Here is a 249,330-nt window from a genome sequence, read left to right on the forward strand (position 1 = left end):
TTGGATTCGTGTTGCATTACATTCACTCCCCACCATCTGTCCTGACTTGTGACAATTCACACCGCTTTAACCTGGGGTTACCCTTCTCTCTGGCTCTGTAAAGACTTAATTACCTGCAAATGCTCGCATTCAAAGTATCGTGTTGCATCTTTGACTTTGTCTATATAAATGCCTCTGGAAACTACCTCTTCATTCACCTGAGGAAGGAGCAGTGGTCTGAAAGCTAGTGATTCGAAACAAATCTGTTGGACTTTAACCTGGTGTGTTGGAAGACTTCTTACTATAGTAAAATAAGTTAATGTAATATTTTCAAACCTTTGTCAGGGGCTCAGACTGAACACTATTTTTATGAATTATCAGTATCATCATGGCTCATTCCTAAAATATTAAAAACTGGACAGTGACTTTTTAAAATGACTGAAGCCCTGATGGGCTATGACTTTCAAACAATAGCTGTGCAGAAAAGGGACTTTGTCCAAGTTCGAATGCCAGGCCCCCATCCACACTGTTTCCACTGGAACCTCTGAACTTCCATACCACTAACCCGTTGATTTCTGTATACCTATCTCATTGTGGAGTCATCTATACTGGAAAAGTGAATTATCCAGCATCAGTTTCAACCTGCTGACCTCTAAGGAATACGCCATTGTATTTGATTCATAACTACAGGCTCATGTGAAATAATAATTCCTTGCCCTGTGAGTCTTTCTTTCTGTATCCCTTTCTTTTACTGTTTGAGTGAATAGGAGAATATGTTGCCACCTCCGTCTCGCGTTTGAATGATCGATAAATTTGAGTTACCCACTTGGTAGCAACAACGAGAAGGCAGTCTATTATCTGAATGGCCATAAATATGTGTGACGTGACCTGGGTGTCCTCTTACATCAGTCACTGAAGGTAAGCATGTGGATACAGCAGGCAGTAAGTAGACAAATGGTATGCTGGCCTTCATTGCGAGAGGATTCAAGTCCAGGAGCAGGGATGTCTTGCTGCAATTATACAGGGCCTTGACAACATCTGGAATATTGTGTGCAGTTTTGGTCTCCTAATCTGAGGAAGGATGTTCTTGCTCTAGAGAGAGTGCAGCAAAGGTTTACCAGATTGATTCCTGGAATGGTGGGACTGACAAATGAGGAGAGGTTGAATCGGTTAGGATTGTATTTGCTAGAGTTCAGAAGAATGAGAGGGGAATCTCATAGAAACCTATAAAATTCTAACTGGGCTAGACAGGGTAGTGCAGGAAGGATGTTCCCGAGGGCTGTGTCCAAACCACGGGTCACAGTGTGAGGATATGGGGTAGACCATTTAGGACAGAGATGAAAACTTTCTTCACCCCAGAGCGGTGAGCCTGTAGAATTTGTTACCACAGGAAGTAGTTGAGAGCAAAACATTGAAAGTTTTCAAGAAGCAGTTCGATATCGCACTTGGGGCGAAGGGAATCAAAGTTTATGGGGACCGGGAGGAAAAGCGGGATTAGGCTATTGCGTTGGATGATCAGCCATGATCCTAATTAATGGCTGAGCGGAGCATGCTCGAATGGCCTCTCCCCCCCCCCCCCCCCCCCCCCCCACTCCTAATTTCTATGTGTACAAATAAAATAATCCCGTTGAGTTTATCCTAGCTCAAGTTTGCTGTGGGGTTATTAATAGAGAATTAAATCACACCAAAAAAGGGTTGGGATATATACCAGGGCTTATAAAGCAGGGGGGAGGGGGGGAACAAACTTTTCTGTTTGTAATGGGTGGTGAGAGGAGACATCAGGGCTGTTTTGAATTAAACCCCCTCGTGTCCATAACAATTTACCAAAAGATTAGTGTTTCTGCTGATGGCAACTAGATGTGATGCAATGGCATCAGTGAATACTGATTCCATGCTTCCTTCTGACAATTCTACTTGAATAGTGTGTTGGGAAGGAACAGCTTCAATGCTGGACATGTCGTCTCAACTCTTTTAACCCGCATGTTGGATGGAGGTGTGCTATGATCTAAATATTCAGCCTTAATTCGTGAAATTATTGCTGTTTTTGTTTAGTGTTTAAATTCCCTGCCCTGGATCCACTTTATTCAAACATACTTTTAAAAAAACTGAAGTCTGTGTGAACTTAGAAAAGTGAAAATATGCAGTTGGATTTGGGATAACGCAGGCAAGGATTGGCAATTAAATAGTTATCTTGCGATATGTTCTAAAGCTTTATTTTGTATTGCACCTTTCCTTTGTGTAAATAGCATTAAAAGATTGCAATGTAGTGTCCTATTTTGCAACGGATGAGGAGAATCTTTTGAATAATATTTTACAATTTGGTCATTAAATGTGGAATTGACCATTCAGACTGAGAATGAGAGGGGGCGATGGCGACAATTGGAATTCATGTTCCATCTAAACCCCCCCAAGTTCTCTTTTTTTGCTTCAAATGGTTGTGAATAAATTGGTCCCTATTTCATACAAGCATCATCATTAGTTCATGTGTGCATGACTTTGTGGAGCACCCAAAAATATGAATTGTGTTAGGAAAGAAAATTGGGCTTGCTATAAAATTCTTGCTTGGAGTGAAAACCCATTGCTTCATGTTCACACTGATTTTGGCACGTTGAATGGTGCTGCTTTGTTCACAGGTTATCAGTTCATGGGTGTAATGTGCGTGTGTGTGTGTGTGTGTGCTTCACACAGTCTGTAGGCAGTTAAACATGATGGTGGGTGTTAGGGGGAAGCATGCGGGGCTGCAGTGACAAATGTGATTCTTTAGAATACAGATTCTCCAGATCAGCCCCAGCAATGAACCTAACCATCATCCAGAACTCCATTCCACATTTATCATTGGCACCATTTATTGGAGGCACACCAACATAGTGAGGATGGCCACATTTTCATTTCTTTCAAACAAATTGTCATTTGGCCAACCCAAACAAGTTGTTCTGAGGCTGATCATCTTACCTTGTTATCTATCTGCACTAGTTTTTACTCTTTGGTAAATGGAGTTCAGTACAACTGTGATGTCTGTGATTTTCATCCATGCAGCAATTCTGGGATATTGGGACTCAATATGTGCCCCCGAACCGAGCTGCCTGTCCCTTTATAATTACCATGAATCCCACAAAGAAATGGATCGCTCTGTGCCTCTTGAGAGGCCAGCTCTTTAATGTTAAAGTACATGATCCTCAGTAACCGGTTCATCCAATTGCCCTTAACCTGTGTTCTAGTGGGTGACCACGCAGTGCTGTGTGCTTCTGTGCTGTACAGAGCAGAATGTCCCATGTACAGTTTGCAGTCTTGGCCATCTCCATCGGCAAAGGAGACGTGGGCGTAAGACAATGGGCAAAAGCAACTGAGATGAGATGAATGTTTTTCTTAAATCTGTGAACCATTATGGTTGCGAACCCACTGCCTGAACAGGCAGTAGAAGCAGATTAAATAATTTTCCAAAGAATTGGAGAAATATTTGGAGCGAACATTTGTAGGACAACGGGGAAAGAACAGGAGAGTGGTATTAATTGGATAGCTCTTTCTGGCACAGGCAGACTGGGTTGAATGGCCTGCCTGCATTTTATACATAATCTCAGTTGGAATTAGCTAATAGCAACAGTGCTCCTGAACTATGATGCAGTGGTGAAGGATTGCATTTTTAAATTTTTGGTTGTGGACATCACTGGCTGGGCCAGCATTTGTTGCAAAGCCCTAATTGCCCTTGAATCGAGTGGTTTTGCTGGGCTATTTAAGAGGGCAGTTGAGAGTCAACCACATTGGTGTGGGCCCAAAATTACATGTAGGCCAGACCATGTAAGAACAGCAGAGTTCCTTCCCTAAAGGACATAGTGAACCAGATGGGTTTTCTTCAACAATCGGTGCTAGTTTCATGGTTACCAATTCCAGTTCTTTTTTATTCCTTGCATTTAAATTCCACTAATGTCGGTGTTGAATTTGAACATTAGCCTGGTACTGTACTCTGCTTTACGAGTCCAGTGACATTACCACTGCGCCATCATTTCCTCTGATCACTGCTTCAATATGTAAAGATTCCTGCTGAGAAGTGCAGAAGTATGGATATCTGATGAGGTTACCATTGAGCTGCACAGGGCAGCACAGTGGTGCCACGGTCCCAGTTTCGATCCCGGCTCTGGGTCACTGTCCATTGCGAGTTTGCACATTCTCCCAGTGTTTGCGTAGGTTTCGCCCCCACAACCCAAATAAGGGTAGGTGGATTAGCCCTGCTAAATTGCCCGTTAATTGGAAAAAATGAATTGGGTCCTCTAAATTTATTAAAAAGAAACATTGAGCTGCACTGCATGTTGAATAAATGGTGTGATGGTGCTCGCAGTGCAGTTTTGCGCATGAGCTGTAGTGACTTGGTTGAAGGGCTGTTGATATCCATTAAATTGTGTTCGATGAGAGACGGGGAGCAGAGAGCAAAGCTCATGTGATTTCTAGTCTGGGGGAAAGATGAAAATGTGTTTCAGTATAACCGATATTTACAGTACAAATCCTCTTTACAAAGTGAGGTTTTGTCGGAACTGCTGATATCAAAAGACAGGTAATGCTGTATTTCGTATTATGCCCCAGAGTGCCAGTGTTCAGTACACAATGAAAAGACTCAAAACAGAAGTCCTTGTTTGATAGCTAACGTCATGACTGTTGCACTACTTTTGCTGAATGACCCGTACTGACTGAAGAGTATTTATACAGCAGCAACTAAATGTACCAGAAAGCTATTAAATTACCTCCTTGATGCAGGTGTTGACTTTTGATTAACAGATAACATGCAAATTTCTTCCATCGCATTACTGAAATAAAGGCTTGCATTTTCTATAGTATCGTTTCAGACTACCAAAGATCTGTGCTCTAGTGCCAATGAAGTACTTTAGAAATGTATATGTGGAGAAAAGGGCACAAATGTGGCAGTGTTTCCTATTTATCCAGTTGCATTAGTTTGCATTAACTTTTCATGTGTAGGATTGCCAGTTAATTTTCATGAATTTGATTTATTGTTTTAACCGACGCTGTAGTATTAGAGTCATTGAATTTAGAGTCATTGTTTTAACTGGCGCTGTAGTTATAGACTGAATTTTCCATAATTCCTGCAAGGAAGCTATTGCTGAACTTGGGGCAGCAGGGTAGCACAAGTGCCTAGCACTGTGGCTTCACAGCACCAGGATCCCAGGTTCGATTCCCCACTGGGTCACTGTGCGGTGTCTGCACGTTCTCCCCCTGTCTGCGTGGGTTTCCTTCGGGTGCTCTGGTTTCCTCCCACAGTCCAAAGACGTGCAGGTTAGGTGGATTGGCCATGCTAAATTGCCCTTAGTGTCCAAAAAAGGTTCGGAGGGGTTATTGGGTTATGGGGATAGGGTGGAAGTGAGGGCTTAAGTGGGTCGGTGCAGACTTGATGGGTCGAATGGCCGCCTCCTGTACTGTGAAAATTCTGTGATTGTGTGAAATTGAAAGCTTGTATACGCTCGGTTTACCACCTACACGTTTCCTGGAAAAATAAGGTGAGGCAGTATAAATTATAAGGGGGTGCAAGATTAAAGGATCCTGGGGGGATATGTGCACAAATTGTTGAGAAAAGACATTCAGCCTCAACTGGAGTATTGTTTCCATTTCTGGTCACCACACCTTTTGAGGATGTGAGAGGGTGCAGAAATGGTTTGCAAGAATAGTTCCAGGGTGAGAGACTTTAGTTATGTGGATGGATTGGAGAAGCTAGGACTGTTCCTCTTGGAAGAGAGAAGGTTGAGAGGAGATTATTCAAAATCATGAGGGATCTGGACACTGTTCCCATTGACTGAAGGATTGTGAATTAGAGGACACCGATTCGATGCAAAAGAACTAAAGCAGCGGCAGGAAAAGCTCTTGTTTTTCTTTGAGTGATAAAGATCTGAAATGCTGGACTATTGGGGGAGGCAGATTCAATTGCCACTTCTAAAAGGGAATTAAGTGTTTGAAGAAGAAAGCTTTGCCCACTTCTGGGGGAAAGGTGGGTGAGTGGAGTTAGTGGAATTACGTTTTTGGGAGGTGGCATCAAATCAGTGGGCCAAATGGCCTCCTTTGTACTGTAACCACTCTACACCGAATGATAGGAGTCACGTACATTTACAACTTGGTACAATTCCCTTGCTTTATTTCACCCATTCTCTCAAGTTAAGCAGCCTTCAAACACAGTTACTGATGGCAAATTTCCACAATTGCAACAAGATTGTCGCCTTTACCTAAAATGTGCTGAAGTTTAAATAGAAAATGCACAGATTTATTTTCCTGAAGTTCTCTGTTTGACAATTAGCCATGGTTCCCACTGCATTATCAGTTCAACCTGAGATTTAATAGAGAGCAGATTTTTTGTGGGGGTAAGGGGGAGGATTGTAGTCATAGCTTTAGGATTTTGTTATTCTGAATATGAGACTTCAAGTAAAAAAAGAAACACAAGCTGTTGCAATTTGAACAGATTGTCATTGGAGCAAGGGTACAGATGGCTGAGAAACAACACAATCGAAATAAAGTTGAAGGTGGTCAATATTCTGCATAGATAGAAGTACATTGGGGAAGCAACTTAAAATTTTACTGAGCACAATGGAGAAAGTGAGGATCATCTCAGCACAGGAGTGAGGGATTCCACTTTTTGCTGTGGAATTTACCTATGTTTACCATTTTGTGAGCTCCTATATTGTGCTCTCGTGTCAGTGAAGTGCCTTTTCTGTATCCACATAAATAGGGGCATGTTTTAAAATACTCGCCACCGATTGACCCCACACACTCACATACATATACATTGTGTGAATGTGGGGGGGGGGGGGGGGGGGGGCAAAGCTTCAGTTTTTTTTATTTACTCCCTAATGTTGATTAGTTTGAACTGTTTCACCATAAGTTCCGTTTTTAAGAATTATGATTAATCACAACATCCCCTTTTCTATTTCTGTTATGTTTATGCAAGTGTTTTTATAAAGCAGTGAGTGTTGACCAATTTTCCGTGTAGTTCCCCTGGTGAAGCTCAACCCCCGAGGCTCTTGCAATGTTTGTGCACGAGCCATTCACTCTCCTTCCAGCAGACACCAGTTCCAACAAGTCAGTTTTCTGTCATTGGCAAGCACTAAATACTAACCAGGACCAATGTTTTAACTTCTGCCATCCCTTCTTAAACAATTTGCTGGTTATTGCTATTAAGTGATTATATGTCACTGGGCAGTGCATGTCTGTCTTTGGAGGATATTGGCTTTGTCGTGCGAGTCCTTAAAGGGGGAGTTGCTCAATTTTACAGTGGGAAAGGCAGTAATGCGTTAATGATCTTTTGTTGGTTTGTTGTGCCTTGTGTTTCCGAAAGAGACGGAGAAGCTATTGCCAACCAGGATTTTTAAGATCAAACTTCCAACGTGTTTGAATTAATGGAATTTCTCCATACAAATGGTGGCAGCAAACTAATTCTCTGATCAATTGATTTCAATCATTCTTGTTTCTGCAATTCTATAATAAAACGAGGGTGACACATTCTCTCTTAGTTACATGTGTGATTTATGCATGGAAGGACTGAAAAGTTGGATTAACAATTTTTAAAAATGTAGTCACAGGTGCTATTTTCATATTGTATCAGCTTGGCTGCTGTGTTGATATCTATTAGAAAGGATGAATAAATTCAAACTGTCTTTTGCACCACTGAGTCACAAGTCTAAGTTAAGATTTTACCTGTGATTTCATACGGAGGTCAAATGCCTTTTCTTGCTCCTTATCTATTTTGAGACACAGGTTTAATACCAGTCAAATTGATTTTGCAGTCATGGTCCGTTTTAAGCTATGTCAGTTCTGCAAATTCCAAACTTTTTTTTGCCAATGACATTTTTTAACCTTCTGGTGAGAATGGAGAGATGGCTGACGTGATCAGCAAGGTACCGATAAATTGCATGCTCCCTGAGTTTAAAATACGAAAGATAAAGTATGCATGGTGGAAACAATGTCCGCTTAATGAGGCTGAAATCTAGAGCAAAAGGCAAAATATTTCAGAAACTTGGAGATCTGTAAAAACAGAAAATACTCTGCATGATCCCAATAGCATGGAGGGGGGGGGGGGGGGGGGGTCCTCTTGCCAGGCCCGTGGCAATAATTGAGGCCCCTCACTGTAGTTTTGTCATCCTCTCCAATCCTCCACCACCATGACCAGCATGGCTCCACCTGTCTTCAGTGAAGCTGTCAACCACGCCCCACCAAAATCTCAAACTCACCTCCCTATCTGGATCCATTGCTTAATGTCACCTTGGTTTACCTGCTCCTGCCAGCACGTAAAGCTGCCAGCCTCCAATTGGCCAGCAGTGTTATAAGGCAAGACTTATGGAGACGGACTGTAGTCTTGTTTCACACTAAAGGGCCATCGCACAAAAAAATTGAAGAGCAAGGCACTCAAATGGAGGCACACAGGCAAAAAGTTCAAACAGTGAGTAAGAGAAAGGAGGTAGTTTTGAGGAAGTGACATTAGCCTGAGGTCATAGGAGGCCTGAGCAAAAATCAAAGTGACAAAGGACTAAACAGCATGTGGGACGTGTTGTGAGTGAAGGAGGCAAAAAGGGAAGAATGAAAACTAACTGTGACGCAGAGACTGATGGAAGAAGGAAGCTGGTTAGCACCAAGGCTGTGGACTACCTTGGTTTGACCATGTTTCAGCAGAGTTGTCCTCTATTCCCCATTAATAATCTGCTGCTTCCTCCCTTTTACCCCAGTCCCTAGTAACGCTGGAGAACCCATCTCACATTGTGAGCACTTACTCCCTTAGAGAAAACTTGGAAACTGTAGTGAAGATCCAAACTGATGAAAATCAGCATTAAGGCCAGAGGGCTGCACAGTGGCCAGTTGAAAGAATCATTACTGTTCCTCAAGCTTACATTGAATGTTGCCGAAAGATTAATTGGCCATGCCAAATTGCCCTTAGTGCCCAAAAAGGTTAGGAAGGGTTATTGGGTTACGGAGAAAGGGTGGAAGTGAGGGCTTAAGTGGGTCGGTGCAGACTCGGTGGGCCAAATGGCCTCCTTTTGCACTGTATGTTCCATGTTCTAAGGCAAACATCAGGGGTCATGGCTACTGTAAAATCAGCTTGCGATTTTCCCCCATTCAATTGAACCTTTCTCATGCAGTGATTATGTTTTTCAATTATTAGGTAAAAAAATACAGATTTTATAAATGTTCTGTAACATTTTAAAGTTTATTTCATTGTTTAGTGGGTTTATTAATAACTGCACAAAACTGCTGGTAAATATAATTAATCAGAAAATGTGTCAACAGATTTAATATTTTCCAGCCCTCTTTGTTTTTAGTTTGTGTTTCTCCCAAATTTTTTAATGTGGCTCAATGATTATTCAACCCTACAGCTGAGGGTGACCGTATGAGCTTAAGAAAAGAAAATTGTTAACTATATCTTTTCTTTAAAAAAATAAATATTTTTGTAATATTTCCTGTACTTCATTTCTTAAAACAAAATTGCAGAGCAATAGGGAATGGTGACTAACTGGATTGCTCTGCAAATAAGCCAGCACAAACTCAGTGGACTGAATGGCCCCTTTCTGTGCCATCCTATTCTATGAATTCACAAACCCTTTCATTCTCACTTCTTTTCCCCCATTAAAAATAATTTGGTTGCTTCTAAATGTCACCATACCCTCCAAAACAGGACAGATAGTTTCATGGTCTATCCCATATGCTTCATAATGGGGTCACCATAGCTTTAAATAAGGGTTTGCTGGAACTCGTCACACATCCATCCCCTCCAGGAGTTGGTGAGGAAAATTATACAACCATCCTATCCCCCTGGTGCATCTCTCAAATTCTGAATGCATGTTTTCACTGTGAGCAATTGATGAAACAAATAAATGAATGCAAGAGGCTTTATTGTTGGTTTCTGTTAATCATTATTCTTCTGACAAAAAATTAAGTCTTGGGAGCTCGTTCAGTTTCCATGACTGGATATTTTAGGGGTTGATGTTTGTTCAGTTAGAGAAAGATGAAAACAGTTAGAGCATTGCTGCTGGATAATATAAGCTCCTCTATATCCACTTGAAAGCGTATGACAAATTCAAAATGCATCTCGACATTGAGAGTTGATTTTTCCTGAGGAGAGAGAGACTGAAAGCAGTAAAGCATTTAAATAGGGCAGCACGGTGGCCTAGTGGTTAGCACAACCGCCTCACGGCGCTGAGGTCCCAGGTTCGATCCCGGCTCTGGATCACTGTCTGTGTGGAGTTTGCACATTCTCCCCGTGTCTGCGTGGGTTTCGCCCCCACAACCCAAAAATGTGCAGAGTAGGTGGATTGGCCATGCTAAATTGCCCCTTAATTGGAAAAAATAATTGGGTAATCTAAATTTATAAAAAAAAAAGAAAAAAAAAAGTAAAGCATTTAAATTAACCTCTTCACTGGACATCGAAAAGTACTTTTCAGTCTTGAGAAATTTTTCTGGGCATTTTTTTTATTTTTAAGATTTTGCGTGTCCTGATGAAATTGACGAGCAAAACAAATAATTCTGCGGCTGATCCAAACAGTAGAGCTTTAAAATTGTTTATTCATCATCCATGTCTGCGTGGGCTTCCTCTGGCTGCTCCGGCTTCCTCCCACAATCCAAAGACGTGCAGGTTAGGTGGATTGGCCATGATAAATAGCCCTTAGTGTCCAAAAAGGTTAGGAGGGGTTATTGGGTTACGGGGATGGGGTGAAAGTGAGTGCTTAAGTGGGTCGGTGCAGACTCGATGGGCCGAATGGCGGCCTCCTGCACTGTATGTTCTTATGTTCTCTGTGTTGGGAGCAGTTCAGAGAAGGTTTACCAGGCTAATACCAGGAATGGGTGGTCTATGGGGAAAGGTGGGACAGGCTAGACTTGTATCCACTAGAGTTTAGAAGAATAAAAGGTGACGATTGAAACATGTCAGACCCGGGGGGGTGGGGGGGGGGGGGGGGGGGGGGGGGTATTGAGACGGTGGATATGGAGAGGGGTCAACCATTTAAAACAGATGAGGTGAATTATTTTTGAGAGTCTCTGGAACGCTCTCCCTCAAAAGGCAGTGGAAGCAGTCTTTGAATATTTTTAAGGCAGTGCTCGATGGATTTTTCATTAACAAGGGGATAAATAGGGCGACATGGGGCACAGTGGATAGCACTGGGACTGCGACGCTGAGGACCCGGGTTCGAATCCCGACCCTGGGTCACGGTCCGTGTGGAGTTTGCACATTCTCCCCATGTCTGCGTGGGTTTCACCCCCACAACCCAAAGAGGTGCAGGTTAGGTGGATTGGCCATTCTAAATTGCCCCTTAATTGGAAAAAAAAATAATAATTGGGTATTCTAAATTTAAAGAAAAAAAAAACAAGGGGATAAATGGTTAATGGGGGGAGTTGAGGTTACATTCAGGTCAGCCATGATCTTATTGAATGGCGGAGTGGACTCGAGGGGCCGAGTGGCCTAATGCTTCTTTTTCATAGGTATTTATAAAAAAATGTCAGTCCCAATAAAACTATTTTCATTTGGTGCACCTATTGCAAGTATGTTTTTGATAATTTGGTAAACCTGCTTTATAAAAGTACTGCAGGTTACTGTGTTTATTTCACAAGCACATTTACACAAAATTATCTTGGCAAAGCATTCCTTTTGCATCATTCTGTTTTCAGTAATGATTAGAAACTGTGTAAAAAATCGTACTGACGAGATTTGTTTTCTTGCGACAACCTTTCCCCCTCTCCCTCACCCACAATCGATTAATTCATTAATCTGGAACACTTGTGTAGAATGATGGCAAAATCAAAGTGCAGATTGTGCCCAATGAAGACATGTTGAAATTTAGTGATCTATTTGCCATGTCAAACCAGTTTGTAAAAGGTCTTGTTGATTTTCCCCCACCCGTGTAGCGGGGCCTGTGGAATGTGGTTGAAAGAAGTTTGGGCCTTCGGATTCTTTCGCTTTACTCAATTCTTGGTCATTTATTCATTTCTTCCAGATTACAGGCCTAAGAGAGTAGTGGTATGAGGAGACTCAGCTTGATTTCACTAATCCTTAAATCATTTCCTTTCCCAATACACTGCCAGCTTTGAGGCTGAAGTGACGTCATGAATGGAGATTCCAGCCTACTGCTTGCTGTTCATTGTAATAAGTTAATCATCTATGAATAAACGTTCTGAATTCTAGATGGGGACAAACCAGTTTACAGCTGCATTAGTAAGTGTGGGTGCATCCTGCATTTGTGGGCTGCATTCCACATGCCTAACTGGCCTCGCTCTGTTTACAAAAGAGCCCGAGCCTATGGACAATAAATAATACATGAATGGCGTATCAGTAATGTCGCCATCAGCGGCCGATGAAAACCCTGGTTTGGTTAGTGTGCCCGTTAAAACCTGAAGCTTGGATTTTTGAGGACTTGTGCTTTACAATGTCAAATGTGGACATTGCGATCTGTTGAAAATCCCGGTTATTAGGATGTGATGTGTTATATCCTGGGACTGAGGAGCTGTTGAAAGAATGGCCAAGGTCAAGCTGGGGATTCCGTGGTTATTGTTTCGAAGAGAAAATAATAAATTGTCAGGTATATTGCCCGCTGTTGTAGCAGAAAAAACTGATTTGCATTTATATCGCATATTTCACAGCCCCAGGATATCTCAAAGTTCTTTACATTCAATGAAGGGATTTTGATTTGATTTATTATTGCCACATGTATTAGTATAGAGTGAAAAGTATTGTTTCTTGCATGCTGTGCAAACAATGCATACCATACATAGGGAAGGAAGGAGAGACTGCAGAATATAATGTTACAGTTATAGCATGGTGTAGAGAAAAGATCAACTTAATACGAGGTAGGTCCATTCAAAAGTCTGATGGCAGTCGGGAAGAAGCTGTTCTTGAGTCGGTTGGTACGTGACCTCAAACTTTAGTATCTTTTTCCTGACGGAAGAAGGTGGAAGAGAGTATGTCCAGGGTGCGTGGGGTCCTTAATTATGCTGGCTGCCTTTCTGAGGCAGCGGGAATTGTAGACAGAGTTGTGGATGGGAGGTTGGTTTGCGTGATGGATTGGGCTACATTCACTACCTTTTTAAATTTCCTGCAGCCTTGGGTAGAGCAGGCTCCATACCAAGCTGTGATACAACCAGAAAGAATGCTTTCTATGGTGCATCTGCAGAAGTTGGTGAGAGTCGTAGGTGACATGCCAAATTTCCCTAGTCTTCTGAGAAAGAGTCGTTGGTGGGCTTTCTTAACTATAGTGTCGGCATGGGGGGGGGGGGGGGGGGGGGACCAGGACAGGTTGTTGGTAATCTGGACACCTAAAATCTTGAAGCTCTCGACCCTTTCTACTTTGTTTCCATTTATTTAGACAGGGGCATGTTCTCCATTACGCTCCCTGAAGATGGTGACAATCTCCTTCGTTTTGTTGACATTGAGGGGGAGATTATTGTCGTCGCACCAGTTCACCAGACTCTCTATCTCATTCCTGTACTCTGTCTCGTCATTGTTTGAAATCCGACCCACTACTCTGGTGTCATCAGCAAATTTGAAAATTGAATTGGAGGGGAATTTGGCCACACAGTCATAGGTGTACAAGGAGTATAGTAGGGGGCTGAGGACACAGCCTTGTGGGGCACCGGTGTTGAGGATGATCGTGGAGGAGGTGTTGTTGCCTATCTTTACTGATTATGGCCTGTGGGCTAGAAAGTTCAGGATCCAGTCGCAGAGGGAGGAGCCGAGGCCAAGGCCACTGAGTTTGGAGATGAGTTTTGTAGGAATGATGGTGTTGAAAGCTGAGCTGTAGTCGAGAAATAGGAGTCTGACATAGGTGTCTTTGTTATCTAGGTGTTCCAGGGTAGAGTGCAGGGCCATGGAGATGGCGTCTGCTGTGGACCTGTTCCAGCGGTAGGCGAACTGTAGTGGATCAAGGCAATCCGGGAGGCTGGAGTTGATTCGTGCCATGACTAACCTTTCGAAGCACTTCATGATGGATGTCCGAGCCACTGGACGATCGATAGTCATTAAGGCACGCTGCTTGGCTTTTTTTGGTAGGGATGATGGTCGTCTTTTTGAAGCAGGTAGGGACCTCTCATTGTTGTAAAGAGAGGTTGAAGATGTCTGCAAATATCCCCACCAGCTGATCTGCGCAAGACCTGGGTGCTGTCCGGGTACCCCATCCGGGCCAGTGGCTTTCCGAGGGTTGACCTTCGAGAAGGCTGCTCTGACATCTGCAGTGGTGATCTCAGATACAAGTTCATCCGAGGCTTCTGGGATGGAGGGCTTGCTCTCGCTGACCTCTTGTTCAAAGAGTGCATAGAATCCGTTGAGCTCATCAGTGTTAAACGAATGGATGCTGTGGTATGAAGAGACAAAAGTCCAGCTCCTTTTCACAAACACCTTTATTTCACTTTAACCGACTCTGCACTAAACTCAATCATCACATCACAAGATCCAGAGTCCACCTGAGGCCCCTTTACATATCAGTGTCAATCATTGAACACAACATAAATGAGACAATCATTGAACACTTAACATAAATGAGACAACTAATTGCAATGTCTCTTAACCCATTACTTAACAATCAGGAAGGGGTGCATTGGAGCCGCTGATTTTATATACCTTCATCTTGTAGCCCGTTATGTCTTGCAGAACTTGCCATAGTCGGCGGGGGCCTGTGTGGGACTCTAGCTTGGTCCAGTACTGTCTTTTGCATTTTTGATGGATCTCCTTAGATCATATCTGGCTTTCTTGTATAGGTCAGGGTCGCCTGACTTGAACGCCTCAGACCTAGACTTCAGCAAGCAGTGGATATCCCTGTTCATCCAGGGTTTTGGGTTGGGGAAACACGTGGATTTGTTTCTTTGGCACACAGTCTTCTACACACTTACTAATGAAGGATTTTAAAGTGTAGTCACCTCACTGTCATAATTTAGGATCATGAAGCTACCAATTTGTGCATGGCAAGCTCCCACAGACAACAATATGACAATGACCAACTGATAGTTTTCTTTGTGATCTTAGTTGACGGGATAATATTGACCAGGACACGAGCTGCTTTTCTTTGAAATAACGCCATGGGATCTTTTACATCCATCTGCGGGCCCGCTTTTATGGGTGACCTTAAAAGTAGTTTATGACACAGTTTATCCAAAAGGTGGCACCTCCAGGGTTGCAGCATTCCCTCAGCCTGGATATTTGTGTTCAAGAGTGGAGTGAGATTTGAACCCGGAACCTCCTGACTCAGTGTTGAGAGTGCTACCTACTGAGACATTGCCGAGACAGCAGGTAGCAGACACTGACATCTGGAATGGAACAGTTGCAGCTTTGGGTGTGGAGGTACAAATCACAAACCTATATCTATGGTGTCTATTCCATCCAGACTGACTGCAACTCCTGTCCTGTCCAGGGGAGAAATCTGCATGCATATGAGGATATGCAGAACACTTCTAAATGAGCCAAAATGTAAATATCTGTATGTGCCAAACATCTGAATTAACCGTCAACGGATAACATTGCGACTCTTGAGCTCTATTGAAATCTGTCTTGGCACAGCAGGCGCTGTCCCCATAGTTTTAAACCCAAGCAATGGGAACAAGCAGGTGGCATTCAGCCCCTCCAGTCTTGTTTTCCCATTCAATGCGATTATGCTCAATCTATGACCACCGTTGCCCCATATCCCTTACCATCATGAGCAAAGAATAACCTGTCAATCTCCATTATAAAATTAACAATCTGGTATAAGTTATCGTTTGGCAAAGGGCTGCAAGCTCCAAACTCCCTGTGTTTGTGTGTTTGTTTCCTCATTTCACTCTGGCTCTAAATTTTGGCTCTGCCCCCCACCCTGGTTCTATACTTCCTAACAAGTAGAAATAGTTTCTGTCAGACTCTCAGCAACGTGAGGCATTTCCCCATAGGAGGGACATGCAATGCTTCTCTCATGTTCTCTGCATTTAAGCTGAGACTTCAGCATTGGTGCAAAGTGGAAGTGAATACCGAATACATACCGCAAGCTCCGATGCAAAGCGGAAGAGCATTGATGCTAAAAATAAATCTGGTGCCAATCTGTCTTCAGTAGGGTTCTTAACCTGTCATCATAAATTGCTCAATGCTAAATTGATGTGGTCTTTTAGGCTGCCTTTGTATTTGCCTGATAATTACACAAGTCTCCTAGCACACATGCTTCCATTAGTATTGTTCATGGCAAGTCCGAATACACATTGATTTATCAAAGACTGGATTATGTAATGCAGCATATCATATTCTCTGCCACTCTGGGCCTATTTTAACCTGCCCTGTTTCTTTTTAAAGTTATAACGTTTCCCTGTTTTAAGGGCTGCCTTCTGAGGTGAGTAAGAGGCTAGTTGCTGAGAGGAGTGTAACTTGCTGATTACTAACTCTTGAGTAAAGTTTGAAAAATAGGACAAACGCTTCCTTTTTTTTCAACCCTTTTTAAATGTGGGTTTATTAGTGCCACCTCTTTTCATCCAGATGTTGATTTGTTGCTGTTTTAAACGGTTGCCAAACTGCTCCAAGTATCACGGATGTTGTGGCTCTTGTGTTTTGGATTCAGGTTACCATTGTTGGAAGTTTTGACATGTTGCCATTCAGTTGGCTTCCTTCATATGAATATTCCCTGCAATTAATTCTTCCTTGGAGCTTTACTTCTTGTTATGGGCCAGGGTTTAGAGAACCCCAAAGCGTATCATGGAGTTCACCTGACCCACAACTTTTAATAGATTGTCGTATGGGGAGCACACGGCCCACTGTACAGGTGTGGTACAGCAGAAATGGAAAAGTATTTTTTAAAGCAAAACAATGTTTATTCTATGAACTCAGGTTAACCTTTTTCAAACATACAGTGAACATCTTAGTAATCATTAATACAAATACAACCCCCAAGAATACAATACTAAGTAATCCTTTAAGCTTTCCTTTTAACATCCATAAGACTTAAAACACCTTTTACCAGAAGCACATCAAGTTAAAGTCACTACTGTTATTCGTTTTAAATCACCAGGATCGATTTACAGTCTTTAGATTACAGAGAGAGACTCTAATACACCTTTCTGGCTGTGACTGCAGCTAACCAGCTCTGAAAATGAAACTAAAACACACCCTGCAGCAAACAGCCTAAAACGAAAGTAAAAAGCGGACACAGCCCAGCTCCACCCACTCTCTGACATCACTGCACTAATAAACACATTTCTTAAAAGTACTCTCACTACAGATACTTATATACACACCCATTTATAAACACCCATTTCTTAAAGGCACTCTTGCATGACATTCTATAGCCTCTGCATTATAGACACCAGTGACAACGGGATTCGTTATCTGTCTGCTATTTCTGGGGAGAGAATGTTTGCATTCTTTGGTCTTTGATGCATGATCACTGGTGAATGTTACAGGAGCTGTACATAAAGAACTGTCTTGAGATATTCAAAAACTTGAGATTGGTTGAATATTTGCTGAAAAATCTGCTTCTTGCAACAAAACACCATCTTTTGTATGGCTGGGTGCAGAGCAACAACTATAATTTTACATCAAGGTGGCCAAGCCAGGCTATTGCGTCAGGAGAGGCCGTGTGTATCGCTGTAATACCTCCTTGGTATTTATGAGTCGGGCATTGAATTGTGATGTGTTCCATGGTCTGTTCTGGGTGACCACAGTCGCACGTAGGAGAGTTTTTCATTTCTCACCTGTGCTTCAGGTATCCGCCTCTCTCACCGTTTGTACAGATTTGGTTCAGGGTTGCCCATGGGTCTCGTGGGAGGTCAAAACCAGGGACCTTCTCTGTTGGGTCTTTCACAAGGTGTTTGTTCATGACCTCTTGTGGGAGCCACTAATTCTTTATTCCAAACATCTCGACTCTATAGGGATTATTGTTGTTCTGCACTTTCAGCTTTTAAATTAAAGCAGTGTTGCTGGTTTGATTCTTTCTTTGGCAGCGATAGCAACTTTTGTTTCCGAATTGGAAGATTGCGAGTGAATCTTCACCAAAACACCATCTACCTGTACAGGTAAAAGTGAAAGAAAACCCAGCAACACTAACATTTGCCTCCTAGGGGCTGGTTTAGCACACTGGGCTAAATAGCTGGTTTGCAATGCAGAACAATGCACTAGGGGCTTTTCACAATAACTTAATTGAAGCCTACTTGTGACAATAAGTTATTATTATTATTATTATTATTATTATTATTATTATTAATAATAATCATCAAAGCAGGTTAATTGTTCACTTGCCTCACTTGCTGTTGGCAGAAAGTGACGTTCAAAATGGCTGCCCTGGTTCCCTACATAAAATTTTGCTTTAAAGCAATTTTCTATGAAGCACTTTGGGTGTGAGCTTACTGTATGAATACAAGGTCATTTGCTCAGTGTCGGGGATAAGGGATTGGCCATTTAGGATTGTGCTGAGAATTTTTTTTCACTCCAAAGGTTGTGAATTTTTGGTTTTCAAGACCAAGATCAATAGATTGCTGGGCAGGAGGGAAGGTGGCCAGAGTTAGAAAGGTGCTGCTACAGAGGGGAAGGCAGGCAGGGGGTTTGGGTCTTCCGAACCTGATGTACTATTACTGGGCGGCGAATGTGGAGAAGGTGCGGAGGTGGGTCAGAGAGGTTGACGCCCAGTGGGTCAGAATGGATTGTGCAGGGGGTCGGGATTCAAAGCACTGGCAACAGTGCTGCACCCGATGGCCCAGGGAAAATACTCAGGGAATCCGGTAATAATAGCTTCATTGAGAATTTGGAGGCAGTTTCGCCAACACTTTGGGTTCGGGGCAGGATCAAGGGAAATGCCGATTCGGGGGAACCACAGATTTGAGCCAGGGAAGTGGGATGGAAATTTTCGGAAATGGGAGGAGAAGGGTTATTAAGACACTAAAAGATTTGTTTCTTAGGGGTCGGTTTGCAGGCTTGAAGGAGCTGGAAGCAAAGTATGGCCTGGAGCAGGGGGAAATGTTTAGATACATGCAGGTTCGAGATTTTGCCAGAAAGGAGATACAGAGCTTCCCGGTGGAGCCGGCCTCCACATTGCTGGAGGAGGTGCTGACGACAGGGGGACTGGAGAAGGGAATAATGTCATTGGTTTACGGAGCTATTTTGGAAGAGGAGAAGGCACCACTGGAAGGGACCAAAGCGAAGTGAGAGGACAAGTTGGGAGAGGATATGGAGGAGGGGTTCTGGTGAGGTGCTCCGGGGAGTGAACGCCTCCACCTCGTGTGCGAGGTTGGGGCTGGTACAGCTGAAGGTGGTATACAGAGCACACCTCACGAGGGTGAGGATGAGCCGATTCTTTGAAGGAGTAGAAGAAGTGTGTGAACGTTGCGGGGGGGACCCCGCTAATCACGTTCATATGTTTTGGTCCTGTCCAAAGCTGGAGGATTACTGGAATGAGGTTTTTAGGGTAATTTCCAAGGCGGTGCACGTGAAACTGGACCCGGGCCCCCAGGAGGCCATATTCGGGGTGTTGGACCAGCCAGGGTTGGAAACGAGTGCGGAGGCAAATGTTGTAGTCTTCACCCCATTGATCGCCCGAAGGCGGATCCTGATGGGTTGGAGAACAGCCTCTCCACCCTGTGCCCTGTTAACCTTCTCAACAGTCAAGAATTCCAACAGGTCCCCCCGACATGTTGGAATTCTTGACTGTTGAGAAGGTTAAGATTGAACTGAGGGGAAGGATGCAGGGGTTCCACAATTCATGGGCATTATTCATTGTGCACTTTCAAGGACTGGATAACATCGAACATTAGTTGGGGCGGGTGGGTGGGAGAGTTGGGGGAAGGGGGGCTGTGTGTGTTAATGGCGACTATGGGTGATTCCTGATTCCTTTTCGTCATTTGTTTGTGTGAACATGCGGGCTAATGTTTGGTGGGAGAGTGGGATCGTTGTTATTGATATGGGGATTGACATATTTGTTACTGATTATTGTTTATTGTTGGTGGATGTAAATTTGGGAGAAAATGTGGAAAAGGAGAAGAATAAAAATATTTTAAAAAATAGATTGCAAGTAATTGAGGCCCATGGGCCTCGAGTGGGCAATTGGATTTGATGTCGAAGTTTAGACATGATTTTAATGAATGGGGTGAACGACCTGTACCTGTTTGCTTATGATCGCAAACTTATCATTTCCATCAGGCAAAGCCACTGTCCGATGGAGGTCACTTTAGTGCTGGTGGGGTCTCATGCTTCGTTTGCCAGTATTATGATGAAATCCCAGTATCAGTCGCCCACTATGACCAATGCAAAACCCTTGGCAATCCCACATTATTGACCACACATTTTTGAACTTTCCCCTCCAGCTACTAAATTAGTGTCAAAACGAATGAAGACCAAAACTAGCCTTGAAGACCGGAAGATGTTGATTGAACGTTTATAAAGTGTTATTTTCGTCTTTTATGAGGTGGATCTTCATAAAGGCCCTTCTGCTGGGAGACCCAGGGCAGAATTCTCCCATTTTGAGACTAAGTGCCGTGGTGTGGGTTGGGAACGTCGAGTGTTTCTTGCTGCGTGGCCGACAGGAAAACATGACAAATCTTCCAGCCCTGACCTCTTAATAATGCCCAGGTGTTTCATGCCGTATTCCGTGGCGTGGCAGGCCTGGATGGTGTGTCGTCGGGCGGCATATTGAAAAGGTATCCAAAATCACTGACCAACTATCGAAGAAAGAAGATGGATTACCTGAAGATGAAGATAGACTTCCACAAGCAACCCGCCCGCGACCCACTGCCGTGGTGTTCCTGGATCCGAGGCTGCTGGCAGCCTCCATCCTGAACTCCAGAGGCGTTCAGATGAGTCCTGACATCTGCGCACCACATTGTTTCACACCAGCGTGTTTTCCCACTGGCACCGCGTGGAGGAGTCGGACCTTCATCTACACACCATCTGGTGTGCAAACCTTACATAGGTTAGTGCTTAGAAATTATGCAATTTACACATACCCAAAACTATTTCACCCAGTCACACTTTCATCAAGGGATGGTATTGCGTGTAATCTAGCAGTGCATCAATCACTGCCAATCTTCTTTTAAAGTTTATTTATTAGTATTTTACATTTTTGCAAATTTACAAAATAAATACATCGCAGTGAGCAAAGAAAGAAAGAATCAACATACATGAAGAGAGGGGAACAGGCAAACAACATTGTAACTGGCTTGATAGACTCATTAGACATAGCTAGATGTCTCAATAAGCCTCACCAGAGGCCAAGGGAGAAACGGGAGGAAGCATGAAAACATGGTAAAATGGTGCACACTCGCACATGATGAACCTGCTCGCAATTATCAAGAGCGTTCAGGGTAAATTACTGCGCCATGTTTGGGCGTGCACCGATGTATATCTCCCTCGACTCGAGCAGTATCTAAGGCACCACAGCTTCCTCTCCTCGGATACCAAACCCGTCTCCACCCATGCAGGAACCAATCACAGATTCTTTATATCTATCCTTGGAAAAGAAAATGCATGAAAACTCCAGTTCTAAAAATGTGTTTTAACCCCAGTCTCAGGCCCAGTTCAGAACCAACATCATTCTGTCCATTTGTGCAGAGATAACCGGCAACAACATGTTCGGATTATGATCAAACCTTTAGGGCCTCCCAAGAAAACCAGAGGAAAAAGAATTAGAGCTGCCAGAAGTAAACTACAGAATAATGAAGGATCTGGGCCCAAACCTGGCTCCATATTTCCCTGGCGCATGGCGATCACCCATTAACGAGGAAGCAAACAGGCTGCTCATTCAACCAAGAAAGTGTCCCACCCCACACGGGAGGCAACAGGATGGCAACCAAAGTACAGGAGCCGGCTCAACCCCATGCCCCAGTGCACCGAAGAAGCAATACTCCGATGCTCAGAGTGTCCTGAATAGGCACTTTCAAGAAGGGACATCCCAAACTCCATGGGGCAACAGGATACCAACCACAGCACCGGACTTGCACTAGCTGAGCACCTCCCAACACACAGGAATCAATACCCCCAGGACCTCCAGTACACCCCACACTCAATCCCAGCCAGATCCTCAACTATCCGACCACATCCAGGAATGTGAACCGTCCCCATTCATACTGGAAAAAAAGGATGATTGTGCCAGCCCCAGACAGCTAGGCCCCATCACCGAAGAGAAGAATCGGCAAGGCATCCAACAATTGGGCGCCCTGGGAAGCGGGCCAATTCCCTTCCCCTCAATATAATGAGGGAATCATCCCCTAAACCAGACTGGACCAGGATTAGTACCTGCACCCGGCTCACCTGGATGAAGAGAGGGGGGAAAAAACTCCCCGGGGAAGAACGCCTGAACTGAGATGTCACCCAACACTATCCGCCATCACACAAAGGATATTAACAACAATCTCTCTTTCAGCAGACCAACCAGGGATAACCAGACCCACCACTACATGCACCACCACTCATATCCTCCCACTCTAATTGCTCTTATTTTAAAAAAAAACAGGCAAAACACTTAAATCTCCAAAGGTGTGCAGGTTGTAGAGTTGCAGGGTTAGGGCGGGAGAGCGGGCCACGGTTGGGTACTTTTTCAGAGGGTCAGTGCTGACCTCGATGGGCTGAATGGCCTCCATCGGCACTTGAGTAATTCTGTGGTTCTATTCTAAGAGTGATAAGGAACCTCCTACTCCCCAGGATGCATAATGTGCCCAGGCCATCGAAGGAGAAAGGCATAGATTCTTAAATTCAAATTATCAAAAAGCTGATATGATCCAACTCCACACCCACCTTCCAACCATCACCCTGGCTTCACACATCTTCATTATAAATGAGATATGGGTGCAAAACACCCGTACCTCAATTATAATGGCTCTACCCTCCCATAACCACTAGGAGTTTTACACAATGACAAAAGACTAAAACTGTGCACAGACCACATAATCGGCTCGATATGTTTTTTGCTAGAATTGGGTAACAGGCGACTCTCACCCTCATGCTCACACCCTTGCAGGATAGAAGACAACAATAAATAATCAACAACAACATAATCACAAGGGAGTAATGTCCAGGATTATAGACTAATTTCAGGAGCATGACACATCTATTTTGCTCGATGGCCAAAGCCACGACGGGATGAGTGAACACTCTTCAGGATCGCTCCAGTGAACGAAGCACCTTCACATCCACCAAGCAGCCCACAGCCCAGGCCCCAGCAGTGGGGGATTACTCAACCCACTCAGCCACATCCAACCTTTCATAACGAGCATTGAGAACAGGGTAATATAGAGCCAGCTCCCGGGTCTCAAAGAACTCGCCTCCCACTTCTCGCCAGGGACAAGGCTCATGGACATAACTTGCTCGGCCCCTACATCCCGAATCTGTCAGGATAAATCACGCAATGGAGCAGGATTCCAATGTCTTAAAGGCGCGCCCTTATCAGGGAAAGTGCTCTTCCGAATGCAAGGACTCTCTCGTGCTCCTCCGCCATTCTGATAAGGATACCGTGCAAATCTTCAAAGTGAGCTGTAAAGATCTGCGCCACAGAGCCGAGATCTTCATCCCGAACAACATTCTCAATGGTAGCCTCCACCGGAGCCAAGTCTCCCGCTCACCAGCAACAGCGCCACTGCAAGCTAGGCTCCACCCCAGCCAATACCGACTGCTGCGGTCAAACAAGGATTCTCTGCTATTTATCTCAGCTCCTTGGCAAAACTCCAATCAGGATCTTCCAGGGACATGGTGCAAGACGATTATCCCAAGAAAAGACAAATATGAAATGTGCACCAGATTAAAATCAGGCTAAAGGGATCAAGAGAGTTGATCAGCCACGATCATAATGAATGGCAGAGCAGACTCGAAGGGCCGAATAGCCTCCTGCTATTTTCGATGATTGTGTTACAAGATGAGCAGAACCAGAGCTGGAAAGCAGCCAATCCCCCCCCCCCCCCCCCCCCAACATTGACAATGGAAATAGGGCAACTTCTCCCGGGTTGCCAATGTAAAGAGTTGAATGAACTGATTCCTTTAAAGGCTGGAAGAGGAGAGTTGAGCTTCCCATCATTCATCTCAATCATCTGAAAACATTTCATGTACAATGATCTACTTGGGCTATTGTATCATTTGGCATAATAAACACAGCAGGATCACAAATGGAGATAAAAGGAATAACTATTTTATAGGGACAAGCAGGATCTCTGTTTAATATGTTCGCCGACATTTGGCACCTTCACCCATTTTGTGCTCCAATCGGGGATTAGGACTGAAACCAATTGTCTGAAAGAATGGATGCCAACCTTTCCGAAACGTTTATTGAAATATTAATAGATCTGCTGATCGCATGAGTTTAGCAAAGGATTGTGGGTGGCGGGGTGGGAGGGTTGGATGGGCACAGCCAGAAGATTTGGACGTTTGTACATTTCAATGGCCGAATGAAGCAAATGGCCTTCTTATCTTTGGGGGATTGGTTTCTCCAGACGAGACAAGAGTAAACCCTGCCAGTTTGCATGTTGGAATAGTTTTGCCATTTTAATAGGTGCAGTTTTTCTGTATGCACTGAGCACAGTCTTTGAACAGTGCCTGCACTGAGTCACGTTAGTCGAATTACGGGGCTACCTTTTCTTTAAATGTCGAGTTATAAGACTTGTATCAATCTATAAAGGAATACTTTACTTTTTAGCCGTGATGGGGAATTGTTGGACTTGATCCTGAATTTTTACTTTGCCAGTATTTCTCCAGCCCCCACATTTCTTCGCCGGAGAGGCAGGATATGAATATGACATGAGGGAATTGTAGGTCTCTGCAAATGCAGGCTGAACCTTAAATGACTCATCTGCATCAATGTGATGAATTTGTGAAGAAAGATTGAATCATAAGCTGAAAATGCTCTGGTCAAACCTCCCATGATTTGGTGCCGATCCGAGAGAAAGGTTCTCGTGTGGGTTGTAATTGTTAAGAGATGATGTGACACTTTGTGATGAAGACATAGTGTTCTTGCCGTGATGCTTCGAGATTCAAAATGATCCATGATGAGAGGTAAGCACCTGGTTATTAAGTTTTATTGAAGGTTTGGCCCCATTGTGCTTTCTCTCTGTTTTGACTTGCTCTGGCTTCTTCCTTGGGTCTGAGAGGGCAAATTCCATTATATTTCATTTTAGAGCTTGATAACTGTGTGTGTGTGTGTGATTGAGAGAGGGTAGGGGGAAGCAATACACTAATTAGAGTCTGTTTTGACAGCGTGTTCTGTGCCATGTTGTAAACTGCAATATAAGAATGAGCAATAAAATTACTTTTCCTATCCTTGTGTGCAGTGACATGGTGTAGTCTGACAAATCTTTCAATTGCATAGTAGGTGAAATAATACATGTTATAGTTCCTAAAAAAAAAAAAGCTGCAAACACAGAAATGAAGTAAATTTTGTGAATATTCTGTCGAATCGTGTTACTCAAACTCACTATATGTACGGTACTTTGCAGGATGTGTAATTACTGTTCAGTATGCTTGCTCCAAACCATCAGTGAATTTATCATGAACACAGACTATCGAGCTCCAGCTAAATAAATCCTACTTCTTGAAGAGTCCTCATGCGCTTCTCTCCTGCGTCTGCCCTCCCCTGGCTCAGGAAGTTCACAGAGTGACTTGACAAGGCAGGAAGATCTCAAATTCAATTCCCTGCAGTCTTGTAAATTTAACTCCTCTTAGCCCAATTCGTAGACATGCCACATATGAATGTCTGCACCTCTGGCATGTGCAAAAAGAGGAAAAAGCACTCATGCTGACTGTGGTATCCTGAACTGATTAGAGTTTGCACCCAACCGGACCGGGCGTGAATGTGATTGTGTTTGGCTGTGATGCTCTGGGGTAGTGTTCACTGCAAAGGCTCATTCATAAAAATAACCAATTGGCAACATAATGGAGGGTGGCTAGAAGCAATGGAAAGAAACTCCAGGAGTGAGTCGACATCAGGAGAAGGCATTTGGAGGACAAAAGAAAATTATTGGAGAACAATATGTCTGGAAAAAGCTGTCAAACATGTCAAGAGTTTCAGCTACTGGGCACTTGACAAAACAATTGGTTAATGTGTGTTTTTGTTCTGTGTGTGTGTATGCACAAAATTCCCAATACTTCCTAGAAATACTCAATCGAATACGAAGACATTTGAGGGCTGGTAGGGGAGGAGAAAATGTTAAAAACATTTTTCCAATTAGGGGGCAATTTAGCGTGGCCAATTCACCTACCCTGCACATCTTTGGGTTGTGGGGGTGAGACCCACGTAGACACGGGAGAATGTAAACTCCACACAGGTAGTGACCCGGGGCCACAATCAAACCTGGGTCCGCAGTGCTGTGATAAAATCCTAATTAACTGTAGAAAATATACCCGTCTGGGCAGCATGGTGCACAGTGGTTAGCACTGGGACTGCGCCGCTGAGGACCCGGGTTTGAATCTCGGCCCTGGGTCACTGTCTGTGTGAAGTTTGCACATTCTCCCCATGTCTGTGTGGGTTTCACCCCACAATCTAAATATGTGTTGTTTAGGTGGATTGGCCATGCTAAATTGCCCCTTAATTGGAAAAATAAAAATAATTGGGTACTCTAAATTTATAATTAAAAAAAGAAAAAAAAAGAAAATATACCCGTCTAATTTGACATGTTAGTACCCTTTCCCTTCTGCTCCCCATCTTCCCACCACTTTGTAAAATTAAAACACATCCCAGACTTGGGGTGTACCCAGATTCTCCACATACTCCAGCCCTGTCACAGTTCAAATGCAAATGTTTCCGTGGTCATTCATGCATGATTCAGTGAATGTTCTTTTGAGCTAAATTCATCTTTCCACAGGCTGTGCTTCCTGCCTCATACATACACAAGCCCACACATTGATATAGCACAGTCCATATGTTACCCTAGGATCGTGTAGGTACCAATCTGTTTGAATATTGAATATAAGATAAGGATTTGTTTTGGTTTGAGTTACCAGACCTATCTTTAAAAGTGCTCTTTTCACATTGGCATTACCTAAGGGTTAGAAACTTGATTGATTGTGGAGGGGTTTGGCATCTCAGTCAGAGCGACTTCCCACATGTAAATGTTTGCGATTGGGAGCCAGCAAACTCTCTTGCCGACAATGTATTGGGCAGACGTACATGTCCCCACGCAAGAAACACTACTGCTAATTAATGTCCTGCCTCTCCCTGGTTAAATTGAAGGAACGCCAAGGCCTCAGAGCAAGTAGTGAACAACCTGGTTTGAAACCTGGTTATTTTGTGCGAGTAGAACCTGGAGCAGAATCTATTCACTGCTGCTCACCAGCTTTCATTTTTTGGGTTTGATCCAAAGCAAAGCTCAAAATTGAACAGCTTAGTTTGAGAAATGTTATGTAGTTAAACCACAGGTAGAGATGTTTTGCTGTGAAAATTTGTACTGACCAGACATTCTAATTGTTCAGTTGGTTTGGGATTTGATTCTGGTGAAGGATTATTGATGAAGTATTAGTGAAGTTATAAATCGAGAACAGAAGTCTTTTCTATGATTGTACATTAAGATGGATAGTTGTACGGCTACGGGCAGCCAAGGTTTGAGAAGTTTAATGCCTTCGATACCTGGGAAATTGTACATTTGAAAAAAAAGTTTTCTTTTCTTTACTTAGGCTGCTGCTTTTATTTTGATAGCTTGGGATATAGATATCGTGGCAAATATCTGTTCTATGGTATGTTTAGCCTGTATATTTTAAAAATAAATTTAGAGTACCTAATTATTTTTTACCTCAATTAAGGAGCCAATTCACCTAACCTGCACATCTTTGGGTTGTGGGGGTGAAACCCACGCAGACACTGGGAGAATGCAAATTCCTCACGGACAGTGGCCCAGGGCCGGGATCTGAACCCGGGTCCTCAGCGCCGTAGTCCCAGTGCTAACCATTGCGACATGTGCTGCCCTTGAGCCTGTGTATTTAATGAATTGAGATTCCTAATCTAATGCATGGTTGAATTTCAGGAAAGGCCTTACTGTGGTCCTGTTAGGTACAAACTCAAATCTTTATTTTAAAAAAATATTTTTATTCCCCTTTTTCACATTTATCATATTTAGAGCAACAAATTAACAATAACAACACATACAATGGCAATCCCCTAGCCAACAATCCCTTCGTCCCACCCACCCTCAAACAGCTCCCAACATTTCAAATACAAAACACCAATGAAAATGACGCCCCCCCCCCCCCCCCCCATGTTCAATGTCATCCAATTCACGGAACTGCATGATAAACAAGTTCCTATGAGTTGTGGAACCATTCCATCCTTTCCCTCAACTCAAACTTTACTTTCTCGAGCGTTAAGAACTCCAGCAGGTTCCCCCGTCACGCCGAGGCACAGGGTGGAGAAGCCGACCTCCACCCCAACAGAATCTGCCTTCAGGTAATCAGCGAGGTAAAGACTAAGACGTCTGCCTCCGCACCCGCTTCCAACGCCGGCCGACCCAACATCCCGAATATGGCTTCTAGGGGACCTGATTCGAGTCTCGCGTGCACCACCTTTGTGATTACCCTAAAGACATCCCACCAATCCCTCTCCAATTTTGAGCAGGGCCAAAGCATATAAACATATGAACATGATTTGCGGGACGCCCCCCCCCCCCCCCCCCCCCCCCCACCCACAGCATTCACAAACATCCTCCACCCCCTCAAAAAGTCGGCTCATCCTCTCATTTGTGAGGTCTGACCTATACACCACCTTCAACTGTATCAGCCTCAACCTCACGCATGAAGTTGACGCATTATCCCTCCGGAGCACCTCAACACCACAACCCCTCCTCCATGACCTCCAACTCCTCCTCCCACTTTGCCTTAATCCCATCCAGTGATACCTTATCGTCTCCTGGAATAACCCCATAAATCGCCGACATCACCCCCTTCTCCAATCCCCCCGCCGTTAATATCTCTTCCAACAGTGTGGGGGCCGGTGCAATCGGAAAGCTCTGTACCTCCTTTCTGGCAAAATTTCGGACCTGCATATACCTAAACAACCCCCCCCCCCCCCCCCCCCAAAAAACCTTATCCAACTTTGCAAACTGGCCTTCCAGAAATGAATCTTTTAACACCCTAACTCCCCTCTCCTCCAATCTCCAAAAATCCCCATCCGCCCACAATCTAAGGGGCTGGCACAACTGCCTCCAGATCTTGAGCGTCACCACTACCACCCTGAGTATTTCCCTGGGGCCAGCGGGAGCAGCGCCGTTGCCACCGCTCTGAACCCCAACCCCCTGCATAGACTCTCCTCCATTCCAACCCACTGGGATTTCCCCCCCCCCTCTAACCCAGCCCAGCATCTTCTCAGCATTCGCCGCCCAGTAATAATACATTAATTTGGGAGACCCACCCCCCCCTGCTTGCTGTCCTCTGCAACAGCACCTCCTTAATCCTAGCCATCTTACCCACCGCAAATAAATAAGGTGATCATCTTTTCTACTTCCTTAAAAAATGCCTTTGATAAAAAGATCGTCAGGCACTGAAAAATGAACAAAAACCACGGCAATACATTCATCTTAATTACCTGCACCCGACCTGCCAGCAATAGAGGAAGACAATCCCACCTTGCCAAATCCGCTTTTACCTCCCCACCAAACTAGTTATGTTATATCTACGGAGCTCCCCCCAGTCTTGTGGCAGCTGCACCCCCAGGTATCTAAAGTGAAGGTAGCACGATGGCACAGTGGTTAGCACTGCTGCCTCATGGCGCCAAGGTCCCAGGTTCAATCCTGGCTCTGGGTGACTGTCTGTGTGGAATTTGCACATTCTCCCCGTGTTTGCGTGGGTTTCGGCCCCACAACCCAAAGATGTGCAGGGTAGGTGGATTGGCTATGCTAAATTGCCCCTTAATTGGAAAAAATTAATTGGGTACTAAGTTTATTTTACAAAACGGTCTCTAAAGTGGGTTGCCGCCCCTATGGAATGGCAGCCCCCCCACCTCTGCTCCCACCCCCTGGCCGGGACACCGCAAAATATTGGCTTTTGTCCAAATTTAGTTTATACCCCGAGAAAGACCCAAACGCTCGAAGCAGCTCCAATACACCACCCATCGAAGCACTTGTTTCTGACACATACTAGCAAGTCATCTGCGTACAAAGATACACCTCCCCACGCACTATCCCCCTCCACACCCCCAAACTTCTGAACACGATGGCCAAAGGATCGATCGCAAGCGCAAACAACAGGGGTGGGAGGGGGGCATATGACACCCCTGTCTGGTCCTTCGATGTAGAGCAAAATACTCAGAATTCATATTATTCATGAAGACACTCACCCTCTGTTCCCTGTAAAGTAGTTTTACCCACTGCACAAATCACGGCCCAATCCCAAGCCGCTCCAAAACCACCATCAAATACCTCCACTCTATCCGGTCAAACGCCTTCTCAGCATCCAGAGCCACTATTACCTCTGTCTCTCTCCCCTCCGCTGGTGCCATAACTACATTCAGAACCCTGCTCCCTCTTACAAAGCCGCTCTGATCTTCCCCTATCACCTTCGGGAGGTACTCCTCCAACATTACCCGCCAACACCTTCGCCAACATCGTTGCATCTACATTCAAGAGTGATATGGGCCTATATGTCCCACACACTGTCGGATCCTTATCCTTCTTGAGCAACATGGAGATCGATGCTTCCCTCAAAGTCTGTGGCACCCCCTTTCCTATCGCCTCCTCAAATATTCCCACCATCAGCGGTACCACCATATCCCTATATTTTTGATAGTACTTCACCGGAAACCCATTCGGCCCTGCCACCTTCCCCAACTGCATCCTCCCAATCGCATCTTTTATCTCCTGCTCCCCTATCACCCCTTCCAATGTGGTCCGATCCTCCCCCAACGTCAGATATTCCAAACCATCCAGGAATTCCTGCATTCCCCGATCCTCCCCTGGTGGTTCTGATCTATACAATCTCCTAGAACTCCTCAAAAACCCTATTAATCTCGTCCAGAGCCAACACCAACTTCCCTGTCCCATTCCAAACCTGAACAATTTTTGTCGCCGCTGCCTCCCTCCAACGTTGGCCTGCCAGCATGTGTCCCGCCTTCTCTCCATACTCTTAGACCGCTCCCCTCACCTGCTCCAGTTGGCGCAATGCCTTTCTTGTGGATAGCCAGTCAAAACCCACTTGCAACTCCTTCCTCTTTTCCAACAGCGTTGGATCTACATCCTCTGCATACTTCCTGTCCACTTCCAACATCTCATCTATTAACTTTTGCCACTCCACCCTCTCCTCCTTATCCACCTTTGCCGTAAACAATATCACCCCCACCCGCCCCATACCACTGCCTTCAAAGCTTCCCATGCAATGCCTGCAAAACTTCCCCAGTACAATTAAACTGCACATACTCCTCAATCACTTTTCCAATCTTATCTCAAAACCCTCAGTCCCCCAACAGGCCCACATCCAATCTCCACCCTGCCTCTGCAGTATTCTCTTCTCCAACACCATATCAACCCAGTGCGGTGCATGGTCCGATATCGCAATTGCGAATATTCCAACCCCTTGATACTGGCCAACAGCGACTTCCCCACCACAAAAAATCGATCCTTGATTAGGCCTTAAGAACTGAAGAGAAGAAAGAATACTCCCGCTCCCCCGGGTGCAAGAACCTCCAAGGGTCCACTCCTTCCATTTAGCCCAGCCAACGTCTTCGCTCCCCCTGACTGGGTAAGCGATTGCGGTTGTGACCTGTCCAATTTTGGCTCCTGCACCATGTTCCAATCTCCATCCACTATCAATTCATGTGAATCCAAGTCAAGGATGGCCCCACAGACCTTTACAAATCCTGCATCATCCCAGTTGGGACCATACATGCTTACCAATGTCACCTCCATTCCAATGCCCCTGTCACTATTACGTACCTAACTCCCTGATCTGCCATAACTTTCTCCATTTGGAACCACACTCTTTTATTCACCAGAACCGCAACCCCCCCCCGCGCCCTACTATCAAAACCCGAGTGCAACACCCGGCTAACCCACCCCGTTCTAAACCTCATCTGATCCTTCACCCTCAAGTGAGTCTCCTGCAGCATCGCTACATCTGCTTTCAAACTTTTCAAATGTACAAGCACCCTCGACCTCTTCACTAGCACTAGACCTCCCAACCCCCTCACGTTCCATATAACTATCCTTTTTTAAAATAAATTTAGTGTACCCAATTCATTTTTTTTCCAATTAAGGGGCAATTTAGCATGGCCAATAATTTGGCATGGCCAATTCACCTAACCTGCACATCTTTGGGTTGTGGGGACGAAACCCGCGCAGACACGGGGAGAATATGCAAACCCCACACGGACAGTGACCCAGAGCCGGCATCGCACCTGGGACCTCGGCGCCATGATGCAGCAGTGCTAACCACTGCACCACCACTCTGCCCGCATGTATCTATCCTAACAGGGGGTCTCTTCCCCCTCCCTGCTTATCCACCATCATCATAATTTCAGGGCCTCCCCACTGAGCCTGACCCATGCTCTGGACCGAGCTTTGCAGTTTTGGCTACCTCGTGCTCCGATCCCAGCTCCACAGTTTCAGCTGCCTTGTATTCTGGGCCCAGATCCGCTGCTCCGGCTGCCTGGTGTTCTGGGCCGAGTCCCGCTGCGCCGGTTGCTTCAAGCACTATCTTCCGTCTCACTGCTCCAGCTGCTTCACACTCTGCCCTCAGTCCAACCATTTTGGCTGCCTCGCGTTCCTAATTCGGGCCTGCCGCCTCCACTCTCAAAACTTCTATTTTTCTGATCCTGCTTTATAATCAAACATGGGGAGAAGTAAGGAGGCAGAGAGATTGAAGGTTTTGAAAATTGATTTAAAAAGTCACCCAAGTTCTGATCTGGGATTAACGAAGGCTGCTTTGGATTCTGCTGACTTAATAGTCGCAGAAATTTGATGGACGTGCTACTGGATTTTTTTTTTCTCGATTTTATTGTATTGCACTTAAATACAATATTTTCTTTGTTTGTGAAATAGTTATCTGTTTGGGTATGGGACTAATTGTAAGATGCGTTTGTGAAGAGCGGTCTTTCTCATTGCGGTTTTGTCTTCTGTGCATACTCACTCAATCAAGAAAAGTCAATGTTCTGAGACCAGCGAAGTAGGCTAAAAGTTACAGGGTCAACTGCACAGGTAAATGTTTTCAACGGGTTGACATGTGAGCAAGTCAAATCCAAAAATGACCAATGAAATAAAGTAAAAGCCAGCAACACTGAAGATTTCATATTAATTAAGTAATTTACACATTTTATAAATTATAATATATGACTGATTAATTGCAACACCTCATGTTGAAATTACTCTGATCATCATTTAAATTCTGTTATAAATTGCATGGGACTCATCCAGCTGAGGATGATCTTTCCCTTGTGCCGATTGGACTGATTAACTGGCAGTAGTATAACAGAAAGGAGTGAGGATCCTGAGATGTGTAACCTGGTCTTGTGTAAATACTGCTGTTATGCTGAATAAATGTTTTTCTTATGAACTCTTTGGACTCCCTCGCTGCTTACTTCATTGGCGACGAGGATGAATTGGAGCTGTCGCCCGCCTTTCCCCCAATTTATTTTAATAGTGTGAACTGTGGTACGGACTTCTCGTTGCTGCGAGGCCCTCTTTTGGAACCTGTATTGAAACGGCAGGTGCGAGCCGGTCGAGGATTGATGCCGGCTTGTGCTGGGAGAGTTCCAGGGTCTGATGTATCCGGCAGTAACCGGAGGTGACCTCATCAGGGCGACTTCTGGTGATAGTCACGCAACATTTCATCCGTTTTCAATTTGCGACCTTTTTGCGATGCTGGCTTGCTGTGGTAGAATGGTTTACTGGGCAGTCCTTATTGGAGTTGGCTGCTGCCCTTTTGGACTGTGGTTTCGGTTTGAGTGTGCCGTTGATTTTGAAAGACTGTTCCATGATTATTGGGACTACGAGATGGACTACAGCGGTATTTTACATGGGTACTGGTGCTCCACATGGCTGCAGGTTTTGGGCCTACAGACACTGTTCGGGCTGCGGACCCGATGTTTTTTTTTTGTGTGATGTGCCTGAAATAATTGGTATTGTACAAATTCTGGGGCGATAGCTTTTGGGTGTGATTAATTCCCCTTTTTTTGTACGTTGATGCTGTGGCAGGCATTTTTGGGGCATGTGGGGTGGAGTGTTGAGCATTGTCTGATGATCCCTGGTCCCCTGTGGCTGAAACTTCTGCGGTGTCAATAAGGCCTTGGTTCGATGGGTCAGACACCGTTCTCAGGCTCAGCTGTTAATGACTTTGCTCTTTGTATGGTTAGTGGGGGTGTTGGCTGGATGTAAAATGCCCGGCAGAGTGTATGCCGGTTGGTCCTGATTGCCTGTTTTGTGGCAACTTGTTGCAGCCCAAAACGCTTTTAAAAAATATTGTTGTTTGGTAATTTGTGGTTTGTTGAACTGTTCTTTGTCCTGTTTGTTCTCCTCGATCTTTTTTTGTCCTCTCCATCGTTGTTTTAGAGTGAGTTTTCAGGCTTGCGGGGGAGGGGTGTTATAACCCTGCATGGGACTTATCCAGCTGGGGATAATTGTTCCCTCATGCTGATTGGTCTGTGAGTTAACCAGCATTAGTATAACAGGTTAGCTGCTACAGTGCAGAAGGAGTCTGCACCAACCCGCCAAAAGAGTACCCTACCTCGACCCAGTCCCCCGCCCTATCCCTGGAATCAGACCTAACCGTTGGACACTAAAGGACAACATGGCATGGCCAATCCACCTAACACCTTTAGACTAGGCAGCATGGTAGCACAGTAGTTAGCACAGTTGCTTCATAGCTCCAGGGTCCCAGGTGCGATTCCCGGCTTGGGGTACTGTCTGTGCAGAGTCTGCATATTCTCCCAGTGTCTGCGAGGGTTTCTTCCAGGTGCTCCGGTTTCCTCCCACAGTCCAGGGATGTGCAGGTTAGGTGGATTGGCCATGCTAAATTGCCCCTTAGTGTCCAAAAGGTTGCTGGGTTACGGGGATAAGTTGGAAGTGTGGGCTAAAATGGGCTGCTCTTTCCAAGGGCCGGCGCAGACCTGGTGGGCCGAATGGCCTCCTTCTGCACTGTAAATTATATGATTCTATGACTATGGGAGGAAACCGGAGTGCCCGGAGGAAACCCACACAGACACTGAGAGAACGTGCAAACGCCACACAGCCACCCAAGATCGAAATTGAACCCTGGTGCTGTGAGGCAGCAGTGCTAACCACTGTGCCATAGTGCTCACTCAGGGGTGGGCACACTACGGCCCGCGGCCCGCCAAAGGTCTTTATGCGGCCCACCAAGTCATTTAAAAAAAAAATTTTTTTTTTTTTTTTAATTTAAAATTTTTAAAAAAAATTTTATTTTTAAGGTTAATGGGGGGGGCTGTTGGGTTACTTACTGGTATAGGGTGGATACGTTGACTTGAGTAGGGTGATCATTGCTCAGCACAATATCGAGGGCCGAAGGGCCTGTTCTGTGCTGTACTGTTCTATGTTCTATATGAGGCGCCCAGAATCATAACCGGGTGAAGTAATTATTTTACTTAATATACTATGCGGCCCTTTAAAAATTGTGAATTTCTGAATGTGGCCCTTGCACGGAAAAGTTTGCCCACCCCTGTGCTAACTTGATATGTCTTCCGTTTATGACTGTAAGCATGCTAACATATTTCTATAATTAGTTATTCTATGGCAAGCGAGCATAGTATTGAAAAAATGCCTTAAAGCTGTGGTGTTTAATTTTTAAAAATAGATCAATTAGTTTTGTCGTTGAGTGGATCAGAATGGTTTGATTCTGCTTTGACAACCCAAGTCTTATAGGATTTGGTATTGTATAGAGTTTCTAAATCGAGAGAGAAGTTGGGAAGGAGTGAGGTGACGCCTTCTGAGGAAGCCTCGTTTCCTCGTGTAGTTTGTCTTCCTAATGAGCACAACAGCTGGAAGTTCAGGAATGTAGCTACTGGCTTCCAGAAAACCCCCGAAAGGTAGACTGTTGGACGAGGTTGTTTCTGATGTTGTGAAGTGAGAAACACTGACCCAAAAGCTTAGTCTGGCAGTAGTCATGGTCAGTTTGATACCTAGGGCAGTCTAGTTTTACTCAGTGCTGTTATTTTTTCTGAAACGCAAAATAAGTCCTCGTGCTTACCTTGAATTAGAAGTGATAAAGTAATTGGAGGAAGGCTGTAATGAAATGAAAATCCGTAAGTGATTACAAATGAAAATCGCTCACTGTCACAAGTAGGCTTCAAATTAAGTTACTGTGAAAAGCCCCTAGTCGCCACATTCCGGCGCCTGTTCGGGGAGGCTGGTACGGGAATTGACCCGTGCTGCTGGCCTGCCTTGGTCTGCTTTCGAAGCCAGTGATTTAGGCCTGATGAACTTTACCAATGAGGTATAATTTTTTAAACGATGTTCTGCTTCTCTTTTTCTACATTTTCCCTATTCAGCAGCTGATGTTTTGTTTGGGCAAAGTTCTAGGCTGATGAATGGTCCTTTCCCCATTAACTCTGGCACCGATAATACCTGTTCATGAAACCCAATGAAAAGCATTCTTTTTAAAGGGGTGACCAGGTTTATTTTGTGACCGTTTCTTCCAGTGTGTTCTTTCTCTTGGCTACCACCGCCAACAAATATTGTTTATTAATTAAGGATAAAAACCTTAAATGAGGATCCAGACTTTTTCAAATACATGCGTTCTGACCTCCAGTTTGGATTGATGATTGGTCAGGAAGTATCTTCTAAATATAAACCGGACTGCAGTATTTTCAAATTGATATTTTATTCTCATTTTCTCTTGCTCATCTGGGTGGTGATTAACGGGGGAAGCCATGCTCCATATATTATTAATATTGCCATTTACCTCCTTGGTTCTGGGGTTAGGTGCCATCGGCGGGGAATGAATTGTTGCTCTGTGCAATAGTGAATCATTTTATATGGCATCCTTGCTGATTCCTTATTAAATCTGTATGCTGAGCTGGAATTTGAAACATTTTCCTGAATCAGTCTTCACTCTTGATTGAATGGACTAGGCCTTTATTCTCCGGGGTTTAGAAGAATTTGAGGTGATCTCATCGAAATGTATGAAATCTTTGGAAGATGCCGAGACGCTGTGTCCCCTGTGGCTGGAGAGTCGGGAATGAGGGGTCATAGTTTGACGAGGCCATTTGGGCCTGACGTGAAGAGAAATTCTTCATGCAAGGAGTTGTGAATTTTTGGAGTCCTCTGGCCCAGCAAGTTGGATTCTCAATCTTTGAGTATGTCCTAGGTGGACACTCTGGGATCATGGGACAGACCAGTAAAGTGGAATTGTAATAGAGGTTCACCCATGATCTCATTGAAGACTGGAACTATAGCCTGGGGGCGATTCTCCGAGCCCCGCGCCGGGCCGGCGAATCGCTGCAACCACGCCATGACACGCCGGCGCCCGATTCTCTGAGGTGCGGAGAATCGGCGCTGGCCGCGGGTCGCTGGAATCGGCGGGGCCGCCAATTCTCCGGCCCAGATGGGCCAAATGGCTGCGCAGATATGACAGAGTCCCGCCAACGCCATTCACCCCTGGACACTGCCGGCGGGAACTCAGCGCGAATGGTCGGAGGGCGGCCTGTGGGGGAGAAGGGGCTCCGTCCGCGGGGGGGGCCTCCGATGGGGTCTGGCTCGCGATCGGGGCCCACCGATCAGTGGGCCCCTCTTTCTACCCCCCTCCTCCCCGGGCCTACTTTCCTGCGCGGCCGTCCCCTGAACACCGACGCCATGTTGAGTCGGGGCCGGCATGCTGAAGAAGTACCCCGCGCATGCGCAGGTTGGCCCGGCCCGACTGCTCATGCACCCGTTTGGCGCTCGGAAGGGAGGCTGGAGCAGCGTGAACCACTCCAGCGCCGCGCTGACACCCTGTGGGGGTCAGAATCGGTCGTCCCCGTGCCCGTTTCGCGCCATCGTGAAACGCGACGGCATTCACGACAGCACGAACACTTGGGCTCCATTTTGGAGAATCGCCCCCTGGAACTATCGCTTATTTCTACTTATGTTCACTCTGGAGATAATTGTTTCCAAAAATTGAAAACAAATCCCTTTTGTAGGTGAGTAACCGTTTTTTAAATATATTAAATTACTAATGTGAGATATTGTGGGCGTTATTTTATACAGTGTGCACCCATCAAAGCATTCCTAGCCCTCCTGTCCAGTCTCCCCTTTTTGAGGTTAGCCTCCTCACCTGTACATAAAGCTACTCTCCCTCTTTCCCATCTCATTTCTTCTGATTTCTTCCATCCCACTATACAACAACAGTTCTGATGACACAAAGGGATAGCATGCATCAGGCTGTTGATTTCTCAGTTGACCACTGTGCTCACTTCATTTCTTATATCCTCCCTCTTCACACCCTTTATTATAAAAATAAACTTTTGCTATTCAAGATCTGAAGAAAAGTTGGTTCTTTGAGTGAACCATGGCAATGTGGTTTGGCGGTATGATTTGCAAAGTGGAGGCCTCCATTTTAATCCATGTCTGGAATATTTTTACACCGTTATCTGATGTTTGTTCAAAGTTCCTTGGGTTTTAATTTGTCATTAGATGTGATACCATTGACTGTACAGGGTGAAAATATTTTATTTTGTCTTCCCGTGATAAGGCCGAATCTTTGTGTAATTGTTTAGAAATTCTTGGAAGTGGAGTTGATTTCTCCTTGTATTACACTCTATCGTGTTCTCGTTTTTATGAATGAGTCACTCCCATGAATTTGGGATAAAGTATGAATCCAGATTTTTTATTTTTTAAATTATGCAAAGTGCTCTGTTTAAATTTAGAAGTATGGGCGGCACGGTAGCACAGTGGTTAGCACTGTTGCTTCACAGCAGCAGGTACTAGGTTTGATTCCCGGCTTGGGTCACTGTCTGTGCGGAGTCTGCACGTTCTCCCCGTGTCTGCGTGGATTTCCTCCGGGTGCTCCAGTTTCCTCCCACAAAGTTCCGAAAGATGTGCTGTTAGGTATTTTGGACATTCTGAATTCTCCCTCTGTGTACCCGAACAGGCTCCGGACTGTGGTGACTAGGGGCTTTTCACAGTAACTTCATTTCAGTGTTAATGTAAGCCTACTTGTGACAATAAAGATTATTATTATTACTACTACTACTACATTCACGGTATTTCAATATTGCACAGGAGTCGACATACGTGATTTATTCTACAGAACTGATCATCGGGTTTTTGTCAGAATGCTGGATTGTAAACTCTTTGTACAAAGTGGCCCAATATTCTGTCGAGCCATGCACATGTTAATTTGTTGTGTAAATTGTCTTTGAGGACAGTACTGGTTAGTAATCTATATTATGGCTTCAGGCCACAAGCCAATAGTGTTCATTAACCAACACCACTGATTCTCTCTGTGCTGTCTTACCGAACATTTCTTTTTGCAGTAAGATAACTGAAAATAATTTAGTGTTCGAAGCAGGTACATTGTGTGCATTATATTGTTTGTTTGAACTTTGGCAGTTAATTTAAGGCAGTAACCATACAAATATTGACAACAATGTAGGGCAATCGAAGAAATTCTGAATGAACAGCAATGGGTTGAATTAACTTTTTGGAAAACCAACCTTGTATAAAACGCGAAGCTTATCCGGTCCAAATAAGGTTTCAAATTATTTATTTTGATGCATGTTACACATTTATAAAGCCCTTTATCAATAAATTAAAAAAGCTCAATGGTTCAATTACAATGTTTAAGGGCAGTCACTAGTTAAAAATAAGGCGTCAGCCGTTTAAGACAGCTGATGAAAAATGTTTCTCTGAGAGCCATGAGTCTTTGAGACTCTACCTTAAAAGACAATAAAAGCAGACTCTTTGATTATTTTTAAGGCAGAGTTAGAGAGAATCTTGAATAACAAGGGGGTGATAAGTGGGAAAGTGAAGTTGAGGTTAGAATCAGATCATCCATGATCTTATTGAATGGTGGGGCAAGTTTGATGGCCTCCTCCTAAGTCAATTGTTTGTATACACATCTTCTTAGACTTTACTAAAACTTCAAAATTTAATTCCCTAATTCCGGAAAGGAGGATTTGACATTATAAAGTGATGTTGAGGCATATTGTCGGTCAAAGAAAGGCGGTTTTATATTAATTGGGCTGTGTTTTTCAGCATCATCAGTTTGATGTTAACAGTGCTGTGTTTTTCAGCAGGGTTGGTTTGATAACTGGGCTGCGTATTTTTGTCAGTATCAGTTTGATATTAACCAGGCTATGTTTTTAGGCAGTGTCGGTTTGATGTTAACCGGGTTGGGTTTCTCCAGTGTCGGTTTGACATTTACCGTGCTGTGTTTCTCCAGTGTCGGTTTGACATTAACCGGACTGTGTTTCTCCACAGTGTTCTTTTGATATTAACCAGCTGTGTTTCTCAACAGTGTGAGTGACTGTGTTTTTCCACAGTGTCGATTTGACATTTACCGTGCTGGGTTTCTCCAGTGTCGGTTTGATGTTAACCGGACTGTGTTTCTCCACAGTGTTCTTTTGATATTAACCAGCTGTGTTTCTCAACAGTGTGAGTGACTGTGTTTCTCCACAGTGTCGATTTGACATTTACCGGGCTGGGTTTCTCCACAGTGTCAGTTTGATGTTAACCGGGCTGGGCTTCTCCAGTGTCGGTTTGATGTTAACCGGGCTGTGTTTCAGCGGTGTTGGTTTGATAACCGGGCTGTGTTTCAGCGGTGTCGGTTTGATGTTAACCGGGCTGTGTTTCAGCGGTGTTGGTTTGATAACCGGGCTGTGTTTCAGCGGTGTCGGTTTGATGTTAACCGGGCTGTGTTTCAGCTGTGTTGGTTTGATGTTAACCGGGCTGTGTTTCAGCGGTGTCGGTTTGATGTTAACGGGGCTGTGTTTCTCCACCGTGTCGGTTTGATGTTAACCGGGCTGTGTTTCAGCGGTGTTTGGTTTGATGTTAACCGGGCTGTGTTTCAGCGGTGTCGGTTTGATGTTAACCGGGCTGTGTTTCAGCGGTGTCGGTTTGATGTTAACCGGGCTGTGTTTCAGCGGTGTCGGTTTGATGTTAACCGGGCTGTGTTTCAGCGGTGTCGGTTTGATGTTAACCGGGCTGTGTTTCAGCGGTGTCGGTTTGATGTTAACCGGGCTGTGTTTCTCCACCGTGTCGGTTTGATGTTAACCGGGCTGTGTTTCAGCGGTGTCGGTTTGATGTTAACCGGGCTGTGTTTCTCCACCGTGTCGGTTTGATGTTAACCGGGCTCTGTTTCAGCGGTGTCGGTTTGATGTTAACCGGGCTGTGTTTCTCCACCGTGTCGGTTTGATGTTAACCGGGCTGTGTTTCAGCGGTGTTTGGTTTGATGTTAACCGGGCTGTGTTTCAGCGGTGTCGGTTTGATAACCGGCTGTGTTTCAGCGGTGTTGGTTTGATGTTAACCGGGCTGTGTTTCAGCGGTGTCGGTTTGATGTTAACCGGGCTGTGTTTCAGCGGTGTCGGTTTGATGTTAACCGGGCTGTGTTTCAGCAGTGTCGGTTTGATGTTAATCGGGCTGTGTTTCAGCGGTGTGTTGAAACACATGTGCCAGTAATCCTGTTTTCTTATATTTCATGGATAGTAAACAGTCTGAACCTGAATCATTCCCTATTTATCGCCATTAGGTACCATGACCCGATTTGCATCTGTGGACTTGCATGACATGAATGAATGAAAATCGCTTATTGTCACAAGTAGGCTTCAAGTGAAGTTACTGTGAAAAGCCCCTAGTCGCCACATTCCGGCACCTGTTTGGGGAGGCTGGTATGGGAATTGAACCGTGCTGCTGGTCTGCCTTGCTCTGCTTTAAAAGCCAGCTCTTTAGTGGGCTGGTTTTAAATTGTTTTAAATTGAAGATAAATAGAGATTAAAATATTACTTCAAAATTGTATTTGAGGGCAGCACGGTGGCGCAGTGGTAGCACTGCTGCTTCACGGCGTCGAAGTGCCAGGTTCGATCCCGGCTCTGGGTCACTGTCCGTGTGGCATTTGCACATTCTCCCCGTGTCTGCGTGGGTTTCGCCCCCACAACCCAAAAGATGTGCAGGTTAGGTGGATTGGCCACACTAAATTGAACCTTAATTGGAAAAATGAATTGGATACTCTAAATCTTTTTTTTTTTATAAACTGTATTTGAAATCTGGAGATTTATCCACTCTTCATGCATTGATTTCCCTGTTATTTGGTCCTTTTAAATATAGTTTATGATGGATTATTAATTATGTGCTACTTTGAGCAAAACGTCAGGGTCATAGCGAAAGTACAGGGAGACTTAATAACTAATTGAGGGAGCAAGGTGTAATTTACAAACTTTCTAAACACCAAAGTCTTTTCATGATGACAGAAATGGTTAAATAAGGGCAGCACGGTGGCACAGTGGTTAGCATTGCTGCCTAGGGCGCTGAGGATCCGGGTTAGAATCCCGACCCTGGGTCACTGTCCGTGTGGAGTTTGCACATTCTCCCCGTGTCTGCGTGGGTTTCACCCCCACAACCCAAAAGATGTGCAGGATAGGGTGGATTGGCCACACTAAATTGCCCCTTAATTGGAAAAATGAATTGGGTACTCTAAACTTAAAAAAAAAGAAATGGTTAAATTGGGACCCAGTAGAGTTGTTTGAAATTGTTTGCCAGCAAGAGAATAACGATGGGACTTAAAATGATCAAAAAGACGACTTGGGGATGTTGGGGGAGGTTTTCTTGAGCTGCAATAGAAAATGAAATGTTAAGGAGAATTCATCACTGGGTTCCAAAGGAAATGTGGATACATGTTTGAAATTAAATGGTAATTGGGCTACTTAGGTAAGCTTTTGGTGAAAGTTTCAGGAGAGGTACAGTGAGTTAGGTGGCTGCGTCCATAGAATCGCTACATTTCAGCAGGAGGCTATTTGGTCCATTGAGTCTGCATAGTCCCTCCAAAAGAACACTCAACCGAGGCCCCCTGCCCCATCTTCTTAACCCTGCACATTGATCATGGCCAACCCACCTAACTTGCACGTTTTTGGACTGTGGAAGGAAACCGAGGCACCCAGAGAAAACTCCAAACAGACAGTCACCTAAAGCCAGAAACTAACCCTGGTCCCTGGCACTGTGAGGCAGCAGTGCTAGCCACTGTACCACCTGTATCTCTGTGCTGTAAGCCTGTGATCTAAAGTTGCATTAAAATATCACTTCTCAATTCTGAACTTCATCAGTTTGGGTTGAATGTCAATTCTGAAAGTGTTGAATGAGTTCAGAGCACTTGCATCAAGAAGTAAATGACGAATGTGCTTCATGTCAGAATCAACCAAGCCTTATGTAGGTGGAAAATTCTTGACTATTCCAATGCTCTCCTCGCTGGGCTTGCACCTTGCATCCTCCGTATAGTTGAGCTCCTCCAAAACTCTGCTGCCCATATCTTAACTTTCATCAAGCCCCATTCATCCATCATCCTGTACTCACACATCTATCCTGTCTGGCAACATCTTGATTTAAAAAAAAATCTTATCCTTATTTACAAATCTTTCCATAGACTCACCACTCTCTCTCTCACTCTCTCTCTCTCTCTCTCTCTCTCTCTCTGTATCTAACCATCTGCAGCCCCACAACCCCCAAGATATCTGCACTCCTCCAATTCGGGCCTCTTGCGCATCCCCCATTCTAAATCCCCTCTGATTGGTGGTTGTATTTCTAGCCGACCGAACCCTAAGCTCTAGAATTCCCACCCAAAACTTCTCTGCTTCTCTTTCCTCCTTTAAGACACTTCTTAAAGCCTAGCTCTTTGACCAAGCTTTTGGTCATCTCTCTTAATGCCTCCTTTTGTGGTACGTGTCAAATTTAATGTGATAACCCTCCTGTAAAATGTATTTGCCTACATTAAAGGTGCTATATAAATACAAGCTGTTGTTGTCTGGCTTCCTGAAGTCCTCTGCAGTCTCTCTTTTAACATCCTAACCACACTTCTCCCCAACCCCCACCATTTCCCAGCCAGGGAATGGGTCTCCTCAGTGCATGTCCTATAATATTGTCCCATAAATTCTGAAACTCAAGTCATTAGTGTGTCTCGTAAAAGTGCCTCCGCTACAGATTCCTACAACATCCTTTTCGTCTGAGAAAGTGTCTTGTACACCCAGCCTTTACTTTCTGCCCTCCAACCCTTTCTCTGAGTGGGCACATTTTGAACATTCATAATTGGTACAGGTATCATCCAAAATGGAACAATTTGATGCCACAGCAGTTGCAATGACCTTACTTTTAGTTTCTTGTAACATGTGGTTTTTAAAATAGTTTGAATGGTCACATTGATGTATTACTGTCTGGAAGACTGTCCTTGATTTTAATGAAATAGCTACTAACCCTAGCTATGGTAGTTTGCAGGTTTTGAGATATTTGGGTATACAGGCCTCACAGACTCTGCACTTGGTGTGGCTGCTTCCTGAACCAGTGAAACCATGGGTAACTGGGAGGAAGGAGCCTTTCTTTTTTGGCATCTATCCTTGAGGGCGTGTTAATCAATCCATCGCACAAATTTCCCTTCCTTTTGGCCTGTGTGTAGCATCCATCAGCCAATCTCTCCCTTGTCCTCCTTGATGACTGACTGATATGGTGTTGATTCGATTTGCCACAGGGGAGTAGCACGTCTGGTTTTATTGTTGGCAGAATGCTAGCTGGAGCATTGTAAATAATTCTGCTGTTTACACCAAACATGTTGTCCTCGGAAGTTGTAGGAAGGCCACCCTAATCAGCATTAACTGAGAAACTATAACTTGCAGCTTCTCTATAAAGTCTGGCTCTCCAAAAGCCATAATAAAACAACAGAATCATTAATCTCTCAAGTGGCCAGTAAGTGCCTATAGAAACAGGAGGTGGCCATCCAGCCCTCCAGCCTATTCAACCATTCATTTAGATCACTGCTGATGTGTACCTTAACTCCATTTACCCATCTTTGACCCATATCCTTTTTTTCTGCAAAAAACCCCTCTCATCTGGCAAATATCAAATGATTCCCAACATGGATAAGAGACTTCCAATTTCCATTCCCTGTTTCTGTGGGAGGCTGAGTGCTTCCTGGTATCATTGTGGAATGGCCCAATGCTATTTTTCCCTTTGTTTCAAGCCCCCCCTCGTCGTGCCCCCCCCCCCCCCCCCCCCCCCCCCCGTACCATGGGGAAATAGACTCTTTTTCTGAGCTGTCAAATTATTTTACCATTTAATGCACCTCAATTTGATCAGCTCTCAATCTTCTAAACTTCAGGGAGTACAAACCAAGATTATGGAACAGGTCATCATAATTTAATTTTTAATCTTTGCTTTCACTCTGCTGAACGCAGTTGCACCAGGTGAACCAGGCTCTGTACTACTGAAACATTTCTTCCTTGGTTCAGAATTACAATCCCCTGGAAATAAAAGCCAACATCCTGTATTAGCCTTTTGTCCCTGAGTATCTGTGCTAGCCTACATGGACACCCAAATCTAATTGCTCCTCCACAGCACCTAGTCTTCCACCATTAAGAAAATAAAATGCCTGTTGCATTTTCTGTCAATTCAATCAGTCACTTGAGGAAAAAAATCAATTAATTTGTCAACTATAACTTGCCTTTATCAAAATCAGGCTAATTGTTCTTGACTAATTGGCTAACATTATCTTGTGCTGTTCCTATATATCGCAGTAATTTTGAATGCAAAGTTTATTAGCAAACAGCAAGTCATGTGACATTTTGACTGATGAGCTCCAGACAGTCCTAAATTTCAAGCAAATACCTAATTAAATATGAATATTCACAGCCATGCGGGGAATTCACACACCCTCTTGTTTAAAGATAGACCATCAAAAACAGCGCTTTCACATTCAAGCCAGCTCATTTTCAGTTGTTTCACCATGGACAAAAGGAATATGAAAAATCGATTTGTATTAGATGAATGTGAAAGAATTCCCATCAACCTTCCATTGTAATATGATGGTCTCATCTGAACTCGACTGTACAAATTTCAGAGCGTTAAATGACAACATGCAATCCCTTTTGGAAAAAGGACTTTGAAACTGTCTAAGTCAAATAGTGAGGAAATCATTTTGTAGCCTTAAAAAAAATAATAATTGAAATGAAATCGCTTATTGTCACGAGTAGGCTTCAATGAAGTTACTGTGAAAAGCCCCTGGAATTCTGGAAGCTGCTTAGAGATGGTACCTATTCGAAAGCCATCAAACCAGTTGCACATCAGCTAAGCAACCAAAGTATTAAACAACCTCACCTTTGAAAGTAGGAGATGGACTCTCCTCAACCTGTTCCAATTTCAAGTTCACCAGAGCACAAACCCACTGGAAAGGCAATTACAAGAGGCTTCGTAGCTTGTTGGAAATCCTCTACTTTACAAGACCTTTCAACTAAAGTATCAACATAACTAAGAAACTACAGGCCTGCTACAAAAGTGACTGAGACGGTCATAAATTGTAATTGTTTGCTTTCCCCCCTCATCTGTGTCTAATATTTGAGTGATGGTGTGGGTGCATCTAGAGACTGGAATATCATGTTTTGAAACCCCTGGGGCAAGTTGTGATAATAAATAGTCTTATTTTTAAATCAACAATTGTACATTGGAGGATTAAACAACAGCAGCAATATTTTCACTGGCATCACTCAACAGTCTAAGATGCATGCCATAAGGCACTGGAACGTATCCAATTTGATCTGTTGATACGTCCTGAACTAATTTCTTTCCTGCAGTTACCTCTTATCTGCTGTTCTGCATATTGCTTCAATGCACCAACATTTCCTTTCCATCATTATTTCAAAATATTTAATATGTCTTCATCCTTCACAATTTGACTTTTCCCGTCATCCTTGTGCAGTTCTCTCTTGCATCCTCTGAGCCCCTTTCTGTGTATCTTTCATTATCGTTTTACTTTTCTAAAAAGTATTCTGCGCCCCGGATCACTGTTCGTGTGAAGTTTGCACATTCCCCCCATGTATGTGTGGGTCTCAGCCCCACAACCCAAAGTGTGCAGGCTAGGTGGATTGGCCACGCTAAATTGCCCCTTAATTGGAAAAAAATAATTGGGTACTCTAAAAAATTTTTTTTTAAGTACTTTGTGATTTCCTTCAACTTTTCCTACTTTATCGTGTCCTCTAATCTGCCTTTTACACTCCCACTACAGTTCCTATATTCCTCATGTTTTATCCTTCAGAATTGGTCATCGAAGGTCAACAAGCTTTGTGTTTAGCTGTGGTTAAGGAAATCTCTTTTGCAGTTATTAACCGAGTGCTCTCCCATGGGATGATTAAAAGAGACTTTGCAGTTTGGACTAGGTTATGAGTCAGTCCAGCATCTGCCAACAATGTAGCTTGAAATGACTGTCTTAACCGTGTTGTTTCTTCACCGCTTTGAAAGAAAGACCTTACATTTCTATAGCACCTTTCACAACCGTGGCCTGTCCCAAAACCCTTACCAGCCAATCAATAATGTAGGAAATACAGCGGTCAGATTGTGCACAGCAAGCTCTCACAGACAACAATACGGTAATGGCCAGATAATTTGTTATTGTGATTGAGGAATAAATGTTGGCCAGGGCACCAGGAATAACTCTCCGAACTCTCTAAGTTCACAATCTTCTGACTCTGGGGAAAGAGTGCTGCCAAATGAAGCACAACTCACAACTATGTGCACCGGCATTTTATGGTGGCCTGCTTGTGCTCAATATTGTCCACCTGGGAACCCGCTAACATCAAGTCCAGTCTAGTTACTTCATGCTGGTGGGTTGTGTGGTTTTAGCTGCACTGGCCTGCGTGCACATTTGGGATCCGTGGCTCCTGAATGTTGTGCTTAAGCTGTCTGGGTAGACTTGGGCAGTGGAATGTGTGTGTGTGTGTTTGGTACAGATTCCAACCTTGCTAAAATAATTGCCTTTTGATCTGCAGTTCTCATAACATGCACACACCAAGGTGTTTAAACCCTTCTTTACATGCTGGGCCATTTCCTGGGGTTTAAACCTTGTCTCTTTTTCCTCCGATTGCTGAGTAGCGAGGTTTGGTTAGTTAGAAACCCACCACCACGCTTGATGACACTTCCTATCTGCGTTGTGGTGATCGCCTCTCTGTCAAATTGTCTTCACTTCTTAAAGCTGAATGACACCGCAAAACCTGTCCCACCAGAAGAAAAGTACCAGGCAGAACATTTTTTTAAAAACAGGAATTTAAGGGCATTAGGAATCACAGAACCACACAGTGCAGACGAGGCTCTTCGACCCATCGAGTCTTCACCGATACGTGAAAAACATCTGACCTGCCTACCTAATCCCATTTGCCAGCACTTGGCCCATAGCCTTGAATGTTGAGCCAAGTGCTCATCCAGGTATTTTTTAAAGGTTATGAGGTAACCTGCCTCCACCTCCCTCGTAAGCAGTGCTCCAGACCATCACCACCCTCTAGGTTTATATATTAAAAAAATGTTTTCATCACATTCCACCGCCACACGCACACACACACACACACACACACACACAACCTCCTGCCTCTCCCTTCAAGACTGACCCTTCAACCAAGGGGAACAGCTGCTCCCTATCCACCCTGCCCCCCCCCCCCCCATAATCTTGTATACTTGATCAGGTCGCCCCCTCAGTCTTCTCTGCTTCAACACAAGGTTATCCAATCACTCTTCATAACTTAAATGCTCCATCCCAGACAATATCCTAGTGAATTTTCTCTGCACCCCGTCCAGTGCAATCACCTTCCTATAATGCGGTGACCAGAACGGCACACAGTACTCCAGCTGTGGCCTCACCAAAGTTCTGTACAACTCCAGCATGACCTTCCTGCTTTTGTAATCTATGCCCCGGTTTTAAAAGCAAATTTTTTGAGATGCCTTTTTCACCACCCTATTAACCTGCCCGTCCGCCTTCAAAGATCGATGGACAAAGACAAAGGTCCCTTTGTTCCTCAAAAGTTCCTCGTGTCATGCCGTAGATTGAGTACTTGTCAAATTATTCCTTCCAAAGTGTATCACCTAACACTTTTCAGCGTTAAATTCCATTTTCCACTTATCTGCCCATTTGACCATCCCGTCTAAATCTTCCTGTAACCCAAGACACTCAACCTCACTGTTAACCGCCCGGCCAATCTTTGTGTCATCCGCAAACTTACTGAGCCTACCCCCCACATCGAAAAATAAATTCATATGCAAATTTCTTTTTTTATTTATTCTTTCATGGGATGGGGTGTCGCTGAGAGAAACACATTTGTTGCCCATCCCTAATTGCCCTAGAACGAAGGATTTGCTAGACTATTTCAGATGCAACCACATTGCTGTGGGTCTGGAGTAACATGTCGGCCAGACCGGGCAAGTGCGGCAGATTTCCTTCCCTGAAGGGCATTAGTGAACCAGATGGGTTTTTACAGCAATCAACAGTGGTTACCTGGTCGTCGTTACTGATGACGAGCTTTATATTCCAGATTTATTCTATGCATTTAAATTCCACCAGCTGCCGTGGTGGGATTTGAACCTATGTCCCCACAGCATTAGCCTTGGCCTCTGGATTACTAATCCAGTAACATGACCACTCCACCACCATCTTTCCCCCATCTGCCAAGCAAATGAATGAATTTGCAATGAGTCAATGACTTCCTATTTCTTTCATAACGTTTTGAAAATATTCCAGCTACCATTTTCTCTCCTTTAATGCCCAGTCAATGTTGCGATAAGAGTGTAGAGGCTCCAATCGCCTGCCCATACTTCTTGCCTTGCCGAAGTTGCTGCTCTTATGTGCATGCCTGGACACCAGGAATTAGCAAGCTGTGCAATCATGGGAGCTGACCATACCCAGCACCTCCTGACTGCATGCACGGATATGCCCTGCAAACCCAGCCATGGTTACTGCATATCTCTCTGTCGATATCTTTGCCTCTCCTCCCAGTTTAAAGATTGGTTCGAACACCTTTGGTGCCATCTCAGCTGAGATCAGCTCACTCGACTCAGATTGAACTATTGAACTTCGGATATTTTACTTTGCATGACTAATCGCAAACCAGCAGCACCCTCAGATTAAAGACTTGTAAATAATTTTATGTAGAAAAAGGGCCTAATTTCTAAAGGTAATCATGATGAATAGGAAACATTTTACTATTGGTCCAGTGACTCACCATCCAATGATATCACTGAAGTATAAAACACAGGGTAGAAGAGCAAGCGCAGATCCCAGAGCATGTTGTTCTAAAGTAAAGTATTGTAGGTTACACAAAAGGCTTAATTTGTAACTCCAACATGTGGACGTGAAATTGATGTAGTGTTTTAATTGTGGTATGGTTGAGTTTTTGCAAAGATGTCTGTAATTTCATTTTTCTAAGATTTCAGTGGGCAGGGCCTAATACCATTGGAAACAACATACTGTTTCCTGCACCCTTGTTCCTGTTAGTATAACATATGTTCCTGTCATTCTTGTAATCTTTGCATAGGGTGGAGATTTCAAACTTTATACCTGCTTCAAATATTGATAGCAATGTTTGTGCAAATTAACCTTTGGTATTAAGATCTGCATTCCTGGATTGCTGTAATCGGCAGGGAGGTGGGTGGGGGGTGCATTGTATTACTGTTTATTGCTAAATATTGGGTGGTGCAGGTTACCATGTGTTGTAAAAACCCATCTGGTTCACCAGTGTCCATCAGGGAAGGAAATCTGTCGACTTTACCCAGTCTGGCCTACATGTGACTCCAGATCTACAGCAATGTGGTTGAATCTTAACTGCCATTCAGTTGTTGAGACGGCAATTCACCACTGACTTCTCGAGGAATTAGGGATGGATAATAAATGATGACTTTGTCAGTGCTTCCCACATCCTTAGAATCGATATTTTAAAATGAGATTCAATTTGCCACTTTTCGATAACTAACGGCAGCGAATCAAAATGAGAGAGACACTTGTTTCTTTTGCGTTCAGAGTGCTCTGGGTCATGTGCAACAGAACCTTCACTAACTGTGGTTTTCCTTTGCAGTGACAGCTACATTGTACGTGTCAAAGCTGTGGTTATGACCAGGGATGACTCTGGATGGTTACCACAAGATGGAGGTGGTCTCAGTCGGGTTGGCGTCTGTAAGGTCACTCAGGCAGAGGTCACTGGGAGAAGTGATTTTCTCATCCGTGGTGAACGCCTTCGAGACAAACTGGTAAGTCGAGCAGTGTTTGTAAGGAAGCTTAAATCCAGGTCTTTAAGCATCAAAGGAATGTTTTCTTGAAGTCAAGGAAGGCATTTATTTTGACCATTTATCTACACCAATTTTGGTTTGACCTCAGCACGTTTTTTGCCCCTCTTTATGAGGTGCATATTAGGCAGGCTTCCCTTTCTTGGCTCCTAGCCTCAAACGTTGACTGCACTTCTTAGCAATTCCTGCTTACCAGTATTATCCTTGAGCTGCTTTCCATGTGATGGTTTCCCCATAATGGTGTTAGGTCAGGGGTTCAAACATATTGATCCAGTAGTCACAAAGAAATGGCATCACAGGTCTTACTCCCAGATTTTATCTTCCATAAACCTGCCATTGTCCAAAGCTCAGCTGCTCATACGCTAACTCCCACCAAATCCAGTTCCCCTATCACCACTGTGTTCGCTGAGCTACAGTAGCCCCTGGTCAATCAACATCATACTTTTCAAATTCACATCCTTGTTTTCAAATTCCTCCAGAGCCTCAATGCCCCAACATCTGTAACTTCCAACAACCCTCTCTATCTCTATAACCCCCGCAACAACCCTCCCTATCTCTGTAACCTCCCCAACAAACCTCCCTATCTCTGTAACCTCCCCAACAACCCTCCCTATCTCTGTAACCTCCCCAACAACCCTCCCTATCTCTGTAACCTCCCCAACAACCCTCCCTATCTCTGTAACCTCCCCAACAACCCTCCCTATCTCTGTAACCTCCCCACCAACCCTCCCTATCTCTGTAACCTCCCCAACAACCCTCCCTATCTCTGTAACCTCCCCAACAACCCTCCCTATCTCTGTAACCTCCCCAACCAACCCTCCCTATCTCTGTAACCTCCCCAACAACCCTTCCTATCTCTGTAACCTCCCCAACAAACCTCCCTATCTCTGTAACCTCCCCAACAACCCTCCCTATCTCTGTAACCTCCCCAACAACCCTCCCTATCTCTGTAACCTCCCCAACAACCCTCTCTATCTCTGTAACCTCCCCAACAACCCTCCCTATCTCTGTAACCTCCCCAACAACCCTCCCTATCTCTGTAACCTCCCCAACAAACCTCCCTATCTCTGTAACCTCCCCAACAACCCTCTCTATCTCTGTAACCTCCCCAACAAACCTCCCTATCTCTGTAACCTCCCCAACAACCCTCTCTATCTCTGTAACCTCCCCAACAACCCTCCCTATCTCTGTAACCTCCCCAACAACCCTCCCTATCTCTGTAACCTCCCCAACAACCCCCTCTATCTCTGTACCCTCCCCAACAACCCTCCCTATCTCTGTAACCTCCCCAACAATGTCCCTATCTCTGTAACCTCCCCAACAACCCTCCCTATCTCTGTAACCTCCCCAACAATGTCCCTATCTCTGTAACCTCCCCAACAATGTCCCTATCTCTGTAACCTCCCCAACAACCCTCCCTATCTCTGTAACCTCCCCAACAACCCTCTCTATCTCTGTAACCTCCCCAACAAACCTCCCTATCTCTGTAACCTCCCCAACAACCCTCTCTATCTCTGTAACCTCCCCAACAACCCTCCCTATCTCTGTAACCTCCCCAACAACCCTCCCTATCTCTGTAACCTCCCCAACAACCCTCTCTATCTCTGTACCCTCCCCAACAACCCTCCCTATCTCTGTAACCTCCCCAACAATGTCCCTATCTCTGTAACCTCCCCAACAACCCTCCCTATCTCTGTAACCTCCCCAACAATGTCCCTATCTCTGTAACCTCCCCAACAACCCTCCCTATCTCTGTAACCTCCCCAACAACCCTCCCTATCTCTGTAACCTCCCCAACAACCCTCTCTATCTCTGTAACCTCCCCAACAACCCTCCCTATCTCTGTAACCTCCCCAACAACCCTCCCTATCTCTGTAACCTCCCCAACAACCCTCTCTATCTCTGTACCCTCCCCAACAACCCTCCCTATCTCTGTAACCTCCCCAACAATGTCCCTATCTCTGTAACCTCCCCAACAACCCTCCCTATCTCTGTAACCTCCCCAACAATGTCCCTATCTCTGTAACCTCCCCAACAACCCTCCCTATCTCTGTAACCTCCCCAACAACCCTCCCTATCTCTGTAACCTCCCCAACAACCCTCCCTATCTCTGTAACCTCCCCAACAACCCTCCCCATCTCTGTAACCTCCCCAACAACCCTCCCAATCTCTGTAACCTCCCCAACAACCCTCCCTATCTCTGTAACCTCCCCAACAACCCTCCCTATTTCTGTAACCTCCCCAACAACCCTCTCTATCTCTGTAACCTCCCCAACAATGTCCCTATCTCTGTAACCTCCCCAACAACCCTCCCTATCTCTGTAACCTCCCCAACAACCCTCCCTATCTCTGTAACCTCCCCAACAACCCTCCCTATCTCTGTAACCTCCACAACAATGTCCCTATCTCTGTAACCTCCCCAACAACCCTCTCTATCTCTGTAACTTCCCCAACAACCCTCCCTATCTCTGTAACCTGCCCAACAACCCTCCCTATCTCTGTAACCTCCCCAACAACCCTCCCTATCTCTGTAACCTCCCCAACAACCCTCCCTATCTCTGTACCCTCCCCAACACCCTCCCTATCTCTGTAACCTCCCCAACAACCCTCCCTATCTCTGTAACCTCCCCAACAACCCTCCCTATCTCTGTAACCTCCCCAACAACCCTCCCTATCTCTGTAACCTCCCGAACAACAACCCTCCCTATCTCTGTAACCTCCCCAACAACCCTCTCTATCTCTGTACCCTCCCCAACAAACCTTCCTATCTCTGTAACCTCCCCAACAACCCTCCCTATCTCTGTAACCTCCCCAACAACCCTCTCTATCTCTGTACCCTCCCCAACAAACCTTCCTATCTCTGTAACCTCCCCAACAACCCTCCCTATCTCTGTAACCTCCCCAACAACCCTCCCTATCTCTGTAACCTCCCCAACAACCCTCCCTATCTCTGTAACCTCCTCAACAACCCTCCCTATCTCTGTACCCTCCCCAACAACCCTCCCTATCTCTGTAACCTCCCCAACAACCTTCCCTATCTCTGTAACCTCCCCAACAACCCTCTCTATCTCTGTAACCTCCCCAACAACCCTCCCTATCTCTGTAACCTCCCCAACAACCCTCCCTATCTCTGTAACCTCCCCAACAATGTCCCTATCTCTCTAACCTCCCCAACAACCCTCTCTATCTCTATAACCTCCGAAACAACCCTCCCCATCTCTGTAACCTCCCCAACAAACCTCCCTATCTCTGTAACCTCCCCCAACAAACCTCTCTATCTCTGTAACCTCCCCAACAACCCTCCCTATCTCTGTAACCTCCCCAACAACCCTCCCTATCTCTGTAACCTCCCCAACAATGTCCCTATCTCTCTAACCTCCCCAACAAACCTCCCTATCTCTGTAACCTCCCCAACAACCCTCTCTATCTCTATAACCTCCGCAACAACCCTCCCCATCTCTGTAACCTCCCCAACAAACCTCCCTATCTCTGTAACCTCCCCAACAACCCTCCCTATCTCTGTAACCTCCCCAACAACCCTTCCTATCTCTGTAACCTCCCCAACAACCCTCCCTATCTCTCTAACCTCCCCAACAAACCTCCCTATCTCTGTAACCTCCCCAACAACCCTCTCTATCTCTATAACCTCCGAAACAACCCTCCCCATCTCTGTAACCTCCCCAACAACCCTCCCTATCTCTGTAACCTCCCCAACAACCCTCCCTATCTCTGTAACCTCCCCAACAAACCTCCCTATCTCTGTAACCTCCCCAACAACCCTCCCTATCTCTGTAACCTCCCCCAACAATGTCCCTCTCGCTGTAAACCCCAACAGCCACGACCCCATCTCTGTAACCGCCCCAACAATGTCCCTATCTCTGTAACCTCCCCAACAACCCTCCCTACCTCTGTAACCTCCAGCCCCAACAACCCTCCCCATCTCTGTAACCTCCTCCAGCCCCAACAACCCTCCCCATCTCTGGAACCTCCTCCAGTTCCTATACCCCTCGCTATTTCTGGAACCTCCTCCAGCCCCAACAACCGTCGCCATCTCTGGAACCTCCTCCAGTTCCTATACCCCTCGCTATCACTGTAACCTCCTCCAGCCCCTACCACCCTCCCAATCTCTGTCGTCTTAATGTTGTCTTATCCAGCTCAGCATCACTTATTTTAGAATGCTCCTGTGAATATTTTGTTGCATTAAAGACACTGCGTAAATGCATTTTGTACTGTTTCTGTATTTAAAAACATTTTAAAAATAAATTTAGGGTATCCAATTCATTTTTCCAATTAACGGGCAATTTAGCGTGGCCAATCCACCTACCCTGCACATCTTTGCATTGTGAAGACGAAACCCATGCAAACACGGGGAGAATGTGCAAACTCCACACGGACAGTAACCCAGAGTCGGGATCAAACCTGGGACCTACTGTTTCTGTATTTGACCTGTTCCGTTTTATTGTATGGCATGCATTTTAAACTTTGATCCACACGGGTTTAAACCCACATGGTGAGGCACGGTGAAACCGTGGGTAGCACTGCTGCCTCACAGCTCCAGGGGCCCAACCTCGGGTAACTGTGTGGAGTTTGCACTTTCTCCCAGTGTCCACGTGGGTTTCCTCCGGGTGCTCCGGTGTCCTCCCACAGTTCAAAGATGTGCAGGTTAGGTGGATCGGCCATGATAAATTGCCCCTGAGGGTGGGGTTGCATAAATAGGGCGGGGCATTGGGCCAAGGTAGGGTGGTCTTTCAAAGGGTTGGCGCAGACTCGATGGGCCAAATGGCCTCCTTCTGCACTGCAGATATTCAACTATCCATCTCAGCAGGTCTGGCAGCATCTGTAGGGCGAGAAAAGAGCTAACATTTAGAGTCCAGATGACCCTTTGTCAAGTGTTTGAGCTTTGACAAAGGGTCATCTGGACTCGAAACGTTAGCTCTTTTCTCTCCCTACAGATGCTGCCAGACCTGCTGAGATTTTCCAGCATTTTCTCTTTGGTTTCAGATTTCGGCATCCGCAGTAATTTGCTTTTATCAACTTTCAATCTTGTGTGTTCGTTGTAACAGAAAATGATGGGTCAGATCTGGGAATTCAGGGTCTGAGCATCTTGGGAGGTTTCTATTGGGGTAAACAATCAAAATCTAAATGGTACGGTGGTGAATTGCATCTAACTCCAGAATAAATACAGACCGCATACATTCACCTCTCTAATAAGACCACATCTTGCACTAAATGTTGCTGCCGGTGTAAGCAACAGTTTCTGTTCACTGATACTCATTACAAAAGTCTAAAAGAACTATACGATGGATCTTCGGATTGTCAGACAATCATTATGATTGAGCAGAACCCATGTTACATCCTGTAAATTTCAGATGGGCTGGGAAAAAATTAAACAAATTTGAATTAAAAATTCAACTAATGAGCTGTTCCCTGGCCTGAAATATTACCCAAGTCATTGGTGATAAATTGTATGAATATTTACAATAAAATCTTATTCTACATGGGTAGTACAAAGGAAAAACACCTAGTTTTGCTTCCAATGTTAGATCATACAGTAGTGTTGTGAACAAATGGGACTGATGTGGTTGTAGAAAGAGTGTAACTGAGTTACTCTGCACGTGGACATGATGGTGTGGAACTGGGCTGACACCCACAATCGAAGAAACTCTGGCAATCTATTTAATTGAGAGGATCTGTTCATCTTCTAGTATCATTTCATAGAATTACATCGAATTAACAGTACAGAAACAGGCCATTCAGCCCAACCAATCCATGCTAGTATTTATGCTCCACATGAGCCTCCTGCCTCCCTTTTTCATTTAATGCGATCTTCTGTTTCTTTCTCCCATGTGTTTATCCAGCTTCCCCTTCTCTGCATTTTTTCATTTCATAAGAAAATGTGCTCCAGTTGAGTTTAGCAAGATCAGTCTGTTAAAATTACCAAAGGTGTTAAGTTACAATATTTCTAAATTGATTTTTTTTTTTGTTATTCCATTTTAAACCCCTCCATGTCACTCTCTTTCCCTTGCTAAAATGAAGGCATTGACATCAAGTTAACCTGTTGGAATAGCCTGTCATGTTTGAGTACTGCACATCTGCTGCCGTTACCAAACATTGGAAGGTGTACTAATTGATATCCCACTGGAAGTACAGAGCTATGACAATGTGGCTCTGGAGATGCACACAGTGTTGGTGAAACCTGAAACAATTCAACTGTGGCTCATGATATTGTTTTAAAATGTGTCTATGGGATATCAGCATCGCTGGTAAGGCCAGCATGTGTTGGCCATCCATTGAGAGCAGCTAAGAGTCGACCACATTGCTGTGGGTCTGGAGTCACATGTAGGTCAGACCAGGTAAGGATGGCAGATTGCCTTCCCTGAACATAGAACATAAAACATAGAACGATACAGCGCAGTACAGGCCCTTCGGCCCTCGATGTTGCACCGACATGGAAAAAAACTAAAGGCCATCTAACCTACACTATGCCCTTATCATCCATATGCTTATCCAATAAACTTTTAAATGCCCTCAATGTTGGCGAGTTCACTACTGTTGCAGGTAGGGCATTCCACGGCCTCACCACTCTTTGCGTAAAAAACCCACCTCTGACCTCTGTCCTATATCTATTACCCCTCAATTTAAGGCTATGTCCCCTCGTGCTAGCCACCTCCATCCGCGGGAGAAGGCTCTCGCTGTCCACCCTATCTAACCCTCTGATCATTTTGTATGCCTCTATTAAGTCACCTCTTAACCTTCTTCTCTCTAACGAAAACAACCTCAAGTCCATCAGCCTTTCCTCAGAAGATTTTCCCTCCATACCAGGCAACATCCTGGTAAATCTCCTCTGCACCCGTTCCAAAGCTTCCACGTCCTTCCTATAAAGAGGCGACCAGAACTGTACGCAATACTCCAAATGCGGCCGTACTAGAGTTTTGTACAACTGCAACATGACCTCATGGCTCCGGAACTCAATCCCTCTACCAATAAAGGCCATCACACCATAGGCCTTCTTCACAACTCTATCAACCTGGGTGGCAACTTTCAGGGATCTATGTACATGGACACCGAGATCCCTCTGCTCATCCACACTACCAAGAATTTTACCATTAGCCAAATATTCCGCATTCCTGTTATTCTTTCCAAAGTGAATCACCTCACACTTCTCCACATTAAACTTCATTTGCCACCTCTCAGCCCAGGTCTGCAGCTTATCTATGTCCCTCTGTAACCTGCAACATCCTTCCGCACTGTCTACAACTCCACCGACTTTAGTGTCGTCTGCAAATTTACTCACCCATCCTTCTGCGCCCTCCTCTAGGTCATTTATAAAAATGACAAACAGCAACGGCCCCAGAACAGATCCTTGTGGTACGCCACTCGTAACTGAACTCCATTCTGAACATTTCCCATCAACTACCACTCTCTGTCTTCTATCAACTAGCCAATTTCTGATCCACATCTCTAATTCACCCTCAATCCCCAGCCTCCGTATTTTCTGCAATAGCCGACCGTGGGGAACCTTATCAAACGCTTTACTGAAATCCATATACACCACATCAACTGCTCTACCCTCGTCTACCTGTTCAGTCACCTTCTCAAAGAACTCGATAAGGTTTGTGAGGCATGACCTACCCTTCACAAAACCATGCTGATTATCCCTAATCATATTATTCCTATCTAGATGATTATAAATCGTATCTTTTATAATCCTCTCCAAGACTTTACCCACCACAGACGTTAGGCTCACCGGCCTATAGTTACCGGGGTTATCTCTACTCCCCTTCTTAAACAAAGGGACCACATTTGCTATCCTCCAGCCCTCTGGCACTATTCCTGTAGCCAATGATGACCTAAAAATCAAAGCCAAAGGCTCAGCAATCTCTTCCCTGGCTTCCCAGAGAATCCTAGGATAAATCCCATCAGGCCCCGGGGACTTATCTATTTTCACCTTGTCCAGAATTGCCAACACTTCTTCCCTACGCACCTCAATGCCATCTATTCTAATAGCCTGGGTCTCAGCATTCTCCTCCACAATATTATCTTTTTCTTGAGTTAATACTGACGAAAAGTATTCATTTAGTATCTCGCTTATCTCCTCAGCCTCCACACACAACTTCCCACCACTGTCCTTGACTGGCCCTACTCTTACCCTAGTCATTCTTTTATTCCTGACATACCTATAGAAAGCTTTTGGGTTTTCCTTGATCCTACCTGCCAAAGACTTCTCATGTCCCCTCCTTGCTCGTCTCAGCTTTCTCTTTAGAGGACATTAGTGAACTGGATGGGATAATTTTGAGGTCACCATTAGCAAGGATAGCTTTCCATTCCAGATTTTTAACTAATTGAATTTAAATTCTACCAGCTTCTGGGTGAGATTTGAACCCAGCCCCCAGAGCATTAGTCTGGGATTCACTAGACATTACCCCCTAAACCACCATCGTCTCCCCCATAAAATGCTCCTTTTGTAATGTTGGCTCTGACATCTCGTATATTAGTAGCTGTCACCTTTCATCATCCACTCTTTGGCAATTAATGATTTTGAGATTAACACTTAGAGAGGGCACAGGTTAGTTGACTTACTGGTTTATAATTGATGCACTTCCTGATGCTGTTTAATAAGCTACTGCAAAATTATACTGTTCTAACTTTACAAAGCTACTGCCTCCAGAAGAATAATTAAATTAACAATAATTAAAAGTGATTATACTATTATTTGATAACTCAAAGAGCGTACGTAGATGATGAAAGCCAGACAACACATAAGCTCGGACTACGGAATGGGCTGGGATATTGGCGAGTGATTCCATCAATGGCAAAATGGCCAAATTAAAACTACTTCTGAAAATCGTCATCTTGCTTTTACATGACTGAGTATTTGTAGTGAACATTTTTTTCCCTGTGTTTCTTGCCTCTCAGTATTTGATTAAAATTGTTTAATTTGTGCATAATTAAAGGAGGCTAGCGGGTATGGAAGGAGCAGAAGTTTAACGTTTTAAAAAATTCATTCTATTGGAGACCTTGACTAACCTGTTATACTTCTTTCACACGAATTGCTGTTACCAGCACCACGGAATTTGGAGGTGCAGGCAGCCCATTGTTTAAGAGAAATATTTTAATGCACTATTTTGTCATTTGCAGCAATCAGATTCAAAATGGGACAAATACGCTGAAAGCAAAATACTTATTTTTGTTTTCTGCACTGTTGGCAATTTGAAGTTGATGCTGTGACTCTCTACTTGTGACCTTTTTTTTTGTTAAATGCAGTTTTTTTTTCTCTCGCACAAGGTTGTATTGGAATGCTTCTTAAAGAAAGACCTGGTTTACACTAAAGCAACACCTACATTTCACCATTGGATGGTTGACAACAGGAAGTTTGGACTTACGTTTCAAAGCCCTGCTGATGCACGAGCATTTGACCGAGGAGTGAGAAAGGCAGTCGAGGACCTTACTGAAGGTATATTTTGTCACTCTGTTATTAATACTGCCATTAAACACAATTGTGGACATGCCTAACACAGCAAGTGCATAATTTCCCTTGTCACAAAACAAATAATCTCCTCCAAAACACACTGATAGACACTGTGTGTACTGGCAGAATGTTCATCTTGGAATAGTATTTGCTTTATAACTGATGAGTTCATGATTTAACTTCCATCATGTGAATAAATTTGTGAAGGATTTGATTACTGACGTTTATTTGCATTGTTGCCTTAAATTTGTGAAAATCAAATGACACGGTGGCGCAGTGGTTAGCACTGCTGCTTCCCGGCGCTGAGGTCCCGGGTTCGATCCCAACCCTGGGTCACTGTCCGTGTGGAGTTTGCACATTCTCCCCGTGTCTGCGTGGGTCTCACCCCTACAACCCAAAGATGTACAGGGTAGGTGGATTGGCCACGCTAAATTGCCCCTGAATTGGAAAAATGTAATAAATTTTAAAATTGTGAAAATCAATGTAAATCTGCAGATTTATCGGTTAGAAGCACAGATGTGGATTGTTCAGCACAAGGAATTTTGGATGCAAGGCTGGGCAGAATAATTGCTCTTGATGCTATTTGGTGCTGGAAAGATTCACTTGGCATTTTGCCACAATTGAGCCAAACGCTGTGATTGTAGGTGTAACCAAATTGGGTGCAGGATGAGGAGCCTGTTACACTGCCCACTCATGAATAGCTAGCTTGCAATCTTCAGCATTTAAAAATGATTTGGTCAGAATTGTCAGTGGTGCTTTGTTAAAGAATGCTGGATCTGTGCATTCTCTTAATCCTAACCTCGCCAGCCAAAGGAGCGAAAATTCTCATGTACACTCCAGAAATTACTGTCGGTTTAATTGGAGTGAGGACAATGAATGTTGACTATTTCACTATCATTACCACGACAAAATCTTTGCCAATGCGTTAACCAATATTGCGCAAGATCAATTATTCTCAATAGTTAAAGTTTGCAAAAGCAAAATTGCTCCAGGCTAGCATTTGTTAGCACCGTCCAATGAAGGTGCCTGTTTGAAGCACATTCACTCCACAATTGGCAATTGTGTTATCACATGTCTGTGCTCTGATATTCCCTTCCTAAACCTCTGCATCGCTCTTTTTAAGATGCTTTTTAAAACCTACCTCTTTCACCAAGTATCTGCCCTAACATGACCGTGTAGAAACACAAGAACTTCTGGAAGTCTTCATCAGGCCTGACACTATTGGTGGAGGGAGAACCAAAGTGAACATTTCAGTCAAAATATTAGAGATGTAACTATTAGAGAGGTTTTATGAAAATGAAAGATTGGAGGAGAGGATAAAGAACAAATGGTTAGTTTGCCATAGGCGCGCAAGCAGGAGAGATTAAATCACAAATGGGATGATGGTGCAAGGTAAAAGATTTTGGCACCGGGACAAGTAAAGAAACAAAAAATGGGCCGAGAGGTGGTGCGAACGGCAGGGTCTAGGGGAGGTACGAATGGCGGGGACTGGAGAAGGTGTAAATGGCAGGGAATTGCTGTAGAAATTGTCCCTTCTGAATCCTCCAAGGGGAAGAAGGGGCAATGCTGGTGGCATCATCCTGGATGTGCTTCTGGAGAAGGTGAGAATTGAGTGAATTTTGTGTTTCTGGAGAGATGAGCGTTGGGTAAATTTTGTTGTGGTTTTAGGAGGGTGAAGATTGGGTGAATTCTGTTGTGGTTCTGGGAGGGACAGGAATTGATAAGAACAGAGGGGTCAGCACAGTCGAGAACCCCCTCTGTCATGCGGTGACGGAATCCTCGGTTGAGAAAAGAGGATAAATTGTCAGAAGCTCTGGTATTGCAGATGGCATCTCCAAAACAGATACCACCGAGATGGAGAATGTAGGAATAAAGTCCTCGAAGAAGTGTAGTAGTAATTATTATTATCGAGGTCACTGGAGTCACCATAATATTATGGAAAATATTGGTTGACAGCCAATCCCTAAAAATGGAGGAAGAATGCCAGGACGTATGTGACTTGGAATCAAATTTTGTTTGATTGGTCCTGTGAAATCCTGGGGTGGTGTCCTGTATTAAAACATCTGTCCTGTTGTTCAGTTGGGTTATTAGCTGAATTATCTGGCATATTATATTTATATCAGGGTATCTAGGCGACACGGTGCAGTGGTTAGCACTGCTGCCGCACGGCGCTGAGGACCCAGGTTCGAATCCCGGCCCTGGGTCACTGTCCGAGTGGAGTTTGCACATTCTCCCCCTGTTTGCGTGGATCTCATCCCCACAACCCAAAGATGTGCAGGATAGGTGGATTGGCTACGCTAAATTGCCCCTTGCAGGGTATCTCTCAGTTGTCTGGGATGCTGACTGCTGGTCAGAACTCTGTTATATCAATGTCACATTGTTGTCTGAGGGTAATTCGTTCCAACTTGAGAGCCCATCTCCAGGTTTTGGGAGGAGTTTGCATGGTTAATTTGCCTCCGATTTCAGGATTGTCGCCTGAGATTTCAGGATTGTCGCCTGAGATTTCAGGGTTGTTGTGAAGAGGTTTGTTGTCCTATTCTTCTTTGGTAAGATAGATTTGATTGACTCAAAGTAGCCTGCGCTGTCCTGGAGTGTGTAGGTCAGAGTGGTAGCAGCCTCCCTTCCCTGAAGAACATCTGTAATTACCTGAAGGACAGTGTGTCAGCCTTCCTCTTCACTCTGGTGCTAGCCCACAAATAACTAGACTGAGTTTAATTCAAACGGCCAAACTCCTCCCTCTGCCTTGTTCCATCCAGAGTTATAACTGCTGCACTACTGTAACCTTCCAAATTAAATGTTTCTTTACTTGGAGAATAACATTGCTGACATTCTGTAACCACTTTGGAAGATTGTGGGGTTTTTTTTTAACAACTCTCACTTTTCCCTCAGGGTCAACAACATCCTCTTCAACAATTCAAAATGAAGTGGAAGTCGGCGATGATGATGTTTTTACTGTAAGTAGGAGCTACTGTCAACACTGACTACTTTTTTTATTGTATTGACTTGGAGCATTAATTTTAACATTTCTCATTCAAATTCATTGAACTAACTGTTTAGTGGAAATGATCGCGACGTGTCCTGACACCATTGTTGCCGCATAGAATTCTGTGTTCGTGAATGGCTTTTCTGGAACTGAGAGTTGTGGAAATATAACATTTTGCTGAGCAAGGCTAGAATTTGTGACTGATTTAGAATTGTGAAGTCTGCTGGATTCTTTACTGTGACTCGGAAGTTTAACCGTTGAATTTTCAGAGAGATGCTGATATATACAATCTCGCTGCTTAAACATTTATGTTGACCAGTGGGAGGAAGTCGCTGCTAGCCTCCTCTTCCATCATAAATATAAATCTTTGTTTCTCTTTGATTACTGATGGGGGTGTCTGTCCTAAACATAGTCTCAACAACAAGACAAGGGGCAGCACGGTAGCGCAAGTGGCTAGCACTGTGGCTTCACAGCACCAGGGTCCCAGGGTCGATTTCCCGCTGGGTCACTGTCTGTGCGGAGTCTGCACATTCTCCTCTTCCCTACGTGGGTTTCCTCTGGGTGCTCAGGTTTCCTCCCACAGTCCAAAGACAGCAGATTAGGTAGATTGGCCGTGCTAAATTGCCCTTAGTGTCCAAAAAGGTTAGGAGGGGTTATTGGGTTACGGGGATAAGGGTGCAAGTGAGGGCTTAAGTGGGTCAGTGCAGACTCGCTGGGCCGAATGGCCTCCTTCTGCACTGTATGTTCCATATTCCACATTCACACTTTTGACTTGTAAATAATGTGTTAAGTCATTCAAAAGAATGATTGTCTCACTGGTTTATTTGTTGAATGGTTGAGCAAAGCGGGATATATTCCCCTCCCTTGCCAATATTGTTATTAACCTTGTCCTCGTGTATTTGTGAAGAGTGAAAAGGCTAGCATTACATCGCTCATTGGTAAATCTGTAAACGTGGATTACTATTTCCTTGAATTCTGGCATTGTGTTTCCTTACAAGACCGAATATCTGTCACAAAAAAAAATCTGTAGCCACTGACTTTAAGGGCTGGCTTGGCAATCAGTACTTTCAAAAGTTGCTTCTCGCAGTCGTTTCAACATTTTTTCCTTCAGCACTGAATAATGATGCACATCAAACTATATTCGGTGATGATTATAGCTTGGGAGTTCAAAGGCTGTGATAAATCTTGACGTATAGGAGTCTTTAATCCTAGCCACCCCCTCCCCCCGCCCTCCCAAACAAAATGCGTCGGAGGAAATGAGAATTATTATAGTTATTAAAAGGGATGTACTCGTGAGAGGCGGCATGGTGGCACAGTGATTAGCACTGCTGCCTCATGGCGCCGATAACCCGGGTTCAATCCTGGCCTCAGGTCACTGTACGTGTGGAGTTTGCACATTTTCCCTGTGTCTGCATGGATGTGCAGGGTAGGTGGATTGGCCGCGCTAAATTGCCCCTTAATTAGAAAAATTAAGATAAAGGGGATGTATTTATGAAAGATTCTGGTGTGATGCATAAACCCTTTAAGGAATAGCTTAAGCTTCAAGTTGTGAATTAAACTGCTAAACTACAGGAAGTGTACCAAAAACACAAGCTGATGATGTTTGATGAAACACTCCAAAAGATGATCCCATTTGTCGAACAGCATGTTAGTCTGCTTCAGACAACTTGCAGTTAAATCCACAGTCACCAGATCTGACTTTGTGCCATCTCACTCCTTCCTGTTGAGCTTCAGTTGCACAAAGCTTTCTACCCATCTGGAACACAGCATTTAGCTCTAGGCAGAGTTCCTCAGGAAGGATATATCGGTCTTTTTAATTGGGCATGCTGTCGATTCACCAGATCAATGCTATGGCTTTTAGGATGTGACTGAAGGGAGGCCTGCCTGAACTTGCTTTACATTCACTTGTGTTTAAAAGATTAGACAGTGGTCGAGTTGAGGTGTTGAAAAGGAGAAAAAGGATTTGATTGAGTAGATGAAGGGAAGGGGTGGAAATCCAGAATAAAGAAACATAATTTTAACATTCGTACCAGGCCGTTCAGGAGCGTATTAAAGACATGTCTCCCGACAGCAAGCATTAGAAATGTCCCCTAACGAGCTATGGGTTCTGAAATATCGACTGAGATCAGTAGATTTTTGGGGGGACTGAGGGTATCTGGGAAATGGAGCAAAAGTTAAATGGATTAACTGGCAGTATTTTGCAGAAGAGCAGGATAGTTCTCCCCGGTGCCCTGACCAATATTTTTCCCTCAAACAACATCACAAAAACAGATTATCTGGTCATTATTGCATGGTTTGTGGGAACTTGCTGTGCACAAAATCAGCTGCCACATTCTGCCGTTGGAACAGTGACTGCACTTCAAAAGCCCTTTGAGAAGTCCAATAGTTGTGGAGGGCGTTATATAAAAATGCACGCTTCTCTTCAGAGCGACAGATCATCAACAATCCAATTGAATAGCGATAACAGACTTGAGGGCTTGAAACGCTTCCTGTGTTCCGTGTTCCTAACTGTGTTCACAAAATCTTCATGGACTTTAAGGAGCAGTATTTCCTGAAGACAGTCACAATATACTGATGGTATGCAGTGATCTCGCACCCCAGAATGGCTCCTTCAGCCTCGAGTCCGCATGCCTTCGGGAGTTGAGATGGATGTGCCATCAGATAACACAACTATTCCCGTTTCATTCCAAGTCACCTTTGTCCATTTGACCATGTGACAGCCAACATCTGCATCATTTTCCGCGAGCCACCATTAAATGCATTCCTGCTCCGCTGTAATTTGCCCTGACGGATTCTGTCACTGGATAATTCTGGGATAGGTGTTGAAGGTTTTTATGTTGAACAGAACACCAGGGTGGGATTCTGACCCTGCATGGGCACCTAAATTGTTCTGTCCTGTCAAAAGTCGATGGAGTTTTGACTGTGCCACCGAATTTCCTGCCGCACGTCCCGCCACAAAGAAATCTCATCATCCCTGCCCAGGTCAACTCACCCTGTCCAATATCGGCCGCGTCCATATATTCATTAAAACAGATCCCTGAGTGCCCCTCAGAAACGTTCCTGTCGACAATGATTTTTATTTTTAATATCCTGTGTGGAGGTAATTTGTTTCTACCCTCAATGCGTATGCAAGCATGATGGTGAGCGGTGATGTTTCATATCCTGAAATACCCGCCCTTCGCACTTTTCTGTGGCACTGTCCCTCGTGTCGATTGCGTGTGGAAAATAAGCGCTGTTTCGAGACCAGATGAAAAGTGTGTGCTGTAGAATGAAACTGGGTTTGGGATCAGCCCATGCCCAGTCCACCAGACACACTGAGACGTCAGAATCTTTTGCATCCTCCTGACACAATAGCCTAATCATCTTTGAGTAATGAGAGATCCTGGAACTCCCTCTCTAACAGCACAGTGGGTGTACCTACACCTCTGGGACTGCAGCGATTCAAGAAGGGAGCTCACCCCCACCTTCCGAAGGGCCTAACCAGCGATGCCCACATCCCGTAAATGAATAAAGAAAATATATATATTCTGGAAGGCTTGCTGCACGTGGGCAGCACGGTAGCATAGTAGTTAGCACTGTGGCTTCACAGCGCCAGGGTCCCAAGATTCCTGGCTCTGTGCGGAGTCTGCGTGTCTTTGTGGGTTCCCTCCGGGTGCTCCGGTTTCCTCCCACTAGTCCCGAAAGACGAGCTGTTAGGTAATTTGGACATTCTGAATTCTACCTCAGTGTACCCGAACAGGCGTCGGAGTGTGGTGACTAGCAATTTTCACAGTAACTTCATTGCAGTGTTAATGTAAGCCTACTTGTGACAATAATAAAGATTATTATATTATTTACTATTTTTCGCCATGTTTTTTTAAAAGATAGATGCCCATTATACATGTGACATTTATATTTTCCTTTGGAATACATTTTAGCGTTGAGGCTCAACTACAAGTTTTATTCCTAAATAACATTAACCGTACGAAGAAAAAGAAATACTTTTTCTACGTGCTGTGACATTTTGTTCTAGCTTCTTGAGTAGAATTGAAATTATGAAGTGAGCATAACTGGCTTGGACTAGCTCAAAGCCTTGCAAATTAAATGTTTCTCAACTTGCTGTGCTAACTTGCAATAAAGCCAGTGTCTTATGGCATGTTTGCCAGATTGTTCTGACACTTGCCATTTTATTCACTTCCAGCCTTTTGTCACCATCTTATGAGAAGAGTAACAGGAGGCTGGGTTCAAAGGTGATTTCCTGTGCTCTTCAGTCAAGCTATCATTAACAGCTGCTTCCAAACTACCTGCCAAAGTGATCTATTGGGGCACTGGGCAAGGCCAGTCTTGCTCAGTGAGTAGTCCAGCTCTCTGTTTTTAAACAATTGAGGTCGTCATCATGCATTCTGGAATGTTTAACTTTTATGCAGATATTAACACATCCACTTCTTCCTGTCTCTCTCTCTCTCTCTCACCCTGCCTCCCCCCCTCTCACTCTCACTCTGCCTCACCCCCTCTCACTCTCTCACTCTGCCTCTCTCTCTCACTCCTCCTTCTCACTCGCTCTGCCTCTCTCTCTCTCTCTCTCTGCCTCCCCCCCTCTCTCACTCCTCCTTCTCACTCACTCTGCCTCTCTCTCACTCGCCCTGCCTCTCTGCCTCTCTCTCTCGCCCTGCCTCTCTGCCTCTCTCTCTCGCCCTGCCTCTCTGCCTCTCTCTCTCTCTCACTCTGCCTCACCCCCCTCTCTCTCTCTCTCTCTGCCTCCCCCCCTCTCTCACTCCTCCTTCTCACTCGCTCTGCCTCTCTCTCTCTCTCTCTCTGCCTCCCCCCCTCTCACTCCTCCTTCTCACTCACTCTGCCTCTCTCTCACTCTGCCTCACCCCCCTCTCTCTCTCGCTCTGCCTCTCTCTCTCTCTCTCTCTCTCGCTCAGCCTCTCTCTCTCTCGCTCTGCCGTCTCTCTCGCTCTGCCTCTCTCTCTCTCTCTCGCTCTGCCCCTCTCTCTCGCTCTGCCCCTCTCTCTCGCTCTGCCCCTCTCTCTCGCTCTGCCCTCTCTCTCGCTCTGCCCCTCTCTCTCGCTCTGCCTCTCTCTCTCGCTCTGCCCCTCTCTCTCGCTCTGCCCCTCTCTCTCGCTCTGCCCCTCTCTCTCGCTCTGCCCCTCTCTCTCGCTCTGCCCCTCTCTCGCTCTGCCTCTCTCTCTCGCTCTGCCCCTCTCTCTTGCTCTGCCCCTCTCTCTCGCTCTGCCCCTCTCTCTCACTCTGCCTCTCTCTCTCTCGCTCTGCCTCTCTCTCTCTCTCGCTCTGCCTCTCTCTCTCTCTCGCTCTGCCCCCTCTCTCTCGCTCTGCCCCTCTCTCTCGCTCTGCCCCTCTCTCTCGCTCTGCCCCCCTCTCTCGCTCTGCCCTCTCTCTCCGCTCTGCCCCTCTCTCTCGCTCTGCCCCTCTCTCTCGCTCTGCCCCTCTCTCTCGCTCTGCCCCTCTCTCTCGCTCTGCCCCTCTCTCTCTCGCTCTGCCCTCTCTCTCGCTCTGCCCCTCTCTCTCGCTCTGCCCTCTCTCTCGCTCTGCCCCTCTCTCGCTCTGCCCCTTCTCTCTCTCGCTCTGCCCTCTCTCTTGCTCTGCCCCCTCTCTCGCTCTGCCCTCTCTCTCACTCTGCCTCTCGCTCGCTCAGCCTCTCTCTCTCTCGCTCTGCCTCTCTCTCTCTCGCTCTGCCTCTCTCTCGCTCTGCCCCATCTCTCTCGCTCTGCCCTCTCTCTCGCTCTGCCCCTCTCTCTCGCTCTGCCCTCTCTCTCGCTCTGCCCCTCTCTCTCGCTCTGCCCTCTCTCTCGCTCTGCCCCTCTCTCGCTGCCCCTCCTCTCGCTCTGCCCCTCTCTCTCGCTCTGCCCCTCTCTCTCGCTCTGCCCCTCTCTCTCGCTCTGCCCCTCTCTCTCGCTCTGCCCCTCTCTCTCGCTCTGCCCTCTCTCTCGCTCTGCCCTCTCTCTCGCTCTGCCCCTCTCTCTCGCTCTGCCCCTCTCTCTCGCTCTGCCCTCTCTCTCGCTCTGCCCTCTCTCGCTCTGCCCCTCTCTCGCTCTGCCCCTCTCTCGCTCTGCCCCTCTCTCTGCTCTGCCCCTCTCTCTCGCTCTGCCCCTCTCTCTCGCTCTGCCCCTCTCTCGCTCCTCCTTCTCACTCGCTCTGCCTCTCTCTCTCGCTCTGCCTCTCCCTCTCCCGCTCGCTCTGCCTCTCTCTCTCTCGCTCTGCCTCTCGCTCGCTCAGCCTCTCTCTCTCTCGCTCTGCCTCTCTCTCTCTCGCTCTGCCTCTCTCTCTCGCTCTGCCCTCTCTCGCTCTGCCTCTCTCTCTCCCGCTCGCTCTGCCTCTCTCTCCCGCTCGCTCTGCCTCTCTCTCTCTCGCTCTGCCTCTCTCTCTCGCTCTGCCTCTCTCTCTCTCGCTCTGCCTCTCTCTCTCTCGCTCTGCCTCTCTCTCCCTCGCTCTGCCTCTCTCTCCCTCGCTCTGCCTCTCTCTGCCTCTCTCTCTCTCGCTCTGCCTCTCTCTCTCTCGCTCTGCCTCTCTCTCGCTCTGCCTCTCTCTCTCGCTCTGCCTCTCGCTCGCTCGCTCTGCCTCTCGCTCGCTCTGCCTCTCGCTCGCTCGCTCTGCCTCTCGCTCGCTCGCTCTGCCTCTCGCTCGCTCTGCCTCTCGCTCGCTCTGCCTCTCTCTCGCTCTGCCTCTCTCTCGCTCTGCCTCTCTCTCGCTCTGCCTCTCTCTCTCTCGCTCTGCCTCTCTCTCGCTCTGCCTCTCTCTCGCTCTCTCTCTCGCTCTGCCTCTCTCTCGCTCTGCCTCTCTCTCTCTCGCTCGCTCTCTCTTCTCGCTCTGCTTCTCGCTCGCTCTGCCCCTCTCTCTCCGCGTCTGCCCCTCTCTCTCGCTCTGCCTCTCTCTCTCTCGCTCTGCTCTCTCTCTCGTTCTGCCTCTCGCTCGCTCGCTCTGCCTCTCTCTCTCGCGCTCTGCCTCTCTCTCTCTCGCTCTGCCTCTCTCTCGCTCGCTCTGCCTCTCTCTCGCTCGCTCTGCTTCTCTCTCGCTCGCTCTGCCTCTCTCTCTCGCTCTGCCTCTCTCTCTCGCTCTGCCTCTCTCTCTCTCGCTCTGCCTCTCTCCCTCGCTCTGCCTCTCTCTCTCGCTGCTCTTCTCTCTCTCGCCTCTGCCTCGCTCTCTCTCGCTCTGCTCTCCTCGCTGCTCTGCCTTCTCTCTCGCTCTGCCTCTCTCTCTCGCTCTGCCTCTCTCTCCCGCTCTGCCTCTCTCTCTCCCGCTCTGCCTCTCTCTCTCCGCTCTGCTCTCTCTCGCTCGCTCTGCCTCTCTCTCGCTCGCTCTGCCTCTCTCTCTCTCGCTCTGCCTCTCTCTCTCTCGCTCTGCCTCTCTCTCTCTCGCTCTGCCTCTCTCTCTCTCGCTCGCCTCTCGCTCGCTCGCTCTGCCTCTCGCTCGCTCGCTCTGCCTCTCTCTCTCTCGCTCTGCCTCTCTCTCTCTCGCTCTGCCTCTTTCTCTCGCTCTGCCTCTCGCTCTGCCTCTCGCTCGCTCGCTCTGCCTCTCGCTCGCTCGCTCTGCCTCTCGCTCGCTCTGCCTCTCGCTCGCTCGCTCTGCCTCTCGCTCTCGCTCTGCCTCTCGCTCTCTCGCTCTGCCTCTCGCTCTCTCGCTCTGCCTCTCGCTCTCTCGCTCTGCCTCTCTCTCTCTCGCTCGCCCTGCCTCTCTCTCGCTCTGTCTCTCGCTCGCTCGCTCTGCCCCTCTCGCTCTGCCCCTCTCTCTCTCGCTCTGCCCTCTCTCTCTCGCTCTGCCTCTCGCTCGCTCGCTCTGCCTCTCTCTCTCGCCCTGCCTCTCTCTCTCGCCCTGCCTCTCTCTCTCGCTCTGCCTCTCTCTCTCGCTCTGCCCCTCTCTCTCTCGCTCTGCCTCTCGCTCGCTCGCTCTGCCTCTCTCTCTCGCTCTGCCTCTCTCTCTCGCCCTGCCTCTCGCTCGCTCTGCCTCTCGCTCGCCCTGCCCTCGCTCGCTCTGCCTCTCGCTCGCTCTGCCTCTCTCTCTCTCGCTCTGCCTCTCGCTCGCTCTGCCTCTCTCTCGCTCGCTCTGCCTCTCTCTCTCTCGCTCTGCCTCTCTCTCGCTCTGCCTCTCGCTCGCTCTGCCTCTCGCTCGCTCGCTCTGCCTCTCGCTCGCTCTGCCTCTCTCTCGCTGCCTCTCTCTCTGCTCTGCCTCTCGCTCGCTCTGCCTCTCTCTCGCTCTGCCTCTCGCTCGCTCTGCCCCTCGCTCGCTCTGCCTCTCTCTCTCTCGCTCTGCCTCTCTCTCTCCCGCTCTGCCTCTCTCTCGCGCTCTGCCTCTCTCTCCCGCTCTGCCTCTCTCTCCCGCTCTGCCCTCTCTCTCCCGCTCTGCCCTCTCTCTCCCGCTCTGCCTCTCTCTCTCCCGCTCTGCCTCTCTCTCGCTCGCTCTGCCTCTCTCTCGCTCGCTCTGCCCTCTCTCTCTCGCTCTGCCTCTCTCTCGCTCTGCCTCTCGCTCTCTGCCCCTCGCTCGCTCTGCCTCTCTCTCGCTCTGCCTCTCTCTCCTCGCTCTGCCTCTCGCTCGCTCTGCCTCTCTCTCGCTCGCTCTGCCTCTCGCTCGCTCTGCCTCTCTCTCGCTCGCTCTGCCTCTCGCTCTGCCTCGCTCGCTCTGCCTCTCTCTCTCTCGCTCTGCCTCTCGCTCGCTCTGCCTCTCGCTCGCTCTGCCTCTCGCTCGCTCTGCCTCTCTCGCTCTGCCTCTCGCTCGCTCTGCCTCTCGCTCGCTCTGCCTCGCTCGCTCTGCCTCTCGCTCGCTCTGCCTCTCGCTCGCTCTGCCTCTCGCTCGCTCTGCCCTCTCGCTCTGCCTCTCGCTCGCTCTGCTCTCGCTCGCTCTGCCTCTCGCTCGCTCTGCCTCTCGCTCGCTCTGCCTCTCGCTCGCTCTGCCTCGCTCGCTCTGCCTCTCGCTCGCTCTGCCTCTCTCGCTCTGCCTCGCTCGCTCTGCCCCTCGCTCGCTCTGCCCCTCGCTCGCTCTGCCTCTCGCTCGCTCTGCCTCTCGCTCGCTCTGCCCCTCGCTCGCTCTGCCTCTCGCTCTGCCTCTCGCTCGCTCTGCCTCTCGCTCGCTCTGCCTCGCTCGCTCTGCCTCTCGCTCGCTCTGCCTCTCGCTCGCTCTGCCTCTCGCTCGCTCTGCCCCTCGCTCGCTCTGCCTCTCGCTCTGCCTCTCGCTCTGCCTCTCGCTCGCTCTGCCTCTCGCTCTGCCTCTCGCTCGCTCTGCCTCTCGCTCGCTCTGCCTCTCGCTCTCTGCCCCTCGCTCGCTCTGCCTCTCGCTCGCTCTGCCCCTCGCTCGCTCTGCCTCTCGCTCGCTCTGCCTCTCGCTCGCTCTGCCTCTCGCTCGCTCTGCCTCTCTCGCTCTGCCTCGCTCGCTCTGCCTCTCTCGCTCTGCCTCTCTCGCTCTGCCTCTCTCGCTCTGCCTCGCTCGCTCTGCCTCTCGCTCGCTCTGCCCCTCGCTCGCTCTGCCCCCGCTCGCTCTGCCCCTCGCGCGCTCTGCCCCTCGCTCGCTCTGCCCCTCGCTCGTTCTGCCTCTCGCTCGCTCTGCCCCTCGCCCGCTCGCTCTGCCCCTCGCCGCTCTGCCTCTCGCTCTGCCCCTCGCCCGCTCTCTGCCCTCGCCCGCTCTCTGCCCTCGCGCCCGCTCTCTGCCCTCGCCCGCTCGCTCTGCCCCTCGCCGCTCGCTCTGCCCCTCGCCCGCTCGCTCTGCCCCTCGCCCGCTGCTTTGCCCCGCCCGCTCGCTCTGCCCCTGCCCGCTCGCTCTGCCCCTCGCCCGCTCGCTCTGCCCCTCGCCCGCTCGCTCTGCCCCTCGCCCGCTCGCTCTGCCCCTCGCCCGCTCGCTCTGCCCCTCGCTCGCTCTGCCTCTCGCTCGCTCTGCCCATCGCTCGCTCGCTCTGCCCCTCGCCCGCTCGCTCTGCCCCTCGCCCTCGCTCTGCCCTCGCCCGCTCGCTCTGCCCCTCGCCCGCTCGCTCTGCCCCTCGCCCGCTCGCTCTGCCCCGCTCCCGCTCGCTCTGCCCTCGCCCGCTCGCTCTGCCCCTCGCCCGCTCGCTCTGCCCCTCGCCCGCTCGCTCTGCCCTCGCCCGCTCGCTCTGCCCCGCGCCGCTCGCTCTGCCCTCTCGCCCGCTCGCTCTGCCCCTCTCGCCCGCTCGCTCTGCCCTCTCGCCTCGCTCTGCCCCTCTCGCCCCTCGCTCTGCCCCTCTCGCCCTCTCGCTCTCGCCCTCTCGCCCTCTCGCTCTGCCCTCTCGCCCTCTCGCTCTGCCCCTCTCGCCCTCTCGCTCTGCCCCTCTCGCCCTCTCGCTCTGCCTCTCTCGCCCTCTCGCTCTGCCTCTCGCCCTCTCGCTCTTTGCCTCTCTCGCCCTCTCGCTCTGCCTCTCTCGCCTCTCGCTCTGCCCCTCGCCCTCTCGCTCTGCCTCTCTCTGCCTCTCGCTCTGCCTCTCGCTCTGCCTCTCGCTCTGCCTCTCGCTCTGCCTCTCGCTCTGCCTCTCGCTCTGCCTCTCGCTCTGCCTCTCGCTCTGCCTCTCTCGCTCTGCCTCTCTCGCTCTGCCTCTCTCGCTCTGCCTCTCTCACTCTGCCTCTCTCGCTCGCTCTCTCGCTCTGCCTCTCTCGCTCTGCCTCTCTCGCTCTGCCTCTCTCGCTCGCCTCTCTCGCTCTGCCTCGCTCGCTCTGCCCTCGCTCGCTATGCCCCCGCTCGCTCTGCGCTCCTCGCTCGTCGGCCCTCTCGCTCTGCCCTCGCTCGCTCTGCCTCTCGCGCGCTCTGCCCCTCGCGCGATCGCTCTGCCCTCGCCCGCTCGCTCCGCCCCTCGCCCGCTCGCTCTGCCCCTCGACCGTCGCTTGCCCCTCGCCCGCTCGCTCTGCCCCTCGCCCGCTCGCTCTGCCCCTCGCCCGCTCGCTCTGCCCCTCGCCCGCTCGCTCTGCCCCTCGCCCGCTCGCTCTGCCCCTCGCCCGCTCGCTCTGCCCCTCGCCCGCTCGCTCTGCCCCTCGCCGCTCGCTCTGCCCCCGCCCGCTCGCTCTGCCCTCCCCCTCCGATCGCTCTGCCCCTCGCGCCGCTCGCTCTGCCCCTCCCGCTCGCTCTGCCCCTCGCCCGATCGCTTGCCCCTCGCGCCGCCGCTCGCTTGCCCCTCGCCCGCTCGCTCTGCCCCTCGCCCGCTCGCTCTGCCCCTCGCCCGCTCGCTCTGCCCCTCGCCCGCTCGCTCTGCCCCTCGCCCGCTCGCTCTGCCCCGCCCGCTCGCTTGCCCGAGCCCGCTCGCTCTGCCCCTCGCCCGCTCGCTCTGCCCCGCGCCGCATCGACTCTGCCCCTCCGCTCGCTCCCTGCCCCTCGCTCGCTCTGCCTCGTCGCTCGCTCTGCCCTCGCCCGCTCTCTGCCCTCTCCCGCGCTCTGCCCTCGCCCGCTCGCCTGCCCCTCGCCCGCTCGCTCTGCCCTCGCCGCTTGCCTGCCCCTCGCCGCTCGCTCTGCCCCTCGCCCGCTCGCTCCGCCCTCGCCCCGCTCGCTCTGCCCCCGCCCGCGCTCTGCCCCTCGGCCCGCTCGCTCTGCCCCCTCGCACCGCTCGCTCTGCCCCTCTCGCCCCGCTCGCCTCTGCCCCTCTCGCTCTGCCCCTCTCGCCCCCTCGCTCTGCCCTCTCGCCCTCTCGCTCTGCCCCTCTCGCCCCCTCGCTCTGCCCCTCTCGCCCTCTCGCTCTGCCCCCGTCCCTCTCGCTCTGCCCCCGTCCCTCTCGCTCTGCCCCCGTCCCTCTCGCTCTGCCTCTCTCGCTCTCCCTCGCCTGCCTCTCTCTCTCGCCTCCTCTGCCTCTCTGCTCTGCCTCTCTCGCTCTGCCTCTCTCGCTCTGCCTCGCTCGCTCTGCCTCTCTCGCTCTGCTCTCTCGCTCTGCCTCTCTCGCTCTGCCTCTCTCGCTCTGCCTCTCTCGCTCTGCCTCTCTCGCTCTGCCTCTCTCGCTCTGCCTCTCTCGCTCGCTCCGACTCTCGCTCTGCCTCTCTCGCTCTGCCTCTCACGCTCTGTCTCTCTCGCTCTGCCTCTCTCGCTCTGCCTCGCTCGCTCGCCTCTCTCGCTCTGCCTCTCTCGCTCTGCCTCGCTCGCTCTGCCTCGCTCGCTCTGCCTCTCTCGCTCTGCCTCGCTCGCTCTGCCTCGCTCGCTCTGCCTCTCCCCCTCGCTCGCTCTCCCTCTCTCCCCTCGCTCTCGCTCCGCCTGCTCGCCTCGCCCTCGCGCTCGCTCTGCCCCTCGCTCGCTCGCTCTGCCCCTCGCTCGCTCTGCCTCTCTCCCTCGCTCGCTCTGCCTCTCTCCCTCGCTCGCTCTGCCTCTCTCCCTCGCTCGCTCTGCCTCTCTCCCTCGCTCGCTCTGCCTCTCTCCCTCGCTCGCTCTGCCTCTCTCCCTCGCTCGCTCTGCCTCTCTCCCTCGCTCGCTCTGCCCCTCGCTCGCTCGCTCTGCCCCTCGCTCGCTCGCTCTGCCCCTCGCTCGCTCTGCCCCTCGCTCGCTCTGCCCCTCGCTCGCTCTGCCCCTCGCTCGCTCTGCCTCTCGCTCGCTCTGCCTCTCTCCCTCGCTCGCTCTGCCTCTCTCCCTCGCACGCTCTGCCTCTCTCCCTCGCTCGCTCTGCCTCTCTCCCTCGCTCGCTCTGCCTCTCTCCCTCGCTCGCTCTGCGCCTCTCGCGCTCTCGCTCTCTCTGCCTCTCTCTGCCTCTCTCGCTCTCTCGCTCTGCCTCTCTCGCTCTCTCGCTCTGCTTCTCTCGCTCTCTCGCTCTGCCTCTCTCGCTCTCTCGCTCTGCCTCTCTCGCTCTCTCGCTCTGCCTCTCTCGCTCTGTCTCTCTCTCTTGCTCTCACCGACCCCCCCCCCCCCCCCCCCCCCCCCCATGTCCCTGCTCGGGCCGATGCTCTCGCTGCTGTTACTGATCCCCCACTCCCTGCTCTCGCCAACCCCCTCCCCTTCCCCACTGTCGGCAAACCCGCCCCACCTTGCCCTTGCTCTCATTGTATGTCTGTCTGTCTGTCATGCACACACTTATTCCTGAGCTGCTTGGTAACCAGATAACCCCTGCTGAATGATGGGGCTTATTTTGTTTCATGTTCCAGCCACAGATCATAGCCCCTTGATGTATTGCAGTCGATGGGTCAGAGTAACAGTTGCTTTGACTCTGTCAGTGCTGACCTGATGCGTGCAATTGCAGAAGGAAAGAGGTTGACCCTTTCCGAATGCTTGGACAGGCCTGAATAGCTTTAGGCAGCAGTAATTATAGATTTGCAGCCTAGAGGCAGGAAGGGTACAGAGCCAATGAATTATTGCAACTAACCAAAACTGTACACCCCACATCCATTCGAGCTTATTGAAGAAGTTTGAGTCACTGCTCCATGATCATTGGATAACTGTGGTTCTTTAATTAAAAGTACTCTGTGCGATGGTTCCTACATAAATGACTAAACTCCCAACAATTCTGACACACTTGACTTCAGCTCTTTTGGCCTTTATAGTTTATGTATAAATCCGATATCTGAATATGAAATGGAAGTTTATTTAGCAGCAGATGCTAATTCTGCTTATGGTGGAAAGTTAAGTGCAGTTAGTTGCTAAATTCTTGGATGTCTCTATTTGAATGTTGTCAGCAAAGATGTGAACCCTTTCTCAGCTTTTTTATTCTCGCCCCTTTCATAGCTCAGCTCGTTTTCATTTCCGTTCTCCCAACTCTGATCCATTTAACAAACGCAGTCGAGGCCCGGTGGCCTGCTCTGGTGGCCTGCTCTCGAGCTTTCTGCCCATGCTACGCAGAACAGAAGCTGTTCTGCAGCTGGTCTGTGAATTGATTTCTTCCCCTGGCGTTTCACCGGTCTGGACTGCTGATATGAATAACTGGTCACGGAGGCATGAGCCAACATTCCACTGCAGTCTGGCTCTAATTCACTGTGTTCTTACCTTTCAGCCCATCTGCAGATCTCTTGACAGCCTCTCATATCAGGCCATCTGCCTGATATGGTAACGTGGTGGCCATATTTCCTCCACCTGGACATTGGGAAGCCTGCAACCATTGTTCCTGGCCCCTGACATTTTGCACCCTTGGCTTTGCTGACTCCTCGGCCCATTGCACAGGCTGAGGTAGATCACGCAGAATTTTGGAGTCTTTGCTCGCGTCTGGACTGAGCTTCGAATCAAACAGCCTCCACGCCACCAAAACCTCGACTTCTGCCTCATCACTGTTGCCTGTACCTCTTCCTACTTCAGCCCCAACGCAGCTGGAAGCCTAATCCATGCTCTCTGCCCTCCAGATTCTCATTTCACTCACCACCTTGCAGCCCTCCCATCCATATAGTCGTAACAAGGGAGGCAAAGGTTTTCCGGGGGGGGGGGGGGGGGGGGGGGGGTAGGCAGAAAGTGGATCCGTGAATCAGCCGTAATCTTACTGAATTGCAGTGCGGGCTCGAGGGGCTGAATGGCCTGCTCCTCATTTGTAAGCTCCACCGTCCAAAAATACTAACTGGTCCAGAGTCAGCTCCCTATATCCGATCCTGTCCCACGCCGTGTTTCACTGGCCTACATTGGTTTCCAGTTCTGCAGCACAAGAGGTTAAAAATCCACCACCTCGTCTAAGCTCCTTCTTGACCTCGGCCAATTGTTTATCTGCAACCTCTTACAGTCGTGCCGTCTCTTACACCATTCCCTTCCTGCGCTGACTGTACCCCAACCACCTTTCGTTCCACCATTGACTACAACCTGCCCCTGCTTTTCAACTCTCAGCCTCTCCCCTTCAATCTCCATATTCCGTTAACCTTTTCAGAGAGCATCATTTTGACAGAACTTTTGGAGAGTTTTCCCAACTCCGCCACCATTCCTCACTGTCATCCTCCTTTCCTGGTCCCTCTGTAGTTGAATATTAAAATTTCAAAGGACATTGTGGTTAGAGAAAATGCTTGTTGCAATATTGATTTATCCTGCCTTTCATCCAATCTCTCCTTCTTTATAAATAAAACACGGTTGTCATGGTAACCAGTTTACATGTAAAATTCTGGTTATTCATTAAAAAGCTCATGTTTGCACAGTGAAATTCCCATTTCTTTGTCTGCCAACATATTTTTTTTAATCAAGTTGTGCCAAATTATTCAAAAGATTATTGCTCGCAAATGTAATAGTTGACTGCATTATTTCAAAGCATTTGCAATTAAAGTGGAATTGAACAGCCTCAAAATATATCACATCCTCCCGCTTTCTCTCACCCATTTCAGTGGGATTTTGTATCCAGCTCTGCTTTGCACCCTGGTTTACGTTACTTGGTTACATCTAGCTCATTGCATCTAGACGTCTGTGCCAATCCAGATTTGAAACCCTTCATTCAGGACCATCATAGACAACTGTAGTTCATCCATAACAGTCTGAGTATTTGCGCTCCCCTCTCTCCGTCCGCCCCCCTCTCTCCATCCGCCTCCCTCTGCCTCCCTCTCTCCATCCGCCTCTCTCTCTGCCTCTCCCTCTAACACCCTCGCTCTGTGTGTGTTTTTATTTAGACTTTCATGGGATGTTGGCGTCGCTGACTAAGCCAGCATTTGTTACCCACCACTAATTGCTCTTGAGATGGCGGTGGCGGGCTGCCTACTTGACCTGCTGCAGTTCATGTGGTGTAGGTTCACCCACTGTGCTATTAGGGAGGGAGTCCCAGGATTTTGACCCAGAGACACTCAAGGACCAACCAATACATTTCCAAGTCAGGATGGTGAGTGACTTGGAGGGGAACCTCCAGATGGTGGTCTTCCCAAGTATCTGCTGCCCTTGTCCTGGGTTCTGTCAAAGGAGCCTTAGTGAGTTACTGCAGTGCATCTTGTAAATGATACACACTGTGCATCGGTGGTGGCGGAAGTGACTGTTTAAGGTGGGGGACAGGGTACCAATCAGGCATCCTGAATGTTGGGCGTGTCTCTGTGTGTGCGCTTGGGGTGGGTAGGTGTATTTGGGGGAGGGAGGGCGATGGAGTCAGTATTTGCGGAATGGTCTGTGTGTGGGTGTGCTTGGGGCACAGGGCACTGAGGTTTGTGTGTGGGTGTGTTTGGGGCGTGGGGTTTGTGTGGGTGTGTTTGGGGTGCCGAGCGGTGGGGTCTGTGTGCAGGATGTGTTTGGGAAGGGTCGGTGGTGTCTTGTTCTGCTCTTGGCGTAGCATAAGCTGCTTCCTTGATGTTCACTCTGACAAAGGAAGGTTCAGACGTGGAGATAACTTTAACACGTTTATTAACTATTAACAATTCTCCTACTCTGATTTGCCTCTACTGTTAATCCTTCTATAACTACTCAGACTGACAAACTAGTCTGCTACAGTCCACGTGGTGGGTTTGATGTTCAATCAACCCTGTGTCTGTACTCACTAAGTGTCTCCACTGGAAAGAGGAAGATCATGTGTGCTGTGTCCTTTATATATGGGTTGGTGTAATGCCCCCCCTGTGGTAGTGCCCATTGGTCGTGTCCTATCTTACTGACCTATTGTTTTGAGTGTCTGTGTGTCATGTCTCTGGTGCTCCCTCTAGTGTCTAGCTAGTCTACGTGTACTTATATTAACCCCTTGTATATCTACAGTGTTGCATATCACCACATCCCCCCCCCTTTCATGTTACATATTTTCTGTACACTGTTAAAGAAAATTGAACAAAAAAACAGGCAGATAAGCGATGCTCTGAACAAGTTATGATAACAGTCATTAAACAATAAGTCCAAAACCCATCAATTATCATGGTCGAATGTCTTTCTTGTTGGGTTGGTGAGTTGGTGATTTTGATGGTGGCATGTCCTTGTGAACGCCATCAGTGTCCCTATGCATAAGGAACCAAGAAGTGGTCAAATCACTTTGTTGTCTGATTTGGAGTCTTTTTGTTTCCCGATGTTTGTGATAGTGAATGTTGGATGGCATCTGTCCTGAAAGCCAGGTTGCCTGTTGGTAGTGCAGCACACATGAATTGGGAAGATGCATCGTCCTGTCATGGTATGTCATTGTACTGAGCTGAGCAGTAACAGTGTCCCTCATGGGCAGAGTTGTACCATGTCGTACCAGTCGTAGTTCCATTGGTGTAGTCTTTGTTGTGCTTGCTGTCGACGATGTTGCCTTTGGTACGTGTCGTGTCGTTGTCTTTGATATGGTTTTCATATGTTGTGTTGTGTTGGTTGGTTTTGTTGTCGTGCTTGCTGCGCTCAAGGACCACACTCTGTGGATAATACAAGCCCTCCACACAGTTACTCATGTCAGCGTGCTTTGTGGCATCTGCTGTTTTCTTGAGCGTGCCGTCACTGAGTTCCGGCGCTCCCCGTCCAGAGTCATGTCCGGCTTACTTGAATCAGCTTTAGCTTGTGGTTGCTCCCCATCTGGAGTCTGATCTGTTTTACCTGAATCAGTTTTGGTTTGTCGATGCTCCCCATCTGGAGTCTGGTCTGTTTCACCTGAGTCAGTTTTGGTTTGTCGATGCTCCCCGTCTGGAGTCTGGTCTGTTTCGCCTGAGTCAGTTTTGGTTTGTCGATGCTCCACGTCTGGAGTCAAAACATTCAGGAATGCATTTGCTTGTGGAGAGGCTCGAGCGAATGAGGTTTGAAGTAACGTGGTGTCACCGGAGTCACCAGTGGTCTCACTGTGATCGTCGAGTGCCTCTGTACACACTAGCTGAGGTCTGTCATATTGCACATCTTGTATGGGAAGTGGGATGCTGTCGTCACTTGTCTCACATACAGTGGGTAGAGCCTCAGTAGCTTCTTGTTGTTCATTTGAGCTGGGTAGACTGTCAGAGTCTTCTTCTTGTGGCTCACTCGAGTCACTTCTTGTGTGGAGATGTGCAGTTGTCTCGCTGTTGAGTCTTTCATCGCTTCCTGTGGAGAGGCTGGGACCCTTTATGGTGCGTGGACCACTCTCTGTGTGGCAGCAGGCCGCTCTCTGTTGGCTTGTATCACTCTCTGTCTCTTGGTGTCAGGCCGCAGCATAATCCTGCTCTCACGAGTTGGGATGTCATATATGCTGGGCTGAAGATGCTCAAATCCGAAGATCACATCCGCGTCTGTGTCGGAGCCTTCACTGTAGAACACATCTCATTGCGGTTCGGATTTGGTACTGGGGTCGCCATCTCGAATGATGAAACCTTTGTCTGAATCGTAGTCTTCTGGGACCATATCATCACTTTTTGTGTCGGAGCTGGCATTGGGCTTGTGATGTCCAAAGAATAAATAAAGGCCGGAGTCATAGTATTCAAGGACTGTATCATCTCTGGACGGTGCTAACTGCTTGTTGCAGGGTTCTGCGACGGTTACTTTCAGCTACTGGTTGAATTTCAGGCATTGTGCTGCCGTTACAGGTGAAAGAATCAGGTTTTACAGCTTTACATTTTTTTTTTGTGTTTTGGGACATTTCCCCTTTAAGTGGGCGTCGTCCGGGGCCTCTGACATCACGAAGCGTGTGACATAGGTCGTAGGAAGCGATGGGGCATGCTCAGATCGCTGTTCCTTTACTTGGGGCCTTTATCTCCACTGCGCATGTGCAGCACCTTTATCAAGATGGCTGCAATTCAAAACTGCAGATTTCTACTGCAAGCCTACCTCATGGTGAGTTTTGGCACCTCTTTTACAGTTTTTTCTCGTATCCTCCTCGCAGAATTCTTGGAATTTGTCCAGGACTGCCTGGAAATCGCTCTTGTTTTGCCCCTTTGAGTATTTGAAGGTCTGGAAGATTTCAGCTGCTCTGGACCCGCGATGGTAAGTAGAAGCTTTATTTTCTCTGCATCCGCCACGCCATCTAAGTCGGACGCTACCAGGTAGATCTCAAATCTCTGCCTGAACCAACGCCAGTTTTCACTGAGATTCCCTTGGTACCTGAGTTGCTGTGGAATCGGAATCCCGAACATCGTCTTGCCTGAGTTGTTGGTTCTCACTGTTTGCTGAGTTGTAACTATATGGATTGAAACAGTCACTCAACTGGTACCATGTCTTGTTATGCTCTTGGCATAGCATAAGCTGCTTCCTTGATGTTCACTCAGACGTGGAGATAACTTCAACACATTTATTAAACTATTTACAATTCTCCTACTCGGGTTCGCCTGTACTGTTAATCCTTCTATAGCTACTCAGACTGATGAACCAGTCTGCTACAATCCACATGGTGGATGTGATGTTGAATCAACCCTGTGTCTGTACTCACTAAGTGTCTCCACTGGAAAGATGAAGATCATGTGTGCTGTGTCCTTTTATATATGAGTTGGTGTAATGCCCCCCTGTGGTAGTGTCACCTCTGTGTGTATCGTGAATGCCCATTGGTCGTGTCCTATCTTACTGACTTATTGGTTTAGTGTGTTTGTCATGTCTCTGGTGCTCCATCTAGTGTCTAGCTAGTCTACGTGTACTTACATTCACCCCTTGTGTATCTGCAGTGATGCATATCACCACAGGTGGGGCCTGTGTGTGGATGTGTTTGGGGCAGTGGGGTCTGTGTGCAGGATGTGTTTGGGGTGCCGGGCGGTGGGGTCTGTGTGTGGGTGTGTTTGGGGCAGTGTGGTCTGTGTGCAGGATGTGTTTGGGGAAAGGGACAGTGGGGCCTGTGTTTGGGGCAGTGTGGTCTGTGTGCAGGATGTGTTTGGGGTGCCAGGCGGTGGGGTCTGTGTGTGGGTGTGTTTGGGGCAGTGTGGTCTGTGTGCAGGATGTGTTTGGGGAAGGGTTGGTGGGGCCTGTGTGTGGGTGTGTTTGGGGAAGGGACGGTGGGGCCTGTGTTTGGGGCAGTGGGGTCTGTGTTCAGGATGTGTTTGGGGAAGGGTCGGTGGGGCCTCTGTGGAACGGAGCAATGGGGTCTGTGGGTATGTTTGGTGCAGGGCAGTGGTGTGGTCTGTGTGGGAGTATTTGGGGTGGAGGTCTGTGTGTGGGAGTGTTTGGGGCGAGGGGCGGTAGGATCTGTGTGTGTGTGTGTTTGGGGTGCGGGCGGTAGGGTCTATGAGTGGATGTGTTTTGGGCGAAGGGTTTGTGTTTGAGGCGCGGGGGCTTTGGGGTCTGTATGTGGATGTGTTTGGGATGGGGGCGGTGGGGTCTGTGTGGGTGTGTTTGAGGCTGGGGTGTTGGGATGTGTGTATGGGTGTGTTTGGGGCAGAGGCGGTGGGTTATATGCGTGGGTGTGTTTGGGTGGGGTCTGCGTGTGGGTGTGTTTGAGGCAGGGGCGGTGGGATCAGTGTGGGTTGGTTTGGGGCAGGGTGCGGTGGGTCTGTGTTGGCGTATTTGGTGTGGCTGTGATTGGGGCGTGTGTGTGTGGGGTCTGTGTGTGGGTGTGTTTGGGATGGGGGTGGTGAGGTCTGTCTGTGGGTGTGTTTTGAGGTGGGCGCTTTGGGGCGGTGGGTGTGTTTGAGGTGGTGGGTCCGGTGTGTGGGTGTGTTTGGGTCTGTATGTCTGTGTGTTTGGGACATGGGGCAGTGGAGTTTGTTTGTCAGTGTGTTTGGGACATGGGGCAGTGGCTCTGTGTGTGGGTGTTTTTGGGGCAGTGGGGCCAGTGTGGGTGTGTTTGGGGCAGGGGGTCCGTGGGGTCTGTATGTCGGTGTGTTTGGGACAGGGGCAGTGGGGTCTGTGTGTCGGGTGTACTTTCCTGTGTGGGGTGAGGTGGTGGTGAATGTGAGTGTGTTTGGGGCAAGGCGGTGCAGTCTGTGTGTGGGTGTGTTTGGGACGAGGGGGCAGTGGGGTCTGTGTGTGGCTGTGTTTCGGGGGGGGGGGTTGGTGGGGTCTGTGTGTAGGTGTGTTTGGGGCATTGAGCAGTGGGGTATGTGTGTGGGTGAACATTGTGTGCAGGGAGTTCTTTCCAAAACAGTTGGGGTTGAGGGGCTGGTTTTGATGTCAGTTTAGCAGATTAACAGTTTAATTTTAATATAGTGAGGATTTGGGATTTTTGGTCTGATTGTAATATGCAGTCATTTGCAAATATCAGCAAATACACAATGAGACAAAGAAATACATGATTGTGATGCTTTAGTTCTTGCCTTTATCCCTTTCAGATACTGTGAAAGTGACCATTGGGATATGTATAGTTGGTTTAAGATCAAAGGGAGGTTTTGCTTCGTCTCATTGTGATGAAATCTGTGTAATGTGTGTTTGGGAGCATCAACTGAACATGTTGAATAACTGTGGGTGTGCACTTCACATTCAGCTCAGTTGGCTGCACTGCACAGAGAGGAGTTACACAACATCTTTATTCAACAAAATAAACAGGAATCCTTCTGCAGTAGGCATGAAATTAAACGGATAATACAGCTCGAGTGTCTCCAAAAACATTTTCCTGTCCCTCCCTCTGGTGAGGTGGTGGAGAGGACATACAAATCAGCTTTGTCTACAGTCTTGGCAGGGTTGCACACAGCCAACCAGCACAGCTTGTAAACATTATTTTGTTTGAGAAAGGGACAGAATTGGCAAATGGACAATAAGATGATTGACAACTTCCTGCAGCTAGTGCTGTGCTGTGTTCCGATTGGGGAATCCTAACCCAGCACTCAACAAAGCCTGAGAACATGCTCGAAGGAAGTCAGTTCTCAAATTAGTACAGAAATCTTCGCCTGGGCCTCGAGCATAAGCTTAAACACAGCTCCATGCTTACAAAGTTAGCAGTTACCTCGTGTCCCATTAGAGACAGGAAGAGCATTAACACAAGAGGCTGGGTGTCATGATGCACTTTCACAGACTTTGTTTGTGAATACAAAAAGGATTTATTAGTAAGAAAACAGCAGCCTCCTGGCTGCAGTTAGCTCCATGCATGTCTCCTGCCTAAGAGAGGACTCCACCCCCCAGAGTGATTACCCACTGAGTCCCAATTGATCCCCATAACTCTGCTGTTCCATAAAGGGTCCATCTTCACAAATCACCATGCTGGAATGAAGGGCAAATTACTTTCTGAACATTAGTGCTCTTAGAAAAAAGTTGTTTGCAATTTTCACGTGGTTGGTTATATTTAAAGTTACAAGATGAATACCAGTACTACTGCAAAGATATTTTAAGTGACAGAAATGCATTGTTCCTTCTGCTTTTTACATACTAAATCCTTCATTGTCAATGGCTTTGTAAAATTGTATTTTATACGCATAATGAAATTAGCAAAATTAATAGATATCTCCTGATGGTTAAATAAAAACTCTCGATTATCTCATATGTTGCCTTTAGGACAATAGAATGATAAACTGCAGAAAGAGGCCTTTCAGCCAATCATGGCTGTGCTGACTCTTTGAAAGAGCTATCCAATTAGTTCCACTTCCTCCATAGCCCTGCAAATCTGTCTTCATTCAAGTATTTATCCATATCCCTTTTTGGAAGTTTCTATTGAACCTGTTTCCCTTTTCAGGCAGCACCTTCCAGATCAGAACTCGCTTTGTAAATGTTTTTATCACTTGTGCTAGTCTGGCCCTTTTGGCAGTTAACATCAGATGGTAATAAGGTTGCTTTGAGTATGGGTCTACCTGGCATCGTGGGAATCAGGTACATTTGATATAAGCTTTGAAATTGCAATTACAATGTAGCAGGGGCAAATAATCTGGACCACACGATGACGGCCCCAGTGGCCTTTGTGCCTGCACACCCCAGCAGCTTTGTAGAGTTTGGATAGCTGTAGAAATTTTTGTATGTTTTAAATGTTTGCGTTGTGAAACATGTACCAATAAAAATCGGAGGAGCGCAATTCAAAACAGAATTTCCAATCATGTACAGTTCAATTGGTTTAAAAAGATTTTAAAAATAAATAAATTTAGAGTATCCAATTGTTTTCTTTTTCCCAATGAAGGGGCAATTTAGCATGGCCAATCCACCTGCCCTGCACATCTTTGGGTAGGAGTGGTGAGACCCCCGCAGACACGGGGGAGAATGTGCAAACTCCACACAGACAGTGACCCGGGGCTGGGATCGAAGCCGGTCCTCTGCGCCGCGAGGCAGCAGTGCTAACCACTGCACCACCGTGCTGCCCACGTACAGTTCAGATGTTGAGCAGAAAAGAAATCCAAGTTGGTTAGCAGGAGGAATGGGGCTGACTGGAACATACAATTCAGGTGCAGTAGGTCACTTGGCTTGCTCTGCCTTTCAATAAGATCATGGCTGATCTGATTCTGGCCTCTGCCGCTACCCTGCCTACCCCCCAATAACCTCAATCTGCCTCCTCTTTAAAAACATTCATTGACCCTGCCTCAACTGCTCCGAGGAAGAGCGTTCCAAAGATTCAGGACTCTGAGAGAATCCCCTGGTTCTGATCTCTCCCAAAGGGAACACATCCTCTCAGCATCCATCCTGTCAGTCCCCTCAGGATCTTATTTGTTTCAATTAAGATCATCTCTCATTCTTCTTGGCTCCAATGGGCATAGGCTCAACCTGTTGAATCTTCCTTCATACGATAGCCGCCTCATCCCAGGGATCAGTCGAGTGAGCCTTTTCTGAACTGTTGTTAATACTGTCATGTCCTTTATCAAATAAAGAGACCAAAGCACTCGAGATGTGATCTCGCAAATACCCTATACACCTGCAGCAAAACATCCCTACTTCTATATTCCATTTCCCTTGCAAGAAATAGCAATATTCCATTTGCTTTCCTGATCGCTTGTTGAACCTGCAGACTAACTTTTGGTGATTCATGTACCAGGACACCAAGATCCCTCTGACCTCCGAATTCTCTCCACTTGTACTGCAGTATGTGCTGCTTTTTTACTCTTCCTACTAAGTGGACAAGTTCACATTTTCCCCTATTATGCTCCATCTACCAAATTTGACATTTTCTAAGTGTCCCATCATAACCTCCAGCATTTTCCCTACAATAGATGTTAAGCCAACCGCCACGTAGTTTCCTGCTTTCTTAAATAAAGGAGACACATTTGCTATTTTCCAACCTGTCTTCACACTCAGCAGCCACTTCTTTAAGACCCCAGGATGAATTCCATCAGGACCTGGGACTTGTCTGCTTTTAGCTCCAATAATTTTCTCAGCACCCATTCCCTGGTGATTAAAGTTCTTCCCTCCCTTTCACCTCCTGATTCCCAGTTGCTTCTGGGATAATTTTTGTATCCGCTATAGTGATAACAGACACAAAATATTTGTTCAATTCATCCACCCTTCCCTTATTTTCTGTTATCAATTCCCCAGACTCTACTGGAGGACCAGTACCTTAACTAAACTTTTCCTTTATAAATACCCGAGAATATCTTTCTATCTGTTTTTTATATTTGTAACTAGCTTTCTCTTGTACTACAATTTCTCCTTCCCTATCCTTTTTGTCATTCTTGCTGTTTTTTATATTCTCTCCAATCTTTTTGACCTGCCACACAACTTTGCAGAATTGTGCACTTTTTCCTTCAATTTGATACCAACTTTAACTTCCTTATCTAGCCATGGATGGTCCATCCTTCCCATAGAGTCTTTATTTTCTCGGTGGAAAATATCTTAACTGTCTGTTACAAAATATCTCCTTAAAGTCTGCCACTGCAGGGCGGGGTGGTGCAATGGTTAGCACTGCTGCCTCATGGCACTGAGGACATAGGTTCGATCCCGGCCCCGGGTCACTGTCCGTGTGGAGTTTGCACTTTCTCCCCGTGTTTGTGTGGATTTCCTCCGGGTGTTTCGGTTTCCTCCCACTGTCCAAAGAAGTGCAGGTTAGGTGGATTGGCCATGCTAAGTTGCCCTTAGTATACTGGGTGTCATGGTTCTCCTTTGTCTAACTTCCTTGAGGAGGTAACAAGGAAGTTAGACAAAGGAGAACCAGTAGACGTGATTTATCTAGATTTCCAGAAGGCCTTTGACAAGGTGCCGCATAGGAGACTGTTAAATAAGTTCAAAGCCCATGGTGTTAATGGTAAGATCCTGGCATGGATAAAGGATTGGCTGACTGGCAGAAGGCAGGGAGTGGGGATAAAGGGATCTTTTTCAGGATTGCAGCCGGTGACTAGTGGTGTGCCTCAGGGGTCTGTGCTGGGACCACAACTTTTCACAATATACATGAATGATCTGGAAGAAGGAACTGAAGGCACTGTTGCTAAGTTTGCAGATGATACAAAGATCTGTCGAGGGACAAGTAGTATTGAGGAAGCGAGGGGGCTGCAGAAGGATTTGGACAGGCTAGGAGAGTGGGCAAAGAAGTGGCAGATGAAATACAATGTGGAAAAGTGTGAGGTTATTCACTTTGGAAGGAGGAATTTCGGCATAGACTATTTTCTAAATGGGGAAATGCTTAGGAAATCAGAAGCACAAAGGGACTTGGGAGCCCTTGTTCACGATTCTCTCAAGGTTAATGTGCAGATTCAGTCGGTAGTTAAGAAAGCAAATAAAATGTTAGCATTCTTGTCAAGAGGGCTAGAATACAAGACCAGGGATGTACTTCTGAGGCTGTATAAGGCTTTGGTCAGACCCCATTTGGAGTATTATGAGCAGTTTTGTGCCCCGTATCGAAGGAAGGATGTGCTGGCCTTGGAAAGGGTCCAGAGGAGGTTCACGAGAATGATCCCTGGAATGAAGAACTTGTCGTATGAGAACGGTTGAGGACTCTGGGTCTGTACTCGTTGGAGTTTAGAAGGATGATCTAATTGAAACTTACAGGATACTGCAAGGCCTGGATAGAGTGAACGTGGAGAGGATGTTTACACTTGTAGGAAAAACGAGTCTAGAGGACACCATCTCAGGCTAAAGCGACGATCCTTTAAAACTGAGATGAGGAGAAATTTCTTCAGCCAGAGGGAGGTGAATCTGTGGAACTCTTTACCGCAGAAGGCTGTGGAGGCCAAATCACTGACTGTCTTTCAGACAGAGATAGATAGGTTCTTGATTAAAAAGAGGACCAGGGATTATGGGGAGAAGGCAGGAGAATGGGGATGAGAAAATATCAGCCATGATTGAATGGCGGAGCAGACTAGATTGGCCGAGGGATCTAATTCTGCTCCTATGTCTTTTGGACTTATGGTTACTTGGTTACAGGGATAGGGTGGAGGTGTAAATGTAGGCTTAAGTAGAGTGCCCTTTCCAAGGGCTGGTGGAGACTCGATGGGCCGAATGGCCACCTTCAGCTCTGTAAATTCTATGATAGCCTATTTCCCCAGTTCATTTTAGTCCGCTTTGTCTTCATGCCCTCATAATTGTCCTTATTCAAGTTTAAAACACTAGTTCCTAGACCCACTCTTGCCTTCCTCTAACTGAATGCAAAATGTAATCATATTGTGATCGCTGCTACCTGCCTTTACCATGAGGTCATTAATTAATCCTGTCTTGTTGCACATGACCAAATCCAGAAAGTGCTCTCAAAAAGCCAGCACGATCGTACAAACCCCTTTCTGCAACAAAGCTGCCACGGCGAAGATGGTTGACAGCTTCAAATTCCTAGGTGTGCACATCACCAACAATCTGACCTGATCCACCCATGTCGACGCTACCACCAAGAAAGCACAAGAGTACCTATACTTCTTGAGGAAACTAAAGGAATTCGACGTCCACATTGACTTTTTACAGATGCACCATAGAAAGCAGCATGTCTGGCTGCATCACAGCCTGGTCTGGCAACTGCTCAGCCCAAAACCGTAAGAAACTAAGAGTCGTGATCACAGCCCAATCCATCAGTCGAACCCACCTTCCATCCATTGACTCTGTCTACACCTCCTGCTGCCTTGGGAAAGCGGGCAGCACAATCAAAGACCCCTCCCACCCGGCTTACTCACTCTTCCAACTTCTTCCATCGAGCAGGAGATACAGAAACCTGAACACTCAAACCTCAGAACAGATTCAAAAAAAGCTTCTTCCCCTCTGTTACCGGACTCCTGAATGACTCTTGAATGGACTGATCTGATCGCTTCACACATCTACTCTACTGAGTAGAGTATGTTTCATCCGATGCCTGTGTCTATGTATTTACATTGTATATTTATGTATGTCCTTTTCTTTTCATGTATGGAACAATCTGTCTGGTGTGTACACAGAACAGGACTTTTCACTGTTCCTCGGTACACGTGACAAAGCAAATCCTAATTTGCAAAGTGGCCTCTTTCTGTGCCGCGTGATTCTATCTGTAGATAAATTGTGTGAAATATTTTCACGTGATTCTATCTGTGGCTAGATTGTGTGGACTATTTTTATTACAGAGAGACGCTAAGTAAAAATATGCAGCTTAAATTTCCTGCATTTCTTCATTTGATTTAGTTTTTAGCTATTGTGTGTCCCCTCTTAAAGCCCTCTGCACCTCACAGTGCGAGATACCCATCATTTTACAAAATGACCCCTGCGTGCCCACCTGAAACGGAGATGGAAAACAGAAATCCAATATTAGATTCAAATTCAAACGGGGGTTATTTTTATTTGGATACTGTTTCCAAATTTTCTCGAACTTGTATTTCCTTCCTGTGTGCTCAAAGTAGATCTGCAGTGAGGCTGTGGTAAAATTTTAAATGGATAAAGATCAAGCTCATTCAGAAAATTGGATAAAATTAACCAGATTCAAAATACTTATTTTCTCTTTAGGCTTGTTTTGCTTGTCCTCAAACGAGGATTGCAGTTGAAGAATTAACATACATCGCCCTCCCGGTGTCCAATTATATTTTCACAATTCATATACGCTCAAAGATGGCCCAAGCTTTTTTCAGAAATACTATAATGTGCTCGTGCTAAATGGAGTTAAAATATGAACTTCCACTTGGGTAAATTATGAGTTGTGTTTGTATTGAGGGTCAATAATTACACAGAACCAATGGACAACAGGCTTATGAATCGACTGTTTGGAAAGTATGTGTTGAAAAATAGAAAGACTTGCATTGATATAGCAACCTCATGACACCCCAAATAGCTTAGTTTTTTTAGGCTAATTTTCCTCGAAGAAGTTGATGAAAGGCTGCCACCTCCAGGCAAACCCCTGCAGCGATCCCCTCAAGGCGAACTTGATTTTCTCGAGTCTGAGAAACCCCACCATGTCACTAACCCACACCACTGACTTTGGGGCTCCGCGTCCCTCCATCTTCATAGGGTCCATCTCCGGGCCACCAGGGAGGCAAAGGCCAGGACACCGGTCTCTCTCACCCCCTGGACTCCTGGATCTTCCAACATGCCAAAGATCGCCACCTCTGGACTCGGTACCACGCTCACCTTTTAATACCTCTGATGTGACGCCAGTAAACACCTGCCAGAAACCCCTCGGTCTCGTACATGCCCAAAATATATGGATATGTTTAGCAGGACCCCCTGCACAGCGCCCACACCTATCCTCCACCTCCTCAAAGAACCTACTCATCCGGGCCACAGTCATTTGTGCCCTATGGACCACCTTAAACTCCATCAGGCTGAGCCTGGCACACGACGAGGATGCATTGACTCTCCTCAGGGCCTCCTCCCATAATCCGGCCTCCAACTCCCCACCCAGCTCTTCTTCCCATTTTCTCTTCACCTCCGCTATCGGGGCTCCCACCCACTCCATCAGCTCCTTATAGATCTGTGAGACGTTCCCCTCTCCTACATCTGTCCTCGACACCACCTAATTTACCGAAATTCACTAGACTCTGGGGTGGTCCCGGTGGATTGAAAATTAGCAAACGTGGCGCCACTGTTTAAAAAAGGAGGTAGGCAGAAAGCAGGAAATTATAGGCGAGTTAGCTTAACTTCGGTAGTAGGGAAGATGCTGGAATCTATCATCAAGGAAGAAATTGCGAGGCATCTGGATAAAAATTGTCCCATTGGGCAGACGCAGCATGGGTTCGTAAAGGGCAGGTCATGCCTAACTAATTTAGTGGAATTTTTTGAGGACATTACCAGTGCAGTAGATAACGGGGAGCCGATGGATGCGGTATAATATCTGGATTTCCAGAAAGCCTTTGACAAGGTGCCACACAAAAGGTTGCTGCATAAGATAAAGATGCATGGCATTAAGGGTAAAGTAGTAGCATGGATAGAGGATTGGTTAATTAATAGAAAGCAAAGAGTTGGGATAAATGGGTGTTTCTCTGGTTGGCAATCAGTAGCTAGTGGTGTCCCTCAGGGATCCGTGTTGGGCCCACAATTGTTCACAATTTACATAGATGATTTGGAGTTGGGGACCAAGGGCAATGTGTCCAAGTTTGCAGATGACAGTAAGATGAGTGGTAAAGCGAAAAGTGCAGAGGATACTGGAAGTCTGCAGAGGGATTTGGATAGGTTAAGTGAATGGGCTAGGGTCTGGCAGATGGAATACAATGTTGACAAATGTGAAGTTATCCATTTTGGTAGGAATAACAGCAAACAGGATTATTATTTAAACGATAAAATATTAAAGCATGCCGCTGTTCAGAGAGACTTGGGTGTGCTAGTGCATGAGTCACAGAAGGTTGGTTTACAAGTGCAACAGGTGATTAAGAAGGCAAATGAAATTTTGTCCTTCATTGCTAGAGGGATGGAGTTTAAGACTAGGGAGGTTATGTTGCAATTGTATAAGGTGTTCGTGCAGCCACACCTGGAGTATTGTGTTCAGTTTTGGTCTCCTTACTTGAGAAAGGACGTACTGGCGCTGGAGGGTGTGCAGAGGAGATTCACTAGGTTAATCCCAGAGCTGAAGGGGTTGGATTATGAGGAGAGGTTGAGTAATCTGGGACTGTACTCGTTGGAATTTAGAAGGATGAGGGGGGATCTTGTCGAAACATTTAAAATTATGAAGGGAATAGATAGGATAGATGCGGGCAGGTTGTTTCCACTGGCGGGTGAAAGCAGAACTAGGGGACATAGCCTCAAAATAAGGGGAAGTAGATTTAGGACTGAGTTTAGGAGGAACTTCTTCACCCAAAGGGTTGTGAATCTATGGAATTCCTTGCCCAGTGAAGCAGTTGAGGCTCCTTCTTACATGTTTTCAAGGTAAAGATAGATAGTTTTTTGAAGAACAAAGGGATTAAGGGTTATGGTGTTCGGGCCGGAAAGTGAAGCTGAGTCCACAAAAGATTAGCCATGATCTAATTGAATGGCGGAGCAGGCTCGAGGGGCCAGGTGGCCTACTCCTGCTCCTAGTTCATATGTTCTTATGTTCTTATCCTGTAGCCCCTGGTGCGGTAGGTGCGGGAAGGTCAAAACCTGGCTCCGCACAAAATCCCTCACCTGCAGATACCGGACCCATTCCTACATGGCAACTCAAACTCCTCCCCTGACACCTCCAAGCTAGGGAAGCCCTCATCATTAAAAAGATCTCCAAATCTCTCGATCCCTGCCCGCAGCCACCTCTGGAAGCCCCCATCCAAGCCCCCCCCCCCCAGAAGAAACCGGTGGTTATCACATATCGATGCCCACATCGACACCCCCTCCAACCCCATGTGCTGGCCCTCACTGTCCCCATACCCTCAGGGCTGCCACTACCACCTACCGGGCTTGTGGAGTACCTGGCTGGCGAGAACGGCAGAGATGCCATTACCAGTGCCCCTGAACTTGTGCCCCGACATGATGCTGCCTCCACCCGCTCCCACACCGACCCCTCTCCCACTACCCGCTTCCTTACCATCACAATATTCGCCGCCCAATAATAATTGATCAAATTTGGAAGAGCCAGACCCACGCCCCTGCTCCAGCAGCGCCTCCTTCACCTGTGAGGTTCTACCCGCCCAAACAAATCCCGAGATCATCACATTTACTTTTTTGAAGAACGGTGTGGGGATAAAAATTGGAAGGCTCTGAAAGACTAACAAAAACCTCAAGAGGACCGTCGTTTTCACTGTCTGTACAATGACAACAGGTGCACATTCCACCTTCGAGAGTCCCCCTCCTCTGCTCCACCAACCAACCCAAATTCAGCTTGTGCAGCTGCTCCCACTCCCGTGCCCCTTAACGAATCCCTTCAGGTCCTCCCCTATTCCTCCTGGGATGCAGTCTTCGATCCTCGAGGCCAAGATCTTCACCAGTAGTTTGGCATCTACATTTTAACAGGGAGATCGGTTTATATGACCCACATTTTTCCAGATCCTTATCTCACTTTAGAATGAGGGAGATCGACGCCTGTGACAACTTTGGGGGAGTACACACAGCTCCTTTGCCTCACTGAAAGCCATTACCAACAGTGGTCATAATGCCACTGAGAACTTCTTGCAGAATTCCACCGGGTACCCGTCCGGACCCGGGGCCTTACCTGATTGCATCGCCTCCAGCCCCTCCACTGCTTCTACCAGCCCAACCAACTCCTCATTCACCTTCGGAGCTCCAAACCTTCCAGAAACTGGGGCAGCATGGTGGCACAGTGGGTTAGCACTGTTGCCTCACAGCACTGAGGTCCCAGGTTCGATCCCGGCCCTGGGTCACTGTCCATTTGGGGTTTGCACATTCTCCCCGTGTTTGCGTGGGTTTTGCCCCCACAACCCAAAAGTGTGCAGAGTAGGTGGATTGGCCACTCTAAATTGCCCTTTAATTGGAAAAAAAAATGAATTGGGTACTCTAAATTTATTTTTTAAAACTTTCCAGAAACCGCCTCATCCCCTCCTCCCTGGCTGGGGGCTCCGACTCGTACATCTTACTGTAGAAGTTCCTAAACACCCCGTTCACCCCCGCCAGGTCCAAGACCATATTCCCACCTGTGTCCTTCACTTTCCCAATCTCCCTCGCTGCCTTCTGCTTCCTCAACTGGTGCGCTGGCATCCTGCTCGCCTTCTCCCCATAATCATATACCACCCCTCTTCCTCTGCCAACGGGTCCACATCCAGCCTCCATTGCAGGCACTGGGCCCCCTCTTTCCTCACTCGTAGCTCCACTCAGTGTTGGGCATGGTCCGACACCACTATTGCCAAAAACTCTATATCAACCAACCCTGCCAACAAAGTCTTGTCAAATACAAAAAGGTCAGGGCAGCACGTAGCAGTGGTTAGCACTGCTGCCTACAGCGTTGAGGACCCGGGTTCGAATACCGGCCCTGGGTCACTGTCTGTGTGAAATTTGCACATTCTTCCCGTGTCTGCGTGGGTTTCACCCCCACAACCCAAAGATGTGCAAGTTAGGTGGATTGGCCACGCTAAACTAACCCTTAATTGGAGAAAAAAATTATTGGGGACTCTAAATTTACTTTAAAAAAGTCTATTCGGGAGTACACCTTATGCACATGGGAGTAGAATGAAAATTATTTTCCCTTGGTCTCCCAAATCTCCACGGATCCACCCCCTCGTGCACCATGAACCCCGGAGCTCCTTAGCTGTTGCCGACACTCTCCCCCGACCTCTAGCTCGACTGGTGCAGCCACGGATCCAGGACCGTATTGAAATCCCCCACCCCCATAATCAGCCGATGAGAGTCCAGGTTAGGGATCCTCCCCAACACCCGCCTCATAAATTCAACATTGTCCCAGTTTTGGGGCATGGATGTTTACTAACACCACCGGCATCCTCTCCAGTTTCCCGCTCACCATAACATACCGACCCCAGAGTCCGCAACTATACTTTCCACTTCAAATGCCACCTGCTTACTGATCAAAATCGACACCCCCTTGATTTTAGAGTCCAATCCCGAATGAAATACTTGCCCAATCCATCCCTTCCTCAGCCTAATCTGGTCCCCCACCTTCAGGTGAGTCTCCTGTAGCATAACTACATCCGCCTTTCATCTTTTTAAATGTGCTAACGCATGGGCCCTCTTGATCGTCCCATTCAATCTTCGCATGTTCCACGTGATCAGCCTGGTCGCGCACACCCCCCCCCCCCCCCCCCCCCCCCGCTCTTCCGTGAACTAGCTAGCCTGGCAAATCCTGCCCACGGCACCCTACCCCCCACTGATTCCCCTTCCGCTCCCCCACCCCCCAGCTCAATCATTTGCTAGTGCAAATAAAAACAACCCCTCCCCAAGCCCAGTCGAAGAGATCAACCCCATCTTCCAACAGAGAACAAAAACAAACCTGAAGCTAAAAATGGCCCCAAGCACAGGTTAAACACAGCGTCAAAGCATCTCCACCAAGGTTCAAAGTCCACCTTCTCCCGCCAGTCCATTGTGTCTGATAAATTCTATCGCCTCCTCTGACGTTCCAAAGTACAGCTCCCGGCCTTCGTAGGTCACCCACAGACATGCCGGGTACAACATCCCAAACTGACCTTATTGAAACTCGCTCACCTCTGGGCCAGCTCTGCACCCAGGTCCTGATATATTCAAAGTTCACTGCCCTCCCAGGTGCAGTGCCTAGTCTGCCTGGCCCACCTCATGATCCGCTCCTTGTCCAGGAAACCGTGCAAATGCACCACTATCGCCCTGGGTGGCTTGTTCCCCTGGGGTTTCCTCATTAGCGCCCTATGCGCTCGATCCACCTCCAGAGGCCGTGCGAATCGAGGTGAACTGCTCCTCATGTTCCCCTCCCCATAATCAGCCGATGAAAGTCCAGGTCAGGGATTCTCCCCAACACCCGCCTCATGTTCCCCCGCCACCTCCTCCGTCTTCTGGATCGCCTGGGCCTTGTCTCTATGCAGTCGATCTAGGCCTTAATCAAATCCACTGCCCGGGCCAGGTCCTCCACATTCTCCTTCCATTGCTGGCTGAACTTCTCGTTCAGGAAGCCCACCAGCTGCTCTGTTATTTTACCCAATTATTTTATTTTCCAAAAAAGGGGCAATTTAGCATGGCCAATCCACCTAACCTGCACATCTTTTGGGTTCTGGGGGTGAAACCCGGGTCCTCCATGGCACCTAGCATCCTAACCCCCACTGATTTCCCCCCCCCCCCCAGCTCAATCATCCTGCTAGTGCTCCGCAGTCCCAGTGCTAACCTCTGTGCCACTGTGCTGCCCTCCACCAGCTGCTCTGTTGACCACTGAACCGCCCCCCCCTGACCTTCCGCCATCTCCACATGCGTTGCAGGCACCGCACCAACGTTTGCAGTCTGATCCCCTCTTTTGCGACTGCTTCTGGCCCTCGGCTCCACACACCAGCGGGTCAATCTCTTCCACTCACTCTCCTGCACCTTTTGCCTCCTCACATCCTCCCGTTAACCGTGGAAAAGGTCCGAAGAAAACGTCACAAGCGGGAGCCACCAAAAGTGCATCCATTCACACCATGGCCGCCACCGGAAGTACCCAAATAACTTTATAACCAATGAGGTACTTTGCAGGTGTTGTCACTGTTAAATGTAGAAAATGTGGCAGCTTAATTGTGCACAGCATGATCTCACTCAGCAGCGTGACAATGGCTGTTTTGTGCCATTTTTGCTGTTGTAAAACGCCACTGTTCTCACGCCGGCGTGGGAACATAGCCCCAGAATCGGAGAATCCCAGTCTTTCTCCCACCAGTCCAAATGTGATAGGGTTGTGAATAGTGCATTTAGCTTCATCCCTTTTCATTCATCCCTTCCATAAGAGGGCTGATGCATGCAAAATTGCATTTCATAATGAATGCTTGGAGGGATTTGAAAGCGTTAAATAATTTACAATTTAATTATCTCCAGCCACTCGGCATCCCAGAAGCTTTTTTCTAAAGCTCCACTCGGTTTCTTCCTGTTTTAAGGCTGATGTGAAATAATGAACATTTCCAATCTGGCCACCTTTGCCATTTAGAAGGTTTTTGGTGATGCTGTGGAAACAGCTTGTGGCAGTAAATCTGAAAATTAATTTCAGACAGTAAGTTTGCACTGTCTGACATTATTATTGATGGAGATGACAACAGTAACAGCATGCATTTTTATAGCACCTGAAAAATAATAGATCCCAAGGTGCTTCATGAGAGCTATTACCAAACCGAATGTGACACCAAGCCACATAAGGAGGTAGTGAATCGGATGACCAAAAGTGTGGTCAAGAGGTCAGTTGTATCTCAAAGGTGGAAAGCCAGTGGGATAGGTGTAAGGAGAGAATTCCAGAAGTTCAAGGCCAGACAGCTGAAGACACGGCCACCAATGGAGGAGTGGTTTAAAAAAAGATGGGGGTGCTCAAGAAGCCAAAGTGGGTGGAGCGCAGAGGTCGGAGAGGGTTGTGGGACAGGGGGAGATTAGAGATGGGGATGAGCGGGGGATGGAGGGATCTGAAAACAAGGATAAGAATTTTATAAGCAAATGTTATTCGCCACAGTGATGCTGGGGACCTCTGGAGGAGTCCGAGACGGAGCATCCACTCGGCACTTCTGGCTGAAAATTGTTGCGAATGCTTCAGCCTTCTCTTTTGCACTGATGCCTCCACCATCATTGAGGATGGGAATATTTGTGGAGTTGTCTTCTCCAGTGAGTTTAATTGTCCACCGCCATTCATGGCTGGATCTTGTAGGATATGAGTTGGCATGGTGGCACAGTGGTTAGCACTGCTGCCTCACAGCGTCAGGGTTTGATTCCGACCTATGATGTCTGTGGAGTTTGTACGTTCTCCCGTGTCTGCATGGGTTTCCTCCGGGTGCTCCAGTTTCCTCCCACAGTCCAAAGATGTGCGGGTTAGGTGGATTGGCCATGCTAAATTGTCCCTTAGTGTCCAACGGTTGGATGGCGTTACAGGGATAGGGCAGGAGAATGGACTGATGTGGGGTGCTTTTTCAGAGGGTCAGTTCAGATGCAATGTGCTGAATGGCCTCCTGCATTGTAGGGATTTTATGACTGCAGAACCTGGACCTAATACATTGGTTGTGGGATCGTTTAGCTGTGTTTATCACTTGCTGCTTGTGCTCTGTGGCACGCAAGTAATCCTGTGTTGTAACTTCACCAGGTTGACCCCTCATTTTTAAGTGTGCCTGGTACTGCTGGTATGCTCTCAGGCACTCTTCACTCAACCAGCGTTGATTCCCTGGCATGATGGTAATGGTTGAGTGGGGGATATGCTGGGCCATGAGGTTACAGATTATGGTTGAATACAATTCTGCTGCAGCAGCACCTCATGGATGCCCAGTCTGAGGGCAGCACGCTGGCGCAGTGGGTTAGCCCCGCAGCCTCACAGCGCCAAGGTTCCAGGTTCGATCTCGGCTCTGGCTCACTGTCCATGTGGAGCTTGCACATTCTCCACTTCACATGGGTTTCGCCCCCACAACCCAAAAGATGTGCAGGGTAGGTGGATTGGCCACGCTAAATTGCCCCTTAATTGGAAAAAATGAATTAGGTACTCTTTTTTTTTAAATAAAAAATAAAAAAATTTTTAAAGAAAAAAAAATTGGATGCCCAGTCTTGAGTTGCTAGATCTGTTTGAAATCTATCCCATTTAGCACGATGGTAGTGCCACACAAGGCGATGGAGGGTATCTTCAGTGTGAAGATGGGACTTTGTCTTCAAAGGGATTGCGCATTGGTCACTCCTACTGATGAACAGATGCATCCGTGGCAGGCAGGTTGGTGAGCAGGAGGGCAAGTAGATTTTTCCCTCTTGTTGGTTCCCTCACTATCTGCAGCAGACCCAGTCTAGTTTCTACGTCCTTTAGGACTTGGCCAGCTCGGTCAGTAGTGGTGCTACTAAGCCACTCTTGGTGATGGATACTGAAGTCCCCACCCAGAGTACATTCTGTGCCCTTGCCTTCCTCAGCGCTTCCTCCAAGTGGTGTTCAACATGGAGTAGAACTGATTCATCAGCTGACTGTGCACGGCAAGTGATAGCCAGCAGGAGGTTTCCTTGCCCATGTTTGACCTGATGCCATGAGACTTCATAGTGTCTGGTGTCAGTATTGAGCACTTCCAAGGCATCTCCTTTCTGACTGTATACCACTGTGGCACCACCTCTAATGGGACAGGGCATGCCCAAGGTTGGTGTCTGGGATATAGTATGTAAGATATGATTCTGTGAGCTTGACTAATCAGGCTGTTTGCGTCAGTCTGTGGAATGTTTCAGGGTCAAGATAAATGAGATTTCAGGTGGTCTGTCCAGTTTCATTCCGTGTAGGCCAGACCAGACCAGGATCGCAGATTTCCTTCCCTAAAGGACAGTAGTGAATCAGGTGGGTTTAACAACAATTGACACTGGGATTCCATGGATTCTATGGTTTAATGGTCACCATGAGAACCATAGTATTACTGCAGTGTACAAGGAAGTCATTCAGCCCATCAAGTCTGCACCGATGAAGAGCACCCTACCGAGGCCAATTCCCACACCCGATCCCCATAACCCCGTCTAACCTGTATATCTTTGGACAGCAAGAGGCAATTTAGCATGGCCAGTCCACCTAACCTGCACATCTTTGTATTGTGGAAGGAAACCAGAGCACCTGTGGAGGAAACCCACACAGACACGAGGAGTAAGTGCAAACTCCACAGTCACCTAAGGCCGGAATCAAACCTGGGTCCTGGTGCTGTGAGACAGCAGTGTTAACCACTGGTATCATGCCATCCTCTGATTAATTACTGATGATTAATTCCAGATTTTTAAATTGAATTTACATGCTGCTAAGTGCCGCTGTGGGATTCGAACCTGTGCCCCAGAGAATTAGCCTGGGACTCCGGTTTATTAGTCCAGTGACAATACCACTAAACCACCACCCCCAACTGGTTCAATTGGAGCAGCCACGAGCCCAAATTCAAGCATTTGAAGATCAAGAATTATGTTTGGATGCAGTAGAAAGTTTTACTTTGTTCTTTAACTCTTGATAAATTCACTGTCTGGTTAAGAACATTTTATCACTGTTACCATCTATGATCAAGTACCTCTGGGCTACATGAAAACTGCTTTAACATTTGGAGCTCTATGTCCCACGCGTTGACGCCCACTGGTCATGCAGCCCAGCCGATTTGCTGTACCCTAGCTGCTGTGTTGTCGAGCTTTACACTAATTTGAGTAATGTAAAGAGCGGAAGCTCTCGTGGACGGCAGGCTCTTTAATCCTAATTAAAACTTAAGCATTTTATGAAGTAGTTTGAGTGAAGCGCCCCCTATGGTCCCGCAGCCATGAGTATTCGTCAGTATTGCTCTATCTCTCTCACCAGCCCTTCATCTGTTGAACTGAGTTTTGTGCTTTGGATCTGGGCCCACTGATCTCACCCAAAGGAGACTCTATCTGATTGAAGTCAGCTGGATTCACTCGCCAACCCGAGATTTTGTTAGCTTCTTCCTCCTCTCTCCTCGCCATCAAAGTTTTGCAACTTTACTAGCTTTGATCCAAGTAAAAAGAACTCTTGTAAGCACATCTATGAGCAAATACAGGCCGAGCCCGCAAAATCTATTTGACCCATTTGCTTCCTGCTTGTCGTGATGAATTAATTACGCCGAAGCGACCAAGTAAAACTCATTTCTTTGTTGTGAAAGTTGAAGGACAGAGTAATTTTCCTGGCAGTGTATGAGACAAAAAACAAACCATGGTCACCATCGGTCAGACTGTTTCTCATTTATGGCAAACCCACCCACTTGTATCCTGTCTGTAATTGTAATATTTTATACAGGATCTATTTAAGATTTATGTTGAGATGAATGGAAATAGCTTTGTGTTTTTTTGGAATATATGTCCCAACATACTGAACATGCATATTAAGAAAACAATTGTGTGTCTGTTTACTATTTAATAACTCAGTTTTACAGGACAGCATGGTGGCGCAGTGGTTAGCACTGTTGCCTCACGGCACCGAGGTCCCAGGTTCGATCCCGGCCCTGGGTCACTGTCCGTGTGGAGTTTGCACATTCTCCCCGTGTTTGCGTGGGTTTCGCCCCCACAACCCAAAAACGTGCAAGCTAGGTGGCTTGGCCACGCTAAATTGACCCTTAATTGGAAAAAATGAATTGGATACTCAAATGTTTCTTTAACTCCGTTTTACTCACATAAAGGTACATAGCGTGAAGTCTGTTAACTTTGCTTTTAAGAAAAGTTGTTCTTGTTTAAAGTTGGGGCCCAAACTGTGGCTACACATCCCACCCTCTTGGTGTAGAAATTACCTCATATTTGTTGTGGGCACTTAATCCAGCAGAGATGGGGGTCCAGTGCATACTTGACCCAGCAACTGATCAATCTGTGAAAGAGTGGCTACTAATACTAAATATCAGTGGGGATGACATTGGGTGCAGCAGCTGGGTTAGTCTCTTCTGTTTTGGCTGGGGCTGACATGAAGATGAGTTGAAGTTTGTGATCCGCATCAATATTAATGCTTTGTGTCACATCCTGTATAACATCCTAAGCAAGAAGTGTGAATGATGGTATTAGGATCTGAAAGTTCATGACATTGGTATAACTCTCGTCGTCAGAAAGATCACACTCGAAAAGTAAACCTGTCATTGGCTTGCAGAGACTGATCAAGGTGTGTTTGCCTTTGTACATCTCCTGGTCACACAACATTGTATGAAATATATGAACCACACAAAGGTAGCAATGGCCTTTGTTAATGTACTGGGAATTCACAATAGCATGAGGGAGACTCCTTATACTAGTAACTGCATTTGAACAGGAACTGTGGACAGTTGGATTTGTGAGTTAGCAGAAATATTTCAACGCAGATTGATGTATGTTATCCCCGTTTATTGTGTGCAATAGTTCAATATAGCTTGGGTAACACAGGTCAATTGATTTAGAAGCGTCTTTTTTAAGGGAATAAGATAATGTATTTTTTAATATTTTTTGTACACAATAGCAAATATATTTCATTTGCACAAGATTTTATATGGCTTTGAACCATATTTATTTGGGGGGCTAATTGTTTATGCTGCACCAAAGACCAAACGACATTTTCCAATGCGTGAGGTTAAGTCTGATTTTGAAAGTGCAAAATGGTGATGAATAGATTCCAATATTCAACTCAAACTCCTCTCAAAATGCCTGAGGTTTTGAACATTTTATAGGGGCACAGGATCAGGAGGAGGCCATTCAGCCCCTCAAACCGGTTTCATCATTCAGTTAGATCGTGGTTATTCTGCTATGTTATCAAACGGGCCAGCCCTGCTGCCTCACGGTGCCGAGGTCCCAGGTTCAATCCGGGCTCCGGGTCACTCTGTGTGGAGTTTGCACATTCTCCCCGTGTTTGCGTGGGTTTCGCCCTCACAACCCAAAGATGTGCAGGGAAGGTGAATTGGACACACTAAATTGCCCCTTAATTGGAAAAAATGAATTGGGTGCTCTAAATTTTTTTTTTTATCTGCTACCTAACCATATGCCTAGTTTTGCATCATGTCCCTTTTTAGTTAAAATAAATCTACCAATCCCTTGTTTTGAAATTAAGAATTGCTCTAACATCGATGGCTATTTAAAAAAGATATTTTCAAACTTCTACCTCCCTTTGTGTGTAAAACGTGTTTCCTCATTTCATTTGATCAAATCACCCCCAAACCTTCTAAATTTAAGGGAGCATTAATCTTAGTTTGTGATCCTTCCTCATAACATAACCCTTGCAATGCCGGCATTATTCGGTGTTATAAGTTTATCAGTGCTGCATTCTCACCAAGATCTGTATATGTTTCTGAAGGGGTAATGCCCAGAACTGCTCAGTTTTATTTTCCAAATGGATGTGAGACTGATGTACATCATTATAAATCCTTTACACCCTTAAAGCTCGTGTGTAAGCATTTGTTACACTTTTGCATTACGGGTACAGAATGGTTGACACTATTTACCATTCATTGGTTTTTCTACAAACTGCATGTACACAATTAAAGAATCTTGTAAAGCAGAACATAAGGTCATCCCGTCCATCGTGTCTGTCAGCTCATTAGTAAAGCTAATCAATTAATCCCATTCCCCTGATCCTTCCCCATGGTCTGGTAATTTTTCTTTTTTCAAATATATATCCAATTCCCTTTCCCTACTTGAATCTGCTCCCCACCCTGCAGTGCATTCCAGATCACAATGACTGTGTAAAAATAAAATTTCTCCTCACCTCCCCTTGGGTTCTTTTACCGTCAGTCTGTGATCTCTATTTACTGGTCCTCCAGACAGTGGAAACAGTCTGTCCTCTCTTTAGTCCTGTGGCACCTGGAAGGTGTGAAATAAGGGGCGGGTGAGGTAGAGAGGAAGAGGAACTAACTCCTGAAGTTGTGAAAAGGCTTGGACATTGAGAATTATCCAGTTAGCATTTTTGGTGAATTATAAAATGCACAATTGTACATTTGTCCTTCAACTTGATTCTTTCCAACTGCAATTGTCTGGATATTGCTGCAAATATCACTTTAAAATGCCCAGCACTGCATGTGTATTGGAAGCCATTTAACTGGTGTCTTGTACCATTCATAAAGTTGTAAAGTACCATAATTGAGAATGAGGAGCATATCCTCGGGGAATGCATCATTCCGATTGAAGAATGAAGTTATGTACACAGCCAGTGCTGAGATGGGAGAGGCTGGGTTATTTCTGGCACTGTTGGTTCTCAACATGCCATAGTGGCGAGAGAGGAGATAACATTGAGAGCTACATTGGCTTCAACTCGCTGTTCATTATTTGTGTAAGCCAGCACCAGGAAGTAGTTCAGATCATGGGTTAATTTGGATTAGGGCGGACAGAGGCAGTGAAATTATAACAAATGCATTTTACAGTGATGGGCCAATTTAATTTTCACAGGTGTTCACAAAGTATTTTGTGCAATATTAAACATGAATATCTTTGCAGGTAGAAACAGATTCAACAATGTGTGAAAGCAGAATTACTAAGGTTTAAGGTGAAGGATTTCTGGTTAGCTAGCCATGACACAGTTCATCGTTTCTATTTTCAATTACTTTCAACAATTGAAGTTACATGAAAAAATACAACGCAGAATTAGCAATGGCGTTCGCATAAAAGTGATGAATCATACTTACATACTTTGCAGATTGTTTCTATCATGCGCACATCCAAAGATTTTCATGTTAATCTTGCACAAGGATTTTATAAATGCTTCTCAGCACCGCTCTGCACCTCGCTCTGTCCCTTGAACCAGTTTCAATGCGATCATGGCTGATCTGCTACCTAACAATATACCTGGCTTCATCTCATCCCTTAAGCCAAGGGTGGGCAAACTTTTCCGTGCAAGGGCCACATTCAGAAATTCACAATTTTAAAGGGCCGCATAGTATATTAAGTAAAATAATTACTTCACCCGGTTATGATTCTGGGCGCCTCATATAGAACATAGAACAGTACAGCACAGAACAGGCCCTTCGGCCCTCGATGTTGTGCCGAGCCATGATCACCCTACTCAAGTCAACGTATCCACCCTATACCAGTAAGTAACTCAACAGCCCCCCCCCCCCCCCATTAACCTTAAAAAAAAATTTAAAAATTAAAAATAAAAATAAAAAAATTTTTTTTAATGACTTGGTGGGCCGCATGAAGACCTTTGGCGGGCCGCATGCGGCCCGCGGGCCGTAGTTTGCCCACCCCTGCCTTAAGCCCTTTAAGTAACAAAATCTGCCAAACTCTGATCTTAACTTTTAAAAAATATTTTCATTGGTCTTGCATTTATTTGTAACAACATTGCAAGGTGTGTCACACAAAATTCAAGAGTGATGTACAAAATAATCTCTTTTTATTGTCACAAGTAGGCTTACAATAAGACTGCAATGAAGTTACTGTGAAAAGCCCCTAGTCGCCACATTCTGGCACCTGTTTGGGTACACAGGGAGAATCCAGAATGTCCAAATTATCTAACAACACGTCTTTTGGGACTTTTGGGATGAAACTGGGGTACCTGAAGGAAACCCACGCAGACACAGGGGGAGACTGTGCCGACCTCCGCACAGACAGTGACCCAAACCAGGAATCGAACCTTGGATCCTGGTGCTGTGAAGCAGCAGTGCTAACCATCGTACTACCTATGGGAATGCAGAAGAAAAATAAATAGGTATGCATAGATATAGGGCCCCTATCTTATGGGCCCCCAGTGATCGGTTACCATAGCCACTGTATTAATCATATACATGTAGCCCTTTCTAAAGTATTAAAACACACCAGGGCATGTTTGATGCTACCCAGGCATGCCTTGGTGGTGGTGTTGTAGTCGCACCTTGCCATTGGTCCCCTCTGACTCTTCTGCCCTGCGTACACTGTATTCTGGTTGGTTTTTCCTCCCCAACTCACCTCCATTCTTTGACCACCTTTGTGTGGAAACGTGTTTCCTCAATTCACTCCTGAAATGTCTGCCTCTAACCTTGCAGACTCTGCCCCCTCGCCCCACACTCCCCTACCAGTGAAATAGTTTCTCTCTATCCACCCAGTCTGTTCCCCTTAATAGCTTGAAAACTTCAATCAAATCACCCCTCTACCGTCTAAATTCCAGGGAATAGAATCCTAATTTGTGTAATCCACCCTCCTAATTTAACCCTCGGAATGCTGGTATGCACACTGCGTTTAAAATATTGACCGACCTTTCTAAAGCATCAGAGAAGTTTGCTGAGCGACACTTGCAATTTTTCTTTTGTGTTTCTTTTTTTAAAATAAATTTGGAGGACCCAAATCTTTTTTTCCAATTAAGGGGAAATTCAGTGTGGCCAATTCACCGACCCTGCACATTTTTTGTGTTGTGTGTGAGGCCCATGCAGACACTGAGAGAATGCGCAAACTCTACATGTACAGTGACCCGAGGCCGGGAATGAACCCAGGTCCTTGGCGTCGTGAGGCATCAGTGCTAACCACTGTGCACCCGTGCTGCCCTTTTCTTTTGTTTTTCAATTAAAATTCAATAGGTTCTTGCTCTGGAAGTAAATAAACCCCACTGCTCTCTGATTTGAGGTTTATTATCTAGAATCATTGTGAAACACTCAGTTTGGGAGTATTAAAGTTGATCGAGGGCCCCCTTTTAATATTAGTCTTGACTAACTGTTTGAAGCCAATTTAATGTTCTGACATGTCTTCTAACCAATTACAGATGTGGCCTAGTTTTCAAAATCTGGTCAGAATATTCTAAAAATTCTAACCAGATTTTAGTCAAACTTCTTGCTCTCATCAAAAGTCTTTTTCATTTTACAAAGATTATTTGACAGGGAGGGAAATCTCAGTTGCTCATTTGCAGGTCTTAAATTGTATTTCTAGATGAGGTTTCTTTATTATCCCCTCTCCATCTCTCCCTCCCTCCCTGCCCCTATCCCTCTCTTTCTTTCTCTCTCTCTATCCAGCTCTGCCCTCCTCCCCCCCCCCCTTCCCTCTCTCTCCTCTCTCTCTCTCTCTCTCTCCCCGTCCCCCACTCTCTGCCACCCTGTCTTTCTCTCTCTGTCTTTCTCTCTCCCTGTCTCTATCCCTCTCCCTGTCTCTCTCTCGCTCTCCCTGTCTCTCTCTCTCCCTCTCTCCTCTTCTCTCTCCCGCTCTCTCTCTTCTCTCCCTTCTCTTCTTATCTCTCTTCTATCCTGTCTCTCTCTCTCTCTCCTTCTGTCTCTCTCTCTCCCGTTTTCTCTCTCTCTCCTGTCTCTCTCTCTCTCCCTGTCTCTCTCTCTCACTCTCTCTCTCTCTCCCTGTCCTCTCTTCTCTCTCTCTCTCTCTCTCCCTGTTCTCTCTCTCTCTCCTGTCTCTCTCTCTCTCTCCGTCTCTCTCTCTCCCTGTCTCCTCTGTCTCTCTCTCTCCTCACTCACTCCCTGTCTCTCTCTCTCTCTCTCTCTTTCTCCCTCCCTGTCTCTCTCTCTCTCGCCCTCTCTCTCCGTCACTCACTCCCCTGTCTCTCTCTCTCTCTCTCTCTCTCTTTCTCCCTCCCTGTCTCTCTCTCTCTCGCCCTCTCTCTCCGTCTCTCTCTCCTCTCTGTCTCTCTCTCTCCCTGTCTCTCTCTCCTCCGTCTCTCTCTCTCTCTCTCTCTCCCTGTCTCTCTCTCTCCCTGTCTCTCTCCCTCCCTGTCTCTCTCCCTCCCTGTCTCTCTCTCCCTGTCTCTCTCTCTCCGCCTCTCTCTCTCCGTCTCTCTCTCTCCCTGTCTCTCTCTCCCTGTCTCTCTCTCCCTGTCTCTCTCTCCCCGTCTCTCTCTCTCCGTCTCTCTCTCTCCGTCTCTCTCTCTCTCCGTCTCTCTCTCTCTCCGTCTCTCACTCTCCGTCTCTCTCTCTCCGTCTCTCTCTCTCCGTCTCTCTCTCTCCGTCTCTGTCTCTCCCTGTCTCTCTCTCTCCCTGTCTCTCTCTCTCTCCCTGTCTCTCTCTCTCCGTCTCTCCATGTCTCCCTGTCTCTCTCTCTCTCACTCTCTCCCTGTCTCTCTCTCTCTCTCCCTGTCTCTCTCTCTCTCTCCCTGTCTCTCTCTCTCTCTCTCCCTGTCTCTTCCCCCTCCTTTGGCTGTACAGGAGGGGAGGAAGAAGAAAGGAAGAGCAGGCCAGCACAGTAGTGCAGTGGTTAGCACTGCTGCCTCACGGCGCCGAGGTCCCAGGTTCGATCCCAGTGCTGGGTCGCTGTCCGTGTGGAGTTTGCACGTTCTCCCTGTGTCGGCATGGGTTTCGCCCCCATAACCCAAAGATGTGCAGGTTAGGTGGATTGACCACACTAATTGCCCCTCAATTGGAAAAATTGAATTGAGTACTCTAAATTTAAAAGAAAAAGAAAGGAAGAGCAATAGTGATGATGGTTTGTTAGCTGGGGGTGCAGACTGGCGATTCTGTGGCCATAGACGTGGGGCGGGATTCTCCGACCCCCCCGCCGGGTGGGAGAATCGCCGGGGGTCGGCATGAATCCCGCCCCCGCCATCCTCCCAATTCTCCCACCTCCCCAAAAACCGGCGTGGCGTGAGTCGGGCCGCCCGCCTTGGAGAGTGGCAGGGTCCGGCGCAACTCAAAGAACAAAGAAAAGTACAGCACAGGAACAGACCTTTAGGCCCTCCAAGCCTGTGCCGACCATGCTGCCCATCTAAACTAAAATCTTCTACACTTCCTGGGTCCGTATCCCTCTATTTCCATCCTATTCATGTATTTGTCAAGATGCCCCTTAAATGTCACTATCGTCCCTGCTTCCACCACCTCCTCCGGCAGCGAGTTCCAAGCACCCACTACCCTCTGTAAAAAAAAAAAACAAACTTGCCTTGTAAATCTCCTCTAAACCTTGCCCCTCGCACCTTAAACCTATGCCCCCTAGTAATTGACCCCTCTACCCTGGGGAAAAGCCTCCGACTATCCTCTCTGTCCATGCCCCTCATAATTCTGTAGACCTCTATCAGGCCGCCCCTCAACCTCCGTTGTTCCAGTGAGAACAAACCAAGTTTATTCCGCCGCTCCTCATAGCTAATGCCATCCATACCAGGCAACCTCCTGGTAAATTTCTTCTGCACCCTCTCTAAAGCCTCCACATCCTTCTGGTAGTATGGTGACCAGAATTGAACACTATACTCCAAGTGTGGCCTAACTAAGGTTTGATACAGCTGCAACATGACTTGCCAATTCGTATACTCAATGCCCCGGCCAATGAAGGCAAGCATGCCGTATGCCTTCTTTTTTTTTAATTTAGATTAGCCAATTATTTTTTCCAATTAAGGGGCAATTTAACGTGGCCAATCCACCTACTCTGCACATTTTTTGGGTTGTGGGGGTGAAACCCACGCAGACACGGGGAGAACGTGCAAACTCCACACGGACAGTGACCCAGAGCCAGGATCGAACCTGGGACCTCAGCGCCATGAGGCAGTTGTGCTAACCACTAGGCCACCGTGCTGCCCTGCCGTATGCCTTCTTGACTACCTTCTCAACCTGTGTTGCCCCTTTCGGTCACCTGTGGACCTGTACACCTAGATCTCTCTGACTTTCAATACTCTTGAGGGTTCTACCATTCACTCTATATTCCTAACCTGCATTAGACCTTCCAAAATGCATTACCTCACATGGGACTGGTTCTGGGACAGGTAGGACCGGTGCAAGATAGGCAGCTGCATCTTAGCAGGACCGGGACTAACATCTTCTGCAGGGAGATTTTCTGGTGTTGTTGGGGAGGGTTTAAACTAGATTGGCAGGGAGGATGGGAACCTGAGGGGGAACCCAGATTGGAGAGAAGCAAAACTGGTAAATGGAAGCAGAAAGGAAAAATAGAAGACGGGCAAAGCATAGGCAAGCATTAAATAGGATCAAAATAGAGAATAATGTTAAGAAAGCAGAATTAAAGGCACTCCATCGGAATGCGTGTAGCATTCTGAACAAGATTGATGATTTGCAGACACAAATTGAAGTAAATGGGTGCGATTTAGTTGCCAGTGCTCTGAATACGGGATGAGATCAGTGCATTAGTAAGTAATGATCTTCGATCTTAAGTCCCGAAAAGCGTGCTTGTTAGGTGAATTAGACATTCTGAAGTCTCCCTCCGTGTACCTGAACAGGTGCCGGAATGTGGCGATGAGGGGATTTTCACAGTAACTTCATTGCACTGTTAATGTAAGCCTACTTATGACACGAATTGTGACTTCTACTTATTATTATCAAAGGATGTAGAATCCGTTTGAGTGGAACAAGGAAACAGCAAGGGGCAGCAGACATTGGTGGGAGTTGTTTATAGGCCCCAAACTGTAATGGTAATGTTGGACACCGTATAAATCTGGAAATAGGAGATACATGCGATGTGGGTAATACAATAATAATAGGTTACTTCAATTTATATATAGACTTGAGTAAACCTCATCAGTACTAATGCTGTGAAGAATGAATTCCTGTGTATAAGATCGGTTTCTGGAGCAATACATTGAAAAGCCAACTAGGCATTAGACTATTTTAGATTTGGTATTATGTACTGAGAAAGGGCTAATTAATAATTGCTGTAAAGGAGCCTTTAGGAAATAGTGGCCATAATATGATATTTTAAAAGTGATTATAGTTCTTTCTGAAATTACGGTCTTAAATCTGAAGAAAGGGATTTCTGAAGGTATGAGGGGTGAGTTGACCCAGTGCATTGGGACAATGCTCTCAAAAAAAAAACAGACATGCAATGACTACTATTTGAGGAAATATTACAAACATGCATTGCTCTAAGGCACAAACAGGCAAAAGGGAAAGCTCAATCAATTGTGATTAACAAAAGAAGTTAAAAATTACATTAGATTAAAGGAAGTTGCTTCTAAGGTTTACAGGAATTGTGATAAGCAAATGTGATAAGCCTGAGTGTTCGGAACAACTTAGAATCCAACAAAGGAGGACCAAGAAGTTGATGAAAAAAGGGAAATGCGGATATGAATACTAGCTGGCGAGTGATAAATGAATTTGTATATTTTGGCAGGAAGAATTAAAAAGGAGCTTATTATCTAAATGGTGAGAGATTGCATAGCTCTGATGTACAGAGGGATCTGGGTGACCTAGTGCATGAATCGCAAAAGGCTGGTGTACAGGTACAGCAAGTGATTAGGAAAGGTAATAGAATGTCGTCATGTATTCTGAGGGGAATTGATTACAAGAGTAGGGAGGTTGTGCTTCAGCTGTACAGGTCATTGGTGAGATCACAGCCGGAGTATTGTGTACAATACTGGGTCTCCTTATTTAGGGAAGGATTGGAAAGCAGTTCAGTAAAGGTTTACAAGGCTAATACCTGCAGAGGAAAGGTTGGACAGGCTAGGTTTGTATCCACTGGAGTTTGGAGGAATAAGAGGTGACTTGATCCTGAGGGGTATTGACAGGGTGGATGTGACGAGGGTGTTTCCCCTTGTGGGAAAATCCAGAACCAGTGGATGTGGTATTTGGGATTTTCAGAAGGCGGTTGAAGGCCAGGAGGTTAGTGAATAAGATTAAAGCACATGGGATTGGGGCTAGTTTGCTGAGGCAGTGAGTAAGAATGGCTAGGGTGGCAGCAGGTTGTTACTAGTGAATACTGCAAGGAGCAGCTGTTTACAAACTAGATCAGGGTTTTTAAACTGCGGATCACGACCTGCGGGTAAATTGCGGCCCGGGGTCAGGAGGGTCGTGGGGCATTCAGTCTCAGTATTCCCGATTTGCGGGAGGAACGCACAAGGCTGTAACCAACTGTTAAGAATGTCGGCTGAAGGCCGGCACAGTGGTTAGCCCTGCTGCCTCACGGCGCCTAGGTCCCAGGTTCTATCCCAGCTTGGGTCACTGTCCGTGCGGAGTTTGCACATTCTTCCCGTGTTTGCTCGGGTTTCGCCCCCACAACCCAAAAGGATGTGCAGGGTAGGTGGATTGGCCACGCTAAATTGCCCCTTAATTGGAAAAATTGAATTGGGTACTCTAAATTTTTTTTTGAAAAGAATGTTGGCTGCAACTTCCAGCAACAGCATGGCTCTGAATAACGGGCGTGAGGAGTTTACACGGACCACCCCACCATCTGAGGCAGAGATGAGGGTGATTGAGGCCCACCATGAACACTATGACAAGATCACCAAACTGATGGGGGATTACCTGTTGAGAGGATACAGTCTGCTAGGAGTCTGTTGGCAGGAATGTGGAACAGTCACCTATTGGAGCTGGACTCTGGCGTGGGCAAGGACAACCCAGCTTTGAATCCACACGCGGTCCTGTCTCAAGTGAGGGATCGACAGCACGATTTCAATGGCAACAAGGAGCCGCTCCACTCCGGATTTTTCCCCTGTCTGCCCCTTTTCCCAAGGCTCCCTGAACCAGCCCCTCCCCGTGCCAAGGGTGCCGTGGTTCCCTGCCTGGACAAAACACGGGCCCCTGCCTACAGGGAGGCTGAGTGGACCATCTTGCAGAAGTGAAGCGGGTTTCATCTGTGGAGTACAGCTCACAGCTCTGTATCTTGATCAGAAACTACGGCAACTCCCTGCAAAGCCTGAAGTGGCTGGCATAGTCGTATGATGGATTGGGGGGGGGGGGGGGTTGAGGGATGGGGTGGTCTCGGTTAATGGCTCTGCCTCCATTGAAGTGGACCCATCCTGAATCTGATGGCACAGTTCTCTGTTACATTGGCTTTTCACGTCCTCCAAGCCCATGTGAATGTCCTGCTAGGACAGTTTGGTCCCCTCCACCATATTTAATTTTGTTCCGTAGGAGAGCAAATTGAGCCTATGTTGCCAATGGGACATTTAGCGGTTAACTATGTTTACAAAGGGCGACATGGTGGCGTCGAGGACCTGGGTTCGATCCCAGCCCCGGGTCACTTGCCGTGTGGAGTTTGCAAATTCTCCCCGTGTCTGTGTGGGTCTCACCCCCACTACCCAAAGACCTGCATATAGGTGGATTTGCCATGCTAAATTGCCCCTTAATTGGAAAAAAGAGAATTGGGCACTTAAAATAAAAAAAATAAAAATAATTTTTACAAACCATGTTTACAAGGCTTCAGTCCACCTTGCCTTGAACAGGATTGCCAATTCTGACCATGTATTCCTGGAAGAAACATTTGAACAACAGCCCAACCCAGTCAAAAGAACCATTCCATTTCTCCCATCTCCAATATTTTTGTAACTAATAATCACAGCCGTTAAATTTGTTTTAAAAAGAACTGGCTTTTTAATGCAACGATGTAGCCTTCCCGCCAGAAGCAGCGGCAGAGTGCAGGTCACGTGCCCGGCAGATATACTGCCACCATGCTTTTGTTGTAAAATCACAGAGGAGAGATTCCTCCATCTTTTAGCTGTCAGCAAGCAAGCAACAGGACTGCAAAGAACTGAAGATGGATCATTTTGTAATAAGGAAGAGTGGGTCAGAGATACAAGCAGGCCAGGATCTCTCAACTTAATCTCTGGAGAGAGATGTACAGAGAGTCCACAGGACAAAGTTGTGCTAGTGTGAGCTGCCACGGGTCCCAAAGATTGGCAGAATGGTAAAGTGGGTCCCGGGAAAGAAAGTTTGAAAAAGTCTCTGATCTATATAAATGATTTGGATTTGGGGGTCAGTTGTAATGACTGGGTGGGAATGTAAATTGAGAGGATGATTTAAGGAGATTTCAAGGGGATTTGGACAGGTTAAATGAATGAGCAAGAACATGGCAGGTGGAATATAATGCGAATAAGTGGGAAGTTATCTATTTTGGTAGAAAAATGCAAAGCCAGAATCTTTCTGAAATGGTGAGAGGTTGAATAGTGTGGGTGTCCAAAAGGATCTGAGTCACTAAAAGCTAGCATGCAGGTGCAACAAACAATTAGGAAGGCAAATGATCTGTTGGGCTTTATCACAAGGCAAATTGAGTAATGGGGTGAGGATTTGTTGCTGCAATCTTGGCGAGACCTCACCTGGACTATTGTGTACCATTTTGGTCCCTTTACCTAAGGAAAGATATACTTGCCATAGAGGGAGTGGAGGTTCACCAGATTAGTCCCTGAGGTGGCGAGATTGTCATATGAAGTGACTGAGCCTGTATTCTCCAGAGTTTCGAAGAATGAGAAGTGACCCTCATTGAAACTTAGAAAATTCTTACAGAGTTCGACGGGATAGAATGTTTCCTCTGGCTGGAGGATCCAGATCCAAGAGGTGTAGTTTTAGGATAAGGGACAGGTCATTTAGGCCTAGAGGTCGGTGAATCTTTGGAATTCTCTACCTCCGAGGTCTGTGGAAACTCAAACATGAGTGTTCAGAACCAAAATTGACATATTTCTGGATACTGATGATCATCCATGATCTAATTGAAAGGTGCAGCAGGCTGAATGGCCTACTCCTGTTCCTATGTTCATACTATAATGTGCTTCTTTCTAGTCTTTACTTGACTCAACCATGTGATAATGTCCAGCCAGGCCACAGGAGGGTTGCAGGCACTGAGGTGTTGGGTAAATCTGTGAATTGGCAGCCCGTTCATTATTCCACCACTAAAGGCCCAGGAGTCAGTGTGTCATGCGATGAGCATCCTTCCTGGCCATACCCATAACCATCTGATACTTTGTTTTTATCCCTTAATGATTAAAAAAAACAATGTCAGCAGCCTCATCACTCATAATAATGAGTGAGGTAAACATTGAAAAAGCACCAAGTGCCAATGTTTAGGCTTTAATCTTTGATCCGGATGTTATCCAATACAAATCACTCAAGATTTGTAACATTGTTGGTTAACACTTTTGCTCAGCATGGGAGAGATGTTTGCAATGGGCTGTGTAAGTGTCAATCTTTCTAAAAGTTTCATGAGGGTGTTATTTTATTTTCAAACCACTTCCTCTCTTGCGCCCAAAACCAACAAATTTGACTGAGGAGCCTTTGATCAGATTGAAATTTAAGGGTGTTAAGTGCTTTGTGTTTTACACATTTTTTTCCCACCCACATTCTCTCGGGATTCGTGTCATTGTTTCCATGCCCATAGCTGCCATTTGCTGCGTTTTTGCAAATATACCGGGCTTGCAAAGTAGTTCATCCAGTGTGTTGGACATGAATTCTTCACTAGGTTCATTTGTTTTTGGACACTTCAGCCTCTCCAGGGTTTTGTTGTGACATTTGATCTGTGCATTCTTAACTGACAGGTGTTTTCCCAATACACAAATGAGTGTTTCATTTAGTCCCAAGCATCATCTGCATGATTTAACCATATTAGTATATAGATAGTCACTTGGTGGTACAGAACATGAGCACTGCAGGAACTCACCAAGGCTTCTCAGCACATTCCAAACCCACAACCTCTACCATCTAGAAGGACATGGGCAGCAGATACATAGGAACACCACCACTTGGAAGTTCCCCTCCAAGTCACTCACCATCCTGATTTGGAGGTATATCGCCGTTCCCTCACTGGCACTGGGGTCAAAATCATGGAATTCCCTCCCTAACAGCATAGTGGGTTTACCTACACCCCAGGGACTGCAGTGGTTCAAGAAGGCAGCTCACCACCACCTTCTCAAGGGTAACTAGGGATGGGCAGTAAATGCTGGCTTGGCCAGCAACACCCACATCCCATGCATTTGGGATAGAGTCGCAACAATACCAAATCCCAAAGGAAACAATTTACACTGCATGAGAAGAGTGTGCTGATTGGTAGGCAAGTAGGCTCTGATCGAGGTGTTGCCATGGAGAATGAACCAGGGAACAGTTAACTATCAACCTTTTATTTAAATTATATTTGACTCTGGTAAGGCATTGTCATGGAGAATGAACCAGGCATTAAGCTTTTATTTAAATTATATTTGACTCTGGTAAGGCATTGTCATGGAGAATGAACCAGGGAATAGCTGCCCCACCTCGAGCTTTTTTTTAGTTTAAAGGTGCAATGATCAATATGCTTGGAAATGAATATTGGTGAAACCTTGGGTCTAACACACAGAAATTCGATAGATGGTTTCCATCTTCTTATCTCTGTCGAACTATGTTGTTGATATTCTGAATTTGGCCTTTGTTGTACCTGTCACGGTTATACAAGTTATCGCTTAGTAATACGAACTTATGTGTTGCTGAAAAAGTGGCCTGCTGTCAAAGCTTTTGAGTCTATCTTTAAGAAAGGGTGCACCTAGTTAAATGGTTACACCTTAACAGAAGTCCTTTTATGCACCGGGATTGTTTGAATTTCTGATGTGTTTATCCTCAATACTGGGGCCCCACAAGGCTGAGTACTTAGCCCCCTACTATACTCACATGACTGTGTGGCAAAGTTTGGCTCCAACTGCATCTACAAATTTGCTGATGACACAACCGTAGTGGGTCGGATCTCGAAAAACGATGAGTCAGATGAGGACAGAGATAGAGAACCTAGTGGCAGGATGCAATGACAACAATCTCTCCTTCAGCATCAGCAAAACTAAGGAACTGGCCATTGGCTTCAGGAAGCAAAGTATCATACACAGCCCGGTCTGCATCAATGGTGCCAAGGTGGAGATGATTGACAGCTTCAAATTCCTAGGTGTGCGCATCATCAACAATCTGTCCTGGTCCACCCACATCAATGCTACGACCAAGAAATTATGTGGAGATGCCCGCGTTGGACTGGGGTGAGCACAGTAAGAAGTCTTACAACACCAGGTTAAAGTCCAACAGGTTTGTTTCAAACACGAGCTTTCGGAGCGCAGCTCCTTCCTCAGGTGAATGGCGAGGTATGTTCCAGAAACATTTATATAGACAAAGTCAGATATGCTGGACAATGCTTGGAATGCGACCAAGAAAGCACAACAGCGCCTATGCTTCCTCAAGAAACTAAGGGAATTCGGCATGTCCACATTGACTCTTACCAACTTTTGCAGATGCACCATAGAAAGCATCCTATCTGGCTGCATCACACCCTGGTATGGCAACTGCTCAGCCCAAAACCATAAGAAACTGCAGAGAGTCGTGAACACAGCCCATTCCATCACACGAACTCGCCTCCCATCCAGTGACTATGTCTACACCTCCCGCTGCTTGGGGAAAGCGGGCAGCATAATCAAAGACTCCACCCACCTGGGTTATTCACTCTTCCAACTTCTTCCATCGGGCAGGAGATACAAAAGTCTGAGAACACACACAAACAGACTCAAAACCAGCTTCTTCCCCGCTGTTACCAGACTCCTGAATGACTCTTTTGGACTGATCTTCTCACATTTTCTTTACTGAGTAGTACTGCACTCCGTATGCGTCACCTGTTGTCTGTGTCTATGTATTTACACTGTGTATTTATGTATATGTTTTTTTTTCATGTATGGAATGAATGATCTGCCTGGACTGTATGCAGAACAGTACTTTTCACTGTACCTCGACACACATGACAATAAAACAAATCCAATCCATGAATTAAGCATTGTCATTATAAAATCTGATGCCGGAGCCTTAATGTTAAAGCTTCATTCATCTCTTGAACTCTCTGTCTGCAATCTCCATTCCAGTTCTTAGGTTTTGCTCAAGTGAACCTGTCATTCGCAATCCAATGAATCATCTGTCGTGGGCCCTGGTCTGTTACTCCTAGTTTTTGGCAGGATGCGTATACTTGGTTTTGATGAATTCCTCAACCTTCCTGATTCATTTCAGTTTCCTGATCCAAGCAATATTGTCGAGAGAGTTTTTGCATATTATTGGAGGGTGTTCCAACTGTATCACTGGGATATTCCGAGTTCCTATCCCCAGGCGATCCGGAAGGGATTTGAATCTCCAATGTGGTCAGATCTAAACCTCCAGCATATAGAATCTCATTTGTGGTGGCACATTAGAATTTTTATTTTTTTATTTTTCTTTTTTTATAAATTTAGATTACCCAATTATTTTTTCTATTAAGGGGCAATTTAGCGTGGCCAATCCACCTACTCTGCACATTTTTGGGTTGTGGGGGCGAAACCCACGCAGACACGGGGAGAATGTGCAAACTCCACACGGACAGTGACCCAGAGCCGGGATCGAACCTGGGACCTCAGCGCTGCGAGGCGGTTGTGCTAACCACTAGGCCACCGTGCTGGGTGGCACATTAGAATGTGTATCTCCTTTAACCAACCTTTCATCTGTCTATCCAGTTTGGTCAATGTATTTTGAGATGTTTGTCAGATCCATGAAAGGAGATCTTCAGGATAATAATATGGGTTTTGAACTCTCTTGAATTTTTTTTCTTTTATTTTTTTATAAATTTAGAGTACCCAATTCATTTTTTTTCCAATTAAGGGGCAATTTAGGGGCTGGTTTAGCTCACAAGGCTAAATCTCTGGCTTTTAAAGCAGACCAAGCAGGGCAGCAGCACGGTTCGATTCCCGTACCAACCTCCCCGGACAGGCGCCGGAATGTGGCGACTAGGGGCTTTTCACAGTAACTTCATTGTTACTGCTTATGTTTGAGTTCCAAAACCTTGATTGCCACGTAATTATTTCAGTGAAGTGGTGCAGTAGCGAGGCAGAATATGGGTAAGGTTGTTATTGGCAGCCAGTTGTCAATGAGCTGTGCCTTGTCTGTATCATTAGACTTTCTTTAAAGTCTCTGAGATGGTGGCTTATTTGAATCCGCGTGCAGAGCTGCAGGAGTGTGATTTGTGTCATCTTTCATGTAGTTTACAAGGTCACTAAGTTTTAACCTATTTTGTTTGCCTGCATCATCATCTGTGCTTTTGCCTGTTCAATCTCCCCTCTCTCCCATTACCATCAGCTTGTTTTGGTCACTGTGACCTATGTAAACATTGATTTCTTGATAATTGCCATTTTTGTTAGTCTTTGCTGAAAAGTAACATTTCAGTTCCTCTTTGAGTTCATCTTGCAGCTGATATTCCTATCACGCTGGGCCAGCCAACTTTGATAAAATTGGTATAATAGCTGAACAAATTTATAGGTGCTTTTTTTGGGGGGGGGGATTTCTACACTGAAGTGCTTTCATTGTCACCTGCCTCCTCTTGTAAGGTTTAGCTTTGCTAATCTCTAGCATCATCTCCATAGTTTTCTCCATTAAACTGACACTAGGTGTCCTGCATTCTTGGCCCTTGTTGTTAATTCCTCACCTTGGGTGGGCTGGTCATTACATTCTCTCTATTTAGGGATCCCTCTTGGTGAGTTTATAGTTCAAGCACACTGTGATTTGTGTTTGATCAGCATCTACCGAATCCTCTACATCTGATAGCACCAAATCAAGGGGGCTTTATTGGGAGCCGCAGTTTCTGTTTCTGCTACAGCCACTTAGAGGACATGACATTTGTCAGAAATCCTGTTTATTTTCTTGGATTTCTCTAGGTCTTTTTTTAAATTCATGCCGCAGCAGCTTTGGATCTGCTGATCTAGTTCCATCAGGAGTGTAATCTCATCCTCTGATCAATTTGATTTTCTGCTCGATCGCTTCAGTTCTTTCCTCATTCCTCAGTTGCTCCATTGCTGGCCAAGCCACCGCTTGAGTTGTTGATTTTTGATCACTTTTTTTTTGCAGAAGAAATGGTCTTTGTGCCCAGGCTGGCTGCTGCCTTTCCATTTGGCAGACAACGTAGCAATGTTGCAACTTTTACCTCTGTTAATGTATCTGGTGCAAATGGTCGGTTGTTTCTCCAGTGGAGGATTTGGATAGGATGCAGAAAGTCCTGGAACATCACCTAATCTCACTCGATCATGCGGGGGAACTATAAAGATTATTCTGGATAGAGAGTCATACATTCAGTTACAACGCAAGTGTTGTCACCAGGCAAAAGAATATTCTGCCTATCACACAAATGAGTAATGTGGTATATTAATTTCCGTGCCAGTATGATGCCAGGTACATGGACAAATATTCCAATGATTGACAGATTGTATCAAGCAGTATGTCCTTTCGGCTTGCAAAGCTCAGAACATAATATGTGAGGTTCGATGTGGTTCTGCGGGCACGTGGTGAGCCAAGGGAGAGCTATGGCTGACCGGTGCAGAGGGAGGGGGAAGACCCCCCCCAGATTCGGCTGGTCACATGGAACGTAAGGGGGCTGAATGGTCCGGTGATGTGGTCCCAGGTCTTGACGCATTTGAAGGGGCTGGGAGCAGACTTGGCTATGCGCCAGGAGACACACCTTAAGGTGGCAGATCAGGTGAGGCTGAGACGAGGCTGGGTTGGGCAGGTATTTCACTCAGGGCTAGATGCGAAGAATCGAGGGGTGGCGATTTTAGTTGGCAAGAGCTTGTCGTTTGTGGCGTTGAGTGTGGTGGCAGACAGTGGAGGTAGATATGTAATGGTGAGTGGTAGGCTTCACGGGGAGCGGGTGGTTCTGGTTAATATGTACGCCCCCAACTGGGACGATGCGGGCTTCATGCGGCGAATGTTGAACCGGATCCCGGACCTGGAGACTGGGGGCTTGATCTTGGGAGGGGATTTTAATACTGTGTTGGATCCGGCTCTGGATCGTTCGAGGTCAAGGACGGGCAAGAGGCCGGCGGCAGCCTCAGTGCTGAGGGGGTTCATGGATCTGATGGGAGGGGTAGACCTTTGGAGGATTTTGAGGTAGGGAGTTTTCCTTTTTCTCCCATGTCCACAAGGCCTATTCCCGGACTGACTTTTTTGTTCTCCGCAGGCGCTAATCCTGAGAGTGATGGGGGCGGAGTATTCGGCGATAGCCATATCTGACCATGCTCCGCATTTGGTGGACCTGAAGCTGGGGGAGGGGAAGGATCAGCACCCGCTGTGGAGGTTAGATGTGGGGCTTCTGGCAGAGGAGGAAGTGTGTGGGCGGGTCCGTAGGGGTATAGAGGGGTATTTGGAAGCTAATGACAATGGGGAGGTGCAAGTGGGGGTGGTCTGGGAAGTGCTGAAGGCAGTGGTTAGAGGGGAGCTGATATCTATTCGGGCGCACAGGGAGAGGGGGGGAAGAGAGTTAAGGGGGAGAGGTTGGTGGAAGAAATGGTAAGGGTGGACAGGAGGTATGCGGATGTCCCGGAAGCAGTCTCCAAGCGGAGTTTGATATACTGACCACCCGGAAGGCAGAGGCGCAGTGGAGGAGGGGGCAGGGGGCAGTATATGAGTATGGGGAGAAGGCAAGTCGGATGCTGGCCCACCAGCTCCGGAAGCGGGAGGCAGCGAGAGAGATAGGGGGAGTCACAGATGCAGGAGGGAACCTGGTGCGGAATGGTAGGGACATTAATGGGGTGTTCAGATCCTTTTATGAGGAGCTGTACCGGTCGGTGGCCCCTAGGGAGGTGGGCGGGAGGGACTGCTTTCTGGATAAGCTGGAGTTCCCAAGAGTAGAGGATGAGCGGGTGGAGGGTCTGGGGGCCCCAATCAAGTTGGAGGAGCTGATGGAGGCGCTGGGGAGCATGCAGACAGGGAAAGCACCGGGACCTGACGGGCTCCCGGTGGAGTTTTATAAGAAGTTCTCAGACCTGCTGGGCCCGCTGCTAGTGAGGACCCTGAATGAGGCGAGGGAGGAGGGGGGGGGCTTTGCCCCCGATGATGTCTAGAGCAATAATCTCACTGATCCGGGCCGGGGGGGGGGGGGGGAGGGGGGAGGAGGAGCACCGGTTGTCACTGTACGCAGATGATTTACTGTTGTACATCGCGGATCCAGCGGGGGGGGGGGGGGGGGGGGATGCCAGAGGTGTTGAGGATTCTTGGGGAGTTTGGGGATTTTGTGGGCTATAAGCTCAACGTGGGGAAGAGTGAGCTGTTTGTGCTGCACCTGGGGGACCAGGAGAGGGAGATAAGAGAGCTCCCATTGAAGAGGGCGGAGAGGAGCTTTAGATATCTTGGGGTCCAGATAGCTAGGAGCTGGGGGGCCCTGCATAGGCTAAACTTTTCGAGGCTGGTGGAACAGATAGAGGAGGAGTTTAAGAGGTGGGATGCGCTGCCACTCTCTTTGGCGGGCAGGATCCAGTCAGTTAAGATGACGGTGCTCCCGAGGTTTTTGTTTATCTTCCAGTGCCTCCCCATATTGATTCAGAAGGCTTTTTTTAGGAGGGTTAATAAGAGTATTCTGGGGTTTGTGTGGGCGCGGAAGACCCCGAGAGTGAGGAGGGTATTCCTGGAGCGAAGAAGGGAGGTAGGCGGTTTGTCGTTGCCCAACCTGTGTGGGTATTACTGGGCTGCGAATGTGGCAATGATCCGTAGGTGGGTGATGAAGGGGAGGGTGCCGCATGGAAGAGGTTGGAGGTGGCGTCCTGTGTGGGTACGAGTTTGGAGGCATTGGTGACGGCCCCGCTTCCACTCCCCCCGGCGAGGTACTCTGCGAGTCCAGTAGTGGTGGCTTCCCTCAAAATTTGGGGGCAGTGGAGGCGGCACAGGGGGGAAGTGAAGGCCTCAGTGTGGGCCCCGATACGGGGCAATCACCGGTTTGCACCAGGGAGAATAGATGGTGGGTTTTTGAGTTGGCATAGGGCAGGCATCAGGCGGATGGGGGACCTTTTCCTCGATGGGAAGTTTGCGACTTTAGAGGAGTTGGAGGGGAAGTGGGGTCTCCCCCCTGGGAACAATTTTAGATATATGCAGATTAGGGCGTTTGTTAAGCGGCAGGTGGCGGAGTTCCCGCTACTGCCGCCTAGGGGGGTGCAGGATAGGGTGCTCTCGGGGACGTGGGTCGGTGAGGGTAGGATCTTGGCAATTTATCAGGTGATGCAGGAGGAGGAGGAAGCCTCGGTGGAAGAGCTGGAAGCGAAGTGGGAGAAGGAGCTAGGGGAGGAGATCGACGAGGGGACGTGGGCGGACGCCCTGGGGAGGGTGAACTCGTCCTCTTCTTGCGCATGGCTCAGCTTAATTCAGCTGAAGATGCTGCATAGGGCGCACATGACTGGGGCCAGGATGAATCGGTTCTTTGGGGGAGAGGACAGGTGTGGGAGGTGTTCGGGAGGCCCGGCAAAACATTGGAGGGGTTTTGGAAGGGGGTTGCGGGGACCTTATCAAAGGTGGTTGGTTCCAGGTTGGAACCAGGCTGGGGGCTCGCGAGCTTTGGGGTAACATCGGAGCCGGGAGTGCAGGAGGCGAGAGACGCCGGTATTCTGACCTTTGCATCTCTAGTAGCCCGGCGCGAAGGACGCGAAGCCCCCGAACCTGGAGGCCTGGATCAATGACATGGCCCGGTTCATCAGGCTGGATAAGGTCAAGTTTGCCCTGAGGGGGTCGGTACAAGGGTTCTTCTGGCGGTGGCAGCCCTTTCTCGATTTTCTGGCGGAGGGTTAGAGGGTGGTCAGTCTCAGCAGCAACCCGGGGGGGTAAGGGGGGGTGGGTTAGGGGTCTGTTAATGGGGTTTGTTTTTGCGACTGTTTGTTTGCTACTTCTTTTTTGTATTGTTATTAATTTATTGCTTTGTATTGGGGGGGAGGGGTTCTGCTTTCTGTTTATTTCTATACCTTGTTTATTTTATTGTTGGGAGAAAATTTGTTCTTGAAAAATTTGACTAAAAATTATTTTTTAAAAAACTAATGGACTCTTAATGTGCTCAGCTGGGCAGCAAGCTTGAACCCTGACCTGTGTGTTTGGCTCTGTTTCAATTTCCGGTTCTAGTACAGGGTGAAATCTACACCCCTGAAAAAACAGTCGTCTAATATGTCATCAAACTGGGTGAAGACGTTTCTATCTATTTTGTCAGGCCTTCGTACTGAATGATTGGTCAAGAATCTGCCAATTTACTCTTGGCTCAATGTTTATCTTCGGTGCCTTGTCTCTCAGCGTTCCAGCCATACAATATTCCACAAATCACCTTGCCCCTTTTCCTCCAGTAAGGATGGACATGGAAGGATGACATGGTGGCACAGTGGTTAGCACTGCTGCCAACAGTGCTGAGGACCCAGGTTCGATCCCGGGTCACTGTCTGTGCGGAGTTTGCACATTCTCCCCGTTTCTGTGTGGGTAACGCAAAGATGTGCAGTTGTGCAAAGATGCAAAGATTGGCCACGCTAAATTGCCCCTAAATTGGAAAAAAAAAATTGCCCCTTAATTGGAAAAATATAATTGGGTACTCTTAAAAAAAATTTATATAATTTTTTAAAAAGGGATGGCTATGGATTGTGAATGAATTAGCTTCAAGTCTATCATTCTCCTCAGGGTCCTCCTGGAAGATTCAAACAGAACTGGATGTTTGTCATTCTGCTCCCGAATGGACATCAGAATGCATGGTTCATCCAACATCCAAACATAACACCAGAATCTTTCTTCCTGTGTGATGAATGTGGGAATTTTAGATATATTGTATTACTTGCATTTGGTGCAGTAAGGGGTAAAAGCCTAGGTTAGTGTGTGTATGGCTGCTGCAGTAGCGTTCATTATAAAAATCCTGGATTGCAAGGCAGGCAGGCTTTGTGGCTACAAGAGGTGCAATTAAAGCATCATAAAAGTTGGGTTAATGTAGGTTTGTTTATAGAAAGAGGGTTCCCTGGGAAGTTGATAATTAGAGACATTGTGTTTTGCATAATAAGCATGATGTAACTAATGGGAGGAGCTAGGGCTATACCAGATACCTAGCAGGCAGGCAGAGTTTAGGTTTTGAGAAGCAGTTTCTGAAGAATACAGCCAGAGATTCTGCATTATTCTGACAGGGTGTCAGGTCTCAAAGCAGTCTCAAAAGATATCTGTTTCTCAAAGTGGTTTATCCAAGACATCTCTTAACAGCAAGAATTTCTGAATCTGGAGGAAAAGTGGATTTTGACCTGACATGGCTGTTGGTTTAGTGGAGATAAAGAGAGCAGTTCAGGGTTATTGTTTCATTGTATTGATGAGCACTGTTTAACTGATAATTGAAAGCTATTTGTTTTTATGTAAAACTTAGTAATAAAGTTTATTTTAATGTACCACATCCCTGTTTGTGCATGAAATCACTTCTGGAGTGAAGTATCCTTTCCTTAGTCTTACAAATTAAATAAAATATGAGGGTTTCTGTCCAGTATCCGAGCCACTCTTGGTTTCTGGTCCAGGATTATAATACCTGTTAAAACGTATCACTTGCTGGTATGACAGACTGCTTCTTCAAGGCTCCCTTTGATGCTCATGGTGGATACAATAGGGCATCCTCTATCATTCGTACGTGTGGCATCAAATGATATGTTCAGCGATGTTTTGGACCAGTGTTTTTCAAACTTTGTTTCCGGGGACCCTGTTTTACCAAACGGCCAAACTTCGCGACCCAACCTGGCCGACCTTCGCGACCCACGCCGGCCGACCTTCGCAACCCACCATTTTCTCTTGTTTGCTGCTGACAAAATGGAGGAATCACAATCGCACCCAAAACACATGATGTCAATATTCGGGGGCGTGCTCTCTGCAAGTATTTGTGAAATACTTTGAGGTTTAATTGTGACTCTACTTATTATTTGTCTCCCGCCATCTGAAACTGTGGGCGCGATTCAACTAAAAGGGAACAAAGTGTCATCGCAAATGCGTTTAGCCACCTGTTTCCCAGTGTTCGTAGCGCCGAGAAACATATGGCTATAAAACACCACTCGGGTTAAATAAGGCGCCTCAGCGGGGAACATGCGGCCAAGGCCGCACATAGCCCATTTCCTACAGCGAGGAGCTCGCTGGAACTCTTCAGTATAGTAGGAGGTCTGGACACCATTTTTAAACGCTGTCCAATTTCAGAGACCCCCAAAGCGATCCCCAAGCCCCAATAAACCGTGGGAGGGTCCCTGGCGCCCCCCCAACACCCGCGGAGGGCACCAGGTCTGATTGCCAGCGCACACAAATGTCAGCTTGGCACTTTGGCAGTGCCAGGTTGGCCCCAGGTGGCATTGCCAGGTTCCCGGGTGGCACCAGCAGTGCCAGTGCACCAAACTGCCCAAAGAGCATGCACTTGGGGCCTCCGATCCCGTGGGAGACTCGCCTGAATGGCACTCCGTCTGGTGCCTGTGTGTGGAGACCAGCGTGTAATGGCGCTCTCCTGAGGTCTCCGAGGAGAAGGGGATAGATCCCAACGCCTTGGTTACCTCGGGAATTTGCACATTACGGTGAGACTAGCTGTCTGGCTCTAATATGCAGATTTGCTAAAGTGTGATCCCACCCGCAAAGGACAAAATTTACATCGCAGCGTATCACAAGATCGGTTAGATCTCGCAAGGCATTGCGAGCCGAGTAGATCCCGGGAGCGGGGTCTCCCGGATTTTATTGACCACGCTGCACCACGGTGAGCTGCGTTTTGGGCACCCTGTATTTCTGTGGTAGCAGTTCCAGTTTTCAGTTCTGGATTACAAAACTATCTACTGTTGGGTGGGAATGTGGACTTTTACTCATCATTCATTCAATACCTTCTCAATGTAGATTGCTGGAAAATACTGAAATGTTAATTTGACTGTCTCTACCTATTGTACTGTAGCCAAATTTGCAGGCGGCACAAAAATAGATAGAAAGGCAAGTTGCGAGAGGGATGCAAGCAGTTTACAAAGAGATATTGATAGGTTAAGTAATTAGGCAAAAATGGGGTATAATGTGGAAACATTTTGGAAAGGAGAACAAAAGCGCCTCTTCCCTCATGAAATCTTGTTTTCTCAACTCTCAAATGGCCAACATTCCAGGGAAGGACAATGTAAACTCTGAAGTTCTTGAAGCACGGCAAAATTGACATTAATGACTGGAAGGTGCTTGTTACCAATTGTTCAGAATGGTAACAACTTATCCATCAAACTGCATCCTGAGTCCCAAAATTTTAATGGTGACAGCACGGTGGCAAGGAAGGAAAAAGAAAAAATCTTGCACTTCCAATCCCATTACCTCGTAGGATGTCCTGCTCCATGGTGCCAATAGATCTGTGGGTTGAGAATCAGCCTGTTCAGCGACATGAAGACCCATGGCACAAACTCACAACCCTGAGTACACATCATTCTCGAATTGAGGGACAGCTGAAAACTATAGTAATCTTTGTGGATGTACTCTTGTTACAATTTTTTTTTAAATTTAGTGTACCGTACCCAATTCATTTTTTCCAATTAAGGGACAATTTAACGTGGCCAATCCACCTGACCTGCACATCTTCGGGTTGTGGGGGCGAAACCCACGCAAACACGGGGACAATGTGCAAATTCCACACGGACAGTGACCCAGAGCCGGGATCGAACCTGGGACCTCGGCGTCGTGAGGCAGCAGGGCTAACCACTGTGCTGCTCTCCTGTTACAATTTATATCAGTTTAACGCTTTTTAAAAAATGTTATATTAATCACATTTGAGATTGTTTAGCAAATATTGTTCCTTTTCGTTTGCGCGTTTAGGTGTGGATTTGATTGTTGAGTCATTTGGCCTATGTATTGCCAAACAATTAAAGCTTTCCAAGTTTTGGGGAAAGTACTCAATTTTTTTTCAATTAAGGGGCAGTTTAGCATGGCCAATTCACCTATCCTGCACATCTTTGGGTTGTGGGGGTGCTACCTACGCAGATGCGAGGAGAACCGGTAGCACGGTGGTTAGCACTCTTGCTTCACAGCGCCAGGAACCAGGTTCGATTCTCGGCTTGGGTCACTGTCTGTGTGCAGTCTGCACGTTCTCCCCTTGTCTGCGTGGGTTTCCTCCCACAAATCCCAAAGACGTGCTCGTTAGATGAATTGGGCATTCTGAATTCTCACTCTGTACCCGACAAATAAAGACTTTTATTATGTGCAAACACCACACGGACAGTGACCCAGGGCCAGGATCGAACCCGGGTCCTCGGTGCCGTGAGGCAGCAGTGTTAACCACTATGCTGCACTGCCACCTCTCCGAGTTCTTAAATGTGTAACTGGATTCATTTTTCACATTAATCTGAGATCTTCCAAAACTGGCCCAGACCAATTGTAATGTTGCTGTTATTTGGTGGAACAGTGGTTTACCTCTTTGATTCGCAAAGCATTTCCAACACATTTAGTTCCTGGGTGGCAATTTTAATGAGATGTTTTTAAGAGAAAATTGGTTTTAATTAGATCAGTGATGACTGAACTCCAGCATTAGCTGCAACCTGATGTAGTCTTTGAATGGCATGTTATTATGTAGACCTGGTGGCCTTTGTGTCCATGTGGCAGAGTGATGGATAATGCAGATTTGTAATAGTTATTGTCAAAATCATTAAAATAAGTGGCAAATAATGTTGGATGGGAGTCTGTAATCTGGCAAACCTGTACACACAACTTCCATTCAACTGAGAAGAAATGAGTTTTAATTACATTTTCAGTTGTTTTGTTTTTCTTCCCTTACAACAGTTTCTAGAATGCTGCCTTTTTCAATTGGATAGATCTGTCTTCCAGCTTTTCCTGAGTTGGCCCCTGCTGACAGACAGGACAGTACAGGAAATGTTAGCGCAGTTTTTCTGGCGTTGTGTATGGTGGTTATTAGAGGTTGCATCACTTACTTCACGTTAACAATCTTTAAAGAATGCTATTGGTTTTGAGCAGCATCCCTCGCCATTCGGCACAAGAACATCGTTTCGATAAAGGGGAAGAAATTTAAATGTTCCTAAATTACTGATACGTTCCAGAGGGAGTCCAGTATGGCCATTGTGTCTGTACAGCCCTGTTCTCTCCCCCCTGCCCTTTTTTATTCATTTTTTAAAAACAGCTTCAAGTATTTCTCCGATTCTCTTTTGAAAGTTATTTAATCTGCTGCCCCCATCCTTTTGGGCAGCAGATTCCAGGTCCCAGCGACTGCAGTAATAATCCACCAATGGCAGAAAAACCTCTTAATATAATCCACCAGTGGGATATCTGCCAAATGGTGGACAGAAAATATTGGCAATCCTTTGCCTTGAATGTCTTCCGGCCCTGATTGATGTAGCCTATGAGAGGATGGTTACCACCCGTATTTGAGCCAGATTTCAACACTGCAGTTCAGCTCAGATGTGGCTTCCTCATCTCGGGTACCTGAAGGTTTAGTTTTCCCTTCCTCCATGCGAGTTCATTAATTTATTTTTTTATATAAATTTGGTGTACCCAATTTTTTCCAATTAAGGGGCAATTTAGCATGGCCAATCCACCTACCCCGCACATCTTTGGGTTGTGGGGGTGAAACCCACGCAAACACAGGGAGAATGTGCAAACTCCACACGGACAGTGACCCAGAGCCGTGCGATCAAACCTGGGACCTCGGCGGCAGGAGGCTGCAGGGCTAACCCACTGCGCCACCGTGCTGCCCAGTGAGTTAATTAATAAAGTTTGTAGTGAACGAGTTTTACTGTTGGTTGCTTTTCAGGAATCAAACTGTCAAATAAGGATTAGTCTGCCAAATTAAACAAACAAAATACAAACTTGCATTCAAACGGTCCTGAGTGACCAATACAAATGTGTTTCTCCCGAATTATTTTACAGTGAATTCCCGCACAGGTTATAGCAGCTAACAGAGATATTGGTATCCCACTGAAAAAAAAAATGCCCTCTCTGAACCGACGATTAGATCTTAGCAACAAGGGAAGTTAACGGACATTGTTTCTCAGTGTTCGTGAGACAAATTTAGGATGTGAGTCTCCATAAAATTCTTTTCATATGCCACGAAGATGATCCAATTTAAAGCAGATGGAGCTACAGAGAAAAATTAGTCTCAACAGACCTCTGCCACACTCACCACCGAAACTCTGTTCCCATTTTACATGAATGATCTCTTTATAAACTCCATTACGTAAGAAGCTGGTCTATAAATGTAACTATGTGAAGAGCCATGGGCTGTAGTCAATATCCCATTTATAGCTCCGATACCTCATTTCCGTCTTTTTCTCGTACTATCAGGTCTGCTCACTCCTGCTGTATGAGGTTTATAGCGCGGGTCTTCAATGCTTACCCTCTAGAATCAGAATGCTATAACACAGCCTTAAGATGGTGGGAAGGCCCCTTTGATGGGTGATCCTTAGCGGGCCACATGGCCTGGCCGGAGAAATTGGAGGACGAACATGTAAACTCTGGGCTGGAGGATGGCATTGGGAGCCAGAGCTTTGTTTGGAGTAGACCGATAACGATGTGCTGTTAAAACCCTGAATGTATACTTGTTCTTGGTCAATGAATCCTTAGTTCGTTACTTGCCACATTGAGTCGCTTTGACTTATTACACTTAAGCATGAGAATCCTTTGTTCTTCTGACTGGGAAAGCATTATCTACTTATAGATGCTATCGGTTAAATCCCCATGTAGTTTAACTTTTTCTTTTTCAAATATTTTGTTGTTTCTGTTACAAAAGTTACAGTGGCATCTTCTTTCAACCCCCAGCAACATGTCCTGGTGTTTGCGTGGAAAACCTTTCTCCAACTGCTCCTTTTTGGGTTTTTCTTTTGGTAAATTCATGTCCTTAAGTTACCAATTGATGGAAACCACACTTCTCAATGTATCCCTTCAACAGCCTTCAGGGTTATGAATGCCTCTAACTGCTTGCCTCTGAACCTCCTTTGTTTGAAGGAAAAAGATTAATATGCTCTAGTTTCCTCTCAAACGGTTCTAAACCACGAGACATTAACGAACAACCTGCTAGAATGTAATCCACCCACATTTCCCAACCTGGAAATCTCCTTTAGGAGGTACCGTTACATTTTCTGATTACAAAATCTCATTTTTCCGTGTGGTATGGTATTTCAGAATTACAGCCACAAACACCTTGAGTGACTTTCCTTTTGTTTTCATTACTTCACAAAAAGAGTACTGATAGTTACATTAAAACTTAGAAAACGTTTTTGAAAGTTGAAACTGGTCTTGTAACGGTAATCAGTAAATAAATTGACTATGTTGAACTTCATACCAACTTTCCCCGTGTGTGAAGAGTAATTTAGAGTACCCAATTCTTTTTTTCCAATTAAGGGTCAACTTATCATGGTCAATTCACCTACCCTGCGCATTGTTTTGGGTTGTGGGGTGAGACCCACACAGACACCGGGAGAATGAGCAAGCTCCACCCGGATAGTTACCCGAGGCCAGGATTGAAACGGGTCCTCGGCACTGTGAAGCAGCAGTGCGAACAACTGCGCCACCATGCCACCCCTAGGTGTGAAGAGCTTTATTGGGTTATATTCTGCTACTTGTGGAATGAGATTCCTGAAACAGAAATCAATTGTATCATTAATGTGACTTGTTAACTTTAAAACTTGCAGATTCAAAGTTTTCTCCATGATTGAATGGGTCTATTTCTCTCCTGACTATATTTGAGAGGAGTCTTTCTCCCAAGCTGCTTGTTGTACCTTGTATTGGCACCTTCTGGCGTCTGGTCATTTTTGAAATGGGAGACTGCAGCATTTGGGAGTTTAGAAATATCCTATTGAGCTGGCAGTCAGTAACAATTTGGGCTTCCAGCAGTAAGTTTTGTATTTAATTGTGCAAAATGCTGATTGCATGTGGACTGGTGCAAGTCGCTATTTGATATGTAAATCACTGTTAGATCATTCACATGACTTGTCTCAAAAATACATTTATTGGATGCAGAAAGGTTTTTGAGCAGGGGGCTGCTTGCTCGGACTGTTGACTAACAATAACAGGCTGCAGCATTTTACACCACGCTTGTTTGAGTTATTGCATTAGTCACTGTACACAGTTGGAAATGGAAAAAATCTAGTGAATTCGCAGCACCTTTAGTTCCATATATTACCCGCTATTTGTATATTCACAATACACCTTCTGCGGAATTGGAAGAAGCTCCCACCTTTATCAGCAAGTACAAATGAAGATTCAGTACGAGAGGGGTAATAGAGGGCATTATTGTTGGATAAAAGATGTTTTGAGATTTTTGAAAAGCGGGGAAGGGAATATCTGGGTTCAGGACGGGGAATGAGTGAGTAGGTACTTCGTTATGGGCAGCATGGTAGCATTGTGGATAGCACAATCGCTTCACAGCTCCAGGGTCCCAGGTTCGATTCCGGCTTGGGTCACTGTCTGTGCGGAGTCTGCACATCCTCCCCGTGTGTGCGTGGGTTTCCTCCGGGTGCTCCAGTTTCCTCCCACAGTCCAAAGATGTGCAGGTTAGGTGGATTGGCCGTGATAAATTGCCCTTAGTGTCCAAAATTGCCCTTAGTATTGGGTGGGGTTACTGGGTTATGGGGATAGGGTGGAGGTGTTAACCTTGGGTAGGGTGCTCTTTCCAGGAGCCGGTGCAGACTCGATGGGCCGAATGGCCTCCTTCTGCACTGTAAATTCTATGTAAAAATCTATGTTATGGTGTGTAGAGGACAAGGAATAATCCAATTTGTTACATTAAATTTTAATGTAGCTATCGGACACTCTTTGCAAAGTTATGAAAAAAAACAGGAATGTCACTGAAGGTTTGAGGCAGCTACCTAGTATTAGGTACAATGTTAGAATCTCCAATTCAAATATTGCAATTAAATTGTGCAAAGCATAAAGTATTTCCTTCACCCTGTAACAGAATTGTCAGAGGGAGACAGAGACAGACTTAGACTGCGCACTCCCTCTTTGCCGGGGGGGGGGTCATGTCATGTCATGTCATGCCCCACCCCTGGCAAGGAGACGGCCTGCCCCCACTGACGTTGAGCCCTGTACACAATGATCTTGAGGCCACCCATGTCCTCCTGACCCCACCCACTCTCAACGCACACAATTCAAGGCACAGAAACCCCAAATCGCTGCTTGACAGACTGCTGTAATGTTTCTTACCTTATGACAACGACAGGCCTGTACCAATTGATAAATTGAAATCCAAGCCTATGTGTTGTCAGCATGACCGTAGAGGTGGTCAATATTGCGATCGGTTTTTGTCCTGAGGTGAGCAAACATGAACTGCCTGATGAGCAATGGGATAGAGAAATCAGCCAATAATATGGCAGCAGAACAGCCCAGCTCAGGGCAGAATGAGCCAGAAAACGTCCAGTGTAGGAGCAAATACGCCAATGACGTGGAATGTCCAGTCCTTGTCTAAAACCGTTGACTTTGCTGACAACTGTGTGTCAGGGTTCCATTCTTTGTACAGAAGAGATGAGACTTTCTGAAGGCCAGTATTGAGAACAATGGTGGTTACTCACCGCTTATTACTGTCTACATGTAACCAGCAGCCATTATATCAGACCAGCATGTGTTGTCTCTTGAACGTGGTAGAGGGACAGATTTTTTAGATTTTCTTGCTTCAGTTGTTTGCAATTCATGGCAACTTGGATGGCTTTTCTTCTACACTTTTTCTTCACAGAATCTTAAATCACGTCATAGTTGGTAAAATCTTGTACGGGTGAATTTTCAATTGTCAGTATTGCTGAACTTGTCAAATATTCCTGACTCATTATACTTCCCAGATAATTTTTCATTCTTGTCAATACAGAGAAAGAACATTCACTGGAAGCATTTGTGACCGGTATTGTTAAAAAACTCTTCAGAATGGTTTCCACGTTTAGAAAGGTTGGCTGCAAACCATCACGTACAAGTCTGTACAAACCAGTTGGTGATCTTGAAGCACAAGAATTTATAATTATTGATGAAATTAATGAATTGCTTCACTTCATCTTCAGAAAGATTTGTGCCCATGTCGTCCCAGTAAAACTTAATTAATCTCTTACTGCAGCAGCTCTTGGCATTCTCATCCAGACTTTGTCAAAAAAAACACAGTAATTCAGCAGTTTTCTTCAGAGATTCACTTCTACTGTGCAATTGCGCCATTATTGTGTCACAAATAACATTGACAGTCTCAACAATGACCTTCTCTTTCCCTTTTAAAGTGATTTCATTGTAGTTTCATCAAAAAATAATTTCCCATGTCTTGGACACAGCATCAGAGTGACCTGTATTCTTTGTTAATGTTAGTGCCTCTGCTTCCACTGAGGTATCATCATTTCGAACCTTCATGTCAAAGCTTGTGACTGAGGATAACAATTGTGAAGCATTCAATAAAGTATCAACATTTTTCAGTAATTTGCTGATAGCATTAATCTTCGATATGAACTGTTCCAAAATACAGTAAAAACTGCAATTTCATACTTTTCAAACTTGTCTGCTAAGGATTTTGCTTCAACTTTCACACATGGTTTCTCTGATTTTGATGTGGCTATGTTTAATATGCATTCCTTTATATCGGCAAAGTTCAGTCTCAAAGCCAGAACAGCATCTGCCCAAGTGGACCAGCTGGTGTCACAAATTCTTTTGACTGTCAAATGTTTTCCTTGTGCCTCCTCCACGAGTGATTGCAACTTATTCTACTGATGTGTGGAAACCAAAAAGAAGGTATATAAGTTCTGAACAAAGTCAATAAAATGTAAGGCTGCCTCACACGATTCAGCTGCTGCATTGCAGATTAAATCCAATGGGTGACTGAACATGGGATGAATAATGCACAGGGGCTTGCATTGTTTAGTTTTGCTTGTTGACTTGAATATTTTCCTACCATATTTCAGCCTTATTGGAGCACTACCCACAACAATTTTTGATATCCAGACTTAAATTTGAAATGATTTCCAAAACAGTTGTCTCCAGGCACTCAATGTGGGATTGTAGCTGGACAAGACACTCTACAACCTCACCATCGCTGGCCACACATCTTAAAATCACTGTAATTTGTCCATGTGACTCACAAATCTACTATTATAGGATAGTATTTGGCATCTTTGACTTCATTAGTGAATTGGTTTTTGTGCAGTTCTGTCATTATAATGATGAAGTCATTTGTAGGTTCTGTACATTGAAAAGTTGGTCTTCCCTGAGCTACAATATTGATAACTTTTCAAATGCTTTTTGAGAAGCTCATAAAATTCACTAAGATATTCAAGGCAGGCTAAAAGATTACCTGTTCAAGACGATAAAGTTTTCTCCTTTACTAGGGTCAAGGAATCATTTGCAAACAGTGGTTTCCAGAAACGTCAACCAATTTCTCCTTTCCGTCATCCCATTTCTCTTCACCCTCAGAAAATGTGATTCATGAAGACTTTCAGCCTCTAACCTCTAACTTTTTTTCTCAAATTTTCATGTTACCCATTTTCTCTGGTCTATTTATTGTGAAATATTCAATCATACCCAATGGAACAGATTTTTGCCATAAGGCAATGTCTTCAGGGTAGGTTTCTTCCCTCACTTCAGCTGCAGAACAACGAGCTTGAGCAGTATCTTGTAGTTCCATCCCGTTTCAGAATCCACATCATCTTCACGTTTTTCAGATGATGTGGTTGTCTCCCGAAATCAGCAGGCCGATGTCATCAGAGAAGTCACCAAAACTTTTTGTGGATGCTTTTGAGGATGAATGTGTAATTCGGCCGCTGCTCGATCCTTCAAACCTTTTACAATAAAATGTCAAGCTGTCGTTTTGCCTAGCTTCGTCCTCTTGTCTCACCAACAACTTCCTATATTTTTGACTGCCAGATTCACTGAGTTTCTTCACATTCACTGGGGATGATCTGTCTTGATGTCAACAATTCACAAGTAAGTACACTCTGGTTTCTCTTCAGATCGTATAAATCTTTCACCTTAACAATTCACAAGTAAGTCTTCAGAATCTCCTGTCGAGTGAAGCCTCCTTCAGCAAAAGCAGCTGATTGTCTGAGCTACTCAAAAGCAGTGGCAAATTAAACAAAGCTTATGAGTTCGTAGGAAATTGTGAAAAGAATTGGTGTGAGAATGAGCTGGAGTTCACTGCCAAAGTCCTACCAGAGTAACTGGCTGCTGGCAATTTTTGGGAAAGCTGAGATGCTGATGGATGGTCAAGGCAAATAGGTATCATAAAAGACTCCACAAGCAATCAGAGAGAGAACAGACTGACCCCGAAAAAGGAAGTAAATTCAACATGCAAAAACAACAAGAGGGAGGAAGATGTTGGTTGCTGCCCAGCTCTCTGACTCTCAGCTCTGCCTCTGGCTCTGGTTGAGTCACCGTGTTCCCACTGACAGCTGCTCCCCGATGCCCCAAGACACAATGCCGGTGCTTGCCTGGCCGGGTCTCTAATCTCGATGATCACGTGCTCCTGGCTGACTGCTGCTGCTGGCTATCTGGCCTGGTAGCCTCTTCCTGTTGATTGGTTGCCCACCAGCCAACCCTCCTCAGCCCTGGCTTGGAGGTCAGCCAGCTGCTCCCCTTGACGGCCATTGGCCAGCACTACCTCTTTGCCTCTCTGAAGGCTCCCAGGCTCACACCTAGATGTTAGGTTGACAACCTGACTTTTGCTTCAGGCTGCCCGCCAGACCAAATGCCAGAAACATGGTTGCAGCTTTGCACCTTTACTCAATGAAAATTCAGAAACTTCACACCAAATCAGGATGTGTGTCTGAACTGCTCTATAAGTCTTCATCACCTCTCAACTTCTGGCAAACTCTCTTCCTGCTCTAAAGGGGAGTCCACCAATCGGAGCCCGGTGTGCTTCTGTTATGCCTGCTGATGAGATCAGCCTATCATCAAATTTGGAGCTACCACGGTTCTGATTGGTGTATGGCTCCCCTCTTGGCCGGGACCACCGCTGCAGCGTTGTGTTTCTCATTGGAAGTCTGCCTCCGGAAGGAGGCCATTTGGCCCATCGTGTCCGCAGTCTCCTGCAGGTTTCTATTTATTTATTCTTTTCTGGGATGTGCGTCACTGGCAAGATCACATCTGTTGTCCATCCATAATTATCCTTGAACTGAATGGTCTTGCTGGGCCGTTTCTGGACTCAAATGTAGGCCAGACCAGGTAAGGAGGGCAGATTTCCTTCTCTGAAGGGCATTAGTGAGCCAGGTGGGTTTTTACAACAATTGATGATCGCTTCACAGCTTTATAATTCCAAGTTTATTAATTTAATTCAAATTCCTATCAGGATTTGAACTTGTGATCAGAACAGAAGCCTAGGTCTCTGAGTCATTAGCCCAGTGACATCACCCTTTCCATGCTAAATTGCCCCTTAGTGTCCGATGGTTAGGTGGGGTCATGGAGGTTGGGCTTCGTATTGGGCCTGGGTGGGGTGCTCTTTCAGAAGGTCAGTGTAGGGATTCTGTGATTCCTGTGAAATGTGTCGGTTTCTATTCCGGCATCTGTAGTGCATCATAACCATTGACCCAGTTCACTCTGATGTGCTGGCTCCAGATTGAAACCTCCGAGATAATTTGACAAAGCAAAACTGTCCAGTGATGGATTACAGATGTTGAGGCCTCTTGCTGGTTTTAGATTCGGGATCAATTCTACCCTGGTAAATACCTGGGATTGAGCCCAAGCAGAGCTGTGCATCTTTTGGTTAAGTAGATAAAACAAAATCACCAAATTGACAGAAAAATTAAACTGCATTTCCTGAAAGGGAAACTACATCACCGTAAACAGAATCTCAATGGAAACTTAAAACATCAAAAAAAATGTGATTAATGGGTCATTATGTGATTAGTGGGTAATTTCCGTGCCCACTGGACACTGAAAGCCTTGATGGTGCCAGCAGACACCACATGCTTCCTTTCCAGAGACACCCAGCAGCAAATATAGCTGCAAAAGAGGGGCAGACAGCTAGGATGGACAGCTAGGATGCCTGCTGCCTGGACCTATCAATAGACATCTTTGCTCGACCCACGAGAAGGTCTTTCCCAGCCCCTTCCGCACTGGGGTGAGGCAGAGGCGTGTGTGCTTCTACAGACCTATTCATTTTCCATGCCATTATTCCATGGGTTTTTCTTTTTATTGTCCCCCAGAACCATGATTCATAGCCTCCTGCTTTTTGAATCATCTTCTCTTCACATGTGACTGTCAAATTTGTAGCAGGCTTCACAGATCCTGCAAAATAATTGCCCACCAACCAATACTCGCACAATTTCATATTCATCATTGGGACGTAGGCGTCACTGGCTCGGCCAGCATTTATTCTCCTTCCCTAATTTCCCTCACAAAGACGTCGGTGAGCTAGGGGCATGGAAATCCTTCTATTTCAGTCAAAATAAATCCCACAGTGGAATCTGGTCAAAGCTGACTGAGACTGCTGTCAGGGAAATTATGGAAAAAGTGGTGATCTTGAATTGTGGTGATACCTGGAATGTTATCTTACATTTGGCATCCTTACTATCCCCATTAAATACAACATCCACATCTACTGCCTTGGCTGAAAGAATGCAGCCCTGACCGAACAAGATCTGCTTTGGCAATCGGGAAGCTCACTCATTGGAAAGACTACACAAGAGTTTATACTCTAAACCAGTCATCTGCAGTGGATTGAGTTTATCGAAGGTCTGGATTTGATATGCTCCCATTGCTGTGCCCGGCTTCGTTTGATGTCCTGAAGCCTCTATTTTCATGGAATATCACGCCTCATTGGTCGGGCTCCGCACCCAGCTTGCAAACTGACAAATAGCACGATGGCTCATAAAAGCTACCAAGTGTAAGATCCATCATCAACTTCAACAGCCAATGAGGTCAGAACATCCACAAGATCCTGCCATCAGCAGATATGGGCACACAGCATTTCATCAACTGGGTCCCAATCAATGTCAGTAGCTGGTGAAATTGTTTTTTTTTTCCCAATTAAGGGGCAATTTAGTGTGGCCAATCCACCTACCCTCCACATCTTTGAGTCGTGGGAGTGAAACCCACGCAGACACGGGGAGAATATGCAAATTCCAGGGCCGGAATTGAACCCCCGTCCTCGGCACCATGAGGCAGCAGTGCTAACCATTGCACCACCATGTCGCCCGACTGGTGAAACTGTACCCGCATACCATGGAATTCAGTTTGATCCTAAAAGCACAGCATCAGGTGATCCTCAAACTCTAAGCAGGAGGCTGATCAAGCTTCTATCACTGGACTATATTGTCCTCCAGATAATTGGTCCTCTCGTTGAGTCAGTGATCCCTTAAGAACAAACGGATTCCAGCCAATCACAGTTGCTGGGATCGGTTTGGCTCTGGTATGGAGGCCGGATTCTAGAAGAAATCCAAGATCAATGCAACCTTTCGTTAATCATTGGCTTCAGACACAGTCTGCATTAGAGGACTAATGCTGAAACTCGCACGAGTCATTTCTCACCATACAACATTACCCCTGTGGTGGAAAATGCTGAATCAACGGCAACTGTACTGTTAAATGGTTTGGTTGATCTGTGCTTGATTGTGTTAGTCTTGTGACAGATCCTTGTAACTGTTTTGAATGCTTAAGCTTGTGGGTGGAACTAGCAAGTAAGTGCAGACATCTCACAATATGCCAGAAAGACCAGGGCGTGATTCTCCGGTCGTCGACGCCGAAATCTCATTCGGCGATCGGCTGGAGAATCCCCGTTTGCGCTAAAATCGGGGACGGTGCCGCTTTTGCAATGCTCCGCCCCCTCAAAAACAGTACAGCGCACGCCACTGGGACGACCTGAGGACGTCACCTTAAGCCCTCCCCGATGCTCTGCTCCGGATGGGCTGAGTTCCCGACGCCGTGAAACACTCATGGTATTTTTTTTTGTGAACCCCACGTGGCGGCTGCGTATTGTGTCCAATGCCGCCACAGTCGGGGGGGTGGGGGGGGCTTTGGCGAGGGCTGGGAGGATTGGTGGGAGGTGGTCCGGGGGTGGCGAGCAGGGTTACAGGGGGGTGCTATCTGGCAGACCGGGTCCACCCACGGCTGCCGCCATGTTGCACGGTGTCAGGGCAGCACGGTGGCCTAGTGGTTAGCACAACCGCTTCACGGCGCTGAGGTCCCAGGTTCGATCCCGGCTCTGGGTCACTGTCCGTGTGGAGTTTGCACATTCTCCCCGTGTCTGTGTGGGTTTCGCCCCCACAACCCAAAGATGTGCAGTGTAGGTGGATTGGCCACACTAAATTGCCCCTTAATTGGAAAAAATAATTGGGTAATCTAAATTTATAAAAAAAAAATTTAAATGTTGCACGGTGTGGCCGTCACACGCCACCGCCGTGCGCATGCACGGCCACGGACCCGGCCATTCTCCAGCCATTTGTGGGGTGGGAGCCAGGAGCTTTACCCGGCACAGCTGTAAGCTCCCCAATGGTCCCGGAATTGGTGCAACTGTTGCGCTGTTTTTTCTGGCGTAAATCGCACTGTTCCCATGCCAGCGTCAGCACTTAGTCTGCAAATCGGAGAATTCAGCTCCGGGTATTGGATTCAGACCATGTGTGTGTACAATATCCTGTAAGTTGTGAGATGTTTTAGTTCTGTAAATAAACCTGTTTGGATTTAGAACCAGGATCGTCTAGGAACTGTTCTGTCATTAATTTTGATATCTAAGATATGCAGCAAAACGATAAATAGACAACACCAATGTGTCCATTTGGGTGACAGTGTCAGCACACTGACCCCTTGATAACAGACTGCCACAAAGATTAGAACTCTCATTGATGCTCATCAGTGGTCACACAAATATGGTGTCAGAAAGACTTGTAGACAACCCCGTGCTCGCAAAGCAAACAGCCACCTTCAGATACCTTGTGAACGAGCTGACCGAAGATCTCTGACTGACCTTCCCCAAGCTAATGGGCAACCTTGAAACTGCATCCTCACAAACTACGGCAATTTGCAGATACCAAATGGAAAACCAATGTCTCTCCAGTAAGGGTCTGTTGTCACCCAGAACAGAACACATGAAACAGATAGCAACCTTGACGCCTCATTCACAGATATGAAGGAGACATCACAGTGACAGTCTCGATTTTCCCTGACTGTCCTAATCACCTGGGTGTAAAATTACAGCTGGAACTCTCCACCAGTACAGTGAAAGAGAGAATGTGTTTGACTTGCGTCGTGACTTCCTTCATCACTGCTCCCCGAGCTACACAAGCTGTCTCATTCTCACTTGCAGCACAATATGTAGGCCCAAATTTAGCATTCCACTTCAAAGCTTGTCACTATGGTTACCCAGGCAGCTGTAATTATATATTATTGGAATGCATTCACATCCTGCTTTAAAAAAAAATCCCATTGCTGGTTCCCAGTTATTCCAGTTTGCTTTTGTTATCCGGTAACAGCTGCTCTGCAACATTTGTACAGCAAAACCTCACATATATAACACTCTTATCGTTTCACGTGATCTATCGATTTATCATCAATTGATCCACTCCCTCGGGGCATTGTGCATGAAAGCAGCAGTGCTGCAGTGGCCTTAATGTAACTGCAGCTCCGCTATTAAGTGCTGGAGAAATCAAGAGGAAAAAAAAATCCCTAACCCAAAAAAAAACATGTGTGAGAAACTCTGGAAGTAAATGAATGCGGTGTTTTGTGTATGTGGGTGGGAGTATGTGGGGAGAGAGAGACACCACACTGTCCCCTTTGTTGTGGGGGGGAAGGATTTTGTGCAAAAGCAAAATCCTGCAGCTGCTGGAATTGTGAAGTAAAAATGGAAGAGCTGTAAACACCGGTCAGGATTGTTAATCTGGGGCAGCACGGTGACGCAGTGGTAGCACTGCAGTCTCACGGCGCCGAGGTCCCAGGTTCGACCCAAGCTCTGGGTCACTGTCCGTGTGGAGTTTGCCTGTGTATGCGTGGGTTTCGCCCCACAACCCAAAGATGTGCAAGGTAGGTGGATCGAACACGCTAAAATTGCCCCTTAATTGGAAAAAAAATTATTGGATACTCTTTTTTAAAAAAAAAAAAAATAAATAAATTTTTAAAGGATCGTTAATCTGAAGGGCGGCACTGTGGTGGAGTGGTTAGCACTGCTGCCTCACGGCGCTGAGGATCCATGTTCGATCCCGGCCCCGGGTCACTGTCTGTTTGGAGTTTGCCCATTCTCCCCGTATCTGCGTGGTTCTCACCCCCACAACCCAAACATGTGTAGGGTCGGTGTATTGGCCACACTAAATTGCCCCTTAATTGGGGGGAAAAAATTGTTAATCTGAAACATTAATTGTCCTCTCTCCTGACTGCCTGTCAGGCAGTAATGATCCTCTCTCCTGACTCAGTGTCTGCCTGACTTGTGATTCTAGGCATATTTGTTGCACAATATTTTATTGGAAAATAATGCGGAGTTTTTGTCTGAACCACATTCTGGTATTTGATGGAAATGTCAGGAAAATGTTGACACGATTCGCACATTGGAAGTGTTGAGCTTGTCCTGAGCTACCCTCAGGAAGAGGGGGGCAGCAATCCATATCTAGCCTGTTTAAATCTATAGTCCCCATAATTAATCATTTTTTAAACTCTGATTTCTAGCAAATATTAGGTCCGAGAGGTTTTAACTTTAGTAATTGTTTTCCGTGCGACTCTGAACAAATGAGCTGTGAAACACCAAAACCAAACCAGGCTGTTAACACTTGGACACTTGGGTGAAAATGGAAGTTCTACTTGTCAGGAGAGTACCGTTAGGCTGCTTTTGTTTAAAGTGAAGAGTTAACAAATTTGGTGAACAAACTCAAACTGATACATTTCCAACCTTCAGTTAAACTATGACGCATTATTTTGGGAATGTGACTCACAATCCAAATGTATGTTTTAACATAACAGCCACTTGTTAACTATCGGGTATTACATCTCACCATCATTCTAACACATCTGCATTCATTTTGACGTATTTGTTGTGGGGCAGATGGGAAGTTGGTTGGTTTTCAGAGCCAGTTGCTTACTTGCTGCTTATGCTGATGAGTTCTATCTTTGTTTTCTTTAAAGGCTGCAACGGATAGTTCGTCCAACTCGTCAAACAGGAAAGAGCAGGCGGTCAGAGTGCTCAATGCTACAATCAGCGACCCTCACCGGCCCCTCTGTGCTCTGGGACGTGTGCACGATCACTACAGCCCTGACCACTATCGTCTAGAGCAGGTGAGGGCTCTATGCCACAATTCATCACTGATTTATTCCATCGCTGCGATATGTTAGTTTGAAAGGGCAGTGGTGGTTCGTATGCTACCCATTGCCGTTACGAGAAGGAAGAAAATCCCAACAAAAAATGCATTATTAAAAGATGCCTTAATCTTGCAGCTGTTTGGAGGAGTAACAGTGTGTCCCAAGTCAGATTGGGGGCCCAGCTGAGATTGTGAAAGCCTGAGGCACATTGGAAAGTGTGACTAGCAGACATAAAATACAGCTAGTGTGCCGGAAGACAATTATATTTAACAGAAGGCAAACATTCTGCACTCCTGCTGTAATGCCATCTTGCTGTGTCCCTTTTCATTTATTTTTCGCTTTATTCTTGTGTTGCTTTAAAATTCAGCCGGTATTTTTCCCAATATGACAGGAGAGCAATCTGGACTGGCAAACATATGTCCTCCAACCTAAGAGCAGGTCCTTAGACCCAGATGTTTGTGCATTTATAATGCCACCAATTCTACGTTTCCACACACAAATGTGCAGTCAACTGGGAACAGAACAGAAGTTTTACTTTCTGTGACACTGCCCCCCAAATTACAAAATAGAAACCACTAATTTTCATGAAATCCAATAATCTCTGATAATGGGAGATGAGAATTTATTTTCACACAGTGCGTTGTTGTGGTCTGGAAGGTGCTTGCCTGAAGGGGCGGTGAAAACCGATGCAATGGGAACTTTGAGAAGGGAATTGGAAAATTACTCTAAATGGAAATATCTAGAGGTTAATGAACGAAAGGAAGGTTTGCATTTATATAGTGCCTCACACAACCTCAGGACATCGCAAAGAGCTTTATAACCAGTGAAGTACTTCTGTAATGTACTGACTGTTGTAATTGGGAAGAGGCATACAGCTGGGACTAATCGAAAAGCTTTGAGCCATCTTAGACACATTGGACCAAATGGCACACTTTTTTTAAAAAAAATGTTATTGCAATTTTGCAGTTTATACATGGTTTATAAAAAGTACACATTCTCCCCGTATTTGCATGGGTTTCTCCCCCACAACCCAAAGATGTGCAAGGTAGGTGGATTGAACACGCTAAATTGCCCTTTAATTGGAAAAATTAATTGGGTACTCTAAATTTATTTTTAAATTTTTTTTTTAAGTGATCATCGTATATTTAAATATTAATTAGTCACTTCCCCCCCCCCCCCCAACCCCCACTGTCGGTTGACCCCACACTCGCTCTCTTCCCCTCCCCTGTTTAGGTGTTCCCTTGGTGTCTTAGTCTGTTTTACATTTTGGCAGGGTTTTACTTATTTGCCTGTGCTGGCCCCGGCAGGGCCCTATGCCCCGTAACTGGTTCTGTTATTTTGTCGGTTAGAATGGGCTTCTCTAGGGCAGCACGGTGGCGCAGTGGGTTAGCACTGCTGCCTCACGGCACCGAGATCCCAGGTTCAATCCCCGCTCTGGGTCACTGTCCGTGTGGCGTTTGCACATTCTCCCCGTGTTTGAGTGGGTTTCGCCCCCACAACCCAAAGATGTGCAGGATAGGTGGATTGGCCACGCTAAATTGCCACTTAATTGGAAAAAATGAATTGGGTACTCAACATTTATTTAAAAAAAGAATGGGCTTCTCTGCCCTCTGTGGGGAGAAATGGTACCGGGCAGGTACTGGCCGACTCCCATTTGGACCTGGGGCCCTTCGTCCCTGCTGCTGGGCCCTCTCTGTGACCTTGGGCGGGATTCTCTGACCCCCCCCGCCGGGGGTGGCGTGAATCGTGCCCCCGCCTTCTGCCGAATTCTCCGGCACCGGAGATTCGGCGGGGTCGGGAAAACGCGCTGCGCCGGTCGGCGGCCGCTCGCAGCGGCCTCCTGGCGATTCTCCGGCCCGCGATGGGCCGAAATCCCACTGGTTCTTCTCAGTCCCGCCGGCGTAGATTAGATTAAGTCCCTTACCGGCGTGGGCGGGCTCCGGGGTTTTTGGGGGGAAGGGGGGGATCTGGCCCCAGGGGGTGCCCCCACATGTCATGGCCCGCGATCGGGGCCCACCGATCCGCGGGCAGGCCTGTGCTGTGGGGGCACTCTTCTCCTACTCGTCGGCCGTGTCAGCCTCCGCGATGGCCGACGTGTAGGTGAACCCCCCCCCCAGCACATGTGCGGGGATGACGTCAGCTGCGCTCCCGCGCATGCGTGGACTCTCCGGCCGGCAGGCTAAGTCGCTTTGGCCCCGGCTGGCTTGGCACCAAAGGCCTTCCACGCCAGCCGGCGGGTGCAAACCACTCCGCACCTTTGGAGTGGGCCAACGCCGGAGTGGTTCACGCCACTCCGTCCCGCCGGGACCCCCCGCCCCGCCGGGTGCGGGAGAATCCCGCCCCTTGTTCTTGGCCCCCTGTGATTTATTCCGGCTGTTCCCACCCCCACCTCCCCTCTCCCTACCCTTGCCCCCCCACCCCCTTTCCTCCCTCTTCCTGTTATTTGGTGTCTTAGTGGTCTCTATAACCCCCCCCCCCCCTCTCCTCACTATTGGCTGTTGGCTTCAAACAGGTCCTGGGACAAGTTGGTGAATGGCTGCCATGTCTTGTGGAAGCCCCCCTCCTCCCCTCGGATGGTGAATTTGATTTTCTCCAGGTGAAGATATTCTAACAGGTCAGCCAGCATGTCTGCAGCTGTGGAACGGGATTCTTCGGCATGCGATTAGGGAAGCAAAGGCAAGGGCGTTGGCCCCCTTCCGCATAAATGGTTCTGGTTGGTCTCAAAGTGGTGAGTCCGAAGACCCCCCCCCCCCACCAATCCCCCCACAAGCTTTCACATTGACTCAAAGAAGGCTGTCTAGAATCCTCCAAGTCTGGGGCATTCCCAGAACGTGTGAGTGTGGTTGGCCGGGCCTCCTTGGCACCATTCACATTTGTCCTCCACCGCCGAGAAAAATGTGCTCATTTGGGTTCTGGATGCGCTCTGTGTACCACTTTGAACTGCATGAAGCTTAGCCTTGCACAAGTGGAGTTAAAGTTGGCCCTATTCAGTGCTTCACTCCAGAGTCCCCACCCTATTTCGATCCCTAGTTCTTCCTCCACATTAACAAGATCCATCTCCGGGCTACCAGGGAGGCAAAGGCCAAGACGTCGGCCTCTTTCGCCCCCTGAGCTCCCGACTCTTCCGACACTCCAAAGATCGCTACCTCCGGACTCTCACCACCCGTGTTTTTAGTACTGTGGACATTGCCTTAGCAAAACCCTGCCAAAACCCTCTGAGCTTTGGGCATGCCCAAAACGTGTGGACATGATTTGCTGGGCTTCCCGCGCATCTCGCACACCTGTCCTCTACCCCGAAAAACTTGCTCATCCGGGCCTCCGTCATGTGTGCCCGATGGACTGCCTTAAATTTGATCAGGCTAAGTCTGGCGCATGATGAGGCGGTATTAACCCTGCTTAGGGCATCCGCCCATAGCCCCGCCTCTATCTCTCGTCCTAGCCCGTCCTCCCACTTGCCCTTAAGCTCCTCCACCGGAGTTTCCTCTGCCTCCGAAAGCCCCTGGTAAATAGCCAATACCTTCCCCTCTCCCACCCAGGCACTGGAAACTACTCTGTCCTGTATCACCTGTGGCGGCAGCAGCGGAAAGGCTGGCACCTGTTTTCTCAGGAAGTTGCGCACCTATAAATACCTAAAACCATTCCCTGCTGGCAATTTAAATTTAACCTCCAAAGCTTTCAAGCTGGGAAAGCTCCCGTCTATAAATAGATCCCCCATCCTTCCAATTCCTGCCCGCTGCCAACTCCAGAACCCGCCATCTAGCCTACCAGTACAAACCTGTGGTTATTATAAATCGGGGTCCAAATCGATGCTCCCTCCACTCTCTTATATCTCCTCCATTGCCCCCAGATCCTCAGAGCCGCCACTACCACCGGACTTGTGGAGTATCGGGCCGGCGAAAACAGCAAAGGTGCCGTTACCAATGCTCCCAGACTGGTGTCTTTACATGAAGCCGCCTCCAACCGCTCCCATGCCGACCCCTCCCCCACTACCCACTTCCTGATCATGGCTATATTAGCCACCCAGTATCCCCCCGAACCAGCCCTTTCCAGTTCCCAGAGGCTCTTAACGCCATGGCCAATGGCTCTATGGCCAGAGCAAACAGTAACAGGGAGAGGAGGCACCCTTGCCTCGTCCCTTGGTGTAGTTCAAAATACACCAACCTCAGCCAGTTCATTTGCACACTTGCTACTGGTGCCTGATAGAACAGCCGCACCCAGTCAATAAAGCCCTTACCAAACCCAAACCTTCCCAGCGCCTCCCGCAGGTATTTCCACTCCACCCGATCAAAAGCCTTCTCCGCATCCATCGCTACCACCACCTCTGCCTCCACTCCTTCTGAGGGCATCATAATAACATTTAGAAGCTTTTGAACATTACTCTTGAGTTGCCTGACCTTAACAAATCCTGTCTTCCCCTATCACCCCCGGGACACGGTCCTCTATCCTTGTGGCCAGTATCTCTTAGCAGCAGTTTGGCGTCCACATTCAGTAGAGAAATTGGCCTGTATGACCTGCATTGCTCCAGATCCTTCTCCCGTTTCAGGAGCAATGAAATTGAAGCCTGCAACATTGTTGGGGGAGAACTCCCTTCTCTCTTGCTTCATTAAATGTCCTCACCAGCAGTGGGCTCAATATATCTGAAAACATCTTATAGAATTCCACCGTCAGGCCCCGGGGGCCTTGCCCGACTGCATGCCCTCCAGCCCCTTGATTATTTCCTCAATCTCAATTGGGGCTCCCAGCCCCTCCACCAGGTCCTCCTCCACCCTCGGGAACTTCAACTGATCCAGAAATTGCCTCATCCCCTCCACCCCAGCCGGGGGTTCCGACTCATATAATTTACTGTAAAAGTCCTTAAACACCTCGTTCACCCCCACTGTGTCCAGGACAGTATTACCACCTCTACTCTTTACTTTACCTATCTCCCTGGCCGCCTCTCTTTTCCTGAGCTGGTGCACCACCATTCTGCTTGCCTTTTCCCCGCACTCCTAGATTGCCCCCCCTTGCCTTCCTCAACTGTTCCATTGCTTTCCCTGTGGTCAACAGCCTAAACTCCACCTGTAACCTCAGCCGTTCCCTCAGTAGCCCCGCGTCCGGGGCCTCCGAGTATCTCCTGTCCACCTGGGGTATCTCCACCACTAACCTATCCCTCCCAGCCCGTTCCGCCTTTTCTCTGTGGGCCCAATCAAAATTAATTCCCCTCTGATTACTGCCTTCAAAGGTCACAGCAGAGACCTCCCCCGAATCATTTGTTTCCAGGTAGTTCTGGGTGGACTTGTTAACCCGCCCACAGATCGCTTTGTCCGCTAACAACCCCACATCCAGTCTCCACAGCAGGCGTTGCCCTCTCTTCACACTAACCCGTAGATCCACCCAATGTGGGGCATGAATCGACACTGCAGTTGCCGAGTACTCAGTATCCACCACCTTCAGTATCAGTGCCCTGCTCAGAACAAAAAAGTCGATGCGAGAGTATACCTTGTGGACATGTGAAAAAAAGGAAAACTCCTTTGTCCTCAACCGTTCCTCCCTGTTCTGGGTTTTGACCGGTCCAGTTCCGGATCAATGACTGTGTTGAAGTCCCCTCCCATGATCAGGTCATGTGACTCTAAGTATGGGATCTTACCTAACACCCGCCTAAAATTCCACGTTGTCCCAATTTGGAGCATGTATGTCCACAAGTACCACTCGCACCCCCTCCAGCTTCCCACTCATCATTATGTACCTACTCCACATGTCTGACACGATTCTCCTGGCCTCGAATGCCACTCGTTTGTTGATCAAGATCGCTACCCAGTGGTCTTTGAGTCCAGTCCTGAGTGAAACACTTGGCTAATCAACCCCTTCCTCAATCTCATCAGGTCTGTAACCTTTAGGTGTGTCACTTGTAGCATTGCCACGTCTGTCTTCAGTTTCCTTAAATGCGCGAACACGCGAGCCCTCTTGACCAGCCCATTCAGTCCTCTCACATTTCGTGTGATCAGCCTGGACAGGGGGGCTCTTCCTTCCATTTTTCTCCTGTATCTTCCAGCGGGGAGTGGCCCTTTCTAGTAGTCGTCCATACAGGTCCCCGCAGTTCCCCCCTCAATGATTACCAACATCTCATACTTACTCTAACATTGAGTGTCTCGGGATCCGTGAGTATGATGTTGTCTCTTTGCGGAGGAAGTTCTTTACTTGCAGGGGTCGCAGTTTGTTCGCAAGGGTAGTTGTAGTTTTTCTGTCAGTTTCTCTAAGGTCCCTAGTCTGTCCTCTGTATAGAAGTCCCTAACAGTCAGACCCCCCCCCCCCCCCCCCCCTCCGTCCTGTCTCCACCACTTAAAGGTGGCGTCCAACATGGCTGACTCAAAGCTGTTTGCCGCAATTTGGTTGCCGCAAATGGAGGCCATAGTTGATATTTTGGATCGGCCAAGTGCTGTCTCATTTGATTCCAGGTTCTGAATGTGGCTGCCACCACTGGGCTTATTGACTTCTTAGCTGGCAAGGGCTCGGAGGGTCGTCCCTATACAGAAACTCTCCTCCATCCTCACCCATACCTTTTCTGGTTCTTTCACCCATCTCCTCACTCTTTCTGCTGTGGCTGCCTAGTGGTAGTATTGTAGGTTTGGGAGGGCCAGACCACCCGTGCTTCATTTTCAGTGTAGGGCCCTTTTTGGGATCCTTGGGTTTCTCTATCAGCTCTGCCCTTCCCCTTTCAGGTTCACTGGGAAGACTTCACTCTTGCTTGGGTTGAGCTTCATGATCCCTTCCATGCTGCTTTGTGGGTCCGAGATGTAGAGAAGCTGGTCATCTGCATAGAGCGAGACTCTGTGCTCTCGGTCTCCTCTTCAGATTCCCTTCCAGTTTTCCGCCACTCTGAGGGCGATCGCCAATGGTTTGATTGCTGGAGCGAATAGGAGCAGAGACAGCGGGCGTCCCTGCCTTGTGCCTCTGTGCAGCTGAAGTATTCTCAGCTGGCGGTGTTAGTCTGTACACTCACCTTGCGGGTGTTGTACAGGAGTTTCACTTATGTGGCGAACCCCGTCCCCAGCCCAAACCGCTCTAGTACCTCAATGAGGTACTTCCACTCGACTCTATAGAAGGTCTTTTCTGCAACCAGGGAGATGATAAAATGTCTGCCTTCGAAGCTGCCAATTCTCTTGAATTTGCTCTCTCGTTCCTAAGGTCATTATAACGGGAGGTGGAATTTTGGTTCTAGCGAAACAAATAGATCGGACTTTGTTTTCCTTGAATGAAAAGTACTGAAATTAAATGCTGAATCATCCTCCAATCAAAATGGTGAAATGAGAATATTTAACCACGCCCTGTTCTCCATTTTCTGCAAACTCTAAATTTAGTCTTTCCAAAATGGGATGTAATATTACTATTAACTTTCCCTAGATTGTACAAGTTGTGGCACAGGTTTGAACAAGTATTTCAAGAGCAACATATACATTTACCTGGGCCTGAATTTTCAGGATGGTGAACCCTCGGTACCCATCATCATGAGAGATGGCAGGGAATGCATCCCACCAACTCTGACAGGTTCGCTGCCATCCTGCACTCAATTGGGCGTTGATTGGCAACAGGCAGGGCGCCCGACCTCCCTTGGATGGAAGTCTCGCCCTGGAGAGCTATCAGCCAATTTGATTGGCCGACAGCTCTCCAGCCCTGCCAAGAACAGTGCTGCAGTGGCCAGAGGAGGTACTGCAGCACTGAGCCTGAGCCCGAGACCCAGGACTGCATTTCAGGTAAGTGCGGAAGGGAGTGCCTCCCCCCACCCCAAATCTGGTGGGGCACTTAAGGGCCTTAATAGGGGTATGGTTGGGCTTCCTGTCCTAGGCCCTCTCTTCCCAACTGTGAAATTACATCTGGGCCAGGGAGGGCGGGATCCCAGAGAAAATCTTATTAATGCAATTTTACCCTCTCCCACCTTGGATGATCTCCTTGCAAGCTCATTGAAACAATTCTGGAGCATTTATGTTGTATATATGACTCTGAAGATAAAGTAAATTTTTTACACATTCTGGAACTGGCAGCTGGAATTAAGGCAGTAATAATGAACAGGCAAAAGCATCCAGCCAAATGAACCAGTGCAAATTTATAGTCTTAGAATCATAGAATCCCTACTGTGCAGAAGGAGGCCATTTGGCCCATCGATTTAGGGGCGGCATGGTTGCAGAGTGGTTAACTCTGCTGCCTCACAGCTCCAGGGTCCTGGGTTCAATTCCTACTTTGGGTGACTGTGTGGAGTTTGCACTTTCTCCCCGTGTCTGCGTGGGTTTCCTCCGGGTGCTCCGGTTTCCTCCCACAGTACAAAGATGTGCAGTGTAGGTAGATTGGCCATGATAAATTGCCCCTTAGAGTCCAAAACGTTAGGTTGCATTTACAGGGATTGGGTGGAGGAGTGGGCTTAAGTAGGGTGCTCTTTTCAAGGGTCGGTGCAGACTCGATGGGCTGAATGGCCTTCTCTGCGCTGTAAATTCTATGATTCTATGAGGAGAACACGCAAACTCCATACACACAGTCACCCAAGGCCAGAATCAAAATGGATCCCTGGCGCTGTGAGGCACCAGTGATAGGAACGGAGAGTGCCGCAGCCAATGACGGCGCGGCGAAAGAAACATGCGGCTCGGGGGGTGGAGAATTCACCCCATGATGTTTATATAGTGATGACATTCTGTTGAAGTGCTGCCTCAGTATTTCTCTGCAGTAATCAGCCTTGGGTTTTGTACTCGAACCCTGGACTGGGACTTGAACCCAGAACCTTGTGGTTGAGTTGAGTGCGCTACCAACTGAGCCATGGCTGTCACTAATATGAAACTTGTAAGTGAATTATATTTGTGTAAGAGGAGCATTGGGTAAGTGTACGAAACTCGAGAGGCCTTGATCTAATTCATTAGTTGGAATCATCAGAATATTTGAAGTTGAGGCCTTTCAGATTGAAGGAATGGTCTGTATGTTCTTTGAACAAATAGTTTGGAGACGTACCTCAATTCCAGTGTTGGGCTAAATGCTCTCCTCTCTCACCGTGCCAATGTGTTTTCACTTTTCCTACTCTTCATTTCTCTTAGTGATGACCTGTTGGGTGTGGTTCCATGGTGCACCTTGCACACTCTCTCCAACTGTTCTTCTATCTTTCTGCAAAGAATGTCTGAAGGCTATTAAAACATGTTGTGCCTTTAGAAGCAAATCTCGCCCTGAACTTAATATCCCCGTTCTCTCTCTCTCTCTCTCTCTCTCTCTTCCCCCCCCCCCCCCCCCCCCCCCCCCCCCCCCGTCTCTCTCTCTTGTTCTCCAGCAAGGGTTATTAGATGATCAAACATTTCCCCTCCATTTTGCAATTGCCTGTACTCCCAGAATCAAACCTGACACTTGCCTTTCTGATCTCGTTCAGTTCAGTTTTGCTTTATTTATGTGTTGTAGACAAATTATCTGACTATGAATGGCTGTATTTTATTATTTTTTTTAAATTTAGAGTACCCAATTATTTTTTTTTCAATTAAAGGGCAATTTAGCGTGGCCAATCCACCTAACCTACACATCTTTGGGTTGTAGGGGTGAGACCCACATAGACACTGGGAGAATGTGCAAACTCCACACAGACACTGGATCGAACCCGGATCCTCAGCGCCATAGGCAGCAGTGCTAACCACTGCACACTGTGCCGCCCTGAATGGCTGTTTTTGATGGACTATACAGTTACAATGAGTTAGGAAACTAGGCTTAAATAGACCAAGGCTTGAGGAAGATGAGGATCATCTCGGGTTAGAAAGATTGGATCGGTATGAAGCAGTTGGAACTTGCTTTGGGTTATTTTAATGTATAAATCGGATATAGAACCCAAGAGCTTAAAAAGACATCAGCACAGCTTCAAGCCTACATTATTATGCAGGTTTGAACATTGCTGCAGTGTAATGAGTCTCACACACAGATTATGCTGCTTTGTATATTATGATTGAATTATGAATGAAGAACTCGGGGATTGTTGTCCAGATTAACCATTTTTTTCAGCTGCCCTTCATTTTCCCTCCTTACCACCCCTTCCTGTCAGCCATCTTTAATTTCCCTCCCATGCTCCCTCAACTTCCATTGTCCACAAAAATCACAATTGCCTCCTTACTCTCCACCGTCCCCATAACTGCTAATCACTTAATTTCCTTCCTACTCCAATGTTAACTGACATCATAAATAGTCCCCCCCTCCTCTTGGTACCGGCCTCTCCTCGGATGGTTGTTTCCAAACACAGATAAAAATCGAATTCAGATTCTCCAGAAAAATGCTGTCCCATCTGGTAGGAGTAGCCTGGTTTTGGGGCATGGTGTGGAGGGGCAGACTCTGGAAGCAAAAGATTCCTAGTTTTACCCAGCACGGGTCACTAACCCACTTAACATCTGGGAGCTGAAGCTTTGCTGTTGAAGCCATAGAATCCCTACGTGTGTCAGCCCAAGATTGAGTAACCAAAACATTGGCAAGTCTTCAACTGATACATGGGTCCTGTTACTGCTTTGCTGTCGAATGTGTCTTTTCCCATATGGAAACATCAGGAGGAACTCCAACTCTTAATTGTCCCATAATCACCTTGTGGCCAGCTGACCAAACAGGGTTGGGAATTGTAACTGGAAACCTGCTCCTAATTCTGGAATCCCACGGGACAATTCTGTCCTATTTCAGTAGAATTGAATCCAGTTGAACAAGTGGCCGAAGGTAGAATCCATTTTTTTTTGTGCTTTGACACAAGTTCAATCTGTGTGGGACGCTCCCACAGCCGGTTTATTTAGCATTCCCATGTGTTGAGGTGTGACTGTAATTTCTGTCAGGTAACTACCAATATCTCAATTCTTTCTGTTTAAGTGAAGAGTATTGTCTGTTGTTGAGGTGGGGTACCAATGTTACAAAGCTGTTGTCTGGCTTTATGGGCCTCCTGCTTATTTGTGTGACAATTGGTCACATCTGAGATGCTCAGTGACATAAGACATTGAAGGATTGATCCCATGGTTGGGATTTTCTCCCTTGGGTGTTGTCTTTTTATATCGTTCAATACACTGCATCGTAGTGTGTAACACTCAAGATCTGATATATGAAGTGGAGGCAGGGCATTAACGATTGGAATGTTAGTTGCATATTCCTCTAAAATTGACTGACCTATCAAGCTATGCCTTTGAACTGAAATTTAATACAACCTAATTTTGATTTTAAAAGTGAACTAAACTCAAGTTAGAAGCAGATTTTTGACACTATTTTTACATAAGCTGTACTAAATTTAACTTTGTTTTAATGTAACCCAGTCAAACATGCCATATCCAGAAGCAGCTCGAATGGGAAGGAGTAGATATGTTTTGAAAGTGTTGTGTTGTGGGTGGTGTGAGATGTTTTATGTCGTCAGTTGTACAATTTTACCTTGGAAAAACTCACATTTATAATGAAAATTTAATTTATCACCAATGATTAATTTCAGTCGATTGCAAAGCGAGGATGAAGTGAAAGCTTGGTTTGGTTACTGTTAATGAATGCTGCTTGTAATCCTATTAACTGTAAATTTGCAAACTGCAAATGTGATGGATTTTACATGTAGAGAGAAACACACTCCTGTGCTCTAACCCCGCCACGTCCTAGAACCTCTCATCCTTCTCTTGCCATGCACATCCAGAGACCCACTCCCCTGCCCTATCCCCATGGCCAGTCCACCTGACCTGCACCTCTGGGAGGAAACCGGAGCCCCTTGAGGAAACCCATGCAGACACGGGGAGAACGTGCAAACTGCACACTCGTGGCCACAATCGAATCCTTGGCGTTGTGAGACAGCAGTGCTAACCACCCTAGCTCCAGCATCATCTTCCTACCCCCTCCCATTTTCCAGCACCTTGCATCCTCCTCCTCCTCCCTCCCCCCCCCCCCCCAAAAAAAACTCCTGTTTCCCAGCCACTCACACCCTTCCCTACCCCATCCCTCCCTGTCGACCTGGTAAATGTCAGTTAAGTTCTTGCATTCTGTTGAATTCTGCCTGTGGTGTGATCGTAAGAATCTAACAACTTCCATCTATAACACCTCATCATGATAATCAGTTTATATGTTTGAGCAATAGCAATTTCCAGTGCATTAGCAAGAACATTTAACAGAAATCACGGCGCCGAAGACACAGGTTTGATCCCAGCCCCGGGTCACTGTCCGTGAGGAGTTTGCACATTCTCCCCGTGTCTGCGTGGGTCTCACCCCACAACCCAAAGATGTGCAGGGTAGGTGGTTTAGCCACACTAAATTGCCCTTTAATTTTAAAAAAATAACATTTAGCAGAGAGATCATTCATTGAATTTATAGTGTATTAGAAATGTTTGCTCCTGTGATCTGAATTTTAAAACTTTTCATGACAAAAAGTAAACCTCTTCAAATAAAAGCATTAATGTATTTTTTTTTCATTTTAGTCTATACAGAAACAACGTCATGTTAGTTTTCGAGATGATGATGAGGAAATTGTCCGTATTAATCCTCGGGAGAAAGCATGGTTAAGAGAACGATACGAAGACTACAGATACGCTGCTGTGCGTCCAAAATATAATGAGCACGGTGATCTGGATTCCTATGTACATTTTGACAAAAGCGATGCCTCAAAGCATGACTACAATTACCCTTATGTAGAGAACCCTGATTTGGGGCTCTGTAAAGATTTGAAAAGTGGTGTTGTGAAGACTCAGCCAATGCCATTGAAATCAAAACTCCGGAGAAGGGTAGACGATGGCGAACGGTCGAGATGTGTGTACTGCAGAGACATGTTTAATCATGAGGAGAATGGTCGGGGTCAGTGTCAGGATGCTCCAGATCCTATTCGAACCTGCATCCGTCGAGTGAGCTGTATGTGGTGCGCTGACAGCATGCTGTATCACTGCATGTCTGATCCTGAAGGAGATTATTCAGACCCTTGTTCTTGTGATACCAACGATGAAAGGTTCTGCCTTCGTTGGCTAGCTTTGATAGCCTTATCGTTCATAGCTCCCTGTATGTGCTGTTATCTGCCCCTTCGAGCATGCTACAAATGCGGGGTGATGTGCAGGTGTTGTGGTGGAAAACATAAAGCAGTTGGGTGACTTGTATCGTATCTTTTCTTTAGAACATCAGTTAATGAAGCACATTTTGGTCTGAAGCATTAAGACTGCAGTTTGATGCAGTTCCTATCACCAAACACACTCTGGAATATTACTCATCTAGAAGTTGGGGTCCTGTAAAATCAACAAGCACGGAAGCTGTATCTATTCTACAAACATTACATGGAACTAACTGTAACAACTAGACTTTTCTATGAATATATATATATATATGGTATATATATATTAAAAACAGGATGTCTCATGTTTATAATTTTTTTTTAAATGTAAGAGGTTGAGACTGAATTATGTTGTGTGGTGGTTTGGAGAGCCATGCCTGAAGGGTGGGAGATATCACTCTGGCTGCAATGTGCCACGGTGGCATTGTCCCAGCTGGCCAACAGGATGTAGCATTAATGAGAAAACTGGCATGTATGGTTCCTGCTTAATCACCCGAGACACTTAACCTGTAGTCAGGTATCCTATATTACCCTTTTTTTGTTTAAAAAAAGTGTACTAGTGAACATATACCACAACACAGTATTGCCATTAATGCTGTTTGTTAATCACACCTCATTTTGTTATCAACAAATACTTTGATTCTTATTTACTTCATCTTTAACTATGGGTATCACTCTCTTGAGTTACAAACAATGAATTTGGTTCTGACTAACCCTCGGGTCTCGATCAGTTAGAGTCTTAAAAGATGTCACAGTTGCCCCAGGTTTTTTTAGTACAACAGTGAACATTCAAATTAAATTTAATGTAAAATCATGGGTTTTTACAAAACAGTCTTTTACAAAAGAAACAGTCGAAAATTCTTTCCTATTTATTTGGGATCCTTGAAACAAGTTCTCGTTTTTTTATAAATTATCAATACACTAAAGTTTGTCAGGTTACACTAACCCAACTCCAGACTGTCTGTTCTCACTTTACGCAGCAACATAGCCAGTGCAATGAGAGAGAGCACAGTGTTAGTTCACTACATTTAACACTGAGTGACGGATGGGGCTCTTCCGCTCTGAGAACTCTTGATGTTCACTCTGCCTGCTTTCACAGACCTAGTTTGCTGACCTCTACCTTTTTCAGTCTCTGCTCCGCAGTGAGCCACAGTGAGTAGTTTTCACAGACTGCTCCGCCTTTGCCAAACTTTAAATCACTGAATTGATTTGAAGGCAGAGCAGGTGCAGGCCTGGCCAAGTGTGCAGTGTGAGTGATGCACAAGACCAGAATTGCACGTTTTGACCATTTCTTGGAGAGAACGAGGTGAGTCAAGTCTGGCAGATCCAAGTTAGTTCCATTTTTTTTTTAAAAAAGCACAACGTGTCCTAGAGAATAAGGATCATTGAGGCCTTACCGATGTGTAGCTTGTGGTCACACTGGCTATAAACTTCATTGGATGGGGAAGAGGGACTTTCCTTCAAAATCTTAATAGCTCAGGTCATTAAGGGGAGTGAACAAAACCCTCAGTTAGAAAGCTTAAGCTTTGAAAGAATATTTTTATAACAGCACAGGGAATAGCCATTTTGTTTTAATTTATTTGGAAAGCAGCAGTTTTAGCGCCTCAGCATTGTACAATCTGATCCTTCTGTTTTAAGGCAGCTCGGGAAAAAGTCTGTTGGAACTGATGACTCTTCCTTACCATCTTGTGCAGAGTCAATTGCCAGTGCATTACACATCCTTACCCTCCCCCTTCCTTCGTTGCACAATAACATCAGTCACAAATTCCTTGCTGATAAACATGAGCGCTGCACATTGGGGTTTCTGCACAGCTTGGCAAGAGCGTTGCTCATTGCTTTTCACCACTCAAACTGCATCTGCATTTTTAATCTTTGAAGGCTTCCGATACACATGCAGCACTGGCCTTTTTTAAAAAATCTACAAGTTCTATTAATTTTCAATGTTTTTTTGGCAGAACTGATCGATTTCAGTGTTTGAAGCCAGTGAAATATATTACATTAACTGGACATTAATCCACCAACCGCACAGTGTAAAAAACATTACAATAGTGGCCCTAATTCACAGCTGGATATATTTCCTATTGCAAATGGAACATTAGCCCAGCTTTGTTGCACACAGGAGATTTTCGAATTGTGATTTTATTTCCATTAAGATCACTGTGAGGTATTGAGTACATTGGAACACAAAGCACAAGGTACAGGCTTAAATCGACACTAATCTTTTTGGAGATCTTGCAGTAATCCAGCAGCTCACGGATATAACATGGGGTTGACGGTGCTTCGAAACATGTTTCCGCTGAGGCACCCTACATTGTCCACTTCAACATTATTTTTTATAAGCAGTTCTTGCCACACATAGACTGTAAATTTGTAAAATGAGGTGAGAACTCTATAAGGTTAACAGTGAGCTGAGCTAGAGGGGTTTTTCTTGTACATAGTTCTCATCTGTCACCCACATTGATGTTGAGGAGATTTGGGATTCCTCCCAAACAACTCTGCATTGCAAAAGACAGTTGTCTGACGTGGGGATGATGGGGGAGACAAATCAAATTTATTTTTGTATCTGTGGTAAGAAAGTTAACCAAAAGCTGTTGGTGCACAGTCTTCATCGAAGCACACCTTAAAGAATGAAAAGAAAGTGCCTGCACTATGTTTCTTGTATACTAAAAAAAAACCCTGTTGTATTGATTATTAGTTTTTTTACAATAAGCATTTTTACCTCTGTGTAAAAATATATCAAGTGTATGATGTACATTTTGGTTCTTAACTTCTATTTTTTTTATTGTTTCTAATGTGTATGATCATGATGTAGCCATTGCTTTTCAAATGTACTATGTAAATACAAATACATCATATTAAAACTACAAAATAATGGCCTGACCAGTAGATAATTCTCCTACATGTCGTATCTTAAATATGTACCACGGCTGATCAGATGACAATAAAATGAAAGGAAGATTGGCATTCAAAATGTCGTCGATGGCGAGTTGGAAAACTTGTTCAGCAAGAAGTGTGAAAGGTGGATTATTGTGTGGTCGTGAAATGAAGCCTGCACATTGTTGCGATAATGACACGGAATGAAGTACAAAGAAACAATGGATTTGTGCAGACTTTACATGGTAAGACTTGTGTTGTCCTGGGCAGCTCCATTGTAGGAAAAACACAGGAAGTGATGCAGTATGGGTTCATATTGCTTACTCCTCCTGATCCTTTGTTATCCGATATAGCCCAAAACATGGCCACTCTTGTCTTTGTCCCCTATTCTCCACTCTGAACTCTTCCCAAAACTGTTGGTAGCTGCCGTAGCAAATACTCCCACAACCGTACTGTGACCATTCAAACTCCAACTCCTTATTCCAGCCGAGATCACATCTGAATTCCCATGGGCAAAACAAGGGGAAGTAACTTTTTTTTTTAAAAACAAAGCACGTCGTCCATTTAGTTGGTTGAGAAATGTATAATAGTGCCTCTGATTCATTGAGTCATCCTTTTCTTGGTTGAAAAAAATCAATTCACTCAAAAAACAAATATTGAATATGAATTTGTCAGTTGTTCTGGAATGATCTTTCTTCTTTGCTTCAGTTTAGTTTTGCTGAAAATTTATTTTGTCCTTCCTCATAGAATCACTGAATTTACAGAGCAGACGGAAGCCATTTGGACCATCGAATCTGCACCAGCCCTTGGAAAGAGCACCCTACTTAAACCTACACCTCCACTCTATCCCCGTAACCCAGCAACCACACCTGGTGCTAAAATTCAAATTTCTTTAGTTCCTTTCTGGAATGTGGGTTTCACTGGTAAGGCCAGCACTTTGTTCCCATCCCTAATTGTCCTTGAGAAGGTGGTGGACCGGTGTCTTTAACAGGAATTTCTGCTTGGCCTTTAAGGGTTGGAGAAGAATTGTGATGTTAAAGGAGACTTCACTTGATCTCAAAAGGTGAAGAAATAGATAAGTAAAAAAGAAGTGAACAATGGTTCTGTCACTGAGGGGGACACCTCTGCTACCATGACTCTCCCACTCATGCAAGTTCCAGTTACAGATTTGCCTCCAACCCCCAGACTCCCTTTCAGAACAACTGTATTTATATAGGGCCGTGAGCATAATCAGGCATCCCAAGATGCTTCTCAGTCAGGTAGATTTTGAAGAATCTTAAAGAAGGAAAGTGAGCCGAGGGGTTTAGGGAGGATATTTCAAAAGATTGGGGTCTAGGCACGGTCCCAATGAGGGAGTGATAGAAATAAGAGACCGCACAAGAAACTCTAATTAGAGAACAGCACAAGTTAAGCAAAGACTATTCACTAGAGTTATCAATAGAAAAGGATTCAATAGCTATATATTTTCTGGAATGTAAGATATGACTTTTATTTTCAGAAGATGTATGGCATGCTGCCCCACTGGACTGTTACTACATAGGCTAATTCTATACCTTCGTTCATAAAAGACTCCACTTTTACATTGAAATGTATTTACACATTGGTGTGATGCTTATTCAGCCCATTGAGGATCCAAAATGAACAGTTTATCATGCCTGTTGATCAAGATTCTATCACTGCTGACATCTTTTCAATGATTTCATCTTTTTAAACAAAAACATTCAAAGTGAAAAGAAGTCTTAGAAATCTTGTGGTGCTTTCCATTTTGTCTACTAGCCGAAATGCTGAAGTTGGCTTGTTTTTTGAATGTGTGAAGCGTGGTGCACATTGTGTTAATGTTTTACTTTCTGGAACACAAACCATCACCTAGAGCCTAAAACAACAGTTTCAGGAAGTTGCGATTAGACTATTGATCTCATGACCTGTTGGGTCGAAGCCAAAATCCATCTGCGATTAAGAACAGATTTATTTTCACAAGTGGGACGATAACCGGAGTATTCTAATTCTTACCTTGAGACCAGTGTAAGAAATTTCCTTTTGAGCAAGTTATTCAGCAGTGCAGGACAGTCTTTGTATGTAACCTTACATCAGTGCCACAGTGGTTAGCACTACTGCCTAAACGTGTCAGGGACATGGGTTCAATTCCAGCCCTGGGTGACTCTGTGGAGTTTGTACTTTCTTCCCGTGTCTGCAGAGGTTTCTTTCCTCAGGGTGCTCCGGTTTCCTCCCACAGTCCAAAGCTGCGCAGGTTAGGTGGATTCGCCATGCTAAATTGCCCCTTAATGTCACAAAGATGTGGAGGTTAACTGGGGTTGTGGGGATAGGGTGGGAGAGTGGACCTGTGTGGGGTGCTCTTTCGGAAGATCAGTGCCGACTCGATGGGATGAATGGCCTCCTGCACTGTAGGAATTGTATGGATTTGATGAAGTAATTTATGTAAATTTAAGATTTGCTCCTCCTCACTGTTCCAACAAATTCTGATGTCATGTTATTGGGAGCGGGTGAAAATGCTCGGCATTGGTTTTAACTGATGTGTAAATTAATCACTTTGCTGCTTAAAGCAGCGATTGCTATTAAATTTAATTCAGCTCACAGTAAAATCTCGATGCATGTGTCCTGGGGTGTGAATTGTGTCCAAGCTTGGTGCTTTTTGCATAGAACACCAGGTCGATATAATGAGGTTTCTTAATTTCCAGAGCAGAAATTGGCTGTAATTGTGGGTTGTTGACTCTCCCAGAGGCTCTTGAAATCAAGGTGTGATGGTCTGGACACTGCTAGATCTGCTCAATCAGTGAAAGGGGCCTTTGTAACTTGGTGAAGCTGGCACAGGCAACTATGCAGCCTCTTCTGCCTGCTCACTAGCACAGTGTTAGCAGATGCACTACCAGTGACTTGCTGCGTTAAGCATAGGAAAGGTCTTCAGTGAGAGGGAGAGAGTTCAGTTGGCATGGGAGGGAATGCTACCCCAATGTTGTGTACGCAAGTTACCAATTAAGAAAAATAATCTTGGACAGATTCAAAAATCCTCCCCTGCAAAAGTCTGTCTTTGTGAATGACTGCACAGTGAATGTTAAAATGTTTGAGAGTGATGGTTCTGTTGATAATCACTGTCCCCATGTGTGTTTCCCAACAGTTATTATTGGCTGATGATTAAAACTGGAAACATTGATCTGTTTTGCCTATTTTAAGCCATGACCAGCTACCCCAATACAGATTGTCAACTAAACCCTGGGCCTTCCTGATCCTAGGATTCATTCCTATATTGGCTTGTATATGCAATGTACCTGAATTGAGTCGATTTTTTGAATATATTAAGCTCAGTACTTGCAGAATAGCAATACACCTCAACACAAACGTGTGCAATACAGCAATGTTGGATTCTCCAATCAGATTGCTTGAAAACTTGAATTTCATTAAGAATTGGGGACCACAAACGAGAAAACTGCATTTTACCATCGAGTCAATTCGAATCGGTCTATTCAATCTATCTTCTTTGTCAGTCCATTTAAACCTTACACCAAACTCCCAAAGCAACTGTTCAACTCAGGAATTGGTCCTGGCAGGAGACTCCCAGAAGGACAGCGAAATGCTTTTGGGATGGCCTCAAAGACTCCCTGAAGTGATCAAACTTCCCCACTGACTCATGGGACACCCAGGCCTTTGACTGACCAAATGGAGCAGGATCATTGAGGAATACACCGAGAGACTTCATCAGGGACGTGCAGACGTTGTTTGAACCCTCCAAACAACCCAACTATTTAATCCTTTGACAACCACTTGTGGTTTTATAACCCATTTTCGAACTTTAAACCGGAGTGGAAGCAAGTCATCCAGCCATGACAATACGGCTGACTCTTGCTCCTATTATGCGCCTGAATGACTCAGTAAGTACCTCACTGCCAAATATATTTGAGTTAGCTCCAGAATATGAATCCAACCTTCCTAACCACAGTAACCCTCTGACAGGTTGTATTCCATAGATGGTGTGCTCACACTCCCAATGGTATCAGAGTCGGAATCCTCATAATTTTCAACTCCCTCACGAACAGGGCAGTTATTGTGCTCATTTTAAAGGGGTTACAAAAACAAGCAATTAATTGTTTCTCCTGGGAGTTTTTTAAATTTGCCCATTGCTCGCTCGGGGTGGGGGGGGTGGAGGAGCTGGAGTGGTGGGGGAGGGGGGGGAATGGAGTGCGCAAGGGAGTTCCAACCACTAGGTTTGCGAATCAAAATATTTTGCATTTGTATCCATTATATTTACATCCATATTCCCAAGACATTTTCATTTTTCATGAGGTCACATTGTGACTTTGTTTAAAATTTTATTCAGAAAAGTCTCAATTTCTAACAGACAAAAAGATGAAGCAAAAACATACAACTTTTTATAAAATTATCCTCTCATACTTTCCAGTAATTACCCAGAATCCTCATCTCTCCCCTCCCCCCCCCCCCCCCCCACCCAATTGCTGATGACAACCGTCACCTCAAAAAGGTCATGAACAGCAACCACCTAGTGTAAAACTTGCCCACCGATCCCCTTATGGCATACTTTATCTTTTCCAAATGCAGGAATTCCGACAAATCCCCAACCAAGCTGAAGCTGTCGACGGTGTTGATGCCCTCCATCCAAGCAAAACTCACCTCCAGGCTATTAGAGAGGTGAAGGCCAAGACATCCACCTTCTTCCCCTCCTGGCAAGTCTGACACTCCAAAGATTGCCATCATTGGGCACGGCCCCCCTCTTAACGTCTAGAGTCTCCGACATTGTCTTGAAGGAAGCCAAGAATTTAAACAACTTAGGACAGGACCAAAGCACAGCAGACACCATCTCCCTGGCCCGACTCTCATCCCTTGAGCATTTTGACAATAAGGACTCCTACATCAGACTCCTACTTATTGATTACAACTCCGTCTTCAACACCATAATCCCAGCCAAGGTCATATCAAAGGACTTGGCTCCTCACTCTGAAACAGGATCCTCAACTTTCTGACCCATAGACCACAATCAGTAAGGATAAATAGCATCTCCTCCACGATAGTCCTCAATACCGGGGGCCCACAAGGCTGCGACGTAGCCCCCTACTATACTCCCTATACACACATGACTATAGCAAAATTTGGCTCCAACTCCATCTGCAAGTTTGCTGATGACACGACCGTCATGGGTCGGATCTTGAACAATAATTAGTCAGAATACAGGAGGGAGATACGGAACCTAGCGATTTGGTGTAACGACAAGAATCCCCCTCGATGTCAGCAAAACAAAAGAGCTGGTCATTGACTTCAGGAAGAAAAGTATCGTACATGCCCCCGTCAATATCAATGGTGCTGAGGTGAAGATGGTCGACAGCTTCAAATTCCTAGCTGCCCATCACCAATAATCTGTCCTAGTCCACCTACGTCGACGCTACAACCAAGTAGAACAACAGCGTCTATACTTCCTCAGGAAACAAAGGAAATTTGGCATGCCCAGATTGACTCTTACCAATTTTTATAGGTGCACCATAGAAAGTATCCTATCTGGCTGCATCACAGCCTGGTATGGCAACTGCTCAGCCCAAGACCATAAGAAACTACAGAGTCGTGAACACAGCCCAGTCCATCACAGAAAACCATCTCCCATCCATTGACTGCACCTCTCACTGCCTTGGGAAAGCGGACAGAATAATCAAAGACCCCTCCCACCCAGGTTATTCTGTCTTCCGACCTCTTCCATCAGGCAGGAGATACAAAAGTCTGAGAACACGCACTAACGGGTTCAAAAACAGCTTCTTCCCCGCTGTTACTAGACTCCTGAATGACCCTCTTGTAGACTGATCTGATCTCTTCACCCATCTTCTCTACTGAGTAGTATTACACTCTGTATGCTCACCCACTGTCTGTGTCTATGTATTTACATTGTGTATCTAGCGTATGTCCTGTTTTTTCATGTGTGGAACAATCTGTCTGGACTGTACGCAGAACAATACTTGGCACTGTACCTCTGTACACGTGACTAATCAAATCCAAAACATATGCGAGTGGTTCGCCATCCCCTTCGAACAAAGCTCAGATCTATACTGTTCACCCGGAAAGAACCCACACCTACGTGCCCTGCCCGGTTATGTGCACCCTATTTACCACTTTAAACTGAATCAAACTCAGTCTTGCACACGAGGGGGTAGAATTGACCCAATGCAACAACTCTCTCCACCCGCACACTGCTGCCGCCCACTCCTCCTATTTTCCCTTTACTTCCTTGCTTCACAGCTCCAGGGTCCCAGGTTCGATTCCCCGCTTGGGTCACTGTCTATAAGAGGGTCATTTAGGAGTCTCGTAACAGCGGGGAAGAAGATGTTTTTGAAACCGTTAGTGCGTGTTCTCAGACTTTTGTATCTTCTGCTTGATGGAAGAGGTCGGAAGAGAGAATAACCTGGGTGGGAGGGGGCTTTGATTATGCTGCCCGCTTTCCCAAGGCAGCATGGTAGCATTGTGGTTAGCACAATTGCTTCACAGCTCCAGGGGCCCAGGTTCGATTCCCAGCTTGGGTCACTCTCTGTGCGGAGTCCGCACGTTCTCCCCGTGTGTGTGTAGGTTTCCTCCGGGTGCTCTGATTTCCTCCCACACTTCAAAGATGTGCAGGTTAGGTGGATTGGCCATGCTAAATTCCTCTTAGTGTCCAAAATTGCCCTTTGTGTTGGGTGGGGTTACTGGATTATGGAGATAGGGTGGAGGTGTGGGCTTGGGTGGGGTGCTCTTTCCAAGAGCCGGTGCAGACTGGATGGGCTGAATGGCCTCCTTCTGGACTGTAAATTCTAAATTCCTCTAGCAAATCACTCTCCCGCTCCATCAACTGCCCATATATATCTGATATCATCCCTTCCCCTATCTCATCAAGAGACAGCATCTTATCCATATGGGAGATGAGGAAATGGCTGAGGAACTGAACAGTTTTTTTGGGTCGGTCATCACAGTGGAAGACACAAATAACATGCCAGTGACTGATAGAAATGAGGCTATGACAGGTGAGGACCTTGAGAGGATTGTTATCACTGAAGAGGTAGTGATGGGCAAGCTAATGGGGCTAAAGGTAGACAAGTCTCCTGGCCCTGATGGAATGCATCCCAGAGTGCTAAAAGAGATGGCTAGGGAAATTGCAGATGCACTAGTGATGATTTACCAAAATTCACTAGACTCTGGGCTGGTCCCGGTGGATTGGAAATTAGCAAACTTAACACCACTGTTTAAAAAAGGAGGTAGGCAGAGAGCAGGAAATTATATGGCAGTTAGCTTAACTTCGGTAGTAGGGAAGATGCTGAAATCTATCATCAAGGAAGAAATAGCGAGGCATCTGGATAGAAATTGTCCCATTGGGCAGACGCAGCATGGGTTCATAAAGGGCAGGTTGTGCCTAACTAATTTAGTGGAATTTTTTGAGGACATTACCAGTGCAGTAGATAACAGGGAGCCCATGGATGTGGTATATCTGAAGCCTTTGACAAGGTGCCACACAAAAGGTTGCTTCATAAGATAAAGATGCATGACATTAAGGGTAAAGTAGTAGCATGGATAGAGGATTGGTTAATTAATAGAAAGCAAAGAGTGGGGATCAATGGGTGTTTCTCTGGTTGGCAATCAGTAGCTAGTGGTGTCCCTCAGGGATCCGTGTTGGGCCCACAATTGTTCACAATTTACATAGATGATTTGGAGTTGGGGACCAAGGGCAATGTGTCCATGTTTGCAGATGACACTAAGATGAGTGGTAAAGCAAAAAGTGCAGAGGATACTGGAAGTCTGCAGAGGGATTTGGATAGGTTAAGTGAATGGGCTAGGGTCTGGCAGATGGAATACAATGTTGACAAATGTGAGGTTATCCATTTTGGTAGAAATAACAGCAAACGGGATTATTATTTAAATGATAAAATATTAAAGCATGCTGCTGTGCAGAGACACCTGGGTGTGCTAGTGCATGAGTCACAGAAAGTTGGTTTACAGGTGCAACAGGTGATTAAGAAGGCAAATGGAATTTTGTCCTTCATTGCTAGAGGGATGGAGTTTAAGACTAAGGAGGTTATGCTGCAATTGGATAAGGTGTCAGTGAGGCCACACCTGTTCAGTTTTGGCCTCCGTACTTGAGAAAGGACTTACTGGCGCTGGAGGGTGTGCAGAGGAGATTCACTAGGTTAATCCCAGAGCTGAAGGGTTTGGATTACAAGGAGAGGTTGAGTAGACTGGGACTGTACTCGTTGGAATTTAGAAGGATGAGGGGGGATCTTATAAAAACATATAAAATTATGAAGGGAATAGTAAGGATGCGGGCAGGTTGTTTCCACTGGCGGGTGAAAGCAGAACTAGGGGGCATAGTCCTAAATCTACTTCCCCTTATTTTGAGGCTGAGTTTAGGAGGAACTTCTTCACCCAAAGGATTGTGAATCTATGGAATTCCTTGCCTAGTGAAGCAGTTGAGGCTCCTTCATTAAATGTTTTTGAGGTAAAGATGGATAGTTTTTTGAAGAATAAAGGGATTAAGGGTTATGGTGTTCGGGCCGGAAAGTGGAGCTGAGTCCACAAAAGATCAGCCATGATCTCATTGAATGGTGGAGCAGGCTCGAGGGGCCAGATGGCCTACTCCTGCTCCTAGTTCTTATGTTCTTATGAGACGGTGCCGGTAACCAAGAAATGAAAAGCGTTCCTTTCGCACAAAGTTCCTTACCTGCAAATATCTAAAGATATTCCCACCCAGGAGTTGGAACTTCTGCATCAATTCCTCCAGCCCCAGCAAACCTACCCTCCACAAACAAATCCCTATACCTCCCAGCCCCCTCCCCCTCCCAAACCTTATGCGAAGAATGCATCCCAGCTGGTATAAATCTATGGTTTCTACAGATCATCGCCATTAGCAACATAGACTCTACTTTAAAGTGCTGTCTGAATTGTTTCCATATTCTCCAAAAAGCTATTGCCACTGGGCTCGCAGGGTAAATGGCCGGAGAGAAACAGAAGAGGGGCAGTAACAAGAGCCCTTAAACTCAAACCTATACAAGAAACCTTCTCCATCCACCCCCAAATCCTTAATCCATCCCTGCACTTTCTCAATGTTTGTCGCCCAGTAACAATACATCAGATTTGGTAATGCCAATCTGCCTCACCCAAGATAGACACCGCCACCCTCCTCAATACATCAACAAAGAAATCTCCATCGTCAGCCATCTATCCTTCCCCTTTGACTCCTCCTGCACTCCCTCTTCCTGTCCCGACACTGATCACCAAACAAACAACCCACTCCACTCCCATCAGACCCCACCCCTCCCCTCCCCCATCCCAAACAAAAAAAAAACTCCATCCACCCCAGGCTAGTTACCTTAACAAACAAAAGAAACAGAAAACACCCAAGTGCCCCCCAGGTAATCAGCAGTGGCATTCTCCCCCACTTTGCTCCCATTAACCAGCATATCCGCTGGCAGGATAACCCGCACCTGGGGGAAAAGCAAATTATGCACACAACAAATAAACATACAGCCCCCCCTACATGTACCCATGTTTAACATAGAATATTCTACAAATCCATCCCCACACCCACTCCCTCACCCTTCAACATTTACAAGTTTCCAACAATACTATAATAAACAAAAAAACAATAACCTGGGTAAAAGACAAAGAAATAAGTGGCATGTGATATGAAAGAGAAAAAGAAAACTCCAACAGTCAGGTGTAACAAACAACTTCATTCAGTCTCCCCCAGTCCATGTTTCTTTACAAAATTATTTGCCTCCTCCCGCATGTCGACCTATTGGTCCCTGTCTCTGAACGTGACCCACAGACAAACCAGGTACACCGTTCCAAATTTCACTTTGCTCTTGTAAAGAGCCGCCTTGGCCTTATTGTGATGAATGGTTACTGTATTACTGTACCCTTATCATCATGTAAGGCGATGTCCCCTTTAAGACCGGGCTTGGAACCCTGGGGGACTCTGCCTCCGGCTCCGCCCACCTGGGAGTCGTATATAAGGGGCCGCTCTGTAGGCCAGTAAGTACCCGTCTCGGCATCAGGCTAGTTCTTAGCTTATTAAAGCCTTCTTTACCCTTCTACTCTCTTGCGTCGTTATTGAGGGTACTACAATTTAATAAGCTAAACTATGTTAGGATGGACGCAGGTGTCAAACCAGAGAAACTCAACCTGGATGCACGGACACCGGAGGCTGCTGAAATTTTAAAGTACTGGCTCCGCTCCTTCGAGGCCTACCTGGACTCCTCGGAGACCCCCATCCCAGGGCCACGCAAGCTGCGCCTACTCCACGCCCGGGTGAGTCATAGAATCTCTGCCTCGACGAGAAGGCGACTACTTATGACGAAGCAGTCGAGATCCTACGCAAGCGGTTCGTCAAAACCCATAAACGAGGTACATGCCTGGCATCTGCTGTCTATCTGCCGGCAGCGCTCAGGGGAAAACACTAGACAAATTCGTAGAAAAACTCACTGCGCTCACCAGGAACTGCAATCTTCAGGATGTGACGGCAGAAATCCATATGAACCTGCACATCAGAGATGCTTTCGTGACAGGCATCATGGAGCAAAAGACCTCCAGGGCATGGTAATGCTCGCCACCTCGCTGGAAGTGGCCCGCCACAATCTAGGCACGGACCCTGCGAGCCCCCCTTGGACTTCCCCAGACTCGGCCACGCTACGGGCCTGCGCCGCGCGGCAACCCGCCCAGACCGGGGGCACACCGTGCTATTTCTGTGGGCAGGGCCAGCACCCACGTCCACGCTGCCCAGCCCGCTCCGCTATCTGCAGCGAGTGCGGGAAGAAGGGGCATTTCGCGAGGGTCTGCCTGGCCAGGCCCAAGGCCCAGAAACAAAAAGATCATCGGTCCTGAAAATCCAGCTCTCAGGCCCGCAGGCCTCGGATGGCGGCTGCGCACTGACTGGACACGCCCCCTTCTGACGCGTCATCGGCCTCGTGCGAGTCATGGGGCGGCCATCTTGGCGGCGGCCATCTTCCCGACCCAACACGTGCAACCGACGGCTGCGTCCATTTTGTGAATCCAACTCGGCTGAGGACTCGGACTACCCGCAACGGGGAGCGATTACACTCGCCCAAACGCGGCCAAAGCACCTGCAGAATTCCATGATGCAGGTCCAAGTCAACAGGCGTGACACTCCCTGCCTCTTCGATTCCGGGAGCCCGGAGAGCTTTATCCACCCAGAAATGGTAAGATGCTGCTCCTGGCGCACCCATCCCGCGTCCAAAACCATAGCCCTGGCCTCCGGGTCCCACTCGGTCCAAATCACGGGGTATTGTAATGCGGATCTCTCGATCCAGGGCGCCGAATGCACTAATTTCAAACTTTATATCCTCCCTCACCTCTGCGCCCCCCTGCTGCTCGGTCTGGATTTCCAATGCAGCCACCGGAGCCTGACACTGAAGTTCGGCGGACCCCTGCCCCCCTCATGGTATGCAGACTTGCAACACTGAAAGTCGCACCCCCCTCTCTATTCGCGAACCTCACTCCCGAATGTAAGCCCGTCGCCACCAGGAGCCGGCGGTACAGTGCCCAAGACATGACTTTTATCAAGTCAGAGGTCCAGCGTTTGCTGGCAGAGGGGGTCATCGAGGCTAGCAACAGCCCCTGGAGAGCACAAGTGGTGGTAGCACGGTCCGGGGTAAAGAAACGGATGGTCTATAGCCAGACCATAAACCGCTTCACGCAGCTCCATGCGTACCCCCTTCTTCGCATAGCAGAAATGTTCCTCCAGACCGCCCGAGCCCTCAACCTGACCTACAACAAGGAAAAGTGCGTTTTCCACACAACTCGACTAGCCATCCTCCACTACATTGTGGAAAATGGAGTCCAAGGTGGCTGTGTGGCACTGGAGACACTACCTAGCCAGTAGGAGGTTCACCCTCGTTACCGACCAGAGGTCAGTTGTCTTCATGTTTGATAACGCACAACAGGGCAAAATTAAGAATGATAAAATCTTGAGGTGGAGGATCGAACTCTCCACCTACACGTACAATATCAAGTATCGTCCAGGGGAGCTCAACGATGCCCAGATGCCCTGTCCCGCGGCACATGCCCCAACGCGCAGGAGGATTGCCTGCGGGCCATCCACAATGACCTCTGCCACCCGGGGGTTACCCGGCTCGCCCACTTTGTCAAGTCCCGCAACCTACCTTACTCCACCAAGGAGGTCAAAGCCATGACCAGGGCTTGCCAGATCCGCGCGGAGTGCAAACCGCACTTCTATCGGCCAGGCAAGGCTCGTCTCGTAAAGGCTTTGGGGCCCTTTGAGCAACTAAGCATGGACTTCAAAGGCCCCCTCGCGTCCACCAACCGCAATACTTACTTCCTAACCGTCATCGTCGAGTTCTCCCGCTTCCCATTCGCCGTTCCCTGTCCCGACATGATCTCGGCCACCGTAATCAAAGCACTGCACAGCATCTTCACCCTGTTTTGGTTTCCTCGCTTATATCCACAGCGACCGTGGTACATCATTTATGAGCCATGAGCTGCGTCAGTATCTGCTCAGCAAGGGCATCGCCTCGAGCAGAACGACCAGCTATAACCCGCGGGGAAACGGGCAGGTGGAGAGGGAGAACGCGACAGTTTGGAAGGCTGTCCTTCTAGCCCAACGGTCGAGAAGTCTCCCAACCACCCGCTGGCAGGAGGTCCTACCCGATGCCCTACACTCCATTAAGTTGCTCCTCTGCACGGCCATGAATGAGACCCCTCACAACCGCTTGTTTGTCTTCCCCAGGAAGTCTATCTCCGGGACCTGTTCTTCTCCGGAGGCACGCGAGGAGCCATAAAACGGACCCCTGGTCGAGAGGGTCCGACTACTACATGCGAATCCCCGATACACGTACGTCGAGCACCCCGACGGCAGGTAAGACAAGGTTTCCCTCTGGGATCTGGCACCCGCTGGTTCCCCCCCCCCCCCCCCCCCCCCCCCCCCCCCAGTTCCCTTGTGGGACCTGGCACCCACTAATGCCCCAGCCCTGGTCCCCCTCACCATCGGTGGACACCGACCGCGCGCGCCTTCTGCCACCCCCCTTTTCAAACTCCCCGCCGGCGCTGACGCCGCTACCCCCCAGCCCCAGTTATTCCCCCCTGTGCCCCGACCCCCTACCCCAACCCGGACAAAATCCCAGACCATCGTGCTCCCGATGTACCCTCAACTAAGATGTCCGTGTCCGCCGCACCACCGCCCGAGCTAAGAAGGTCGACGAGGACGATCCCACTGCGCCACTGTGCTGCCCTCCATCTATATTCCCGACTGTCTTTCACCCATCTCAGGATCTGTGGAGTCAGACTATGATTGCCCGTGGCGGCTCCCCAGATCTGGACTTCTGTTGCAACGACTGGTGGGCCTGATCCACTTCGGGAGAGTTTGCGGAAAAACCCTCCCCGACCAGCTTCCCAAACATCTTTGTCACATAAGTCGTGGCATTCGCACCTTCTTCGCCCTCCAGCAGCCCAATGAACCTCACATTTTGACATCTGGAGCGATTCTCCAGATCATCAACCTTGGCCTTCAATGCCTTCAGCCCCTCTGCCAACATCGCTAATTCTGCCTCCAAGGAGGCGGTCCAGTCACCATAGTCTGTGACCGTCTCCTCCACATTCCGAATTGTTGAGCCCTGTCCAAAGCTGCACAAATGGGCTCAGTTACTTTTGCCAGATTGTTGGGCAGCACGGTGGTGCAGTGGTTAGCACTGATGCCTCATGGCACCGAGGTCCCAGGTTTGATCCCGACTCTGAATCACTGTCCGTGTGGAGTTTGCACATTCTCCCCGTGTTTGCGTGGGTTTTCGCCTCCACAACCCAAAGATGTGCAGGGCAGGTGGACTGGCCACGCTAAATTGCCCCTTAATTGGAAAAAATTAATTGGGCACTCTAAAATTTTTTAAAAACTTTTGCCAGATTGTCAGTGACCGCCTGCCTCGCTTTCCTGGACTTCTTAATCCTGTTTCCAATGACATTTTATGACCCCTTTTAGCCTTCCTAACTCCTACCTTAAGTTCCTTCCTGCTTGCTTAGAGCTTCATCCTCCTAAGCCTTTTAGACCTTACGAATGCTTTCTTTTTCTCTTTGACAAGATTTATAATATCCCTCGTTATCCAGGATTCCCTATACTTCCCACCCTTATCTTTCAGTATCACAAGTACATGCAGGTCCTGAATTCTAATCAACTGACATTTGAAAGCCTCCCACATGTCAGATGTTGATTTTCCCTCAGAGGTTCAGTCAATACTCTCCAGATCCTGCCTCATGCTGTTATAATTAGCCTCCCCCAGCTTAACACCTTCACCTGAGGACCACTCTGGTCCTTTTCCATAAGCAGCTTGAAACTTACAGAACTATGATCGCTGTTCCCGAAACGATCTCCTACTGAAACTTCGATCACCTGGCCAAGCTCATTCCCCAGCACCAGGTCTAACACGGCTCCTTCCCGAGTTGAGCTATTTACATATTCTTTCAAGAACCCCTCCTGGATGCTCCTTGCAAATTCTGCTCCATCCATGCCTCTAGCAGTAAGTGTGTCCCAGTCAATATAGGGAAAGTTATAATCACCCACCACAACAACCCTATTGTTTATGCATCTTTACAAGATCTGTCTGCATATTTGCTCCTCTATCTCCCGCTGGCTGTTAGGAGGTCTGTAGTAAACCCCCAACATTGTGACAGCACCCTTCCTATTCCTGAGCTCTCCCCAGATTGTCTCGCTGCCTGAACCCTCCAAGGTGTACTCCTTCAGCACAGCTGTGATATTCTCATTAACCAATAATGCAACTCCCCCACCCCTTTTGCATCCCCCGCTATCCTGCCTGAAGCAGCTAAATCCTGGAATGCAAGGCAGCACAGTGGCTCAGTGGGTTAGCCCTGTTGCCTCACGGCGCTGAGGTCCCGGGTTCGATCCCGGCTCTGGGTCACTGTCCGTGTGGAGTTTGCACATTCTCCCCGTGTTTGCGTGGGTTTCGCCCCCACAACCCAAAGATGTGCAGGGTAGGTGAATTGGCCACTCTAAATTGCCCCTTAATTGGAAAAAATGAATTGAGTACACTAAATAAAAAAAATAAATAAATAAAATTAATCCTGGAATGTTTAGTTGCCAATCCTGTCCCTCTTTCTTTTTTTTTCTTTTTTTTAAATTTAGATTACCCAATTATTTTTTTCCAATTAAGGGGCAATTTAGCGTGGCCAATCCACCTATTCTGCACATTTTTGGGTTGTGGGGGCGAATCCCACGCAGACACGGGGAGAATGTGCAAACTCCACACGGACAGTGACCCAGAGCCGGGATCGAACCTGGGACCTCAGCGCCGTGAGGCGGTTGTGCTAACCACTAGGCCGCCGTGCTGCCCTCCCTGTCCCTCTTTCAACCAAGTTTCCGTAATAGCAACAACATCATAATTCTACGTACTAATCGAAGATACGTTCATCTATCTTACCTGAAATACTCCTCGCATTGAAACTCATGCACTTCAGCCCACCAGCCCCGTTGCGTTTACCAACCCCTCCCTGCCCACTCTTCCTCTTACTCTTACTAGCCTTAGTCTGTAGCTCTCCCTCAGTTACTTTTCGCGCTGACCTACTATTCTGTTTCTCTCCCCCCCCCCCGCCATACTAGGCAGTTCAATCTGTTTTTCTGCCTTCCAGTTTTCTCTTTACTAGCTTTTGTATCTGTCCCCCTCTTTACGACCCTCTGACTTCCTGCATTGGTTCCTACCCCCCTGCCAAATTAGTTTAAACCCTTCCCAACAGCGTTAGCAAACAACATCCCCAGGACATTGGTTCCAGTCCTGCCCAAGTGTAGACCGTCCGATTTGTAATGGTCCCATCTCTCCCAGAACCGGTTCCAATGTCCCAAAAATCTGCCAGGATTTGCACCAGCCTCTCAGTTCACTAAGAGGGCTGCGGCAACACAGGGTCCTCTGCCATTTTCTCTCCTCCTGAGACATGAAGGACTTCTAAGTCAGACGAGACAATCTTATTCAACTTGTTCTTCTTGTTATAACTTCCAGACATCTCACTTCAGAGGAGGAATCAAAACAATCCAACTATACCACAGCACCCATTAAACAAGCAAAAAAGACCAAAACTGAATCCACAAGCAGGAGCCACTTTATGTGCCACCGTTAACCTCATGGCCGCCACCCGATATCCACATTGTGCGTCTTCTGAACACTTGTTTGAACATTTTATCACTATCAGGAGGAATTACTGTTTACAACTTTAGTGTTGAGGATGTTAAACATTTTTCTGGCTTCCCCCCAATTTCCCCTGTTCTCACAGGCATTTTTACAGGTAAATGTTCCCTGTCAGAAATGTATTGAATGTCTGCATACCAAAATCTTACATTTATATATCGCCTCTCACAATCTCATGATGTCTTAAAGTGCTTGAGAGCCAATTCTGAAGTCACTGTTGGAAGAATTGCAGGAGCCAATTGGCACCAGTTATAGGGTTTAATAACAGGCCTGATTCTCATTGGTCATTTGCAATATGTGTCATACACCAGTGAGTTATGGTATTGGTGAAAAGGGAACAGTTCTGGTACTTGGAGATTCAGATTACGCATGAGTGGGCCTCGAATCATAGGTGGAATTTGAAGGGTTGTGGAGGGTGAGAAGGGGGAACCTCAAAGGTGGGATGCGCTGCACCTGACATTGGCAGAGAGGATGCAGGTGGTGAGGATGAACATACTGCCAAGATTCCTGTTTGTGTTTCAGTCCCTCCAGATTTTCCTCCCCAAGGCCTTTTTTCGGAAAGTAGATGCATTAATCTGGGAATTTGTGTGGGCAGGGAAGGTGTCGAGGGTGAAGAGGGCTCTGTGTAAAGGCAGAGGTGGGAAGGGGGTCTGGCGCTCTGAAATTGTTGCATTACTATTGGGCAGCGAATATGGAGAAGGTGAGAGGGGGAGATTGGGTCAGGTTAGAGGAGGAGTCTTGTAAGGGTATGAGCCTGAGGGCTCTGGTGACGGCCCTGCCGCCGTTCACCCCGAGGAAGTATACGAGGAGTCTGGTGGTGGAGCCGTCTATATAAACTTGGAACCAGCTGAGGAGGAGCTTTAAACTGGGTCACGTGTCGGTGTTGACTCTTGTGTGGGAATAATAGGTTTACGCCCGGGGGCGGAGGGGGGGGGGGGGGGTTATGGATGGGATGTATATGAGATGGAGGGAGATGGGGTTAGTGCGGATCAGGGACATGTTTGCGGAGGGGACATTTGTTGGGTTAGAGAGGATGTGGAAGACGTTCGTGCTGCCAAAGGGGAGTGAGTTTGGAGATTGGCAGGTGCGGGACTTTCTGCTCAAGGAGCTGCCTTGGTTCCCTCAGGTGCCAGAGTATACCCTTTTGCAGAAAATGTTGCTCCCAGATGTGGGGGGATGGTAGGATTGGGGCTATGTATGGGTTGTTGGGGGAGCAGGGCACGGCTTTAGTGAAAAGGACCAAGTGGAAGTGGGACAAGGAGTTGGGAGGGAGATAGGATGGGGACTTTGGTGCAAAGTGATGCACCGAGTGAACTCCACCTCCTCCTGTGCAAGGATGAATCTTCTACAATTTAAGGTGGCACACAGGCTCCACATGACTCGGGCCTGGATTAGTGGGTTTGTTCTCGGGGTAGTGGAGAGGTGCGAGAGGTGTGGGAATGGGCCGGTGAACCATGCCCATATGTTCTGGGGGTGTGAGGAGTTGGAGAACCTTTGGGATGCAGTTTCCGGGACTTTGGGGAGGATCGTAGGGGTTGAGGTGAAGCTGGACCCTGACCCTATGGTGGCAGTCTGGGGTGTCAGAGGTGCCGGAGCTGCTGGAGACGAAGGGGGCCGATGTCATGGCCTTCGCTTCTTTGATTGCCTGGCAACGGACACGTTTGAATTGGAGGTCAGCTATGCCTCCGGGGATTGGGCATGGTTGGGAGACAAGTATGTGTTTCTCAAGTTGGAAAAAAAATCAAATTCGCCCTAAGGGGTGGGAGGATGGCTTTGAGGTACGGTGTCGGTCATTCACGGCTATATTTGAGGAGCTGTTTGTCGCGGGGGAGGGGGTGTAAATGGGGAGAAAATGTACACTCTGTTGGATGTTAAGGTTGTGTTATTTTGTTGAATATTGTTTGGAATAAAATATCTTTAAAAAAAGACATTTCCACACATTGTGGCAACCGGAAGTAGGGTCATAAATATAACATAGTCACTAATAAATCCATTTGAGAATTCAGGAGAAATCCCATCATCCAGAAGATGGTGAGAATGTGAAACTCACCCCCACAGGGTATTTGAGATGAATGGCTTTGATACAGTTAAGGAGAAGCTGGATGAACACATGGGGGAGGATCTGAAGACAGGGTGGCAGGAGGCTCTTGTGGAGCATGAACAGCATGGACCAGTTGGGCTGAGTGGTCGTTGCTGTGCTATAATACAAAGAAAAATTGCACCAGATAAATGTAACCCTAAATTTGTCTTCATCAATGTTACAGCTCTCACCATAAACCTTCAAGCAACCTCTAACTGATAATATTGCCAAACATTGAGCAGTTAAGAGTGCCCACATGAGATACTAAGTCAATGATCTAGTTTGGCACTATGGGAAGCTCATGATGCTGTACTTTCAATATGAGACCAATGGAAAAATGATCAAAGGTGTAAGTTTATAAAAAACAAAATATTTTTGGGGTTCTTAACCCTTTAAGAAAGAGGATAAATGAGCCTCTTGTTTGTTTGTTTATTTTAAATACAGTCGAAGCCTTTTAATGGACACACTCCTGTGGTGAGTAAAACATTTCCTTTATTCAGTATTGCATATTAAGCAAATATTGCAGGATACATGGGGAATGAATCAGTGTGCCTAAGCAAATGTTCCTTTTAAGCAAACATTCCTATTAACAGGGGCCCTTTAACATGGCAGGAACTATATTTGTCAATGACAACATTTCTATCAAGAAATATTCCTTGAATATTACAGCTCACCAGTCTACAAGTCTATCGTGACATGCTCAGTTAGAAGTGATGAATCAGGAGGGTATTTCTCACAATTGCTTTGAATTGAAAGTGAAATAGATGAACAAATTCATTCATAAGGAAATTCAGTTGCAGACTGGGTTGCTCCACACCTCTTCAGAATGATCAGGAACAAGACATTCCTACAGGATCCTTCTGTTGCTCCCCTTGTGTTGTGGAAGTTCAATGCTGGCATCTGGCCATTTGGCAGCTCCCGGCTTCAGCGGTTTAACTCTCCAGGTTGTGCTATTGCTGGAATGTCTCCTGGGTTCCAGCAGTCCTGTGGAATAGCACTCTGCAGCCAGTGCTTCGAGTCTTTGTGTGTTTTCTGCTTCCTGCAGGAGGCCGTCGATGCTAAAGGTTATCCCAAAGTGAACGCCATTCATTTTCATCAATTGAAATGTCCCATTTTTCCCATTTCCCGTACTATTGAGTATCTTTTCAAACATTCCTGTCTGCACCCATTCTAGGGTAAACACAGGGACTGCTGCTCACCACCAACGTTTCAAGGGAAATGAGGAAAGGGCAATAAATGCTGGCCAGGGCCAGCGACACCCACATCCCGTAAATGAATAAAAACAAAAATGGGCAATCCCCAGCATATCTACAAAAAGGTTCAACTGAGATGACTACTTCTATTGCAAACAGCTTTATTAGTACTAGAGGTAAGGATTTTTCTATCATTGTGTTCTAATAAAAACTGTAATTAACATTGTCCAATATTAGCTTTGATAAGCTGTCATATATAATACATTTCAACAATAAAACTTTATTAGATTTCAACACCAATTACTTTGTGAAACTATTTCTCAACTAATATATAAAAAGACTATGATTTAACTTACTCCTTTTATCAATTTATTACATCTCAAAACATTTTACAGCCAAATAAATACTTTTTTTGAAGTGTAGTCACTGATGTAAGGAACTCAGCAGCCATATTGTGTATAGCAAACTCTCACAAACAACAATATCATACTTACCAGATAATTTACACTCATAGAATGGCTGCAGCACAAGAAGGCCATTGAGACCATCAAGGCTGCGCTGGCTGTCGTAACGAGCAATCCACCTAGTACCACTCACCATCTTTCGTTGCTTAACCTTGCACATTCTTCCTTTCCAGATAAATTCCCTCTTGAATACTTTGATTGGACCTGCCTCCACCACACTCTCGGGAAATGCATTCCAGATCCTAAGATACACCAGAAAGAGCAGTGTTAATGACATCAATCCCTGGGGAATTCCATTACAAACCTTCCTCCAGTCCAAAAATAACACCCGTTCACCACTACTCTTTGATTCCTCTCACTCAGTCAGTTTTGTATCCATGCAGCTCCAATCTATTTCATCCAGCTGAGAGGGCAGACGGGACATCAGCCTAATGTCTCACCTGAAAAATTATACCTCCAGTAGTGCGGTGCTCCCCCAATACTGCATTGAGACTGGAAGCCTGGATTATGTACTCTGATATCAAATATATACCTATCTTTGGAGTCTTTCCTTCTTTGGATACACAATCTCCATTTCTGGAAGTAAACTGTCGATCATAATTTACAGAAATCCCACTGACCACACTAACTTTGATTTACACTTCTTCCCAGCTCGCTTTCTGTAAGGACACAATTCCATTCTCCCACTTTCTCCAGCTTTATCGGGTCTGTTCTTCGGCTGGCACCTGCCATACCACAACTTCTTTTTTGAAAAATAAATAAAGAGTACCCAATTAATCTTTTCCAATTAAGGGCCAATTTAGCATGGCCAATCCACCTATCCTGCACTTCTTCGGGTTGTGGGGCGAAACCCACGCAAACACGGGGAGAATGTGCAAACTCCACACGGACAGTGACCCAGGGCCGGGATACAACCTGGAACCTCGGCGCCATAAGGCAGCAGGGCTAACCCACTGCATCACCATGCTGCCCCATACCACAACTTCTGATAGACAGTTATGCCATCAACTGCAGGGGCACTTACAGGTGGTGCAGACTGGTAATGCCAGTCAGACCATTGAATATGTCAGCACCATGCATTAATCAGTACCTTAAAGAGACGGAAAGAGAATTGGCAGAATAAATGGAGTATGAAAAACCTCAGAGGAACATTTCTCAGTCTGTTATTTGTAACAAGGTCATTAACCCCATTCCTGTATTTACAATTCTACTCCAAAGAGGAACCAAAGGTGGTAGCGCCTACCTCTTACCTCATCTATACTGGAGCTTTCTGGATGCCTTGCATCTGGTAAGTTACAATAAGTTGGAAAAAAGTAAGGACTGATTTTTTTTTTTCAACAGTTGTGTTGCTGATCTATGGAATGGCAGCTGAAGAGTTATGTGGTTTTGTCCCAAAGCATCATCATCCTTCACTTCCACCCCCAATCTCAATGAAACCAGGCCAAAGGTTCTCCACAGATGTTTTAATCACCATTTGCAGTTTAACTCACAAACTCTTGATCTCACCCTGATCCAGCAAGGGTGGATTTATTGGCTGTACTCTCTCGACCATGTGAGTTCCACAAGGGAAGAAAACCATTCATTTCCTCTGTCTCTCTGCGTAGGAGTAATTAATCGCAGAGGAGATTTTTTGCGGACATGTACAGCATGTACTATATCTCAAAGGAAATGTTTTTCAGATGTGTGAGCACATCAAGGCCCTTGTGGGTAGGGATGGTTCCTGGGAAAGGTGATGACTGTCAGAATCATGTCGCGATTATATCTGGGATTTAGGCCAAACCAGCTTTCATATTAAATAATGTAAAAACAGAAAATGCTACAAATACTCAGCAGATCAATGCAACATCTGTGGAGTGAGGAACCAGGTCAGACAATTCAGGTCTGTGACATTTCATCAGAGTTATACCATTGCAGCCGCCATATGCTTGTTACCTCTCCAATGTCTTCATGTTTAAACAGTTGAATGTGCTTCTTTAAACCAACCTAAGTGATACAATGAGACCAAATTGATTTCATTCCAATTGATCTAAATGTCTACTTGCTCCTCCTATTTGGCATTAAAAGTTTTATTATCTGAGTAAACTATTAAAATCCCAACGGAGAGAAGACCCAATGGCCCAATGTGACCCTGCCGGCAATTTGAAAGAGCTATTCAATGAATCCCGCTCCCCTGTACTTACCCCGGAGTACACCATTTCTCCTTTTCCTGTATTGAACCAGCTCTCCCCGCCCTTTCAGGCAGTGTCATCCAGATCACAACTCACTGTGTAAAAATATTCCCCAAGCCTCTGGTTCTTTTGTTAATGTTTTGAAATCTGTGGCCTCTGTTTATCCATTCTCCTGCCAGTGGAGCACTTCAGTGCAGTACTGAGGGAGTGCTGCACTGTCAGACCTGAGGACCTGTCTGTTCCCTCAAGTGGACAGATCCCATGGTGTTATGGTGAAGAAGAAAGGGGGTGAGCTTTCCTTGGTGTTCTGCTTAATATTTATCCCTCAATCGACATCACAAAATCAGATGATCAACATTATTAGTGAAGTCTGCACTTTCTAGGGCAGTGGGTTAACCCTGCTGCCTCATGGTGCCGAGGTCCCAGGTTCGAATCCCGGCTCTGGGTCACTGTCCGTGTGGAGTTTGCACATTCTCCCCGTGTTTGTGTTCGCCCCTACAACCCAAAGATGTGCAGGCTAGGTGGATTGGCTGCGCTAAATTGCCCCTCAATTGGAAAAAATTAATTGGGTACTCTAAATTTATATATTTTTTAAAGTCTGCACATTCTTCCTGTGTCTGTATGGGTTTCCTCCGAGTGCTCCGGTTTCCTCCCACAAGTCCTGAAAGACGTGCTGTTAGGTGAATTGGACATCCTGAATTCTCCCTCAGCATACCCGTACAGGCGCCAGAATGTGGCGACGAGGGGCTTTTCACAGTAACTTCATTGCAGTGTTAATGTAAGCCTACTTGTGACAGTATTATCACATTGCTGTGTGTGTGAGTTTGCTGTGTGCAAATTGGCTGCCATATTTCCTACGTTACAGCAGTAACTACATTTCCAAAGTATTTAATAGCCTGGTCTTTGAGCTGTCCTGTGGACATGAAAGTTGCTGTATTATCTTTTTCTTGCCGCACCTGCAGTATTTTCCTTTCCAAATAAAGCATTGATCGACAATGTCACTCAGACAAGTCAAAAAATGTTTGATAGAGGAAATGCGTTCGGAAAGGGTAGTATTCTGAGAGTGTGTGGGGGAGGGTGTTGCTTTTAACTTGAGGTGGGATTGTTGCTTGTGGTGGGGTCTTAGGCAGGTAATGAACCCTAACACCAAAACTGGTGCTAGACCGAACCCAGTTCGTTTCCATGTACATGCCTGCCTCCCAGAGAGCCCACTGCCTCGACAATGGGCAGGAGTGGGCAGCAGACAGGCATTGCCAAGGCACCATTGGAATAATCCCTGGCACAAAGTAGGATTACCAGAGGGTGGTGGGGGGGGGGGGGGGGGGGGATGTCCCAAAGATTCTTCACACTCCACAAGGAACATCTAAAAAGAGATTAAAACAATTGGGCTTAGTCAGCCCAGGGTCAGCTGTGAGCATCCAATCCTATTGCTGAATATTCTGCTGAGAATCAAACCAAAGATTGCCACAGTGAATGGGATTCCAGAGGGCAGTAGGCACACACCTGACTGCTTCAGTAGGAAAGGAGAACAAAATAAAAAGTTGTTTTAATTTATTGGGGAAAACTCAATCGGAATTGAAAGCTTGAAAAAGGGCACACGCACTGTGCACAAGTGAGAGCTATGGACCTAGAGACCCTCTGCTAGTCTTAAAAAGGGCCAAGGATCGGAGGATTATCATAGACCTTACAAAATTGGTCGAATGCAAAAAGAAAGACGTTCCAATCTGTAAATTAGCTCTTCGTGTCTCATGTTATCCCCGATTTCCATCCTATTCAAAAAAGGCTTGAAAGACACCCACAAGAGCCAGAGTACATCTCTAAATGACACAATCACTAATACCGTTTCAGTGCCGTAGGTACAGAGTCATCGTCCTTAAAGATGACAGATTGAGCCAAATGTGTGCCCAAACTGGTTTAAAAGAGAGCATTATCTTAAAGGCTATGGTGGGGGAGAGAACTGTAGATTTGTGTTACTCAGGGCAAGTTATGCTAGGGTCTGATAACTGAAGTTGTAATTACAAAGAGGCTGAAATTAGGATCCACCCTCTGCCCCCCTTGATGGATATGGATGACGTTGATGCCAAGTTTATGATCAACACTTTAAGCAAACCGAAGGAGGGGGTGGAAAGCAGATGAATAAGTGTCTGGAAATCCAGATATGCAGTTAAACTATGTGCCTTTCTCGCTCTGGAAGAATAATGTTAAAGAAATATCTGGATACGTGAGTTTCTGTGCAGAGAATCTCTCGCTTACATTTCTTACAGTGATGAATGGATGAGAACCCACCAGACAAGATTCAAACTGCCTTGCATTAGTTTCAAAGCTGGTGTTACAAGTTTTAGTTGCTACAGTATGTTCATCCTCCTGATGTTACAATGCACCCTATGCACTATAGTACAGATGGGAACTTTATTACATTTCCACACTAGTTTCTCACCAGCTACTAGTTCTTCAGTAATCTATTATCCTTATGTAGACATTTGCTATAAGCTAGAGAGGGAATGCCCTGAAGGAAAGTTCCTGAGGAACAACCTACAGATGATAAGTGTAGGAGGTGTTCGTTTATTTGACCTCAATATAGATCTGAAAACTCTCTGATTAAATGAATGTTTGGACTAACTATTTTTTTTTAATATGTAAAAAACAAGATTGAGTTGTGATTTTGCCACACAGTTATTCTAAATACATTCTCCGCAACCCAAGGATTAATAAGTAGGATCATAGGGTGGCATGTGGCGCAGTGGATAGCACTGGGACTGCGGCACTGAGGACCCGGGTTCGAATCCCGGCCCTGGGTCACCGTCCGTTTGGAGTTTGCACATTCTCCCCGTGTCTGCGTGGGTTTCACCCTCACAACCCAAAGATGTGCAAGGTAGGTGGATTGGCCATGCTAAATTGCCCCTTAATTGGAAAAAATAATTGGGTACTCTAAATTTATATTTTAAAAAATAAGTAGGGTTATAAAGACTCTGCGCCCCCCCCCCGGAATCACTGGCCTCTCCTGAATGAAGCTGCCAGGCAGCGGAACAGGAGTCACTGGTGAGTTCATTGACCATGTTTACGGCAGGGATCTTTGCCAGGCTTAGCTCTGTTGGAAGGGTGCTGATGTGGACAAGGTCGTGGTCCCTCCCCTAAACACAAGCGTTTAGTTTTATTTTGGATCTGTGCTTTCGTTAAGCCAAAGCTTTAATTTGCCCACACTTCGAAAATAACCAGTTTAAAGGACAGCTGTCATTTTCTGTGCCACTGCAGTGCTGGGGAAATGAACACTTACATGTGAGACAGAGGGAGAAAGGCAGAGAAGGGGGGAGGTGGTCACAGGAACGAAGATATGAGTGTTGGCTGGAGAGCTACACCATGAGAGCTCACAGTAATTGTGAATTTTTTTTTTTCATTTTCCCAATTAAGGGGCAATTTAGCCTGGCCAATCCACCTACCCTGCACATCTTTGGGTTGTGGGGGCGAGACTCATGCAGACATGGGGAGAATGTGCCAACTCCACACAGACAGTGACTCAGAACCGGGATCAAACCCGGGTGCTCGGCACCGTGAGGAGGCAGTGCGAAACACTGCGCCACCGTGCTGCCCTGTAACTGAATAATTACAACTTTACAAATCTTCAATAAAATGTTCAGGCTTTCCAAAAATCTTTTATGTAGTTTTTCATGTGACATACACTTTGAATGTTTCATATTTCATTTGTAATCGGTATTCTACATAACTAAAAGCAAACGTGAAGACGTGGAATAATATATGGTCCAGGGCATGTTACATAGAAGATACCAAATGGCTACCAGTCAATGACAAAATGTTTGACGATATATTCATTAGATTTTGGGTTAGAACGTTAACGGTGAGAACAAATCTCAAGCACTTTATACAAGTCCTCTGAACTCTGGGTGATTATTATAAACTTAGATTATAATGGGACATGAAATGAAAATTGCTTATTGTCGCTTCAAACTAAGTTACTGTGAAAAGCCCCTAGTCGCCATATTCTGGCACCTGTTCGGGGAGGCTGGTACAGTCATTGAACCGTGCTGCTGGCCTGCCTTGGTCCGCTTTAAAAGCGATGGGAGCAGCTCGGACATCGGAGACCAGGGAGAGCCCAGAGCTTGGGTCGGAGGATGACACTGACTTTCCGTCACAGCTATCTCCAACACCTTCCACCATCCCAGAGACACTCACCCCGGTTCGGGCATGTTAGTGAAGAGGCTCCTGGGACACTTTCTGATGCACACCACACATTTGACCGGGTACAGCAGGTGGAGGTAGGAACACCCAATGGGGTGGACGGTCAGAGGGCGGGCCAACCCCAAGAACTTGCTGCTGTCCAGATGGGTTTCGGGCGAAGACTTCCAGTGGCGGCCATGGAGGAGTAGGTCGCACATTTGATATCTCCAGCCTGTGACGGACTTTTGGACCTTTTTCCCTGTTGTTTTCTGGATTTTATGGGATAACTCGGTGAAGAGTGAGAGAGTGAGGAGAAATCCCCCTCCGGTGTATGGAGAATTGGACCAGAAGTGGCCGTGTGAGAAGACAAAGTTCTATAAGGAAGACGCAAGCAGAGCCGGTAACGTGGGAAATATGGCACATGCGCGGTTGCCGTCTTCCCCTCCGCTGCCCCACATGTCGGAGTGATCTTGCGAGGCAGCGGAGGGAAAAGAGTGTGTCTTTCAGAGACGCCGGCCCGACGATCGGTGGGCACCGATCGCGGGCCAGACCCCTCCTGAGCACCCCCCTGGTGCTCGATTCTCCCTCCGCCCCCCACAGGCCCCACACGCAGCCGCCGTGCGCTGTTCACGCCGGCAGCAACCAGGTGTGGTTGGCACCGGTATTAGGCAGGCCACTCAGCCCATCTGGGCCAGAGACCGGAGTGGCGATTCTCCGAGCGGCCTGTCGCAAAACGTGACATGCCGTTTTGGGGGGGGTGGGAGAATCGCGTGCGGGTGCCAGGGCGGCGTGACGTGATTTGCCCGGCACTCCCGCGATTCTCCCACCCGGCGTGGGGTCGGTGAATCGCGCCCCTTTTAAATGTGGAGGAACTCGAAGCCCTCGAGTGTAGACACCTGGGTTAGTGACATGGCTGGGTTTCTCAGTCTTGAGAAAATAAAGTTCGCCTTAAGTGGGTCAATGATTGGGTTCACCCGAAGGTGGCAGCCATTCGTCAACTTTCTCGGGCAAAATTAAAATGTCAGCAGATGCAGTATTCTGGGGGGGGGGAGGGGGAGGATTGTTGTTTTATGGTTGGGGTGTGTGAAGAGTGGGATGGGGGTGGAAATGTTTATTTTACCATATTTATGTCATTGTTACTGTTACTATTATAAAAATTTTCAGATACGTTATTAAAAAATATTTTTTTTAAAAGATAGGTTTCAGGCTTCTGAAACGGATATTCCCATTGGCGAGCATCTAGCATCTGCAAGTACAGATGGAGGAGTCCAACCGTCTGCAGGAACAGGAGGTGGTGCAGACAATGCGTGCCACCCAGGCCAATACCGCAAGGGTGGCATCCTCGGTGGAGGCATTGTGGGTGACGTTATTGGCTATGGATCGGCGTATCCAAGGCCTGGGCATTCTGTGCAGGCGCTGGCCAAGGCCCTGGATAGGGTTGCCGCCTCAAAGACAACCATGGCTCAGAGCCACCTGGACATTACCGCGTCACTACTGAGCATGGCCCAGTCACAGCAGGCCATGACTGGGAACGACGCCGGTATTGCCCAGGCTCTGGCTGATGTGGCGCAGACACAGGAGGAGGTGGCCCAGTCCCAGAGGGAGATGGCGCAGTCACTGGCTAATGTGGCACAAACCCAGAAGGTGGTGACATAGTCAATGGGTGATGTGGTTCAGTCTCAGACGGAGATGGTCCACACCCTGGGCTCAATAGCTGCAAGCGTGCGAACCCTGGTCGAGACCAGAGCGGGACTCCAGGACTAGCAGCACCAGGTGGCGGGGAGCCTCGCTTACCACTGCTCGCACCCCTGTCCTATGGAGCAGTCCGGGGGCCATCGGGCAACCCAAGGTAGGAGGAGGTGATGGGACACGTGCCGGTGACTCCCGCAGTGGAGGTGCCGGAACACCGCAGCACTCCCTCCTCCTGTCCCTGGTTCATCTGGTGAGCAGCGGGCAGAATGGCGGCACCACGCCACCTGGGTCACCCGAGCAGCAGCCGGGCCCATCCAGGGCCGGTCACCCCAGAAGACACACAGCAACGGGAACCCTTGTCGCAGTGCAGGAGTGACAGCAGGCCGCCTCCACTCCTTCTGTACCGTCTGGGGAACCACCTAGATGTAGCGTTAGGGCCCGTAATGCAGAAAGTTAGACACCAGTTAAGTTGGCACGGGTGCAGCGCACAGTTTAGTTATAGGGGCTAGGGCACAAATCTGTAAATATTTGTTCACATTAAACAGATGTTACCACTGTTACAACCTGTCTCGGTGCTCTGTCTGATGGGTGTGAGGGTGGCTGGTTTGGGCTGGCTAGAGGAGGGGTGGAATGGTCGGACATTGTGGGTGGCCTGGGCACCCCACCCCCCTGCACCACCCCCCGCCTCCCCCGCCGACCATCCCCACCACCATCACCCCAAGGATTCGATGGGACCATGTGATGGTACAGCCAGCTCGCATGCAGGGATCAACCATGTGGAAAGTACGACCGTGGGCAGGTGTCAGATGTTGGCATATGATGTGGAGCACCAGAGTTCATCTCAGGGGGTTGTCATCATCCTCCATCCCATGGTTCAGACATGCTGTTACTGCCAACCCTGGGCCCCCATCCTGTAGTGCGGCAGGTAGGTATCATGGAGGGAGCTGCAGTCAGGAGGTGGGAGTCGGGAGGGATACAGTGTCTTAGCCCCTGGCCAGTCTACCCCTCCCCCCAAGCTGGTGAACCTGGAGGTGGTCAGTGGGCTGCGCAGCAAGGCGGCCGCGGTAATGGGTGTTCGTGACTGGGCACCGCCCCAGCCCCATCGGAGGCGCCCCAGCCACTCGGCTCATTACCCCCCCTCCTGCAGCAGTTTCCCGTCAAATCTGCGCCCGCCGCAATTTTGGCATCGGAACCTATTCTTCGCCCAATCACGTTTCCTGATTTCGGCCTGGCCAACTACTGGCCTCAACTACTTTCTGTGGTAGCTAATTCCACAGGCTCACCACTTTGCATGAAGAAATATCACTTTATCTCAGTCCTAAATGGTTTACCCAGTATCCTTGGACTGTGACCCTTGGTTCTGGACACCCCCACCATCGGGAACATCCTTCCTGCATCTATCCTGTCCAGTTCTGTTAGAATTTTATAGCTTTCTATGAGATTCCCCCTCATTCTGAATCTCTCCTCATACATAAGTCCCACCATCCCTGGAATCAGTCTGATAAACCTTTGCTACACTCCCCCGAGAGCAAGAACATCCTTCCTCAGATAAGGAGACCAAAACTGCACACAATACTCCAGGTGGGGCCTCACCAAGGCCCTGTATAATTGCAGCAACACATCCCTGTTTCCTGGACTCAAATCCTTTTGCCATGAAGGCCAACATACCATTAGCCATCTTTCCCGCCTGCTGCACCTGCTTACTTTCAGCAATTGGTGTACACAGAGACACAGGTCTCGTTGCACAAATCCCCCCTTTCAATCTATAGCCATTCAGATAATAATCTGTCTTCCTGTTTTTGCTACTAAAGTGGATAACCGCATATTTATCCACACTGTACTACATCTGGCAGGCATTTTCCCACTCACTCAACTGTTCAAATCACACTGAAGCATCTCTGCATCCTCACAGCTCACCCTCCTACCCAGTTTTGTGTCAGCCGTAAATTTGGAAATATTACATTTAGTTCCCTCATCTAAATCATTAATATATATATATTTTTAATTATCTTTATTGTCACAAGTAGGCATACATTAACACTGCAATGAAGTTACTGTGAAAAGCCCCTAGTCGCCACACTCCAGCGCCTGTTCGGGTATACACAGGGAGAATTCGGAATGCCCAAATTACCTAACAACACATCTTTCGGGACTTGTGGGAGGAAACTGGAGCACCCGGAGGAAACCCATGCAGACACAGATTTGTGAATAGCTGAGGTCCCAGCACCAATCTCTTCAGTGCCTCACTGGTCACTGCCTGTCATTTAGAAAAAGAGCCATTAATTCCTATTCTTTGTTTCCTGTCTGCCAAACAGTTTTCTATCCATTTCAATGCATTACCCCCAATCCCATGTACTTTAATTCTGCAAGCTAATCTCTAATGTTGGACCTACTTGAGTGCCTTCTGAAAGTCCAAATAAACCATATCCACTGGCTCCCCCTTGTCAACTGTACTAGTTACATTGTCGAAGAATTCCAGTAGATTTGTTAAGCATGATTTCCTTTTCGTAAATCCATGCTGACAGGGCAGCACAGCAGCATAGTGGTTAGCACTGCTGCCTCGGGGCGCCGAGGACCCGGAATCAATCCCGGCCCCGGGTCACTGTCTGTGTGGAGGTTGCTCATTCTCCCCGTGTCTGCGTGGGCTCTCACCTCCACTACCCAAAAAGATGTGCAGGGTAGGTGGATTGGCTATGTTAAATTGCGCCTTAATGGGGAAAAAAGAATTTAGATATAAATATACTTTTCTAAAAAGTCACACTGACTCTGTCTGATCCTGCCATTGTTTTCCAAGTGCTCTGCTATTAAATCTTCTATACTGGACTCTAGCATTTCCCCATTACCAATGTCAGGCTGGCTGGTGTATCATTCCGTTTACTCTCAACCTCCCTTTTTAAGTAGTGGGGTTACATTAGCTACCCTCTAATGGCCTCCATCTACACTGTAGGAATTCTATGATAATGGTATTGTAGAAGGGGTTAGGATATCAAATAATTAAATAAAAAATTTAGATCAAAGGTTAAAAGATTGGAATCAGAATTGAGTTTTTTTTTTAATTCATTAATGGGATTTGTGCATCATTGGCTAGGCCATCATTTATTGCTCATTCCTCATTGCCTTTGTGAAGGTGGTGGTGAGCTGTCTTCTTGAACCGCTGCAGTCCCAGTGGCGTAGGTACACTCACAGTGCACCCGAGTGGCATGTGTCGGAAGACTGTGCATTCTAAACAATATCGGAGGATTTGTTGCTTTGATAACTAAGGAAGCATATGATATAGTGCAGTCCACACATATTAGTTGTGGGCTTGGGTGGGGTGCTCTTTCCAAGGGCTGGTTCAGATCGATGGGGCGAGTGGCCACCTTCTGCACTGTAATTTAAAAAAAAATTTAGAGTACCCAATTCATGTTTTCCAATTAAGGGGCAATTTAGCATGGCCAATGCACCTACCCTGCACATCTTTGGGTTGTGGGGGCGAAACCTACACAAACACGGGGAGAATGTGCAAACTCCACACAGACAGTGACCCAGAGCCAGGATCGAACCTGGGACCTCGGCGCCGTGAGGCAGCAATGCTAACCACTGCACTACCGTGCTGCCCATTTTATTTTATAAATTTAGAGTACCCAAATCATTTTTTCCAATTTAAGGAGCAATTAAGCGTGGCCAATCCACCTAACCTGCACATTTTTGGATTGTGGGGGCGAAACCCACCCAAACAGAGCCGGGATCGAACCTGGGACATTGGTGGCGTGAGGCAGCAGTGTTAACCACTGCGCCACCGTGCTGCCCTTATTTAAAATGTTAATCGGTCTTTTCACAAACTGATTGATCAATAGGATGTATTTAGCACCTTTTAATTTTAATTTCAGACTTGCAGCATTTACAGGGTTTAAGGCTCAGCTAAATAAAAATGACAATTGTGGATGCTCGAATGCTGGATTTTGTAAACGAGTACAATGTACACAACCACTTGCAAGTTCCATCATCATTTATTTTTTTAATTAAAAAATTTAGAGTACCCAATTTTTTTTTCCAATAGTGTGGCAATTTAGCGTGGCCAATCCACCCAACCTGCACATCTTTGGGTTGTGGGGATGAGACCCGTGCAGACACGGGGAGAATGTGCAAACTCCACACGGACAATGACCCAGGGCCGGGATTCGAACCTGGGACCTCGGCACCACAGTCCCAGTGCTAACCACTGCGCCACATGCCCGCGTCCGTAATCATTAATCTGGGAATGAATCATTTTAAATGTACTGCTATCATAGGTGTCTGATGGCCAGTGCAGACACGATGGGCCGAAGGGCCTCTTTCAGTGACTTTCTAACCCAGTGGTAAGCTGGGTCCTACTGCAGTGATGGTGCTGGGCAGTGGTTAGGTTTAATGTTTCTGATCTTCTTGCCCCAAATCACAAAATGACAAAATCTGCAGCAATGGGTGAACATTTTGGCAGTCCGCGGAAATAACCATCACTCACCCATTGGCTGTTTTTAAAAAGAAAACATCTCTCAGGGTTGACAGCAGGGGAACAAGATTGCACAGCTGCCTTGGCACAGCTAGTTTGTTAAAAGCTAATGTGACTGTAAACTTTAAATTATACAGGAATCTTTTAACAGTCCTGCTCAGAGAGTGTGTCTGGCCTCATTATTAACAAACACAGTCTCAAAAGATCAGAGGAATGCTGCAGAAAGTACTTAACCCACCCCCGAGAGTTCAATTAAAGCTTGCTTCGTATTATTCAAAGTATTTTTGTTAAAGCAAGCAACAAACATTGAGTAGACTGGAATATTGGATTTTGTAAATATTTGACAATCTTGAAATGCTGGGCTGGTTTGCCTCAGATTTGAGTTTCAGTCCCAGCCACCCCGTGGGAGCATATTAACTGTTCTGTGTCCATTTGTAATGTGTTCCTGAGGGGGTCTCTTTCTCTTAAAAAAAAACGATTTCCTTCCCCTCTCAGCTGGTCCTTCACCTCACCCCCCCCCCCCCCCCCCCCAGCAGGATTACTGTTGCTGCCCAGCAGGAGCAGATTCCCACCAGACGAGAGAATCCTAATTCACTGGGCTGTATTCGTGAAGAAATATTTCATAGCATTGGAATGATCTGAAGACTGAGGTTCACTCATCGAGAGGACACGTGTTCGCCTAAAGGATTTTGAATCATAATTAATCACATAATGAAGGATTTGCAATTCAAACTAAGAGGTACCATATGGGCTGCAATGTAGAAGGCTCATATTTGGAGAGTGCTCCCAACACAAAGGTGACATAGCTTAAGCAGCTCATTTGCTGGGGGTAAATGCACATTTAAAAAGCTAGAAACTGGCCAAGAGGGCGACGGGTGTTAGAGCCTTGCGCATATTTGGAATATTTGAGTTATTGTCTGCGTAACCTCATATCTGTAACCTCTGACCTGTAACAATATATTGCAGACTCTGAAACAACTGTGTGTTTTAAGCGTTGGTATTGGTTACATTTATTTGTGGTTTCTCTCATTTCCCCAGCGTCATTTACAAGATAACATTGGCCCAGCACTGGCTGTGAATTAATTTGAAGGGTTCATTCAGAGCGGATTCACTATGCACATGGAAAGCCACGTGAACCCACTGATAGGATATTGAGAAACAGGAGGAGGCTCTTGTGGAAACACCAGCAGAGACCAGTTGGGCTGAATGGCTGTTTCAGTGATTGACATTACAAGAGAGTGACTGATGTCTGACCTGCTCCTAAAGCTATAACAATACCAAGCAGCCAACTTTTTTATTTATTTATTTTTTTATAAATTTAGAGTACCCAATTAATTTTTTCCAATTAAGGGGCAATTTAGCATGGCCAATCCACCTACTCTGCACATCTTTGGGTTGTGGGGGCGAAACCCACGCAAACACGGGGAGAATGTGCAAACTCCACACAGACAGTGACCCAGAGCCGGGATCGAACCTGGGACCTCGGCGCCATGAGGCAACAGGGCTAACCCATCAACTTAAGGCAAACTGAAATTGATAGACGTTTGTTGGGCTAAAGTTATTAATGGTTACCGAATCAGGGCTTTAATCAGCCGTGATCTGATTGAATGGTAGTAGAAGCTCAAGGCGCTGAATGACCCCTGTTCCTGTACTCTTTTATTCTGGAAGACTACCCAATAAGATCTCCTCCTCACATAGAACAAGGTAAACAGGGGATGAGAGAAGATGGGGATACCCAATAACCTCTCCAGTACAGAATGCTCAAAGCCAAGTCATTTCTGGATTATAGAATGATGCTGGAGCAGTCATTTTCAAAGTTGGAGTCGCGACCCGCAGGTGGGTCGCGGGCGGGTGTTGGGAGGGTCGTGGAGCCACCCATCGCGGGAATTAATGCGCAACGGTCGCAGCAGTCGGCTTTTTAAAATGGCGGCCGCGGCCGGCTTTCAGAATGCAGGTGTGCTGCGCATGCGTGCCCGCTCATCAGTGTGCATGCTGGGGCAGCACGGTGGCGCAGTGAGTTAGCCCTGTTGCCTCACGGCTCTGGGTCACTGTCTGTGTGAAGTTTGCACATTCTCCCCGTGTTTGCGTGGGTTTCGCCCCCACAACCCAAAGATGTGCAGGGTAGGTCAATTGGCCACGCTAAATTGCCCCTTAATTGGGAATAAAAATGAATTGGGCACTCTAAATTAAAAGAAAAAATCAGTACGTATGCCCAGAGTTGAGGAAGAAACACCGCCTCCTCCTGACGTCAGAGTGCTGTCCCAGCAGAAGATTTTTTAAAAATTCAATGCAGTCTTCCTGCCTGAAGCGAGACAGAGGGCAGGTCACGCTCACTGACATCACGTGCTCTGGGTGTCATTGCGATTCCTCCATTTTGTCAGCAACAAACAAGCAACAGGACTGAAAAATGTAAAATGGATCATTTTGTAATGAGGATGAGAGGTCCAGAGACACAAACAGGCCAGGATCTCACAACTAAACCTGCTGGAGAGAGTGGCTCAGGAGAATCCATAACAGGACAAAGCAATGGTGGTGTGAACTCCAAGCCCTCTGATTAATAACCCACACAGAAATGTAACATTGAATGACAAAGCAAGTGAGACCGTGAGGAACAAACATGCTCACCTGTCGCATTTAAAGGTAAACGAAAATAGTGGATCCCGAAGGTCGGCCAGCGTGGGTCCCGAAGGTCGGCCGGCGTGGGTCCCGAAGGTCGGCTGGAGTGGTTCCCAAAGGTCGGCCGGCGTGGGTCCTGAAGGTCGGCCGGCGTGGGTCCTGAAGGTCAGCCGGCGTGGATCCCGAAGGTCGGCTGGCGTGGGTCCCGAAGGTCGGCTGGCATGGATCCCGAAGGTCGGCTGGCGTGGATCCCGAAGGTCGGCCAGCGTGGGTCCCGAAGGTCGGCCAGCGTGAATCCCGAAGGTCGGCCGGCGTCAGTCCCGAAGGTCGGCCGGCGTGGATCCCGAAGGTCGGCTGGCGTCGGTCCCGAAGGTCGGACGGCGTGGGTCCCAAAGGTCGGCCGGCGTGGATCCCGAAGGTCGGCCAGCGAGTGTCCCGAAGGTCGGCCGGCGTGGATCCCGAAGGTCGGCTGCCGAGCGTCCCGAAGGTCGGCTGGCGTGGATCCCGAAGGTCGGCCAGCGTGGATCCCGAAGGTCGGCCGGCGTGGGTCCCGAAGGTCGGCCGGCGTGGATCCCGAAGGTCGGCCAGCGAGTGTCCCGAATACGGCCGGCCTGGATCCCGAAGGTCGGCTGGCGAGCGTCCCGAAGGTCGGCCGGCGTGGATCCCGAAGGTCGGCTGGCGAGCGTCCCGAAGGTCGGCCGGCGTGGATCCCGAAGGTCGGCTGGCGTGGATCCCGAAGGTCGGCCGGCGTGGGTCCCGAAGGTCGGCTGGCGTGGATCCCGAAGGTCGGCCGGCGTGGATCCCGAAGGTCGGCCAGCGAGCGTCCCGAAGGTCGGCCGGCGTGGATCCCGAAGGTCGGCCGGCGTGGATCCCGAAGGTCGGCCGGCGTGGGTCCCGAAGGTCGGCCGGCGTGGATCCCGAAGGTCGGCCGGCGTGGATCCCGAAGGTCGGCCGGCGTGGATCCCGAAGGTCGGCCGGCGTGGATCCCGAAGGTCGGCCGGCGTGGATCCCGAAGGTCGGCCTGTGTGGATCCCGAAGGTCGGCCAGCGTGGGTCCCGAAGGTCGGCCAGCGTGAATCCCGAAGGTCGGCCGGCGAGCGTCCCGAAGGTCGGCCGGCGTGGATCCCGAAGGTCGGCCGGCGTCGGTCCCGAAGGTCGGCCGGCGTGGATCCCGAAGGTCGGCTGGCGTCGGTCCCGAAGGTCGGATGGCGTGGGTCCCAAAGCTCGGCCGGCGTGGATCCCGAAGGTCGGCCAGCGAGTGTCCCGAAGGTCGGCCGGCGTGGATCCCGAAGGTCGGCTGCCGAGCGTCCCGAAGGTCGGCTGGCGTGGATCCCGAAGGTCGGCCGGCGTGGATCCCGAAGGTCGGCTGGCGAGCGTCCCGAAGGTCGGCCGGCGTGGATCCCGAAGGTCGGCTGGCGAGCGTCCCGAAGGTCGGCCGGCGTGGATCCCGAAGGTCGGCTGGCGTGGATCCCGAAGGTCGGCCGGCGTGGATCCCGAAGGTCGGCTGGCGTGGATCCCGAAGGTCGGCCGGCGTGGATCCCGAAGGTCGGCCAGCGAGCGTCCCGAAGGTCGGCCGGCGTGGATCCCGAAGGTCGGCCGGCGTGGATCCCGAAGGTCGGCCGGCGTGGGTCCCGAAGGTCGGCCGGCGTGGATCCCGAAGGTCGGCCGGCGTGGATCCCGAAGGTCGGCCGGCGTGGATCCCGAAGGTCGGCCGGCGTGGATCCCGAAGGTCGGCCGGCGTGGATCCCGAAGGTCGGCCTGTGTGGATCCCGAAGGTCGGCCAGCGTGGGTCCCGAAGGTCGGCCAGCGTGAATCCCGAAGGTCGGCCGGCGTGCGTCCCGAAGGTCGGCCGGCGTGGATCCCGAAGGTCGGCCGGCGTCGGTCCCGAAGGTCGGCCGGCGTGGATCCCGAAGGTCGGCTGGCGTCGGTCCCGAAGGTCGGATGGCGTGGGTCCCAAAGCTCGGCCGGCGTGGATCCCGAAGGTCGGCCAGCGAGTGTCCCGAAGGTCGGCCGGCGTGGATCCCGAAGGTCGGCTGCCGAGCGTCCCGAAGGTCGGCTGGCGTGGATCCCGAAGGTCGGCCGGCGTGGATCCCGAAGGTCGGCTGGCGTGGATCCCGAAGGTCGGCCAGCGAGTGTCCCGAAGGTCGGCCGGCGTGGATCCCGAAGGTCGGCTGCCGAGCGTCCCGAAGGTCGGCTGGCGTGGATCCCGAAGGTCGGCCGGCGTGGATCCCGAAGGTCGGCCGGCGTGGGTCCCGAAGGTCGGCCGGCGTGGATCCCGAAGGTCGGCCAGCGAGTGTCCCGAACACGGCCGGCGTGGATCCCGAAGGTCGGCTGGCGAGCGTCCCGAAGGTCGGCCTGTGTGGATCCCGAAGGTCGGCCGGCGAGCGTCCCGAAGGTCGGCCGGCGTGGATCCCGAAGGTCGGCTGGCGTGGATCCCGAAGGTCGGCCGGCGTGGATCCCGAAGGTCGGCTGGCGTGGATCCCGAAGGTCGGCCGGCGTGGATCCCGAAGGTCGGCCAGCGAGCGTCCCGAAGGTCGGCCGGCGTGGATCCCGAAGGTCGGCCGGCGTGGGTCCCGAAGGTCGGCCGGCATGGATCCCGAAGGTCGGCCGGCGTGGATCCCGAAGGTCGGCCGGCGTGGATCCCGAAGGTCGGCTGGCGAGCGTCCCGAAGGTCGGCTGGCGTGGATCCCGAAGGTCGGCCGGCGTGGATCCCGAAGGTCGGCTGGCGTGGATCCCGAAGGTCGGCCGGCGTGGATCCCGAAGGTCGGCCGGCGTGGATCCCGAAGGTCGGCCGGCGTGCATCCCGAAGGTCGGCCGGCGAGCATCCCAAAGGTCGGCCGGCGAGCATCCCAAAGGTCGGCCGGCGAGCATCCCAAAGGTCGGCCGGCGAGCATCCCGAAGGTCGGCCAGCGAGCGTCCCGAAGGTCGGCCGGCGTGGATCCCGAAGGTCGGCCGGCGTGGATCCCGAAGGTCGGCCGGCGTGGATCCCGAAAGTCGGCAGGCGTGGATCCCGAAGGTCGGCCGCGAGCGTCCCGAAGGTCGGCCGGCGTGGATCCCGAAGGTCGGCCGGCGTGGATCCCGAAGGTCGGCCGGCGTGGATCCCGAAGGTCGGCCGGCGTGGATCCCGAAGGTCGGCCGGCGTGCATCCCGAAGGTCGGCCGGCGAGAGTCCCGAAGGTCGGCCGGCGTGGGTCCCGAAGGTCGGCCTGCGTAGGTCCCGAAGGTCGGCCTGCGTAGGTCCCGAAGGTCGGCCTGCGTAGGTCCCGAAGGTCGGCCGGCGTGGATCCCGAAGGTCGGCCTGTGTGGATCCCGAAGGTCGGGCGGCGAGCGTCCCGAAGGTCGGCCGGCGAGCGTCCCGAAGGTCGGCCGGCGTGGATCCCGAAGGTCGGCCTGTGTGGATCCCGAAGGTCGGGCGGCGAGCGTCCCGAAGGTCGGCCGGCGAGCGTCCCGAAGGTCGGCAGGCGTGGATCCCGAAGGTCGGCCTGTGTGGATCCCGAAGGTCGGGCGGCGAGCGTCCCGAAGGTCGGCCGGCGAGCGTCCCGAAGGTCGGCAGGCGAGAATCCCGTAGGTCAGCCGGCGTGGGTCCCGAAGGTCGGCCGGCGTGGATCCCGAAGGTCGGCCGGCGTGGATCCCGAAGATCGGCCGGCGTGGATCCCGAAGGTCGGCCGGCGTGGGTCCCGAAGGTCGGCCGGCGTGGGTCCTGAAGGTCGGCAGGCGTGGATCCCGAAGGTCGGCCGGTGTGGATCCCGAAGGTCGGGCGGCGAGCGTCCCGAAGGTCGGCCGGCGAGCGTCCCGAAGGTCGGCCGGCGTGGGTCCCGAAGGTCGGCCGGCGTGGATCCCGAAGGTCGGCCGGCGTGGGTCCCGAAGGTCGGCCGGCGAGAGTCCCGAAGGTCGGCCGGCGTGGGTCCCGAAGGTCGGCCTGCGTAGGTCCCGAAGGTCGGCCTGCGTAGGTCCCGAAGGTCGGCCGGCGTGGATCCCGAAGGTCGGCCTGTGTGGATCCCGAAGGTCGGGCGGCGAGCGTCCCGAAGGTCGGCCGGCGAGCGTCCCGAAGGTCGGCCGGCGTGGATCCCGAAGGTCGGCCTGTGTGGATCCCGAAGGTCGGGCGGCGAGCGTCCCGAAGGTCGGCCGGCGAGCGTCCCGAAGGTCGGCAGGCGTGGATCCCGAAGGTCGGCCTGTGTGGATCCCGAAGGTCGGGCGGCGAGCGTCCCGAAGGTCGGCCGGCGAGCGTCCCGAAGGTCGGCAGGCGAGAATCCCGTAGGTCGGCCGGCGTGGGTCCCGAAGGTCGGCCGGCGTGGATCCCGAAGGTCGGCCGGCGTGGATCCCGAAGATCGGCCGGCGTGGATCCCGAAGGTCGGCCGGCGTGGGTCCCGAAGGTCGGCCGGCGTGGGTCCTGAAGGTCGGCAGGCGTGGATCCCGAAGGTCGGCCTGTGTGGATCCCGAAGGTCGGGCGGCGAGCGTCCCGAAGGTCGGCCGGCGAGCGTCCCGAAGGTCGGCAGGCGTGGGTCCCGAAGGTCGGCAGGCGTGGATCCCGAAGATCGGCCGGCGTGGATCCCGAAGGTCGGCCGGCGTGGGTCCCGAAGGTCGGCCGGCGTGGGTCCCGAAGGTCGGTCTGTGTGGATCCCGAAGGTCGGCCAGCGAGTGTCCCGAATACGGCCGGTGTGGATCCTGAAGGTCGGCTGGCGGGCGTCCCGAAGGTCGGCCGGCATGGATCCCGAAGGTCGGCTGGCGAGCGTCCCGAAGGTCGGCCGGCGTGGATCCCGAAGGTTGGCTGGCGTGGATCCCGAAGGTCGGCTGGCGTGGATCCCGAAGGTCGGCCGGCGTGGATCCCAAAGGTCGGCCAGCGAGCGTCCCGAAGGTCGGCCGGCGTGGATCCCGAAGGTCGGCCGGCGTGGATCCCGAAGGTCGGCCGGCGTGGATCCCGAAGGTCGGCCGGCGTGGATCCCGAAGGTCGGCCGGCGTGGATCCCGAAGGTCGGCCAGGCGTGGATCCCGAAGGTCGGCCGGCGTGGATCCCGAAGGTCGGCCGGCGTGGATCCCGAAGGTCGGCCTGTGTGGATCCCGAAGGTCGGCCAGCGTGGGTCCCGAAGGTCGGCCAGCGTGAATCCCGAAGGTCGGCCGGCGAGCGTCCCGAAGGTCGGCCGGCGTGGATCCCGAAGGTCGGCCGGCGTCGGTCCCGAAGGTCGGCCGGCGTGGATCCCGAAGGTCGGCTGGCGTCGGTCCCGAAGGTCGGACGGCGTGGGTCCCAAAGGTCGGCCAGCGAGTGTCCCGAAGGTCGGCCGGCGTGGATCCCGAAGGTCGTCTGGCCGAGCGTCCCGAAGGTCGCTGGCGTGGATCCCGAAGGTCGGCCGGCGTGGATCCCGAAGGTCGGCTGGCGTGGATCCCGAAGGTCGGCCAGCGAGTGTCCCGAAGGTCGGCCGGCGTGGATCCCGAAGGTCGGCTGCCGAGCGTCCCGAAGGTCGGCTGGCGTGGATCCCGAAGGTCGGCCGGCGTGGATCCCGAAGGTCGGCCGGCGTGCATCCCGAAGGTCGGCCGGCGAGCATCCCAAAGGTCGGCCGGCGAGCATCCCAAAGGTCGGCCGGCGAGCATCCCAAAGGTCGGCCGCGATCATCCCGAAGGTCGGCCAGCGAGCGTCCCGAAGGTCGGCCGGCGTGGATCCCGAAGGTCGGCCGGCGTGGATCCCGAAGGTCGGCCGGCGTGGATCCCGAAAGTCGGCAGGCGTGGATCCCGAAGGTCGGTCGCGAGCGTCCCGAAGGTCGGCCGGCGTGGATCCCGAAGGTCGGCCGGCGTGGATCCCGAAGGTCGGCCGGCGTGCATCCCGAAGGTCGGCCGGCGAGCATCCCAAAGGTCGGCCGGCGAGCATCCCAAAGGTCGGCCGGCGAGCATCCCGAAGGTCGGCCGGCGAGCATCCCGAAGGTCGGCCAGCGAGCGTCCCGAAGGTCGGCCGGCGTGGATCCCGAAGGTCGGCCGGCGTGGATCCCGAAGGTCGGCCGGCGTGGATCCCGAAAGTCGGCAGGCGTGGATCCCGAAGGTCGGTCGCGAGCGTCCCGAAGGTCGGCCGGCGTGGATCCCGAAGGTCGGCCGGCGTGGATCCCGAAGGTCGGCCGGCGTGGATCCCGAAGGTCGGCCGGCGTGGATCCCGAAGGTCGGCCGGCGTGGATCCCGAAGGTCGGCCGGCGAGAGTCCGAAGGTCGGCCGGCGTGGATCCCGAAGGTCGGCTGCCGTGGATCCCGAAGGTCGGGCTGGCGTGGATCCCAAAGGTCGGAATGGCAAGGTCCCCAAAGGTCGGCTGGCGTGGGTCCAGAAGGTCGGCTGGCGTTGGGTCCCGAAGGTCGGCTAGCGTTGATCCCAAAGGTCGGCCGGCGTGGAACCCGAAGGTCAGGCGGCGTGGATCCCGAAGGTCGGCCGGCGAGCGTCCCGAAGGTCGGCTGGCGTGGGTCCCGAAGGTCGGCCGGCGAGCGTCCTGAAGGTCGGCCGGCGAGCGTCCTGAGGTCGGCCGGCGAGCGTCCTGAAGGTCGGCTGCGTGGATCCCGAAGGTCGGACCGGCGAGCGTCCTGAAGGTCGGCCGGCGAGCGTCCTGAAGGTCGGCTGCCGTGGATCCCGAAGGTCGGCTGCCGTGGGTCCCGAAGGTCGGCCGGCGTGGGTCCCGAAGGTCGGCCGGCGTGGGTCCCGAAGGTCGGCCGGCGTGGGTCCCGAAGGTCGGCCGGCGTGGGTCCTGAAGGTCGGCCGGTGTGGAATCTGAAGGTTGAGCGGCGTGGGTCCTGAAGATCGGGCGGTATTGGTCCTGAAGGTCGGGCGGTATTGGTCCTGAAGGTCGGGCGGTGTGGGTCCTGAAGATCGGGCGGTATTGGTCCTGAAGATCGGGCGGTATTGGTCCTGAAGATCGGGCGGTATTGGTCCTGAAGGTCGAGCGGTATTGGTCCTGAAGGTCGAGCGGTATTGGTCCTGAAGGTCGGGCGGCCTGGATCCCGATGGTCGGCCAGCGTGGGTCCTGAAGGTCGGGCGACGTGGGTCCTGAAGGTCGGGCGGTGTGGGTCCTGAAGATCGGGCGTTATTGGTCCTGAAGATCGGGCGGTATTGGTCCTGAAGATCGGGCGGTATTGGTCCTGAAGGTCGAGCGGTATTGGTCCTGAAGGTCGGGCGGCCTGGATCCCGATGGTCGGCCAGCGTGGGTCCTGAAGGTCGGGCGACGTGGGTCCTGAAGGTCGGGCGGTATTGGTCCTGAAGATCGGGCGTTATTGGTCCTGAAGATCGGGCGGTATTGGTCCTGAAGATCGGGCGGTATTGGTCCTGAAGGTCGAGCGGTATTGGTCCTGAAGGTCGGGCGGCCTGGATCCCGATGGTCGGCCGGCGTGGGTCCTGAAGGTCGGGCGGTGCGGGTCCTGAAGGTCGAGCGGCGTGAGTCCTGAAGGTCGGCCAGTGTGGGTCCTGAAGGTCGGGCGGTGCGGGTCCTGAAGGTCGGGCGGTGTGAGTCCTGAAGGTCGGGCGGCGTGGATCCCAAAGGTCGGCCGGTGTGGATCCCGAAGGTTGGCTGGCGTGGATCCCAAAGGTCGGCCTGCGTGGATCCTGAAGGTCGGCTGGCGTGGATCCCAAAGGTCAGCCTGCGTGGATCCTGAAGGTCGAGCGGCGTGAGTCCTGAAGGGCGAGCAGCGTGAGTCCTGAAGGTCGAGCGGTGTGGGACCTGAAGGTCGGGCAGTGTGGGTCCTGAAGTTTGGCCGGCGTGGGTCCTGAAGGTCGGCCGGCGTGGGTCCTGAAGGTCGGGCGGCGTGGGTCCTGAAGTTTGGCCGGCGTGGGTCCTGAAGGTCGGGCGGTGTGGGTCCTGAAGGTCGGGCGGCGTGGGTACCGAATGTCGGGCGGCGTGGGTCCTGAAGGTCGGGCGGCGTGGGTCCTGAAGGTCGGGCGGCGTGGGTCCTGAAGGTCGGGCGGCGTGGGTCCTTAAGGTCGGGCGGTTGGTAAAAATGGGTCCCCGAAAAAAAAGTTTGAGAAACACTGTGCTGGAGTCTCACTTGGACAATATGGTGGAAAACATTGGGCGTGATCTACCGGCCGCATTGCGCTCGAGCGAGCGCCCTCCCGCAGGCTTCCTTGGCAGACCTTATGCCTTGTGGGAAATATCCAAGTCCCACGAGGTGACAAAATCAGAATCCTGCCCAAAGTGGGTGTGACCTAATAGCGCACTAGGTTTTAAACCTACTTAAACAAGCTTACCCGGGATCTACCGGCATCCTCGGATCTACCAGCCTCACAAGCCAGGCCGCAGCCGGGCAGCGTTCAGTACTGGTTGCACACAAACACGGGCCAGGTGGAATGGCTCCTGCGGAGTCTCCTGATCCATGGGAGGCCTCTGGGTGGCCAGTGATAGAGCAGGGTGGCTCCCTGGCCTCCCCTAGTACTTGAGCACCTTGGCACTGCAACCTGGCACTGCCAAGGTGTGCAGGTGGCACTGCCAAGCTGGCAGGAGCACTGCCTGGATTGTTTGAGCATCTTTGGGTTGTGGGGGTGAAATCCACACAGACACGGGGAGAATGTGCAAACTCCACACAGACAGTGACCCAGTGCCGGGATCATAGAATCCCTACCGTGCAGAAAGAGGCCATTTGGCCCATCGAGTCTGCACCGGCTCTTGGAAAGAGCATCCTAGTGATTGTTTTATAAATTTTGAATTCCCAATTCATTTTTTCCAATTAAGGGGCAATTTAGCGTGGCCAATCCACCTACTCTGCACATCTTTGGGTTGTGGGGGCCAAACCCATGCAAACATGAGGAAAATGTGCAAACTCTACACGGACAGTGACCCAGAGCCAGGCTTGAACCTGGGACCTCGGCGCCATGAGACTGCACTACCGTGCTGCCCCCAGAGTGCCCTACTTAATCTCATGCCTCCACCCTATCACTGTAACTCACTAACCCCACGAATGGACAATTTAGCATGTCCAATCCACCTAACCTGCACATCTTTGGACTGTGGGAGGAAACCGGAGCACCCGGAGAGAACCCACGTGGACACTGGGAGAAAGTGCAAAGTCCACACAGTGACCCCAGGCCAGAATTGAACCCGGATCCTTGGCGCCATGAGGCACCCCTCCCTTTGTGAGTGGGATAAGGCTCATCGGTTGCTCTGGCTGAAGCCAAAGGCAAATGATCCATCAAGAGCTCTGATAGTCTGTTTACACAGCTACGAGATGAAGGAGAAGGTCTTGAGATGGGCTGGGTAGAATCGGGAGGTGAGTGGAAAGGCATAGATATATAGAAGATAGGAGCAGGAGGAGGCCTTTTGGCCCTTCGAGCCTGCTCCGCCATTCATCATGATCATGGCTGATCATCCAACTCTATAGCCTAATCCCCATAGCCTTTGATTCCATTCTCCCCAAGCTATATCCAGCCGCCTCTTGAATATATTCAATGTTTTTGCGTCAACTACTTCCTGTGGTAATGAATTCCACAGGCTCACCACTCTTTGGATGAAGAAATGCCTCCTTATCTCTGTCCGAAATGGTTTACCCTGAATCCTCAGAATGTGACCCCTGGTTCTGAGCACACCCACCATCGGGAACATCTTCCCTGCCTCTACCCTGTCTAGTCCTGTGAGAAGTCTCCATGAGATCCCCCCTCATTCTTCTGAACTCCAGCGAGAACAATCCCAACTTAGTCAATCTCTCCTCATATGACAGTCCCGCCATCCCTGGAATCAGTCTGGTAAACCTTCGCTGCACTCCCTCGAGAGCAAGAACATCCTTCCTCAGAAAAGGAGACCAAAACTGAAAACAATGCTCCAGGTGTGTCCTCACCAAGGCCCTGTATCATTGCAACAACACATCCCTGCTTCTGTACTCTAAACCTCTCGCAATGAAGGCCAACATACCATTAGCCTTCTTTACCGCCTGCTGCACCTGCATGCTTACCTTCAGTGACTGGGGCACAAGCACACCCAGGTCCCGCTGCACACTCCCCTCTCCAATTTGCAACTGTTCAGGTAGTAATCTGCCTTCCTGGTTTTGCTTGCAAAGTGAATAACCTCACACTTATCCAAATTATACTGCATCTGCCATTGATTTGCCCACTCGCCCAACCTGCCCTGATCATGCTGTAGGATCTCTGCATCCTCGTCACAGTTCACCCAGCGAAGCTGAGAGGTGCATATAAGTCCAAGGACCATTTCTTTGAGATGGTGGAGGAGGCAAAGGCGTTTGTGAGGGCTGAAGGACTGAGATGTAACTGAGTTTGGACTTTGATTTCTTATGTTGTGGTTGGGTGGGGATTTTTTGGGGAAAGTGGGATAATGTGGTGGGGTTTTTTCCCCCCTTTGGTGTTTAATATGTTTGGTTGTTGAGAAGGGTTGGTTGTGCGGGGGGTTAGCTTTGGCCTTTGTGTTAGGTATGTGGGGGGAGGGGGCTCTGGCAGGGGTCATCTCGCTAGCAAACCTAAGTTGGCTAGTGAAGGGGAGCGAGGTGGGGGGGGGGGGGGGGGGGGGGGGAGGGGGCATGGCCTGATGAGCCTGTGTGGGCAGGTTTCGATAGACCTGGGAGATGTGAATGGTGGGAAGATGGAGCATGCAGAGAGGAGAGATTAAGTGGTTGGGGCGTTTCTGGGATCGTGGGAAGGGGGAGGGGTAGTTGCTTGATGGTGACTAGCAGCAAGGCTTGGTCCCATTCATGGGGCAAGGCCGGAGGGGGGGGGGGGGTATGCCCCATGGTGTGGTCACAGCTGATAGGAAGGGGAGGGGGGTGAGAGACCCTTAGTCCAAATGGTAATGCGGAACGTGCGGGGGATGGGTGAACTGTTGAAGCGGCCAAGAGTCTTTTAGCATTTAACAAGCTTGAGAGCCAATGTGGTGCTGTTGCAGGAGACCCATCTGAGGGCGAAGGACCAAGTTGGGCTTTGGAAGGGTTGGGTGAGTCAGATCTTTCACTCGGGCTTTGATAACAGGGCCCTGTAGCGATACTCGTGGTTAAGAGCGTTAGATTTCAGTTGGAGGAGGTGGTGGCAGATACATTATAGTAACGGACACTTGGGGTGGCACGGTGGAGCAGTGGTTAGCAATGCTGCTTCACGGCGCTGAGGACCCGGGTTCGATCCCGGCCCTGGGTCACTGCCCGTGTGGAAATTGCACATTCTCCCCATATCTGTGTGGGTCTCACCCCCACAACCCCAAAGATGTGCAGGTTAGGTGGATTGGCCACACTAAACTGCCCCTTTATTTAAAAATATTTTAGTTTTATAAAATAAATTTAGAGTATTCAATTATTTTTCTTTCCAATTAAGGGGCAATTTAACGTGGCCAATCCAACTAACCTGAACATCATTGGGTTGTGGGGGTGACAAAAGATATTACAGTATCAGGCACTTTGGGGGGGGGGAAGGTGGTAGTTAGCATGTATGCCCCAAATTGGGATGGTGTAGGGTTTATGAAGAGGATGTTGGCTGCCATCAGGAGTCTGGGCAAGCATCAGTTAATTTTAGATGGGGATTTAAAAAGAGTTTTGAAGGTGATGGGGGCAGGAGCAGACCCGTGACAGTTCTTACACCCAGGGGGGAGAGTGTATTCCTTTTTCTCACCAGTACATAGTATATATTCAAGAATTCGGGGGTGGGGAAAGGGGAATACTCAGCGATCGTTATTTCAGATCACGCTCCACACTTGGTGGACATGGTCTTGGAGAAGGGGCCTGCATAGAGGCCGGCACGGAGGATGCTTGGGGATCCGGGTTTTTGTGTGAGGATGGGAAAGGTGATTGACAATCATGTGGGTTCAATTAAAATGGGGCTGTCTTACCGTAGGTGGTATGGGAGGCGCTGAAGGCGGTGGTATGGGGCGAGATCATCTCGTATCAGGCGCAGGTGGACAGGGAGGCAAGAGAGGAGCGACTGCGGCTGGTAGGTGAAATTTTGGAAGTTGATGGGAAGTCTGCGTAGGTTCCCACTCCAGAGCTTTTGGCCAGTAGAAACGAACAGCAGAGGGGCAGAACAGCGAGAAGGATCTGAAATCGTCATTTTTATTTAGCTGAGCCTTAAACCCTGTAAATGCTGCAAGTCTGAAATTAAAATTAAAAGGTGCTAAATACATACTATTGATCAATCAGTTTGTGAAAAGATCGATTAACATTTTAAATAAGGGCAGCATGGTGGCGCAGTGGTTAACACTGCTGCCTCACGGCGCCGAGGTCCCAGGTTCGATCCCAGCTCTGGCTCACTGTCAGTGCGGTGTTTGCACATTCTCCCCGTGTTTGGGTGGGTTTCGCCCCCACAATCCAAAAATGTGCAGGTTAGGTGGATTGGCCACGCTTAATTGCTCCTTAAATTGGAAAAAGTGATTTGGGTACTCTAAATTTATAAAATAAAATGGGCAGAACGGTGGCGCAGTGGGTTAGCCCTGTTGCCTCACGGCGCGGAGGCCCCAGGTTTGATCCCAGCTCTGGGTCACTGTCCGTGTGGAGTTTGCACATTCTCCCTGTGTTTGCGTGGGTTTCACCCCCACAACCCAAAGATGTGCAGGGTAGGTCAATTGGCCACGCTAAATTGCCCCTTAATTGGAAACAAAAATGAATTGGGCACTCTAAATTAAAAGAAAAAATCAGTACGCATGCCCAGAGTTGAGCAAGAAACACCGCCTCCTCCTGACGTCAGAGTGCTGTCCCAGCAGAAGATTTTTTTAAAATTCAATGCAGTCTTCCTGCCTGAAGCGAGACTGAGGGCAGGTCACGCTCACTGACATCATGCGCTCTGGGTGTCATTGCGATTCCTCCATTTTGTCAGCAACAAACAAGCAACAGGACTGAAAAATGTAAAATGGATCATTTTGTAATGAGGATGAGAGGTCCAGAGACACAAACAGGCCAGGATCTCACAACTAAACCTGCTGGGGAGAGTGGCTCAGGAGAATCCATAACAGGACAAAGCAATGGTGGTGTGAACTCCAAGCCCTCTGATTAATAACCCACACAGAAATGTAACATTGAATGACAAAGCAAGTGAGACCGTGAGGAACAAACATGCTCACCTGTCGCATTTAAAGGTAAACGAAAATAGTGGGTCGCGAAGGTCGGCCAGTTTGGTCCCAAAAGTCAGCCTGCTTGGATCCCGAAGGTCGGCCCGCGTGGGTCCCGAAGGTCGGCCAGCGTGAGTCCCGAAGGTCGGCCCGCGTGGGTCCCGAAGGTCGGCCTGCTTGGATAGCGAAGGTCGGCCGGCGAGGGTCCCGAAGGTCGGCTGGAGTGGTTCCCAAAGATCGGCCGGCGTGGATCCCGAAGGTCGGGCGGCGTGGGTCCCGAAGGTCGGCTGGCGTGGATCCCGAAAGTCAGCCTGCGTGGATCCCGAAAGTCAGCCTCCTTGGATCCCGAAGGTCGGCCGGCGAGGGTCCCGAAGGTCGGCTGGCGTGGATCCCAAAGGTCAGCCGGCGAGGGTCCCGAAGGTCGGCTGGCGTGGATCCCGAAAGTCAGCCTGCGTGGATCCCGAAAGGCAGGCTCTTGTAGGGATTCGGGGATGCGGGCGCTGGCAATGACACCACTTCCATTTGCCCCAGGGAAATACTTGGGTAGTCCGGTCGTGATGGCCACACTGAAGATATGGAGGCAATTTCGGCGGTATTTTATATTAAGAGTCTGGTTGAAGCGGATGCTGATCCGAGAGAATCATGGGTTTGAGCCGGTGAGATTGGATGCTACGTTTCAGGATTGGGAGGAGAAGGGAATGGTGGAAATGAAGGACTGATTTCTGGAAGGATGGTTTGTGAGCTTGGAGAAGTTGGCGGAGAAGTTTGGGATTCCATAGAGGGAGGCCTTTAGGTATATGTTGGTGCGGGATTTTGCAAGGAAGGTTTTCCTGACGTTTCCGGTGACACCACCTCCTCGTTGTTGGAGGGGGTATTGTCGGTGATGGGCTTGGAGGGTGGTCGTCTTGGCGGTTTATCGGAGGATTCTGGCTGAGGATACAGGGTCGTTGGAGGGGGTGAAGGCCAAGCGGGAGGAGGAGCTGAGGGTGGCGCTGGAGGAGGGATTGTGGTGTAAGGTGTTGCGGAAGGTGAATGCCACACCTTTGTGTGCGAGACTGTGGTTAATACAGTTAAAGGTGGTGCACAGGACACACCTGACAAGGTTGAGGATGAGCCTGCTGTTTGAAGGGGTGGCGGACACTTGCAAGCAGCATGGGAGAGGTCTGGCCAACTATGTACATATGTTCTGGTCTTGCCCAAAGTTGGAGAAGTATTGGGGTTTGTTCTTCAGCACCATGTCGGCAATCTTGCACTTGAACTTGGAGTGGGGGCCATTCTTCGGGTGTTGGACCTGCTGGAGCTGCAGACGGGGCGGGGGGAAATGTTTTAGCCTTCACCTCACTGATTACTTGCAGACGGGTCCTGTTGGGGTGTGGTCAGCCTCTCCTCCCTGTGCTTCTGTGTGGCTGGGGTCCTGCTGGAGTTTCTGTATCTTGAAAGTTTAAGTTCATCTTGAGGGAGGCAATTGAGAGGCTCCATAAGAGATGGGGTCTGTTTATTCTTCACTTTAAAGAGTTGGTCACTGCTAAGGGGAGGGGGCATTTGGGAAGGGGGCAGAGAATGGAGGGGATATTCTTCGAGTTATATGTCAGTTGGTTGGTGGAGCGGGATTCTTCTGTTCTTTTTGCTTTGTGCTGGTTTGTTTTATATATAAAATGTTAAAAACTGAATAAAAAATTTATTTAAAACATTATAAGGTTAATAATAAAGATTGTTTGACTTATAATAATAATCTTTATTGTCACAAGTAGGCTTACATTAACACTGCAATGAAGTTACTGTGAAAATCACCCAGTCACCACACTCCGGCGCCTGTTTGGGTACACTGAGGGAGAATTCAGAATGTCCAAATTATCTAACAGCACGTCTTTCGGGACTTGTGGGAGGAAACCGGAGCACCCGGAGGAAACCCATGCAGACACGGAGAGAATGTGCAGACTCCGCAGAGGCAGTGACCCAAGCCGGGAATCGAACCTGCGACCATGTCTAAAGAGCTGAGTGGGGAGTTGGTCAGTTTGCTCAAAAGGATTCTGGACAACTTGGTGTTTCTGGACTTGGATTTCAGGACTGGAGAGCTTATTGTGTCCCATGGCCATGCGATACATGCATCAAAGAATGGTGACCCAATGACACACTTAGATCAGGTACATACCAAGTTGTCTACATACCATTACTAGCAAGATTCCTAGCTTTCTGTATATATCATATCCTTTCTGTAACAATATCAGCAAAATATGATCCACTGTGAAAGATGTTTAATCATTGCAATTACTTGGGGAGCCAGTGCAAAATTCAGAAAGTTTAAAATTAAAACTCTGTTGAAGCGGCCCTTTTGCGACCCAACTGAATAATCTCCGTTAGTTTCTGTTAGTTGAGGTATGTGGCATCTCCCATTTCGTTGGGGTAAGGTAACCACCTCAGCATTTAATTGGCAACAAAGATTTCAATAGCTGGAGACATTTAATATTTCTTTTACCCAGAATAGCACAAAGATTGTAAGCCCAGCGTGGAATGAGGAAAGGAATCAACATCCAAAATCTGCAGCTTCTTTGTTGAAGGGACTAAATATATAGTTTGTTCATTATCATTAAAACTGGGCAGTGACCTTTCACTGGGTTGTCAGGTGCTGGTCACTCCCCGCTACAAGGGGTTGGGTCGTTAAACAACATGCATTCCACAGTTATTGGATACCTATTGATAAAAGTTGTTTGAATCTTGTCCAAAACACCCTTGGAAGAAGGATTTTTTTTTTAAACAATCCTGTGGTCTTTCATTTGCAATGTGGACTTGACAGATTGGATACTGTGAGGATGTTTCCGCTCATGGGGGATCTCAAAGTAAGATGCACAGTTTAAAGATCAGGGCTGGGACTCTCCCTTTCTGAGGCTAAGTGTTGACACCAAAGGAGAATCTGTGGACTTTTATGCCACCGCTCCCGGACCGATTCTGCTACCATTGAGGGGCTAGCACCGGTGCCGCGTGGAACACACTTGATTCCAATGAAAAACAGTGGGGGTTCGCTGGGTTCGTGACCGACACTCGGGAGACTGACAAGCTGCAGCCGCACATGCACATTACATTCCCCACACACACTTATCCCAGCCAGAAAGATGGCACTGGTTGTGCTGGAGTGCGACCGTACAGCCATTGGGTTGTCTGGGGCCAGAGGACACCCAGGGGGGTGGCCTGGGGAGGCACCTATATGACCCATGGCACCAGGTTCAAAGTGGGCTGTTAGCGGCGTGCGCAGCTGCACGGCTGCCTTGCTGGCTGTGGCAATGGTGATCCATGCCCATCCAGCCCGACCCCACAGCCCACCTCCTGGCCACCCCACACTACTCCCCCCCCCCCTACTCACTCCCACCCCCCCCCCCCCCCCCCCCCCACCACCACCACCACCCACCACAAGCCCTGGCAGAAGCCCTCCGGCCAGTGGCACAACTGTCAGCAAACTATGGCGATGTTGGACACTTTCATTACCCCCTCTCTCTCCCTCAGCAGCCGCCAAGTGGTTTCACGATTTTTAAAAGCACAAATGAACCACGCCGTTGGGAACTCGGCCCATCGGAGGCGGAGAATCCCAGAGTCCCTTAGAGTACCGGCTCGCGCCAGCTAATGATACGCAAATGGTACCGACTGTACACGCAGAGTGAAACGCATTGACGCCATTTTTGAGGTGACGGAGAATCACAATTTGGTGTCAAATCGCCGCCTGCTGTGATTGTGGCATCAGAAGCTATTCTCTGCCGAATCGCTTTTCCCGATTTCGCCGTCGGCTAACAGAGAATACCCCTCCCCCTCCCCCCCCCCCCAGTCTCCCATTTAAGATGGGGATGAGGAGAAATTTGTTCTCTTAGGCGGCCATTAGTCTGTGGAATTCAGTGAGCAGTGGAGGTTGTGGGTCATTGAATGTATGAAAGGCTGTTAGATTTTTTTAATTGACAAGGAAGTAAAGTTATGGGGACAGGCAGAAAAGTGGAGTGCAGACAATTACATCAGTCATGATCTTATTAAATGGCAGAGCAGGTTCAAGGGGCCGAATGGCCTACTCCTGCTCCTTGTTCATAGGTTTGTAAGTCCTGCACTGCATCTTGTAGATGATAGAGGCACTGCACTGTGCATTGGTGGTGATGGGAATGATTGATTACCAATTAAGGGGTAATTTAACGTGGCCAATCCACCTACCCTGCACATGTTTGGGTTGTGGGGGTGAAACCCACGCAGACTTGAGGAGAATGTTCAAACTCCACAAAGACAGTGACCCGGGGCCGGGATCGGACCCGGTGTCAAAGAACGGTAAAGCCCCAAACATTACATTGCTGTCGTGTTTCCATCCTTCTCTCCTCCTCACACCAAAGGGAGAGAGAGTGAGGCTGTTTGTGGCTTAGAAACAGCGGAGCCTCAACAGTGTGCATCTCTTGGAAGGCTTGTGATGTTTTTGGCATGCACGATGTGGGAGGTTTTGGATCCCCAAGACATCTGGGACAGTCATATCTGCATGAATGGCAGAGGGTAGCAGTCCTTGAACAACATGTGGCTGATTTGGATCAGCCACTCTCTTCACTGCGCACCATAGAAGAGGGAGAGGGGTTTCTGGAATATTTGTATCAGAGGGTGGTCACTCTACATTGTGATAGGAAGGCAAGGAAAGTGCAGAGCTGGCAGGAGAGTGAGTGACCATTCGCCGAAAGGAAAAGAGACAGCAGATCCAAGAAACCCAGGTCTCCTTGGAGCTGTCTAACCGGTATGAAATTTTAGATGCTTTTGAAGTGAGCAACACGACTGAATTAGGCATAGATAACTCGAGGGGAGGTCATCGTACCCTGGTACCAGAGGCTACTCTGGGAAAAGAGAGGGAGACTGGTATACAGATTAGAAAGGTGGTAGTAGTGGGTGACTCAGTCGTTCAAGGGATAGCAGTCTAGTTTGCACCTGAGATCGTGAGTCCTGTACGGTCTTGCCTCCCAGGTGCAAAGGTTCGTACATAATGGATCAGCTGGACAAATTTCTGGAAAGGGAGGGCGGACAGCCAGAGGTGGCCGTTCATGTGGAACCAACAACATAGGGAGGGACAGTTTGAGGTCTTGCAGGACCAGTGTCAGGAGTCAGGGATTAGGTTGAAACATAGAACCTTCAGGGTAATCTCAGAAATACAGGGCGAGATTCTCCCATATGGGGAGAAATCGTAAGGCTGGCGTCAAACCCGGGCGGGTTTGACGCCAGCCCCCCCTTCCCGACCGGGAACCGATTCTGGTCCCCGGTTGGGGCTAGCAGCCCAACGCCGTAAGCTCCGGCATCACGGGCTTAACGAATTTCGTTAAGCCCGCTTGCCGGAGTTAGCGCCGGCTGACGCGTCATATGACGTCAGCCGCGCATGCGCGGATTGGAAGACTCCAACCCGCGCATGCGCAGATGACGTCATCGCGCATTTGCGCGAAACCAGTGGTACTGCCGTGCCAATCGGTGCCATGGTTATAAAATGCGAGTGTTTACGGCCGTTTTTACGAACGGCCAGACCAAGTGTGTTTGCCGTTCGTAAAAACAGCCGTAAAGGGCTGGGAACTCGGCCCATCTATCAGCTGTGAATCGCTGCCGGCCGTAAAAAAACGGCGGCAGCGATTCGTGTCGGGAGTTGGGCGTGGGGGGGGGGGGAGAATAGCGGGAGGGCGTCGGAACAGCGTGGCCGTAAAATTTTACGAGCCACGCTATTCTCCGCACCGTCGGGAGTGCGGAGAATCTCGCCCACAACCTATGCCACGAGCTTCACCATTATACAAAGATAGATCAGGGAGGTAAATGCGTGGCTTGAGGGATGGTGTTAAAGTTTAGATTTTTGGGTCATTGGATCAGTTTTGGGAAAGGAGAAACCTGTTTAGGAGCGATGGGCTTCAAATGAGCTGAAATGGAGCCAATCTCCTGGCTGAGAGAGTAAATAGTGTAGTGGGGGTGGATTTAAACTTGACGGCAAGGGGTTGGATTGAATAATGGGCCTAGTTTTAGAAGTACCAGTGAGGGCAAAAGAGAGAAGATGGGTAATAGGGAAAAGGAAGTGAGAGAAGGCTTGAGTGTTGACAGTGAAGAAATAAATGGTCGCCTCCCAAAGGACAAAAAAGAGATTAGGACAGAGGTTAAATTGTATCTGTGTAAATGCACAGAGTGCAGTGAACAAAATTGGGGAACTGGAAGCAGAAATTGCCCTCAGGGCATATGACACAGTAGCATTGACAGAAACGTGGCTCAAGCCAGAACAGGACTGGATACTTAACATCCCGTGTTATAAGGTTTTTAGTAGGGCCAAGGTGGGTAAAGGGGAGGAGGTGTAGCAGTCTTGGTCAAAGATAGTATCATAGCCCTTGAACGAGATGCAGTTCCTGAATCAGAATCTATATGGTTGGAGGTGAGAAACAGGAAGGGAGCAGTGACCTTGTTTGGTATTTACTATAGACCTCCAAATAGTGGGGAGGAAGTGGAAGAGAGCATTTGTAGGCAGATTGTGGAAACCGGCAGGGCAAGTAGGGTTGTAATAGTTGGGGATTTCAATTAATCTAAGGTAGACTGGGAAATGGTTAAAGTGTGGGGCATGGAAGGGGAGAAATTCCTGCAGTGTGCGCAAGAGAACTTTCTGGAATAGTACATTTCCAGTCCTACCAGGGAGCAAGCTGTGCTGGATCTGGTGCAAGGAAATGTGGCAGGGCAGGTGGAGAGCGTCAGAGTGGGGGAGCAGTTGGTAAATATCAATCATAATATAATACGATTCAAAATATCAAGTTGGAAAATGATAAAAATCAGTCATGGATTAAGATTCTAGACTGGAAAAGGGGACATTTTAGGGGTCTAGAAGTTGAACTGGGGCAGGCTGAGTGGAAATGCATTTTGGTGGATAATACAGTGGATGAAAAATGGGAGACTTTCAAAGGAGAGATGAATAGGATGCAAGCTAGATACGTATCTATGAGAAATAAATATGGGGTATCTAAGCTAGAGTACCTTGGATGACTAAGGATATTGATGATAAAATAAGGAAGGAAAAAGAGGCATCTGATGCATGCTGGAATAATAATACAGTAGTCCCCCGTTATACCGCGCTCCGCAATACCGCGGTTCGCGATATACCGCGGGGGGGATTATGGACCCCAACTGTCAGTTGTGTCAATTTCAGCGGCCGGCTGATTATTTCAGTGAGAGCAGCTTCCCTCTCTGGATCAAAGTGAGCCGGCCGCTGAAATTGACACTGCCGGCTGCTCTCCCCCTCCAATCAGAAACATTAAAACTTAAAAGTTGGATTGGAGGGAGAGAGCAGCGGGCAGTGTCAATTTCAGCGGCCGGCTCACTTTGATCCAGAGAGGGAAGCCGCTCTCACTGAAATAATCAGCCGGCCGCTGAAATTGACACTGCCGAGGGGGGGGTGGGTGTTGGGGCGGAGAAGGGGGGGGGGGCGGGTGTTGGGGGGGGGGGGGAGAAGAGGGGGGACGGGTGTTTGGGGGGGGGGGGAGAAGAGGATCGCAAGATGGCGAGGTTTTTGCACTGAATTGATCCCTTAAGTGATGCTGTTTGGAGCTCCTTGGTCCTGATAGGGTCATCCATGACGGCAAGGTTGGTGTTGGGGGGGGGGGAGAAGAGGGGGGGTGGGTGTGGGAGGGGGAGAAGAGGGGGGCGGGTGTGGGGGGGGGAGAAGAGGGGGGGGGTGTGGGGGGGGAGAAGAGGGGGGGCGGGTGTGGGGGGGGGAGAAGAGGGGGGGCGGGTGTGGGGGGGGAGAAGAGGGGGGGTGGGTGTGGGGGGGAGAAGAGGGGGGCGGGTGTGGGGGAGACCCCCTGGCGGTGTGGGGGAGAGAGGGTGGACCTGCGGGTGTTGGGGGAGAGAGGAAGGCCCTGCGGGTGTTGGGGGGGGGGAGAGGAGGGGGGCGGGTGTTGGGGGGGGAGAGGAGGGGGCGGGTGTTGGGGGGGGAGAGGAGGGGGCGGGTGTTGGGGGGGGAGAGGAGGGGGCGGGTGTTGGGGGGGAGAGGAGGGTGGCGGGTGTTGGGGGGGGAGAGGAGGGGGGCGGGGTGTTGGGGGGGAGAGGAGGGGGCGGGTGTTGGGGGGGGAGAGGAGGGGGGCGGGTGTTGGGGGGGGAGAGGAGGGGGGGCGGGTGTTGGGGAGGGAGAGGAGGGGGCGGGTGTTGGGGGGGAGAGGAGGGGGGCGGGTGTGGGGGGGGATGAGGAGGGGGGCGGGTGTTGGGGGGGGAGAGGAGGGGGGCGGGTGTTGGGGGGGAGAGGAGGGGGGCGGGTGTTGGGGGGGAGAGGAGGGGGCGGGGTGTTGGGGGGGAGAGGAGGGGGGCGGGTGTTGGGGGGGGAGAGGAGGGGGGCGGGTGTGGGGGAGACCCCCCCTGTGGGTGTGGGGGAGACCCCCCCCTGGGGGTGTGGGGGAGAGAGGGTGGACCTGCGGGTGTTGGGGGAGAGAGGAGGGCCCTGCGGGTGTTGGGGGAGAGAGGGGGGCCCTGCGGGTGTTAGGGGACGGGGGAGGAGAGGGGGGGGAGGGGGCGAGCCGGAGGGTGTGGGGAGGGGGCCAGCCGGAGGGTGTGGGGGGACAGGGGGCAAGCTGGACGCTGTGGGGGAGAGCAGGAGGGTTGTGGGGGAGAGGGGGCGAGGGGGAGAGGGGAGCGAGCCGGAGGGTGTGGGGGAGAGGGGGAGAGGGAGCGAGCCGGAAGGTGTGGGGGGGGAGGGGGCGAGCTGGAGGCTGTGGGGGGAGAGGGGGCGAGCCGGAGGGTGTGGGGAGGGGGCGAGCCGGAGGATGTGGGGAGAGAGGGGCGAGCTGGAGGGTGTTGGGGGGGGAGAGGGGGCGAGTCGGAGGGTGTGGGGGGAGAGGGGGCGAGCTGGACGCTGTGGGGGGAGAGGGGGCGAGCCGGAGGGGGTGGGGAGGGGGCGAGCCGGAGGATGTGGGGAGAGAGGGGGCGAGCTGGAGGGTGTTGGGGGGGAGAGGGGGCGAGTCGGAGGGTGTGGGAGGAGAGGGGGCGAGCCGGAGGGTGTGGGGGGAGAGGGGGCGAGCCGGAGGGTGTTGGGGGGGAGAGGGGGCGAGTCAGAGGGTGTGGGGGGAGAGGGGTCTAGTTGGAGGATGTGGGGGGAGAGGGGGCAAGCCGGAGGAAAAAAAAAGAAATTGACACTGCCGGCTGCTCTCTCCCTCCAATCAGAAAAATTAAAACTTAAAAGTTGGATTGGAGGGAGAGAGCAGCCGGCAGTGTCAATTTCAGCGGCCGGCTGATTTCAGTGAGAGCAGCTTCCCTCTCTGGATCAAAGTGAGCCGGCCGCTGAAATTTTAATTGGATCCACGATGGGGGTTTTAAATTTATTTAAAAATCTATGCTAGCGCTTCCCATTGTGAGTCTACGGGGGTCTGACCTCTCCCCCCGTAGACTCTCAATGGGAAGCGCTAGCATAGATTTTTAAATAAATTTAAAACCCCCATCGTGGATATCCGCGGCTCGGTTGCAACGCAGGTGGCTGTCTTGGACCCCAACACCCGTGTTATAAAGGGGGACTACTGTCGCAATAAAAATCAGGAAAAGTAAAGTATCTCAAATACTGGGGAGAGGCTAAGGCTGGAATAAGGAAGACTAAGATGAAGCATGAGAAAGGATGGCAGGCTGTGCTAAAACAAACAGCAAAATGTTCTTCAAACATGGTAAAAGATTAGTGAAGGTTAGAGTGGGGCCCATAACAGACAAGCAGGGTAAACTGCTCACTGAAGTGGAGGGTGTGGCAGTGATACTAAATGAATACTTTGCTTCTGTCTTTACCAAATTAGAAGATGGTGACAATGGCCCAATTGAAAATGTGGGTGTTTAGCAACTGAGCAGTATAGTGATAGATAAAGAGAAGGTGCTAAAAAGGCTGGCAGCACTCCAGATAGAGAAATCACCAGGCCCGGATGGGATGCATCCCAGATTGCTGAGAGAGGTAAGAGAGCCATTGACAGAAATTTTCCAGACCTCTCTGAACACAGGGGACTGGAGAATTGCAAATGTGACACCATTGTTTAAGAAAGGGTCCAAGGATAACCCAGGATAACTACAGACCTGTCAGCTTGACATTAATAGTGGGAAAACTGATGGAGGCCATTATACGGGATGAGATAAATATACACTTAAGCGAAAAATAAATTAATACTAGACAGTCACCATCACTTTGTCACGGGCAGGTCATGTCTGACAAATTTAATTGACTTCTTTGACGATGTGACACAGGCAGTGGATGAAGGTAATGCCATGGATGTTGTATATTTGGACTTTCAGAAAGCACTTGATAAGGTGGCACATGGCAGGTTGGTTAGCAAATTAAAAATGTTTGGGATTGATGGCTCCTTGGCACCATAGATTAGAAGTTGGCTAAGACATAGGAAACAGGGTAAGTATAGGTGGGCATCTCTCAGAATAGAGACGAGTTGAAAGTGGTGTTCCCCAGGGCTCAGTGTTGGGACCCTTGCTTTTTCTGATTTATACAAATGATTTAGAAGTGGGTGTTGAGGGCAAAATCTCTAAATTTGCAGATGATACGAAGCCAGGGAGAATAGTGAATTGTGAAGACAACGCTGAGTGACTTCTGAGGGACATTGACAAGTTGGTCAAATGGGCAGACACCTGGCAGATGGACTTCAATGCAGCGAAATGTGAGGTAATGCGTTTTGGTAGAAGAAACACGGGGAGACAATATAGGCTCAGTGGTACAACTTTGAGGGGAGTACAGGAGCAGAGGTTCAAGGGCATAATTCTCTAAAGGTGGCCTTGCAAGTTGAAACAGTTGTGAAGAAGGCTTATAGGGGATCCTTGTGTTTATAAATAGAGACAGAGTACAAAAGCAAGGAAGCGATGCTACACTTCTACAAATCATTGATCAAACCACATTTGGAGCAGTGTGTTCAGTTCTGGGCGCCTTATTTAAGGAAGGATGTTAAGGCCCCGTAGAGAGTGCAAAGGAGACTTACTAGAATGATACTACGGAATGAGGAAATCCAGATACAAGGAAAGATTGGAGATATTGGGCTTGTTCTCCTTGGAGCGGAGATTAAGAGGCAACCATATTGAGGTGTTCTGAATTCTGAACAATTTTGACAGGATAAAGAAGGATATTCTGTGTCCACTAATTGGTATGTCAGTGACTAGGGGTCACAATTTCAAGATGGTCAGTTAGAGAGCTAGGAGGGAGTTGAGGAGAAACTTCTTTACTCAAAGAGTTGTTGGGATTTGGAATACGCTGCCTTGGAGAGTGGTGGAGGTGGATTCCATAGGAGGTTTCAAAAGAGAACTGGATATATATTTGAAAGTGATAAACTTAGGATGGGGAATGGGACTAGCTTGGTTGCTCTTTTGGAAGCCAGTGCAGACACGAAGGGCTGAATGGCCTCCTTCTGTAAATAACAGTAACAGATAGGTTAGGGGACATAGATAGGTTAGTTGGTAGGTGGAAGTATAATGTGGGAAAATGTGAGGTTGTCCATTTTGTCAGGATAAATAAAGAGCACATTGTCTAAATGGTGAGAGATTGAAGAGCTCTGAGAGACAAAGGGAGACATTGTGGTGTAAAAGTCGCAAAAGGCTGGTATGCAGGTACAGCAAGTAATTGGTAAGGCTAACCGAATATTGCTGTTTATTGTGAGGGAAATTGAATAGGGAGACAATGCTTCAGTTATACAGGACATTGGTGAGACCACATCAAGAGTACTGTATACAGTATTGATGTCCTTACTTAAGGAAATATGTAAATGTGTTGGACACAGTTCAGAGAAGGTTTACTAGATTAATACCTGGGTGGGTTGTTGAGGAAACGTGTTTTACATACATAGAACATAGAACATACAGTGCAGAAGGAGATCATTCAGCCCATCGAGTCTGCACCGACACATTTAAGCCCTCACTTCCACCCTATCCCCGTAACCCAACAACCCCTCCTAACCTTTTTGGACACTAAGGGCAATTTAGCATTGTCAATCCACCTAACCTGGAAGTCTTTGGACTGTGAGAGGAAACCGGAGCACCCGGAGGAAACCCATGCAGACACGGGGAGAACGTGCAGACTCCGCACAGACAGTGACCCAGCGGGGAATCGAACTGGGACCCTGGCGCTGTGAAGCCACAGTGCTAATCACTTGTGCTGCTGTGCTGCCCTTGTGCTACCATGCTGCCCCTTCTCAGAGGGTTGAGAGACTTTGGAATTCTCTTCCTCAAAACGTGGTTCAGGTAGAGTGTTTCAATATCTTTAAGGCAGAGCTAGATAGATTCTTGATTAACAAGGAGGCAAATGTTATTAGGTTGGCAGGAATGTGGGGTTGAGGTTATAATTATTGAATGGTGGAGCACGTTCGAAAGTGGCCTCCTTCTGCTCCTAATTCGTATGTTCATATGTCATTGGGTATGTAGTTAAAACTAAGGGCAGCACGGTGGCACAGTGGTTAGCATTGCTGCCTCACGGCGCCGAGGTCCCAGGTTTGATCCCGGCTCTGGGTCACTGTCTGTGTGGAGTTTGCACATTCTCCCCGTGTCTGCGTGGGTTTCGCCCCCACAACCCAAAGATGTGCAGGGTAGACCAAGCTAAATTGCCCCTTAATTGGAAAAAATGAATTGGGTACATTAAATTTTTACAAAATATGAGAGAGCCAAGGATTCTCTGTCCTGCCGCACTTGTGCGGTGTGCCCCCACCGGCAGCGGGATTCTCTGCCCCATCAGCCGGCCAATGAGATTTCCCATTGTTGGCAGCCCCACGCCGTCGGGAAATCCTCGGGCGTGAATGCGCTGCCGACACAACGGAGAATCCCGCCAGTGGAGAGTCCAGCCCAAGATAATTCGTTTGAGCAGCTCAGGAATAGCACTAGCTTAAGGCAATGAGATCTCATTATCCATACATTGACTCAGCACCAACAGAACCATGTGAAATCATGATGGCCAACCCATGCCTTGCGAGTTTCGTTTTTGTTCACTCAATTATTGATTGGCCATGGAATAATTACACACCGCTCACAACACGATTAACGGGATAGACTTAAAAGTGGAAACATACACATTGCAAAAAGATGATTTCCTTGATCTAATATCAAACTTTTAAACGCATGCGGTGTGATTCTCCGATCCTTTTAAGTGTTGACACCGGCGCAGGATTTGTGGAATTCCACGACAGGAAAATTGGCGCCGCACCAGGACCGATTCAGCGACTGTTAAGGAACCAGCACTGGCCCCACGTGGAACACAATCGATTCCAATGAGAAACGGTGCTAGATTCACCGGGTCTATGATTGACACCCAGAAGGCTGACAAGCTGCAGCTGCACATATACACTACACTCCCCACACCCACCATCACTGCCAACAAGATGGCAGCAAGAGATCGCCACTCCATTTCATGGATACCAAGCTGGAGACCTTCTTGGGCATGGTGGAGGAGAGGCGGTTGACCCTGTACTCCGGCCCCAGAAGGAGGCTGCCAGCTGTCACCTTTCGCCGTCCCTGGGCACAGGTGGCAGAGTGGCATGATTAACACCATCTGGACCAGCCAGCTGTGCCGGAAGAAATTGCACAACCTCCTCAGGATGGCCAGGGTGAGTAGGCAACACTCACGAGTACCCCAAGCCCAAACACCCACAACCCGCCCCCCACCGGCACAGAGAAGGCAGCCCATAACCACCAAGAGGCAGGAAGCTGGAGGGTGTTGCACGTTTTACTTGAGTGTATTACGCGTTTATTGGAGTGTATTAACACGCCTCAGTTTAAAGGCCGTGTGCTTAACACTGCTACAGCTCTGTGTGTGTATTTTCAGCTTGGAGTCGCCAGGTGCCGTATTTAGACACCTCACAAGTATTTCAAGGTCAGGTTCAAAGTAATAAAACTATACACCGATTAGTAAGTTCAAACGATTAATATTTATTATACAAATATAATAAATACGCATGCATACGCTAAAGACTAATACTTATTTCTACTATTAAACGACTAAATACTTATCTAAGTAGGAACCAGCAAGATCAGGGGACAAGGCCTTTGTTCCTTCCTGGGCTGCACCTTCTGTTCGCTAATAGTCGAATTATGTATAAGCAATGCCGGGTTCACGTAGCGAGCGTCGTTTGGCACTTACTGAACGATGGCTGGTGCTCAACGGCTGGTGATGGGAGACAGGATCAACGGCTGGAGTCGGAGTCAGGATACAACAGCAGATCTGGGCCGGAGTCAAAGCAGCAGTCCAAGCCGGAGCACAAAAACAGCGAGGCCGGAGCAAAAACAGACAGAACCATGTGCGGGGTCTACCTTTATAGGTCCCCCAATGTCCGTGCCTTTTCGGGGCGGGCCTTTACCTGCCATGTATCGATTGGGTCATTTCCCAATCGATGTCTTACAAATCCCCCAATCTGAGGGTCTCTTCTCGATGGGTGGGGCGGTCTCTAGGGTCTTTTGTGATGGATACTTCTGGTGCCGTTTCGTCTGGGCGTCCACTCAAAGTATCCATTCAAACCCAAATGTTGCTATTGTGTGTGCCCAGATCTGGATTGCCTCATTACTATGCAAAGCGTTTTGCTATTTACACCTTTGGTTGAGATCTTTCACCTGGCCATAAACTAGTTTCGATACGTGCAGAATGCTAATTAGCCTTTGCAGACTGCTTGTCCTGGCTAAGACTGTTTTCTCCCTACAGCCTTAGCAGTTCTCCATTTTGTTAGCCCAGTGGCCATCTTAGGTGGCTACATTCCCTCCTTGTGATCCTCACAGTAAAATTGTGAAGGATCACCTATGCACATTGCTTCGAGTGCTTCTGGGTGCCTTCTTTGTGTTCCCTGACCTCGGCAAGTTCCTGGGCGTCTATTCTGTCCTTGACTATGGGAAGAAAAAACTTTACCTGACATCTCTACTTGGCGCTATGTCAAAGGGGACATGCGTTACCAAAACCGGGAACCTCTACCTATCACAACTATCCTTATCTTACCTTAAACATTTTATTACAGTCTAAACCTTATTCATTCATACCACATTACACAACATTTCCTGACTCGGCAGTCGAGTCCAGGACAATATAATACATGGGTATCTTTTATTCACATAGTGCTTTATTCATCAAGGGGCAAGGGGGATTGATGAAACCGAAAAATAGGGGATCGAACTCCATAGACGGTTGAGGGGCAGGAACGGGAGGCTCTCCTTTTCCACTTCCTCAACCTGAGGGTCTGTACGATTATGCAGAGGATTGCGATCACTAGCAGTGATTCAATCACATATGACATGGAGTACCATGTCATAAATTTTGTGCACCAGGTCTGAACTTCACTGATCAGAGCTGAGCACGGGGGAGTTGGTGTGAGGGAAACATTGACGGCGGGGGTTGTGGGGGAAACGTGCCTTGCTTCCACACATACAAATATAACATTTAACAGTAATAGGTAGGCTTCCATCATGGTCTTCTCTTCGTTCTCTTTCTCTTCCTCCTGTATGGCCGATCCTTGCTGTGAACCCTCTTTCGTCCTTCGAAAGCTATGGGATCAAGCACAGTATCTGTCAATACACAGTTTAATATCCGTACTTGTTAGTGTATCTGTCCTCTAATTCCAATTGACCCATTAAAATGACTGGCCAAGTCACACCCTGTGACTCCCCTCTTTTTTTTTCAAAAGCGAATTTTAGAAACAGAATACACCTAACAACTTTCCTCCATGCGAGCCGTCTCGCAGGCTTTGCTAATTTACCATCCGAATGTTCCTGGATGTAAATAGCATGTGGGATGGTGGCCTAAGGGCTACCTAACAAAAATTAAAACAAATTGGAAACAAAAGGTCGAATGGGTTGCGTATGGGCCGCTACGGGTACGATTTGAATGGGATCCCCGGGTAAGGCGTGCTGTGCCGTACCCGAGCTTGGCTGACCAAAGTGGGTTCTCAGACAGGGCGGGTCCTCAGTGCCGTTTGTCCACTGCCTGAGTAACCTGGATTAAACGGGCAAGAATGTGTCTACCGTGGATTTGCAGCCTCTATTCGCCGAATAGAGGGGCACCTAAAAACAAGGGAGGAGCCAAGATGCTCCAACATCTGAGAACAGTGAACTGGAGTTCTCAGAGATTTCAGCAGAGAAACTTAGTGTGCGTGTAAGGCGATCACAAGCCTTACAGCTGAAAAGATTTCCAATCAAACCATTGGGTTGGGAACCGAAGTTCTCAAAGGTATCGGCGGACAAACTAAAGTGCGTGCGAGGTGGTCACAATCTTTTCAGCTGAAAAGAAGGTGTCCAGCCTCCAACTGAACCAGTAACATTGAAACAAACAAACATAAACTCACAAACAAACATACGTGCAGGTTCCATCAGAAAGGACATCGCTTCCCTCAAGCGGTTCCTATTTTACATCATCTGGACACCTCACTTTTTCTCTGCCTCTGTGAACAGGGTCACAAAGGGGTTGCCGTATCGGGATTCAGACACCGTGTCGTCCTGCTCTCCCGGATCCCACACCCTTGTGTGGATCAGGCATGAAATTTTTGAATTATGTGACCGGGGGTCACTTTCGTCGTTGCAGACAAGTCTGTACGAATTGTCCCTGTGCCAGAGTGTTGGGTCTAAAAGTGAATGGGTATTGTCGGGGTAGTCGGGGTCGGGTGGTAGGTCTGGGTTTTTAATACAGTAGTCCCCCTTTATAACGCGGGTGTTGGGGTCCAAGACAGCCACCCGCGTTGCAACCGAGCCTCGGATATCCACGATGGGGGTTTTAAATTTATTTTAAAATCTATGCTAGCGCTTCCCATTGAGAGTCTATGGGGGGCGGGGGGAGAGGTCAGACCCCCGTAGACTCACAATGGGAAGCGCTAGCATAGATTTTTAAATAAATTTAAAACCCCCATCGTGGATCTAATTAAAACAGTGTCAATTTCAGCGGCCGGCTCACTTTGATCCGGAGAGGGAAGCTGCTCTCTCACTGAAACAATCAGCCAGCCGCTGAAATTGACACTGCCCGCTGCTCTCTCCCTCCAATCAGTACCCCAGCAGCCACAGCCTGAAGCCCAGCAGCCACGGCCTGTACCCCAGGAGCCACAGCCTGTACCCCAGCAGCCACAGTCTGAACCCCAGCTACAGAGGGGAGGGGCGATGTGAGACCATGCTGGTCTTGCAGAGGCCCGTATGACCTCCTCCTGTGTTCTCTGCTCTCTCTCTCTCCAATCAGCCGGCAGTGTCAATTTCAGCGGCCGGCTCACTTTGATCCGGAGAGGGAAGCTGCTCTCTCACTGAAACAATCAGCCGGCCGCTGAAATTGACACTGCCGGCTGCTCTCTCCCTCCAATCCAACTTTTAAGTTTTAATGTTTCTGATTGGAGGGAGAGAGCAGCCGGCAGTGTCAATTTCAGCGGCCGGCTGATTGTTTCAGTGAGAGAGCAGCTTCCCTCTCCGGATCAAAGTAAGCCGGCCGCTGAAATTGACACAACTGACAGTTGGGGTCCATAAGCCCCCCCGCGGTATATCGCGAACCGCAGTATTGCGGAGCGCGGTATAATGGGGGACTACTGTATAAGTGATTTCCATGGGGTCACTGGAGTCGGGGTCATAGTCGCTGCAGTGTGGGCTGTAGTGTGGTGTGCTGTGGCTGTCCTCAGAGTCAGTGTCTGTATCGCTGTCTCTGCTGCGGCAGCTTGTGGGCGTTCCGGGGCGTGGCCTGTTGTGGTCAGTGGGCGGAGTCGGGGGCGAGTCCGATGAAGAACTGGTCTGTGAGGGGGATGGTGGAAACGTGTCTCTAGTGGGCGGGGTGAGGTGTTCTGCTGCGTCTAGCAGGACATGGTGTGCATGGTTGGACTGTGTTCCATATGCCTTGAGCTGGTTAATATGGAACCACGCGGTCTTTCCATTGGGGTATTTTATCCTGTAAACTGAGGGGCTAATTTTATCCGAAATTGAATATGGGCCGGAATATTTTGGTGCCAAAAAACTGCTGGGGTTATATACAGATAGCATTACCTGTTGCCCAACCTGGAATTCTGTGAGGTGTACGGTCTTGTTAAAGCAGGCTGTGCTTTGTCTACGCCGTTTCCCTAGCTGAACTGCGGCTGCGATCTGTGCAGACCTCACAGTCTCAACTAGGTCTTTAACAGCCTTTTCATGTGTGAGGGCCGTCACTTCGGGGCTAGTCATGTCCAGTCCTAAAAGGAATTCTGTACCTTTCATAGGGTGTCCGGACATGAGTGTGTGTGGTGTGTATCCTGTGGAAGTTGAAACTGTATTTCTGATAAACATGAGTGCAAATGGGAGCACTGAATCCCATGTTGAGTTGTTTTCTTGAACCATTTTTCTAAGTGTGGATTTTAGGGTCCGATTCATGCGCTCTACAATCCCGCTGGACTATGGGTGATACGCAATATGAAAGTTTTGTTTGATGCCGAATATGGTCAGGACGTTCTTCATGACACGTCCTGTGAAGTGAGATCCCTGGTCCGAATCAATGCTTCGGGGTAAACCCCATCTCGTGAAGATGTGGTGGGTCAGGATCTTTGCAGCTGTCTTAGCTGTATTCGTTCTTGAGGGGAATGCCTCTACCCATTTGGTAAAGGTATCAATTACAACCAGCACGTATTTATAGCCATTCCTACGAGGGGGCAATGGTCCTATAAAGTCGATCTGGAGGTTTGTCCAGGGGCCATTAACTGGTCGAGTATGCCGAAGCTGTGCCTTTTTAGAATACCTCTCCGGGTTATTCTGGGCGCAAATAAGGCAATTCTCGATGTAGTGAGTTACATCTGTCCTTAGGTTAGGCCACCAACAGAGCTGCCTGAGGTGCCTCGTGGTCGTGTCGATTCCTTGATGTCCATGCCCGTCATGGAACAAGGCAATCATTTCATTCCTGTCCTGCTGCGGGACCACATAAAGCTGGTCCTTTATGATCACACCCTCATGTGTGGTCAGTGCGTGTCTAAATTTGTCAAACTGAGGCACAAAGTTGCCTTTAAAAATCTCCCTGAGATCCTCATCCTGCTTCTGTGCTTCAGCTAAATCCTTGATATCGGTCTGTGAGACTTGAACTGCGCTCACAGGGGCGCTAGCTGGTGCGCTAGCTGGGGGTGTCCACAAGTGTCCTCGCCTGGAACCTGCCTTAGCCAGTGCGTCGGCTTTTACATTCCCAGGGAGGGATGACCTATGGTGGCTTCTGACTTTTATAATGCCGAAGGTTCTGTCCTTCGCTTTGTCTAAAATGTGGCGGAGTAAAGGGGCTGATGGAAGGGGTTTCCCGTCTGCGGAGACAAAACCTCGTGTCCTCCACAGGGGTAGAAAATCTGTCAAACTATTGCAGACATATAGACTGTCCGAATATATGTCCGCCGGGCTGGGGAAAGAATCGGGGTGGTCCACTATATAAGCTATGGCCGCGAACTCTGCTGCCTGCGCGCCTAAGTGACCTGGCAATTTTAATGCTATTTCTTCAAGTGCGCGACCCTGCGCGTCCTCGACATAGATGCCGCATCCCGTGATACGCTCACCTTCTAAAACCGTGGATGAACCATCCACGTATATCCGTAGTGGTCCACACGTGTCTGTGTGTTGGGGGCTTTGTTTTGGGTTCCCTATCTTCCTGGGGGGTGTCTTCGCTATGAAGGGTCCTGTGTTGTGTAGGGGTGCTACAATTTCACATTCATGGGGCTGTCCTGGATATTGGAGGTTGTCGGCTAAAAATGTGTGTGTCCGGGTCCGTTTTACCGTAATGTCGCGTCCTTGTAAGAGTAGTGTCCACCTAGCTGCTCTAATCTGGCTAACTGAACCGTCCTTCAGTCGACCGTCTAGGAGTAACTGTGTGGGGGTGCGCTCGGTCAAAATGGTGATGGGGTTGAGTCCGGTAATGTACGAGAAGTACTGAACTGCCCAGAAAACTGCTAGGAGGTGCCTCTCGCAGGCTGAAAATCCCTGTTCTACTGGGTCTAAAAGTCGGGAGGCATAAGCCATTGGTCTTAGCTGCTCGTGCCGTTCCTGAAGTAACACGGCCGAGAGGGTCAGATCTGTGCTCGCTACCTCTATTGCATAGGGGGAAAGGTGGTCTGGGACTTGCAGCGCGGGTGCTGCGCTAAGGGCTTTCTTTAACTCCTCCACAGCCTCTGTATGCTGCGGAAGCCATTCCCAGGGGGCTCCTTTCTTAAGGAGGTCTGAGAGTGGGGCTGCCTTTGTCGCGAATCCGTCGATGTGGTTCCGACAATAACCAACCAGTCCTAAGAACGACCGGAGGGCTGAAATATTCTGGGGAAGGGGCAATTTGACAATCGAATCAATTCTTTTGAATTCGATCTCGCGTTTGCCGCGTGTGATGACTGTACCCAAATACATCACTTTATTTTCCAAAATCTGGGCCTTTCTTGGGTTAACTTTACATCCAATCTCGGTTAAAAGTTCCAGGAGCTCGGCCAGAAGCGTAACGTGCTCTGCCTTTGTGTCTGTCTGCAGTAGTAGGTCGTCCACATACTGTACCAGACATTCGGGGCGGGAAAATTTCTCTAAACCATTCGCCAACTGTCGGTGGAAAATGGAGGGGGAATTGTGGAATCCTTGTGGAAGGCATGTCCACGTATACTGCTGTGTTTTGAAAGTGAAGGAAAATTTGTACTGGCACGCCTTTGCCAATGGGATTGACCAGAAGCCGTTGCTAATGTCCAATACCGTGAAATATTTGGAGTTGAGTCCCTGTTTGAGCATGGTCTCGGGACTTGTTGCTACCGTGGGGGCTACTGCTGGGGTTACTTTATTGAGCTCCCGATAATCGATGGTCAGACGCCATGATCCGTCGGGCTTTCTCACTGGCCAAATAGGAGCATTATTGGTCGAGGCTACTGTTCTAAGCACACCTTGCTCCAATAAGCTACCTATTACCTTCTCTATTTCTCCCTCTGCTTCTAGGGGAAATCTGTATTGTTTCTGTGGTCGGGGGTCAGGTCCGGTAACGTGAATTTGTCCAGTCATTCTGCCACAGTCGTGCCGGTGACTGGCAAATGCTGTCCTATGTTTGTGTAATACTGCCTTTACTTGTCTGTCCGTGTTTAGTGCAGTCAGGTCAAATTAATAGTCGCCTACTGCGGAATCCGATTGGCGTACTCTCCTACTGTGAGAGTAGCGGGTGCTCTGTCCGATCTTGCCATTCGCCAGACACACTGGTTAACTGGGTCGAACGACAGGCTATGGGCATTCATAAAATCTATCCCCAGTATGTGTTCTGCTGAACGGGGAAGATTTACTAGAACGACGGGGTGTTTGGTAGAAATGTTCCCTAGCTGGATTGCTACGGGTGCTGTAATGTGTCCCTGCTGCGAGTGTCCTGTGAAACCGCTAAGTGTGATGGTGGAGGTGGTCGGTCACGTGTCTGCCTGAGCCGTGGTGGTGGAATTAATCGTGGTGCGGGACCCTCCTGTGTCCCAAAGTAACTCTATGGGCTTCCCTCTAACCTTAGCTGTGACTACCGGTCTTCCGGATTGATCCCAAAGAGTGTCACAGACCCAAGTGGGGGAGCCCGAACACCGTCAGTCCATTCCGTCCACATTGGTCTGTCCTGAATGTATCCCTATACTATGGACTGGTTTGGCTTTATTCCTCTTCAGAGTGCCTGTCTGCTGGCCTCTCTGTGATCTTTGGGGTGCATTACATTCCTTAGCCCAATGTCCTAACTGGCCACAGTTGTAGCATTCCTGCGACTTCTGTGGAGGGCTGTTCCTTCCTTCATTTACCCACGCGGGGTTTTGGTGCGCTCTCACTGCCTGAATGTCCGCTGCAGCCTGAGCTTCTTCTGGGGATTTCACCTTGCCTCTGCCCTGAACTGATTGCTCCCAAGCGCGGGACAATCTTTTCAGGACCCACTTCTCATTATGGGCCTCTTCTGAGGGGTCATAGCTGTTGCAAGCACTCTGTCCTGCATCTGTGGCATGGGAAATTATGGTGCGCGTCCATTTAACCATGTTTTCACGGTTCAAATGGGCTCTATTTAAATCGCCAAAAACTGCGTTAAAATGGATCCACAGCCTTCCTGCAAATGCTGTGGGGTGCTCGGTTTTCTTTTGTCGGCACTTGTTAAGTCCTTCTACTGGGTCACCTCGGTTATACCCTATGGCATCTAAAATGGAGGTGTGCATTTCCTCTAGGGTGCCTCCGCCAACGTTCTGTGGGTCGGGGAGGGCTGCTACAACCGATTGGTCTAAACTCAGAACCGTGAGCTTAACCTGCTCTCTCTCGTCCAGGCCGTACATGGTTGCCTGTTGCTTTACTTTTGCGAAAAATTGGTGGGGGTCTGCGGTGGGGAGAAACGGAGTGATCTTCTCACACGCGTCCCTGAGTTGGGTTACAGTTAAGGGGGTGGTGTAGGTGATATCGGGTGCGCCTTCTGCGGTCGCTTTCCTTTGGGTGGTGACTGGATTCATTGGTGCGGTAACTATCTGATCTGTGGGGGGTTGGAGTGCTTGTCTTTTCTGCTGCGCTGCTGGCGCACATGTTCCCTGAACATAACGCTGCGCTGTTTCGCTTAATTCCTTCCAGTCTGGGGCATTCTCCTCATCTAACTGCGTTCCAAAGGTACTTTGGAACCCATTCTGCACTGAAAGCAGCGATTGCAGCTCCGCAATCTGCTTCCTGCATTTTGCATGGTCTACTGTACTCTGTCTTTGTTCTGTGGTGGCAGCATGGAGTGCTCTTAAAGCTGCCTTTAGGTCAGAGCATTGCCTCTACAAAGCCTCTACCTGCTTCTCTGATTCTTCTCTTATCAGGACGGCACGTTGCACGTCCTGATAGGCCTTTTCGTACTGGGTCTGGGAACTGCTGAGATGGGCTAGACAAGACTGATGTGCCCTCTTGGCATCATCCACCTCTCTACCTTTCTCTGCCAACTTCCCTCTAAGATCCATATTTTCTTTCTCGATGTCCCTGACATCCACTTTGCTCATCCGATTTCTCTCTTCTAATTCTGCCCGGAGCGTCTGAACGACCTCCTCTGTGCCTCGCAATTGTGCCAAACAGGACACGATTTCCATCGGCTTGCGTGCTTTACTAAGTGTTTTCTTATGAATTTGAGAGAGGTTCTCCCACCAAGTATGTCCTCTACTTCCGGGACCTGTCTCCTCATTCATACAGAATTCTTTCCAAAGGGGCCATCCCTTTCCTTGCAGATACTTGCGGAGTTCCAGCTCCCACACGGGACACTGACCTACTCGGCTACTGCTGGTCGCTGCGACCACAAACCGTTCTGGGTTCATGAGGCGTTCCATTGCCTGCATGGCCATTTTCTCTGACTCACTTAAATTTGGAACAGGGGGTGTTGAGGTTATGTCTCACGAAACGGGTAAGGCTTACGCTATGTTCCGTTCACAAAACTCCTGAAAGTTTGTCGCAACAAAAATGCTTTCAGGTTTTCCTTACAACCCTGTTAGTACGCATGCACTAAACACACTTCCGAATTATGTTTATTCGTTTGAACACCTTGAATACTTGTGATTTCTTTCCTTTTTCTTTACCAGATTTCTAATTCAAATTTCAGGGTCCTCGACGGAGTGGGGGTGCCACTTGTAACCGCGTCCCGTCAGGATGTCGCCACTAAATGTTGCACGTTTTACTTGAGTGTATTACGCGTTTATTGGAGTGTATTAACACGCCTCCATTTAAAGGCCGTGTGCTTAACACTGCTACAGCTCTGTGTGTGTATTTTCAGCTTGGAGTCGCCAGGTGCCGTATTTAGACACCTCACAAGTATTTCAAGGTCAGGTTCAAAGTAATAAAACTATACACCGATTAGTAAGTTCAAACGATTAATATTTATTATACAAATATAATAAATACGCATGCATACGCTAAAGACTAATACTTATTTCTACTATTAAACAACTAAATACTTATCTAAGTAGGAACCAGCAAGATCAGGGGACAAGGCCTTTGTTCCTTCCTGGGCTGCACCTTCTGTTCGCTAATAGTCGAATAATGTATAAGCAATGCCGGGTTCAGGTAGCGAGCGTCGTTTGGCACTTACTGAACGATGGCTGGTGCTCAACGGCTGGTGATGGGAGACAGGATCAACGGCTGGAGTCGGAGTCAGGATACAACAGCAGATCTGGGCCGGAGTCAAAGCAGCAGTCCAAGCCGGAGCACAAAAACAGCGAGGCCGGAGCAAAAACAGACAGAACCATGTGCGGGGTCTACCTTTATAGGTCCCCCAATGTCCGTGCCTTTTCGGGGCGGGCCTTTACCTGCCATGTATCGATTGGGTCATTTCCCAATCGATGTCTTACAAATCCCACAATCTGAGGGTCTCTTCTCGATGGGTGGGGCGGTCTCTAGGGTCTTTTGTGATGGATACTTCTGGTGCCGTTTCGTCTGGACGTCCACTCAAAGTATCCATTCAAACCCAAATGTTGCTATTGTGTGTGCCCAGATCTGGATCGCCTCATTACTATGCAAAGCGTTTTGCTATTTACACCTTTGGTTGAGATCTTTCACCTGGCCATAAACTAGTTTCGATACGTGCAGAATGCTAATTAGCCTTTGCAGACTGCTTGTCCTGGCTAAGACTGTTTTCTCCCTACAGCCTTAGCAGTTCTCCATTTTGTTAGCCCAGTGTCCATCTTAGGTGGCTACATTGGGGACCGCCAGCCCTGCGGACTCTTACCATTTAAAAAAAAATGTGTGGGATGCGGTGTCTGTGCCTCTGGCCAGTTTCCGCCTCCCACCCTTCCCCAAAATCGGTGAACCTGGAGGCAATCAGAGCGTTCTGTGCGCATTGGCCCTGGCGCACACATGGTGCGGCCAATGTGGCTGTCTGGGCCCCATGTCCTGCCCACCCTCTCCTCCCCTCCATCCTCCTCATCGGATGAGGCACGGCGTTCATCCTCCTCCTCTGGCACATCGCCCCACTGCTGCGCGATGTTGTGGAGGACGCAGCAGGTCACCACAATGTGGGCCCCTCCAGAGCAGTCCAGGCACCTGAACCACATCTTCAGGAGGCCAAAGCACCGCCCAATCACACTCCTGGTTGCTGCATGGGCGTCATTGTAGTAGGTCTCCGCGTCGGTCTGTGGCCTCTGGACAGGTGTCACCAGCCATAACCTCAGCGGGTAACCCGTCACCCAGAAGCAAACCCCCAGCCGGGGGAGGCGTATCGAACATGTCAGGAAATGTCGAGTGTGCCAGGATGAAGATGTCGTGCACACTGCCCGGGTATCGGGTGCAGACGTGCATGATGCACAGCTAACGGTCACATATCAGCTTGTGGAACTCCTTTCGGCTGATGTAGAGCGGCCTGCCATCTGCAGGTGCTGGTAGGGGGACATGCATGTCACCAATGGCAGCGAACCCCGCTGCTCGGGCATCCTGGTGGCCTCGCTCCACATTGAAATTAATGTATTGAGCCGACTGGGCATATAGTGCCCCCGTGATGGCGCAGATATACCTGTGCACCGAGGTCTGTGAGATCCCTACCCAACACCTGGACGTACCCCGTGCAGTAAAGGTTCAGCATGACTGTCACCTTGACGGCCACCGGGAGCGGGTGTACTCCCCCATTCCCCGTGGTGCCAGGTGTGCCATGATCTGGCAGATATGCTGCACTGTCCCCCTGCTCAGCCGGAGACTTCAACGACATGGCCGGTCCGGTAGGTCCACAAATGTCAGGCGCTGCCAGCACACGCAAGGCCTGACATAAATGTCAGGCTTCCTTGGCACCTCCTCCTCCTCAGCCTGTTGGGCAATTAGCTTTCCATCCTGGGCGGCTGCCACCTATTCCTCTGGGACAGGCTCCGCCGCTGCAGCTTCCTCCTCCTCCAGCAGCTCCAGCTCGTACAGCTGCAGGGCATCATCCAGGGCTGCGGCAACTAGCAGGAAGGCCACCATTGCTGGTTGAATTCCAATATTCATTGTCTGCAGGAGTGAAAGGTAAACATGTTAGCATGATGCATATCCCTCATGCCCAACCAGGTCCACCGGACTACATGGTGGCCCCAGTTGGTCATCACCGCACCCCTGGCCACCTCATTGCCCGTTACTGTGGGGGCTCTTGCCCTGGCACCCATCCCTGCTTCCAAGGTACCATCGGCTGGATATGCCCTTGCCAGCGATATGCTGCATGACCCCCACCTGATGCCCCTGTAGGGGCTACGGCGGGTGTTGCCCTCGAAGGGGCCATGTGATGCCCGGCCGGCGGATGGTGGCCAGGTTGGGTGGGGGGGGGGGGGGGGGGGGGGGGGGGGGGGGGGGGGGGGGAGAATAGCAGAGGGTCGGGGCACCCATTCAGCCGGGGTCACTGCAGAACCAGGACCAAGATGGTGGTCAGTGGGGTGTGCAGCAAGATGGCTACCTTACAGTCCGCGGCAATGTCGGTGCGTGCCTGGACATCGCCCCAGTCCCAAGTGGGGGGTCACCCCGCCCATCCCCTGGTAACCCTCTTTCTCCCCCCCCCCCCCCCCCCCCCCCCCACAGCAGCCCTGGCAGCGCCTGCCCCTCACTCCAACCAGCCCGGCCAGTGTCCGGCCCGGCAGCCCCCAGTCAGGCCTCTCTGTTTCCCACCCCCTCTCCCTCTCCCTCCCTCATCAGCCACGGCGGTGGTTTCACAATTTTTAAAAGCACAAGTGAACTGCACCGTCGAGAACTCGACCCATCGGAGGCGGAGAATCGCGGAGCCCCCGGAGAATACTGGGTCGGGCCCACTAATCAAATGCAAATGGTGGTTATATTGATGCCGCTGTCGAGATGACGGAGAATTGCGATTTGGCGTCAAATCGGAGCCCACCCTGATTTCCACAGCCAAACTGATTCTCTGTCCAATCGCGTTTCCCAATTTCAGCATCAGCCAACAGAGAATCCCACCCATGTTCTTTTCCTAATTGTACATAAATCCTCTACTGTAAAGGTATTTGCTATTCAGTGGTTCCTTCTGCCGCGTTGCTGTAAGATAAGTGGAATAACAGCTTGACCAGACCAACCACATGGAAGTCCATTCCTGAATACTCATCCCCTGATATCTATGAAACATTTACCCTGTAGAATAAACAGGAACTCTATGTGGTTAGTGTAAGATATGTTGTGATAGATACACTCACTGTGCAGAAAAGTTAGCGCACAAAGAAAGAAACTGGGAAAGACTCCGACTCTTGTCATCATTTATTAACTCCTCGCTCACTTGAGTTAAAAGTGATGTCTAACAATTAAATGCTGTGTCCCTCTGAATCCCACAGTAAGCATTTGTGTATGTATTTCAGATCAACAAGATTCATGGTTATCCTTATACACCCCAGACCTGGAAAAGTGCCTGTAATTCCCAACTACATCATTCTGATCGAGGAACAATTTCCCACTAGAATTTAAAAGGTCTGGTTAGCCCTGCTGCCTCACTGCGCCAAGGTTCCAGGTTCGATCCCGCCCCGGGGTCACTGTCCGTGTGGAGTTTGCACATTCTCCCCGTGTCTGCGTGGGTCTCGCTCCAACCCAAAGATGTGCAGGGTAGATGGATTGGCCACGCTAAATTGTCTCCTAATTGGAAAAGAAATAATTGAAGAATTTAAAAGGTAATTCTTCCCATTGTGAATAATGTTCAACATTCTCATAGGACAGAGTCCTAGATCTCATTAGGATCAGCCAGAGAAAGGCAGGTTTGCAACAATATAGTCAGAGAGCTTTAACAACCTTGGGTCTGGGGCGGCATGGTGCCGCAGTGGTTAGCACTGCTGCCTGCGCCGCTGAGGACCCGGGTTCGATCCCAGCCCTGGGTCACTGTCTGTGTGGAGTTCGCACCTTCTCCCCGTGTCTGCGTGGGTTTCACCCCCGCAACCCAAAGATGTGCAGGGTAGGTGGATTGGCCCTTAATTGGAAAAAATAGTTGGGTACTCTAAATTTTAAAACAACAACCCTGGGCCTTCATATCTGTCAATTCAATATATCACCAGCATAGATCAATCAGTCTATCCACTTTTCCAGTAATATTAAAACATCAGGAGAACCGTTAGCCCAAAGACAAAGGGAAGTGGAATAAATCTGTTGTTGAGACTTCTCGATATGACAAGAATATAGAAACAGAGGAACATGAGTGGTCCATTCAGCCCCTCGAGACTGCTCCACCATTCATTAAGATCATGGCTGATCTGTGCAGTATCCTAACCCCATCACCTGCCCTGCTCATTATCTCCAATTCACTCATCTAACAAAAATCTATGGATTTTAAAGAATTGATTAAGTGAGCATCTGTTGCTTCAGAAGGTCCCATGCTTAGCACAGAGTGTTTCCCAACCTCTCTGCTGAATAGTCCGGATCTTAAACAAGTAGCAAGAGCAAAGGCTGATAGGATTCACCGCAACATCCAAAGGTCAGAACAATGCAAAATCAACCAGGCCCCATGATTGATCAATAATGTACCAGCTCGAGATGCTGCTGTGTAAGAAGGCAACAAAGTCAACTGTAATGTCTTTCACAGTTGAACAGTGACACAGTACATACGATCAAGGATTACACGTGAACAATGACCATTTAGGAAAGACAGACATGGGCAATGGCACTGAACTCTTTCATTTATTTTCCAGGATGTGGGTGTCGCTGGTAAAGCCAGCATTTATTTCCCATCCTAATTGCCCTCGAGAAGGTGGTGATTAGCTGCCTTCTTGAACTGCTGCAGTTCAATAGGGGAGCAAATTCATTTAACAAAGGACAGTGGGCGTGTATCTCTGGCCGTGTTGGGTGTCATGATATGCAGACACACACAAAATTATATACAGACAAGAAGCTAATGGACACAGGGAACAGGACATGACCAATAAGCAGGCAGGACACTCAGGGGTGGGATCTGACTATAAAAGACACGAGGCACTCACACTCCGCCTTTTTCCACTGATGAACATCTATTGAGTCAGGCAAGGGTGTTGTTACAATCTCACACCTCCACCACGTGGCTAAGAGCTAGTCTGGTTCAGTCAGACAGAGTAACCACACTTAAGTTAGCAGAGTCGAACTCACAGAGAACTGTGCTAACTGTGCTATTAGTTCAATAAACCTGATTAAACTAACTTTAAGGTCTGGAGTATCTTTCTGATCTAAGCTGCATCCAGTTGCAGCCAGTGTTAGACCAGTGTACCTAACACGACGTTGGGCTCTCGCTTGAGTGTAACGCGGCCGGAGAATGCTGGGAAAGGATGGCAACCAGGCTCCCGACAGGCTCTGTGCCTCCTGGCATTATCTTTTTTTAAAATGTATTTTATTACAAACATATATCAAAACAGGTTACAACAAATAAATATCCCGGGAAACATCTTCCCAGCAATCAACCATACAGTCTGCACAGAGTTTTCCCCTTTTTCATCCCGCCCTTCAACGAACAGCTCCTCAAACATGGTCACAAACACCTTTTCTCAAAAGCTCCTGCTGAGCCCCTTAACTCATGCTTTATTTTCTCTAACCGCAGGAAGTCATACAGGTCACCCAACCAAGCCACTACCCCTGGTGGCAATGCCGACTGCCACTCCAGCAAAATTCATCGTCGTGCAGTCAGAGAGGCGAAGGCCACGACATCGGCCTTTCTCCTCTCTATGAGCTCCGGCTTCCCTGAAACCCCAAATATTGCCACCAAATGGTCCGGGTCCACCTTCCCCTCCACTATCCTGTCTAAGACCGCGAACACTCCCACCCAGGAGGCCAGCATGGTGGCGCAGTGGGTTAGCACTGACCTCACGGCGCCGAGGTCCCAGGTTCGATCCCGACTCTGAGTCACTGTCCGTGTGGAGTTTGCACATTCTCCCCGTGTTTGTGTGGGTTTCACCCCCACAACGTAAAAATGTGCAGGCTAGGTGGATTGGCCACGCTAAATTGCCCCTTAATTGGAAAAATGAATTGGGTATTCTGAATTTATTTAAAAAAAACACTCCTGCCCAGAATCTTCCCACTTTTTCACAACTGCAAAACATTTGCATGCGATTCGCTGGCCCCGCCCACACCTCACACTCATCTGCTACCCCCTGAAAGAACCCACTCATTCTTGCCCGAGTCATATGCACCCTGTGCACCACCTTGAACTGTATCAGGCTCATCCTTGCACAAGAGGAGGTCCCATTTACCCTAATCAGTGCCTCACTCCATACTCCCCAATTGGTCTCCCCTCCCAACTCTCCCCTTGATCTTCACCTCCCGCTCCCCTCCCTGCTCCCCCAGCCACTTGTATATATCCCCAATTCTTCCCTCCCCTTCCACATCCGGAAGCAGCAGTCGCTCCAGCAGGGTGTATCCCTGCAACCTAGGGAAACCCCTCCAGACCTTTTGCACAAAGTCCCTAACCTGCAGATACCTGAACTCACTTCCCCTCGGCAGCTCTACCCTCTCCCTTAGCTCCTCCAGATTGGCGAGCCCTTCCTCCAAATACAAATCCATCACCTTGACCAGCCCCACTTCCTTACACCTCCTGTATACGCTATCCACCCCTCCCCCTGGCTCAAACCCATGATTCTCGCGCAGCGGTATTTGCACCAACATCCCTTCCACCCTAAAATGCCTCCTCAGCTGATTCCATATCTTCATCGTGGATTGCACCACACGTCTCCCTGAATACCTACTCGGAGCCATTGGCAATGCTGCCATCACCATAGCCCTCAAACTAGACCCCTTACTAGATTCCTCCTAAAATCACCCCCCTCCGGCTCTGTAACAAGGTCCTCCCCACCCTCGGCACCTTCATTGTCCATACAAAGCCCCCTGGGATTGTCCGATGCCCCGCGAGACGGTGTTGTGGGAACCCGGCCCCAAATGGATGGGACCGAATGACGCTCGTGGAAGTAGGTTGTTAACCTACTTACGATCTACCTGCATGGGATCCAGTGGCCTCTTGTGATTCTTCGGCCTCCCAGCAAGGCTGCAGCTGGGCGCCAATCAGTGCTAGTCCACACTAAAGTAGACCAGGCAGAACGGCACTTGAAGGGTCTTGTGGGCCAACAGAGACCCCAGAGTGGTCAGGGTAAGTGTAGGATGGCTTCCTGGCCCTCCCCCTGAAATGCAGGCACCTTGGCACTGCCACACTGGCACTACCAAGGGTCAGGGGACAAGGGGGGCCATGCCCATAAAATGAGAGTGGAGGGGGGTTTGAAGGATGGGGAGTGCAGGGCAGGTAAGTAGGGGCCTTCGGGAGATGGGCTTGGGGGGGGGGGGGGGCTGAATAGGGGGACTCCCAGGGACCCCATAGCAGGGTTTCCTCACTTGGAAGTTGTGGAGTAGTGTCCATGTGTGTGGGAGGTGACATTTCCCATGGGTGAGGGGTGGGGGAGACCCACAAGTTCACTTCGAGATCAAAATGGTGGTCCGATCTCGGAGTTCAGCTCCCCAGTGCTAAAAATTCTAAGCGGCGCTAAACTGGTGAGAAACTCCCCAGGGCCCAAAAAAGTGATTAAGTGTCATTGAATAGCGGTGGGGAACTCACCAGCAGAGCCGACGGGAAACTCCCCGAAAAACCCTCCATAAATTAACTTAGAAATGTTTTGGGAGAATCGTGCCCAAAGTCATAATGGAATAAAAACAGTTTTGACCTGCAGATTTCCATCAGCCTGGCAGTCATAATCAGGCATGAACTATATCAGGATGAGCTTTTTTAAATTGCTGTATTAAATGTCCTTGTTTGATATCTTTTCTCGTGAACAGCCATGTAGTTGAAGGAATTTCAAATTCCGAAGCAAATAGTTAGCTAGTATGAAATATATTTTTCTTTAAAGCTTCATCAATGACCTTCTTTCCATCATAAAGGAGGATGTTTGCTAATGACTGCACAATGTTCAGCACCATTTGCAACTCCTCAGATAATGAAGCAGTCCATGTCCAAATGCAGTAAGGCCTGGACAACATTCATCTTTGGGCTGATAAGTGGTAAGCAACACAAGTGCCAGGCAATGAACATCTCCAACAAAAGAGAACCTAACCATCACCCCTTAATATTTAAATGACATTATCAAGGTTGAATCCCCCACTATCAACATCCTGGGGGTTACCATTGACCAGAAACTGAACTAGACTGGCCATATAAACACTGTGGCTACCAGAACAGGTCGGAAGATGGGAATCCTGCAGTGACTAACTCATCTCCTGACTCTCCAAAGCCTGTCCACCATCTACACGGCACAAGTCAGGAGTGTGATGGAATACTCTCCACTTGCCTGGATGAGTACAGCTCCAACAACACTCAAGTAGCTCGACACCATCCAGGACAAAGCATTCCCCTTGATCAGTATCTCATCCACCACTGGTACACAGTGACAGCAGTGTGTACCATCTACAAGATGCACAACAGCAACTTTGCCAAGGCTCCTTGAACAGCACCTTCCAAACCCACGACCATTACAATTTAGAAGGACAAGGGCAGGAGATTTATGAGAACACAATCACCTGCAAGTTCCCCTCCAAGACACGCACCACCCTGACTTGGAAATAAATCAGCGTTCCTTCATTGTCACAGGATCAAAACCCAGGAAATCCCTCCCTAACAACATTGTGGGTGTACCTACACCACATGGACTGCAGCGGTTCAAGGCAGCAGACCACCACAGCCTTCTCGAGGGCAATTAGGAACAGTGGCCCAAACTCCATTTTCCCTACTGACGCCTTCTCAACTTTGCCCATATTCCCGGATTCCCATGATGTCCAAACATCCACAACCCTCTGAGTGAAGAAATATCTCTGCATCTTGGTCCTAAATGGCCACCCCCTTATCCCGAGAATATGACCCTTGTTCTCTACTTCAGTTAGTGGAAAGATGCTCTGAGCATTTACCATTAAGCCTGCAAAGATATGTCACTGCTTGTTACCTATTTGAGGTCAAGAACCTTTCCCCAGGAAGGAAAATTGAATGGTGATAAGCCACTCTAATTTTCATTTCCAATGTTGACTGGTAGCAGAGAAGGTAGAACAGTTTGCCCCTTGAATGGAATGCTGTTGGAACGCAGAAGCCAAGAAAAGAAAGAAAATAAAAATTGCACATGTAGAAATGCAACAATAGTTCTCAAAATGTTACAATTAGTGTCAGGTGTTAATATAATGCTTCATTTCTGATCTTTATTTTCATTGACTGAGATGTGGCCAATCAAAGATTTCCAAAGCTCAGGAAAGCGTAACTTCAATCACAGCAACAGACGCATCCGGACAGATGGCATAAATGGTTGTGCTCACAGCAGGAAAGATTAAAGACATTCCTTGCTCCTTTACTGAACACATGTTGGAATGTACAGGGGGTGAGTACAATGGCCTTTTATCATTGGTACTTGGGTTCGAGTCCAAAGCAGACCACATGAGGGAAACCGCATCCGGTGCTTTCAACTGCAAGAACTATGCATCAAGGGAGTTTAGGCAGCTGGAATCATGCCCCCAAGCAGGTACATGGCCACATACGCACACACACAATGACCCACAACCTAGAAGAGCACATGGATGGCCATGGTGGAAAGTGGCAGTGCTGCATTTGGGATCCCCTTGCATTCATAGAATCATAGAATTTACAGTGCAGAAGGAGGCCATTTAGCCCATCAAGTCTGCACCGGCCCTTGGAAAGAGCACCCTACATAAGCCTAAATCTCCACCCTATCCCAGTACCTGACCTAACATTTGTTGGACACTAGGAGCAATTTAGCATGGCCAATCCACCTAACCTGCATATCTTTTAACTGTGGGGGGGAACCTGAACACCCGGAGGAAACCCACTCAGACACGGGGAGAACATGCAGACTCCGCACAGACAGTGACCCAAGCCGGGAATCGAATCTGGGACCCTGGCGCTGTGAAGCAACAGTGCTACCACTGTGCTACCGTGGTGCCCATTCTCCTGTCGAAATATCAGTAACTGTGATTCACAAAGCAGTCGTATAGACAAAACAAAAATAATGATTTCCTACCAGCAGCAAGGTTAGATTGTCTCTTATTGGGCCACTCTGAGAAAGGAACTCATTCTGCAAGAATATTTAATCTTTTTTTATCACACCATTGAACACTCTGGAGAGATGTGCCACTATGAATACCAGCTGCAGATAACCACTATCTTCATATGACCTGGTGTAGAGAATGTTTCCCCATAATTATCTGTTGCTAGTTATGGAGTAACGGCAGGATTTAAGCTTTTACCCATTTCACATTGTAGCATTTTAAATACAGCTGGCTTTAACATTCTAGTTGTGGGTTTGGCGACCCAGACGGCTTGTCAAATATGTTAACATGCTGCAGAATGGCCCTTATACTCACTGGATTTTAGGCGAATGAGAGATGATCTCATAGACACCTGTAAAATTCTTGAAGGGATTGAGAGGGTGAATGCCGAATAGGTGTTTCCCGCTGGCTAGAATGTCTAGAACACGGGGGTCTCAGTCTCAAGATAAGGTTTGTTCATTTAGGACTGAGATTAGATGGAATTTCTTCACTCATAGCGTTGTGAACCTTTGGAATTCTCTACCGCAGAGAGCTCTGGGTGCTCCAATGTTGAATATATTCAAGACTGAGATTGGTCCATTTATGGACACTAAGGGAATCATGAGATAGGGCAGCAAAGTGGAATTGATGCAGAACATCAGTAACATGGGATTGAGGGGCCGATTCCTATTCTTATGTTATGATCTACCAGAAAGATTATGAAAACTTTCACTCACCAGGAATCTGTCTGGATCACCCGGCATAAAGGCATTGTTCACAGTGTAACTAACCTGTGAGCAACCCGAGGGATCTTGCAGAAAAGTGTACATGTGACTATCAGAGAGACGAATGTGATGGTCAAATACAAGTGCTGACAGCAACCTTCTGTGTAGATTCTCATATAACATTAACACTTGGAAAGAGTATTGGCCACCTTGAGATTACATCTGAGGAATAAAATAACAACTTGTATTCATATAGCACCCAGAACAGGTAATCAAAAGCTTGGTCAAAGAGGTAGAGTTTAAGGAATGCCGTAAAGGAGGGAGAGATTTAGGGAAGGAATTCCAGGGCATCGGGCTGAGGCATCTGAAGGAATATCTGCCAATGGTGGAGTGATTAAAATGGGCGACGTGCAAGAGGGCACAGTTAGAGAGTTGTAGTGCTAGATATTATAGAGATTAGGTAGGGATGAGTACATGGAGGGATTTGAAAGTAAGGATATATCCTCCTTAGTTTCAATCGTACTTCATACACAATCAGCAGCAAATATTCAGGCTTCCCAAAACGCTTGCACGCATCCATCTCTTTAATGCCATTTCCCAGTTATTCGTGGGATATACTGAACCAGGTATTGTCAAAAAAGAAATGCAAAACCTACTCGCAGAACAAAAGATGACACTCTGCAATTGCCAACCAATCATCACTCTCATCTCAGATGGTATAAATTGTTGTTTCCCTGACATTGGTATTCTTGCAAAGTGTTCTGAGTGCAAGATGAAAAGTTTTGACAGAATGTTTTTTTTCCACCTACGTTCAAATTCTGAACTAGCGAATGTCCATTTAAAACGTTTAGGAATAAATGCACAAAGATGCAGTGAGCAACACAAGAGGTGGTAAAGGAAAGGGCGGCATTAGTGTAAAGTCTAAACAACTTCCTTAAAATAGAGAATGGCTTAATTAGCTTGAATCAAATTTAGTCTATTTTGAGATTTTAAAAAATAAATTTAGATTACCCAATTATTTTTTCCAATTAAGGGGCAATTTAGCGTGGTCAATCCATCTACTCTGCACATCTTTGGGTTGTGGGGGTGAAACCCACGCAGACACGGGAAGAATGTGCAAACTCCACACGGACAGTGACCCAGAGCCGGGATCGAACCTGGGACCTCAGCGCCATGAGGCAGCTGTGCTAACCACTAGGCCACCGTGCTGCCCTATTTTGAGATTCTAAGCATTCCCTTTGTGGCTGTCATTGCACCTATTCCTGTGCATCTTCATCCTTTGAAAACAATGTTAATAGCAGTTGTTTTAATAACCACATGAAGCAGCTTTAGGCTATTTTGACTGGTTAAACTGGATGAGGCAGGTCTGTAAACACTTCAGGACCTTATCCATAACATGCAAAGCAATTTGTTATTTAATGATTGAACAGAAATGACTTCACTGATTTAAGAAAGCAGGACCACAACATAACACAATCTCAGGAGTTGCACAATCTCAACTGTTGCCCAACTCAATCGGACAGGGCAAAAGTTTAGACCTGTAATAATAAAGTGAGTCATTATATTAGCTGGAGAGAACAAAACATCAGTACAAAAATTCACCTTTAAGCAGCTTGAATGACAGCTCTTGGCGATTAACAAATACTTTTCAAGTGTCGTCTTGGAAGGGAACATTTACTAATGATAGCTGTACGTGAATGTTCAAACAGGTTTGTGGTGATATACCTGTGCACAGTTCTGCATATAGTTAGTAATGCGACCTCCAACCAGCTGGTGGCAGTAGAGATCCATCACGATTCGTAATTAATTATTAATTGTGTTCTCTTTTGGAGAAAGCAACGGCTGACAGGTGAAAAGAGAGGACGAGGATCATGTACAGTCACGTCACAGGCTTGCAGATGGAAAATGAACTGCTAATAAGCAAGATGACCAACACAGCCAACAAAACCACGCTCAAATCATAATCAGTATTGAATGGGACACAAGGTGTACAAGAAAGGTACCAGATTTTTCATTCAGGAGAACCCCCCCAAAACATACAAATGGAAATATTACACTGAAGGGTTCAAAATCCATGAAAATGTATATTAACTGAAAGAAGGTGGTCATCATTTGGCGGGACAGAACTGAAAACATCTACTGTAGTTGATGTTGACTGAAGACTGGTCTGTGGGACACGATGCTTGGTAGACAGATACATAAAACAATACCTTCCACAGATCTTCCTGGTTAACTGTATCTAAAACCTCGGTTAGACCATATAGGTCTTTATTCATTGGGCTTTGAGTTTGACCTTTTGTAAAGATCATGAACACTGTTCCCTGTCCTGCAGGGAAGCCACATTGATTCGGGGACACAAAAAAATCAATGGAGTAACAATCTGGAGAACAGTAACAATGGAGAAGAACCCTTTGCAAGAATTGTTCTGACTTTAAAAATGAGATTCCCCAATGACTGCCACAGATGGACTTGCTCCCTTTCCATTTGCAGACATGAGTTTTAGAGGTATCCTCATCTTCTTGGGCACAGTTCACTGATTCAAATGAGATTACTGACGAGTGCTTTATGGCTTCTAGACATGTTGAGATGGATCGAGAGCAAGCTCTTCCAGAGTGTGTGGTGTGAAAGTGACTCCAATGGTATCATTGTAGTCTGGATTGTTGGTTTAGGAGATTGCTGAAGTGTTCTCCCCAACAAGAGAGAATCTCATACCTATTTATTAGGAGGCGATTGCCATCGGCTGAGAGGGGCATGTCACACTATTTGTTTTGGGGTCATTAACTGATCACAGACCATCTACAAGTCTTCAGGCCATTTCTATCAGTAACTGCTGGAATCTTATTAGCTGTTTCCCCCACACTCAGTTCATCGCTCAGTTTGGCTGCAGTGTGTTTTGCACAATGGTATCTGAACCTCCTTGGTGGTTTTGTCAGATATGCAAGTTCTGAGAGTGTCAGGCAAGAGAGTGCACATGTCTTGGTCATTATTGTCGAAACAGTTTTGGTGCTTTTCTCTTTGATTAATCCTAGGCCCTCAGATAGAGTGATACAAGCATCCTTTAACATTTCCCTTGAATCTTCAATGGTAATACTGTCCCCCAGGATCTCAGCAATTCCTGCGGTTAGTGTTCCAGCAGTTGTCCCTTGGCCATGTCCTTAAGAACAGTGACATTGAGCTTCCTCTGTGACGAAGCACTTTGACAAGACAATGGCCCCCGCTCGACTTCAAGGTGCGTCTCAATCAGCTACCCCCGGAACAAAAGAACCATTAAAAATAAAAGAAATGGGAACAAAGGGAAATCAAAAGGAAGGACTTAACACAAAATCATGGTGTGCTGGTAGTCCTCTCCATGTACATGAGTCCGTGTCTAATTGGGCATTGAAATCACTAAGAATAAAGAGTTTGCCCTGTTTTTTTTTGGGGGGGGGGGGGGTTATCCTGTCCTAATTATCTTGCTGAAGTCATCATAGAATGCCTCTTTGATTTTCTCTGCATTTGTCATTGCTGGAGTGGAGTGCTGTATGTCAGTTACTGACAAATTTTGAATGAAGAACCACAGTTGATTGCTGATCCTGGAGAGAAAGGGAGACATGCTTGTGTGTTAGTTCAGATCGAATGGCAAAGCCCATGTCTGGTTGTGTAGCTGGTCCTAGGACCTGCTAATCAAATGAGAAGTGGAACCTGCACCAGTCTCAAGTTGAGACTACTCAGTGAACCTTGCTGTGCTTAGCCACTGCGGATGTTGGAGCTGCTAATCTTTCTGGGCTATGAGAGTTGTTGTGCTCTGGCTTTCTATTGGTGTCTAGAAGTGTTCTGATAATCCATGAACTGAGCTTCTTAACCTTTACATTTTTACCACAGGGAACAGATGACCAGGTCACGTGCAAGGAGAGCAGGCTGTGTATAAGTGTTCCTTTCCTTCCCCTTCTCCAGATTGAGGAGAGCAGCACTGTGTCAGAAAAGGAGAATCCTGTTGCATCACGATAGGAGCTGTCCACAGATTGGAGATGTAGAAAGTGACCATCGCCAAAGACCTGTGTGTGCACGATTATGTCTGAAGTCTGCAGATATCACCTACCTGGCCTAGTCGTCACAACCCCATCAAACATAAAACTTGGTATGTCTGATGTTATGGTTGATAACTTGCTGAACAGTGAAGTGAATATATGCACAGAAAGTTCTGTAGAGATATGGCTGCCCTGAAAATATGATCAGTTTCCCTCATTTGTTTCACAATGGCATGATGGTCAGCACGATGCAAAGTGGGATGTCATCAGGTGCCTTTCCCATCAACAACCGCACAAAGACTTCCGGTAGCAGCCTTGGAGTGAGAGTGGTCGCACATTTGGTGGCTCCCACGCGAGGTGAAACTTTTGGTTCTTTCTCACCCGATTTAGGGGGTGTTGCTGATGTGAGGTGCATGAGCACTGAGGAATTACAGTACTCCACCGGTGGGGCCGATTTATCGCTTACCAGATAAGGAGTATAACAAGAGGCAGCAGACTGAATTAAAACTTATTTGAGATGCAACACAGGAAAAGATAGTGGGGCACCGTTGCCCACCAGTGGTCTACCAAACAGCTTGTGGACTTTTATAATGCAAAGTTCCAGCAGCAGTTAGGAGGCCTCAGGAGACCTGGCAAAGGTGGTGGAGAAGATGAAGGCAGATTTCAAGTAGGTTTGTGATGGTTAGTGGGAAGCTAGAGGGGATGCCAGTGGTGGTAGTGAATGTATATGCCCCAAATTGGGATGATGTGGATTTTCTGAGGTGGGTTTTAGTGAAGATGCCGGACCTGGACATGCATCAGCTGATTATAGGGGAGATTTTAACACTTCTGGATCCTAGGTTAGACCAGTTGTGCCCTAGGTCGCTGAAGGTTTCAGTAACAGTGAGGGAGTGGTTGGGATTTATGGAGTGAATTGGGGGAGGGAGGGAGGGTAAAGAGAGACGAGCCGCTTTGAGAGGTTTTCGTACTTCTCGCATATGCTCCAGGTGTACTCCCAGATTGATTTGTTTTAGACAAGGCCTTGTGGTGGGGTGGTTGGATCAGAGTATTCACCAATTGTGTTCTCACCACGCGCCGCACTGAGTGGATTTGCGAGTGGTGCGGGGGGAGTCACAGTGGCAGTTGGATGTGGGGTTGCTGGCAGACAAGTGGTTAAGAAGGAGTGTGAGGATGACCATCCAAAGTTTTTTTTAAATAAATTTAGATTACCCAATTATTTTTTCTATTAAGGGGCAATTTAGCGTGGCCAATCCACCTACTCTGCACATTTTTGGGTTGTGGGGGCGAAACCCACGCAGACACGGGGAGAATGTGCAAACTCCACACGGACAGTGACCCAGAGCCGGGATCGAACCTGGGACCTCAGCGCCGTGAGGCGGTTGTGCTAACCACTAGGCCACCGTGCTGCCCCGACCATCCAAAGTTAAGTGGAGCTGAACAATAGGGGTGGGGGAGAGGGTGGTTACTGTCTCCATGTTGTGGGAGGCACTGAAGGCAGTGGTAAGAGAATTTATATCAGGTACCACAGTTGCTTCACACCTCCAGGGTCCCAGGTTCAATTCCTGGCTTGGATCACTGTCTGTGCAGAGTTCTGCATGTCCTCACCGTGTCTGCATGGGTTTCTTCCAGGTCCTCCGGTTTCCTCCCACAGTCCAAAAGATATGCAGGTTACATGGATTGGTCAGGTTAAATTGCCCTTAGTGTCCAAAATGGTTAGGTGGGGTTTCTGGGTTACGGGGATAGGGTGGAGGCATGGGCAGGGGGAAAAGGGCTGGTGCAAATTGCCTCCTTCTGTACTGTAAATTCTACGACTATCAATACAGGCACACAGGGAGAGCGCGGAATGGACAAACTGAGGTTGGTGGAGGACATCCTGGAGATATTCGTTGGCACCAGAGGCATTAATAATGAAGGAGGGAAAGAAGGTTAAGAGGTGACTAAGAAGGTTAAGAGGTGACTTAATTGAGGCCTACAAGATGATCAGAGGATCAGATAGGGTGGACAGTGAGAGCCTTTTTCCTCGGATGGTGATGTCCAGCACGAGGGGACATAGCTTTAAATTGAGGGGAGATTGATATAGGACTGATGTCAGAGGTGGGTTCTTTACTCAGAGTAGTAAGGGTGTGGAATGCCCTGCCTGCAACAGTCGTGGACTCGCCAACACTAAACGCATTCAAATGGTCATTAGATAGGCATATGGACAATAAGGGAATAGTGTAGAGGGACTTTAGAAGGGTTTCACAGGACGGTGCAACATCGAGGGCCGAAGGGCCTGTACTGCGCTGTAATGTTCTATGTTCTAGATGGAATTTGGACTGGAAAAGTGGTAAACAATTCCGTAGAGCAACCGAGGCAGTTTATGAGAATGGGATGCTTGTGCATCAGTTGAGGAAGCGAGGAACAGTGGTATCGGAGCCGGAGGTGGTGAATGGGGTTTTTGAGGCCTCCCATTGGAGGTTGTGAGACTCGGATCCTCCGGTAGGGGATGAAGCGTCTTGGATGGATTGGAGTTCTTGTGAGTTGAGGAGACAAAGGTGGAGGGATTGGGGGCCCCGATTGGAGGTGATGGATTGTGGGGGGGGTCGATGAAGGCCCCAGCTCTGGCTGGATTTCCAGCCACGTTTTATATCAGAGGTTTAGGCCAGAGCTGGGGCCCATTCGCATTGGGAAGTGAAATAAGTTGATGGTGAGGGGGGGGGGGGGGGGGGGGGGGAAAGCTTACCCCAACACTGTCGCAAGCTTCTATAATTGCTCATTTTAAAGGATAATGACCCAGACCAGTGCAGATCGTACTGCCCATTTCATTACTGAATGTGGACAAAGTTGTTGGCAAAGGTGCTGGCATCACAGTTAGAGGCTGGCATGCCAGGGGTGATAGGAGAGGACCAAAGTTCGTGAAGGAGTAGCAGCTGTCAGCAAATTCACGGAGGCTGTTATGATGCCCTCGGAGGGCCAAGAAGTGGAAGTGGCAGTAGCAATGGATGCGGTGGTGTTTGATTGGGTTGAATGGACGTAGCTGTTTAAGGTGTTAGGGCAGGGTTTTGTGGATTGGGTTCGGCTGCAATACAAGATGGCCAAGGCTAGTGTTCGGACAAACAAGGTTAATTCAGATTACTTTGGGCTACAGCGGGGGATGGGGCAAGGGTGTCCACTCACCCCACTCCTCTTTGCCCTAACAATAGAACCGTCGACAATGGCACTTAAGGGGTCAAGCGCAGTTTTTCAGTCCGCAAATAAGGGGTCAAGCGCAGAGTTTCTCAGTACGCAGATGACCTCCAGTTGTACATTTCGGACCTGGTTGGGAGCTTAGATAGGATCAAGGGGATTCTGGGAGAGTTTGGCCACTTTTCAGGGTATAAGGAGAATATAGGGAAAAGCAAAATGTTCCTAATCAATACTAGGGGACAGAGAAGGCTGGGGGTATTGCCATCCCGGGTGGTGGGGGCGAGTTTTCGCCATCTTGGGATACTGGTGGCCCAGAGTTGGGCCCATCTGCACACAGTGAACTTGACAGGGCTGGTGGAGGGGATGAAGGCACAATTCAAGAAGTGGGATATGTTGCCATTGTCTTTGGTGGGACGGGTGCAGACAATGAAGATAACAGTGCTGCTGAAGTTTTTGTTCATATTTCAGAACCTCCCAATTTTTGTTCCCAAGTCCTTTTTTTTTTAAAGGAAGGTGACTGGGCTGATTGAGGTTTGTGTGGGTGAGGAAGGCTCTGCGGATGAGTGATTTGGTAGAATTTGTACATTTGGAAAAAGTTAAGTTTGCCATTCATGGGGTGGAGGAGGCGGTTCAGCTGGAAGTGGAAGCTGTTTATCGATTTATTTAAGGAGTGTTGAGTCATCAGCAGCAAAGAGGTGGGAGTCTACTTTTTGTCTGTGGTGTATATGTGGTGTACATGTGGTGTATATGGATTTCAGTAAAGCGTTTGATAAGGTTCCCCACGGTCGGCTATTGCAGAAAATACGGAGGCTGGGGATTGAGGGTGATTTAGAGATGTGGATCAGAAATTGGCTAG

General features: G+C 48.1%; 1 protein-coding gene across 1 annotated transcript; it reads left to right on the forward strand.

Annotated features, from left to right (window-relative positions):
• Positions 1-24,875: 24,875 nt before the first annotated feature.
• LOC119971649 (sprouty-related, EVH1 domain-containing protein 2-like) lies at positions 24,876-158,744 on the forward strand. Its single transcript, XM_038807491.1, has 6 exons — positions 24,876-24,907; positions 50,832-51,003; positions 60,325-60,493; positions 63,398-63,462; positions 142,667-142,816; positions 155,242-158,744. Exons 1-6 carry the CDS (start codon positions 24,891-24,893, stop codon positions 155,899-155,901), a joined length of 1,233 nt encoding a protein of 410 aa, XP_038663419.1. The 5' UTR covers positions 24,876-24,890; the 3' UTR covers positions 155,902-158,744.
• Positions 158,745-249,330: the final 90,586 nt, after the last annotated feature.

The sequence above is a fragment of the Scyliorhinus canicula genome, chromosome 1 (assembly GCF_902713615.1).
Source record: "Scyliorhinus canicula chromosome 1, sScyCan1.1, whole genome shotgun sequence".
Lineage (NCBI taxonomy): Eukaryota > Metazoa > Chordata > Chondrichthyes > Carcharhiniformes > Scyliorhinidae > Scyliorhinus > Scyliorhinus canicula.

Coding starts and splice junctions, on each gene's coding strand:
- LOC119971649 (XM_038807491.1), top strand. Junction 51,004..60,324: donor AACGCCTTCGAGACAAACTG/GTAAGTCGAGCA, acceptor CTCTCGCACAAG/GTTGTATTGGAATGCTTCTT. Junction 142,817..155,241: donor ACCACTATCGTCTAGAGCAG/GTGAGGGCTCTA, acceptor TTTTCATTTTAG/TCTATACAGAAACAACGTCA.